Source organism: Mytilus edulis, chromosome 3 (genome assembly GCF_963676685.1).
Source record: "Mytilus edulis chromosome 3, xbMytEdul2.2, whole genome shotgun sequence".
NCBI lineage: Eukaryota > Metazoa > Mollusca > Bivalvia > Mytilida > Mytilidae > Mytilus > Mytilus edulis.
Window position 1 is genome coordinate 10,215,508 of NC_092346.1, and position 272,241 is coordinate 10,487,748.

General features: G+C 31.6%; 11 protein-coding genes and 3 long non-coding RNA genes across 19 annotated transcripts; 4 read left to right on the forward strand and 10 right to left on the reverse strand.

The window, feature by feature from the left end:
• Positions 1-22,210: 22,210 nt before the first annotated feature.
• LOC139515787 (uncharacterized) lies at positions 22,211-22,385 on the forward strand. Its single transcript, XR_011662843.1, has 2 exons — positions 22,211-22,279; positions 22,353-22,385. It is a non-coding gene; the product is annotated as an uncharacterized lncRNA (long non-coding RNA).
• Positions 22,386-23,328: 943 nt separating this feature from the next.
• On the reverse strand, positions 23,329-58,321 carry LOC139515786 (fermitin family homolog 2-like). Of its 2 annotated transcripts, XM_071305478.1 has the most exons (13): positions 58,137-58,321; positions 57,683-57,943; positions 52,543-52,776; positions 50,978-51,192; positions 49,505-49,728; positions 39,059-39,161; positions 33,314-33,421; positions 32,472-32,671; positions 31,094-31,218; positions 28,188-28,294; positions 27,148-27,369; positions 25,757-25,903; positions 23,329-24,533 (listed from the first exon to the last, which is right to left on the reverse strand). In XM_071305478.1, the coding sequence occupies exons 2-13, from the start codon at positions 57,804-57,806 to the stop codon at positions 24,243-24,245; spliced, it is 2,100 nt and encodes a 699-aa protein (XP_071161579.1). In that variant the 5' UTR covers positions 57,807-57,943; positions 58,137-58,321; the 3' UTR covers positions 23,329-24,242. The 2 variants fall into 2 exon arrangements, with proteins under 2 accessions (XP_071161579.1, XP_071161580.1); XM_071305479.1 differs by lacking the exon at positions 58,137-58,321 and having other exon boundaries at positions 57,683-58,117.
• A 3,724-nt stretch (positions 58,322-62,045) lies between these two features.
• LOC139515788 (tetratricopeptide repeat protein 8-like) lies at positions 62,046-103,122 on the reverse strand. The gene is made up of 11 exons (XM_071305481.1): positions 102,936-103,122; positions 98,842-99,023; positions 98,310-98,469; positions 95,113-95,247; positions 92,453-92,538; positions 91,845-92,043; positions 90,565-90,704; positions 73,704-73,875; positions 72,659-72,781; positions 68,596-68,679; positions 62,046-62,292 (listed from the first exon to the last, which is right to left on the reverse strand). Exons 1-11 carry the CDS (start codon positions 103,035-103,037, stop codon positions 62,176-62,178), a joined length of 1,500 nt encoding a protein of 499 aa, XP_071161582.1. The 5' UTR covers positions 103,038-103,122; the 3' UTR covers positions 62,046-62,175.
• Positions 103,123-103,234: 112 nt separating this feature from the next.
• Positions 103,235-114,565, forward strand: LOC139515789 (protein cornichon homolog 4-like). 2 transcript variants are annotated; one of them, XM_071305483.1, is made up of 5 exons: positions 103,235-103,439; positions 107,798-107,866; positions 108,530-108,642; positions 110,067-110,207; positions 112,184-114,565. In XM_071305483.1, the coding sequence occupies exons 1-5, from the start codon at positions 103,365-103,367 to the stop codon at positions 112,212-112,214; spliced, it is 429 nt and encodes a 142-aa protein (XP_071161584.1). In that variant the 5' UTR covers positions 103,235-103,364; the 3' UTR covers positions 112,215-114,565. The 2 variants fall into 2 exon arrangements, with proteins under 2 accessions (XP_071161584.1, XP_071161583.1); XM_071305482.1 differs by having other exon boundaries at positions 112,227-114,565.
• Positions 114,566-121,908: 7,343 nt separating this feature from the next.
• Positions 121,909-144,049, reverse strand: LOC139515778 (WD repeat-containing protein 26-like). 3 transcript variants are annotated; one of them, XR_011662840.1, is made up of 15 exons: positions 143,644-144,049; positions 141,944-142,043; positions 141,124-141,180; positions 140,510-140,646; positions 139,725-139,822; positions 137,941-138,097; positions 137,123-137,261; positions 136,284-136,424; positions 135,171-135,290; positions 134,323-134,468; positions 133,714-133,792; positions 128,730-128,859; positions 128,063-128,236; positions 123,583-127,374; positions 121,909-123,379 (listed from the first exon to the last, which is right to left on the reverse strand). XR_011662840.1 is itself a non-coding variant. In XM_071305470.1 (15 exons), exons 1-15 carry the CDS (start codon positions 143,835-143,837, stop codon positions 127,334-127,336), a joined length of 1,728 nt encoding a protein of 575 aa, XP_071161571.1. In that variant the 5' UTR covers positions 143,838-143,979; the 3' UTR covers positions 127,188-127,333. The 3 variants fall into 3 exon arrangements, 2 of the variants coding, with proteins under 2 accessions (XP_071161572.1, XP_071161571.1); XM_071305470.1 differs by lacking the exon at positions 121,909-123,379 and adding an exon at positions 129,475-129,489 and having other exon boundaries at positions 127,188-127,374; positions 143,644-143,979; XM_071305471.1 differs by having other exon boundaries at positions 121,909-127,374.
• A 6,449-nt stretch (positions 144,050-150,498) lies between these two features.
• On the reverse strand, positions 150,499-178,246 carry LOC139515790 (uncharacterized). Of its 2 annotated transcripts, XM_071305484.1 has the most exons (15): positions 178,125-178,246; positions 173,812-173,925; positions 172,064-173,277; positions 171,405-171,535; positions 170,656-170,782; positions 168,834-168,933; positions 168,348-168,496; positions 167,441-167,678; positions 166,049-166,150; positions 164,694-164,769; positions 164,074-164,175; positions 163,386-163,514; positions 162,699-162,785; positions 154,047-154,222; positions 150,499-151,971 (listed from the first exon to the last, which is right to left on the reverse strand). In XM_071305484.1, the coding sequence occupies exons 1-15, from the start codon at positions 178,233-178,235 to the stop codon at positions 151,837-151,839; spliced, it is 2,991 nt and encodes a 996-aa protein (XP_071161585.1). In that variant the 5' UTR covers positions 178,236-178,246; the 3' UTR covers positions 150,499-151,836. The 2 variants fall into 2 exon arrangements, with proteins under 2 accessions (XP_071161585.1, XP_071161586.1); XM_071305485.1 differs by lacking the exons at positions 150,499-151,971; positions 154,047-154,222 and adding an exon at positions 156,887-157,018 and having other exon boundaries at positions 162,695-162,785.
• On the forward strand, positions 155,078-156,828 carry LOC139515792 (complement C1q-like protein 3). Its single transcript, XM_071305487.1, has 3 exons — positions 155,078-155,177; positions 155,527-155,580; positions 156,399-156,828. Exons 1-3 carry the CDS (start codon positions 155,102-155,104, stop codon positions 156,815-156,817), a joined length of 549 nt encoding a protein of 182 aa, XP_071161588.1. The 5' UTR covers positions 155,078-155,101; the 3' UTR covers positions 156,818-156,828.
• Positions 178,247-178,284: 38 nt separating the features above from the next.
• On the forward strand, positions 178,285-232,602 carry LOC139515791 (dihydroxyacetone phosphate acyltransferase-like). Its single transcript, XM_071305486.1, has 14 exons — positions 178,285-178,724; positions 185,579-185,775; positions 186,506-186,682; positions 197,043-197,172; positions 197,517-197,720; positions 200,198-200,349; positions 201,354-201,484; positions 201,846-202,066; positions 204,346-204,600; positions 205,001-205,080; positions 205,693-205,833; positions 229,145-229,356; positions 230,157-230,218; positions 230,906-232,602. Exons 1-14 carry the CDS (start codon positions 178,580-178,582, stop codon positions 230,986-230,988), a joined length of 2,190 nt encoding a protein of 729 aa, XP_071161587.1. The 5' UTR covers positions 178,285-178,579; the 3' UTR covers positions 230,989-232,602.
• On the reverse strand, positions 179,196-181,852 carry LOC139515779 (uncharacterized). Its single transcript, XR_011662841.1, has 3 exons — positions 181,319-181,852; positions 180,506-180,574; positions 179,196-179,743 (listed from the first exon to the last, which is right to left on the reverse strand). It is a non-coding gene; the product is annotated as an uncharacterized lncRNA (long non-coding RNA).
• Positions 208,361-210,871, reverse strand: LOC139515780 (uncharacterized). The gene has a single exon (XM_071305472.1). It carries the CDS (start codon positions 210,748-210,750, stop codon positions 209,038-209,040), a length of 1,713 nt encoding a protein of 570 aa, XP_071161573.1. The 5' UTR covers positions 210,751-210,871; the 3' UTR covers positions 208,361-209,037.
• LOC139515781 (E3 ubiquitin-protein ligase Midline-1-like) lies at positions 215,410-218,814 on the reverse strand. Its single transcript, XM_071305473.1, has one exon. It carries the CDS (start codon positions 217,180-217,182, stop codon positions 215,479-215,481), a length of 1,704 nt encoding a protein of 567 aa, XP_071161574.1. The 5' UTR covers positions 217,183-218,814; the 3' UTR covers positions 215,410-215,478.
• LOC139515782 (uncharacterized) lies at positions 225,966-227,894 on the reverse strand. Its single transcript, XR_011662842.1, has 2 exons — positions 227,220-227,894; positions 225,966-226,196 (listed from the first exon to the last, which is right to left on the reverse strand). It is a non-coding gene; the product is annotated as an uncharacterized lncRNA (long non-coding RNA).
• A 6,331-nt stretch (positions 232,603-238,933) lies between the features above and the next one.
• On the reverse strand, positions 238,934-240,649 carry LOC139515027 (uncharacterized). Its single transcript, XM_071304587.1, has one exon. It carries the CDS (start codon positions 240,647-240,649, stop codon positions 238,934-238,936), a length of 1,716 nt encoding a protein of 571 aa, XP_071160688.1.
• Positions 240,650-259,175: 18,526 nt separating this feature from the next.
• On the reverse strand, positions 259,176-269,936 carry LOC139515793 (uncharacterized). The gene is made up of 5 exons (XM_071305489.1): positions 269,529-269,936; positions 264,536-264,608; positions 263,610-263,675; positions 261,654-261,787; positions 259,176-260,301 (listed from the first exon to the last, which is right to left on the reverse strand). Exons 1-5 carry the CDS (start codon positions 269,635-269,637, stop codon positions 260,093-260,095), a joined length of 591 nt encoding a protein of 196 aa, XP_071161590.1. The 5' UTR covers positions 269,638-269,936; the 3' UTR covers positions 259,176-260,092.
• Between the last annotated feature and the right edge of the window lie 2,305 nt (positions 269,937-272,241).

Here is a 272,241-nt window from a genome sequence, read left to right on the forward strand (position 1 = left end):
TTCAAAAATACGTATCTCGCATAATGTTTATTCTTCTTTGGAGCAAAATAATCATTTAGTTTCTTCTTCAACTTTTCATATGCATCCATGCGTCTGTCTACGGGGTCGGGTGTACTTTTCTCTAATCTAGAAATTTCCTTACCTCCATAAATAATCATTGCGTCCTTTTTGTCTTCAGGTTCTGTAATTCGAAAGTATCAGAATTCTCTTTGCTATTCCTTCTAGGTATTCCTTATAGCTATTCCTCCCATTGACTTCCCGTAGTAAGATGATCCTCCGATGGTAAGAACGGTAAAGTGCGCAAATTTCCGTTTTCTATCACAATTGTAATTCTTTCAGCAATTTTTCTTTTTCTTTTCTTATGTTATGCCTTTAAATATCTTCTCTCAGTCACTTTTCATCTCTTTTATCCTCGTCGACAATGAAATAACTTAGGCATTTACAAGACAAAAAATATAACATGTGGAACGTGTCTTAAAATCTATACAAGAACACATAACAAAGTTACTAAGGATGTGACGTTACATATGGAACATCAAAGTATAGCGTTACGTTACGCGCGGTTAAAGTCATTACAGTAAGTAACTGCTAGAAGTCCTTTGTTAATTTATGTATCATTGTCATTTTGTTTAGTTTCTTTTGTTACATATCAACTTTGTACTTGTTTTGCTTTATAGTTATTTTGATCTGAGCATCACTGGTGAGTGGTATGAAACGCGCGTTTGGCTAATAAAATTATAATCCTGATACCTTTGATAACTAGTATCATCGGACTCGGACTTCATATAAATTCAGTTTTTTTGTTTATTGTTGTGTCTTTGTTTTATCTACATTGGCTTGTAGAGATAAAGGGGGAGGGTTGATATATAAAAAAAAACCATATTTAACCCCGCGGTATTTTTGCGCCTGTACCAAGTAAGGAGTGTCTGACCTTTGTTAGTCTTGTTTGAATTTTATTTTACTTTTCTTCTATATATTTCGGAGTTCAGTATGACGGACATTATCACTGAACTAGAATACATTTTTTTAGGGGGAGGGCAGCTGAAGCACTACTCCAGGTGAGGGATTTTCTCGCTGCATTGAAAACCCATTGGTGGCCTTCGGCTGTTATCTGCTCTTTCGTTGGGTTGTTGTCTCTTTGACACATTCCCCATTTCCATTCTCAATTTTAAAGTATGAATTATTCTAAATACTAAGGATGTTCTTATCCCAAGCAGAAAACCCTAGCCGTATTGGGCACAACTTTTTGGAACTTTTGGTCCTCAATGCTCATCAACTTTGTGCTTGTTTTTGGCTTTCGAACTTTTTTCATCAGAGTGTCACTGGTTAGTCTTGTGTGGAAGAAAGGCGTATTAAATTTTAAACTTGGCACCATTTGTTAGCTATCATTCGTATGTTTCTCTGTCCTATATGTTCTCCTATTTATTTGTAATTTAGTCCTATCATGTAATGTTGTCATTTTAATGTTATATTTAACATTGCCATAAAAGCGGGAGCATTGGCATGCAACAAAATAAGGTTCAACCCACCATTTTTTTTTTTTATTAAAATGTCCTGTGCAAAGGCAGGAAAATGGCCATTGTTATATTATAGTTCGTTTCTGTGTGAGTTACATTTTAATGCTGTTTTTCTGATGTGTCGTTGTTCTCCTCTTATATTTGATGTGTTTCCCTCAGTTTTAGTTGGTAACCCTGATTCGGTTTTTTTTCTCAATCTATTTATGAATTTTGAACAGCGGTATACTACTATTGCATTTATTTACTGTCAATTTTTCAATCATAAGTTAAATTAAAACGTAAGGGGGGAACACATTAACAATAATAAAAAAAAACACAAAATATTTCCGAGATTCATTTCTTTTTCATCATCTTTTGTAAAGGTCACATTTTTATGTTTTTCATATGCAAAAAGTAAAGTCACTAAAATACTGAACTCCGTGGAAAATTCAAAACGGTAAGTCCCTAATCAAAATCAAATGGCATAATCAAAACCTCAAACACGTCAAACGAATGGATAAATCTTTCTCATTCCTGTAAAAGATTCTAATTGTAATATAACTTGTATAAAACAAAGCATTTGAAAAGTATTTCAATCAATATGCCTAAACAGATGGATCATCGTCTACATTGATGTTATTGAACCAGTAAAGATTGCACGTCTGTTAAATCATGTTGCAATTATCATAATTATTTGTACAATTATTTATTTCTCATCAAACAATTCATGGAATCGCCTGAATGTAAGCCAGCATTATTTTTCTAGAATAAAAAAAGGATTATCGAAATTATACGAAGCCATTTGGCATATGATTTGTTCAAAGTAGGTTTTGGAAAATGAGGCAACGGAAATGAAACATTGATGCATTTTCAAATTTGACAACAGAGGTGTGCAGCCTGAAAGGGACAGGGACAATGGAATCTGTAAAAAAATAAAACATATTCGAGATGGAAGCAATTAATTAATTATTTGTTGTTAAACGACACTTCCAGTATAATTAGTGTTTTCTCGGTGGCAAGTTTGTATTGATATAGGAAGACAAAGTACCCAATGGTTTTTGACATACACCTCTATGACTACCGAAACCTTTTGGGGTTTGAAATTGGGAGCCTTTAAATACAAAAATTCCTCAAAGGTGTGCCATATTTGGATATGGCAAGTTAATGCCAGAAATAGACAATCGTTATTGATTCGAAAAATTTAACATTTTATAAGCATTAATTTGACTTATATTCTCTCTCACTACGTTCGTCCGAATATAAAGTAATTATATTCTATGGCCTTAACAAAGAATAAACGACATAATGTAGGTGTGCTACTCCCTATAACCTTTAATTTCATACTAAATGTATGTATCAGATACAAAAATAATAACATTAATATCTTAATTACAATTACAAATTCACATTAAATCATCCGTGAATACACGTGTCTCTTCTTTAGGCTATAGCAAGAGTCGATGGTCAGAAAGATGACCGCACGGGTTTTAAGTGCAAACAAATGGTCACATGTCATGAATATTCATGAACGAACACCGAACTTAATTTTATAAAACATATCAAGTATTTTACCTCGAACATCACAGAGAAGATAAAATCGAACATATACGTTATAGAGCTGAAAACATCCAAAAAGGACTAAAGTAAAGCGAAAATCGTACCAGAAATTAAAGATTTTCATGAGAGAGACAGATGTCTTATTCCAAATAATTTTCTTATTTTCATTACGGCTATATTCAATAAAAAATATTTTTAATGGTATTAACGAAGTACTGGCTGATACTCTAGTGGACTTACCGCCCAACAGCTGATGTAACGATCATAATATTAACAATACAAATTTAAAAAGAAAAATATCCCTTTAGAGATGATCAAGGCTAAAGTATTTGAGCATATCAAGCTAATACCTGATATGCACATTTCATTTACATAAGATTCAGTTAGAAGGCTCAGATCAAACCATATTCGAGGTGGAAGAAATTATTTAATTATTTGATGTTAAACGACACTTTCAGTTTAATTGTTTTTTCGTGGCGCGGCGTCAAGCTAGTATAGATATAGGAAGCTAAAGTACATAATGGTTTTGACTTACACCTCTTGGACTATCGGAGACGTTTGGGGTTAGAAATTGGAAGCCTTTTAATACGAGAATTCTGCAAAGTTGTGCCAAATTTGGATATGGCAAGTTATGCCAGAAAAAGCAAATCGATATTGATTCGAAAAATTCAACATTTTATAAGCATTAATTTGAAAGAAACATATCAAGTGCTTTGCCCCGAACATTGCAGAAAAGATCAAATCTAACATATACATTAAAGAGCTGAAAACATCTAAAAAGGACAAAAAGTAGAGCGAAAATCGTTGTCAATATAATGGAATTTAATGAGACTGTCATACAAGCGAGAGGTTGAGCGCTATAAAACCAGTTTCAGTCAACCATTTTAATTTGATACACTTTGAGAATTTTTCATGAATCTTTAGAGATTAGTTAATATTTTTGTAATTGAGCTTCCTTTAGTTTTTTTTATAACGTTCTTATATTATGAAGTTTTGATATCCAGTATAATGACGATGGATTTTCATCATTTCTTTGATGGTAATAGCTTATAAAAGAAGGACAGATTTGTGACTTTGTAAAATTTCATCCTGTGTAAATGATGTAAAAGAATTTGGAGGGTTACTAGTTTTGATTTTTATTCCAAGCTCTTGATTCCTGAGCTTCACAAACTTCCGTACAAACGACGGTACATTGCCGGCTTATCTGATTTTTCCACTAAAGAATTGTCCATTAGATTGACTAAAATTCTGTTCGCAGTGAAAGAAGATCTTCAGAAATACTGAGAAACTGTTTACTCGCGTAATGGTATTAACCATATGTGGATTCCTAAAAATTCGTAAGAACTTCTGGATAATTTTAAGTCTCTGTCTTTTTCTAAAATTAGATATATCAAAACTTTTAATTGTTCAACCCTGTATTCCATCATAACCCATGTGACACTGAAAAATCGCCTAAAAAAATAATCCACAATGCCTTTCAATATAACAATGGTAGCATACGCTATAAATTTATTAATTGGTATATCATAAGGCATATTTTGTTAATAGTGAACAAAAGGGTAAAACATGCTACACAGAGGAACAAGTGATCAGTATGCTGGAGTTTCTTATCGACAACATATTTGTTGAATTTGGAGGTAGATTTTTTCAACTAATTGTCGGTATTCCTATGGAAACTAACATTTCGCCTCTGCTTGTCGACCTCTTCTTATTCTCATATGAATCGGGGTACCTTCAGACACTTGTCAAAAACAAGTAGATCAAGATGGCAAGATTATTTAATTTCACTTTCAGATTCAGATATAATGATGATGTTCTTTCCATTAACAATCCGAACTTTTCTGATTGGGTTCCATTAATATATACCCCAGATATAGAAATTAAAGAAACAATAGACACGGCTTCCTCCGTCTAATTGTTAGACTTATACCTCAAATTTGACATACACAGTCATCGCAGGACCAGAATCTATGACAAACGAGACGATTTTAATTTTGAAATTATCAATCCCCTCCACCTTAGTAGCAACATACCAACTTCACCTGCAAATGGGATATACATTTCCCAAATTATTCGATATCCAATAGCTTTCAGATCCTACTCAGACGTTTTAAAACTTCACCAGTGTCTGAGCCGAAAGTTGACGAACCAGGGTTATGTCAAGGAACATCTCTTCCTTTTTCTAAAAAAACTTCATTGGAAGGTACCAAGACCTTGTTGATAAATATTCCGTATCAACTTCACAAATAATAGATGATGATCTTGGTGTATAGATTCTGCGTACTGAAGTTGTTTATCATTTTTATAACGTGTTATATTGTTATTTTATTTGTCTTTGTTCTATTATTAATATTACTTTTTACTGTTTTTGGTGATATCCATTTGCCTCCCGTCAATGTGTTGTTTGTATTATCTTTCATTTTTTCTGGTGTTCTATGTACGTGCGACTTTTTGTGTTTCTTACGTACATATGACGTGGCTCTGTACTTTTAAACATCCCGCCATTATGTTCTTATTCTGTTATAATGCCATTATGTTATTGTTCTGTTATAATGCCATTATGTTATTGTTCTGTTATAATGCCATTATGTTATTGTTCTGTTATAAAAAATAAAATCACAAAAACACTAAACTCAGGGGAAAATCCAATCGGAAAGTCCATAATCACATGGCAAAATCAAATAACAAAACACATAAAAAACGAATGGACAAGAACTGTCATATTCCTGACTTGGTACAGGCATTTTCAAATGTAGAAAATGGTGGATTAAACCTGGTTTTATAGTGCTAACCCTTTCACTTTGATGACAGTCTCATCAAATTCCGTTATATTTACAATGATGCGTGAACTAAATGATGCCATTATGTTATTTTTCTATTATAATTTTGAAAATAATTTGAACGACAAAATTATTATATATCTCTACCTGTGTGACGTTTACATTCTGACGTCAAACACGCGATTCTACAACAGAGTTGATGTGAACCTAGCCATTCAGTCACAGGACTTCAAATTTTTCAATCTTTTATGGGTTGATTTAAAGATATCATTTAAACATTAAAAAAATGTTTATTTTATTGTTTTTGAAATGTTTTATTTCTAACATTTAAGTAAAATGTTTTTGTAACATTAACGAATTTTTTGATAATGTCTTTTATCATCGAGTCATTTTCTCGAACATTGTTTTAAAATATCCTGTAGACATTTTGTTTAATATTAATAAATAATATTTTCTTCAATTGGTATTTTATATTATTACAACATTTAAAGTAAATATTTTCCAAATATCCCAAAAACATTTTACAAAATAATAGAGCAAAGACAAAAAATGTTTTACAGAATATCAACAAAAAGAGCCAATAAAATTGTTTGTTACGCGATATATGCTCACTTGGTAAGAATGGTTTAAATCTTTTAAGATGAAACTTGTGCAATCGTTCTGTGTGTTCTATCATAATCGGAACCAATACATCTGTTTCTAGAGACCTGTGCGTTTAAAGGTTTTAAAAGGGGGCCCGCCCAAGGCAAGCAATCGTTTGGTCCTTAGAGGTGATTCTTGTAAATAGTCTATGCATTTATCTTATATGTAGCTCCATAGGGGGTGTCTATGCCCTAAATCCGTCAATGTTCCAGCATTCATGTACACAAATACACCTTATCGCTAATCCCGGCTGACCCGGCCGCTTGAACTTTTGACGCATACAACAATCATGTTTCCATTGTGGCGTCAGATATTTCGTTTTGTGACGTCAAAATTTTACGGGAACCTGTGTGATATTCAGTAATGGCGGACAAATAGCGATAAGGTGTATTATAAAAATAAGGATATGTGGCTTGTGTGTAATTCACAGGCACTTGTTTTTATCCATGGGAAGACCCACTATCCACGTTTATTCACAGGACTTGTTTCTATCTATGGGAAGATCCACTATCAAGTATATTGACGAGTCTATACGTTGATAGTGGCCCACTGGGTTTTCAGATGGATAGAAACAAGTGCATTTGGTTTGATTGCCAATACACCTTATCGCTATTCGTCCGTCATTACTGGCCATGGACATCACAAAAGCTCCCATCAAATGTTGACGTCATAATAGAAAATATTTGACACACATTATTGCTATTTGTCCTCCCACTACTGGAGATCACACAACTGTCACAAGATCCTGTAAAACTTTGATGTCATAATAAAATAATATCTTACGCCAAAATGGAAAAGTGATTGTTGTTTGACATCAAAACTTCAAGCAGGACAGATTCTCAGGTCGAGCGGGAATAGTGATAAGGTGTATTATTGTACATATTGTATGAAGTATGCTGACGTAAAAGAGTCCAAGCAGGATAGATTTCCAAATACTGAAATAGCGATAAGGTGTGTGAGACAGCTATTCATCAGAATTCAAATGACTTGAATACAAGAAATTATAGGTCACTGTACCGTGTACGGCAGCCGGCTTTCAACACTGAGAAAACCCATAACATTAAGTCCACTTTAAATTAGCCTTTAAAAGGCCTTGACCATGTTGACAAACAAATGTCAATGTTTTCTCAACACAATTGAAACATAACAACTAACCGTCTACATCAAATAGTATTACACATTATGAAAAACAAATATGACAGACTTAAACCAAAAATAACTATTGCAATACACATGAATCAATACCTTGTTCTGAGGCACACAAACAAGTTACAATATAACACTTATTTAAGCACCATGTGAATATGGAGATTTGTTTCTAGTAAAATCAGTGTACATATACATTTACGTATGTACAATTTTCAAAACAGTAAATTAAATTTCCCTTAACAGCTTAATGAACATTACAAAAAGACTATGTCATGTATGTAAAACTTCAGTACGCACAAGCAAGATAATACAATCTATTGGTTAAAATCATATTTATTGATTTATACACACAATGTACATATATGTGTATATCTTTCATTTTTAAACAGGAGATAAAAGAAAGCCACAAAGGACAAATTCAATTTGCAGGTTTACAATTTGGAAGTGTCCCAGGTTGTTTTGAATGAAGACAACCTTTCAGGAGATTTTTTTTTAAGTAAGATTTTCATACAGAATTTCTGTTATTCCATATTTAAGTCAAATATTTAGCATAAACAATACATTACATTCAAGATTAAGGGCACACAATACAGAAAAGATATCTGGATATTTGAATGAATTATTTTTTTTGTGACAAAATAGAAGATGTTATTTAGATGGAGAGTTGTCTCATTAGCATTCATACCACATCTTCCTATATCTATAAGTTATTTATTTAAATAAATCTTTTAGTCCAAAAGTTTGTTTTCATAAATAAAATGTTTGCTTTCCTTTGAAGTATTTAAAATACATATAAACAACTCATTTAATGACACATGTGTTTCCCGGAAGTTCCTATATTATTATCATCTTTGTGACTGAAAACAATGCGTAACACTTCAAATGGTTATTATGTGCCTTCTAGGACTTCTAGGACTGTATCGTATGCCCTTAGATACAGTTGACAATTATAAACTATGTCACTCTGCAGAGTTAAACACTTAATAAGGACAATGACATGTTTTATGTAGCAGGGCTTTTAAAGGCCCCTACACATGTACAAGATATAATGTATTTAATGAAAACTAAAAAAATAAGAAAAAAATAAAAAAAAAAGAATGAAAACAACAGCCTGATTTTAAATAAACAAAACAATAAAAGAAAAAAAATATGATAGACAACAATCAATGAGTATAATGAAATAAGACTCTTGACTGGACACATATCTTATCTAAAGTTTTTTATGTGTTTTTTTTTAACTAAATGAGGTTCAGCGTGGCATATTGCTCTTGCTTAAAAAAGTCAGCCTTTCCGACAGACTAACATCGTTATTTATTTCAAAACTTTAGAGGGGAGGGGATGTATATCCATCTGGCAACGTGAATCGTTCTGTAATAAAGGAATTCGCAAGAAGTTTATATATGAATGTAAGATTGTTAAAAAACAATTTCAGAAGCATGGCACAGCAAGAAAAAGATATAAGATACTACAAGAAGACATTCCTAGTGACTTTTAATAAGACAATTGATTGACTTTTTCAATGTATTCTTAAATAAATCAAATAGTTGATGTAAAATGGTGTTTTGTTGTCATCTCTTAATGATTATTGACTCAAGATGTAACTGTATTAGAAGTGTAACGTTTAAGTTTAGTAAGAGATGTTATATGGGAAAATCTGAATTTGGACACAAGTTTTAGTCAATGTAACTTCAGCTTAAAAATGTGTATAATGTTTGCATAATGTCCAATGGCAAATATGTCATGCATGTTCATGTTGACATATGCATGATGTGTATATAAGATAGTTAGTACGAGTTGAGAGTGATTATTAAACATTATACCATTGAGGAAGGAATGTAAGCTTTATTGCACTGTCTGTTGTCTGTCCACCTAAATTTGTCGGATTTTGATCAACAAATATTTTCATTACTGTGTTTCCCAAAACTGCTGATTAAATTGAGTTCATATTTGATGAGCTGCTTGATAGTGATGAACTGTGATGTGTGACCATTTTTGTATCTGGCACCTGTTTCCCGTTTGCTTATATATTTTATTTCAAAATAATGAATGTTCTCAAATTTTTCATTACTTTGAAATAAGTAATGCTGCTGAACAGAATGACTTCATAGTTTGGTAAGTGGCTTGACCATGATGAGTTGTGTCTGCCATTTTGGATATGTAAAAATTTGGAGATACTTCTAGATCTTGTTTTTAGATACTTTGAATTGTGAATTTTCATACGTTTAGCAAAACAACTGATTTATAATTGTATGTATAATGAATGAATCACTGTATATCAATTAAACTAATGATTTGTTGCTTAAAAAAGCAGGAAACTTAATCAAAAGTACAGAAATTTTAATATTGATATGATCAAGATATCAACCAAAAACATTTTCTTAAAATATTTTGAAAACATTTTTTAGGCACAGTCTCACTTAATAGAAAACATCCCAAAAACATTTTTATAACGTTATTTGATGTTCATGATGTTTTTTAAATGTTCAAAAAAGATTATCAAATGTTTTTATACACCATTGGTTTTCACATTATCATGATATTTCTTGACAACATTTTAATAATATTGTGCAAATATTTTAAAAATATTTTAGAAAACGTTTTAACGATATATATTCAGCCATACAATTCATGGTTTCTCACATTTTTTCGTGATATTTTCATGACATTAGACACAACATTTTAATAACATTTTCAGGATGTTTTTGTGTTTGCTGGGGATGACTGATGTACCCCTTTTTTGACAATTTTACCTATTATGTCTGTTCACGCATAAACAAAACAAAATGGAATTTGATGCGACTGTCATACTAGTGAAAGGTTTAGCACTATAAAACCAGGTTCAATCCACCATTTTCTACATTTGAAAAAGCCTGCACCAAGTCAGGAATATGACAGTTGTCCATTCGTTTGATGTGTTTTGATATTAGATTTTCCCATTTGATAAGGCACTTTCCGTTTTAAATTTTCCTCTGAGTTCAGTCTTTTGTGATTTTTCTTCTTGTGAGACATTTCAAATAATGGGATTTGAATATAAAGACTTCTTATGCTTTATCTACTGGAACAACGACAAATGTGTTATGCATATAGGATGAAGCATTCTTAACCGCCGGGTTCTTCAATGTGTTAGAAACCCTTGTGTTCATAGAACATTCTCGTTACTGAATGCATTTCACTGTTCATACATTTAACATTGGCACCCTTTTTCAAAAATAATGAAAAATTATCTAGAATTTTATAGGATTTTTAAATATGGTACTTTAGACACCATATAATAAAATTGTATAAAGGAAAGTAGGGGTTAGAGGGGAATTCTTTAAAAAAAAAATAGATAATTCTTTTTTTACATAGATTTAACTTAAGGATTCCAAATATCTGGCAAAAAAAAAAACAAGAGGAGTGAACGAACATCCTTAAATCTTTACCATATACTAATTTCAGAACGCTTCCAAGTATAGAACAGTGCAGTCATTGAAACAGATGTGTATATTTTTTTACGGCTATGCATGCCTTTTACACCTTAGATTGAAATGGCCGTCACACATTGAGAAAATGTCAATCCTTATCTAGATATTTTCGTGTCGTCTTTTAATCGAGGTAAAACTAGAACCTGTCATTACATACAATTATAATTAATAAAATGAGTCAAACAATTGTTCTTTGTTTTAGCTTCATCCTCGGGATTGCAGGGATGTGTTCGGATTCAAACCCAGGCCTAACTAGCATTGCACTTCAACAGACCCCTGTCGATAAATTATGTGTGTCAATGCAATATGCTTGTTATAAAACCGATACATTAAATCAAGCTGATGCCTTCATGGGTGTATCTAATACACTAATTATCTATTCAGATATGTAATATATTTTTGAATTCTCCATATCTTGAAAAGATATACAAGTAAATACTATGTTTAACCCCGCCGAAATTTTGCGCCTGTGCAAAGTCAGGATTCTCTGGCCTATTTAAGTCTTTTATTTGTTTGTTTTTTAATCGAGTTCATGTTTAATACGACGTCCATTACCACTGAACTAGTACACATTTTTTTAGGAGGCAAATAAAGTCCGCCTTCGGATGCTGGATTTTCTCGCTGTGTTGATAACACATTGGTGGACTTCGGCTGTGTTTTTTTTTTATTCTTGGTCGGATTGTTGTTTCTTTGACACATTTCGCATTTCAATTTTCTATTTTATTAGACATTATTCTCTCTCAACGATTTTTGGTTTTTTTTTTTTTGTTATTGTCTGCTTTGATTCCTGTTGTTCTGATCTAATAGGCTATAGTTTTACAACTTGCCAACAACAATAAAGTAAGAACTCGCCAATTACATATCATATATACGTGTCTACAATACACATTAATACAAAATCCGTAATCTGAATATTTGATAGATTAGCTCAAGTTATAGTATTACTTAAAAATGTTAGACCTTATTACATTGCTGAAAGGCCTCGCAGTAATTTATGAAATGGAAAATAGCAATTGAAGCACTACATTTTTATTAGTTCATAAAGTGATATTTTGTCCAATGTTCCTTTTTAATAAAGAAGCCATTTGTTTTTTTGTTTCATTATAAACTCGTTTGTAAACTCATTATAAACAGTTCTTGTCCGTTCGTTTTTGATGTGTTTTGCCATTTGATTTTGCCATGTGATTATTGATTTTCCGATTAGATTTTCCTCTGAGTTCAGTATGTTTGTGATTTTACTTTTGACTACTGTTATATTGTGCTGCAACATGTCTAATAGAACCTCATTATCATTAGGCATATATTTGATCATTCGATGTGAGCATCAAGCTGTAAATCAATCAAATATAATAATCAGCTGGTTTAAAAAAAATTAAAGCATTTATCAAAACCAATCAACATAAAAATGTGTATCCAAACAAAGAAATGAAAGTTATTGAAAAGTAATTTAGAAATTCACAATGCCAAGTATTCAAAATGGCTCTTTTTTTTTTAAATAATTTGTTTACGTAATAGGTCTTATATTGGATAAGTTTGATCGACGGTCATCGTTTTTCATTGATCTTGACACAATACTGAAAACAACTTTGTGAAATTTTATAATTGTTTGTATGAACATTGAACCATGTAAAATTTTTAAATTATTTATATAAAACATTGATATACAAACATATGGGACGTATAAATTTTCTGACGTCGGACACGCGATGCAATGCATGTGTTTTTAATTTGATAGATGCTTATGTGTTCTGTTAAATTGTTTCTTGAAAAATTATAACACAATGATGAATGCTGTACCCATATTTTGACTAGTTTATTTATTGTGTCTGTTTGGTTCACGCATCATTGTAAAAATAATGGAATTTGATGAGACTCTCGTACAAAGTGAGAGGTTAGCGCTATAAAACCAGGTTTAATCCACCATTTCTAAATTTAAAACTGCCTGTACCAAGCCAGGAAATAGACAGTTGTCCATTCGTTTTTGATGTGTCTTGTGATTTGATTTTGCTATGATTATGGACTTTCCGATTTGATTTTCCTCTGAGTTCAGTATTTTTGTGATTTTACTTTTTTGTCACATCTCAGTGAAATCTTGTGCTTAACCAGCCACATTTGCATGGGATGACCTTTAAAAGAGTGAGGGATACGACACGTATTAAAAAAAAATCTTCTTCTATATTTGGAATTAAATAATAACATTTCACTGATCACTGCTTCTTATCTTATATACGGGTTATCTGCTCGTATTATCAGAGAATAAACTTAACTTAACAATTTAATAAAAACACAGGTATTAAACACCTTTATTTTTCTATCCAATAATCTACACTTAGATTGTTAATCTGTCTCCGAAAATATTGCGAACAAGTTGAATACTATATATGACTTGAAAAAACAGTCCGAACTGAGTTGTAACATAAAATTTGATACATTTGTGGAATAATATGTCATGCACGAATGGCACAACAATCTCTTGCAACTATCTTTGTCTACAATGTAAAGAAAGTGAAAGATATACCATTGAAAGTGTGATGACAACAAGGAGAAGTATAGTGAACCGAAATTCTTGTTTACGTCTTTGTCTCGGCCAATCAGAAAAAGAATCATCTTCCATTTCTCTGTTCCCTTTTACTTTCTCTTCTGCAGTTTTTGATTCTTTCTCTGTCATTCCATAAGATTTTGAAATGCTTTCACTCGGAATGTCTATTGAAAGCCTGTGCTTGGAAGTTTCCAGTTTCCTCTTGGTATCATGAACAGAAATATAAAGACTTTTTGAAAACAACGACACTCTGTTCCAAGGAATGTAAAACTCAATGACGTTTTTAATAACCTTTGCTGAAACCACAACTGGCGAAGAATTTACAGTATCCCATATCATGATTTCTATATCTGACTTATCTGGTATGTAAGAATCTTCTGTCAAAACGATGACACATGGGTCGCTCTCTGATGTTACCACTTTTGATGTAGACGAAATTTTATATACATCCAACTTTTCACAGTCCATTTTCAAACCGGTAGAAACTTTAGTATCAATTTTCTTTGGATCCTGAACGAGCCTTACTCGTGTACCCTTCGATGCAGCATTTTTTAAGACGTTAACTTCTTTTTCTGTGAGTGGGCTACAAAACTTAAGCTGGACAGCTATAGTAGACGATGCCTCCGTATCAATCTTTCCAGCTTCAACAATATCGTACAAAATTGATGTTAAAGCGAACTGCAGAGATTGTTCATTTTTTAATACATTTGGTGAGCATACAAGGTTTAGAATAATGCAGCTCTGTTTAGCTGATAACACTTCAAATTTGTCTGTGATTTTACCGGTTTGTGTATTTTTCATTATGTTTTCAACAATTAATGCATCATCTATTCCGTCGTCATCGATTCGAAGAACTGCAGCAATCGATCTCTCTGTGGGTCCACTCTCGTTATTTTTAGTAACGTGATTGTTTTCAGCATACAAATGAATTTCTGACATAAAAGCGTCTATACGTTGAACTACAATTCCCAGTTCATCCAGTTTATCATCAGTCTTTTTCAGATCACTAGAAAGAGCCATCTGTCCCTCTTTCAAAACTTCCACTCCATCTTTAACACACCGTCTAGTATCATCGATGTGAGAAACTATTTTTTCTTCTGTTTCCTTTATGAAGTCCTTTGATATACTATTTTGATTGATAAATTCGAATATTTCTTCCAGCATCTTTTCATCGTGTTCCAACTTTTCTCTCAATATGTCGATATCACAGGGGTCAAATTCAACTTTTTTTAACATGTTGATCTGGTCCCTAAGAAGATTTTTATACGGAAAATCAATCAGGGTTAATGCCGCGTCACTTAATAAAATCCACAAATTTTCAAGCTCTTTAGAATCAAAGCTACTTGTTTTCCGAGCATGGCACATCAAATTCCTGGTAGAAACAATGTCTACGAAAGCTGATCTTTCTTTCGACGAGAGGCTGGCAAAATGTTCTATTAAAAACGACAGAATTGTAATATCTAAATTATCAACCTTCAAATTCGAATTGGTTACAAAACAATGGAGGCAATATTCTGATATTCTGTGTCCAACCTTTTTTACATGCCCTCTGTGTGGAGTTCTGTTATCGGTAAAGAAATTCTCGAATAACCTTTTCTTCAGTTTTTTCGATTTAACCATAATACAGCCAGCTGGAAGACATTCACAACATGGTGTGCTTCCTTGCCATTGGTGAAATAGAAAATGTTTGTTGTCATCTAAGAACTTTTCAAGAGAATCCCCATAAAGTGTTAGTATTCTCGAATCTACAACTCTCCTTAACACTTCCGTAGATATGTCCATCGATAGTTTCATTAACTGAAGAAATTTACGACTCTCTGTATTGTCGATTCTTCTGTGGTGTGTCCATCGGTTTTTCGGCCACCTCAATAAAACAAAAAAGGTCCCGGTTATCAATGACGTTGTTACAGTAATGATACATATGGCGTTCAGGTCGAAAGGAAGTTCCACAAGATTATATACAGTACTTATGATAACCGATAATAATAGAATAGAACAGAATACAAAATTTGTTCCCATACTTGCAAATTGTCCTCTGAAAATGTGCACAAGTCCTTCAAGAATGTTCAGCAGTTGCATCGTTTTGAACATACGTCAAAATGGTTATCGAAGAATCAAGACGGCCGTGTTTTGTCTTCAGTCATTCCATTTCAATGATAACAAAACAATAGTCAATACGATATAGGGAATTCCCAACTCCAAAAATAACTTTCTTCCTAGTTTTGACCCAACTGAACAAGATTATACGAATTTAAAGTAGCTTGTAGTCTGATACCACCTTGGTGATTTATGTTATTTTGCTCTGTTGTTACTACCATTCTCATTACTTTTCTTTTACTTTCTGTTTTGTCAATGATTGGGAAAAAACATAGAAATAAAGTAAATTACAAATCAATGACCGATTTGAATTCCGGATTTATCTGAAATCTATCTCAGTCTGTGTGACTGTATGATGAGTGAATTGTCAATTGAACAACAAATTCCACTATTGAATGAAAAAACATAAAGTTACAAAGTTTGTTTATTCATACGCACATACTTAAAGTATTTAATGTTGAATAATGACCAAGGTAATTTAAAATGAAAAATAATTGTGAGTATTGATAAGCACATCACGTTGAACTTCGTACTTTTTGGCGTATGCAAGATTCTTTTAAAGCTGGTAATGCAAGGACCTATTAGTATCCTTGATATCATGTAATGCAAGAAAAAAATAACATTTACACTAATCTCTGCTAATTGATATACAAGTATTTTCATCAAATGTCGTAGGCACAATGTTAAAACTCCTTTCTTATTTGACAAACTTCATACAGAAGCTTCTCAAGAAAAAAGCTTACTTTATTCTCTAATTTCACCATTTCACTAAATTGTGTGACTATGTTGACTGACTTGGCTGTATTTTGTAAAATTGTTCGGAAATTTTGGTCTTTTGTGTCTTTAAACTTCGTATTCTATTTGGCATTTCAATTGTTTTGATTCAGCGCCATGTAGACAAAATATAATCTGGCATACCAGATTATAAGTATTACTTTCGGTGAACTATACAACAACCGGGTCGATGCCAACGCTTGTGGACGTTTTGTCTAGCCGTGTAGAGCTTCTGTTTAGAAACAAGTATGTATTGATACTGTCATTTTCTGTAAATTTACTGTTAACGAATGTATAATTATTTGAAACATTGAGGTTTTTCTACACCCTAGATAAACGAAACCGTATGTGGTACAATGTTTCTGAAATTTTGGTTTTCAATGCCCTTAAACTTGGTTAGGAATTTGGCCTTCTAACATTGTATTAGAGCGCCATGTATGGGATCATTATGAGATACTAAGCTATACTATTCTTCTTGTATATCCTTCAAAATACAGTGTTAGCTTTTGCAAACCGTTGTGAAACACAGTAAACCCACTTTCAATTCCTTTCTCAGTCATAATGAGCATGTTCTGGACTGTCAGGGTATTTAGTTTGACAACAGTTACTATCAGTGCTGCATCGTAGGGCCACACCTGGAGCATTGTAGTACCAGGCGAGGTCGAGATTATGACTCTTCCTACATATGTTCCAAATGTTCGCAAACACATCATAGAGCAGAATTACGTCAGTTTTCAAACACAGGTCATGGTAATCTCGCATGGTGGTTGTCTTCCTTTCCTTTCAAACTCGGTTGGCATGTGTACTGACATCTTCATTAATGAGCTTGTTGTAGTAATCCTGCTTCTGTGCGAGTTAAATATCTTGTGGCTTGTCAAAACTGTTTATTTGATTGTACAGATAATTCAGGACAAAATAGCTCAATGAGTATTGTCTCTGTCTACTTATAACAGTGAACGTGGTCATGTCTTAACCAAATATTATTTTATTCTCATTGAAAACCATTGAAGAATTCAGACAAATCTGTTGTGTGATATATATTCTTAACAAATCATCAATCATTCGAAAACCAAAGATACTACTTCAATATTTTCCTCAGTAAGATCGAGAGTAAGATAATCAAACGCAGCTCTTTTACAGTGGTTACAACGATGTTGAAGATTTTTTTTCTTCTTCTCCTTTGAATAAATCTTGAGTTCGTGTAAATTTTGGTTCAATTTTATTACTTTCTACAGGTTTATGAACGTGTGGTCTGTGAAATTGTCTAAAATTTTCTGCACTTGCACTAATACGTACGCTTTATGACTATCAATAAAACGTACGCGATATTATCTGTCCTATTTTTTCATCCAAGAACTTTGATGAATATATTCGATTTTCTTCTCATCCTGCGAATGTGGCATGAAAATACGGATTTTTTGTGTTATTAAAATTTGTTGTTACAAAATGATAGAAATTATTATAAATTAAGGAATGTATATCCCTCATGAAAAGCTCTGTTTCCTTTCACGGATTTGGCTTTATTTTTTGGACCTTTTGGATTATAGCTTTTCATCTTTTATATAAGCTTTGGATTTTAAATATTTTGGCCACGAGCATCACTGAAGAGATATGTATTGTCGAAATACGCATCTGGTGCAAGAAATTGGTACCGTTAATTTTATTACTACCACTGGGTCGATGCATCTGCTGGTGGACTATTAGTCCCCGAGGGTATCATCAGCCCAGTAGCCAGTACTTCGGTACTGGCATGAAAATACGGATTTTTTGGTGTTATCAAATTTTGGTGTTACAAAATGATAGAAATTATTAGAAATTAAGGAATGTATCTCCCTCATGCAAAGCTCTGATTCCTTTCACGGATTTGGCTATATTTTTTGGACCTTTTGGATTATAACTCATCTTTTATATAAGCTTTGGATTTCAAATATTTTGGCCACGAGCATCACTGAAGAGACATGTATTGTCGAAATACGCATCTGGTGCAAGAAAATTGGTACCGTTAATTTTATTACTACAACTGGGTCGATGCCTCTGCTGGTGGACTATTAGTCCCCGAGGGTATCACCAGCCCAGTAGCCAGTACTTCGGTACTGGCATGAAAATACGGATTTTTTGGTGTTATAAAAATTTGCTGTTACAAAATGATAAAAATTATTATAAATTAAGGAATGTATCTCCTTCATGCAAAGCTCTGATTCCTTTCACGGATTTGGCTATATTTTTTGGACCTTTTGGATTATAGCTCTACATCTTTTGTATAAGCTTTGGATACAAATATTTTGGCCACGAGCATCACTGAAGAGACATGTATTGTCAAAATGCGCATCTGGTGCAGGAAAATTGGTACCGTTAATTTTATTGGTAAAAATATACCAGGAATTCAATTTCTTCAAAACTTAGCATGTCTGCCTACTGTCGTGTCACCTTATCAGAATGTTTCTGGTCTACCTTCGTTTGACGTAGATCCTTTAGAATCACCAACTTTAAACATTGCTCGTCATTATAATCCTGGTACCTTTGATAACTATATTCATGTTTGAATGTATCGGTTAATACAAGTATTCATACACCTTACATTAACAATAATCCACATAAATAATTACATTTGTGTCACTTGATCCCAGCAATACAGACATGTACAACTTGCAATCATTCCATACACCAAATACAGTTATCATATAGCTTATAGTAGCTGAGAAACAGACTTCATCTCAAACACTTAACGTTGAACCTCCATGTTAAAGAGGCCATGGTCAGGTGGCACCCACAAGACTGATATGTGCACCTTGCAGTCTTTATTTACATCAAACCAACTGATTATAGTATAAGAAACGGATCTACTGTGTGACCTTTCACAAACACTGAAGATTTCAGTTAAATTTTATAAGCAAACTTCTTGAAACCAGTGAAGATCGTTGTTTCTTCACCTTTCTTTTTTTCTTTCTTTCCTGGGAATCAAATTCCAGTAGCTATAGCTAGCTATGACAAAATAGCTGGCTTCCTGTATTCTTGAAGCAGAGAACAGAAGAAAAAAATCATGACCCCCAAAACGAATCAAGTAAAAAATAAATGTATTGTTTTTGGCTTAAGAAATGAAAAGACCAAACTTAATCAAAGAATCACTTTAGCTATTTAAAGGTCTGCAACTCATCAACAATAAAAGCTAAAATCTGGAAAATTGAACTCCCTTCGCTCATCAAAATTTGAAAAGATTTCACCACAGATTTTTCAAGTTAATGGATGGCCACAGTTTGGCAGTAGCTAACCACCACCTTACATCATAAAACTGATAACGGATATTTTCCTTTAGAAATCCCAGTAAAAATCCTTTCAGTGACAAAACCATTATGCAAGTAACAACTGTTGTTACGTACATGAATACTAACTTATCTTGGTGAGCAGTGTCATCATATGGTACCTCTAATGTTTCATGACATTTTGAATTATAACCTTCATCTAAATCACTATATGTTTTAAACTTTGGGAAACAAAATGCATGATACTGTTATCACAGTGATGTTATTTTGATAGAAAACTGCTCTATTGTTTTGAAATCGTAATACTTTTTGTACATGTAAACTATGCAGAAATTCCAATCTCAATAGACCTTGATAAAGGGGACATGCCATATTCCCTACATTAAAATAAGACGTATATATAAATACTGTTACAACTGCACAACACATATTATAGTTGTCAAACTGATATGAACTGATAGAACTGTAACTGCATTGATATATCACAAGTAGATCAGATCAAACTAACTTTTGAGCAGAAAACTTAACATTGAAAACAAAGTGCTACTGGACCACATCTCAGAGGGCAGTCCCTCAAAATAGTTGTCAAACTGATATGAACTGATAGTATTGCCACAGTAGATCACAGTATGAAAAGCTATCCCTATGTCTTGCTTTCTGTCATTGCAATTACAAGGGAGACAAAAAAACCTTCAATGTCATAATATTTTTATTTGTATTCAATCAACTGAATGTAAATGCATGATGAAGGTAGACAAATTAAGCCATTAGGAAGTTCTGCTACATACAGTGCACGAACAGTAATTGATCAGAAGTAAAAAAGCTATAATGAGATCTGAACATAAAATGTATAAAAGTTTTATATGATAATGAACATACAGGTCTGTATACTTTATATATAATGCTGGTATATACAAAATAACCCCCCAAAAATACACCCATCAACATTTCTAGCCCATTCCTGAAAATATCGAGATATTATATTTTAATGTTTCTGGTTCATTGCTGAAGATATCTGGTTTAACGTCTACTTGATTATTTCATTCAACTTTTTGCAATGTAACAAAGAAAACCAAATGATCCCGACCTTTTCTTACAAATGTTCTGAAACTACAGAAGAGTTCAAGTTCATCTCTATTTGCTGAAATAATTGTATTCTTAAATGTGGCTTGTTTGGCTTATCATTGGGCCAAACATGATAAAATATTTTATACTAAACCCATTCCATGTGATAAAATGTTGATAGGTGTCTACTTTCAACACAACTTATCATGAACTCTGATTATATGTTTCAGATATAAATTTTCAGTTTATTTCTTATTGTAGTACTTTGTACATATTTTGCAATTAATCTGGGTGAAAAATGGTACTTTTATTGATAGTTATGTTAAAAACTTGAACACCATTAAAGGTATGAATGGTGTCACAAAATCCACTGATGCTTCAAGTCAAAATTAATTGTTTGCTTTCCAAGAATCATTTCTAATGTTTTTAAATCAGCTTTAATTTGTATTACTATTATGGCCACAAATTGAGGAAGCGCAATGAGTTTGAGCTAACACTAAATGCTTGGTCGCAACACCAAATAACAATGTACATCCATATACGTTTGTTTCATTTTATGTAATCACCATTTAGTATTTTTGAAATGTATATTTAAATAAAGCAAAATCTGATGATAAAAGAAAAAGTGGTTTTAATTTTGAAAGGTTTTTATAGGTTATTTGGTTAATATTTTATTACAGTTACCAACTCCTTTGAGTAGATTTAAGACTCTTTTTTAACACTACCCATATATTTCAATTATTTCTAAGTTATGCAACTATGGTTACTTTGGTAACTTGTAACAGAAATAAGATGTATGATATTTGCAACTGCAAATGTGTCAAATGAATACATTAAACAAAAATAAATAAATATTCAACAATAACAAAACATTTAATGTTTATACCATGATAAAATGTCAGTAGGTCAGGATCTCTCACAGAGAACATGTTATTTGTTTGTCAACTAAAATCAGAGAATTAGCTTTAAAAATAAGAATAAGAAAAGTCATTTTTGAGTTGAAAAAGAGGCATTTGTCCAGAATTTCTCATTTTCTGCCAACATTTACCAAATTCCTAATACTTAATAAACACATTAACCCTGCAGATGTTTAGTCATAGAATTTTTAGAGATATCTATTGTGAAATTCATATTTATTTTAAATTGACAAAAAAATGCAGTTTAGATGTGTACATCATTTTGCACTTAAAAATTAATTCATTGTTGATACTTATTAAATATATTGATTAATTTAAACCAAAACAGACCTGCGTAGAACCAATTATGCTTAAATCGAATGAAAATTGTTTCCCCTTAATATTTTAAAAAGGGAGATAATTTGTAATAATATTGTAGATATTATTTTATTCATACTGTAAACAATTTCACAGAATAATCTGTTAAGTTGTTTAGGCCTAAATTAAAATATTGTTTGTTTGCCCTTTTCCGACCCTATGTTTTGAAACAGGGTAGGTAGGTAGGTAAAATATTTTATTTTTTTCCCCAAAAAAATAACTTGGCTCGGTATATTATTTGTCATGGGTAGGCAGGTAGGTAAAATATTTTATTTTATAGATACAAAATCTGCATAATGTCATTTTTTTGTCCGTTTTGTTTTTGCAAATAAGTTTTCCGCTGGGACTATTAGTTTTGAAAAAAAAAATATATAAGAGATAACTTTGTACTGGTAAGATAATGTCCGGACAGACATATATTACTAGTAGAAAAAGTCCATAGAGTGTTACAAATTTCGTGTGTGCCTTTTTTTCCAATAAAAATGCTATAAGACTTAAAACTCAATTGTCACGTATTTTGCATCACATTTATAAATGATCTGTATGGAAAACTTGGCGATTTTACTGCCAGATATTCTCCACTTTACAGGGTTTTGTCACTTTTGGTTCATGTCAGATATAAATAATTTAGCGGCATCGTTAACATAATTATTCTGATATGCGGATCACAAAAGGCCATCCCTACATAGAATACAACGTCCGTTTACAAATTAGTTTGTACACACGTTAATACTTTTGTATCAAACGAACTTTTTTGTAAATGAACCCTGCTCTTTAAGTTTAAAGGTACAGAGTAACGTACTTCATATCATGATTTCAGAAAGCGTTCAACATCGATTTCAAACAAATGCTTTGAAACTTCAAATGCAAGTGTTCATGTCAAACGCTCAGGTGATACCAAACGGACTGGACCTTATACGTAAAGATAAAACCCGAGGATTCCGGTAAAAAAGTTTTGAGCGGGAAATACAAATATAAGATTTTTGGTAGGAACGAAAAAATAAAATAAAAAAAATCTTGCTGGTAAATACAAATAAAAGATTTTCAGGCGGAACGAATTGATAGGGTCGGTCGGTAAAGGGCAAACAAACAATATTTTAATTTAAGCCTTACAGTATAAATATGTTCTTTTTCTGGATAAAAATTGAGGAACTATTGTTGGTGTACATTAAAATTTAAAATCAAAACTAAGAGAAAAATGGCCTTAAACAAGTCAAACATAAAAACAAAATTATATAAAATATTTATGGTATTTATCTATGGTATAGTATAAAGAACATGTTTTACAATCAACTTCTATCACAGTACAACATTTAAATCTGTAGTCATCAAGGTCATCTGTAGGTTGTGTATCAATGTTCTATTTATTACTTCCTGGTTGGGTAAAGGCTCCAGCAATGGACCAGCAGCAGATAAATAAAGACAAAAAAGTTTTTACTCTTTAAAGAATATCTTCAAAAATGTATGTACAGACACTGCAGAAAAGAAATTGGCTCAGTTTTCTTTTTTTACAAGAGAATATCCTGCAAAGTTTTGACTACCAAAAACATTAATCGCTAAAGAAACAAGATAAATAAATTAAAACATTTTCACAAAAAAACTCAAAAAACAATTCGTTTGGAGTACAATTCTGATTTTTATTTTCATCATTCATTTTTATTAATTTATATATGGTAGTGGTTATGACATTTTTTGACATTTGCAATGCCTGGATTAAACAAAAATCCATCCTTAACCTAAAATAAAATTCCAATAGTTGCTCCATTTGTGAATATTAGACCACAACTCAGGAAGTATAATTAGAACAATGATACACAAATCTATAATTTCCTGACAATCTGTAAAATATTTTCATTCCAAATTCAGCTAACAAACATCACAACGGTACCTTCTATAAACTCCTCTCTACAGCTGCATGCAATATCAATAATCTTTTACACATTTGATGTGATTGTTTGTATGATAAATAGTGAATAATGATTTATATCTTATATAGTCATTTTAATAATTTTATTGTCAAAATTTAAAACTTCCAGACCTAACTTAGCAAGTCCTTCCTTTTTCCTGAATGCCCTGCATTTTTCCAATATGGCTGAACGACCTTCAACTGAGGCACTAAGGTCAAACATTTAAAAAAATTTACTTTCAGTTCCATCCTCCTGTTAATTTTAAGAATAATTCTTCGTTTAATGTCTGATTTTTGTCTGAGGATCTCATAGAAAGGAATATATAACCACCAATAAATTCATGAACTGTTTTACAGCTAGCACTTTGTGTTGAAAAGTTTAATGTTTCTTCTTCAAACTCAAGAACTACGTGTCGAATTTCCCAGTTTACCCGCCATGATTTTAAAGTATTGTATCTCCACGTTTTAACCACATCACCAGAATTCATGTCTACTCTCATAATTCGGTTGTATGCTACACCAAGTATTTCCTGAAAAGTTAAAAGTAAAGTTACTCAGTGTGAATGTATATCTAGTATAATGAAACAACATTAAGTATCAAAGTTTCAATGAAATCCAGTCAATGGTTTAGACATCAAAAAATGCCTGTACAAAGTCAGGAATATAACAGTTGTTATCCATTTGTTTGATGTGTTTGAGCTTTTGATTTTGCTAACTGATTACAGACCTTTCGTTTTTAATATTCCTTGGAGTTTTTTTTTGTTGTTATTTTACTTTTAAGAAAAGTTGTGCATTCAAAATCCCTTTTTCCTTGTTTTAATGTATCAATATTCTCATAAAATTCATTTAAATCTTGTCAATGTTTAAGAAAAAGATGTAAAGACTTCTTTTCTTAGGAATATGTATCAATATTTTCTAATATGATTTCAAGTTACAGCTATATCCAGTCCAGAGATGCAAATACAAATTGCAGAAGGATAACAAACCTGTTGACAACAATCAATATCAGATACCATTGTCAATCAATATCAGATACCAAGGGTATTGTTAAAGTATGAAGAATGTGTGTGGATTGTAGAGGCTTCCGCAGGGTCAAAAACGACCTGCGACCTCTGGGCTTTTTAGAGGTGACTTCCAACCTGAGGGCCTTCTAAAAACGACCTGCGACATGTAAAATTGAGAAAAAACGACCACCGACCAATTTCCGTCCTCTGTGTTAGGAAAAACGACCTGCGACCTGTACATTTCCCTTAAAAACGACCTCTCTACGAATTTAAAAGCGACATTGCGACCTGAGGGGGGTACCCTGTGGGAGCCTCATTGTACTTCTTGTTTATCACAAGTGTGTTCCTTCACAATCAATGTAAAGAAATAATTCATACTTCAACCAATACTGAGATTTTAACTTGTTTCAAGAATCTTATCTTTGCGATTAAATCTTCAGTAACATATATTCAGACATAATGGGTAATAAGATTCTAAATTCATGAAAAAAATAAAACATTCTTTCCCACATTAAGAAAAATTCATCTTTATTTCACATATTTTGATAAGGGTAAATCCTGAAATACCGTGAAAATAAAGGCCCAAAATAGAGTAACCACAAAAAATTAACGCCTTATCCTGACGTCCATCCCATGTGTATGCTTTATCCATGATTTTTTTAAAACTTTTATATATTGTTTAGAATTGTACATGCTTTTTTTTATGAATCAGAGAATAATCCATCTCATCAAATGTAAATCATACTTACTTCTTTTTTACTGTTCTTTTGTTTAATAACAAAATAAGTAATACCAAAGTCTGGTAAAGCTTGCCATGCTTTTATGTACGCCATCTTGGATTCAATTAAATTTAAATTCTGTACATTTGAATGAGCTTCCATTATTCTTTGTACTAACTGAAAATATAAATGTTATATAAAAAATCTAGAATTTATAATCGAAACTACAAGTCAGAAAAGCTATAGAAACAGAACAAAATAAGCTAAATACATAGATAGGTTAGGGAGCTCGTTTTCTAGATATTTTTGATTTTTTTAATATTTTACTCTGTATTGTACAAAAATAAAAAAAAGAAGTCACAATATTTGACACAAATTCCTAAACCTCACATAAGTACATCCTGAACAATAAACAGTATCTGGATCAAGTCAAGCTTTCTAAACTGAGTGAAGTTTTTAATATTTAATTTCCCTATATGCAATTGAAAGGTAACATGATAGTATTGTATAACATGACATGGTTTTATCTTTTGCTATCATCTTTGTCAATAATATGGTTATCCTCTTGTTCGAATGTGACTTTATCAAATTAAAGAATTTGGAACAAATAAAATTGATATGTATGTTTCAGTTCAGATATCAGTTCAAAATCAGATAAATAAAAATTCTTCATTTTAACTGTACTTTGAGTAATTAGCTAGATTTTTCCATTATTGACAGGATGAAATTTTTTAAAGCAAACTGTCTAATGCCATTAAAAGTATTTGATAAATCAATGGGGAAAAAACCCAGACTCTTGAATACTTTTTTGTGATATGGTTAAAGAACTGTTATCAACATTTGTTTTCTTTGTTTTGTTTGCATTTGTTAGGGTAATACACAATAAGTAAAGATCATTGCTTAAATGATGAAGGATACCTTTATAAAATCAAAAATAGATATCGAAATAATTGGTTAAAACCAAAAAAGACTATGTGTAAATCCAGAAAAAGTTTGGTAGACTTCAAATACTTAATTTTTGTCTGATTAAAATAACATAAAAAGACCATTGTCAGAATAAAACCATGACTGCATGTAAAATTTTATGGATAACAAAATGATTTATTCCCAGAAGTTTTTTTTAACTATTAGTTATAAAATAAAGACAGTAGTATACCTGTGTTCCAAAGTCAAAAACTTTTAAGAAATTATTCTGCATTTTTCTTTCCTACACACCTTAAAATGACAGTACAATCATGAAAAAATTCTATAATTTTTTGGGGGATAGTTCAACTTTTGATTTATTCATTAATTGTTAACAAACCCAACTTTTGGATAAAATAAGACAATTCTTTCACATGACATGTGAAACATTGACACAAAAACTTCAAACAAAAACATTTAGAAATCAAACAAATCTGAAAACTATATATATTTCTTACAGTTTTATTTTTGATCCTTTTATGGTATCGGGGTGCGACAAAGTCCTCAGCATTAACATTGACATCAAACTGTAACTGTACGGGAGCTGGTGACTGTGACGGCTGTTGTCGACTTAGTAATGTCTTTATAGATTCTACTTCTGTTACGTATGAACTGTCGGCCATTGTCTTCCCCTGAGATGCTAGTTTACAAGCTGCCATCCACTTGCAGTATTGTTCTTCCTGTTAAAATAAATGCACATTGTTGATAGATGAGGGGTATATGCCAATGAGACAGCAACCTTGTGGATAGAGCGAGAGGTGTCTACCTAATATTTCCAGCTCTAAATCGTCTAGTCTACATTAACTGTGGGTTTAATTTATCTCATTCATTTTCTGTCAATTCCGAAATTATTGCATGTATTTATTATTGCGATTTTGTTATTTTTGACTTAAATGCAATTTTAATTTTTGCGATATAGAGATAAATCTTGTTTAAATCAGCTTTCCTCCGTGGAATTTTTTTCCTTACATACTTGATTTGCATAGGATTTTTTTAACAAAAAAAATTCATCGTGTTTAAAGTATTAATGCATTTTGAAAATGAATATTTCATCAATGAAATTCAAATCAGATATTCTCATGAATATCCTTTTCATATTTGATACTAATTTTTTTTAATCTGATGCAGACATTTTGTAGTCGAAGCTTTTCAACTGAGGTACTACACAGGCGTCAATATGGAGGAAAGGGTTAAGTCATCAAAATAACCCAGAAAAGATTGCTTCAAGGGTTCTTTGGTATGCATTAAGCTTAGCACACTAAACAAATGTTTTTCTTGTTAGTTTCTTTGTGTGTTACTATTATGTTCTTTATTTCAATAGAGATACATTCTGTTGTGTTTTTATGTCAGTAATAACTAATCAAGAAATCTTTAATAGGAAAAGATCAATTTTTTCTTTACACTTTAAATGTTTGGGACTTAATTTATAGTATTTACACTGTCAAACCTTAGCCATATTAGTGACATGTCAAACCTTTGTGACTTAATCATAACTTACACTGTCAAACCTCAGCCATATTTCTGACATTCCATCTGAACCAGGAACAAATAATTTAATTCCATACTTCTGAGATGCCAAGTTAAGATCTGGATGGGCTTCACATCCTAAAAAATAAATCGTAAAATTAAATCAGGTTTGTTTTATTCAAATTATCTAAAAAATGCCTGAGTTTTATATTCAAGTAGTATGGGGTTGTTTGCAATGCATGTTTTTCATACCATCTTTCTCGTGTCCTTTTTATAAATTTGCACGATTTGTGGGTATGAGAAATAAATCCTTACAATTTTTCCTATAACAAGATTTCATATACTAAACAGATTTTTAATCAAGAAAACTTTAACAACATCAAAATATTTACTGTGTACCTTTCTCAAGGTTTAAATATAGCAATAAGCACTTATTTCCACTTTTATGAGAATAAAAGACGTCTGAACTTATATTGAATCTGTTTTATGAGTGTAATTTCATACTTTACAAACAAACATAAAATACAAGTAGGCGTAATAGTCATTTATCAAAGCAAATTATAACAATTGTTGGTTTTTTTCTAACTACAGTTCTTCAAATGGATTAAAAGTACTTTCTGCTATTTTTTATCCAAATGCATGAAACTAATATGGTATTTATCTGTTATTATATAATCACAAACATACATCAAAGAAATGTACTTATATGCGGGTATTACAGAAAAGTACATGTTATTAAGTAATTACTTAACAAAGTGCACCAGAAAGGCATATCTACCTTCTAATGCTTTTTAGTAATAGAGGAGAGTAGCTTAAAAGACATATCTAATTTCTATTGTTATGGGGTTTGAGGAAAGTATGTATAATTAAGTATTTTTAAATATCATCATAGAGTACAGGAGAGAAACATATTTATCTCTTGGTTATTGTATTGGAGAAAAGTACATAAAATAAGGTAATTTGTACCTAAGTGTAGGAGAAAGACAAATTTACCTTCAATTGTTATTGGTATTTGAGAAAAGTAAGTGTAATTTCAAAAGTATTTTAAAATATCGCAAAGGGTAGGAGAGAGACATAGTAACCTTTTATTGTTAAGTGAGGAAAGTACATGCAATTTAGTAATTTAATTTCTCTAATTTTTGTGCTATTTTCACATTTCTCCTCACTAGTGAAAAATCTGTTCTCGGCAAATGATTAGTCAGAATTTGATTATGACGTCTAAATGTTTTGTCTTTGAAAAAGAAGGATAAAAATCATTAGAGAAACAGATTCCGACACTATAACTCATGTATTACAATATTTCTCCACTCTCTACAGTTAAATTTTATTTATTTAGAGAGCTCTGCAAGCCTCACGCTTTTAATAATAAAATTTAGCTGTCTCGAGTGGAGAAATATCGTAATACACTTGTTGCAGTGTGTGAATCTATATTTATTTAACTTTCAGATTTATAATATCACAAAGTGTAAGAGTAAGACATATTTACATTCTATTGTTATTGTGTTTCAGGAAAGAACATGTAAATAAGTAAATGTTTTATCAATCATTATTCATATCCAAGAGCATGAAAAAAGACATAGTTACCTTCTATTGTTTTTTAGAATTTGAAGAAAGTACATTTTTTATCAATCATTGCTTAAATCAGAAAGGCCACACAGAAGACATATTACCTTCAATTGGTATTTAGAATTCGAGGAAAGTATGTGCAAAAAGATTTCTATCTATCTTTAGTTATCATTTTACAATGTACACTAGAAAGACATATTAACCTTCTATTGTTTTTGGTGAATTTGAGGAAAGTTTATGGAATAAAATAAATTTTATCTATCTTTAGTTATCATTTTACAAAGTGTACCTGAAAGACATATTTACCTTCTGTTGGTATTTGGTATTTAAGGATAAGTACATGTAATTAAACACTTGACAAGGAGCGTTATGTGAGGTATGACAAATAAGAGGCAATTGAAACCGTCATGTGTCACTTAATTGTTATTTTAACAGGATCAACCGTAATTTGATATCATAATTAAACGTTATACGTAGGTATACAACAATGCTGAACTGAATCTTTTCCTGTTTATATCTGACATGTATCAATGATGCACTTAGAATGACCTTTTTATATCCGCTCGTAAATATGACCTGTATTATAATAACAGACTTCTTCTTATTGCAGAACTTAATTTTATGACGTTTTTATAGATGTTTTAAATGTTTAATACTCAAATTCACATATAAATGAACTGATAAAATAGGCATGTAAATTTGTCATTGTTATAGGGTCAAAGATCATTAAGTTGTAAAATAGTGTATCAACAAAAATACTGAACTCAAAGGTAAATTCATAAATGGAAAAGATCATAAAACCTGACATATTTTTAAACTCATCAACAAACAGATTGAAAGGAAAAGTAATGACACATTCCCAACTTTGTTCATGTGTTTTCCAAAAATGGTGTGTTAAACCTGATTTTATAGCTAGCTAAACTTCCCACTTGTATGACAGATGTTTGATGCCTGTTATATTTGTCAATAGTACATGTTATACAAAGTCATGTACTATTGACAAATATATTTCTATTTGATTTGTTTTTTGTCATTTCCTAAAATGTATTTTTATTATATCCTGATGTCTTTTTTAATCATTTCCTTGGTTTTTTTTTATTATCATATCCTTATGTCTTTTTTCACATCTTCGTGTCTTTTTTCATATCCTAAAATGTCATTTGGAGAATTCTCAGTTTAATTTATTTAAGACTATACTCAGGACAACTACTTTTTTGATATTTTATCAATATAATGAAAGTAACACTATTAGTTATTTTATATAAGACTAACGGGGAACTACAGTTGGTTACTCCCCTTCCCCCTTTTATCTGTCACAGGTGGAATTTGACCATGTTGAAGCCACAGCTGATAGCTATAACTGTATCCTACCTTTTATATTGACTTTCATGGCAGGTGTGCCATTAGAATCTTCCTCTGTTTTATAGAAGGCTATGTGAGTATCCTTACATCTACAAAATGCTTTTTTATAACTCTTCAATGTTAATTTCTTTGGTCTGAAAAAGAAACATTTTTTTTTTTATTTAACAATAAAAATGGAAACCAACATTGTGTTTATTGACACTCTGCAGTGTGATTGTTCAGCTAATTTATGACCTTACATGTTTGAATTCTTTGGCAAATTTATTTTATTGGTATAACTCCATGACTTTGTAATTCAATTTACAGTTGTGGCATGATCCTCAGCTTGCAAAGAATTCTGCTCACAATGGTACTAGGGGCCATCTTAAACTAACAGTCATATGAGAGACTTTTTTGTTTTTATGCCCCACCTACGATAGTAGAGGGGCATTATGTTTTCTGGTCTGTGTGTCCGTTCGTCCGTCCGTCTGTTCATCCGTTCGTTCGTCCGTCTGTCCCACTTCAGGTTAAAGTTTTTGGTCAAGGTAGTTTTTGATGAAGTTGCAGTCCAATCAACTTGAAACTTAGTATACATGTGCCCTATGATATGATCTTTCTAATTTAAATGCCAAATTAGAGTTTTGACCCTAATTTTACGGTTCACTTAACATAGAAAATGATATTGCAAATTTCAGGTTTATTCCAATTTCACGGTCCACTAAACATAGAAAATGATAGTGCGAGTGGGGCATCCGTGTACTGTGGACACATTCTTGTTTTGCTTTGTGTTGAGATGGAGAACAGCTATATAAGCATGGATCCTATACTTTGTTTGTTGTTGCTGTGCATGCACTGCTTTTGTGACATGAATAAATACCCCTTTCTTTTCTTTTTTATTATTGCAGTTTTCCCTTTTTCATTTCATAAGAGTTTAAAGTTGTTTTCTCTACAATCTTTAATTCTGTTTCTACCAAATATACTTTAAGTGCTTGAGAATATGATGTCAATCAGGTGCTCTTTTTCAGTGATTAAATTTGTTAATCTGCATGGATTTATTACTTTGATTTACTAACTGAAAATTCAGAAATTCATGCATGCATTTATAATAGTTAACCACCTATTTATGGTAAAAACAGTGAGATCTAATTAATGGGATTACACAAATTTTGAGAATAACAATCACCTTAAATTATGAATGCAAGTTTTAACTGTGAATACCATACTTTCGTATTTTTCACATCCAACTGAATTGAAAGTGATTTTTGTTGTTGTTTAAAAAATATATTTTTTTTATTATGATTTCTATTCATTTTTTTGTGTGACTATAAATGTGCCCATCTTTTGTATTGTAGGATTTTTGCTTCAAAATTTCCAAAATTAGTTTTTAAACGAAATTTCTCAAGCTTACTTAAAATATCTGACATTTCCACTGAGTTCGGGAATGGAGGTAATATCTCCCGCTGACGATAACACTGTACTGTCTAATGATTCCTCTAAATTTGTTAAATCAGCATCGATGTCATCGTTTGGTAGATGATTGGACATCGCAGAAGAATCCATCATGGATTCACTAGGCTGTGGCTGTCCAGCCTGCATCTGGACCTGAAGCTGTAAAAGAACAATGATTCTTACATTATTTTGAATTTATTGTAATTTATTATAAATTATAAAGAGTGAATCAAATATGGTACAGCATAATTAAAATACAACATGGAGACAAATTTTCTGGACCAGTTTATAAGTACTAATGCACTCTTCATTGTACATTAGCATCCAACATGTAAATAATAGATGATATGTCAGTCTCTTGTACTAGATATTAAATTAAGAAATGTGTATCTAATCACTTAAGTAAGCCATGATATAACTAGACATTGTGGCCTATAAATAAATTGTAGCTTCATACAGTTTAATGCTTTTTTTCAAATTTTAGAAATGAACCCCATTTGGTCTCATATGGAAAGTTGTCTTATTGGCTATCATACCACATCTTTTTTTTTAATTTTGTATTTGTTTCACTCCATATCTTAACACGATGGCTTTCCAAAGTTTTGGAAATTTTGGTTTTAAGTACAAGTATTCCAGATAAAATCAAAAGCAAACTCTGAAACTGCCATAGGCCATAGCATTACTTCAGATTCCCTCAAGAGCTTCAAGTAAATGGTACTCAGAAAAGCAACAAGTTGGCTTTGGCTATATATCATGTATATCAGTTCCTTAAATCATCCTATAATAACTTTACTGACATACCTGAAAAGCTGCAAACATCATCATTTCTTCATCTGTGCAATCTACATCTTCTGACAGCAGTGACCACTTGGCTTGTTCATATATCTGGTTAATTCTGACAGCATCATACTGAAAAATAAATTTAATTTCAATGGTTGCAGTAAAATATTGTGATTTCCCTATAAAATAAGGTTATTTTTACGTGTTATAAATCTAATAAATTCAATTCCCTGACCTACTTTATTTCCATAAATACAAAATGTAGTACATGTTTGATGTTATGAAAAGGATAAGTTATTCAAGAACTGCTGACTTAACATTACAATGTAGATGTTCATTAATAACATAGTTACACTAGAATTCACAGATGCACTTTTTTAATTCACATCATAAAATATCACAAAAATATCTTTTTAATATGTGGTTAATGGAGTCTCTGGGGCACCTGTCATAATTTGTAAGCCATTAAAATTGTGAAAGGTTCAATCCTCAACTTCAATATTAAAGGTTACGAAAAATTGAAAATCTAGGATTTTATAAAGGGGAGATTTTCTTCAAAACAAATAATTTGATAGACAACAAACATTTGTCTGACTGGGGAAAAGCAGGGAGGGAGGGTTTCAAAGTAGGTCACAGAGATAAATTCATTGAGAATCAAGGATTGAGGAAAAACATTATTCATTGATTTCACGAGTTATTATTCATATAAGATCATACAACCCTATAGAAAATATGCGATTGTTTAACACTAATATTTTTTGTTCACCTAAAATGTATAATTACTAAATCCCCCAAAATTAGTACCCCACGGAACATTAAATCCTCAGTATTTTGTAACCATGAGGATAATCCCTAAATCATCACCCATGGTTATCTCACCTAAATTATGTATACAGGGTTATGGATAAGACAGAGATTTACAAAATATAGCTATTAATTTGTAAATTATGATAGAGTGGTTTCTAGGCAATTGGTAATTAAGATATGGCTAATTTATAGATAACCAGTTATATACAAATCACGCTCTTCTTCACAACATTTGCCAGATATTTGGTTCTATTTTTAGAACGACTAAGATCCTGAGGGGTTATCATTAAGCTTCAAAAGAAACTTTATCAAACTATAGACAAAAAGCATCTCTGCATTCTTTAAATAAATTCCATCTTTACATAATTAACCAATTAAATTAATTTAAATTTTTGACATCCTGTGGCTTTCCACTGACCGACTGCTGCCTTTTTTCATTTAAATATTTTGTTTATTCGAACACAAGGCTAGGAATTTAAAAACTTCACTGTAATGAAATAAATTCTGTAAAACACATTAATAACAACAAGTTGTATTTAATATACCTGTAGAAAAGTTGTAAAATTCCTAAGCTTTCATATGAATACGTAATATAGTAAATAAGTGCTGCCTGAAAAAATGTAAATTTTAAGCTGACATAGCAATTTTTTGGTAATCAATATTTTGTGTATACCAGACTCCCAATAGTGAGGAAGAGTGATGTAATTAAACAGATAAGATTAGGCTATTATTCTCAAATTCCTTAGTTTTATTGATTGTTGAAGAAACAACAATATACTTTCTGAGAATACTATAGGAATGTATATTTCATGACCAAATAAGTAACTATCTTGATGGTTAAAGGACTACAATATGTTTTACAAGAGTACAATACATATTTAAGATCAAATAAGTTACTACCCTATAATCTTATTATACTTGGTTCAATGAAATGGTGATCACTAAAAGCTTAAGTAAATGGAAGATAGTCTTGTATTTCAAAAAGTCTATATCAATATGCCTTTGATGAGAGAAATTTAAGTGTGAAATATTAGATTCTTTGCTAAGAACCTAATTTTTGTAGACATTTAAGTTTTGATAAAAAATTTCAAACTGGGTCACTTCATTCAGTTTATTGAAAGACAAATACATTTACACATTTTTTCTACCTCCTAGCACTGTTGTTAGCAAATGAGGCCCCTCATGGGGGGGTCCTAGTAATAACATAATCACCATTTTTTTGCCAATATAATCACATAATCATTAAATATTTGCTTATCTTTAGTAATCAAATAATCATAAACTAAAAATACAGTCCTAGGTAATCAAATAATCATGAAATATTTGGCTTAGTAATCAAATAATCATTAAAAAAACGGCCAAGTAATCACATAATCAAAAACCCCATGAAGGCCCTCGCAAATTGGCATGGTAGATTTTTTTTCATGGTTAAAATTTAATTACAAGTTATCGCCCTGGCCTCAGTTATCATTCCTGATGAAGAACTAATTAACTAAGTGGTATGAAGTCAAATATAGGGGATTATATTCCTATAAAAGTAATTAATTCATTGAGCTTCCTGAACTATAGAAAGACCTGAAGAGGTTTAATCCCCCTGACCTGATGCTGACTTCTATCATGTCTATTATCTAGGTCTTTATACAACTTTTATACTCATATCTCAACTCCAGGATTATAACATAAGAACTTGTACTAGATTTTTTTAATTTTATTTCATTAAGCTGGACTACAATTGTCTATTTCAAAGGCCATCTATTGATAACTTTTATACTTATTTCTGAACTCCAGGACTCAACTTGTCTTCAGGAATTATACTTTTATAGATTTTCTAATTGTATTTTCCTATTTTATTTTCATTAAACAAGATTTCAATTGTCTAATTCAAAGGACATCAATTGACAACTTTTATACTAATTTCTGAAGTCTAGGACTATACTGCAGGAAACCTGTACCCATAAAAAATTAAAGATTTTCGAATTTTACTTTCATAAAGAGGGGTTTCAATTGTCTAATTTAGAGGACATCTATTGACAACTTTTATACTAATTTCTGAACTCCAGGACTATACCGCAGGAAACCTGTACTCAAAAAGATTTTAAAGACATTCTAATTTCAATTTCATTAAGAGGGGTTTCAATTGTCTATTAATTTAAAGGGCATCTATTGACAACTTTTATACTAATTTCTGAACTCCAGGGCTATACCACAGGAAACCTGTACTCATAAAAATTTTAAGACTTTCTAATTTTATTTTCATTAAGAGGGATTTTAATTGTCTAGTCTAAAGACTTTCTAATTTTATTATCATTACAAGAGATTTTAATTGTCTAGTTCAGATGACATCTATTGACATTTTATTCATTTTAGAAGGACCTTGTTTGTATAAATCAATTGACCCGAATACATTCCCTGTAAGTTTATTTGTAACATTCTACAAACATTTTCTTGTCAATGATCTTTATTGTAAGAGAAAGGTAAATACCTTTAAACCATTTAAAACATACAGAATACACAATTATGAGTGACAATGATTATTAATTATATATGTTATCATATTCTCATCTTTGTTGATGAAATTCTTCATAGATACCGTATATGTCCTATTATAAGTAATATATTTTAATAGAAGTTCTTTTCAGTGTTATTTGTTTAACTCATTCCTAACGTCTTTAGACAAGAAGATTAATTAGGGCTTGACCTAGCTGTCATTGTTTAGTGCTGAAGACTATGTTGCCCTCAAATTGTCATTTTAAATTCTTTAATTGACTGTTGTTGGGTTGCTGCAGTAGCATTGACATATATACCCAAAATATCCTTCAATTTTTATTGTGATAATGACAGGGGCTGTCACTGTCAGTCTTAAATGCATGCAAAGCAGTGGATCCCGTCTCAAATGTTATGCATGTGATTCCTTAATTTTTCTTTATATCTGGGCAGGAATATTCCAAACAGATATTTCAACTATTATGCAAGTATAAGAAACCTGTTATGCGAGATCTGGTATATTATTTTTAAACCAAAAATTATTAGATAATCATGAAGAGTACAGAAGCAAATTCAATATTTATGATTATTTTTTTTAATAAAAGAATTTTACAAATATTTGGTGTGAGATGAACAGATGAGTCAAGATCTTTAAAGTATTTGCTTATGACCAAAGTATAACAATTTTTATAACTTTCTTTAAGTATTACAAATTTATTTTGCTGCACTATTATATAAAATAAAGATGACTTTTAACATTAAGAGCTTTTACTAGGATATTTCAGGTAGCTATTATTCTTTAAGCTTAAGGCAAAGGTACGAAAAGATATTTTGTTTTAAATTTTTAGATCATGAGACACCTGTTTTTCTTCCTTCGTTAATTGATGATAAATTGTGTATTTGTTTTTACCTAGGTAGTAAATATACATTGTCTGATTTATAGCATAAACAACCAAAGATGAGTGTACGATGAGTTCCAGAAACGTAACTTGTGAGCGGATGTTACGAGGCTGAAGTAGAGGCTTGGCCTTCCTCCAATCTTTTGCAACAGCCTTGCCAAGTATTTCCTCCCCACACACTAGTGGAGCATATTTATAAATGAAAAACAACATCTTTAAAGAACAATTAAGACATCCTCGTATTAGTCATCTTATTAACATATTTATCTGTTAATATCATAACCATTAAGTACATCTATGTAGTTCATTATTCTGTCTAATTGATCAGCTTTATAAAAACACCTGTAGATCGCTGAATTGTTGAGACTTGAAGATTTCGTACATCTCAAATGATGCCAGCAAAGTATGCTAACTATGTGATGAAATGGCGGTAGCTTCTGTTACAGAAACAATTTATAGCATTGAAAACGCGTCTGCTTCTAAATTTATATTTACAGTTTCATTGTATATGATGATGAAAACATTTGCAACCATCAATCAGTGATTTTTATACCTAAGAAAAGTACAATTTATTTATAATTACAGATGAAAAATGCTGATTCATCTGAATTCTTGGAAGAGAATGTATTTTAGAGGGAAAAAATTACCAGGATGTTCAATTCAATGCATTTTCATCATTAAGCATACTTCATAAATATACAATGTCATTGCCTATAAAACAACTACACAACAAGAAGAATGGGAAAAAAGAGAACATCTAACGTTATATCTTACCAAGTTATCTTGTTGTCTAAAATTTTGCTATTGTTTCTTAATTGGTCAAGGCAAAAAATGGCCAAATATTTAAGGTGACTTTAATTTGCTTTACCCTTAATATGTGTGCCATAGTTCTATTCCAAATTTAATTAAAACTGTTATATGAGCTATCTTGAATTTCAAGTGAAGCCTGGCCATGCGGTCATAAAACTTTTGAGCACGATTTTTGTACTCAGACTCAAGAATCAACCAATCAAAATGCTCGATTTCATGTTTCGAGCATGATTTTTGTGCTCCGAGCACTGAGAAAAGTTGTATGACTTCAACCCCTGAACTGCACATTGAGGACCTTACTTAAATTGCAAGATGAACAGAGGTTTCCTGTCAGGATAAAGACACTTTATTCCTTATTTTCTTGTTTTTTTTCCAAAATATGTAGATTGTGACATATAGTTTGGTTTTTCATTTCATTTTAGAGTTTCAGAGAACCACAAATCATAAAGATTGACCTGTCCATTCAAAATAATGTGAATACAATTTAAATTTTCATTTTTATGCTTTTTCCCACACAGTGTGTTCTTTTGAAATCTTAATCTACACTATCAATATGTTAAGTACAGATATCCATGCAGAAGTCAACGCCCAGCTGTATGATACTATTCTTTACAAATCTAGGTAAATTCATGAATGAATACAAAGAAAACAATGTACTCAAACCTTGTATTTTCTATTGAATGAAAGTTTTCCCCCGAGACCAGCTGTGACGCTGAGGACAATCAGTCTTGACCACAAAAGCCACAGGTATGAGATTCAATCTTACCTTAGGATTCAGGTCATAGAATGAGAAGTATTTAAACTTGACGACAACAAATTCATTTTCTCTCACACCCTGTTCCATCAGCGATTTGGATGAGTCTAACCATCTGTAATAGAAATAAAATATTTTATATTTATCTAAAAAAAAAAAATTGTGAGAAAGAGGACTTGTTCATGTTCAGTTTGGAATATGACATGCTCTATTCATGTAATAGAACACTTCACAAATCATTTTTTCATGTTTCAGACGACCTGTATACGGCATTAATTTGACCTAATTTTAAAAAAATGCTCGATTAATAAGATAAGTATTTTGTAGGTACAAAATAAAGATCTACGTGATATGAGTATTTTAGCATATAAATACAAATCTACATTTTAGGTTAACTCAAGACAATGAAGTTAAAAGTAACACTCTTGCTGAGGGTATTCATGTATCTATATAGCTGTGCAAGACATACAAATATACATTAATGTCCAATCATAGACTTTACATCTTATTACAGTAGGACCATTGTGTAACCTTTAAATAAAAATACTATATACAGTAACTATTTTTTTTATAACCATGTCTACACCCTATCAGATCTCATCTGCAGGGACAAAAGGCCTCATTATCATATATGTAATACCCTGCCGATTCAAAGTACTAATTTCATGATGCATGTAAAATCGGTAATTTTACCAGTCACTGCACATAGCTGCAGATTAATCTACAACCAACATGTTTTTTTAAACTCAATCTGTCACACCAACATATTTATTGATCGTGAGGAATTTTGGGAGGTGATAGCATTATGTAACAAGATTTTGACGTGCGTTACATTCATTATTCCCCAGAATAGTTAGATCAATTTCAGTTATGAATACTAATATCATATTTCTACTTAATTTGGCTCGGATGTAAATCTGAATGACATTTTTGTATTACATAATATGAAATACATGTAAAATAAAAGTCAAGGTCATCTCGTAAGTATGTTTCGGGAACAAAAACTAAAGAAATGGTGCAAAACATAGGCACAATTGTAGAGTTTATCTTAAAAGTTATCAATATAAATTTGAGAATGGAAATGGGGAATGTGTCAAGGAGACAACAACCCGTCAATATAGAGAAGAAAACAGCTATATCTAATTTCATCAATGTTTTGAATTTTAAATGAATCCTTTGAGGTATATTTCCGACAAAAATTTATGTAATTGTGAAAACTGTATTGTCATTAAATGAATATCAACAGAATATTCACAAAATATCATTTGAATTACTCCTAAGTTATGATCACATGGATGTATGGTAATTTGTATATTGTTTGTGAACCATAGCTTTTACCACTATAATGCCATCCCACATCTTGATGGATATTTATTAGATGACAAAATTAATCAAAATAGACATCCTTGTAAGGAAGGAAGGGGGACCAAATGACCAATATTAAAGGGTCATTGTACAGCCTTCAACAATTTGAAGACCCTTGTACCTTAACAGTGATATTGTTTGCCTTAAATTAATGGAGGATAAAGGCTTTTACCCCTCAAGAAAAATCCCAATTTGAAAAACTAGAGACTCTAAAGAGCCTGTGTCGCTCACCTTGGTCTATGTGAATATTAAACAAAGGAAGAAGATTATTCATAACAAAATTGTGTTTTGGTGATGATAATGTGTTTGTACATCTTACTTTACTGAACATTCTTGCTGCTTACAATTATCTCTATCTACAATGAACTTGGCCCAGTAGTTTCAGTAAAAAATGTTTGTAAAAATTTACCAATTTTATGAAAATTGTTAAAAATTGACTATAAAGGACAATAACTCCTTAGGGGGTCAATTGACCATTTTGGTCTTGTTGACTTATTTGTAAATCTTACTTTGCTGTACATTATTGCTGTTTAAAGTTTATTTCTATCTATAATAATATTCAAGATAATAACCCAAAACAGTAAAATTTCCTTAAAATTACCAATTTAGGGGCAGCAACCCAACAACGGGTTGTCCGATTCATCCGAAAATTTCAGGGCAGATAGATTTTGACCTGATAAACAATTTAACCCATGTCAGATTTGCTCTAAATGCTTTGGTTTTTGAGTTATAAGCCAAAAACTGCATTTTACCCCTATGTTTTATTTTTAGCCATGGCAGCCATCTTGGTTGGATGGCCGGGTCACTGGACACATTTTTTAAACTATATACCCCAAAGATGATTGTGGCCAAGTTTGGATTAATTTGGCCCAGTAGATTCAGAGGAGAAGATTTTTGTAAAAGATTACTAAGATTTACGAAAAATGGTTAAAAATTGACTATAAAGGGCAATAACTCCTAAAGGGGTCAACTGACCATTTCGGTCAAGTTCACTTATTTGTAAATCTTACTTTGCTGAACATTATTGCTGTTAACAGTTTATCTCTATCTATAATAATATTCAAGATAATAACCAAAAACAGTAAAATTTCCTTAAAATTATCAATTCAGGGGCAGCAACCCAACAACGGGTTGTCAGATTCATCTGAAAATGTGAGGGCAGATAGATCTTGACCTGATCAACAATTTTACCCACGTCAGATTTGCTCTAAATGCTTTGGTTTTTGAGTTATAAGCCAAAAACTGTATTTTACCCCTATGTTCTATTTTTAGCCATGGCGGCCATCTTGTATGGTTGTCCGGGTCACGCCACACATTTTTAAACAAGTTACCCCTATGATGATTGTGGCCAAGTTAAGTTTAATTTGGCCCAGTAGTTTCAGAGAAGAAGATTTTTGTAAAAGATTACTAAGATTTACGAAAAAATTGTTAAAAATTGACTATAAAGGGCAATAACTCCTTCAGGGGTCAACTGACCATTTTGGTCATGCTGACTTATTTGTAAATCTTACTTTGCTGAACATTATTGCTGTTTACAGTTTATCTCTATCTATAATAATATTCAAGATAATAACCAAAAACAGCAAAATTTCCTTAAAATTACCAATTCAGGGGCAGCAACCCAACAACAGGTGGTCCGATTCATCTGAAAATTTCAGGACAGATAGATCTTCACCTGATAAACACTTTTGATGCAGTCAGATTTGCTCTTAATGCTTTGGTTTTTGAGTTATAAGCCAAAAACTGTATTTTACCCCTATGTTCTATTTTTAGCCATGGCGGCCATCTTGGTTGGTTAGCCAGGTCACGCCACACATTTTTTAAACTAGATATCCCAAAGATGATTGTGGCTAAGTTTGGATTAATTTGGTCCAGTAGTTTCAGAGGAGAAGATTTTTGTAAAAGATTACTAAGATTTACGAAAAATGGTTAAAAATTGACTATAAAGGGCAATGACTCCTAAAGGGGTCAACTGACCATTTTGGTCTTGTAAATCTTATTTTGCTGAACATTATTGCTGTTTACAGTTTATCTCTATCTATAATAATATTCAAGATAATAGCCAAAAACAGCAAAAATTCCCTAAAATTACCAGTTCAGGGGCAGCAACCCAATAACGGGTTGTCGGATTCATTTGAAAATTTGAGGGCAGATAGATTTTGACCTGATTAACAATTTTACCCCCATGTCAGATTTGCTCTAAATGCTTTGGTTTTTGAGTTATAAGCCAAAAACTGCATTTTACCCCTATGTTCTATTTTTTGCCATGGCGGCCATCTTGGTTGGTTAGCCTGGTCACGCCACACATTTTTTAAACTAGATACCCCAATGATGATTGTGGCCAAGTTTGGTTTAATTTGGCCCAGTAGTTTCAGAGAAGATTTTTGTAAAAGTTAACGACGACGGACGACAACGACGGACGACAACGACGGACGCCAAGTGATGGGAAAAGCTAAAAAATGGCTTAAAATTATTCCCAAAGAGACAACTTTTTCCCCAAACAGTGCAGTCTCAGTAGTAATTGTGCATGAATACAAGCTTAAAAACACTAATTTAAACCATTTTCATGCCTAAAATGTCTATAAGTGCAGATTTGATGGTCTATTTATGTATCATCACTGACAATAAGGGGTCTAATTTTAAATGAGGGTTTACCTCTCAAAAGGGGGTCTGCAAATTGAAGTTCCAGTCAAATTCATCTTTCATAATAAATTTCCCAATTTGATAAAAATGATGCATATTTTCCCAATAAAAAAGGGTAGAGGTAGTTTTGAAAAAAGCCAACAATATCACTGCTTAATGTAGTGCCTAAGGGACGACATCAAAAGTTCAATGTAGGATAAAAAACTTAATTCACATAGTTTTTTCACTGACCCCCCACCCTCCTCTTAACTTAAGTTGGGAAAAATTGATTTACCAATAGGGATATATGTAAAAAACGATTTTAGATATACAAACTTGCAGAATTTTAACCCCCCGCCCCCACCCCCAAACTATTTGATTTAAGTTTTTTTATCCTACATCGATCTTTTGATGTCGTCCCTAAGTGGTAAATCAATGAAGAAAACACACTACCTGATTAATTTTTACAGTTATGAATAAAAAAACAAATATGGCAGACAGAAATTTGACTTATACTAGTACTGCATTACAAGTGCTTGGCTTAGGGACATGTACATAAAGCTGTTATTAATGTAATTTAAAAACCAAAACTATGTTACATTAACTACTGTTGATTTTATAATTAACTCTAACAGATGTAGGGACTATGATAGTAAAGGTGCTTTTCTGTTACAAAAAGAATAATTGACATGTGAACAATTCTCCAATACATCAGAGTTCACAGTTGTTTTCTCAATTGCTGATATTTTTATCTCTCTAAACAGACTTTATTCAGTTATTGAATTAAATTGTCCACTTGGTCACTTAATATGGACAATGTTCTACTAGTCTCCTGACGAAAGTGTTCATTTAACACTGTCATTAGCTACTTGTCCCCCGAGACAACTGACCATATGTATATGCTACTAAAGCGACACTTGATGTGACAAACATTGAAAGGTCAATCTGTGGTGTACAGAAATGGCATTACAAATATTTCAACAAAATGTCTTTCCTAATTTTCTTGTTTATAGAAATATGTATATAAGGTTCATTTTCAAATAAAAAAATCTTTTGAATTATTTAATGTAACTATGGCCTCATATCCCCTCAATTTGACAAAACATGTATATAGCATAAAGGTGCTGGAGAATTGCTGTTTGTTTTTGCATGACAAATCAATGCATTTCGTTACTTAACAAGCCAAAATATTTTTTGGAAGAGCTTTCTCAAAATACTGTTATTACAAATTATGCATAAAAAGATACCAAATTCTTGTTACCAAGTGCCTTTATAATACTGCCAATCAACACTTTAAGACAGTAACTAGAAACACATGTATGACAACAGTTAGCAACTTTAACAATGTGATGTTCTTATCTCCTACACATTATATAATATATTTGTTATTCTGTACTTTTAAATGTTTTTTGAGTTGATCATAACAGAAATAATTCTGTAATAGATCTCCCCTATTCCTGAGGGCTTGGAGTTTTTTAACTAATAAAGTGTGTCAGTCACAATTCGAGGATTCTGATTAGCGGTCTATGAAGAGACTGAGCCAATTAACTAGTAGCTTTATGTTATTGAGATAGGTAAACCCAGAGCTAATTCAGAATAAATAATTGGGTGATTTTTCATTGGCTAGCAAGCCTTCAGACATTTATAGCAATTGCAGCTAAAATTAAGAACTGAACTTATATAAGATGACCAGTGTTAATGAGCAGTTAAAAACAAGTAGTCAGGGTTTGGTCCTACAATTTCCTGTTCTTAAGGCAACTAAAATATATTCTTTGAAGTTTCTTCTTAAAAATGCTTGGTATTAAATTTTAAGTAATTCCGATACTTTGTTAACCCAGAGTTATTCAAAAGTGTCTTTTAACTAGAGGCTCTAAAGAGCCTGTGTCGCTCACCTTGGTCTTGTGCATATTAAATAATGGACATAGATAAATTCATGACATAATTGTGTTTTGGTGATAGTGATGTGTTTGTAGATCTTACTTTACTGAACATTCTTGTTGCTACAAATATCTCTTGTCTATAATGAACTTGGCCCAGTAATTACAGTGGAAAATATTTTCTACAAATTTACAAAAATTTATGAAAAATGTTAAAAATTAACTATAAAGGGCAATAACTCCTTAAGGGGTCAGTTGACTATTTTGGTCATGTAAACTTATTTGTAGATCTTATTTTGCTGAACGTTATTGCTGTATACAGTTTATCTCTATCTATAATAATATTCAAGATAATAACAAAAAACGGCAAAATTTCCTTAAAATTACCAATTAAGGACAGTAACCTAACAACGGGTTGTCCGATCCATGTGAAAACATCAGGGCAGATAGATCTTGACCTGATAAACAATTAAACCCTGTCAGATTTTCTCTTAATGCTTCGGTTTTTGAGTTATAAGCCAAAAACTGCATTTTACACCTTTGTTCTATTATTAGCCGTGGCAGCCATTTTGGTTGATTGGCCAGGTCACACCACACATTTTTTAAACAAATTACCCCAATGATGATTGTGGCAAAGCTTAGTTTAATTTGGCCCAGTAGTTTCAGAGAAGAAGATTTTTGTAAAAGATTACTAAGATTTACGAAAAAATGGTTAAAAATTGACTATAAAGGGCAATAACTCCTTCAGGGGTCAACTGACCATTTTGGTCATGCTGACTTATTTGTAAATCTTACTTTGCTGAACATTAATGTTGTTTACCGTTTATCTCTATCTATAATAATATTCAAGATAATAACCAAAAACAGCAAAATTTCCTTAAAATTACCAATTCAGGGGCAGCAACCCAACAACAGGTTATCCGATTCATCTGAAAATTTCAGGATAGGTAGATCTTGACCTGATAGACACTTTAACCGCTGTCAGATTTGCTCTAAATGCTTCGGTTTTTGAGTTATAAGCCAAAAACTGCATTTTACCCCTATGTTCTATTTTTAGCCATGGCGGCCATCTTGGTTGGTTGGCCGGGTCACGCCACACATTTTTTAAACAAGATATCCCAAAGATGATTGTGGCCAAGTATGGATTAATTTGGCCCAGTAGTTTCAGAGGGGAAGATTTTTGTAAAAGATTACTAAGATTTACGAAAAATGGTTAAAAATTGACTATAAAGGTCAATAACTCCTAAAGGGGTCAACTGACCATTTTGGTCATGTTGACTTATTTGTAAATCTTACTTTGCTGAACATTATTGCTGTCTACAGTTTATCTCTATTTATAATAATATTCAAGATAATAGCCAAAAACAGCAAAAATTCCCTAAAATTACCAGTTCAGGGGCAGCAACCCAATAACGGGTTGTCGGATTCATCTGAAAATTTGAGGGCAGATAGATCTTGACCTGATAAACAATTTTACCCCATGTCAGATTTGCTCTAAATGCTTCGGTTTTTGAGTTATAAGCCAAAAACTGCATTTTACCCCTATGTTCTATTTTTAGCCATGGTGGCCATCTTGGTTGGTTGGCCGGGTCACGCCACACATTTTTTAAACTAGATACCCCAATGATGATTGTGGCCAAGTTTGGTTTAATTTGGCCCAGTAGTTTCAGAGGAGAAGATTTTTGTAAAAGTTAACGACGCCGGACGCCGGACGCCGGACGACGACGGACGACAGACGACGGACGACGACGACGGACGCCGGACGCCAAGTGATGGGAAAAGCTCACTTGGCCCTTCAGGCCAGGTGAGCTAAAAAATGTTTATAAGTAGAAAATCATGTCCTCTACTATTAGGTCTAGACTGGCTTGCCAATGGTTAACCATGACAAGTAAAGTTTGACGAGAAACTGATGACATTTAGAAAATATTTTCACATATTTACAAATTCATTTTTCCATCTGTAATTTAATTTGAAATTTAATATATGTTCATCCCCAGAGGTTCAAATAAACATTTAATAATACTTGTCAGATAAAGTCGCACTATTTTGTCTTATAAACCAGTACATGATTTACTTCAACCAGACTAAGATAGCCAAGTAATGTCAGAATTTCTTATCAAAACATATGGTTACATAATCATATCAGATAAGTTCCCGTCAGTATATACACAATCACAAACATTATCTATTACAGTTCCAGCTTTTGAACACAAAAACAGAATTGCATAGAAAACATGTAATCAGACATGTAGAAATGTTTTGATTGCTTTCAGGAAATACAAACATACCTAAACTGTTATAAGTACAAAATGTAATGTACTACTCAAATAGATTATGTCATTTCCAACCAATCAGGAGTCTTCACAGTGGGAGTTGGCTCAAAGTTGGCAAAACTTCTAGAAGTTTTTCTCTGTCCACCCTATGAAGTGGACATGTCATTTCTTTTTCTGTCTCCCTGAAGGGTGACTGGGGGATAGAAATATGGTCACTTTGGTCTTTTTCTGACCAGCAGTAAAACCCAGCCAAATAAGTATGATGCCTGTTTGGCTGTGCTGGTCATACAAAAAGACAGCCATGACTGGCAGAATGGGGATGTTAAATCTAATGCCTTGTGTTAAGATATTACCCAACTCTCTTAGAGAACCCTTGTAAAAATTTGTTAATGGGTCAGACCGTCCATAGGATGTGTGTTACAAGGCAAGACTTCTATACCTAATTTTACATAGGCAGTCAAAATTCCCCCAAACTTCATGACACATCCTCTATTACAGGACCTACTTATTGAATTGTTTTTTATTGTCTTATCAGGGCCTTTTATAGCTGACTATGCGGTATGGGCTTTGCTCATTGTTGAAGGCCGTACGGTGACCTATAGTTGTTATTGTCTGTTTCATTTTGGTCTTTTGTGGATAGTTGTCTCATTGGCAATCATACCACATCTTCTTTTTTATATTATTGTATTCATTGTTCAATTTGTTCTTGTCCTGAACATGCATGAAATATTTGACACTGGATGTAACCACCAACAACCAATCGATCTTTCAACAAAATACTTGGGAAAATGTATAAATCTCTTTATCAAAAATTGAGGTAAGATTTTAGAGTGGGCAGGGGGTTATTACAACATCCACTTAAGTTATAAGTGTAAATATTTAAAGAATTCATATTCCATTTATTAACAGATAGTTATGGAGAATTCAATCACAAAACATAATTCTTTGGAACACAGCTTGATTCTTGGTAATATGTGTGCATGCGACAGCCAATAGAAAACCTCTATTAAAGTACATGTATTGCCTCAACAAATTTCTGATACACTTTACCAGAAAGGCTCATTTTTTCAACCACAAATGTTTCCGTGTACCGTACATGTATTTGCAAAAATCACATTTAGGCAAAAATTTCAATAATAGAACTACATAATATGACTGACAGGTACATGACTATTTCAGAAATTTGTAATAAGTTGTCTCTGGGGTGTAAATTTGAAGAAGCTCACCGCAATGTTTTGAAACCTTTGGCTTCTTCATTTGCAATACATGTACTAAGGTACATCATGTACATACATAGAGCACCATTTTTTTGAAATTATGTAATAAATGGAAATCATTTAGATAGCATTGAATTATTTGCTTCAGGCATATATTGACCAACATTTGTCAATTTTCAGATTCAGGCAATCTACCACACACAGAGAAATTCTAAAGTTTTATTTAACAAGCACATTTACAAGTCTTTTGATTCCCTTTGTAACTTTCAATTAATTTGTTATTACATGCAGTAAAACTAAGTTAAATTCATTTATCTGGTAATTAGACACACCATAAACTATTACCTGAGTGTTTATTACCTGTATTTACCTAATTAGATACAGGTACTGTGTAAAACTCTGGCTTATCAACTCCCAATGGGATTCACCACTTTAAGTAGTAAAATGGCGCATTTTAGAAGTGCATCTCACAGCATATAAATCTTTGTTTTGGCAATTCTTCCAATTTCAATTGACATTCAGGAATCAAAATTTGCCAAAAAGCAGAATAAAGTGGCCAATAAAGGGTTATATAACAATGACTCAGATGAGAAGACTCCTAAATCTACCTCAGATTCAATAGATTTATTAGCCCTTCGTAAGAAAGACACAGTATGTCTGCACATCAATAGAACAAGACTTTGCCAATTTTTTACAAAAATATATCAACATGGAACTCTTGGAATCGATCAGGTACTGAAGATTCATTCATTTTCTTGGGTACCAATTTTCATAGATTGAGGAAAAAGTTTTTTCAAGGCTTTTTGATTTTGTATGTTTTTTACATGGATACCATTATCATTCAGCAAAGAAGAAACATTTTATTTTCATGGATATGTATTCATGGTTTTGCTTAGTTCATAGGTCAAGCCTGTTATTTTTTTTCACTTGTTTGAACATTTAATTTTGAAGTTCATGTATGTGTTCAACATTCTTGATAATTGGAACTCGACCAACAATATACGTACCCAGGATATTGTTTTGTAAACTCTGCTATATGTATACAACACACTTTCTGCATGCGTCTTCAGAAAGAGAAATTCTGCATTAAATAAGATTACTTACGCATAGTTTTGTCTTGCTTTCTCAATCAGATTTTTTGGTTTTTGTAAGTACTGTGCGGCCTCCTTGACACTGATCTGTGGACTATTCGCTAGGGCATTTTCCATGACACTTTCAAATGATAAACTGTACATAGATCCTGGGGATAACGTTCCATTAGCATTTAATGTATTGTAAGGTGAAACTGAGTTATTAGCATTATATCCTGGTGTTCTTCCGATAGTGTTCTGCAAAAGGGAAAACAATTACATATGAGCTGCATAGAATAGAAATAGACCTTATGCAAATGATTATCAGTTGATCTGTTTACTTATATAGGGTGGGAAAAAATCTCTTTGCAAAGTCTGTAACTGTTTGAGAATTGATGCGATATACATTATGTAAAAACCTTATACAAATCATACCAACAAGTATCTTTATTTTTGTATTTGAAGGTTCCAAAATCAATCAAGTTCTTATCAATATACATGTAAATATGTACTTGCATAAGGTCGATTTTCATCTGACATAGATCAGGTAAAAGGTGCTGCTGACCTCAAATAACATCTCCTTGTATAAGTATGCAGTAACAATAACATATATATTTATAGACAGCAGCTGACCTTAAATGGCATCTTTCTGAACTTTTAAAGAATATAATAACCAGAGTTATGCATAAAACTGTATTATTGCTATTTTGTGCATTTTTCTTTTGATCTTTTTTTGTGATAATTTTCATATCATGCTTCTCGCTTGAGATGGAAAATTATCGCTAGAAACTAAGGAGACCACGTGGCGTTGCTAACGAAATTGACATGAAATTGACAACGTCGTCATAGGTAAAATAGTGATAAACAGATTATCATTGGTCATCTCAACTCGATTGCTTTTCTCACTTTCGCTGTACCAGCTCAAGCGAGAAAATCAATCTCGTTGAGATGATCAACGATAATCTATAATTATTTCAATTATGATGAAATATCTCTAGTTGAGAACATTTACTACATTAAAAAAATGTCCATCTAAATAAGATTTTCTCTAAATTATCTCCTTCTTGACCTGTTGATTATTTTTTATTTAATCGACATGTGATTAGTTTGATCTCAGTTCTTCATTGGTCAAAATTTTCATTATGATGTAAAATTTTCTTGCTTTCCTCTGAAATTCCTATTGTGATGTCATGAAAAAAGGCAACCATGTCTGATGATGTCATGAAGAATGAACACAACTTCTTGCAAATTGTTTGAAAAGAAGGATAGTCTGCATATCGTCAGAAATCATTAGAGAAACAGATTCCACCACCAAAGCTCCTGCAATACCATTTTAATCCACTCAACAGTTAAATTTTATTAAATATATAAAATGCTCTGCAGGACTTCAACTGTTTGGACTCAGTCTCTATATGCTCAATGAATACTTAATCTAGGTGAGGGTCCAGCAGGACTCCTACTGAATGGACTCAAGTCTCTCTATTGCTCCCTGAGGGAAAATACTTACTGTAGGTGAGGGTCCAGCAGGACTTCTGCTGAATGGACTCAGTCTTTCCATGCTCCCAGAAGGAGAATGATACTGTACTCCATTGCCATTTACACCCAGGTTTTCTGTCGATCCTTGTTTCTTTTTCTTATGGTTTAAATTCTCTTTTATATTCTTTTTTAAATCATCCTTATCCATATATTTCATTACAGACATTTCTTCTGAATGTCTTATGCCTGAAATTTTAATAATAGATGTTGTGTGGTTTGTTAAAACTATGATTCCCTATTTAGATGAGTTGATTACAATTGCATATTCAAATACGTGCAAAATTGACAAAATAAAAGCAATGCAATATTTCCCTCAACAATTTCTAAATACAATGACCATAACAAAGTCATCTCCATCCAGTTTTCCATATTTCTTTTTCTTATGTAAGTCTTTTTTAAATTTTTAATATTATGGGGAAAATCTACCCCAACCTCACACATAGAATAAAATAAATTCTTCTTCTATGATTTTATTTTTTGTTGAATGAGGACAATAACCTTAAAATCTAATTGTAAAAATGTTCTATATGTTCAAAGTACATGTGAACTCTCCCAAATGTATATAATATAAAATAAGTCTCACGCCTCTCCCAGTTTAGTAAGAAGTGACTAAGCAGTACATAAAGAATCTAATGAAGACTTGAAATGCATCAGATTCTTTGAAATCATGACATCCTTGATGATGATATTTTTAGCACAGGCATAATTTCAGAAAGTACGGCAACATTTATTACACACAAGTTGAATCAGTTAACGTTATTCATCACTCATTGTGCCAATTATTTATATAAATTGGTTTGTTTGGAAAAATCACTTGATCATTTTATTTAACATGACATGGTTCAAAATCATACTATTACTACCAAGAGAATATCCCTACTTTGATTGATGAAAAAATGGGTTAGTTGTCCATCATAATATACATCAAGATCATTTGATGCCAAAAATGTGTTTTTTTTTCTATCAAAGGGATGTACATCCTCTGAATGCCCCCATCTGAATTGGTCATTGCTTACTGTAAATTGACAACAATCTCTTTTTTCAATATATTTTTCTCGACAGCAGCAGGCATATATTTCATGATAATATGATGCCAATTTTTTTTCCTTTCCACCATATACGCTTTCACCTGAATCTGTTGCGTATCATTCTCAGAGTTTCCAGCAAAGATGTATTTACCAAACATCAGCAACAGTGAATTTTTTTACAGAATTACTTTGTACATAATACCTGGAAATTGTTACTTAGATGGAGAGTTGTCTCATTGGCACTCATACCACATCTTCCTATATCTAATACCTCGAGCTCACTACTGTGCATTTCATTTCAACTTTAGTAGGTAAATGTACAGCGAGTGTATTGGGATTAATTAGCTATTAACCCAGTCTCAATCTTAATATTAACTGGTAAAAGCCAATGTTTGTTTTTAATACACTTCAACTATGCCAGAACTATTCGGGAAGTATGAAGCAATTATTGTTTTTGGCCGGTGATCATAGTAATCCATTATCATACTGTACGATAAACGATAATTACCTAATTCTTTACAGAGCTGAACCACAGCGGAGAAAACTTTACATGAAAAGTCCATTCTCAGCTCCAGGATTTGTAAATCTGGGATTTGTACTTTCAGTACTTTGTGCATAGGTGTGAATAAAAGGCGGGCATCGGCTCCTACTCCGTATTGATCTAATGTGGTACGAGGTCTGGATAACCACACATTTTTATCTGGCCACCAGAGGGCATGATCTGACCAGTCCATAGCAATATCTGTAAAATATAATTTGGTAAATGTTCAAAATTTATTTAAACAATTACATATACACACTTTGGCATCTAATATCATATACTTTCTTATTTACAACTTAATGAAAATTGAATTATTACTATATATGGTTTGCACATAAATATGGAACATTACACTCTGCTTTGGCTTTGATTGTGACTCTTCCAAGTTATTTCATGAGCAGTCAGTCCACTGATGTTAATTTATTGCTCTTTCTCATATTTTGTAAAATTATCATATATTAATAGTTTTCTGATTATACAAATGAAACAAACCTTACATCCATTACATGTACAGTAGTAACAGTGGGTAGGTTGGAATACCATAAAGTCTTGTCTAGTCATGCTAGTTTTGTGGTCAATTCATACTAAGGACAATTGACCAAAATAAAACCAACATCTGAGTACATGGCTAGTCATGATAGTGCAGTTGCTGCTTGCAAACAACTTTTTTTCTAATATCTTTATATTATCAATAAACACAAAACTTGAATTGCAGCACATTAAATCATCAACTAAGTGAACATTCAAAACATTTTTACATGATTCAAATGCAACTATAATCTAAGGCAGGCTGCAAGAATGAATGAATCATGTCTTTGACACCTGTATGGACTTATTCGAAGACACCAAAACAAGATTCCAGTGCAAATGTTTATCTATAAATTTAAAATAAATATGTAAATATTATCTTTCAAATCAGATAAGTTTCATCTGTCCTTTTATTACATGTATTATGTGCACACAATTTACTAAACTTTACATGTATTATGTGCACACAATTTACTAAACTTTACATGTATTATGTGCACACAATTTACTAAACTTTACATGTATTATGTGCACACAATTTACTTAACTTTTTATAGAATATTAGTTGTTTGTCTTTTTAGTATATATTCATTTTTTACCGGACAGTGTCAAGTTTTCTAAGTCTGACTTCAAATTTTATTACTCCCTTTCATGCCCTATGATTTTTTGGGGGGTTAATATACATTCATAATCCATTGTACATGGAAAAACAATCATGCAAATTTGTGTATTGAAAAATTAAATGAGATTGCAGATGTGGCACTGTATGTTTGCTGCTTATTAGACATCTATCTTACAGAGAACAAGTCTCCTTTGAAGATGAATACCATCCTTGGACATCAGGGTTCTTTAACTGCATTCAGAATATCAACAACACACAAACAATCTAAAGATTGTGATAGCATCGGGAGATGAACTTATTCAGAATAATGATAATACTGATAGCTTTATTTCTAGATCTAAAATAATCTTTTGCTCCTCTTTAGAAGAGATGTTCTATTAATGCCACTCATTTTTTAATAATCTTTTGCTACTCTTCACAAGAGAGCTTTTTAAAATATTGATTTGCAGATTAAAAACTGTTGACTATAAATCTTAAAACAGACAACACAGCAGTCCTTCCTGTTGATAATGTTACGATAAGGGAGATCTGATAATCTGAAATAATCTTTGTATAACATTCATCCTCCCCCGCTATGTTGACATAATAAGGTTAAAATATTGAGGCCAAATTTCTATAACCAATATTTTTAAATACTCTTTTTAACTAGAGTAGAATACATGTACATCTATAAATGTGAATTTTGGTATTTCCACACCCACCTACAATGTATCGTGATGAGTGGCCAACCAATGTTCGCCCAAATTCTAACTTTAAATCTGTTGAAATATTGAATAAGCAAACAAGATTCTCAAAAATGAACCCATGACTACTATCTTATGACCTACATGTATGAGCACATACATGTATATGACAGCATTTGTTTGTACATTCATGATTGTTGGCGCATTCAGTAATCATCAGTTCTTTGAAATAGCAGATCCACTGACTTTCTTTGCTTTAAACCTTGCCTAAACGGCTATGTAATCTTTACATAATGACCTTAACTCCTACATTGTAAGCCTGCAGAAAGTGTTTATCTTCTTTCAATGGCTCAATATACATCGAACTGGTTTTTGTCAACTTAAAAATATCCCACTACAATATTTTTGCAGAATAAATAAAAGGTTGATGGTTTGTGAGATCTGGCATTTGCAAAAGTTATGAAGCAATAGATTGTAATACATTTTCAAATATCCATATTTCAAATATCAAGGACATTTTGCAAATGAAACTTATAAATGCCACCCAATATTACATGTACTTTTTGTCTAGTATTCTAACAGGAATCAATGTTCAATAATGAATTATCGTTTTTAAGTACAGGAATAAATGAAGAGAAAACAATGTTAAGCTTTGTAATTGATTGTCGGAGGAAATTAGATCATATCAAATGCTTGCTATTAATCTAATCAATAGAATTTGATATGAATGAAATGGATTTTTAATCGCAAAAATCAGTACTAATACTATGTTTAATTGGATTCTTTGTAAAACATTTCTATCATATCCTTAAAGTGATTATAAAGTTACACAATAAAATCAGAATGTTCTATGTCAAATTTCATCCTTTATGCTTCTAAACTTTTTTGAGACATAAAAGTAATATTGACAACATGTGTCTTTAAAAATGCTAGCCTAAAAGATGTACATGTAACCTTCCATCATGAGCAACCTCATACATGTACATGTATCATTAAGTAAAGTAAGTTAATAAGTGGCACAGACATGACAAAGTGTGAATTGGTTAAAAAAAAGTGATTCATGACATATAATAAATCCAAACAAATATGATTAAGGAATAAAATTTTAAGTGAATTTCAGGTGATAATTGTAGTAAGTTACAAAATGTATAGCATTATCCTATATTTGTACATGTAGATGCATCAAAGAAACTGATACTTGAAGATAAACAAATGTACCAAGAGCATCCATTGTACACAAATGCATTTAAAAATACTAATTTGCATTTATGTTAATCTCTAATGCATTTAGAATTTTAACTAGTAATGCATTCAGAATTTTTACTAGTATCATGAGTATACAAATATTTCTGAAATGCATTTGCGCATATTAATATTACGTTTTACAATTACACGTATTTTTTCATGAGCATAAGCTGCATAACACTTATTGTATATACTGTATATAAATTTGATTTTGAACTTCAGTTTCCTACATGTACATCCAACATAAAAAAAAATAATCGTGAAACATTTGTTCACCTCATTAAATCATAAGAACTTCAAAGTTCAATTCAAATAATAGACATACAAGATATAATGTCTATTATTTGACCTATAAATCATAACTAAACATTTATATTTGTTTAAACTTCTTGGTCCATTACACATAAATAGGCCAAGATAGGTAACTACCAAATTCCATATCCCTTATAAATAGTTTATCTAATGGGCGTCATTTAATGGGTCACTGAGTTATTGTAAACTTAATATCCCACTATCATTGTGTATTACGTTGATAACACTATCTTGTATATATCTCATGATTGTGGTAATTATCGCTTGAAATTAGCAATTAAAATTTATCCATACATGTACTATTTGGTCCTGTACAATGACCTTTAAATGATGAGAATTTTACAATAACATATCATTATACTTTGAATGCCGGAGACCATATGTTTATCAGGAAATTTAACAATGTTTAATGAAATTATATACATGAATATTACACATGAAGAAATTTCTAGTACCTACTTTTTTGGTACATTTGTTTACACAAGAAAACAAATTCGTTATTGTTAATTTTGGTAAAGCTATAGGCAGTGTTGTTTAAACGCCAAACTCAATTATCATGATTATAAACAACTTGTAAAGTAAAAAAGATGAGAAATAATAAACATAAAATAAAATGCTACATTTTGTACATTGTAATATATTGAAATTAATATATTTTATATAATATATATACATGTATATCAATTGACAATAGATAAGTTCAAACCAAAATCAAAATTAGAAACTTCCTACAGAAAGCGATACAAGGGAAAGCTTCTGTACATATTTTTTATTTTTAAGTTTTGCTTCCTGCATCAAACTTTCCATGCATCCATCTCTTATCTACTGCCTTAAAGCTTGGTTATCATGGATATGTTCGAGCAATTTGTGACTCTTTTGTATTAGAAGCCTTTTCCCTTATTCTAGTATTGTGTCAGAAATTTACCGTTCCTCCATTTGGAATTTGTAAATGTAATACATGTTATGAATGAAAACATGTGTAAATATATACATTGTACATGTATGAATTATACATGTATTATTAACATGTAAACTTTGACTCTTGAAACAAATACATATGTAAACCTACAGTTTTTGTACATTAGGACAGGTTAAACCCTTCGTCTTAAGTGGGAAACCTTTAGGACTTATATCACATCTGCTTAAAGATTCCATAAGAATCAAACAGATGTGGTTACCGTAACATTTTACCATTTATCCTCACACATGGAGTATACAATGTACCACAGTGGCGGATCTAGAAATTTTCATAAGTGGGGGCCCACTGGCTGCCTAAGAGGGGGCCCGATTTCATCAAGCTGCAGTGATTCTCTATATAAGCAACCAAATTTTTTTCTCAAAAGGAGGGGCTGGCCACCCTGCCCCCCCCCCCCCTAAACTCTGCCTCCGTACCACTCCTGCTTTCATTTACGTTAGTGGAACCTTTACCATGTTAACTATATTGGGTTTTGTTTATGTTTAGGGTTTGTTTAACTCTTGATTATGGTTAGGGGTAGTGTTTGGGTTAGATCTACAGTGCATGTAAGGTAAATATATATTCGTAAATGGCCGTGTGGGTCCCCTAAAGTAAATGAAGTCCCACCACTCAACCTGACATTTACATATGTATAAATATAGAAAATAACTCTAGTGGTAAGAGCTACATTCTTTTTATCAAGAACTAGAAACTGCATTAATGTGTACCATGTGTTTATTTGACAACTGGTACCCAACTTACCTAAAGCTTCCACTAACTTCACCATAACACCTCCCATGTGAAGGTCACCAGTCACCCTTAGGGTCCGTTCTACAGCCAAGTCAGTCACTGTTATATTTAATTCCCAAGAACCATCCATAGCCATTTTGTTGATGGTTTTGAATATAGAAATAAATCACACTAATCCGGAAATATTTTAGGCTGGGTCAAAACGGATGTGTACACATAAACTTTTTACTACATAATCCACAGTAGGCTTTTCCTCTGTTTTCAGCTACCCATCTGTTCCAATATAAAAACGAAAGTATATCGATTTCCAATTAAAAACGAAACTATATCTTATATGTGAGAAATCAGATAAATATTTCAACAGCACAAATAGAGCGATTGTATTACAACTTTTTATAGGTCAAACTTCTGGCAATGGCCGATCCCGTACTTTATTACTAAAGAACTAATTGTTTTGTCTACTCACCATTTCATTAATACTTGACAAAAGTTGATTTGATTTCCGGTTGTAATTCTAGATAATGATGATATAAAAAGCACTCAAGCAAGTCCAAAGTTAAAAGTAAACAATACAATGTTCGTAATTCATTTCGCAGTTTATGACTCAAACTTTATCAACTTCCCTATTTGGAGCGCACTTACCATGTACATGAAACTTTTTTGTAAGATTAGATCTGATTGGATGATATTTTTATCTACACTTGGGGTGTCCCAGATTTTCTATTTCCATTTAAATTTCTTTCCCCAAAAATTATCAAATCGTTATTTATATTTACTGTAGAAGTTAAATTGAAACCATATTTTGAATAAGAATAATAACTCAGATAAGGTTAAATTAGACATTGTTAATCAGAATAAAAGCTTTATTTACTGGGATAGCCCAACATTCCATTGCGGCAGTTGTCCAATCAGAAGTTATTTTGTTTTGTAATAGGAATTCCAACGTCAAGTGCCTTCTTCGACGTCCGCGCATGAAACTTTTGCTATTAGTTGTCATTCGCTCTTATAACAAGCATTTGTATAGTATTAAGAACTGTACAAATCAATGGCATTAATATTTTTAATTTATACGTAAAACATTAGTATAAATTACTGTATGCCATAACCATTTAATGTAAATGTGTTTGTGTTAATAAATATTGTCTATTGTCTATTAATGTAAGAGATTATTTTTAAATATGAAAAGAAGAGGTACATTCATTAGAGAAATGACCCCTATATATATGATCTTATATACATGTTTATATAGGTTGGTGGTTTTTTTTTTAAATAAAATAGATTTTTTTACTGCGCCTGTCTATCTATAGGGATATGTCATTTGCGCTACATGTGACTTTATAGAAAAGCTAATAAATGCCATTGGTCCAACATTTATCCTAACGGTCTTTATTTGTGTTGAAACAACTGTAACACAGCATTAGGAGTAAGTTTCAGTTTTGCACCATATTTTCAAAACTAAAACTTTCATCGATGATAAAGTATTTAGTGGTTTTTATTCTTCCTTCAGCTTAAAACTGTATAGGGGATCTCAATTTTTCTATAGATGGTATTTGAAGCATGACTGCTCATGATTGTCGCACTATATCATCTATATTGATCCATTCAATTTTGTTTTTTACTACGAAGTATTGACTCAACATTTGAATATCATTTTACAATTTAAAACTGTTTGCAAGAAATATGTCACCCACTCATAAATTACATGGTTTGTTGTAACTAAAACTCTCACTAACAAAAATCTTCAATTGACAATCCTTTAGATTGTAACAAAGGATAGATACTAGGTCATTCATAAAAATTGTCTTGCATCATTTAATAAGCATACTCATATCAACAGAATCTCAAAAATTCCATGGTTTATTCACACTACTTACAATATAATGATTTATGTCATTGCTGTGCAGTACCTGTTGCAGAAAAAGCAAAATAATTTTACATAATTTCTGCAGTGAAAATAAAACTTTTACGTCTCTGATGTTCTGTCTCACTTTAAAAAAAAAAACACTTTTTTACTCTTTTCTTTGTTATATCTTGATGGTGAATGCAGTCTTTTCAAATGATAATTGAGTATTGGATGTTATTTGCTTATAACTTGGTATAAAAGTCTGAAGCTTGAATAAAAATAAATGTGTTTCTGCTAACCAAACATATTTTTAGTAGAGATTTTTCTTCATTTTTGAAATTGTTTGCCTTCCTACCTACCCTATTTTTGGGTGCAGGTTAGTAGTAAAATAGGTATATTTTTTTGACAAGCTTTTTATCCTTGATATAATTATCATTTGTGGGTTCAAAATACATAGGTATTACTAGCACTGCAGAAAAGATAAAGATGACCTCACAAGATAGTTTTCACTTAATATAGGGGGACTTTAAACCTGGTTTCAGTGTATTCTAGTTTTTGCTGGAGGTTGGAGTTGGGGGGGGGGGGGTTGACAATTGTCTCAATTTAAAGCTTCTAATACATTATGAGTACTTATAATTATACTGAATCAATACATGTACCATAGGGTGACATCTAGATGGCCATAATTTTTATGATCTACTGTTGTCAGGATGCTGTCTATCTAATAATTACTGTACATCTACTTTTCATTCATTTAAGACTGAATCAGAAACAAAATGGTGTTTACAACAATTTACTAGTAACTGGATTGTTAATATCAAAGCCCATTATTCTTGACTCCTGTTTTTATTTATAACTATACTGAATTAGTAGCTGTATTTTTTCATGGACATTATAAGTGATAGTGACAAACAGCAAATAAGTTTATGTCTGCCTTCTCATAACTACTCATGTAAACAAGATATGGATTGGCACACTTTACAAGACAGTATGAATAAATTATATAGTATATTTGGTAAACTGACAATTGTTTAAATACCTACTTATAAATAAATGTATATGTTATTGTTTTTATCTATATAGATTTAGGCCATGTGATAAATTTCATCAAAAAAGACACTGTAATCCAAGTTTATTGCTTGAGTGCCTACAAACAATGCAAAATATTTCTACATGCATAAAAATAGGATCATTTATAAAAGATTTGATCAGAAATTTTTTTTAACCAAATATTGGTCAGTGTCCTTTTGGCACAATTTTAATGTGTGTCTGCTCATTTTTCACTCTGGATCAATACATGTGAATTTTGTTTGAAATCTATTACTACATGTACTTGTAGCAGAGGTAGCTAGGGTTCTGTAAGTGACCAATACTAATTGCTTCTGAATCCCTCACACTATTTGAAATATAGAGAGTGATACCTCATTTTTTTACCAGCAGAGTAAAAATTGTGGATAACTTTATTTTTATGAATGCTCATTATTCAAGACTGAATATAACAAATTAATTAAATATGGGAAACAATCATGAAGATGTAGAATATAATTATAAATAGGTTTACAGGGACAAAATGAAAATTCAACTTCCAATTTTCTTGGAATTGAAGAATAATGACAGGCAGACACAAATTCTTCAGATATTAGAAGAACTAACAATTGACCTGTTTATGATCTTTTCTAAATAGAAGAGACATGTAGCTGGTCCTGGGGATCTTACATGTTAAAAGTAGATACAAGGAGAACAAAGATACAAACCTAATTGTCAAATTCTTATAAGTTTATACATAAAAATAGCAGCTCAATAATTAAAATGTGTGAACATGTTAAATTTCAGATTTATTTTTACAAAAAAACAAGCTTCCTATCTATGGTTATATATAAAAATCTGACCAAATTATATTACTTTTATCACTAATAAAATTAATGCGCTTATCATTTTCCATAAAAAGAATAAAATCATACATTATAAAAGGTATTAAGATGTAAAGACTATATTTGTATCTTTATTAAGAATTATCCATATACTATTTCTGGATAGACTCTTGAGTATGATAAGCCAAGTAAAATAAGAACATAAATTGTAAATTTCTTTTAAACAAGATTTAAATTAAACTTGAAAGGTAGAAATATAAAAAGTTTTGCAGAAATATAAAAAAAACTACCACTTGCGTAATGTACAGTAAAACTTATTAAAACAGGACCACTTTACGACTGAAGATTTTTGTCCACATTAAAAATCTTCTCATACCTGTGTTTTGTTTACACAGTTTAAATTACTAAAGAATATTTACAGTAGGTTCCAATAAAAGAGATAAACTAATGAGGTTTCATTATTAAATGGGTTCAGATAAGACAGCTTCCACTGTATTTCTTCAAAAATGTTTTAAGTTCAAGTATTTACATAAGGATATTAAACAAGAAATATGCAATTTGATAATGTTTCCCCTTACCTGAAATCTGTAGGCGAGCTCTCAACTATTTTTACAACATATAAATTCCCAATTATGGTGTGTCAGATAAATAACAATATATAGAAAAGGTGATTTAATTTAATACTACAACAAGTAAAAAAAACATACATAACAATTGTATACCAAGTCTGTCATTTCCATTTCATAAAGTTATTAAATATATCACAGTAGTAGATTATTATGACACTAATGTTACAGTAATGAAAAATGATGTTTCAGTTGCTTCAATAAATCTTTTGAGTCAACATGGTCTTGGAACGCATCCACAGCTCTCTTAGCTGCATTATAACTGCTCTGTAGATCTCCCAACTGAAAAATAAGTTTAAATAATTTTGATATAAATAGAATAAGATTTTTCCTTATAAATTAAATTTTAAAATTCATGAATTTATATCCTTTGCTCCCTATATCAAAAATCAAGATAATAGTTAGGAGACTAATATTTTCTTTAGCCAAGGGTTATAATGAAGAGAAACTAGCAAGATAGTTACCTTTGACTAGCAAAGATGTAGTACAAGGCCTCTTACAATTTACAGAAATGATTAGGGTTAATGTTATGCTATGAGAAACTCACAAAAATGAGTCAACCAAACCTAATAAAATAAGAGGTGCAATACAGTTTCATGAAAAAAATACTTTTAAATTTTAAATGAAAATCCGCTCTGTTGTCTATTGATATTGACATTGTACATAACCATTATGCCATAACTGATCATGCTTTACTATTTCTGCAACAGTTTAAATCACAAAATCAAAGATGAACGTGTCCAAGGAATTCAAGTATAAATGCCCTATACTGTGGATTCATTATTATTCGTTGTATACCAATTTTCGTGGATTTCGTGGGTACAGGTGAACCACGAAATCAAATGTTCAACGAATAACAAATTTATTATAGGCTTATCTGCAAAGTTTTACAAAACCACGAAATAAAATATCCACGAACATGCAAGTTTTTCTCAATCCACGAAAATTGATATCCACGAAAATAAATGAATCCACAGTATTGAGAGTTTTTCTTTAAATATAACAGCCAGAGAAGATAAAATTGAGAAGGCATATATGTAGTTCACATGGATATATAAGCTGTGAACTTTTACTGCAAATATAGGCTTTACTGTAACTTTCAGATGAAGTCAGTAATGTCATTGCTGAACCTTTGTTTTGTATTTAATCATGTGTTTATAGGGATTTGTACTCCTAAATTTACACCCCATTCCTATTTTTTTCCCCACTACAATGTTACTATAGGTGTTATTAGGTTATTTATTTAAGGAATGACTGTCATATTTTTTCTGTCTAGGAAGAAATAACATAAAAATTTGGTGCACACTGAATAACGCGCGTAGCGGGTTATTTAACAGTGTGCACCACATTTTTTATGCTATTTCCAATAGACAGAAAAAATATTACAGTCATTTCTTATAATTTAATTCCATTTTAAACCGTAGAAAACCATGAAAAAACGTTGATAACGTCACGGTCACATGACTAAATTATGTCTATGGGCTGATAACAAAATAACGTCAGCCAATCAAAAGACATGTACATCCAAAATTAAATTATTTTACTGTAAAATATGCAGCAATGCACTTGCATTTTCAAAACAGCAAACAAGAAAAGTAAATATTTTGATATTCTTAGAATACTGCAATTGGACTAGCTGTAGTCTGAGTCATAATTAACAAGCCCCTTTTTTTGTTCCAATATTACTATTAAAAGGTGTTGTACTGTAAATGCCTTTACATTTTCTATGTCAAGAGCAAACAAGTACAATTTTCATAGAATGCTGAAGAAGGACTCCGACTGTTATTTGAGTCATCAATAGTAAGAACAAACAATTCTTAAACTTAATGCATCAAACTGTTTTATTTGATGGATTATTATGACTTGTAAACTTGACAAACAGGCTTTATGAAGAATAATTCTATATTTACTAAGAGATACCATAATCAATAGACACTCTCATTTTTGAAAGAGTTCAATAAATTCATTTTCCGAAAAGAGCAACTTTTTCATTGATCAGATTCATACAAGGGTTTATAAACATTCTTTCAAAGTCATATCACGTGAAAAAAATCTAACGATTAATGAAGTGTTTTTAAAGACAAGATTTTCCTCCCATTCATTTGATTTAGAGAGTTTACCAATTGATCACATATAGATAAAAATACTATTTAATTTAATTATATAAAAGAAAGCAATGATGTGCTATAATAAGGCAATTTTCAAGAAAATGCTTAAAGCTTAATTGACCTTAGGAGAAATAGATTTCACTGGACAATCACTACTTATAAATTTTGTTCTACAAAATATAGTGTTAAGTTGATCTGTTGACAAGTAAATGTTGGAGGCCACTATATATAGTGACATATAGTAGTATACATCTACATCATTTGGTTTCTAGTAGAGAGTTGGGCAATCATACCACACCTTCTTATTTCTATACAGATATCTGGATGGGATTTTGATGTATTTGAATCTTTGATTGACCATATTTATGAGCAGAACAAGCTCTCTGTACAGTTAAACCTGCTATAATTAATCAGACATGTTATTCTGCCAGTGGAAGTAAAAAATATCCTGATTTTTAGACCCACCTTTTCAGTGGCTCACCATAAAAATACAAAAAAAAAAATTTTGAAAATTTTTCAGTCTCCACTTTTTATTACCATTGATTTAGATGTTTGTTCATCAATCAAAAACTTGTCTCGACTGGTCACCCAATTTTTGTCTGGCTGTCAAAATACCTGTTTCCATTTTGAACATCAACACAAAGGTCAATTTTCTTATAAGGTCAGTTGTCTCTGGTCCCTACAGTGATCTTTATTAACAGTTTTCATGTAGGGGTTATGTATAACAAACTATATGGTTGCCGATAATTGCATACATCTACTTCATTTCAACTTTGGTGGATAGTTGTCTTGTTGGCAATCATACTACATCTCCTTATTTTTAAATTGACTTTATTAAAAAAAACTATTTCAGCACTCTGGATAACTACATGGAAATATATTGAGTGCTTTGGAAGGGTTAACATTTAATGGAAATCATTCCTCTAAGCGTATCCTCTTAAACATGTATGAAATATTTGCCACTGGACAACCAATAATCAATGAATCTTTTAGTGTAGGACATAATAAGGTCAGAGTTTAACTACTTATATTTTTTTGGCAAGTTACTGGCAAACTCAATCACTTACAAGTCAATCAAGTTTAATTTGCCAATCATTGCTTATCTCCCCTTTTTACACACAACTATTTAAAAAAAAATAGTCTTTCATCAAGTCTAAAACATCCATTTTTTAACCCATAAGATCACATTTTTTGGTAAGATTGTTAAACAAAACCATAATGATTTTGTAAAAACATAATTTATAAGCTTATTAAATGCTGTGTAGATTAAATTGGTCTAATTGCTAATATAAAGCATCATTAAATTTAGAGAAAGAATATAACATCAATTGACTAAGATGAGAAAAATTCATTAGTTTTATGCAATTCATTTGTGGCTTTTGAAATAATTCATTTTCAAACTGGAAAAAAAAGGATAAAAACCTTTTATCTTGATTAAAAAATAAGACTTAACACAGCGTTTATATTCTTTAATGGTCATTTTATGTCCAATAAATTTGATTTAATGTTTTAAGTGAAATTGCTTCTTTTTATTTGTACATTTTTAATTCGATTTCAAGTACGTTTTCTTTGATAAAAATTTCGTCACCAATAATTCTTATAAATATTTTGCTAATAATTTTCAGTTTTATTGCAATAATTGAATATTTTTCGTAAATGTTGTAACACAGAAAATCCAATAATTATCAATAAATTTTACCAAGACATGTGGCTATTTTCAGCATTATTAGCTTTAGATCTTTGTTAATGCGAGACTAATTCACTTATATTGCATAATTGTGTATTCCTCTGATAATTTGAATTAACAAGGTATAAACGATGACAATCAACCCGCCAACCCTATTATTACATTTATTCCATCACAGGAAGCGAGGAAGTTGTTTTCTGTTTGATTATGCCAATTTTAAACTTGACACCAAATTTAGTTGTAAATACTCAATATCACAAAGTAAAAACAATTACAGATGTCATGTGACAAGGATATTGAATGGATCAAAGGATAAACAGCACTTTAAAACAACGGTCAATACATTGATTATATTCTGTGAATATTTCACAATCTTTTATCACTTACATCCAAAAGAACCAACATTATATCTCAATTAGCTGCTAAGAATTTTTATCTATCTCACTAACCCAAGGGGGGGGGGGAAGTTCTATCCCATCATAAATGTTTTTTTTGCTTGCTCCTTTAGTGTATGTGGCTATTTAATACATTCCCACAGGGAAATAGCTAATTGTGAGGTCAAATTTGTGGGAAATGTTGTACCTTAATTTCCTTGAAAACTTTAATGGAAATAAATCTTGTTTTTTATCTTGGTTTGTTCCTTGTTCCTAGTCTAAAAAAATCCTGTTTCTCTGCTCAACGGTTCAGTATCTTAAAAACACATTGCTACTGGTGACAAAACATTGGCAAAAAAAGTGATGCCACCAAAATTCAAACTTAATCTGTATTTTGTGGTAGTAAACATTTCATAACATTTGGTTGAGGCAAATTAAAGGAGGAGAACAGAAACCAACTTTGGGATGTATCAACCTACAGACAGAAAAGGGTAAAACAAAATGCCCCTCTGCTACAGAGGAGGCATAAAAAGAGTGACTATGTTACATAGATCACAAGGGATAGACCATTATATTAGTCCCAATGTATTCAAATTCCAAATGATGTGATTTTCAAAGGAGACCATTTTTATGCCCCACCTTTGATAGTAGAGGGGCATTATGTTTTCTGGTCTGTGGCTCCGTTCGTCTGTCCGTCCATCTGTGGTTCCGTTTGTCCGTCCAGGTTAAAGTTTTTGGTCAAGGTAGTTTTTGATGAAGCTGAAGTCCAATCAACTTGAAACTTAGTACACTTGTTGCTTATGAGATGATCGTTCTAATTTTTAAGCCAAATTAGACTTTTGACCCCAATTTCACAGTCCACTGAACATAGAAAATGAAAGTGGGAGTTTCAGGTTAAAGTTTTTGGTCAAGGTAGTTTTTGATGAAACTGAAGTCCAATCAACCTGAAACTTAGTACACTTGTTGCTTATGATATGATCTTTCTAATTTTAATGCCAAATTAGATAATTACCCCATTTCACGGTCCATGAAACATGGAAAAGGATAGTGCGAGTGGGGCATCCGTGTACTTTGGACACATTCTTGTTTTGCAATATGATGGCAACCATCTTGGTAAGCAGACATAGACTATTTAACACAATTTGGAAAGCAGGGTACCACAAAATCAATGTAGGGTATAAAAATGCCCTGTATTTGCAAACTAAGTTGGCATTAAAAGTCTTCCCGCTCTTCCCACCTGTTTTGACCTTTGAATGATTTGGCTAATATTTTTTAGGTCCCTTTTGATCATATTTCTTTCCATGTGTTTCATTTCTTATATATCCTTGGCTTCCAAATTTAGGGCTTTGGACTTCCCAATGAAGATTATTCTAGAAAAGCACTTTCAAACACATAAAACGTATTAAGTTGTTATTAAAAAAAAAATTCTAATAATTGACATTCAGAGTTTATGACAATAAAAAATATAAATAAAAGACATATACACTTTATAAAGTACTATTTTCATCATTAATTGACACTACAAATTTGAGAAAACTAAATCATACTTGTATTATATTTGTGACTTGCACTTAATCTGTTGTGTCACAATGTCTTTAAAGTGCAGTAAATTGTTATTTCAGATATGTGGTTTAAAACTGTCAATTATGATCATTTGGTTTGACCACCATAGTTAACACGCAAATCTTTACACATTTTGTGGTAATTAAGAAGATTATGCGGTAAAGACTATAATGTCACTTGTAATATTTTTTGTGAAAAATGTCTATATACGTATATAGACAGATGAATCCAGGTGTGGCTGCGAAGTTGTGATGTTTTCCATTTGTTTGTATATCATTCACATAATTTATAGTTTTCCTTTTGACCCTCAGGCTCTCTTTGTTTGTCATTTGTTTGTTGGTTTGTTTATTTTATCGTCACCTATATATATATTTGTGATATATTTTATGCAGTAAGAGAGAAGATACATTGATAATGAACTATGCATTATAATAAGTTGCAACATGTAATTATTAAAATAAAAAAATTGGCATGATTTATAATTACACTTAGCCTAAAACATATTTCTTGTGAACATTCTAAAGAAGAAGAATTTACCTTATTGTATGGGTGGGGCTTCTTCAGTCAGGAAGCGAAATAACTTAAAAGTTGTTGTTTTTTTATTTCACTAAAGAGTATTGAATTTCAAGTTGAAACATTATCAATATTGCCAATTTTTCAGTGCAGTAAAAAAAGCTGGCTGGTTGGTGCCATGTAGGGCAATAGTTCAGAAAATATTGCACTTAGGAAACTATTTTAGTCAATAGTAAATTGTCTGGCTTTAAGTGTGGAAGTCTGAATTTTTTTTTAGTGTTCTCTGTTAAGGGTCCAAATAACAATAACAAAATCAAAGCACTAATATTATCACACATACCTGATCTGCTAATGCTGCCCAATTATAATGTGGTTCATACATATGTGGCGCTATTATATAAGCTGCCTGGAAAAAGGATCTGGCCTGAAAAACACAGAATATTCATAACTATATGGTTATAATACATTTAAGATGGTTGGGGTTGAATGACATTTTCTGTTCATAAGAAGGCTTGTGGTAGTAAGTTTGGTTACTGCATCCAAAGTCTAGTATTTAACTTCAGAAAGAACTGTTGATTCATTATTATTGGTAAAGATATCAATTTTCAAGGACATCATTGGTAAAGGTTAACTACAAATTCAAATTTTTAACAAAGTTGATCTTGTGGTTTGGTCAAAGTCTGTAATTTGTACTTTGACAAAGTATAAATTACAGACTTTGGCCAGATCACAAAATCAAGTATCACTAAAGTATACTTGTTCCTTAAGCAGACCTTGAGTAAGTAGCAGAAAAATCTGTAGATCTAATGAGATAAATATAGGACTTTCACCAAGAGTCAAACATTAAATGCAGGTCACGATAATACTACCAGAGGCAGAACATGCAATTTATAAAAAAAGATAAACAGTTATTTGAGCTCATAGGTTATACTATGTACAGTTTCAACTTTTATTTCAAATAGGATTTTTTATTAAAACATGCATTTCTCTTTCATTATTTCTTTCAGAAATATATAACCAATTAAAAATGAAAAGCGAGCTGTCATTTTGAAAAAAAGAACCTCTCAAGATTTTAAATGAATTGTATAATATTTCAAATTAATGTTTACTTTTCATGATATGACTACCATTTTACACCTTGCACCAATTGTAATTTAGTTAACTATATTAGGAACTTGGTAAACCATTTTTTGTATAAAATAAGTTATATTCTGTATTTCAATAAATAACAGTATCAAGCCTTAAGGTGCATTTTTGACATAAACAATTAATATTATCTGTGTATTAAATGTACAATAAATCTTTCACCTGTATACTTGTTACCAAAAGAGTAATGTACCGTGTTACACTTTGTATGGGTCGTGATGTAACGTCATATCAACATTATGTTCTTAATTTCAAAAGAGACAGCGTTTATAGTTTAGTAATGTCGTCATTACGATCTTTGATGTCACCTTGACCTTGTCTGACAGGAGTTTAAGGTTCGGTCTGATATTTAATGCTTTATTATGAATCAACATCCTTTAATGGTGTCATACATTACATGTATACAGATAGTACATGGAACTGTTTGAATTTCATGTTTGTAACAGCAATCTTTGATGTTTAAAACTTGACCCCACTTTAAAAAGGTCATAAGGTAAAACAAAAAAAAAGGATATTAAATTTAATGAGTATTTTTAAAGTAAGATAAATATACAAGAAGACAAACAAACTTGGAACTTAAGCTTTAAAACTAGACAGGAAAAATTTGATGCAATCATTGTTTTGAACTTACCCCAACTTAAGGTCAAAAGGTTAAAAGGTTAATTTTTTTTATATATCAAATGGAAAGAGCATTTTTGAATCATGATAGATATACAAGAAGACATATAAAATTATAAACTGGAAACTTGGGACATAAAACTGGACACAAAACAGTTGATAAATAGCTCTGTTACAAACTTAGACAAAGATTTATTAAAAATCTTTATCAAATTAGCATATTTGAGAAAAAGGCCAGAGGATAATACTGACTCACAATTGAAGAAAATATTACACAAAAAATAAAAAGTTATCAATCAACACATTAAAAAAGCCAAGCAAACAGCTTGCTTCATATTTGAAAATAAAAGATTTTATAATGGTTCTATAATTTTTTTCCAAATAGATTTAACAAATTGCACAAAAGGTCAATTTGGAGAACCACTTTTAAAATTACAAGCAAATTTTTAGTAATCTAACTAATTTTATTTGATTAAGGTAAAACGCTTTCTGGTCATTAAACTTTTTCTAAAAATGTATGGGAAAACTTTTTTTCAACTTATAAAAAAGATTGTTCATTTCATTTCAACAGTTATGTTATAAACCAAAAATATTCCAACAACAACAAAAATTAATAAAGTTGAAGAAAAGTACCCTCACAGTTTTTGGTTTTAGGCACCGCTTACAAAACAAAAGTTTTAAAATGTGCATGTGGTGCATCCACTTAGCTATGATATCATGCTATATCATCTTGTACAAGCTAAAGTCAGAATGCCATTTGTATTTTTAAGTTCTGTAAATTCAGAAATTATTGTGATTTTTGAAGAATGGACCCAAATGAGAGATAAATTATTACAATTTCAGGAAAATCTGAATACAGATATACATTGTTTATATATCCGATATAAGAATGTGAGTTCCTTAGATTGCAATACTCACCTAAATAAAAATCTTGCAATAATTTCTGAATTTACAGTATTTATTATGGACCTAATTGTATCTCTAGCCTCTCAGAACTGAGATTGTGCGTTTGTGAAAACTGCACGCCAAGAGAAAGCCAATGGAAGGGAAAGTAATACCATACCACTGATAAAAAATACAATTTAAAACAACAGGATGAAGGAAATAATAATTTAAATCTATTCATTTTTTTAACACATCACTTTTCAGGAATTAATCAAATTCAAATTAAAATCAATATAGGAAAAAAAGCACTTTAAAAAGAGATACATGTACCATTCTATTGATAAAATACTGAATATTCAAAAATAGGGTTGGCCTTAAGCTTGCAATTTTTAGAGGACCCTTTGAAGAATGGAACAAAAAAAAAAAACGGTTGGGCCTTGATTAAACACTTGCAAATAATAACTTTCTTAAAACAAAAATCACAATCGACCTATCCTACTTGTGAGGGCTTCTTCAATACACAAAGACATCAAACATTTGTCAAATGAGTGATCATGGTAAGTGTAATATATCAAATGATCTATTTGAGTTACTGACATCAAATAATCTAAACTCCATCTTTGTACCATGATGCAACATTAAAAATGACTTAGCCTAAAACAAAATAGTGTTTACTCTTCAATATGTGCAAATGAAATACATAAATGCCTTGATATAAATTATCCTTATATTTACCTGAGTTGACTATTAAATGGATAAGCGCAAATATTATAAAAATTTGGTGTGGCACAATTGTGAAAAAAATATTCTAAAATGTGCCCCTAAAATGACAGAAAAGGGTACAATTTCTGCAATTTCAACCCCTGTCAATGTTCTCCGTCTTTCTGTAGAGTTCAAGGCAATAAATTGTAATATTATCTATTCAGAGCAATCACATTTGACTCTACACTAATCATACATTGACATTTATTGTAAAAACAATCACTTTGTACAAATTAGATAATTACTTTAGATGTATTTACTTGTTATTTTAGAATAATTTATTACAGAAGGTTTTATGTGATTTTGTACATGCAGTACTGAAGAAGGCTGTCACTTAAGTTTACTTCAAGTGTCAATCGTTTTAAAATATTTTAAGTGTTTATTCCTGTAAATCATGAATTGTGGTCAGTGGTTGAACATCAAATATATGCAAAGTGTTTCATCTCGTAAATCATGATTTCTGGTCAGTGGCTGGTACAACTTCAATAAAATGCAAAGTGATTGATCCTGAATTCACGATTTTTCGTCACCAAAACAGTCAACAAAGTTGTGTCATCTGTCATGTGATAAAGTCATGAAACATTTTAACGGTGTATGCTTTATATCACTTAAAGCATCAATGGATACACCAGACACCAAATATACCCTACCGTACACTGACTAAAAAAATACAATTTTACCAACCATATTTTTTCTTAAAAAAAAACAAATACATCTTCGTCCCTAACAAACTTAAACTTTAACTTAACTTTTTAAAATATGCATTTTACAAACTAAGCATTTATTGCTGCTCTTCAGTGAGTTTTTCTGGTCTTTTCTTAATAAATCTTAACTGATTTCATAGGAGTATAAGTAAAAATGTAAAAATATGTTACTGAAAGCAACCTGGAAAAAAACCCACCAAAATCGTCTGGACATAATCCCATACCTTTGATATAAACAGACATAAAAAAAACATATATATATAAACTATGTACATGTAGTAATCTTACCAAATCTATGTGGCCTTTCCTCAGTTCTAAAACACCTAAGTTGTTATATGCTTCTGCATGATCGTTATTATTGGCTAAAGTCAGGCGAAAACATTGGTAGGCAAGATTCATATCTCCTATACCCTATAATAAAAATAAAACTAAAATCAGGCAAAAACATTGGTAGGCAAGATTCATATCTCCTATACACTATCATAAGAATAACTAAAGTCAGGCGAAAACATTGGTAGGCAAGATTCATATTTCCTATACACCATTATAAAAATACAACTAAAGTCAAGTGAAAACATTGGTAGGCAAGATTCATATCTCCTATACCCTATAATAAAAATACAACTAAAGTCAAGTGAAAACATTGGTAGGCAAGATTTATATCTCCTATACCCTATAATAAAAATAAAACTAAAGTCAAGTGAAAACATTGGTAGGCAAGATTTATATCTCCTATACCCTATAATAAAAATAAAAAAAAGTCAAGTGAAAACATTGGTAGGCAAGATTTATAACTCCTATACCCTATAATAAAAATAAAACTAAAGTCAAGTGAAAACATTGGTAGGCAAGATTTATAACTCCTATACCCTATAATAAAAATAAAACTAAAGTCAGTCAAAAACTTTGACAGGCAAGATTTGTGTCCCCTATACTCTCTAACACAAAAGAATATCTCTTGCAAGGCAATTTCATTGGTTGGGAAGGGTTGAGATCTCGCAAAACATTTTTAACCCCTCCACATTTTTGCTCCTGTTCCTGGCCTTTATAAGTCTTGAACATTTGTTTTTTTAATTTTTGGTTTATTTATAATGTTTTGGAGTTTATTGTGACGTCCATTTTTGCTGAACTAGTATAAACTTTTTTAAGTGGCCAGCCATAGCCCACATCATGGTGTGGGATTTTCTCACTGTATTGAAGACCCATTGGTGGCCTTGGGCTGTTGTCTGCTCTTTGATTTGATTGTTGTCTTTTTGATACATTCCCCATTTCCATTCTCAATGTTACCTTTAATATAAACAATAATGATGTTTTTGTTCTCCCTATAGCTTACCAAGGCAATATGTCCAATATTAAACCAAACATCAGCCATCGTTTGTTCCTCTGCTAAAGACAAGGCCCTCTCAAAACATGTTAGTGTCATATCATATTGCTGAGCATAAAAACAACATAGTCCTAAATTACTGAACAATTCAGCATTATATACACCCATCTGTAATAATCGTCTGAAAAATACAAGATAAATAATAAAAAATACTTAATACATCTATGTTGATGACATTACAGCAGACAAAATGTATTTGAAACATATCATTCATTAACCTAAACCTTTATTCACTTGAAACTATTATGAGTGAGTAGCATCCTGTTTAAATCAGGACTTTCATTTAGACCCAATTTGTTTTGGAGAGAGTCATTCTTTTGGTACATCATAGATTGATAGATTTATTGAATGTTGTGTTAAGCACCACTTCAGGACTCTTTGCCAAATCATTCAAACTTTTGGTGGTGAAGGACGCTGCAGTTCACAGATAAAAACACCTACTTTTTGCCAGAAAACTAGTAATACTAGTCAATTAAGATTGGAGTCAAACAAACCTTGCCACAGAAGGTGTTCAAAATCACAACCTCATTGTGACACGCTAGTCATCACTGTAGGTGAACTACTTTAAACAAATGCTCAACTAAAGTCTGTTACATTTTGGAATTATTTTTATAGTGATATTTTATATTTTATTAGACCTTTTAGAAATGCAATAAATTCAGGAATTCTGGAACGCAATCCATAATTTGAAAACAAGTCAACAAACACAAGTTTATTTGAAGAAAAAAATTATACTACCTTACTTGTGATTGGACAGAAGAACATATCAGGTTTTTTTGTTTAATACAAAGAGGTCAACCAATGTGAAAAACTACCCAAATTGGCTTGTGCTTCATTTCACAGATAAATGGAAAACCAGACTGCTCCAGAAATTGTTGCTGAATCAAGTCAGACACATTACTTAGACTATGCAATTCAACACAAGCTACATGACAACATCCCTTACTTTTGTTATCACAGAGGAATACTAATATGTATCAATTTATCTTTCTCCTTTGGAAAATCAATTTTTCAAACAATACATAATACGTAATTCTGTTTCTGTTTTTAAAAATAATAGAAAAAAATCATATCCAATTTCATTTCCCAGTTTGAAATGATTAATGATGGTGTTTTGAGTGACAACAATGACTATAAGAGTACAGTCTGATATAATTACATCAGTATGTGGGAATCAAAAGTACAATTTGTACAGAGAATATTACCAAACATAACAGCAAGTGATTTTGTTTTGTTATTAAACAAAACTTGCATCATTTAATTGCATATGTAATTTTTTTAATTTTGTCTGGTAAATATTAATACTGCTTCCTGGAAGAATAAATACCATTTCTGATGAGGTTTTGAATTTGACTACAATCAGAATTCATTTTAGTAATGGATTGGTAATATATCATCCATTTCAGTCATGTATTAACACCTGCAATTGGTGGCAAAAACCTTAATTAAAGTTAAACATCATTTAAATTTAAAGCGGTAATTTATTCATTAACAAATATAACAGATTTGATTAATATTTAAATTTTTCAAACATTATTCAATGTTAATTGATATTTGTGCACCCCAGTCTTGTTCATTGTATGGCTTAAATTCGTCTGTCAGGAGACACCAATGCAATAGTCATCTTTTACATAATAGTAATAAGTTATAAGCTTTTAGAATAGACAATCTTGCATGGTCTATTCTCCTGATTTTGAAAATGGCAATGAACCTAAAGTTGCAATAAAACAATGTTCCTATCTAATACCCCTAATCGCTATTTACTCCATTCCGGATAAGTTCTAAAATTACACAACTTTTTCATCCAGTTGAAGCTATCTGGGACCCTGTTTAAACAATTCACCATGCATGATACTTTTTAATGAGACCTGTTTAAACTAACGTAAATACTTCAAACAAAATATTTTTTTACTTCAATTTTAATTTCGAAAAAAGTGGATCATTCTATATCAAAGTTTCTTGGTGATCACTTTCTAAAGTTTTTTCTCCCTCAGCTCACTACTGATGACCTCCATTTTTCGGCCGGTGACCCAAAACAGGAAGTTGTATAAATGACTGTTTTTCCCGGAATGGACTAAATAGCGATAAGGTCACAGTATAGCATGTTGAAGCCTAATAGTTAAAACAAGAGTGTTAATGCAACAACCCAACATTTCTAAACTACCTAAATCAATTTTCATAACCAAAGAGTCAATGACATAATAGCATAAGATTGAAGGAAAAATCATTTTGAAACTTCAATTTAGCATTTTTTTGTATAACCACAGGCCATAGCTTTTAAACACCTATTAAAGTTAACATGCAAATTGTTTAGATGTCTACAATTCCTTTATAATTCAGGCTTTAACGTTCATAAAGACAGTTATTGGAACAGACAAATATACAAACTGAAGATGGAGAATCTTATATTCCTTTTTTCTAACAAGATTGATATCATCAGGATTTGCTTCCTTAATGTTTTTGCAAATTGGAATAAGTTAGCTTGCATCCTTTTTGATTGGTTAATGTGTTCTTCATCATCATGGTTCTTACTTCTTATATAGAATGGATATAATTCCATCCCTGTCACATTTAATGAAAAAAATTGAAATATTTTTAAAAGTTTTTGTTTCTAGAAGAGATGGATGGCCAATTACATACAAAATCACCATTTAAGGTATTACGGACCAAATCAGTTTAATTGGTTCCACCCTGATGACCTTTAATAACTTTATTGTTATAATATCACCGGTACTTAATATAATGTTAGAGATAAGGTCAGTAATCATTCCTCAATTTACATGTATAGTGACATTTAACGACCTCTTATCTATGTCAATATGGGGACAACCCCCGTATAGATTCACTTATCTATCCAACACTCTCACCTTAATACCCTTAAGATATAGTCCGATAGCATCAAATATTTCATTATTAAGCTATAAATTAAAGTTTGTAAACAGTTATGGTTTTAGTTATATAGTATAGAAATCTATAGATTGGGGGGGGGGGGGGGGGGGGGGGAAGGGGGGGGGGGATATCTGAGTTTTTAAATTTTACCCAAATTATGGAGTATTTAACCTGAAAATTGTGTTTGTGATGTATTTCTTAAAAATATTTGATGATCCACTATTTTGAAAATTGCAAATTGGAGGAAACTTTATTTCAACCAACAAAAAAATAATGGTAAATATGAGGGAGACGAAAAGACTGATCCATGATCAACCCATTGGAATTATCTTTTTTTTAAATTGATAAAAAATCATGAAATGTCTTTTCTTTCCTTCGTTTGAATCATTGTTTGTTAATGATGATAGCAGGATTCTACATGGTAGCTATATAAAATAGAGAGAATGGAATTTACAGAAACAGGGAGGAGGTCTAAGGGACAACAACCGGACCAAAAGAGCACGTCAAGGCCACCAATAGGTCTTCAACACAGTAAGATAATCCTACACTAGGAGTACACAAATGAATGGATGAGCAAAAAACAAATACCATAGTTCCACTAAGGGGATTTCAAAATCTTGAAAAAAGACACAGTACAGTTATTTCTGGTCCACTGGAAAATCTGAGAATCTTAAACACAGCATTTACCATTTGACCCCTGCATGACCTCTACATAGACAAAAGTCTATAGCAAAAGTACTCCTCACCTTTGCTAAGAAAAAATAACACTTTGTTTTAATTACACAATAAAGCCAATCTCATTGGTCAGTACATGTATTTAAATTGAGGAAGACTTTTAGAAACATTTTTGTACTAAAATAAAGTATAAACAACAAAAGTTATGTGTTAATACTTGGGTGTTTGTGCAATTGACAGGCTATCAACTTCCGCTCACTTGTAATTATAGGAAATGGGTTGTAAGTGCTTTACAAATTGATGCTTTGATAATAAATATTTCTCTTTTAAACTGAACTCTTAATTATATTTAAAATATAAAAAGTAACTGGTAGTGCTGTTTAAAACCACAATTTCCCCTTCCTTATTCGTCTCAACTTAAAAATCCTAATAGAGTAGCCAAATGGTGCAGAATTATATCTAATTTATTGATTACTATACTGGGAACCTGTCTGAAATGAACCTGCATGGACTAATACTGTCTAGATAAAACTCTTATATCATAACCTAAAATAGATATTCCTTTATCTGTAATCTATTTACCTTTTTACACCTAGCTTACACCTTTCTTATCCAAACAAAACTTTTAAGCACAGCAGGGGTTCAAATGTTCAATTTTAATCTTTTAATGAAATTATTTCTTTAGTTTTTGTTTTTAATCTCAAGACTTCAATAATTGCTTATTTTCATTCTATTGTTTCATGGAAAATATCCACAGTAGATGATATAAAAAAAGAAGATGTGGTAGGATTGCCAATGAGACAACTGTCCACAAGAGACCAAAATAACACAGACATTAACAACTATAGGTCACCGTACGTCCTTCAACAATGAGCAAAGCCCATACCACATAGTCAGCTATAAAAGGCCCCGATATGACAATGTAAATTGAATTCATTTTGATGTGTAATAACATTTGTTACCATTATATACCAGACATATTCTACTGTAAATAATTACCGTAAATTGAACATCATATGAAAAATGGTTGAAGCTACAAATCATTAAGAAATATAACCTACTCTGACTATAGATAAAGTTCAAGGTTCTGTATTCAGGATAATTATAAGCACTGGTACTTAGTCAGACCATATGGTAAACCAACTAGACCATTATCCTGATAATTAACACTGAAGGCTAGAGCATTAAGTGACTATTGAAGTATTCATTTGAGTGAAGAGCAAACATAATTTATAGAATTTCCAACGCTGTTGAACAGCAAGTTACAGGTATAAAATATAGATCAATATCATTGGAATCATTACCAAAGGAAGATAACTCAAACATATTTAGGTAGCTGTATTTGCAGTGAACAGTGGAGACAATGACTGCCAATAACACAGCAATTTCTTAACTCTGATTAAAGTAACAGGCATAAATGGCCTTTTTCAGAATATTAGGACTATGGACACCAAATGAACAAGAGTGCACTCGCTGAAAAGTCTCACCTTCTTTACTAACTATTGATATTATGTTGATAGTCCTAAATATGAAGCTTTACAACAACTATCACATAAACTGAACATAATCAAAGAAAAAGGGGTCAAGGTCATATAAACCAAACGAAAAACACATGTACAATATTGACTTGGTACAGGCATTTCCTTATAACAGGCTATTATTTACACATGGAATTTTTTTTTATTTTGGAATTTCAATAATTTCTTTGGCTTGAAATTTTTAATAAATTCCAAGTTTAATCTTTATTTTAATGTTCTGTGCGGCACACAACACTTTCTATTACAAAGAAGATAGCACATTTTCAATAGAATGTACTGTGCTGCACACAACACTAAACTAGAGGCTCTAAAGAGCCTGTGTCGCTCACCTTAGTCTATGTGAATATTAAACAATGGACACAGATGGATTCATGACAAAATTGTGTTTTGGTGATGGTGATGTGTTTGTAGATCTTACTTTACTAAACATTCTTGCTGCTTACAATTATCTCTATCTATAACAGTACTTTCTGTGGAAAATGTTATTGAAAATCTTCAAATTTTAAGAAAATTGTAAAAAATTGACTATGAAGGGCAATAACTCCTTAGGGGGTCAATTGACTATTTTGGTCATAGTGACTTATTTTTAGTTCTTACTTTGCTGTACATTATTGCTGTTTACAGTTTATCTCTATCTATAATAATATTCAAGATAACAAAAAAACAGCAAAATTTCCTCAAAATTACCAATTCAGGGACAGCAACCTAACAACCGATTATCGATAGATAGATAGATCTTGACCTGATCAACAATTTTACTTCCTGTCAGATATGCTCTTAATGCTTTGGTTTTTGAGTTATAAGCCAAAAACTGCATTTTACCCCTATGTTCTATTTTTAGCCATGGCGGCCATCTTGGTTGGTTGGCCGGGTCATCAGACACATTTTTTATACTAGATCCCCCAATGATGATTATGGCCAAGTTTGGTTAAATTTGACCCAGTAGTTTCAGAGGAGAAGATTTTTCTAAAAGATTAATAAGATTTACGAAAAATGGTTAAAAATTGACTATAAAGGGCAATAACTCCTAAAGTGGTCAACTGACCATTTCGGTCATGTTGACTTATTTGTAGATCTTAATTTGCTGAACATTATTGCTCTGTACAGTTTATCTCTATCTATAATAATATTCAAGATAATAACCAAAAACAGCAAAATTTCCTTAAAATTACCATTTCAGGGGCAGCAACCCAACAACGGAATGTCTGATTCATCTGAAAATTTCAGGGCAGATAGATCTTGACCTGATGAACAATTTTACCCCACGTCAGATTTGCTGTAAATGCTTTGGTTTTTGAGTTATAAGCCAAAAACTGCATTTTACCCCTATGTTCTATTTTTAGCCATGGCAGATGCAAAGTGATGGGAAAAGCTCACTTGGCCCTTAGGGCCAGGTGAGCTAAAAAATATAAAAAGGATAAACATGGAATTGATAAAAAATTTCAAGCACAAGAAATTATGCAAATTCCATAATTGAAAATAATTCCAAGTTAAAAAAACAGCCTGTTTTATGTAGAAAATGGTGGATTAAACCTGGTTTTACAGCTAGTTAAACCTATCACTTGTATGACAGTTGAATAAAAATTCCATTATATTGACAACAAAGTGTGAACAAAACAAAAAGACAAAATTGTTAAGAAAGAAGATGTTATTATAAGTTACTATTTGGTACAAGAACATAGTTATTGTCGTTTGAAATTTCATTGTCTACATACCGGTATATAGTCTCTAGTGTGGACAAAATATTACTTGCAAATATTTTTCATAACCCTTCCCCATTTATTTCTTAATGTTTTAAGCCTCAAATAGCAAAGTTATTTACTCTGCGAAACAATCTGGGTCATGAATTTTAATGTAAAGTAGTGATTTGGTAAAGTTGATTAAGTTAACAAATCAATATGTCTGAAGACATCCAACAGAATACAAGACCCCTTGACATAAATTTGTACATACCTAGGGTACTTTGAATTAGAGCGATGAAATTTTCTATATTTTTGAAATACTAGTACACAAAATTGTTAAAATATTATTGAAGAAAGCGCAGGTGTGATTATTTAATATTTTAATTTATTGTCTAAAAGAAATACAATAAAATAAACATTCACAGCGATAACAAGAGTCTCCAGAACAATCACACCACATCCCCTTATTTTTATGTCTACTGTAAATTTAGAAATTATTGTAGATTCTAAACAAGAATGTGTCCATAGTACACGGATGCCCCACTCTCACTATCATTTTCTATGTGTAATGGACCGTGAAATAGGGGTCAAACTCTAATTAAGCATAAACATACAGATCATATCATAGGGAACATGTGTACTAAGTTTCAAGCTGATTGGACTTCAACTTCATCAAATCTACCTTTACCAAAAACTTTAACCTGAAGTGGGAAAGACGGGCAGACAAACAAACAAACAACAAAATGAATGGACGGGCAGATAGACGGACGAATGAAGGAACGATGCACAGAACAGAAAACAAAATTCATAAATGAGACATAAAAAAGGACAAAATGCAAAATTTATTATTGCAATTTCAGGAAAATCTGCAAAGATATATAATATGCATCAGATATCAGAATGCAAGCTTTTATTATTGCGATAATCATCAAGTCCTATTATTTGCATTTATAAAAACCTTGGAATAATTTCAGAATATACAGTATACAGATAAAAAGGAGCCCTCTGATTAAGTTCACAAAAACATTTGAAAGCAATTTGACGGTCATACAATTACCTCTCTTGATTAGTGGGTGGCTGTCTGATTAATTCTCTAGTTATAAACATATCAATAGTAGAACTAATATATTTGAATATAAGCAGACAGAAATCAAACAACACAACAGGTTTCACAAATTTCCAATAGCTTTGATTCTTGTTTTATTTCATTTTTATTTATAATTACATGGATATAAGAAGATGTGGTATGAGTGCCAATGAGACAACTATCCATCCAAGTCACAATTTGTAAAAGTAAACCTTTATAGGTCAAAGTACTTCAACACAGAGCCTTAGCTCAAATGGAACAGCAAGCTATAAAAGGCCCCAAAATGACTAGTGTCAATCCATTCAAATCGCAAACGGTCTAATCTATATAACACAAGTTTCAAAGATAATCAAGACAGAAGGAATCATGATGAAAAAATATTGTCATTACCAAAAAAAATTTCTTCATATCCATACCTGTCATTTGTCCTGTATTCAGACAAACAACCAGTGTCAATGTCTGTAAAATCTACATTCTCTCCAAATAATCTTAGAATAAATTTAACAAAGACTTTCATATAGGAGCATATAACATGACTTTTTTCTACTGTTCTGTTATTGACACCTCTAAAAGTGAAAATGTTCTGCCAAGGAAATATGAAAGATGGCAAGTTTTCCTCGTTTAGAAATTCGAGCAAAGTATGAAATATCTGTCCCACAAACTTAAACAGTTCTTTGTCTTTGTATGGCTTTGTGCTAATATCATGAAAATCAGCTTTTTGATATTTTTCTAATACATGAAACATGCAATTTTTCAGCATGTAACTTGATAATATGTCTTTGACTTCAACAGTGTGGTTAACAACTAAACCAGGACAGATCCCGCTTTCACAGCAGATTTTACATATTCTATATGCATCCTTGGCAATGTCTGGAATGGAATCCATGTGTTTTATTTCAGCATTAAGTGATGAGACACGGACATTTTGTGGAAAATTTAACCGATTCTCAAATTCTGTTTGTATCAATAGTAATGCTCCTTCCTCTCTTAATTGCTGGACGTCACATGTAAGTTTTTCAATATTTGCATTTTTTGGCCAATATCCTTTGACACAACACGCAAGTGCAAGGTCAATTGTTATACTAAAATCTTTGTAAAAACACCCATTCCAAAATATAACACACACAATTGTAGGACTGGTAACGTAGTTAAGGGTTGCACAATCATCGACCTCAATATATCTTATGTTTGAATGACAGGAAAATTTTGGACTTTTAAAAACATCTTTCATGACAGAATTAAATCTTTCCCAAACATGGCTGGTAACCAGATGTCCGCTCTCAGCAAACAAACACTGGCATTCATGACAACTAAATTCTGTTTTTAATTTTAGAACTGCAAATCCACTTTCATCATTAGTATTTAAATAATCTATTTCACATTTCTCACTTAGTTTTTCAAGAATACATACAAAATCAAACTCATCAGGAAGGCCAACTTTTGTGTTTTCACAAATGCTACCAGAATGAACAAGTGATGGAATTAACAATTCATCTCTGATTGATATTTCATGACATAAATTCATAACAAGACCATTAACTGCTAATCTAATCATTTCAGCTTCTTGTTCAAATACAACAGATCCAATTCTAGGTATCTCCAGCAATTTTGAGATGTCACTTCCTTGGTAACATTGAAAATCATTAACAAATTGGTTAATATCATCTAAGTCTGCCAGTTTCACTCTTTTCTTTCGAAACTTGAAATTGTCGCTGCTTCCATGGACAGCCTTGTCACATTTACAGAGTAGTTCAAACATTTCTTTATTTCTACTTTCATATGCTTTGTGACATGGGAGATGTCCCAATGCATCATGGGAAATTGCACAATCATTCAGGAGAAAATATGGAACAATATGTCTTAGTATTCTAAAGTCAACCCAGGCAGCGTAATGTAAGACTGTACTGCCATGGTGATCTTTAATATTAACATCAGCACCTGCTGCAATAAGCTTATTAAAGACTTTGAAGTGTTTATATGGGTACAAAGCATGCTTAATCAGAGGTGTTTGTCCAAATTTGTTCTGAATATTGACATTAGCTCCTAACTTTATCAACATACCAACACTTTTAACATCATTGGCTAAAAACAGAGGGGAATCTCCATAGCAATCTTGTGCATCAATATCTGCCCCACATTTAACAAGGTATTTGGTATTTTGGTCTTCTTCATCCTTAGTTCCAGTTCTAGGATCTGTCGTGTACATGTCCCTAAAAATACCATGTAGGACAGTTCTTCCAAAAGTGTTACAACTATTAACATCAGCTCCTGCATCTATAAATAGCTGAAGCAAATAAACCTTTAAAGGGATAGTATTTCTTAAAAATCTATGGAACGGTGTGTCTTTTTCATAATTTTGTGAATTTAAAAGCTTTTTGACAACCAGTTTTGGACAATACTTTAATTTTCCTTGAAGAAGAGTGGTAAAACAATCTAAATCCAAACCAAAAGTCAAATGCATGTATACATGAAGAAATGTGTCACCATTAGAATCCATCACAAAAAGATCAAGATTATCCACATTGTCTAGAACATATTTTAAGTTTTTTTCTTCAAAGTCTTGACCAGCTAGCATCAATGGTGTAGCCCCAGATTTATTTTGAGAATTAAAGTCTATATTCAGATGTTCATATTCAGTAACAATCATCTTCCAAAAATCTTCTTTATCAAACTTCATATCCCTTGCCATGAATACATGCATCAAAGAGTTATTGTTACTATCCCTAAAATCAAAACACTTTTCTAACTTTAACAAATTAGCTACTGTTTGTAAACTTGTTGGTTTCAGACACTGTACTGGTGTTTTGTTGTCATTGTTTTCTACTGCTACGGTTGCACCATTTTCCATTAACGTTCTCAATATGTCTATACCAGCATCTTCAGAAACAGCTATGTGTAGAGCAGTATTGCCATCACAGTTTTGCCAGTTTACATTAGCCCCTTTTAGAAGAACTTCTTTTAACGATATTAAATTGTTTGACCTTATTGCAAGTTCCAAGTCCATTTCACTTTTGTCTATAGAACTACTATCATTAGTTAATTCCATGTCTATGAGATATACAGCACATACACTCCATGTAACAATCAGATCAAATCAAAATGAAGATATCATATTTAAATCGTTTCATACCTTAAAAGTAATTTATCATTAACCTGTTATAAGACAAATATTTGGTCTACCAGGAAGAAGATGCATCCAAAAAATAAACCCTAAGTAAGAAGGAAGTACGTAATTGTCTTTAAATAGACATATCATAGGAAACTTTAGTAATGCATAAATGAACACAAAGATAACAGTTCATTGTAAATAACCAGAATGTGAATAGAGTATATATTATTTATTACATTCTCATTATTATTATTATTATTATTATTATTATACAATATTTATATAGCGCATTATATAATTTGAAAAATTACCCTAAGCGCTTAACATGAATAAACAAAAAATAAGATACATATGGTAAAAGCAAAATATACAATCACATAAATACAATTTCTGAGCAGTGGCGTGTAAAATGAAAACATTGATTGTCGGTTAAATAGAATAATATAAAAGAATGTACAACCCACACAAAAAATATCAAAAATTTAAAATTAATCAAAATGAAAGAAAAGTAAAAAGTTTCAAAAAATAAAAATGAGTTAAGAAAAATTTAAAATTTCCTCTGTATAAATTTAAAATAATGATTATGATTAAACCACAGTGACTCAAGTATTAAAAATCATTAAGTAAAAGTTAACAATACAATCAACTGGTAAAACAAATTGTTCATAAATTTCAAAATTTACAAAAAATCAATGAAAGCACTTCGGAAAAAATATGTCTTAAGATCCTTTTTAAAAACGTCAAGAGATTGTTCATTTCGTAAGGATGAAGGTAAGCTGTTCCAAAGAGTTGGTGCGGCAATATCGAACCGTCGTTCACCATAGCGTTTTGTCCTAACATCGTTTGGTAGTCGTAACAGCATGCTTTTCTCCGATCGTAAGGCTCTACCAGGTTTGTAATGTTCAACTAATTCCTGTAGGTATGATGGTGCCTTGCCATGAATTGCTTTAAAAATGTACAGCAGGAGTTTGCACTGACAACGAAAATGAACCGGTAACCAGTGCAATGAAATGAGAACAGGTGTTATTGAATCGTATTTTCTCTTGCGCGTTATTAGCCGTGCTGCTGTATTTTGCACACGCTGTAGTTTTGTTATTACACAGCTATTTGTTCCGTATAACAGCGCATTACCATAATCTAGTTGTGATGTAACGAGTGAGCACACTAGAGTCTTACATGCCTCATCTGTAATCAGGGATCTAATGCGACCAATATTTCGTATCTGATGAAAAAATGCTTTTGTCGTTGCACTACCTTGTTGTTCCATGCTGAGTGTTTTGTCAAAATAAAATCCAAGATTTTTCACACAAGAAGCATCAGTCAATATAGTTCCATCGAATGTTAGTTGGAAACTGGATAGTTGCTTTAGTTGTTGTTTTGGTGCAAACACAATTAATTTGGTTTTGTCTTGGTTTAATCTAAGCATGTTGATACTCATCCATGCACTGATATCCGACAAACAGTTCTCAAGACGATTGGAGATGTAAATGTAAACAATAAAATTGAGCATTTAAAATCAATAAATCCAATACCCACTATATGATCAAGGTCAACTGTCTATTTTAGACAGTTTATTTAAGCTTTATTGCAGATTCCTGAAACTAAATTTGGAGATAATAAAACAATTTTTCATATTTTCCATTTAAGGAATAACTGTAATACTTGTTCTGTCTATGAAGAAATAACATAAAAAATTTGGTGCACACTGAATAACGTGTCTAGCGGGTTATTTGACAGTGTGCACCGCATTTTTTATGTTATTTCGAATAGACAGAAAAAATATTACAGTCAATTCTTATAATTTAATTCTAAATTCCATTTTAAACCGTAGAAAACCATGAAAAAACATTGATGACGTCACGGTCACATGACTAAATTATGTCTATGGACAGATAACAAAATAACGTCAGCCAATCAGAAGACCTGTTACATTTAAAATTAAATTATTTTTAAAGGGACATAACTCAAGGACGTAAAAAAATGAAGCCACTAAAATTCAAATTTCATCTGAGTTTTGTGGTAATACGAATTGTGTAAATGTTTTATAACATTTGGTTACGGCAAACTGAAGAAAGAGAACAGAAAGAAAGAGAAGGTGTGAGCAACTGCTCACTGATGACACGACTGCCCAAATATTTCAGTAAACACGAAGTTGATGAATGATGAATAAAAAAACGCATCACATGGTGTAGCTGACTTATATATGTAGGAATCAAATCTATGGCAGATTCATAATCTATGGCAAATGTGACGTCATGCCGTCCAAAATCTATGGCGGATTTTTGTTGTTTCCAAAATCTATGGCAGATTCATAATCTATGGCAAATGTGACGTCATGCCGTCCAAAATCTATGGCGGATTTTTGTTGTTTCCAAAATCTATGGCAGATTTTGTGCAAATGTAGAACAAGGCAGTACATATACGATCAATGACTTATCGTAAACAAGCGGAAATGAACAACAACGGGAGTATGTCTATAAAAATTTGTGAAAAAACATTCTGTAATGGTCAACCAAATCATGATGGCAAACAAAAAATTTTGTAAATGATGAATTCATATACCTTAATACAGACTTCAAGATTAAAACGATGTGTCCCGTAAAATAAAGCACTTTTTCTTCGGTGCACTGTATCAGTACCGGTTTAACCCATCTATTAACATAACTATTAAATCTCTTAACAATAAAGAAGTGGCAGTTTTTTCTTTTTTTTTTTTATCAAATATTGATAATGAATAAAAATGAATAGTTTGAATTTTGAAATGATATTTATTTCATTGTAAACACATCTTTTGTTTTGATGACTATTAAAATTAAATTAATATCCGGTAATTTTATCTTTCACTTGATAAACTTTACCAGTCGTAGACAGTAAAATAATTACTATAACTCCTTTTCTAAAATATTAGGGACTGGAAAAAAGCGGTGCCCTTGTTCACCATGGGCTTCGGGCAGTGCAGAACATTTTGTCCCTTTTTCGGTTAATATAATATATTTCACATCTAATATATCCTTTAAACCATCCGCAAATTATTATCGAGGGTGCTACCTTTATTTGGAATGGTGTTCAAATCTATTGATTTCAGCATCGTTAGCAGCGGCGATGATGAAATATTGCGCTATTCAATTGTGACGTTATATGTTACTCTTTGCCCCGGAAAATTACACAAATCTGCCATAGATTTGGAGAAAACAAAAATCTGTCATAGATTTGATTTGATTGACTTTTGTAACGTCACATATGCCATAGATTAGGAATCTGCCATAGAGTTGGAACCGGCCATAGATTTGAGTCCTACATATATACCCTGAAACCAATTTTCAGAAATCATTGTATTGTAGTTCCTGAGATAAATGTGATGAATTTTTAACATTGGCTATCATGTGTAAAATTATACAAGTGTGTAGTAAACAGGAAGTTGTTGAGTGATGAATCTGAAATACATTTCACGGTATAGCTGACTTATATAAACTCTGAAACCAAATTACATAACTCTTTATGATGTAGTTCGTGAGAAAGATGTGACAAAAATATTCATGTGACGGACAAACAAATTGAAAACAGATGTCTAATGGTCAAACAAATAGAGAGAAATGCCCAATGGTCAAACAAATAGAGAGAAATGCCCAATGGTCAAACGAATGGAGAGAAATGCCCAATGGTCAAACAAATGGGATGAAGATACCCGATAGTCAAAGAAATAGAGAGAATGTGCCTATTGTCCAAACAAATTGAGAACAGATGCCTAATGACTAAATAATGACATTGAGAACATCTATACCACAGATCACAACATGAAAATAAAGACAAAAACAAACTTTTCAGAATTATTGGAATACATAATTATATTCCTGCAAGAAGAATCACAATAGAATTCCAAACACAATTCTTCTCCAACTATTGACTTTGACTCACAAAATCTTGTAAGAAAATTATAAAAACAAAATTTAAAGTGAGAAAGTATTTTTTATTACAAAATAAAATAGCACTACATGTATTAAATTAACAAATCTACATAAATTCACTTTACTAATCATATTTCATTGTTTTCATATCACCTTAATGAACTTGTAAACAGAAGCACATCAAGTTCAAATTCAACATCATCACATATTTGTAGCATCATTACACAGCACGGTCAAAACTACACTGAGCAACCATCTGTGATTTGGCAAACAGCTCCATCTGTTGGCCTTCGTACCCTGGGTTTGTGTCAGGTTCTGTAGGTTGTACTGTAACCTGGTTGGGTCTCAGGGTGCTAAGCATGCTCACTACAAGAACTTGTGACTGGTACCATTTTCTCAGACGAAACTGACGATAGGTGTTCTTCAGACCAATGGCTACGGACTTCCTGTTTAATAGATGTAAGGCTCTGGATTTGTTACCTCTCTGAACTTGGTGTACAGCTTTTTCTTTGACTCTCTCAATATAGCGATCTAAAAAATAAGATGAAATTTTAAAAATATGTTCGAATTGTTAACTCATTATATAAATGTCTTTTTTTTCTGAAAAATTATAAAAAAAACTTTCAAAAAGTTGTTCATTATATCATTTACTTGTTTTCAACGTTTTCTATTTTCTTAAAATATCATTATTAATAAAACTGCTTTTTAAAATCTACACTGATCTCATTCAGAATATTTTAGATAAGTCAAGAAAATAAGTGAGCGATCTTTCTTAATCTCTTATTCAATCTTGGAACTAGCAAGACTTGTTTCAAATAAGAACAGATATATATTGTTTTTAAATTAAAAAAGACGGCACGAAAAATTTTAATTCATGAAGGGAGGTCTGAAAGTTGAGCATTTAGAAAGACTTACCAAGTACAATAATTTGTTGTACAGCTCTGTCATGGATCAGCAGGTGCTTCCTCAGTAGTACTGTATCATCCATAACTATGCTGTCATTAACTGGTGCAGATTCAGCCATTGCTATATTGTCACTATTAAACTGGTGTGGGTTCAGTAAATATCTGAGGTCAGATGATGTTTCAAACTGTCGCGTTTATTTATCAAATCTATTTTGAGTCTGTTTTCACAGTATACATTTGAGAAATTTTGAGATCAAAAGACTCATTCTTCTACTCAAAAAGACTTAGGAGACTATTTAGGATTAATTGTTGTGGATTAATAAAAAGATCAAAGTAAACAATTAAATAAAGATATTATAAATGATAATTAAATCATTTTTTTTTTATATTTCAGTAGTAATTGGCTTGCATTGTCTTGCAATCATATATAATTGTAATTTAATAATTAGATGAATGTCTTTGATCATTATAAAAACAAAGGTTAAATCAAAATTTGATTGGCTTGTTGTTTTAACATTTTCTAACTAATAATATAATTATTTGCTGCAGAATGATAGAAAACACAAGATTTTCAGTTCCATATAACTTTTCAAATAACACCATAATAAAATATCTTAAATGAATTTCAAGGAAAAACATGCACAAAATTTTTAAATTTTTTAAACAATATTTTTATGTTTGAAAAGGTTTTTTATAACTATAAAAATAGAGGTCATTTGCTTGTAGTATCTGAGAAAAGGATCAAATCATGAATACTTAAAGCTGACCAATAAACCATAAAAATGAAGTCAAGGTCAGACGAACATTGCCAGATTTTGTATGACTATGTTTCTAAGCAAAATTAAAGTTTTATGACAAAAGAATGGTAAAGTAATAGTACCATGAATCTTAACTTCTCCCATTTCAAGGGAAGATCTAAAAGTTGGGTTATGTCCTGTCTTTCATAGGTGTGAAAAGCACCTACATTTTGTTCAATATGATCTTAATGTCATACACATAAAGTGGAGAATAGGACAATACCTGTAAAATTTTAGTGCAACCTCAGGTTGATCTGTGTAAAAATGGTGTGTCGCTATACAAGCTATGGCTTCTACATGCATACTATCATACATTAGAACATCTTTATAAAATTTAACTGCATTTTCCATCTCATTTAAACCCTGGAAAAAAAGAAAAAAAATAGTTAAAAAGTCTAGTGATTGATATAAGGTAAAAGGGGTTTAAGTATTTGAGACAGTAACCTTATAAAATACTGATGACAACATGGAACATCTTAGTGTTATCATAACAATAAGACTTCAGGAGCTCAAACTATAAACAGAAAATATTTGTTTTGTGCCAATCATAACCACGATTTTTCTGCTTTTTTATAAAACAGTCTTTAGAACTGAGGGCAGAAAATTATAATTTTTTTCAGTGTTCCTTTCTTTATGAGGATGAGGAAAACTTGTATTTTAGTGACATAAGGTTTTATGATATCAAAGTCTGCAATCAACCCTTTGGAAAATTTGTAATTCTTTGAGCAACTTAATTTGTGGGTCACATGTAAAATAAGGATATATATAAAATCGCTGTCAATTAAACAAAGCTTGCAGCAATTTTGACACCCACCCCTAAACTATTTGAATTTAATTTTTTTTATCCTTCATTGATTTTTTTATGTCGTCCCTAAGTTCAATTTTGCTCAATGTTGAAGGCCTAACTGCAATTCTGATATGAAGAACAGAAATTAAAGTACTTTTCATTTCCTTGAGTTTTTCAAGTGCATCAACATATTTTGTGTCAAAAAGGAGCCTGTTATTCTGTAGTTTTTTGCTGTGTTACATACCTTATTTGTTGTTTACTCACTATTTTGTACATAAATTAGTTTTCTTGTTTGAATTATTTTATACCCCATTGTCTTTTTTATATATATCTTATCCATTCAATTCAATTTCAATTTGACTAGCAGTTTCATTAAGCTGAAATCCCTGGTTATTCTTGCTTGAAATTTCTATAACATTTGAGACTTATATCAAAGTGTTTCCGAAAATTCACATGTTCAATGGTACTATTTTATGGAAAATAACTAGCATTGAATTCTTACCTCATATAATCTAGTTATACCTGTCAATAAAATTGTTTCCCCTTGAAAGATTTCTTTGAAAAACTTGTGTCTAATCCATTTCTTTTGAACCATAAAATATGTTTTAACTAAAAACTAATGTTTCTAATCCATGATTGTAAACTTCTACGGTTGTGAGTGGTTGACCAACCCCCAATATATCTTTATGTTGCATAGATACAAATAGAAATCTTACCTCATAAATTCTAGCTATTCCTGTTAATAGAGTTGTTTCCCCTTGAAATTTATCCAATCCTTGTTTATAAACTTCCACAGCAGTAAGAGGTTGATCAAGCCTGAGATACACTTTACATAGATACAGATAGGGGTCTACCATGTCTTGTTGTTTTAATGCTGATTTTAATTGCTGCTCTGAGTCTCTAAACATTCCTAATCTGAAACAAAGAAAAAAGTGGGGTCTAATTGATACATTGAAAATAAATTTAAAAGTACTGTAAATTCAGAAATTATTGCAAGGTTTTTATTATTGCGAAAAATGCAACAGAATTGTAAACACAATAATTTAAACTCTCATTTTGAAATATTTTATATGAATTAAACAGGATTTTTCTCAAAATCGTAAATATTCAAATCGCATTTAAGTCTAAAATGACAAAATCGCAATAATAAATGCAGTCAATAATTTCTGAATTTACAGTAAATTAATTTAGTTTCTTGAAAATTTTCAAATGCAGTTTTTGAGTTTTAATAAATGTTTTTACAGAAGTTTATCAAAACATTGAATAAATTAAACTGCCCTTAAACTGAATGATTTATACAAAAGAAAATCCTTTAGACCTTTACCTGTAATAACATTTGGCTAACTGTACTTTCCACCACCAGTCTTTAAACTGACATGCTTCTGTAGCTAATGCTGCCAACTCGAGTGCCTTTAAATAGAAGATTATAGGAAAGAATGAGCATATATCAATCACAAGTCTTAAATACTTCTTCAGCTATTGCTGCAAACAGGGTTTCCGCTGGCGGTCGCCATTTTCGCAATTTGCGAAAAAATAATAATTGTGGCGATTAAAATTCGTCATTGGCGAAAGAATTTGGCGAAAGAAATATATATAACGATTTATTTTCAGCCATCTTGTTTATTTACTTATTTCGGGTTTCTCGGACTTTACCAGATCAGACAATACTCAGAATTCACATTGAACTCGTTAAGGGATTTGACAGAAAATCAATAATCAGCTGATTGCATTTATAGCTATCGACATCAAAGGACTAATTAATAAAGGTGTTAATTGTATTATATGACAAAATGATATTGTTTTTGGGAAGGTTAACTTTCTGGTTGTAAGACCCGTCACGGCCAGGCTGGGAGACTGGATAGGCAAATTCTCACATTAAATCTGTACCAATACAGTGTGTTAAATGTCTTCCTTTTTACACCATAACCCATGGTGGTGCTCCTACTAAAGGAGGGAGATACGGAACATACATACATAATGGCGTCCATCACATGTCACAAAAGGGATTTATTATTACAACTTTGCAACGCACGTGTTTGAAGCAAATTTTTGACGCTTCCTCTCGATCCTTCTTTTAATTATAGTCCAGAAAAAAAAACTGTTGTTATGCCGAAAAAGGTTCAAAAGCAAGAAAGGTCTCTGATTTTGAACATTATCATTTAACTTAGATATAGATAATTGATTTGAGTGGGTACTTTAAAGTCGTTCCAGTGACACACGTGTTTCATGCATAGTTTTACTTGTTTACGATGGTTTAGAAAAGAAAACTGTCGTTATGAAGAAATTTATTCAAACGGTTGGCATGAGAGTAACCCTTCAATGTAATGACTACGAGGGATCAATTCCAAGTGATAAAATGTTTTGTTTTGTTATAAAAACCTCTTCTTATTGAGGGGGGTAGGGGGGGCTGTAAAAAAAGAAATATTTTAAAAGAAAAATATATTTGTGTTACTTGGCGAAAAAAATAATAAAGTGGCGAAATATATATTGTTTTGGCGAAAGAGGTGGCGAAAAAAATAATTGACCCAGGGGAAACCCTGGCTGCAAAGTCTAGTGCTTGTAAATAAAGGAAGGGATCTGTAACTCAACTTATTTTCACAGAGAATTAATTTGGTATTGGGCCCATTCTAGCCCACTTTGTAATGATTTAAGGTAGATTCATGGTATACCGCCATCTTGGATTGAACAATCACAGTAAAAAATAGGTCTAGTTATTTGCCTAAATCTGCAAATTTGTAGACAGATTTGCAATTTAATGGTTAGACTGTTTAATAATATAAAGAAAACTTGGCAATTTATTGTATAATCCAAAATATTTAAACAAATATATTTTTCTTGCTTTTAGAATCATTTTTTTCAAACGAGCCATTTAAGGGAAGATAACTCTTTTAGTAAAAAATTTATACTGGACAGATAGGGAATTTTTTTCTTTTTACTTGTAGCAAGAAAACAAGTTCGGTGACACCATTTTTTCTTTTTATTTTCTTAAAACATATTACAAAACCTATCTTTTCACAATTTTTTTCAAAATTCTATCTCATAGATTTTTTTTTATGCACACAAATGTGTTTTCCCATGAACAATCTAACCAAATTTAGGTAATTTTCTACGACCCATAGCTTGAAAAATAGCACGGTGACCCCTCCTTTTTATTAGATATTTGAAAAGAGCATATTAAAATCTTCATTCTGGCTAAGTATAAGAAAATTCTGTCTCAAAAAATATTTACTTATGATCTACCTTAACATCACAATTTTCAATTTGCTTAATGTGGTTAAATAAGGAAAGATACAAGTTTGTCATATAAGCGACAATTTGTATTCACAATACTTTCAAACTTCTGAAAATTGCAAAAATAAATCAATCCCAAACATTAGCTGGTTAACAGTATATGTGAGGATTGACAGTTGGTGGTTTAAGGCTCTTTCAGCACTAATGGCTAAATTGTGTTGGCCAGTTTATATTGATGGTAGAAGCAGGAGTGCCTGGAGGGAAACACCAATTTTAGATCTATGGGTAACTGTCAATCCTAGCATCAGGCATCAAACTGTCATTTTTGGCTACCATAACCGTCAAATAATTAAAATTTTTAACATGATTCGTAAAAATGTACTTGTCATGATTCACCGATTTTAAAAAAAAATTATCATTTCCATTTTTTTTGAGAAAAAATAATGTGATTTGTCAAAATCAGTCGATTCTTTTATCGTCATGTACTTAATATTACCATTATTCTTATTTGGCAAGATTTGTTATCGTTATTTGTTATTTGTCATGAAGGTACCCACATCATAACCCTCATATATGTGTTTTCTTGTTTGTTTCTTCATTTTTGTTTGCAAACCTTAGTTTCCTGTATACATAATAAAGGTTTAATAATCTAATTTTGTTGAACCATGTGTCAGGCACTCTGACATCTTTATCTTATGTTAATATAACATATAATAGTTTGTGACAGGGAAACCTGGTCTAAATATAACTTACATTTCTGACATCATTTTCATGATGAAATATATACTCAAACAAGGATTTGGCTAAGTTCTGTCTTGATGCATACTTTGTAAAGTTCAATCTACCCAGGTTAATAAAAGGTCCATCTGGTGTCGACAACATAGAAGCCTAAAATACAAAATAATTCAATTAAATTTCTTTCTATAAACATTTATATGCAATGCATAAAACATTCAGTCAACTTATTCTAAGAAAACTGTAAGGAAACTATATATTACCTTAAGATATACTTATGACTTTTCTCTAAAGTGAAGTAAAGTGATAATTGATATTTATTTAAGTAATTATTTTGGGGTGAAGAAATTTAGTGAAATAATATGCAAGTTTTACATAAATACGGTAATGATAAATTTTCCGCTTAAATTTCTCAAATATTTCTATAAGAAATTTAGACAGATAAACATAATCCAGAAAACTATATAGTCACATAGCGTCAGACATGAGAACTAGAGTAGCTGTCTTTGTTCTTATTCCTAATAAAAGACTAATAAAGGCAACAGTAGTATACCGCTGTTCAAAACTCATAAATCCATGGACAAAAAACAAAATCGGGATAACAAACTAAAACCGAGGGAAACGCATTAAATATAAGAGGAGAACAACGACATAACACTAAAATGTAACACACATAGACAAAATCCCACGAGAATAACAAATATAACATATATATATATATAACATCAAAACCAAATACATGAATTTGGGATAGACAAGTACCGTGACACGTCTTATCGCAATGTGAATTTACACTCAAAAATAAGAGAAAACAAACGACACAACGTTATAATGTAATACACACAGAAACGAACTATAATATAACAATGACCATATTCCTGACTTGGTACAGGGCATTTTTAAAGGAAAAAATGGTGGGTTGAACCTGGTTTTGTGGCATGCCAAACCTCGCACTTTTATGGCCATGTGAAAAATAACATCAAAATGACAACACAGGACTACAATATAAATAAATTGGAGAACACAATTGACAAAGAATCACACGAACAACAGCCAACAAAAGGCAACAAGTTCAAAATTTTAATACGCCATAAGTGTATTTTGTCCACACAAGACCTATGTGTGATGCACAGATACAAAAGTTTGAAAGCCGAAACGAGTACAAAGTTGAACAGCATCGAGGACCAAAAGATCAAAAAGGTTGTGCCAAAAACGGCAAGGGTTTTCTGTTAAGTTACCAGAAAATCCCTATAATTTAGAGTAATTTATACTTTTGCAAACAGTAAATTTAATAAAATGAATATACAAAAGATGTACATGATAAAGCTGAAGTATTAACTAATTACAGGAAACAACTTAAATACATTTACATAACCAGACATTTGAAACACAAAAGTAGACACATCCGAATACGTTTAAACCTCTACGCCGAGTGACGTCCTATTTGAAACTGAAAAATGACGAAAAAATGACGTCATTTGAATTAGTAAAACAGAGCATCAAAAAATGAAAAATGACGTCACATAAGAATGAATAAGATAGAATTAGGATTAATTTAAGATTATATATTTGAACTAAATACTGATATTGCATTTAATAACAAAGCACATTTAAATTCTTATTAATATAAAACTGAGGTAGCAATTAACTATATTATAAAACTATGTCAGGTTTGTTATGAATCTAACTTCAAACGTAAAATATCGTACTGATTACTTTGAACGAAATCAAATCTGATAAATGAAGGCGGTGATTAATTTTCTTTACCATAACACATAAATATAATAGAAAAGACGTCAACACATTTGACAAAATCCGATGAGAATTACAAATATAACATTAAACATTTAAACTAAATACATGAATTGGGATGGATAAGTACCGTACCACGTCTTATAGTAATGCGAGTTCACACTCGGCAAAACAGTCACAATCGGGAATAAGTCACGTATGGTAATTAAAAGATTAGACGACATTATGACAAAACACAATCTACCATGTGGTAAAAATGTCCTTAGCTAGTTTGGTCAACGAAACATCGTATGGATCCACCAAATCGTGATGGTGTCCATAAAATTTACGGAGTGTCAATTTTAATCTGTCCTCTTCATAACTTTGTTGGAGCAGTTTCTGCGTAAGGAGCACACTCCTGTATATGAAGTCTGTATAGTGTGAACAAGCACGAGAATAACGTATCAATTGTGATATGTAAACACCATACGAAGGGGCAGAGGGTATGTTACTGCTGAGAAATGGGAAATTGATAATTGGGAAGTTGAAATCGTCCCGTTTATCATAGATTTTCGTGTGAAGTCGTCCATCTACGTCAATATTGAGGAAAAGATCAAGGTATGAAGCAGTCCTTCTAGTATCAGTGGTATCCTTAATTTCAAGTTCACTTGGATATATGAGATGTAAGTATTGGCTGAAATATGGGTTATTCAATGATAGAACATCATCAATATATCGGAAAGTAAAATTAAAGAATTTCGCAAGGTGCTTTTTCTTTTTGTCTTTTAGAAGGTTCTGAATGAATTCTGCTTCATACGAGTACAAAAACAAATCAGCCAGCAGGGGTGCACAATTAGTACCCATTGGAATACCGACTGTCTGTTGAAATATAAATCCTCCAAACTCAACAAATATATTGTCGATCAAAAAGTCCAGCATTTTGATAATATCATCTTCTGTATATTTTCTGGGAGATTCAGTGTGATTTTTCACAAAATATGAATGATTGTAACCCAAAACAAGAAATTTGTATCTACGATTTCCATTTTTATAGAAAAAGCTCTGTTTTATGAGATGGTGTAGTCGATCTAATAACATGTGTAAATGCAATAATTTAAAGCAACATAGCAAGAAAAATCATTTTCTAAATGTGAACTCACAAATAATGGAACCTACATCTCCCTTATCTTGAAATAAGGGATATATAATAATAATGATAATAATCACCTTACAGAGGGTAAAATCAGTTAGTACAATACTATCAAGCATACACTACCACAGATAATTCGACATGTAGTTAAATAAGAAATTAACAGAATAAATACATACAGTTCCTAAAATTAACAGAATAAATACATACAGTTCCTAAAATTAACAGAATAAATACATACAGTTCCTAAAATTAACAGAATAAATACATACAGTTCCTAAAATTAACAGAATAAATACATACAGTTCCTAAAATTAACAGAATAAATACATACAGTTCCTAATCTGACATATCTCCCAGAGGCACTAGTGACAGGTCTTGCAGTATGTGCTGTACGTGGGGTCCGAATGGCCTGTTCCATTGTACCTGGTCTCCCACCCTGTGTTCCAGGGCGGGTAAATCCTGATAAAGGTCTTCCTGACTGGGACATTGGTCTGTAAAAACACATCACTGGTATTGAAAATATTGAGCTATTAAATGGCATTTCTTATTATGGTTATCATGTCAATGTGTAATATTAGACTATTTTACCAAATTATATATTTTTTTAATCGATATCATGATGCCACATTTCATGTGATACCAATTTTCAAAGATATTTTTGTGTAAAAGGTAAGGGACGTCAATAATCTTGTTATAGCTTGTGTCCAATTCCTTTGTGAATACAAATATGTTACTAATCTCTGTTAAAGTGATACTTTTAAAAATATTGTTAAGAATTTATCTTTGCATATTCTTAATTTCTTACATTGTTTTTCAAATAAAGAAATACTTGGATATTAATTTAAAGATATAATGATACCTACCTTACTCCTTGACTAGGACCACCATGGCCTGTCCCTGGTTGTTTGAGGGATGTTCCAGGTCTGGACACCTGTGCAATAGAGTTGTCATCCATTAACATCTCTGCAATGCCTTCTTCATCTACATCAACTTCATCTACATAAACCTGTGCTGTTAAAGCTCTAGTTTTCAATGTCCAAGACGCCTGAAATATTAATTAAAAAACTTCAAAACATTTTCATTTTGGAATTTCAATTATTTAAGTTATATAAATTTAAAATAGATGAAATGTTGTTTCTCACATGCACTCATAATTTCACCAGTGTCTTAGTAAGACCAAAAATAAAGACTATAAAACAGCAGCCATAGCTCCCTTCTGCCTTTTCTGTGCAATCCTCTGACCTGATGAAAAAACAAATTTTACCTTACATAAATTATTTAAAAGCAACTACATGTACTTACATTCAAATAGTAGAATAAATCATAGAAAAACATGAATTTATTCAATTATTTATTTATTTTTAAATAAAAATAATAAACAAAAGGGGTGGTTGATATCTCACAAAACATGTTGAACTTGAATCCTACTACATTTGTGTGCCCCTCTCAAGTCTGGAGTTTCCAGCCTTTGTTACTCTTGTCTTGAACATCCATTTTCTTTGAACTAGTTCATATTTGGTTAAGGGGCCAGCTGAAACCCGCCTCTGATTTTCCTACTGTGTTGAAGATCAATTGGTGGCTCTCAGCTGATTCTGATCTGTGGTCGGTTTGTTCTCTTTCTCCCATTCCCATTACCATTCTTAATTTTTAAATCAAGTTTAATACAACATTTACAAGGGAGGGTGCCATTCATCTAAACAGTGCCCTCTGCAAAATTCCATCTAAAACACTGGCAAAGAATTTTTTAAAACGGACTGACTGATATATAAGTAGTAGATTTAGTTCAACATTTTTCACAGCTTAAAAAGGTAAAAGGTAGAATTTTAAGTGCTTTGCTCTGTGCATAAATAAAAGGTGTTAATAGACAATGATAGAAGACAGCTATAAATTTTATATAAGTCTGCACTTTCCATTTTTCTTCCAAATCTGCAAATTTTGTCAGCAAATGCTCTATTACAATGTCTTATATGGTCTGAGACCACAATTATTTCGTAGTGCATTTCTTTTAGAACATAAATAAAAAAAAAAAATCCCACCTGCGCTTTCTCAATGAAATTTTTACAGTGTGTTGTACTACTATTGGGACAAATTATATCAAAACTATAGAAAACTTCATCGGCTCTAACTCAAAAAATGGAAAAATTTAAGTTTAGGGCGTCTTGAAATCTTTTTACAGCTTACCTTTGCCTGGGCACTTAATATAAATTGGCGGAATTTATTTCGGCAATTTTGTTCTATCCGCGAAAATAAGCGAAAATTTACACCCCGCGAAAATAACCTGCTATACGGTATTATTACCAGGAAATATAAGAATCATCTACTTCTACTTTGTAGTGACTGCCTTCAACACGTTGAAGTTTATGAAACTTGTACTGCACATTGCTTTGTGGAGAAGTATATATAGTGAAATTTTTTTAATTTTTATAATTATTATCAGACTTATAGACAATCAAAGAGTAAAAAAAATCAAAAAGTTTAACTGAAATCCTCCTTTTATACATTCCTAGTCCACAGAATTATCACATCTCGAAAGGCTTTTCTATTTTTTGTTTTGCGCAGTAAGGATTTAAAGCAAAAAAAAATAATATCCTTTCAAGAGGGTGGTGAAGGGTTATTTCGATGCCTTTTTATTTCACTTATTTTCGTGTTTTGGTGTTTTATTTCTCGTTTTCTCATGCATTCATGTTTGGTTCAATGTGCGTGCTTCGTGTTTCCCCATATTTATTTTCTGTGTTTCGTGTCGGTTCTCTTAATTTCTCATGCTTGTCCTGCATTTGAATAAAAGTACAATGGAACTAATTCAAAGTCAATGTGTTATAATACTTTCTGAAACTTGCGTAATCTGATAGAAATTGATTGATATTGTTATCATTGGGAATTTCTACTTTTGCGATTCTATTGTATATGTATGGTATGTAAAGTCAACGTTGTGTTTGTATCTTAATCACTATAAAAACAAACAGATATACAATGTACTAGTAACCAAACATTAACCATGACACAATAAGACAATGACAGGATGTATAAGTACAGAGCCACGTCACATGCAAGAAAGACACACAAAAAGGCACACAAACAAATAAGCAAAAACGAATGACAAGAATCATTTGAGAATACAGAAATTATCATAGAACATTAACACATTGATGAGATGAATAAATACAGACCCACGTCAAATTGATACCATCATATGAACAGACTAAACAGTAAAAGTATTAAATATTCATAACGAAAAATAAAAGAAAACGATAACAGTTATAAAGATGACAAAAAACGTCAGTACACATAATCTATACAGCAAGACTATCGTGCATTATTTGTGAAGTTGATAGGGAATATTTATCAACAAGGTCTTGGTACCTTCCAAACAACTTTTTAGAAAAAAGGACCAGACATTCTTTGACACACCCCTGGTTCATCAACTTTCTGCTCAGACACTGGTGATGTTGAACAAAGTCAGAGTAGTTGCTGCATGCTCTTGAATACCGAGTAACTTGGGAAATGTATATCTCATATGCAGGTGAAGTTGAATTGTTGCTACTTAGGTGGGTGAAATTGATAATTTCAAAATTAAAATCGTCTCGTTTTTCATAGATTCTGGTACTGAGTTGATCGTGTATTTGAACTTCGAGGTATAGGTCTAAAAATCAGGCAGAAGAAGTGGTGTTTGTTGTTTCTTTAATTTCAAGTTATGGGGAATATATTAATGGAACCAAATCAAGAAAGTTTGGATTGTTAATGGAAAGAACATCATCAATATATCTGAATGTGAAATAAAATGACCTGGCTTCTTTGACCTTCTTGTTTTGACAAGTTCGGCAAGAAGAGTCATAGTTTTTTCCCATAGGAATGCCGACAATTTGTTGAAAAAGTCTGTCTCCAAATTCAACAAATATGTTGTCAATAAGATACTCCAACTGATGATCACTTGTTCCTCTGTGTAACCTGCGTTTCCTTTTTTGCTATCAATAAAATACATGTATGCTGTATGGTATCCCAAAGTAATAAATTTAAAGCATATGCTACCATTTTTAGGCTGAAAGCATTGTGGATTATAAAATTTCTTTTAGACGATTTTTTCAATTTCATGATGGGGGAAAAGTGGTATATATACAGGGTTGAAAAAGTTTTAATAAAACTATTTTCAGAAAAACATTGAAATTTAAAATTATCCAGAAGTTCTTTAGAGTTTTTTAGAATCCACATATGGTTAATACCACTAATGCACTATGCGAATAAACAATTTCACAGTATTTCTGAAGACCCTTTTTCACTGAGTTTTTGTCAATCTAATGACTCTAATTATTGGACAATTCTTTTCTCGAAAATGCAAATCAGCCGGCAATCTACCGTCATGACTGTTGTTTGTCGTGACAGAATTTTGTGAAGTTAAGATATCCGATACATCAAATTACTATGAATAGTATATATAATTTACCAAATCAGATGCAGTAGCAGATGCTTAAAAGTGACTGAAAGGTCTTGATGTCCATTAATAATGGATGCAGGATCTCAAAGAACAGCTGAGTAATAACTTCTGGTACTATTTTCCTGAATATTTACGATTTTATTTTTTGTGCTTCGTTTTTCCCAATTTTTTTTTTCGTGCTACCTTTTTTGCGATTTTCATTTCACGTGTTTCCGTGTTCAGTACACCCTTTTGGCTTTACCACCCTTTTTCAAGACGTCCTTATAATTAACTATTTAGACCATTTCATTCCTTGTCCTCTTAAAGAGGCTCTTTCATTTGTATTTGCAGGTTATTTTATACCAGCCGATAATTTAAGAATAATCGTGATATAGCCCTTCGTTTAAAATCGGTGATAATATTATGATAAAAGATCAAGTTGTCAGTACAGAGACAGGCAGGATAAGTCAAGTTACTAAATTTTATGCCAGTGACAGCTGGGAGTAACAGTTATCCACCAGAAGCCCACTACATGTTTTAGCTTTATACCTGGTCATATGGATTCTTTTCTAATAACTCTGTACATATATCTGTACATTCTTGATACTTCTTTCTTCTGTAACAACTGTAGGCTAGAAAAAGTGGATCCATTTTTAGTTGCCAAGAATGCTATGTGAGGGGAGATAACTCTTTGTGACCTTCTTGAAAAATGATCTGTAAATATGATCTGTCTTCGACAATTCAATATATACGCTACATGAAAGTAAATTTGGAAATCGTATTAGAAATTTATAACTTTTATAAAGTTATTCATATGTTTACATCAGACATGATAGAGTAAAAGAGACTTATGTTACGTACTAGGATAAACAATGTTTATTACAGTGTTCACCGGCTTTATTCGGCCTGGTTCCCTGTCAAATTTCGTAGAGGGATCAGATAGAGAATTTAAACAAAAACTCGAAAGAAAACCAAAGCATGGGTGTGGATTCCTGGTTATTCATCTTTTCTGTGATTGATGAAGGAGCTTTGTTGTTCCTTGTTGTTTATTTTGTATCCTTAAACTGTCCATTAAAAAAAAATCAGTCAAAAGTCACAAGTTATGACCCCAGTTATTGATTGATTGTCTAAAATAGTGCTATTTTAAATCCTTGTTTGGTTTAGAGAAACGTTTTATGGTCAATTTAATGAATTTTTGGCCTTATCACCTTATTTCAATACAACTTTAATAAGTCTGAGATTACTCTGATGTCCCCAACAGCTGTTTTGCCAGACTAGCTGGGGCTGTGGGACGTCAGAGCTTGTCCCATATCAAAAAGTGGATATTTGCCCGTCCAAAATAGATGCACTGCTTCTTGCTTCTCTTTCCGAATAACAGCCTCGGAATTATATATTTCGGGTATCAATTTGTTCATTTTTCATTTATCTCTTCATTTATGTAAGTTTTACCTACCTGCCATCCTTTATTTTCTCATATTTAGACAGTTTTCACAGTGACCCATCGATTCAGACATTTTTACTTTTATTTTCAAATGGACATACATGTGAACCTCCCAACGGAGTACAATAATCCAGTTTTCAGGGGTCTCCTCCCGTCCTCCCGTATAGGAGAAAAAACTCCCGTGTATGAAATATTTCATGAATGAAAATTTTCAGCTGCCATATTTGATAATTTCTTTATACTACCGTACAGGTGTAATTGACACCTGTGTTAAATTTTACCTGTAAATCAAAGAAGTATAATTATATGGCTTCACTTGACAGCTTGGGTGTCAAACATACTGGTAATCAATGATGTTTACCTCTGGCTAACTGCTGTTGTACATGTGTTATAAAAACTTTGTGTATTTGGTTACTTCCCTTTGATTTATCCTGTTTTAAGTTATTTTGCTTTTAAAAATGTAAATTGTAAAAAGACTATAAATGAATAATATTTTAATCAAATTATCATAAAAGTGGTAATTAAATGAATTTAAATGTTTTGGGACAAATAAAAAATATAAATTTATAAATTATTTTAGCAATCTAGACTTCTTTTCAAGGATTAAATTGAAGTTTATATGGTAAGTCTCTCTACAAATTGTGTGATATGAATACAAAATATGTACAATTTACTTTAGACTGAATATAAATCTTAGTTAGGTTAATTCCTAGTAAAACCTTGAGATTGAGAATTGTTTATGTCAGTATATAAGATTTAATTGATTTAGCTAAAGATAGCAAAACATTTTACATTGTTTGAGTCTTTTAAGTTTTCTAGAAACATGACTTTCATAATGCTTAAAAACCATGCAATACTATTATTAGTGTTTGTTATTTTTCTTATTAATTTATCATGTTGCAAATATACATGTATAGCATATTTCTTTCTTATTTGTCTATACAGTTACCAATGATAAGGAGATGGAGACATGAATACAAACCTATACAGATAAGATAAATAAATATTATTTATTTGCAAGCAGTGAATACTCAATTATCAAAAACATTCATTGACATTATCCAAAACAAAACAAGAAACAGATTTCCTCTTAATATTTTATTTTCTTTCAAATAGAAAGGCAATAAGGGTACTACAAACATATTACAATTTGATGGAAATTTGAAGAAAAACACCATTTCTACATCATACTGTTACATTTACGACAAAATTTATGTCGATAATAAACCTCCTGATCTGAGTCCTAATCTCCTGACCAAAATTTCCAAATCTCCTGATCTGAGTTTCACAGTCCATCACATGTATGAATGGACGTCAAGTTACGAGAGACTTCTTGACCTCGAGACTCAAATATGCAAATATTTATGCTTTTTTCACCTCATTTATAAGAGATCGGTATAATACATTTAGAAGCCAACCACAATTTTTCAGCTCCTTTATAGGAGATTGGTATTTAAGATTTAGTAGCCAACAACAATAACAATCGGAAGCTCTCAGACATTTAGATTACTTGCATCGTAAATGAACGAGGTATTGACCTAGGGTCATTTCCTTTGCATACATAATCTCCCATGGTCCATTGTGCCTTACTTTTGCTCGTGATCACATGACAATCTTTCAGAAAGTTAAAATGCCAGAATCGATGGGTCACTGTGAAAACTGTCTAAATATGAGAAAATAAAGGGTGGCACGTAGGCATTCAGAGGACTTATTAAAATCAGTGATTTTTAAATCACTTATTTGAGTAGCAAAAGTGAAGTTTTGTCACAAATTGTGATTTTGTAGTTTTACCAAAATTTTAAACACATAGGTTAGATAATATCTTTTCATTAGTAAAACTGAAATACCGGTATATAAACTTTTTGCTTCTTTTAAGTAGCAAAGTTTATTTCTTTGATGCTATCATTTAGGTGTAAATTCTGTTTTAGTTGAAAAAAATGCTATAATAAAATTGAGAATGGAAATGGGGAATGTGCCAAAGAGACAACAACCCGACCATAGAAAAAAACAACAGCAGAAGGTCAATAATGGCTTTACATAATGAACTGATACTTTCTTAACAGGTTTTTCCCAGCAGTGGGAATATTTTTACTGTAAAGTGTAAGGTTTCATCTTTCAGATTATGTAATAAAATTCTACTGTTTGCAAAAAATAATTTCACTGTTTGGGGGTGTTGAAATTAGTGGGGGTTATTAAAAAAATGATACTTAAAGAAGTGATTTTTGAGAAGGAAATTGAGGTATGATACTTAAACAAGTGATTTTTATGTCATTATCCTAGATTCAGTACAAGGTCATCACCTGAAATTACCCAGTCATCCTATCAACACAGATGTTGGTTCTGATAGGTTTAGCAAAATAATTAGTCCCTGGATCATTGATATTCTATATTTAAAGCTACAAGAAAAGTAAATCACTTCTAGTGATAAATTTGTACTACTTAAATAGGTGATTATTAAAGAAAGACAACTCTTACTTCCAACTTTTATGGACATTATGTTACTTAAATCAGAAAATCACTCATTTAAGTAAGTCCCCTGACTGGTAGGTAAAACTTACATAAATGAACAAATTGATACCCGATATATATAATTCCGAGGCCGTTAGTTGGCATGAGAAGTGACGAAGCAGCGCATCTATTTTGGACAGGCAGATAATATCCACTTTTTGATATACACTGATAAATATATATTTTACTCAAAGTTTCATGCAAACGAGACCAGAAAAAGGTAGTAGATTTCTGCGCAGATGCGGGAATTAAAAAAAGTGACCAAAAAAAAGTTCACGATTTTGAGTTCATTACAACTTACAACTTACAACTCCCGTTAGCGCCATGTGTCGCATTGAGTTCATTAGTACAATGAAATTTTCCCAATGTTTTTTTTTTTTTATTTATTTATTTTTCTTCTGTAATAGGGGATATTTCTCTTTGGGAATCTGTGCCACTTGATCCGAGAATCTGTGCTGCTTGATCAATTCGGTATTCTGTTGACAGTCTACAACAATCACTTTTCCATTATGGAGTCAGATATTTTCTACATTAAAATTTTACATGTATGGGAACTATGATGGTGTAGTTGTCTGCATCATCAATGTTCTTCCAAAAACACATTTGGTGTCCGGACAATAACTTTTAGTTTATTAAGAAAATTTACAATTCTACAAATGTAGATTCAATACCAGAAAAGAAAGGTTGTTTTGGGGGGCTTAAGGTACGACATTTTATAATATAGGAATCAGGGGCCAAAAATAAGCATTTTTGTAGTTTCTGGGCAATAACTTTTGTGTCAGTGTATGGATCTCTCTAAAATTGTACTTAAAGTTTCATACTACAATGGGAAAGCTGGGATTGAGTTTGGGGGTAATTGCTCCAATGGGGAAGGTGGAATTTAAAAAGTTGGGGGGGGGATTTGTTTTCCTAATTTTGTAATCATTTTAAGGGGTTCATATTTTTGTCTTGATTTTTTTTTTGAAAAGTTTCAAGAAGAAATCTTCAATTGCACAGTATTGCACATTCGAGATCTTTGACCACATTTATTTTGTGTCAGAAACCTTTATTGTGTCAAAAATGTAATCACAATCCAAATTCAGACAGTAACATGCTTGAAAATTGGGTCGATATTTGCCCCAACTGTTCAGGGTTTGACCTGTGTAGTCATTTCAGGCTGTGCTCAGTGATGCTTTTTATTCAAGAAGGCTCTCATAATTTCAATGGAAATAAATCCAATATATCATACACCAATTTTCAACACAAAATGAACAACTGACAATGACTGAAGTACCTCAAATCTATAGGTGTTGAATTGCAATTTAGGATTTCTCCAGGTTCATATTTTTTTCAGTTCAAAGTAAACAATGAGATAAAAAGAAAGGAAATCTTTAAGAAATGTAAAGCTAAAAAGATTGATTTAACATGTGTTGAAGAATAAAAACATGCATTTTCTAAAATTGATTTCCTTGACAGAATTCAGGTTATAACATTATCAGATTTAGAATGTGACTATCTAAATGCTACCAATTGTTGTGATAAACTGAATAAGGTATGTATATTATAATTGTGTACTGTTACTTCACTACTGCTTTGACCAGTAGTCAGCACTTCTATGCTGACATGAATTGTCATTGATATGGTCATATTTTTAAATTAACTGTTCAAAAAACTTTAGAATTTTTTTTAGATACTAAGGCTTTTCTACTTCAGGAATTGATTACCTTAGCTGTATTTGGCAAAACTTTTAGGAATTTTGGTCCTCAATGCTCTTCATCTTTGTTCTTTTTGGCCTTTATAACTTTTTTGGATTGGAGCATATCTGATGAGTCTATGTAGAAGAAACACACGTCCTGGTATCCATTATGAGTTTTTTTTAACTAATGCATAAATGTCGTTTATGCTAGGATCAAGCACAGACTGTTTGGCACTTGACTCTTAACATGTTTTTACATCTTTAAACTGATGAACATTATATTTGTTCAAAATAACTTGTTTTCCAAACATTATAGATATTCATCAAGTTCATATGTTTGACAGCTACAGAATATTTTTATTATGGTGTGGATAACTTAATTCAAAATCCTTCATTGTATTCCAGTATAATTCTAAGAGGAAAATTAAAACTTGTGTCACAAGTTTAGATTTAAGTACAAAAACAATATAGTAGGAATTAATTTCATACAATAATTGTGAATAATTTGTCTTTTTGCAGTGGGTTCTAGTGGAGGCTATAGCTCAGTGTGTATTAGCAGTTCTTCTACTATTAACAGGACATTGGATATTGTTTCTAATGTATGCTCCAGTAACGGCGTGGTTAGTTTATAAGTAAGTAGCTATATATAGAAGTTTTTATGCCCCACCTACGATAGTAGAGGGGCATTATGTTTTCTGGTCTGTGCCCCCGTTCGTTCGTTCGTCGGTTCGTTCGTCCCGCTTCAGGTTTAAGTTTTTGGTCGAGGTAGTTTTTTATGAAGTTGAAGTCCAATCAATTTGAAACTTATTACACATGTTCCCTATGATATGATCTTTCTAATTTTAATGTCAAATTAAAGTATTGACCCCAATTTCATGGTCCACTGAACAAATAAAAAGATAGTGTGAAGCTCAGGTTAAAGTTTTTGGTCAAGGTAGTTTTTGATGAAGTTGAAGTCCAATCAACTTGAAACTTAGTACACATGTTCCCTATGATATGATCTTTCTAATTTTAATGTCAAATTAAAGTATTGACCCCAATTTCATGGTCCACTGAACAAAGAGGAAGATAGTGTGAAGCTCAGGTTAAAGTTTTTGGTCAAGGTAGTTTTTGATGAAGTTGAAGTCCAATCAACTTGAAACTTAGTACACATGTTAACTATGATATGATCTTTCTAATTTTAATGCCAAATTAAAGTATTGACCCCAATTTCACGGTCCAGTGAACATGTAAAATGATAGTGCGAGTGGGGCATCCGTGTACTATGGACACATTTTTGTTTGTTTTATTGCTTTCAAGATTTTTCCAGGTTGTATAATTAGTCTTGAACTCATAAGTTTGTTAAACCCTTTTGATACAGACTTCATAGATATGATGAAACATGATGGATACCTTTAAACTTTTGTTGGAAAGAGGATTAAACATATTTGTTTTTTTATGCCCCACCTTCGATAGTAGAGGGGCATTATGTTTCTGGTCTTTGCATCCATTCATTCATCCGTCTAAGAGTGGCATTATGTTTTCTGGTCTGTGTGTCAGTTTGTTTGTCCTTCCGTCCGTCCGTCTGTTTGTCCGCCTGTCCTGCCTCAGGTCAAAGTTTTTGGTCAAGGTAGTTTTTGATGAAGTTGAAGTCAAATGAACTTGAAACTTAGTACACATGTTCCCTATGATATGATCTTTCTAATTTTATTGCCAAATTAAAGTTTTACCCCAATTTCACGGTTCACTGAACATAGAAAATGATAGTGCAAATTTCAGGTTTAAGTTTTTGGTCAAGGTAGTTTTTGATGAAGTTGAAGTCCAATCAACTTGAAACTTAGTATACATGTTTCCTATGATAAGATCTTTCTAAATTTTAATGCCAAATTAGATATTGTCCCCCATTTTCACAGTCCACTGAACATAGAAAATGATAGTGCGGATGGGGCATCTGTGTACTGGGGACCCATTCTTGTTTTAAAATTAAAAAAATGATTGTTGCAGTAATTCAATTGGAACAAAAATATTAATGTTTCTATTAAAAGATTAATTGATGCATTCCCTTTTCTATTTATAGATTAGTTAATAAACCTTCAGGAGATATTGGAATGTATGATCCTACAGAGATTCATAATAGACAACAACTAAAGACTTACATGAAAGAAAACCTCATTAAAATGGGATCCCATCTCATATTCTTCTTTATATTTTTATACTGGTATGTATATTCTAATATATATATTATTTTGGCCTGGGTATACGTCATGAAGATAGCAATCAAGATAAAAAAGGGCAGCATGCGGATTTTTATAAATAGACAAGTTTCTTGACTATGTCAAGTGCTAGATCATCTTAAGACAATGTTATAAACTGTAATTTGTTGTAAAAAGCTAATGAGTTTTGTGCGGCTTCACAAATGTCACTTATTGCAATTTTGTATTTTATTCATTTTCATGTAGCACAAATAAAAAGTGTCACAGTCATCACAAAGCATTTGAACATTTCCTACATGAACTAAAACGTTCACATGAAACAATAGGATATTAATCAACATCATGACTGCCTTTCATTACGCAGATTTATGGCGTACATTTGCTTACATGTTTTAACTGACAGTGATATACCCTAATACTAATTTTTGCTTTCCAAACTTTTAGTTTTGTGTGTCTAATTATAGCTTAACATGTGGCTAGGGCAGGGAAATTGATACATGTTTTTTTAAACATATTGTGAATTCATACATAGATGTTATTGTATAAATTGTATTTGTGAAAACTTCATGTGTGCAGTGTTTTCTAGATAAAGCCATTTAGCAGTTTTTTATTTTTTTACGACCCCAAAAAAATTTTGGGTTCGTATAATGGTATGATGTCGTCTGACGATGACACTTTGGTTTCCAGATAATAACTTTAGTTTAAGTGAATAGATCTTTATGAAATTTTTTCAGAAGGTTTAATACCACAAAAGGAAGGTTGTGATTTATTTTATGGGATGATGGTCCGAACCGTTTGGGAATTAGGGGTCCAAAAGCGGCCAAAACAAGCATTTTTCTAGTTTCAGGATAATAACTTGTTTACCAGTATTTCAATTGCTCTGAAAGTATACTGCACTGTTTAAAATCACAAGTAGAAGGTTTCGATTCATTTAAGGGGTTATGGGGCCAAAGTTTAGGAATTAAGGGCCAAAAAGGAGCCAAAACAAGCATTTTTCTAGTTTCCAGACAATACCTTGTGTGTAATTGCATGGATCTCTCTGAAATTGTACCACAATGTACCATATAACAAAGGGGAGGCTGGGATCAAGTTTTGGGTTAATTGCCCAAAATATGTAGGAATTAAGGGCCAAAAAGAAGCAATTTTCTAGTTTCCAAACAATCATGACAATAACTTGTGTTTAAGTGTATGGATCTCTCTGAAATCGTACTACAAGGTTCAATATTACAAAGGAAAGCATGGGATTGAGTTTAAGGGTTATTGCTCTAAGGGGGGGATCTCAGTTTACCATTTTTTTAAGGGATTTTTTTTTTTTTTTTTTCAACATTTTTCAAATTTCAAATTTTTAAAAGTTTCAATAAGAAATATTCAATTGCACAGTATTGTGCAATAGATGTGTTAGATCTTGAACCACATTAATTTTGTGGCAAAAACCTATATTATGTCAAAAAATTGATCACAATCAAAATTCAGACAGTATCAAGCTTGAATATTGTGACCAAATTTACCCCAACTGTTCAGGGTTCGACCACTGGGGTCGTATAAAGCTGCGCCCTGCAGAGCACCTGGTTTAATTGGTATCTACAATGTTGTCAATATTCAACCAATGAAGCATAGGTTTTTACAAACAGTTTTATGCTAAGAATAACTGTGCTTATTGTAGTGTAGTTCATTAACAAATTCTTCTTGCCTTAAACTCAAAGTACCATTAGAGCTGTTCCAGAATTAAATGTAAATGGGGAGGGGGGTTCAGAAATTACTTTTTGATTTTATCCCACCATGCTTAAAACTTTTTTTTCTGTTTTTTTTTTATAACTGTTCAGAGTATCTTTCAAAACATTTTGCCACTCAAATCAGTTTTTGATAGAAGTGTCTTCTGATACCGTGCCATACCACAATTAATACTAGAGCAGTCATCACCAAGTTTACGCTTTCAGCTAAAACAACTAACTGAGCATGTATGTGGGTGTTTCTTTTCCAGGATGATTTATTCACTAATTAAAGGACTGTAACGTTACTTACAGGATGACAATATCGTTGCTGAATTTGACGAAGAGCGCAAAGGCAGTAGAACCAATGTTTCCACCTGTCGAAGTTAGTGACCTTTAAACTTTACGTGCATAAAGGTCAAGAACGAAACAGACTACTTAATAATGATATGCATGTTTAATATTATAGAGATTTTTTTTCAATTGAGTGTAACACATTTTTTCGTCTTTTAATTTATTTTTATACGACCGCAAATTTTGAAAAAATTTTCGTCGTATATTGCTATCACGTTGGCGTCTGCGTCGTCGTCGTCGTCGTCGTCGTCGTCGTCGTCGTCGTCGTCGTCTGGCGTCCGAATACTTTTAGTTTTCGCACTCTAACTTTAGTAAAAGTGAATAGAAATCTATGAAATTTTAACACAAGGTTTATGACCATAAAAGGAAGGTTGGTATTGATTTTGGGAGTTTTGGTCCCAACATTTTAGGAATAAGGGGCCAAAAAGGGCCCAAATAAGCATTTTCTTGGTTTTCGCACCATAACTTTAGTTTAAGTTAATAGAAATCTATGAAATTTTGACACAAGGTTTATGACCACAAAAGAAAGATTGGGATTGATTTTGGGAGTTTTGGTTTCAATAGTTTAGGAATAAGGGGCCAATAAAGGGCCCAAATAAGCATTTTTCTTGGTTTTTGCACAATAACCTTAGGTTAAGTAAATGGAAATCTATGAAATTTAAACACAATGTTTATGACCACAAAAGGAAGGTTGGTATTTATTTTGGGAGTTTAGGACCCAACAGATTAGGAATTAGGGGCCAAAAAGGGACCCAAATAAGCATTTTTCTTGGTTTTCGCACTATAATGTTAGTATAAGTAAATACAAATCTATGAAATTTAAACACAAGGCTTATGACCATAATAGGAAGGTTGGTATTGATTTTGGGAGTTTTGGTCCCAACAGTTTAGGAAAAAGGGGCCCAAAGGGTCCAAAATTAAACTTTGTTTGATTTCATCAAAATTGAATAATTGGGGTTCTTTGATATGCCGAATCTAACTGTATATGTAGATTCTCAACTTTTGGTCCCGTTTTCAAATTGGTCTACATTAAGGTCCAAAGGGTCCAAAATTAAACTTAGTTTGATTTTGACAAAAAATGAATCGGTTGGGTTCTTTGATATGTTGAATCTAAAAATGTACTTAGATTCTTGATTATTGAAGTTTTTTTGGTCCAGTTTTCAAATTGGTCTACATTAAGGTCCAAAGGGTCCAAAATTAAACTTTGTTTGATTTCATCAAAAATTGAATCCTTGGGGTTCTTTGATATGCCAAATCTAACTGTGTATGTAGATTCTTCATTTTTGGTCCTGTTTTCAAATTTCAAATTCTACATTAAAGTCCAAAGGGTCCAAAATTAAACTAAGTTTGATTTTAACAAAAATTGAATTCTTGGGCCTCTTTGATATGCTGAATCTAAACATGTACTTAGATTTTTGATTATGGGCCCAGTTTTCAAGTTGGTCCAAATCAGGATCTAAAATTATTATATTAAGTATTGTGCAATAGCAAGTCTTTTCAATTGCACAGTATTGTGCAATGGCAAGAAATATCTAATTGCACAATATTGTGAAATAGCAAATTTTTTTTTAATTAGAGTTATCTTTCTTTGTCCAGAATAGTAAGCAAGAAATATCCTATTTGTGCAATAGCAAGAATTTTTTTTAATTGGAGTTATCTTTCTTTGTCCAGAATCAACTTAAATCTTTGTTATATACAATATACAATGTATATACACTTTTTACTACCAACTGATAAATTTAAATAATCTTTACCATTCAGTGATAACAAGCAGTTTTTTTACATCTTAATATTTTATGATGTATTTAAATGAGTAGTTATTGTTGCAAACTCCATTAGAAATTTGAATTGATATCAGTTTTGAAAAAGGGAAACGGGGATGTGAAAAAAAGGGGGGGGGGTTAAATTTTTCTCATTTCAGATTTCATAAATAAAAAGAAAATTTCTTCAAACATTTTTTTGAGAGGATTAATATTCAACAGCATAGTGATTTGCTCAAAGGCAAAAAAAACCTTTTAAGTTCATTAGACCACATTCATTCTGTGTCAGAAACCTATGCTGTGTCAACTATTTAATTTTAGATTTAAAAAGTTTGAAGAAGAAATCTTTAATTGATTTGTAAAATCTTGGCATTTGTTTTGTGTAAAAAAAAACCATGTAATGTCAAAAATTTGATCACAATCCAAATTCAGAGCTGTATCATGCTTGAATGTTTTGTCCATACTTGCCCCAACTGTTCAGGGTTCGACCTCTGCGGTCGTATAAAGCTGCGCCCTGCGGAGCACCTGGTTAAATATACATGTATGACACAAGCAAGATGTTAAACATCTTCTAAATATGTGACAATTTATACGCATTTGTAAATTCATTAATTCTGGAATGTATATATGTGAGTATTGCTTCTTACTTATGATTATTGATAGTAAATGTGTACAAGTTTAAAACTAGCAATATGCAACTCACATGCTATAAATTTATCACTGAAAGGGTAAAATTTAGTGTGGAGGGGGATTTTGAATGAGATTGGAACTAAGGAAATACTGCTTACATTTTGTTGTGAGACTTTTAATGCCATGTATAATTAGTAGTTGGAATATTTTTATATTGTGTATTATTGGTTTAGTTGTCGTTGTATGTGCTTTTGCTGTTGATTTCATTCTTTTTACTTTTGATAATACATTTCATTGTATTGAAGTGTGCTGAGTTTTGTATTAAAGTATGAATGAGCTTTGATGAACAAGTAAACGGAAATTGTATAATGCTTCTATAATTTAATATAAATAATACAATGATTTGTATTTTCATTTCATTTTAATGTACTATTTCAAGTTAGTTAAAAAAAACATACAAAAAAAAACACTCCTAAAAGCCTTTTTGCCATCTTGCTCAAATTTGCACTACAGTTATTACAAACCTTATATTTGTCATACCGCTCTCAAATATATGTTTAAGATGCAACTGTATTGTGAAATTTTAAATATTCAGTTAACTTATATATTACCGGTATGTATATTTTTGTGTAAAATACTTGTGAAAATAGGGAGGCTCTTATTGTTGTAATATTCCTCTTGTTATTTTTATTCAAGAGCTATGCTTACTTATAGAACGCATCTTATGGAAATTCTGTAATTTATTCAGGGAAAAAAAATATATTTTAGAAGTCACAATATGCATTTAGGTCACAAATTGGTGCAGATTTTGTTGTTGCATAATTAATATTGGTGCATGTAATATGTGTTTATTCAGATTTTTATTCCATGTTTGTATTATATATTGATAAGTCCCAAGTGATAATGTTTGCCTATTGATTTTTTCATTACCAAGTTTTAGTCCAGTTTGTTTAGGAAAATGCTATGTAATAATGTTAGTACATGTTAACGATTTGGAGGTCCTCCGTTTTCATAAAGTTCTGTTTTTCTCTTATTTAAACACAACAGAATTATGTAAAAAAAACAAATGGAAATTTTTTAAATATCTCATCCTCATTTTCTGAATAAAATTAAATATACCTATTACCTCGATGAAACAATATCCCGCAATTCCAATCGTAATCATTCCATCAAAGTATTTGGTCTTCAACCGTGTAAGCTTTCGTGACGTCAATTTATGTTTGTTGGGCATAAAATACTTGTTTGTACATTGGCTATATATATTGCATTCATAAAAGATAAATGTAAATAATGATAAAAGATGACACTTTTCTGCAGTTAAGGTTGAATTTTGTACATAAGAATCAGTGATGCTTGGTCAACTTTGAGCTGGCATAATTATTTTGTCATTTAAAGCATGAAGACGTCCAGTTGCCAATATAAGACATAACTAATGTCATTAATCAATGTATAGTTGAAACAAATTTTTTATACACCTAGTAACCAAAGAAGCTTCTATTTCACAATTTTTTTCAAATAGCTGTTTTTTTAAGAATGCAAAATAAGAGGTATCCTCTATCTATAAAGTTGATAAAAGTTACTGTAATGTCACAAAAATATTAAAATTTTTATGACATGTATAAAGCAGATGGAACAAAACATTTGTAATTATATAGCTGTAGGCATTGTGTTCAACAAATTTTATGTAGCTTTTGCACTTCTTGATCTCAATAGAAAGTAATGTTTTTTCATAACCAGATTGTTGTTTTTGCTTAATTAATAATTATGTTGTTAGAAACCTGTTAAATACTAATTTCAATTGATAAACAATAATGCATGTTTGTCAAAGATATCACTTCTACCTGATTTAGTGTAAGCTCTCCTTTAAAAAAAAAATTTAAATTCACCCACAGATCTATTTTCTAAGGAGTGTTAACTACTTAGGATCTCCCCATTAAAACATTTTAAAAATTTGATATAATTCTGCTGTAAAGATAAACATCCTTGCAGTTAAATCTACATCTATAGAAAATAAAATAAATGAAGGGTTGGAAAAGGAATACTTGTTTTGGCATTTACTGTTAAGTTTTTCTGCCATAAGGCTTTTGAAATTATTTAGTATATAACGACTTGCCATACATTGAAAGTACATTTTTTAGACAATCTCCTCTTAATAGTGTCATGAAAGATTTTGTAATTTTAGTATATAATCATATTTGTGTATTTTCATATCAATTATTGGTCTGTTAAATGCAGCAGTTTATTAAAAATATTTAAATGTCTCATTGTTTGTTATATACTATTGAAGAAGAGGAGCAATAGATACCAGAGGGGCATGAATAAAAAAAAACTGACAAAACCATGGATAAAAAAGAAAAAGACGAACAATAGTACACAAAACACAACATAGAAAAATAAAGACTAAGCAACATGAACCCCACCAAAAATTGGGGTTGATATTGCTCTGGAAGGGTAAGCAGATCCTGGTGCACATGTGGCACCTGTTGTGTTGCTCATTTTGGTACAAACCTGGTAATGTTTTGTAGTCTTATTTGTTAGGTCATAGTTGTGAAAAGAGAATGGGACTGTAGTCACAACATAAGAAACATATCGGCTATCAACTTTTGAAACGCCAGGAACAAGAAATGGCAAATGGGCAACAAAGAACATTAACATTTGAAATATCTAGAATATATCAAACTCTTTATAATATTGTAATTACTGGTATCTAAAGTTTTGAAAACGAGAGGGAGTTCCACAATGTGGAGAGTTGTTTCATTGACAATCATACCACATATTTTTTATGCCCCATCTACAATAGCTAAGGGGCATTATGTTTTCTGGTCTGTGTGTTTGTTCTTCGGGCAAACCTTTTATAGCTGACTATATGCTATGGGGTTTTCTCATTGTTCAAGGCTGTAGATAGTTGCCTATAGCTGCTTACATTCACTTTATTTAACCCTTTATTTCTATGCCCCTATGTTTTTTTGTCTGTGCATCCTGTTCATACTTTTATCTGTCCATCCTGGGTTAGGTTAAAGTTTTTGGTCAAGGTAGTTTTTGATGAAGTCCAATCAACTTGAAACTAAGTACACATGTTTCCTATGCTATGATCTTTCTAATTTTAATGCCAAATTAGAGTTGTTACCGCAATTTATAGCTGTTATGTCATGTGAGGACCTTTGATAGCTGAACATACAGTTTAAGTTACTCTTTGTGGAAGTATGTACAGTGACCTACAGTTGTATCTAGTATAAATTTTATATTTTATTTCCTTGTATGTCAAGAAACATAGCTCCTATGGCTAAAATAGAACATAGGAGAAAATGATTATTTTTTTTGGCTTTTGAAGAAAATAGGACGATCCAAAAAACATTTAAATAAATTGAAAAGCCAAAATAATCATTGATGAGAGATTTAACCAAAAGAATTAAGGTGAGCGATTCAGGCTCTTGAGAGCCTCTTGTTTTAAATATCTCTCAAGGTATCAGTCTGTTAGAACATGTCATCACACATAAGCTTCTAACTTACCGACCAGTCTGCTCTTACTCCCAAATGATGTGTGTGTGACATAAAAGCATTGAGGATGCTCACGGGTACCAAAGTTTCAGCAAAAAATTAAACATTTGTTTTTTCTTTACAAATTTATTTATTGCAATATTAGTTATTACTTTATGATATGGTACAAAAATCAACCCAAAAATTCGATCTAGTTTGCCCCCAGATAACTTTCAAAATGTTTATATCATTGAAAAAGCTCCAAATTATCTCCCTTTGGTGTAAACATGCCATTTTTAGCTCACCTGGCCCAAAGGGCCAAGTGAGCTTTTCTCATCACTTGGCGTCCGTCGTCAACCGTCGTTGTCGTTGTCTGGCGTCGTTAACTTTTACAAAAATCTTCTCCTCTGAAACTACTGGGCCAAATTTAACAAAATTTAACAAAACTTGGCCAAAATCATCATTGGGGTATCTAGTTTAAAAAATGTGTGGCGTGACCCGGCCAACCAACCAAGATGACCGCCACGGCTAAAAATAGAACATAGGGGTAAAATGCAGTTTTTGGCTTATAACTCAAAAACCAAAGCATTTAGAGCAAATCTGACAATGTAAAAATGTTTATCAGGTCAATTTCTATCTGCCCTGAAATTTTTAGATGAATCGGTCAATCGGTTGTTAGGTTGCTGCCCCTGAAATGGTAATTTTAAGGAAATTTTGCTGTTTTTGGTTATTATCTTGAATATTATTATAGATAGAGATAATCTGTTACAGCAATAATGTTCAACAAAGTTAGATTTACAAATAAGTCAACATGACCGAAATTGTCAGTTGACCCCTTTAGGAGTTATTGTCCTTTATAGTAAATTTTTAACTATTTTTCGTAAATCTTAGTAATCTTTTACAAAAATCTTCTCCTCTAAAACTGCTGGGCCAAATTAATCCAAACTTGGCCACAATCATCTTTGGGGTATTTAGTTTAAAAATTGTGTCCGGTGACCCGGACATCCAACCAAGATGGCCGCCATGGCTAAAAATAGAACATAGGGGTAAAATGCAGTTTTTGGCTTATAACTCAAAAACCAAAGCATTTAGAGCAAATCTGACATTGGGTAAAATTGTATATCAGGTCAAAATTTATCTGCCCTGAAATTTTCAGATGAATCGGACAACCTGTTGTTGGGTTGCTGCCCCTAAATTGGTAATTTTAAGGAAATTTTACTGTTTTGGGTTATTATCTTGAATATTATTATAGATAGAGATAAACGTTAAACAGCAATAATGTACAGCAAAGATTTACAAATAAGTCAACATGACTGAAATGGTCAATTGACCCCCTAAGGAGTTATTGTCCTTTATAGTCAATTTTTAACAATTTTTATAAAATTTGTAAATTTTTACTAACATTTTCCACTGAAACTACTGGGCCAAGTTCATTATAGATAGAGATAACTGTAAGCAGCAAGAATGTTCAGTAAAGTAAGACATACAAACACATCACCATCACCAAAATACAATTTTGTCATGAATCCATCTGCTTCATTTGTTTAATATTCACATAGACCAAGGTGAGCCTCTAGTTTGTTAAGCCTGGGACTTTTGTCGCAGAAAGGTGGACATAGGGATAGTAATCCTGAGGCGGCTTTTGCTAACTTCTAAGAAGCTTCATATTTTAGTTGGAAGACCTGGATGCTTCATACTTTTTTGTATATAGATGCCTCATGTTACAACGTTTCAGTCAGTCACATGTCCAATGTCCTTGACCTCATTTTCATTGTTCAGTGACTACTTAAAAAAAAAGATTTTTGTAATGTTAAATTCTCTCTTATTATTAGTGATAGTATAACTATATGTGGTATGTGCGTACCTTGCAAGGTCCTCATGCCTGTCAAACAGTTTTCACTTGACCTCAACCTCATTTCATGGATCAGTGAACAAGGTTAAGTTTTGGTTGTCAAGTCCATATCTATGATGCTATAAGCAATAGGTCTAGTATATTAAGTGTATGGAAGGACTGGAAGGTGTACACTTCCAACTGGCAGGTGTCATCTGACCTTGACCTCATTTTCATGATTCAGTGGTTATAGTTAAGTTTTGGTCTTTTGGTCTGTTTCTTATACTGTTTGCAATAGGTCTACTTTATTTGGTGCTTAGAATAATTGTAAGGTGTACATGTCTAGCTGGCAGGTTTCATCTGACCTTGACCTAATTTTCATGGTTCAGTGGTCAAAGTTAAGTTTTTGAGTAATATTATATGCAATAGGTCAACTATATTTGGTGTATAGAAATATTTTATGATCAATATGTCAGTCTCGCAGGATTTATTTGACCTTGACCTAATTTTCAAGGTTCATTGCTCAGTTTTCAGTTTTTTGTGTTTGTCTGTTTTTTCTTTAACTAATCAATAGGTCACTATATTTGTTGTATGGAAGAACTGTTAGCTGTACATGTCTGCCTTGCATGCTTGTCTGACCTTGACCTCATTTTTATGGTTCATTGGTCAATGATTAGTTTTCTTGGTTAATGTGAAGTTTATGTGACAGTTGTTAAAAAGCTTTATATTTAGAACTATCAACATAATATCAATGATTAGTAAAAAAAGGTGAGACATTTTAGCATGTCCACTCTTGTTTAATTTAGTTTAAACATATTTATTTATAGTTGATTGGGAAACAAGTTTTGCAACTTATAAAAATCCCTTTCCACTTTGCGGGTACGAGTGCTTTCTTGTAGCAGCATTAGCCTACTCTTTTTCGAAATCTACAAGGGTGTCTTTAGGGTCAGCCATTTATCGTCCCCTTCCGACGGACTAACATCGTTTCCTCAAGACCATACTCGGAAATGGTGTCAAGAGAGAGCCGAAAATTGAGTTCCTGAAATTTTCATCCCGAACGGGAATCGAACCAGGAACCTTTGTGTTAGTAGTCCGATGCACTAACCACTAAACAACGGCTCACGCTTGTTTAATAAAAACCTTGCAGGAAATAAAGACCATGATCACCTGCACTATGGAAAGCAAGCTTCTACTCTACTGTGATGTACATTTTTCAACATTGAGGACAAGTACATAAGTTATTACAATTGTATACTCTTGACTATTCTACGATTTTTCTGTTATTTTGAAGGTCATGACAAAGAAAAGTAATATAAACACCACTTTCCATACTTCAAACAAGTGCATAAACCATAATTCATGAGGGGGACATGGTTGAAAGGAGATCTAGGTAGTTGGTCGCATCTCCCTGTGCATGTCACTTCAACCTATGATATCTACTGTGTGTTTTCCAGCTTTGCATTTAGCTATATTTTTACAAGAAGCACTAGATCATTCAGTATAAAAGTTTGTCAACAACTTTCCAAGATCATTACCAATACCAATACCAATAAAAAAAAAATTACATTACCCAATTAATTCAGTTTTTAAATTCCACTGATCTATGATTACTTCATTAACGCTTGAATGCATGGACAATGTAAAATCTATAATCAATCATTGGAATTAGCTCAGGATTAACCTATCTTTATAAAAGTGAGCTGATTGCTGATTTGACACCTCTTCTACAGAGCAACAATCCAAATCCAAAATTCTTGCAATTTTTATCATGTAAGGAAATCAGGCCCTTGCAAGTAGATAAGATAGATACAGAAAGGGACATAATTATTCTGGTTATACGCTACCCAAAATAAATTTTTGTTTGAATGCTATGAAAATGGCAAAATTTTAGGAATTCTGTCTTCCAAAAAAAATGTGGCATTAGTCAAGGAATACATATAAGTCATTAAAGTATAATGTTTATTGAGAATATACAAAATGTTTAGTGTTAGTGTTTCTACATTCATCATTTTCCAGTTAGACAATAGATTCATTTATTCATGATTTAATCAATATCAATAGATGGCACAGAATAATTTTGATGAACTTAAAAATTTCAAAGAAAAAAAAAATAACCATTCAGAAACTTTAAAGAAATTTTTTTTTTTATACAGAAACAAAAATGTTCTTGTAAATTTTAATTACAGCATTTAATTTTCAATACTTTCTTAAGTAATTTTTAAATATTTTGGTTTAACCTATGAGAGAAGACAAATTTCAAAGTTTTCAAATTACGTAAGACTGTCAATACCTAATACAGGTAGAGCTAGAGCCTAGAGGGAACATTTAGAATTGGTGGAATGCAGGAATTGTGGACATTTACACTATCCAAAGAGATTCCAACTCTACAAGCAATTTTTGGAAGGATATGTAGTAAGCAAATAAACGTTTGTGTTTTACAAGACAACCATGGTTAGATTTTGTAAAATGGTATGTTTGATGAATTAGAATATTAAGTTTTGCCATTTAATTTTAAAATTTGCAATTTATGTATAATGAAATGAAACTGAATTTCTCGTTTAAATAAAGAGAAAGCTTAGATACTAAATATTTCTAACATACACAAAAACACACATTGTAAAACCTCTCACACCTTTATAAAGTTACAAATTATAAAAGCACTGACTATTCATTCACCAACAAATAATAAGTCACAATAAAATAAATTATCATACAATTTAAAATGCATATAAATAATACACATCCACAAAATTAAATATATATTGCTTAATTAAAATATATAAACATTCAAAACAAATAAACAATTTTATCTCTTCAAAACAAATGCTACTTTGTAAAGCACCTGATGCTTGTAATTCCAAATAAATAGATTTTACACATTTATAATTCATTGTTAAAGATTCTAAAGGATTCTGGGTAATTTCATTGTTTTGACATCAAAATGAAAATAACATAATATAATTGGTCAATAATCAATGTTTAGGAAGTTGTCAACCATTTATTACCCAGAATGCTGAAGAATCTGAAATGGTGAAAATTAGATTTTCTTTATTTTATTTCCCTTGTCATCGTCCCAAGAGATCATTCACAATTTTTCTAGATACCCTTCACTAAATGTCAGATATATTTTGACTCTTCAAACCATTCATACAGATTTGGAGTTCTATGAACAAATGATTCTATATGAGCTAATTTTGTTTGTGGTAGATTTCTCATCACAAATTTTGCACCCTTTATAATATAACAGATTGAGTAAACCATGTGTTTGTATGGACAGATTTATCTGTACAAGCTGTAGTGTATCTTGTAATACACAATATTCCCTCTTTCATAACATATCAAGAAGCTCTATTATTGTCATCCTAGACATTGTTGGTTTTTATAGCTTGTTTTATTAGTCATTTAAGGAGGTAGACCTAGGTTAAGGGAAATAACTCTTATAATCATCAGTACATTTGTGTTAACCATTTTCAAAAATATATTCTAAGCTTCTAGGTTACATAGATTATTTTCAATCTGTTTCAGTTAAATGCTTAAAATACATTGATGAACTTGACTTTTACAAACGCTTAACTGATTTAAAGAGTTATCTCCCTGAACCAAGGTCTACCCCCTTAACTCTATCAAACTACAGAATTACATGTATGTAAGGAAATTTATCTTTTTCTGTAGCACACGTATGGTTTAAGAAAAACTCACAACTGCCATGATTTCAGAGATTTCTGATGATGTTGTCCAACAAAAACAACACACAAGAAAGAGGGGTCAATTCTTCGTACAACTACAAATTACTTTACTTTTTCAGAATATCTTGCATCAAGAAAAAAACATACAACTTATCAAATAAACAAAACAAAAAAAACACTCATATATAGCCATGCTTGCATCTATATCATTTCATATATTCTTCTATATTTACATTGCAAAAAAAATATAAACAAAAACAAAATGTTGAAATCCTACATGCCAACAAACATAATCAAACAAATATAACTTTCACAAATGAAGAAATGGTTTATAATTATCTCTATACTCTCTATACATGTGCTAAAATGCATGCATCAATGAATTTGATAAAAGCATTTTTTGGGGAGACAATATTTTTTTGACAACTTAATTTCTTCTCAAATTTACATTTTTTTTTCAAAATTTCATACATTGGGTACAACTATGTTGTAATAGCACAAATTAGGAAGTTATGCTTCACATTTATTGTCACAAATTATTTTCAATGTCATACTACTGCAATAGAGTTAGCATCATCACAGTCAATATAAATGTGCTTACTATTAACTCCCCTGAAAATGCTGGTTATACCCTGGAGCTATAGGTTTATACTTAATTTTATTCCAAAAATTTATAAAGGAAAATCACTACTGAAATTAGGAGGTTTGTTTTATTAGTGCAAACCTGATATTATCACATATATTCCATGAATGACAACATTCAATAGTTTAAGGTATAGGTTACATCTAAGGTTACTGTAAAGCAATGATAAAGACAGTAGTTGTAAAGCGGTAGTAACCATACAGCCCTATATGGTAACGGATTGCCTATCAAAATTTAAACCAGATGCTCCGCACGGCACAGCTTTATACGACCGCAGAGGTCGAACCCTGAACGGTTGGGGCAATTTCGGACACAACATTCAAGCTGGATACAGCTCTGAATTTGGATTGTGATTAAATAGTTGACACAGAATGAATGTGGTATACAAAAATGCTTATTTTGACCCCTTTTTGCCCCTTTATTCCAAGACTGTTTGCCCCATAACCCATAAAATATATCCCAACCTTTTACTTATGGTATTAAACATTGGGGTACAATTTCAGAACAATTGAAATACTTATACACAACTTATTGTCTTGACACAAGATAAATGCTTGTTTTGGGCCCCTTTGGGCCCCTTATTCCTAAACCTTAGGGACCATAACCCCCAAAATCAATCCCAAACTTCCTTTTGTGGTTATAAACATTGTGTTAAAATTTTATTGATTTCTATTTACTTATACTAAAGTTATTATTCGGAAACCATTCGTCGACATGATACCGATATACAAACACAAAAATTTTTGGGGTCGTATAAAAAGAGTAAAAATTATTCAAACATAACATCTGAAAATACTGAGTGTAAGTTATGTGGGGAGAAAAAAATAACATGTTACTGCAAATTCAGAAATTTTGCGGTGTTCTTATTATTTCAAAAATTGTGAAAACTAGATCCAAAATAGATGGAAAGCAACAAGCAGTGTGAATCTTCCCAGATTTAATATGCTTTTGGAAATTACCCTAATTTCATAAAATAATGCATGCATTTATTATTACGAAGCCTTGACCATTGGCAAATATGCAAAATTTAATTTATGCGATTGCAAAAAGTTTGTGAAGGGAAATCAAAACTGATATTGGGAAAGCCATTTTTATTTTTGAGAAGCCTATTCCATCACATTTTTGGCATTTAAAAACATCTCAATAGTTTCTGAATTTACAGATACCTGGATTTTTTAAATAAACAGTACCCATCAACCTGATATCTATATATATATATTCTTATTCATACGTTATATCTTGCAGCTAAGGACACATGTATCTGCATGTCATATTTGATATGATACAATACAAATCGTTTTAAAAGTATATACACTTCTTAACATTTATTTCAATAACAAATCAGGTCTTTCTCATATACCTTTTGGTAATTTAGTATTGTAAACATCCATCTACATAACAAATTTTTGCATAAATAAAACCATCAAAGTATGTTATTTTTATATTTCACTTACTGAACATTCAGCTGGTTAAAAAATTTGGCACGATTTGTTGAGGAAGTAAATTACATTGAACAGTTGAAAAGTAGGATTTTTTAATGGTGGTCTTCAAATTTGTAACCTGAGCAGGTAGGGTAGATATTCAATTAAATATGTTTCTAACTTTCATATTATCAATAGAAATATAATGTTATATTTTGATAATTTAAGACTTTAAAGTTCAAAGCAAAGCTCAACTTTCAGAAAAATGAGGCAGTAAAACAAATGTTTAAATTTTCTTACATATAAATTTGAAAAGAATGATTTTAACATATCTGGTTTTAACACAGAACATACACAGAAACAGTTCAAAAAGGTTTTAATAACAAGTTGAGGGTCATCAACATTAGACATGAAGGTAAAAAATGTTAGAATTGAAAGTAAACAATGTTAGAAACATAACATGAAAATAATACATCTCTTTCAAATTTTTAATTTGAACCTTTTTAACTTGAATGCATCTATGATGGAACAGTTTAATAACTACTTTACATATGTCAAATTTGCATAATTATGACACAATAATATGCAAGTATATGAGGTCAAGGTTTAAGTTCACATGTCAAACTCTCTTTCTCAGTTATAATAGAAGTCACTAATCAGCTGATAAATAAAAGACCTTATTTCAATTTCTACAATACATCAGCAGTTACTAAAGCAAAATGTTAAAACAGACTTACTTTGATATGAAATATCAGAATTATGACAGTATACTGTGGATTCATTAATCTTTGTGGTCTTCTGGATACCATTGTTTGTCAGATGGAATACAACAAAAATTGTATAAAATGTGAAACCAAAATGACAAAGATTAGGCAATAAATGGGAAACTATAGAAATCAAATATTAAGCAAAATTTGTTGAAGATAAGCTTTGCCAGAATTAACACCCTAGCTTTTGCAAGTTGCCAAAAACATTCAAAACTTACCAAGTAACAAATTGTATATAAGATTATTCCTTATGACACAGCTTAGAATGTATATATGTAGCTGATATGTTTACATGTTGAAATTGACACAATTGATGTTATTACCGGTGTAGTTTATATAAATGATACAATTGATTTTTGGTTCCTGGTTAAGATGTTTAAATGACACAACTACAATGTACTTTGAAGGTGTTGCTACGGGTGTAGATTTTATACATGACACAATTGATTTTTGTTCCTAGAGTAGATGTTATAAATGACAGTTGATTTGTTGTTGTTCTCAGTGTAGATCTTGTTGCTGGAGCAGATATTTTATTTATAAGACACAATAGATTTGTTGTTCCTCAAGTAAATGTTGTAAATGACACAGTTGAATTGTTGTCGTTCCTGGTGTAGATGTTATAGATATTTTATATGACACAATTGATTTGATGTAATTCTCAGTGTAGATATTGCAAATGACACAGTTGATTTGTTGTTGTTCCTGATGTAGATGTTTTATAAGACACAATTGATAAGTTGTTCCTAGTGTAGATGTTGTCAATGACACAGTTGATTTGTTGTTGTTCCTAAATGAGTTATGGCCGATGAGATCACAGAGGTAATTTGCTGCTAAAACTACAGATGATGTACTGTTATACAGGTGTACTTCTGCCTGATTCCTCACAGCCATTACCTGTAAAGTTTAAATTAACATGATGACATGTCATACAGGTATAAGATTCTCCATTAATATAGATGCAATTTTCTGTTTTACTAGTTTACTTCTTTCCAATTCTTAACAGTCATTATAAGCCAAACACAAAACTATGTGAGTTTAGAGTCTCTTTCCTAAATAAGAGAAGAATGCTCCTGCTCAAGCTTTGAAATTTTCCAAGTTAAATGGGCATAACTCTAGAACGATAAGAGACTCACTGCCAAAATTTCAAAATTTTCTGCTTGTTGTGATTCTTACCATTGTGTATTAGTTCAATACATTGCATGAGGCGAATATAAGTAAGAGTGTGGAAATGAAAAGTGGGACAGATGGAAAGACATACAGTTAAGGGTAACTCTTAATGCCCTCACTGCCTACTGCAGGGTCATCAAAATTAAAGGAATGGTTGGTCAGGATTTGTTTTTATTTTAAGTTATGATCTGGAAAATATTGTGTTTTCAACAAGCTAAATTTTTGTAGTATATATAACGCTTACGGAAACTTACTCCATATGAAATTTCAATGGACAAAGTGACATGTTCAATGTATTTGTTATGAACTCCATTGCATATGTTGATGCAAAATCACTTAGCAGTTACAACAACTGATATGCTGGCGAACAATTTTTGAAGATATTGTTACTACTATTCAACATTTTACTACTCACTGGTTTTAAGTTTATCCATGGGTCCCCATATCCTTACAGTTCCATCATCTGAAGCACTAGCTAACATTCCTGGAAGCTTAGAATTCCAATGAACACAATTAACAGTTCGTGAATGTCCTTCTAATGCAGATATAGGCATCTCACGTCTTAAATGCCAAATGTATACTTTATGATCTGGAATATAAAAATTGAATATTATCTAGGTTCAAATTAAATATCATTTACACTGCAACTGGTACTGTTCAATACTTACTGCAGAATGGCTCGCAACCATCTCAAGTGTGTAAGTCTCATACATTTTTTTGGGGACATTGACCAAGTATTTTATAAGAAAATAAAACATTTTCTGAAATTCTGGTTTTGTATTTCTAACATGATTACTTATGTCGCAGTTGAAAATGTTTATAATTTCTGTAAAATTATTTAAGAAATAAGCATTATCATCAAACTTGATGATATGAAAACATATAATTATTGTTGAATGATATTTTTTTAATGTTGAGTTGATATTAAAGAAGTATTTTTTCAAAGTTCCAATCAACTATTTTTCTTATCATTATTCATATTTTGCAATAACCTACATGTATGTCTGACCTAATTGTGAAAGAAAGAGACCATTAAATGTAACACCCCATCATATTATAGGTGAGGCAAACAAATCACTTACCTTCACTTCCACTAGCTACAAAATCTTGATTTAATCCTCCAAAGCAGGAATGTATTGTATAAAATCCTTGTGTCACTCCTTGGAATTTTCTTAATAAAAGTTTATCCTTAATATCCCATAAATGAACACCCTAAAATGACATTACAATTATATTTAACTGCTTGACAATATCATAAATATTTGTTATCTTAAGATTATTTATATAGAATGAGCCAAACATGCTAAAAATACATAAGGACTGTTCCTTAAAAAACATATATGGGTCTAAGGGAAGGCACTTTGAAGTTTCAACCATAGGTGAATGTTTTTGTAGTGAAAATGTAAGAGAAATTCTAATTCTGTAAAATTGCCTGCCTTCACTGCATTTTTAAATGAATAGATATACCATATATGGCATTTTTAATCTGTAATATGAAGATACGGTATAAAACAAAAGTTATATTACCAGAAATACTATAAAAAATATCAATTATTACATTTAAACTTTATCTCATGTTTTTTATACATGAATCACATATTTTTTAGTTTAAATCTGATTACTGTTCTTTGTTAAAAATATTGTTTAGATCCTTACTTTTCTTGCCTATATCAAGAACAAAAACTTTCATTTACAATACAGATATATATCACTGTTAAACACAATAATATTCAACTTTTCAAAGTTAAACTGGAGTAACATTTTTATTCTCTTTTTTCAAATTCAAAACGAGTCATGCAAGAAACACTTGAAAACGGAAATCTTTACCTCTACTCTGAAAAGCTTACTAGAGGCTCTAAAGAGCCTGTGTCGCTCACCTTGGTCTATGTGACTATTAAACAAAGGAAGCAGATGGATTCATGACAAAATTGTATTTTGGTGATGGTGATGTGTTTGTACATCTTACTTTACTGAACATCCTTGCAGCTTACAATTATCTCTATCTATAATGAAGTTGGCCCAGTAGTTTCAGTGGAAAATGTTAGTAAAAATTTACAAATTTTATAAAAATTGTTGAAAATTGACTATAAAGGACAATAACTCCTTAGGGGGTCAATTGACCATTTCGGTCATGTTGACTTATTTGTAAATCTTACTTTGCTGAACATTATTGCTGTTTACAGTTTATTTCTATCTATAATAATTTTCAAGATAATAACCAAAAACAGTAAAATTTCCTTAAAATTACCAATTCAGGGGCAGGAACCCAACAACGGGTTGTCCGATTTATCTGAAAATTTCAGGGCAGATAGATCTTGACCTGATAAACAATTTATCCCCCTGTCAGATTTGCTCTAAAGGCTTTGGTTTTTGAGTTATAAGCCAAAAACTGCATTTTACCCCTATCTTCTATTTTTAGCCATGGCGGCCATCTTGGTTGGATGGCCGGGTCATCGGACATATTTTTTAAACTAGATACCCAAAAGATGATTGTGGATAAGTTTGGATTAATTTGGCCCAGTAGTTTCAGAGGAGAAGATTTTTGTAAAAGATTACTAAGATTTACGAAAAATGGTTAAAAATTGACTATAAAGGACAATAACTCCTATATGGGTCAACTGACCATTTCGGTCATGTTGACTTATTTGTAAATCTTACTTTGCTGAACATTATTGCTGTTTACAGTTTATTTCTATCTTTAATAATTTTCAAGATAATAACCAAAAACAGTAAAATTTCCTTAAAATTACCAATTCAGGGGCAGCAACCCAACAACAGGTTGTCAGATTCATCTGAAAATTTCAGGGTAGATAGATCTTGACCTGATAAACAATTTTCTAATAGTCAGATTTGCTCTTAATGCTTTGGTTTTTTAGTTATAAGCCAAAAACTGCATTTTACCCCTATGTTCTATTTTTAGCCATGGCGGCCATCTTGGTTGGTTGGCCGGGTCCCTGGACACATTTTTTAAACTAGATACCCAAAAGATAATTGTGGCCAAGTTTGGATAAATTTGGCCCAGTGGTTTCAGAGGAGAAAATTTTTGTAAAAGATTACTAAGATTTACGAAAAATGGTTAAAAATTGACTATAAAGGGCAATAACTCCTATATGGGTCAACTGACCATTTCGGTCATGTTGACTTATTTGTAGATCTTACTTTGCTGAACATTATTGCTGTTTACAGTTTATCTCTATCTATAATAATATTCAAGATAATAACCATATAACGGCAAAATTTCCTTAAAATTGCCAATTCAGGGGCAGCAACCCAACAACCGGTTGTCCGATTCGTCTGAAAATTTTAGGGCAGATAGATCTTGACTTAATAAACAATTTAACCCCGTGTCAGATTTGCTCTAAATGCTTCGGTTTCAGAGTTATAAGCCAAAAACTGCATTTGACCCCTATGTTCTATTTTTAGCCATGGCGGCCATCTTGGTTGGTTGGCCGGGTAACCGAACACATTTTTTAAACTAGATACCCCAATGATGATTGTGGCCAACTTTGGTTAAATTTGGCCCAGTAGTTTCAGAGGAGAAGATTTTTGTAAAAGTTAACAACGACGACGGACGACGGACGACGGACGACGGACGACGGACGACGACGGACGCCGGACGCCAAGTGATGAGAAAAGCTCACTTGGCCCTTCGGGCCAGGTGAGCTAAAAAGATATTTATATCAAAATAAGAAGAAGATATTTAAAAATTAAGTAGCAACTAAAGGTTTACATATTAATATGATCATTGGAAACATTTCTTTTTCTGACGTTATTAAAATATGAGAGAAAAAGGCAGTTTTAAACTTTAAATGCTTATTCAAAAGTTTGAATTTGAAAATATTTATGAAAAGTTTACCTCTTTGTGGTAAAAGGTATATATGTTAGCGGCAATAAGTGAAATTAGGCATTAAGCTTAAATCCTAGGCAATAAGCTAACGCCTAGGCATTAAGTTATTGCCTGAAATTTTCAGGCATTAAGCTTATTTCCTGAAATCTGATGATGATTATTCAACCTATTGCCGAACATAGTTTTAGGCAATAAGGGAACTCTGGAATTTATGTATATTCTGTGATTTATTCTTTATATAAAATAGTTTCTTCATTATACTCCTAATATTACATGTAATACTATACATTCATTAGACAGATCTTCAAATTTTATTTAGTAATTTTAATAGTTTAAAAAAAACCAGAATTAACAATGTATTCTTCTGATATTTCAGTCTCGTTGAAACCTCGTAATGGAATTATTTCCAAAACATGTGATACTAGTGGAAAATATCAATTAATTTAAAAAAAAAATGTAATAATCAAACTTAATTCTGTGAAAAATTGTATATAAAATTTTCAAATTTCATTATCAATCAAGTCAGTATGTTTAGCCAAAATTTTGAGAAAACGGGTAAAGGGTACAAACAATGATTCTACCAGAAACATGAACAAAAGTACATCCCATATCACTTTTTTTCTTTTCAAAAATTCTTAGATATGGAATTTTTCAATCATGTATAACAAAGTAGCTGAAACTATATGCATTAAGTGCTAAAAAAATCTCTAATTTACAAAATTAATTGATAGCATGGGAAATTTGACACGAAAAGCCTCAAAATATGATAAAACTTTCTTATATTAACACCTATAGTTTTCTTAAATGTATTCAGATTGGTCCACTTCATCTTCATTGAAAAAAATGAAGAAAAAAATGTTGCACTGTGAATTTTTCACGATATAAGACCAAAAATAGGGAAAAACTTGATGAAAAATAGGAAAATCATCAAAATTGGGTACTTTCAAAGGGCCGTAGCAAAAAAAGGAGTGCACCACCATAAGATTTTTTCTACACCAATTATTTTTTACAGTCATATAAATCCCCAAATCAGGTTAAGAAAAAAGTTTAATTCTAGAAGTGTTTGGCTAAATTAAAAAAGTTTTTAAAAAAGTGATTGTATCAAAAAAAGGGGGTGGGTGGGGGAGATTCTGTAAAATAGCTAATATATTTTTTTGAAATTTTCTACCCTTCACTAGTTGAGCTGCTTTGAACTGATAAAAAGTAAACATTATTAAGATATGATTTTTTGCTCACACCATTTTCCAATTTTTTTAATTGGATAAGTAAATTTTCTTTGTTAACAGTTCCACAACTTGTGATAACAAATGATTTTAACACAAATTTGTATCTAGTTTTCATTTTTTCTAAAGTATTATTTGATGAGTTTTGATATAAATAACATATATTTTAAAAGTGATTTTAATCCAGTAGATTACATTTTAAACTTCAGTTCTTATAATGTTATTTAAATGAACAAATTTCTTTTATTTACTCGCATTTATATTTTAGGCATTAAGCTTAAAGCCTGCACACAATTTTCAGGATTTAAGCTTAAATCCTAGGATTTAAGACTAATGCCTAACATTATTCAGGCAATAGACCTACTGCCTAGGCGTTAGCTTATTGCCTAGGATTTAAGCTTAATGCCTAATTTCTCTTATTGCCGCTAACATATACACATGAATGAAAATCATGATTAAGATTAACTTTTGAAATTAAAAATTATGCCAAACTTCACAATTTTAAAACTGTGAAATACATAGAATATATGGCACACAGAATTAAGAACTATATTCATGCACTCTTGACTTTTGATCTAAAGCACCATTTAAACTTAGTTCTCAATAAAATATTAAGTGCATCAATTTTCTTTTCATCAAGTTTTAAAATAGCCCTTAAGGTGGTATCTAACACTACAGGGAGATAACTCTGTAAAGTCAGCAGAACGTTTTAACGACATTGTGTTCATAAGGGAATATAAAGCTTCTCAATGATTAAAATAAATTTTTGTCAAACTGCTATATAACCAGTGTAATTTTTCTGATTAAAAGGTTGGTTCAAATTTTTTGAAATTCTTATATTTTTGTCAAAGGGTCAAAGTAAATACTTTGTCAAAATTTTAAGAAAATTAAACGAGCCAAATTAATTTTAGTTAAAGTGTTAGGTACCACCTTAAATATGTCAGCATATGAAGTGAAAACAATTTTTCAAGTTTAGCCTGTAGAGTCCTAACTTACCTGGGTTGCTACATTTAACAGAGCTAGTCGTCCTGGTTCATTTAACGTGAAAGACATGATTGGCTGATCTTCTTGAATTCTGAAATTCAAAAACCATGAAACTAAGAATATTTTTTTTCAAATTGTAAAAATATTATATCGCATGAAAATGGAATAGTTTGTAAACAACTAAAAAAAGCATAATCAAAAAGAAAGAAATAAGAAGTTGCTCTCCCTGTTGTGCAAGTTAAAATCACTATCTTTATAAATAAAATCCTTAGATTAGTTGAAGCTGTGAATAATCCAATGGTGCGATCCTTAAATTGGTTGTGGATTGGTCAATGGTCTAAATGAATCTACCGTTAAGTATTAGTAAGTGAAAGGTCATGAAAGAAAGTTTTTTGTTCTATTCTATTTGTTTTGTTCACTGTTTTTGCTTTTTAAGTATCAAAAATGTAGTTTCTTTTTTTTCTGATATTATAATCTTGAAAATCTGTTCCTATGAATCTATTCTCCACTGCTTTTTGCTTAATTCATATTGTGGTCCCTATATCAAATTCATATATAATATCGAAAAATAGTTTAATAGGGATGTATACACTTTAAATTATTCCAAGATCTACCGCTTACATATTAAAGTCTGTTAACTCATCAAAGTTATATCCCCTAATTCTATGGTGGGTATCAGCAGCTAATACGTATTTCCCATCCACCTGGAACGCCATACTTTGTACGCGTACACCCTCCCACGAATCCATAATGTTCCCATCTAAATCCTGAAATAAACAATCAAATGAGGCAAAGTTTTATCATGTAATCTAAAAGGAATCAAAGCCAGTTTTTTCCTGATATTAATACTGTACATGGAGAAACTTTTATGAAGTGAAAATGGAGGATAGATTTTTTACAGAAATAAAAATTTGACAGGATTTTGTGTCGGATGTATTTCCTGAAATTGCTATAATTAATCCTGCATTTTCTTTTCATTCTTCAGCTATTGCAATAATAAATGCATGCACAAATTTACAATAATATAATAATAATAATTAATAAATTCTTTATTTAAAGAGGGTAAACTCAGTTAGTTACAATAAACTAATCTTCCCTGAGGCCCTCGCATACAAATTACAATACAATCAAAACAGATATTTACATACATCACCTCCAAGTAACCATAATGTTTCCTTCTAATTACTGATTTAAGAAATATAATTAATTAACATCATGAAAGCCTTACATGTTATTTCCTAAGAATCAATAGTATTTCCATTTGAATTATTAAATAAATAAAAAGAAATCTCTAAAAGAATCCAATTATACCCTCCATAAAACACATTCCATTTTCTAATACATGTAATATGCTCAATGTTTAAATCTAAATCCTTAAAATTACATACAAAGTATACTATATAAGCTTTGTCCTTTTGATTGCAAGGGCTTTCACAATTTTTTTATAATGGTTGAAAAGGTTATCTTACACATTGATAAAACTGTCCTCTAATTCCACCAGTGACAAACTTTTTCCCATCAGCATGCCAAGCTGCAGTAGTTAAACTATCTTCTTGAGACTGACTCATTTTAAAACGTAATGTTCCAGTCTGAAATGAAATAAAAGGGTTAAGTAGTTCATCAAAAAGTTAATTTTGTTTTTCTTGTTCTTAAACAAAATATTCGCTACCAAACAAATTATTCTTTCTTTCTTGTTTGTATAAAACGATGTGTTATAGTTTTCATGAATCAGATCAGAATCTTTTTTAAAATATATTAAACCACTTCCTTGGTCTATATAATCATCCCTGGTCTTCTCACATCTGGCAATATCCCTTATGCAAATAAGAGGTGTAACTGCTGTACAAATGTGTAAATATGAGCAGCCACATCCAGTCATAAAGTGGACATTAAATATGATGTCTACATTCTATGCATGTTAAAGAAACCATGCAACAACTCTTTAAGGAGTCCCTAGGTGGCCTACTACAATGCAATAGTAAAACTGTTTTACTATTGTTAATCTCATTTTTAAGTGGTAGTTGAAAATCAAAACCTTCATCCTAGTCTACCCACATCACAGAACCAATCTTTTTTTTAATTTCTGGTTAACAATAATGTTGAAATATTAGTCTCTAAGTGTTGAGCAAACAATGTTTAATCTATTATCTATCAGCAAGAAATAATGCCTTTAAATATCATAGTGGGTCTCATTGGGGTTTAAGCTTGACATGGGATTGCCGATTTGTTGTAAGCGTCACATGAAAGTCAAATTATTGTGTCCTGAAAACGGGAAATGAGATCTTGCGGGACCCGGGAAATGACAGAAAAATAAGAATTGCTTACGTAAATAGTGTAAGCGGGATACGGGAATCTTGACAAAACAGTAAGCGGGATCCGGGATCGGAACCCCCCAATGAGACCCCCATTATAATACTGTAAATTCTGTAACTTTGAAAAAGTTTTTAATTATAGATTTATTAAGATTGAAAAGGGATAGGTTTTACTTACAAGTCTTTGATACTATTGTTTGTACAAATGTAAACAGTATTTCCCTAAATTGCAATAACCAGTGTGTGCAAATGTTTCTGAAATTACAGTACCTCTATATTCCACATCCATAGATCTGAGCAGTCGTCAGGGCCACATGCCACTATATGTGTACTATCAGGACTCCAGGCAATAAATGAAACACCATAAGCATGATTCTCAAATGATCGTCTGTGTTTAAGTTCATATGTGACCTGAAGAAAAGAAAAATTCAAAATATGCAATCAACTGTTTTTTTTATTATTACCACATATGTCATGTATATTACTTAAGGTTTATGATGCATCAATAATAACTGAACATTGCATCTTTACTACAGAATCATGTTCATGATGTTGTAGAATGTTGAAGACTCTCAGAGTCTTTTAAAAATGGTTACAGCCATTGCTGTCAGACTTCAGTTTCCATTTTAAAACAGCTGAGTGTTCTTAACTTTTTTCTGAAATATATTGAATTTTGTTTACAAAAATATTTTTCTATTTAGCTTAAATAAAAAATATAGTCATTTAATCAGCTCATTTCAATATAAAAGGTCATGCATTTGACAGTACTGCTTCACACAATCATTATAGACAGATTACTTAGGCAACATTTAACTGAACTTGTCTGAAGAACAGCATAGTAGAATTAGCTTTCAATCTTAAATATTATTGATTTTGAATTGATTTTTTGTCCAGTTTGTATAATTGGAGCTTTCTTAGGGCTTCTTTAAAGGGTTCCTTGACTATAAAGTTTGAAAAAAAAGAATATCCAGAGTTTCAGTGTTTTTTTACCAGTGAGTCTACATTTATAAGGTTAAACAAAGTTCACTTGGCTCATTTTTTTTGAAAAAACTGAGACTCATATCATTTCATGTTTATACTAAATGTGATTAATAGATGTAGTTTTTTACCATGTCTATCTCCCAGATGATCAAGGATCCATCTTTTGATCCTGTGGCTAATTTGGTGCCATCTGGTGAGAAACGACAGAACCAAACTTCATCACAGTGGTCAGTTAATATCTGTATGGTGGTGGACGGAAACTGCTCTCTGTAAATATAAAATTAAAAACATTGTTAAATATTTATAAATACAAATCAAATATATGACTTTGGAAATTGATAAATAAAGTGTTGCAATGTTTATGTCTATGACTAAGGGCTATTCCAGAAAAAAATGTATGGGGGGGTTGGAAGGCAGTTTTTGTCAGCACCCGCCACCCAGACAATTGTAATTGAGAATTATAGTGCGATAAAGTGTGAAAAGTTGCTCTGATACCCATCACCCATGTATTATTAATATAATGTGCCTTCCAACCCCCCCTCCATACATTTTTTTCTGGAATAGCCCTAAGATAAAACACTAACATTAATGAAAAATACCTAGCAAGAAAATGACTATTGACTGATTCCCCTCACAGGGAAATGTTTGTGTTTGAGAGCACTGAAATAACATTACCCAGAATACATTGTTAAATACAGGTTATTGTTTTATTACAAAAGTTCAGCAATCATGTTTATCGTGAAAAGTTTCTTAATAAGCAGAAATCTTGGATATTACTGTAATTGCACATCTAACATGTCTAATGATCTCAATACCACACTTTAATTACATAGGTGTATCCCATTAAATATTACGTTTGTATTCCCTTCATTTTGTTCTGAACAATATTTTTCATGCCAACAATTTATTTTATTCATAAGTTCATTCTATTATTACAAACAATTACCTGCTACAGACATGGTCAATGAGCAATGATACAGCGTCCAGATTGTTGTCAATCTTGGTATTGTGATATGGACATTTGTCTTTCTGTAGTTCTACCGCTTGGTTAAGTAATGTCAGCAGACGTCGAGGAGGTAACATGACGGTTGGTGGTAAGAAGGCTATAAAATATATAAAGTATGTTTGTATATAAATAAGGCTAAAAATTTGTAAGGTAGAATACTTGTATGTGTTAAGCCTACACTAGTTAAAAGCACTATTTGGTTTTAATTGAATTTTCACACGAAAATTAGAGTAAAATTGAATAATTTGATTATGGATAAATTTCAGCAAACTATGAGGTCAGTGCCACATGGATTGGATGTTGCAGCACGGATTGGAAGTTGAAATGAATTTACTATTCTTATATAAAAAAAAAAGACTGGATCTGGGTTGAATCTTGTGTAGTAAAATTGTCTTAAATAACTGAACAATTTCAGAGGAAATAAACAGCAAGAGAACAATTATTTTAAAATTATGCTAAAATAAAATCTATAAATGCCTTCCTAGAAAATTTAATAGGTTTCACAAAGTTGTTGTATTGTATATAGCTTTTTCAAAGCTAAGGCATTCATTTCTACCAAAATTGTAAAATGATGTCAGATTCAAAATCATAGATAGCACATACTATTCAAGAAGATAATAGAAATGAATTTAGAAAGTTATGTAACAACATGCATGGAGTCTACTTACATTGTAATCTTTCTATCAACAAAGATCTAGAATCTACTCCTTTATACTTACATTGTAATCTTTCTATCAACAAAGATCTAGAATCTACTCCTTTATACTTACATTGTAATCTGTCTATCAACAAAGATCTAGAATCTACTCCTTTATACTTACATTGTAATCTTTCTATCAACAATCTAGAATCTACTCCTTTATACTTACATTGTAATCTTTCTATCAACAAAGATCTAGAATCTACTCCTTTATACTTACATTGTAATCTTTCTATCAACAAAGATCTAGAATCTACTCCTTTATACTTACATTGTAATCTTTCTATCAACAAAGATCTAGAATCTACTCCTTTATACTTACATTGTAATCTTTCTATCAACAATCTAGAATCTACTCCTTTATACTTACATTGTAATCTTTCTATCAACAAAGATCTAGAATCTACTCCTTTATACTTACATTGTAATCTTTCTATCAACAATCTAGAATCTACTCCTTTATACTTACATTGTAATCTGTCTATCAACAAAGATCTAGAATCTACTCCTTTATACTTACATTGTAATCTTTCTATCAACAATCTAGAATCTACTCCTTTATACTTACATTGTAATCTTTCTATCAACAAAGATCTAGAATCTACTCCTTTATACTTACATTGTAATCTTTCTATCAACAAAGATCTAGAATCTACTCCTTTATACTTTCATTGTAATCTTTCTATCAACAAAGATCTAGAATCTACTCCTTTATACTTACATTGTAATCTTTCTATCAACAAAGATCTAGAATCTACTCCTTTATACTTACATTGTAATCTTTCTATCAACAAAGATCTAGAATCTACTCCTTTATACTTACATTGTAATCTTTCTATCAACAATCTAGAATCTACTCCTTTATACTTACATTGTAATCTTTCTATCAACAAAGATCTAGAATCTACTCCTTTATACTTACATTGTAATCTTTCTATCAACAAAGATCTAGAATCTACTCCTTTATACTTTCATTGTAATCTTTCTATCAACAAAGATCTAGAATCTACTCCTTTATACTTACATTGTAATCTTTCTATCAACAAAGATCTAGAATCTACTCCTTTACCAGTCCAATTGGCAGTCTTCCTTAAATCTTCAGCATTACAACACATCATATATCTGTCAAAAGATTTCAGGGGAATAATCATTTAATATAAATCAAGAGTAATGGAAAAGAAAGGAGATAGTGTTTTAATTCAGGAGAGACAATACCTACACGAATTTGAGAAACTCTAAGTTAAAAAAAAGCAACACTTTATTACTGCTCTTCATCTTAAAGTCACTGAGGTGACAGAGCCAAATGTTCATATCAGACTTTAACTCTGGTTTGAGAGATGTGTATTTATTGTATATTGTGCAGTTAGTTTGCTGTCTCATTGAATATTGTACATACATGTGTATTAATTACCATTCTGAATAAGTATGTAAATGTAAGATAGTACAAATTTAAAGGTGCATTACTATCTAAAACAGGTAGCCTAAAATGTAACTGACTTACAAATTGTCACATAAAATACATTGGTAAAGACATCTTTCTAAAGTTGAAAACTGAATGTCTTCTATTTGGCCTTTTAAACATTTTTTAATTTGAGCGTCACTGATGAGTCTTTTTTTAGACAAAACGTGTGTCTGGCGTAAATATAAAATTTTGATCCTGGTATCTATGATGAGTTTATTCTGATTATATTGTTCATGTGTTGTTGGGCAGATGTTTCACAGATGCATACCATATACCTCCTTTTAAAACTTTTCACAAATTATGTCTAATACAATCTCTTTAAGATCAGGTCTAAGACAATAACTTACGAGCTAAGTTCATGAACTCTTTCTGTGTTGTATTTCATGGGCGTCAGTTCATGTCTGAGACAATGTAGAGCCTCCATCTCACGACCATCTTCTAGAAGCTCCAAATACTTTTGTTCTAGTATCATGAACTTCATTTTCTATAAATTGAAAAAAGATATGTGTACATTTCAAAATTAAATTTTCATATATACATAAGCTGCAATTTACATGAAAATATGTTTCTTAATATAAATGTCACATTTAAACTGCTTTGCAATCCAACAGCATTTAATACAATAGACGTGCTATTTGAGTAGTTAGTTTGTAGTGAATTTATGAGCATTTATTTAGTCACTGACTGTATAGAATCTTTTCTGTAACATTAACAAAGGGTTTTGCTTGAATCTTATCAATGACTTTGCGTAGGATTAGAGATTCACTGAGTTTTCGTATCATTCAAACTTCAAACTCATTAAATGTACAGGCAAAACAGTAAGAATTATATAAAGCTTTAAAACATACTGTTTGAAGAAGAAATGACATGTTTATATTGCACACCAAAATGTAAGTGTACAAATGTATCTATACTCGAATAAGTGTATTATGTACATTTTTTACAAGTTGTATATACTTACAATAAGTCCATGTGAAGATTCTATCAGAGATTTCAAGTCCTCCAGGTCAGATTCAGCCTAAAATATTAAAACAATTTTAATGCAACCATCTTCAAATAAAAATTTGAATTTGTTTTTTTGTTCCATACTGGCATGAATAATTAAGATAAACATGTATTTTATTCACATGTAGTAACAAGTAATGTAAAGTTCTTCTGGTGATGATGTTAATAAATCATTGCATAAGGTCATGTTTTTCTTGGACTGTTTACACTAAATTCATTATTAGTTGGATGTGTACTGATTGATATCTTAGTTGTTATTTTTTAAGTTTTTGAATTAGCTGTCAGAAACTGGGAGTACTCTCAGATCTTTACTTTTTTTGTTGTGGGATGTATCTAGATATGGGTTTTGATTATCGTGATTTTTAATGTAGTACATATATACTTGTATGACACTGCATGCAGCATTTAAGGGTATGGCAAAGATGAATTAATCGTTAGTCACTCAGATTCATGACAGTTGAGGCAACATTTTTCCATGTTGACTATTATTATGTGAGCTTGCTGCTTGCCCATTATCAAACTTGGTGATCCTGCTAACATCTTCATCTAAAGCATAGTTTACTTTCTAATGACCATAATATGCTTTCATCAGAATTAAACTGTTGTTGAAAAATTACCATCTGGACTTAAAAAGTTCATCCATCAATATTTAATGAACCATATTGTCATTTAAAAGTAACATTTATCAGAATGCAATCCTTAAAATTGCATTCTTTCTATACCATTGTGACACAGTACGTATACACATATGTTAAAAGTTATACATTTGTACCCACCTTTACCCATTCGCCATCCATGACATGAGACCTGAGTCTGGCAGCAGCTGGATGTTCTAACATACATCCTGATTCTTTAATCAACTGTTCAGCTGTTTGGCTAAAATGGAGATTATAACATCAATTTATAAGTCATGATAGTTAAGCTATCAGTCACTTTCATTTTTTACATTTTTGTAAATGTGTTTTATTGCACAAACTTACAGCAGTGGAACTATAGTAAAATGATTGCCTGCAGTTCTGAAGTCAATTTGATTAAAGTCTGAATAGATGGGGTTGTTTTTATCATAACCATCATTAACGATACGTAAAGTGTATCTAATGTCAATCTTTTACTGTGTCACAATGTCTTCTAGAAATAGAAACCGTAATTCTGAATTTCTTATTTTGGAAGAATCCCATTCTTTGCATATTTTGGCCTTCATTTGGATCTGCAGGTGGTGAACATTGTAATTTAGGATACCTAGGAGTCTAGAACACTGGGTATGAGAACGTGCAACTTCAGATGTGCCAGGGTTAGGTAAAAATAGACATACATTTGTAGTAAAAGTTAAGCCTTGTATACTTTACAATACCCAGTGCCAAAAGAGTGTGGTACCATACAAGTATAAGTCACACTTTGACATTTAAAAGTTCCTTGTGCTTTAACCCTTTTGTTTACGTATGGAGACTTGTGTCCACACCCGCTGATGTTGGGACACACATATGTTTTCATTTATACAAGCTTCTCAAAATTGCTGTATCCCTTTCAAATAAAGACCCAAGATTTTCTGGCACACAAAATGCAACCTTAAAACCTACTCTATCTTTTCTTTAAGTGTAAACCTAATAACCCTTCTTAAAATCCTTTTATTCATCATGTTCATGTTGTTGGAATAGGCCATTTGGATTTCATAGGGAAAAGTGTCAGGATTTTTCGCTGAAAAGAAGATTCATTGACACTTGTTGCTATGCTGCAGTCTGCACCAAAAACTTTTTCAACCACTAGTCCGAAGGCCAATATATTCTGACATTTTTCTTATTGGTCCAAACAAAGTTTTTCAAAAACTTCCTAGTCCCAAACAAAATTTTATTGGTCTGGGGCATCGGACTAGTGGCTAACCGTGCAGACTGATGCTGACTTATTTATTTAGCGTGGCGTTGTGGATTAAAATTTGCAGTAATAATATATAAAATTTCATTTCTTACTTTCTGTATATTTTGACATGACAAAAATTGAGTCCAGTCTTAAAGTCTTTTTTTCAATAGACCTCCAAGAAAATAAAATGGTAATTACATGTACATGTACCATCTAAAGTTTACAAACGAAAAATGTTTGGGGTTCCATGGATAGATAAGTAATTAAGCAAAAAGCATATAAATAATTTGTCATTTTCAATCTTATACACAATAAAATTGCTGCTTTACTTCTTATCAAAAAACCTTGTATGATTTCTATCTTTTAATAGAACAGAAATAAATATGACCTAAAAAATGACCCCCAAAAGAACCCCTTTTGGTAAAATAAATTACCAGTTAGTTTAATATGCAAATTTACTTTCATCATTGATAGATATATATATATACACACAAATCACTTATCATGTAATTAAATGTCCCTTTTCATATTTCTGTGATTATTCCATGACTTTGTATTTCAAGTTATTTTATTTTTCATTTGTTGAATAATCAAAACATTGACAACAAAAATAAGTCCTTACTCCAATCCAAGTCCTCTCAGATGTTGAGCGATTAATCTAACAATGTCTTGGTCAGTTTGAGACATGGGTTTTGTTTGAGAAGGATTGTCGTTATGCTGTCCGTTTGGAACTGTCAGACAAGCTCCGTTTTGTTGAGATGTCGATGCAGGTTCCCCACTTGTTCCATTGTGTTGTGGACAGCCGTTCGACTGCATATTCTCAGCAATTCGCTGTTTTTTACGCGGTGGGGGCGAAAATCCACCGTTTTCAGAGTCTGACGAGGATGCCAGTATTGTCTTTTAACCTATCTGTTCCTCGCAGAACCATATAGACTGTCAATAATACCATAAATTTACTAAGAATTAGAGCACCCAGTTCCTTTCTATTCCTAAGATTGTTTTGCTTCGTGACGTCACATTTTGAGGATGCCGGGAAGAGAAATTGTGTTTGCACCCCGCGAAAATTCAAAGCAGTGCTCGTGTTACTTTTGTAAAAAAAATGTAAATCTATAACGAAATGCAACGAACGAATTTAAAATTAACCATTTGCTTTTCGTGACATATCTGAAAAGAATATTTGTCAATTTAAAAGAATAATTTACAAATATTTGATTTTCAAATATAAAAAAGTAACTTTTTACTAGAATTTTTTCATTTCAAAGGTGAACAAAATAGTTCTTACTCGATCAGCACCAAAGGGACTTGTGGACAGGAAAAAAGTTTTACTGCGGCCTGAATAGTTAAAATTACAAAAAAAAAGAAATACAACGGTTTTGAGGGGGAAAGGGGAAGGACTAATTATAAACATGTTTTGTTGATCAGCACACGATGGATGGTTTGAAAGTGAAAGCCCGCTAACTTCAAAAATCACACATCACACTCCCATTTAATGAATTATTGAAACAACATAATATTTTATTCAAGTAATTACCAACTGAGGTAATTTAAGTTAGATATTTAAACGTAACTTAAATTTAGATAGAAGTTTTCTATACTGTAACACAAATAATTTAAAGATTGAAACAAAACTAAAAATAATTAGATCACATCATGTATGTCACACTTCCATTTAGGCTAAGGTGTCTTAGTTGCCGAGTTGTCTATTACACAGAGGTTGTGAGTGCAAATCTCACAAGTGGCAGTTGCACTCGCGCATCAAATCTTAATTGACTGACTAACATTTTTAGGTTTTTTTTGGCTACCAAAAGTTGGTGGTTCTTTCCGGCTTTCTCCATCAACAAAAACTCAGTGATTGCCACGAAATACCACAAATTGTCAATAGTGCTGAAAGTGGCGCATTGAACAACAATCAATCAATCAATCAATCAATCAATCAATCATGCAACTGAACTTCGGTCGCTATTTGGGATAAATTACTGTGAAGATGGACACACCTGACACGAAAAAAACATTAGATTGATATGAAAGCTAGTATGTCCCATATCACCGAAAAATGCACGTGCATAAGATATATATAGTATATGATTCATCTCCGTAAAACAAGGTAGACAAAATTATGTTATTCACGTTCTGAAGGGAAAAGCAACTAGGTTTTGAGCAGAACTCCCTCGCCTGTTTATGTTCAAAATTTTGACAGTTAAGCATGTCACTACGCCATTGAGTTACTGAGAGGTCAAGGTCATACGAAAAAGTAATAAATAACATAAAAAGTTACTCGAAACATGCCAGAAGAACTTGTACATCATACACGAAACACAGCTAGTCGACATACTATTCATAATATATTGGAGATGCAGACTTGACCATGAACAGTTAACCTCAATCACTGTCGGATCAATGAAATGAGGTCAAGGTCTGGTGAACCCTGTCTGACCGATTTATAAACCGTGCAAGGATCCCATTTACCAACTATAGTCATCCCATTAAAGTCACAATAATTCAGAAATTCACATGACCAAAATGCTGTTTACAGTTTCAATTTAGCAGTCACTCGGAACTATGAAAATGAGGTCAAAAACGATGAAATATGACAGTCAGATAGAAACTTCGTAACATAAGGCATCTGTATATGTAAGATATGAGAGACCAAGGGCGGATCCATTAATTTCTTCCAACAAGGGGGGCTGGGCCCCTGACCCTCCCTTATGAACCGCTTCTCAGTGTGGAGACCCAGGTCCTACATTTTTTTTAATATAAAGCTTTATACAAAAACTTAGCGCCGTTGCCGACAAAATTAGCATCTTATTATCTCACATCAAAAATTAGTCCTGGGTTAGTGCAAGGACGTTAGTATAGAAAGTCATTGGTCAGTGTTAAACCCTGAAATAACGTTATGATAGATAACAAATGCGTTAACAAAAAGTGCACAGGCATATTTATTTTCAGTTATACAGATTTTTCAATGAGCCTTTATTTCAAAAACATTACATCTGATTTATCTGTGATCATTTATCTTCCAGACAATATTTACATAAACTTTCAATATGAACTGTTGATCGAGAGTTATAGGTAATTAAATATCTCCGAGACACCGAAAGCATTATTGATAGTTGGAAACTACTTGAAATGTCAAGTCCTTCCATGTAAAAGCCCTGATTTTCCCTATGGCCCCGACAATACTCGAGAGCTAGTTTACTAGCAACTATCGATCGATGTGGAATGATTGCATGCAATGAGTCACACCAAAATGAAGAAATTGATATAGAATTGGAACATAGAAATTAACAATTGTAGGTCATTGTAGAGGTTTCAACAATGAACAACCAATACATCATAGTCTCAGATCATAGTTAGCTATAAAAGGTCTAGAAAGACAAATTAAAAAAAATACAAATGAGATATCACAGAACTGTAAAAAAACAACTAGAGAATCTTAAGAGCCTGTGTCGCTCACCTTGGTCTATGAGCATATTAAACAAAGGACACAGATGGATTCATGACGAAATTGTGTTTTGGTGATGGTGATGTGTTTGTAGATCTTTCTTTACTGAACGTTCTTGCTTCTTACAATTTTCTCAATTTATAATGAACTTGGCCTATTAGTTACATAGGAAAATATTTTGTTAAAATTTACAAAAAATTACCAAATTTACAAAATTATTAAAAATTGACTATAAAGGGCAATAACTCCTTAAGGGGTCAACTGACCTTTTTGGTCATGTTGACTTATTTGTAGATCTTACTTTGTTGAACATTATTGCTGTTTACAGTTTATCTCTATCTATGATAATATTCAAGATAATAACCAAAAACAGCAAAATTTCCTTAAAAATTACCAATTCAGGGACAGCAACCCAACAACCGGTTGTCGGATTCATCTGAAAATTTCAGGGCAGATAGATCTTTTCTTGCAAAACAATTTAACCCCATTGCTGAATTGCTCTTAATGCTAAAAAGGTTTCAGAGTTATAAGCCAAAATCTACATTTTACCTCTATGTTCTATTTTCAGTCATGGCGGCCATCTTTGTTGGTTGGCAGGGTCACCGCACACATGTTTAAACTAGATACCTCAATGATGATTGTGGCCAAGTATGGTTAAATTTGGACCAGTAGTTTAGAGAAGAAGATTTTTGTAAAAGACTACAAAAAAATAACGAAAAATTGGTAAAAAATGCCTATAAAGGGCAATTACTCCTTAAGGGGTCAACTGACCATTTTAGTCATATTAACTTATTTGTAGATCTTACTTTGCTGAACATTATTGCTGTTTACAGTTTATCTCTATCTATAATAATATTCAAGATAATAGCCAGAAACGGTATAATTTTCTTAAAATTGCCAATTCAGAGGCCGCAACCCAACAACCGGTTGTCCGATTCGTCTGAAAATTTCAGGGCAGATAGATCTTGACCTGATAAATAATTTTATTCCGTCAGATTTGCTCTAAATGCTTTGGTTTCAGAGTTATAAGCCAAAATCTACATTTTACCCCTATGTTCTATTTTGAGCCATGGCGGCCATCTTGGTTGGTTGGACGGGTCACGCCACACATTTTTCAAACTAGATACACCAATGATGATTGTGGCCAAGTTGGGTTTAATTTGGCCAAGTAGTTTCAGAGGAGAAGATTTTTGTAAAAGTTAACGACGACGGACGACGACGACGACGGACGCCGGACGCAAAATAATGAGAAAACCAGAAGAGAAATTGTTCTATGGCCTAATAAAAGGGTGAAGCGAATGGCACATCATATGACACTTATTTTGCTCATCTGGCCTTAAAATCATTTCTCATCACTTATCGTCCGTAGTCGGTAACTCTTTACATTTTGAACTTTTTCCGGAGAACATCTGAAAGGAATGAAACCAAACATTGCATGCATCATCCTTGTGATGTGCCGACCTAGTGTTGGTATTTTGAAGCTGATCTATCACCAAAGATTGCCTCCAGCAGGGACTTAGTTTAACACCATATTGGAAATACGTACACATGTCTTCTTTTAGAGAACCACTTAATGGAATAAAATAAATGATATAGCACGAATGTTCTTTATGAGGTGCTGACCAAGTGTTGTAACTTTGTAGTCACATTTTGAACTTTTTCTAGAGAACCACTGAATGGAATGAAACCAAACATTGCATGAATAATCCTTGAGATGTGATGAACAAGTGTTGATACTTTGTAGCTGATCCGTCATACACGATGGTCGCCAGCGGGGACCTCGTTTAACATATGACCATATGGACAATACATACAAATGTCTTCTTTTCGAGAACCACTAAATGAAACGGAATGGAATCGTTGCATGCATGTTTCTTTAGAGTTGCTGACCAAGTGTTGCGATCAATCATCCAAGATGACCCCCAGTGTGGACTTAGTAATAGTTAACATAGGACCATATTCAAAATACATACAGATATTTTATTTTATAGAGAAGCTGAATGGAATGAAACCAAAAAACGGCATTGACCTATAATGGTTTACTTTTTTAAATTGTTATTTGGATGGAGAGTTGTCTCATTGGCACTCACATCACATCTTCCTATATCTATGAATATCTTTAATGAGGTGCTGACCAAGTGCTGTTTCTTTTTAGTCAATAAATTATCCAAGATGGCTGCCAGCAGGGAACTTAGCTGAACAAAGGTGCAACTAATATATTGAATATATACAAAAGTCTTCTTTTGAAGAACCAATGAATGGAATGAAACAGAACAAGGCATGAATGTTCCTTATGTGGTGCTGATCAAGTGTTTTTACGTTGTAGCCAATCCATGATCCAAAATGACTTCCAATTTGGGACTTAGTTTCACAAAGGACCTTATGGGAAAACGTAAACAAATGTCTTCTTCCAAAGAACAGTCAACCTTCGAGTAGATTGAAACCAAACATGGCATAAATGTTTCTTTTGATGTGCTGGCCAAGTGTTGTTACTTTGTAGCTCAACCATCCTCCAAGATGGCTGCCATCATTGAGAGTAAGTTTAATACAGGAACCTATGAGATACACTAAATGCTTCCTTCTAGAGGATCACTGAAGGGAATGAAATCAAACATGGCATTAATTTACTTTATGAGGTGCTAATGGAGTTTTGCTACTTTGTTGCTGATTTACTGTTCAAGATGTCAACCAGGAAGATATTAGTTTAACATATAACACTATGGGTAAATATGTAACCAATGTCTTCTTCTAAAGAACCTTTGAATGGATTGAAACCAAATATTGTATTAACGTTCCTTATGAGGTGCTTACACAGCACTAACCCAAGTTTTGTAACTTTGTTACTGATTTGTCATCCAAGATGGCCACCAACGACGAGCTTGTTATAAGGAATGACATAACAATGTTTTCTCATATGAACCATTGAATGGAATGAAATCAAATATGTTTTGGAAACCATGTAAAAATAGATGTTTACATGATTCGAAAAACCAAAGTAGAACCAGGTTAGCCACACATGCTCCTAAGAGTCTCTTGTTCTGTATTGCCTGAATCAGTTGTTTAGATTTTTAATGAACATTCACATTAAAAAAGTTTTACTGTCCATATTGCTGGGTTTTTTTCTACATTGGCTAGAGGTGTAGGGGAGGGTTCAGATCTCAGTAAGAATGTTTAACCCCACCACATGTTTGTGCTTGTCCCAAGTCAGGAGCCTCTGGCTTTTGTTAGTCTTGAAGGATTTTTAATTTTAGTTCAATCATATGTTTTGGAGTTTAGTATGACCTCCATTTTTGTATCAAGTTTGGAAGTCATAGATCACATTATGGTAGAAGCACATTGTAGCTATGAACAATATGCTTTAAGTTTATCCTTGTAGTTTGTTGATTTAACATTATATGTCTTGGATTTTATGGAATATTGATACCTGATGACCAACTACAGTCAATTTTGTTTGTACCTAGTTAGCTATCTAGCTTATATGTTGCTTCTTTCTGTTTTAGTTTAACATAGTTTTTCTTGTATTGGATGGTTGTTTGAGACACAAGTATCTATATTGAAGAAAATAAAGGCTGAAAATGCACTATTTACTTGTATTCAATATGAATATGTACACTACTTCAGTTAACAAATCAAATTCAATTATAAATGCTCCATGAAATTTGGAAAAGTCTCAATTGTATGACGTTCAACAATTTTGTAAGCGCAAGCAATTAAAATGCAGATTTATTTTAACTCTCATGTTAGTTAAATCATTCTTCATAATCATGGCAAAAATTGAGAGTGCTTACAATTTCCATACGATTGAATATTTTTCAGGGGGAATAACTCTTTAAAAAATAATTTATCAGCATTGATATTCATAGATTTTGAGAGATATGCTGATATAAATCTATTATATAAGTTTCATTAAAATCTTGCCACATTTGTTCATGTGACAGGGTTAATAAGAACAGACAAACAAAGAGATGGAAGGGTGCCAATTATTTTCTAGGTCTCCTACAGCACAACATTGGGGGACAATTACAGAATAAATCAGACAGCATATAGATATTTTATTAAAGCAATAACAATGTATAACAATATAAAAATATATAATTAAAAAATAATTGAGAAAATCAACATATTCACATCAATTGTTTTAGAATGTATTTTTTTTCATCGTTAAATAATATCACAAATTAACATAATTAAGAAAATTAACACAATCACAATAATCATTTGATTTCATCATCTAATAATCTTGGTCAGTTATCAATACAAAATTGTCCCTCTAAATAAATTATTGAATAAAAAAAGCAATCTGAACTATATTCAGTAAAATGACATCAACTTTGAGACAACAGTAAAAACTAAATGCTATAGCCCAATTCAGATCATTCAATATATATTTTTAAAGTATTAGGGAGGCTATAAATCGAAACTCGACACTCTAAAAATGTCCAAATATAGTAAAGTGTAGTAGTAACTGCTGAAGGGGATAGGGTTTTGTTAGACAATCCTGTAGATATCCTGTAAAATTTGCTATTTGTATGCTCTGTTGTAACCCCTTCCCCTACATCCATTAACAATATGTTTAAATCAACTATCGAAACTTTTACTTTTTTCAATCTAGGAGGAAAAAAATTGAAAAATAGACACAGCTTATATACATGATGATGGCACTGAAAACCATGATGCATATATACCAACAAAAATAAAAAACTGGACTAGAAAATATTTGACTACATAACAATTTACAAGTGATAATCATAACTTGTACGTGTATTTCTCGTTTCCATTCTCTATTTTCTGGTGAAATTTTTTTTCTCCTATAAATTGAAGCTTGATAATGTCATAAAAATGTACAAATGTAATAAAAAAAAGCTTGCTGTGCTTAGAAATAAAAGTATGTACCAAACCTACAAAACACAAAATACTCTGAAAGTCAAAATATTCAATGTAATTAAAAAGGTCAATAAACAGGACAATTGAAAAATGAAGAAAAGGCAATATATTAGGATTATATCAACAAGGATCCAAATATAAAATTTATTCTTGATTTGTGAAAGATGACTTTGGATGAAAAAGAAAAGGGGAAAAAAGATGGCTAGCGGCTGAAATGTTTGAACAATGGATTTCATTACAATAATATAAATCTTTCTGAATTATTAAAAAAGAAAATGGCCCACACAATGATACCCCCTGATCCCATATATAGGCTTGGCAAATTCTATGATATCTTTAGAACAAAAACTTAAACTGGTTTGATCAAACAAATTGGAGAAAGATTAAATTTATCATATATGATACATTTCTTAATGAGGATAAAAATCACAACTAATTATCTATTAATGGAACAGTAAATGACCACCACCATCCGAAAATAAGTAAGTATTAACAAACACAAGATGAAATGTCTGTTCTGTACTCCCAACTGTTCCCCCAAAATCCAGTGCACAAAAATCCACCAGGACCTTTCAGACCATACTCTGGACCAGTCACTACATAATCTGGCAGCAGGTTAGAAAACTAAAATGAAGAAAAAATCATTACAATACATTTTATCTGACAGAATTTGTATTCACATAATAGCAAACTGGTTGTTAAAATGAAAAAAAACAAAAAAACTTTTTAAATTTGATCTTGATGCATACATCAACTGGAGGCTCTAAAGAGCCTGTGTCACTCACGTGCACCTTGGTCTATGTGCTGCAGTGCATATTAAACAAAGGGCACTATATAACATTAAAGACATGACAAAATTCTCTGTTTTTGCGACAGTGATTTGTTTGTAGATCTTACTTTACGGAACATTCTTGCTGTTTACAGTTATCTCTTAGTATCTATAATGAACTTGGTCCAGTTGTTTCAGAGGAAAAGATTTTTGTAAAAGATTACAAAAATTTACAGAAATTGTGGAAAATTGACTTTAAAAGGCAATAATTCCTAAAGGGGTCAACTGACCATTTTGATCATGTGACTTATTTGTAGAGCTTACTTTGCTGAACATTTTAGCTGTTTACAATTTATCTCTATCTATTAAAATATTCAAGAAAATAACCCAAAACTGTAAATTTCCTTGAATAACCAATTCAGGGGCAGTGACCCAGGGGTCGAATTTTAGATTTTTTGTGTACTGGCCAGCCGGATCAGTGGCCTAAAAATCTACTTGTCCGGCTCCAAATCTACTGGTCCTGCAAAAAATGACATTCCTGTAGATTTTTTGTGCATTCTGATTGTTCATGAGTAAGTACAGAATCTAACTTAAAATTTGAAAATCCCATTACAAAAATACATTTCTTTTATAGGTCTGTCACTGCAAATTGTTCATATACAATTCATGACATTGTGATCGACTATATAATTTAACCATTCAAGATCTTTTTCCCAGGATTATTGATATTAGTGTTTCCTTTTGTCAATTTTATAAATTTATTCTGATCTTCCTTTTGAATGTCACTTGTTTTAAATTTTTTGTTTCAAAAATATAAGCTAAACTGTGTTTTACTCCACATGTTCTATATTTAGCCATGGCGGCAATCTTGGTTGATGGGCAGGGTAATAAGATACATTTTTTAAAGCAAGATACCCCAAGGATGATTTAGGCCAAGTTTGGTTTAATATGGCTGAGTAGTTTCAGAGGAGAAGATTTTTGTAAAAGTTAATGGATAACAATGACCACAGACACCAAGTGACGACAAAAGCTCACTTGGCTCTTCTGAGGCAGGTGTGCTAAAAAGTAAATCTTTTTTTCGTGCTTTTACCCTCTCACCCCTACTTTTCCTTTTGCATTTGCAACAGTAAATTCAGCAAGAAACCTTCTTTTTATAAGGTTGATTAAGGCATAGATAAAGTTTGGTGTTGTTTCTTTTTGCAAAATATTCTACAACTGGAAACAAAGCCAGTATTTTATGTAACTAATACTACACCAAGTAAAATAATGACTATATCATTATGCATTGTTTATCTCCCAAGGCTGTAAAATTCTCTAATTGCTCCTAACCATGATACTCACACATGACCTCGAAATTGGTAAGACAAAGTATTTTTATTTATAGGAAATACTTACAGGTGACCTTGTCATAGGTGGTATAGTTGGCGTGGCCAGTGATATGACATCATATAGTCCTTCATTAGAGTTTGACATCAATATCAATACAATATAATGATACTTACAGGTGACCTTGTCATAGGTGGTATAGTGGGAGTGGCCATTGATATGACATCATATAGTCCTTCATAAGAGTTTGACATCAATATCAATACAATATAATGATACTTACAGGTGACCTTGTCATAGGTGGTATAGTGGGCGTGGCCAGTGATATGACATCATATAGTCCTTCATAAGAGTTTGACATCAATATCAATACAATATAATGATACTTACAGGTGACCTTGTCATAGGTGGTATAGTTGGCGTGGCCAGTGATATGACATCATATAGTCCTTCATAAGAGTTTGACATCAATATCAATACAGTATAATGATACTTACAGGTGACCTTGTCATAGGTGGTATAGTGGGCGTGGCCAGTGATATGACATCATATAGTCCTTCATAAGAGTTTGACATCAATATCAATACAGTATAATGATACTTACAGGTGATCTTGTCATAGGTGGTATAGTGGGCGTGGCCAGTGATATGACATCATATAGTCCTTCATAAGAGTTTGACATCAATACCAATGCTAGATTGTCTTTACCGTTCGGTGCTAATGTAAGAAGGCCTGATCGAGGATGACTGAATTTACAATTTGATAATGAAAATGTAGAATCTGTAAAAAACAAAAGTGAAATTTGTTATAAAAAAACATCATCAAGTGATACATTATGCATCTTTAACTATATATCTAACAGAGTTTTTGTTTCAATACATACTTCAAGATCAGCTTATCTGAGATTTAAAAAAAATAAATCAAATATACATATAAAAAGCGATCACGAACATTTATTTTTCTACTTTTATGCAGGCGTTTACATAATATGGTTCAAATAAGGACAGTGAGATAGAGTTCTTCCCAAGTTTCTTGTCTGTGACTTTCAAACTCTAAGAACATGAAATATTTGCCACTGGACGTTAAGCAAACAACAATCAATCAATCAAACGCTATCTCTTATAATTTTTTTCAATATCTATCTATAACAGTTCGATGATGGAACACAATGTTACGCTGAAAGTACATGCTCAAATGAACATACAAGCTAAGTTTAGATGATGAAGATCATCAGTTCAAAGTAGAATTTACAATAGGTAATGCATGGCAAACAGACATAAAGTGATGGCAAAAGCTCACATGGACCTTTTGGTTCACATATCAGTTTAAAGTCAAGAGTTCAATCAACTAGTTTGTAAAAGATATTGGTCTATTTTATTCATTTGTAAACCAAGGTATTCCAGGACCTTTTGACAAGGACAAAATTTGTATATACATCCAAAGTAAGTTCTTTAATCATACATAACAATTTCAGCAGGAAGTAATGTAATCTAAGCCGTCATGTTATATAGCATGATAAACACTCATTAACCATATATATTTCATATTAATTGACAGCTTGTTTGCATCAAGTCAGGCGATTCTACCATTACTAACACTATATTAAAGGGTCACACCACAGTTACAATCATTCTTGCCTTAGTCAGCATAGATATCAAGATGAGTTTCTATACCACAGTATTGACACTATTGTTATTGGCAGAGATAGTAATGGGGTCATGTGACACAAAATTAGGTAAATAAAATTATATTATTTTCAACTTTATAAAATAATAAAAATATAGAATTATTGAAATGAAATTAAAATGAACTAATATCTGGCTAAAAGCTATTGTTTCGAATAAACTTTTTTGGCTTATAAGATAACAAACATGTTTTCTTCTTATTTTGTTACATGCAATACAGTGGGTAAAAGTTATTGCTTCAATTTTTTTTTCAAATTAAGAGAAAACAAAATCTTTAAGTTGGTTCACTACAAAAGTAAGGGAAAATATTAAGCATACATGTTGAATTATGGAGTTGCAAAAAGAACATATTAAATATACTAAAATCCAATCGTTTCATGATGCAATATTTATTTTCAGAGTGTTCACTCCTCAGTGATCTCCTTGAAATGTCAATGAAACAACAAAGTCCAGGTTAGTTTCATATTTAATTACTTTTATGCTACTAATGTGCTGTTTGCTCAGTCAAAATGCTGCAAATGCATAAACTTTGGTCTTATATAGACAAATACCAAAATGTTTTATTTGTTACAGTTTTTAGAGATGCAGTATGAAGAGAACAACCATACATTTTCTCAAAATATATAATTTTGTACTTGGTTTGAAACAAGATAGTAATTTAAAAGCCTCACATTCTACATATTTCTAATCCTTGAACAAATTGGACATTAACAATTTTATATTTCATAAGACAATGTATATATATACTTATTCTAAACAAGTCTAAATTGAAAACAATGTTCAACCTATGATTGTGTTTGATAAAAACCGCATTTTTTATACGTGTGCATGTAACAAATTTCATTGTAGAAGGGTCTAAATACAGCACAAACAACATTTTCCAAACGACCAAAAGAGTGAAAAAACATATCTTCTACTTATTCTATACATAAAATTTCTTTGATTACCTAATAAACAGTTACATGTAATAAAACCTTTTATCCACAACAAACATAAATAATTTGTAGCTGCTGAACTTGATGATTATATGGATTAAAGGAGATGCTATGTATTTGTCAATGAGACAGCAACCCAAGGCAAAAAAAACCTGAGTTGACTGCATTGAAAAAAAGTAACTTGATGATTTATTAAATATCTTTCATTTTGAGGCTGGTAATATTATAATGTGAATGTCTACAATAAAATCCCTTTCATTACACATTTTATTTTGCAATCTTCTATGTACATTTTTTTTCAATAGCATTTTACATTTTCTCTTACTTTGATTTTAGATAAAGGCTGTCAGTGTCTGAGTAGAACCACAATCCCAGCCTTTCAATCAATGCTGACTCAATCACAGACCCCTGGAGACAAAGGTGTTATCAAGTTTGATAAAGTTGTCACCAATATACGAAATGGCTATAACCCAACTACTGGTATTTTTACTGCACCTGTTGCTGGAGTTTATCAGTTTTCTTATACAGTAATGAGTGAGACTGGAAAGATTCTGGTTGTCTACCTTTCTCATAATAATATCAGACAACAAACTACATGGATGAAAGGTTCTAGTAATGAGACTGGAACGGCTAATATTATATTGAACCTGAAGAAAGGAGACCAAGTTGATGTAAAGTCCAGTGGCAGTTATACTATTAAAAGTGATAGTAGTCACCTGTATAGTTCATTTTCTGGCTATCTCATAGCACAATAAAAGAAATAATATGGCTATTTTGTTTTCTTTTTCTTTTAAACTAGAGGCTCTAAAATCTGTATTGCTCACCTAGGTCTATGTACATCTTCAATAATTGACACTCTACAACATTGTTGACTAGAAAATAATTGATGACAAAACTTTTTTTGTTAAAATAATCTGGTATTGCTTAAATCTTTTCCATTTACAATTCCTCTCCATCTTTAGTTTTTGCCCAAAACACAAAAAGGCAATTTTAGGGCAATCACCCCTAGAAAGAGTCTACTATGGATTTCAACAAAATTTGACTCACTTGTAGATCTTATTTTGCTGATCATAATTGGTGAAATTGGGGTCAATACTTTAATTTGTCATTAAAATTAGAAAGATCATATCATGGGGAACATGTGTACTAAGTTTCAAGTTGATTGGACTTCAACTTCATCAAAAACTACCTTGACCAAAAACTTGAACCAAAACTTGAACCTGAGCTTCACACTATCTTTTTCTTTGTTCAGTGGACCGTGAAATTGGGATCAAAACTTTAATTTGGCATTAAAATTAGAAAGATCATATCATGGGGAACATGTGTACTAAGTTTCAAGTTTGATTGGACTTCAACTTCATCAAAAACTACCTGGACCAAAAACTTTAACCTGAAGCGGGATGAACGAACGGTCACACAGACTAGAAAACATAATGCACCTCCACTATCGTAGGCGGGGCATAAAAATCATCATTATAGAGCAATAATTCTTATATGATTTGCATATCTATAAATACTTGAATTGGATTGGTCAATTAGAATTTTTCTCTAAGTTTACACTTCGATAATCCATGTTTCCGAAACTACTTTTGTAATCTATTCATGCGCGATACACAAGCTTGCAGTGATCCCGGGATTTTCAGCAAATTGAGATTTAAAAACAATTGCATAACAGTTGTGAATATGCTAGTGCATATATAACCAAAAAAAAAATTAAAGCACTAAAGCTTCGAAAATGTATAAAAATACAATTTAATAAAATTCCGCGAAATTTCATGAAGGATTTGGCGAATTTACGTCATGGCAAAACACGACGTCATACGAATGGAAATTTTCAAGGGAAAGTTTATTTCGTTACGTGTACGCTTCAAATTCGGATAACATTTAATTAAAAGGAAGTTTTTGACGTAGGTGCTATTTCATTTAAGATTCCGTTATATTTATCGGACATTTATGGTTTTTAGAAAGTCAAGATGGCGGCGTACTCCTTAGTTACGACTTGCCATTGTGCTTTTGATGGTAAATATATATAGTAGCCATCAACAAAACAAATGTTTATTAAATATTACAAATGTTTGGATGAAGAATTATAAGGATTAAACACATTTTTTCTAAAGGTTATTGATGTGTAAACCGGGGCTCTTACTCACAAACTCAACATAAAAGTCCTTCAGAATTTTATTCAGTTTGTGAGTTAATCGCCCCGGTTTACACATCAATAACCTCTAGAAAAAATGTGTTTAAAGGGAAAATTCACGATTTTTTACTTATGGTTTAAATATGTTCATTATGACATAATATATATATTCACAAAGTTTTATCGCTATATGTGCAGTAATAAAGGAGAAATTCAATAATTAATGAAAAAATATCAACTACTTCCTGTAGGTCGTGACGTTTTCTCCTGATTTTTGCATGCCGGGATTTAAAATACAATCATTAAAAGTCTTGGTTTTTAATCATATTTTAACGTAATCGTAAGCGCGCCGATGACTTATGCTTTATCTAATAACCATCCGATAATAAGAAGATAAAACGCACAGACGTTCAATTGTACTCATTCGTGAGATAAATTATCTATGTTAAACGTATATATTCGAATTATTTTTGTAGACAACACAAAAAGTTATAAATTTATTTTTAATAAATGCATTTTCGGACTGATAAGGTGAACAAATTAAAGTACAATAATCTGTAAAGACAATATGTTGGTGTACTATTATTGACCTTTTTTTATCTCTGCTATGGCTAGGTTTATACGATGTGTGTATTCACGGTTCTGTGGCAATACTCGTAGATGGCTTGTTGAAAGGTAAATTGTTATTTGCACTTCGGTATTTAACCACGCCTCTAGGGCACACCTTGCCAGGTGTGACTGTCTATTCGGATCAGTGGTAGCATTTAATACACACATTAAAAATACATATTCAAGTTGGTGACAAATAAAAATTGGTCGCCGTGGAATTATTTAATTATATTTGGTGCTATTATTTATTTGAATTCAAATAAGTTAATTTACTAAGAAATACACAATTTTCGGTTAAAGACGGGAAACTTAATTCATATGTCAGAATGAAATGATATACAAGTCTTGTCCTTGATTTATGTCTCATAAAAAAGGGGGACTTAGAAATTAGAAATAGCTTTACTAAATCATTTTTATTTGTCTTTATTAGGCGAAAAAATGTACGAGAACACTTACATTTAGACTTTTGAAAGCCATGTATTAATTAATATATGAAACTATCTGAAGATAACTCTACCGAAGCGGAATATAATATGTACGAATAAAGAAAAAAATATTTTTGTAATGGAATCGAAAAATTACGAATAGATATTCTTTTCAAGTGTGATAAACGTCAACCAAATTTATTCATAATCGGGAACGTCCTTATTAAAATCTGAGACCACTATAATAATCGTCGTCTCCCAACGTATATATATACTTAAATAACTATTTGATCAACGATGTTTAAAATTAAAAGACAACGAATTTAATGTTATCTTTCCCTATTTTTGAATGTTATTATAAGTCTGTTCAACTTGCAAGAATACCCCTAAAGCGGACAAATATCCGACAAGCAGTTTATTCTTTAAATTGCTGTCATTGAATATCAAGAAAGAAAATAAATCCCGAAATTGATACTCAATAGTTTTCCTAGAAAATATTCACATTCCTTGGGGATTATTAGTGTACGTCCAGTTGCATATATTTAATACATGAATGTTGGAACAATTGTGATGATGACGAATTTCGTCCTTTATTCGAGAACAATTTAATTGATATATAAATCTGTGAGTTTACTATGTTCTTAACTTCGATGAACCAAAGCAAGTTATAAATTGACCTGTATTTAAATCAAATTGTTTCTTTTTTTTCTTCTTCTTCTTTTGGTATACAATAGTCTATCGAATTCGTTGATTACATACTGTTGGCATACGTGGACTAGTCTATTTACAAAACTTTTACCACAATTTACACAAAATGTATGTTTCCTTCTTATGTTCAATGTATACATGTATACATATTTTAAATAGCGCTACTGACTATAGTTCCGTAACTTTCTACCAGGCGTATGTATACACGAATCGTCGACAAGTGCGCACATTTTTTTAGATCAATAATTCTGGTATGTTCCAATCTGTCCTAAACTATTGACAACGAGTATATATTACATTTTCCCAAATTAACCCTTGGAAAAATATGTAAATAGATTTGTATTTCTTCAATTATTTTTTTTTGTATTATTTTTTTTTATAAATAATATTCTTTACACCAGAAATGTTATTTATAAACAAGCGTATGAGTTCAGTAATGACTAGTATATTATATCCCTTTCGGACACGCAAGACAAAAATGTATATTATACATGCACCTGATAGTTCAAAATGGAAAGTTATAAGTAACGGTCGTGTACACTGATCAATACCTACAGAAGTGAAACGATGCATGAACTTGCAAGCCCGCCGGACAGGAAATCGATTGAATACCTGGACGTCGTCACCTTACACCCCTTCCAATACCTTTGGGAGTAATACCTTTAGCCATGCTGGTGATCAGATGAGGGAAGATCCGAATTTATTTAAATAAAGTTTATTACTTGAAAGAATTATGAACGAATTAGATTTTCGAAAACAATTTCCACGGAACACTTATTTATCATTTTATGATTTGAACTTTGACTTTTTAACTAATTACAATAATATCAGTTTAAAAATAACAGACTATATGGTTATTTAAAAATATATAAGACCATTTTCCGTATCAAGTTAGTCAGTCAGATAAAACAACCGTACGATTGACAAGATATCGACACGCAATTACGACTACATCGTTTACTGTAGTTTTGTTCCTTTGTGGTTTATTGACATATCGTGATTTTTCATCGGAGAAGGTGACAAGATGGCGGAGAGTAGAGAACTGATACTCAAAATTTAAAATCGATGGTGATCTCTTATTTAGCGGAATAAAACTTTAATATCTATAAATTTGAGCATTTTTATACAGAATGGACATAATATCAATTTTTGATTTTTTTGCGAAGTTTCCCTTTAATCCTATAATAACTCCAACTAAGGAGGTTCACTACTCAGTTTCAAAATAAAAAGCTTTTCATAACACTAGTATATATTGATAGGGGGTTAATAAAGGAACACAAAAAGCAAAACAAAATATATAGGTCAATGTGCTTGTTTAAGAGATATTAGCCATTGAAATTTTGACCGGAAAATGTTCTCTCTTGATTTTTATTTGTTGTAGCATTGACTAATTATAGTTCTCCAAAACTATTAAAGTTCAAAGATTTTATAAGACTTTTACAGGCTTATAATTATACATGTAAAAGATTTATAAAAAGAAAAATGAAGGTCAATGGGCAAAATGTTTTTAAGGCATTCAAATTGATAAAACCAGAGGATTCCGAAAATCTGACAAAAATCTCAAAACATGACAAGCGAACATCCTTAAGATTCTTTCTGTTTTATGTTTATATTATTGCCAAAAATGGGACAGGGTTATAATCGAAATAATTAAAACTCACATTTAGAAATTATTTATATGAAATAAACAGGATTTTTCACACTATAGCAAAAATTAAAGTTGCATTTTAGTCCAAAATAACAAAATCGCAATGATATTAAAATGAACGCAATAATTTCTGAGTTTACAGTAGAAAGTTTTGCTGATTTCAGTTTCTATTTATCTAATAGTTTTATAGTTTTGGATAATAGGCAAAAACTAGACTCTATAATGATCATGATGATGATTGTGGCCATGTTTCTTTAACTTCGGTCTAGGAAATTGAGAGGAGAGAAATATAATTCTTAATCAAGAATGTGTCCAAAGTACACGGATGCCCCACTCGCACTATCATTTTCCATGTTCAATGGACTGTGAAATTGGGAAAATAATCTAATTTGGCATTAAAATTAGAAAGATCATGTCATAAGCAACATGTGTACTAAGTTTCAATTTGATTGGACTTCAGCTTCATCAAAAACTACCTTGACCAAAAACTTTAACCTGAAACTTCCACTTTCATTTGCTATGTTCAGTGGACCTTGAAATTGGGGTCAAAAGTCAAATTTGGTCTTAAAATCAGAAAGATCATATCATAAGCAACAAGTGTAGTAAGTTTCAAGTTGATTGGACTTCAGCTTCATCAAAAACTACCTTGACCAAAAACTTTAACCTGAAACTTTCACTTTCATTTTCTATGTTCAGTGGACCTTGAAATTGGGGTCAAAAGTCAAATTTGGTCTTAAAATCAGAAAGAATATATCATAAGCAACAAGTGTAGTAAGTTTCAAGTTGATTGGACTTCAGCTTCATCAAAAACTACCTTGACCAAAACTTTAACCTGAAGCGGGACAGACGGACGAACGAACAGACGGACGCACAGACCAGAAAACATAATGCCCCTCTACTATCGTAGGTGGGGCATAAAAAACTAAAGGACAACGAAAATGACCAACAACAGGTGATGAATTAAGCTCACTTGGCCCTTTGTTCCAGTTGAGCTATAAAGTGCTTTTAACATACCTTATTCATTAAGCATTATTTTTATATTCTATAGTCCAAAAAAAATGCACTTGTTTTACACCTGGTTTATAATAGTTAAGTATTTTTCTACTAACCTTTGACCTCTACAGGTATTTTCTTCAGGTACATCTCTGTCCTTGAATTCTGTTTTGGTGATCCAATGATTATCAAATTAGAATTTTCTATAAAAAGGGAAAAAATACAATTAATATCCAAGTGTTTTCATTTTAACATAAACATTATACAATTGATATCTAAATTTTGTTCAATTCAAATGTTTGATATAAGTGATGGCTGTTTCATTTAAATGTCAATAACATATCAGATGTCAGAAAGAAAAGGTCCTCTATGTAAACAGCAAACCCCCCCCCCCCCCCCCCACACTATTTGTGAAAACAGTTACCTTGCTGACCATTATCAAGCTCGTCATCCTTTACAACTTAAAATGGTATATCAGATGTCTAAAAGAACAAGTTGGCTATATGAACAGCACCTCACCGTCTCCATATGTGTAAACATTTATTTATCTGATCATTCTCAAGGTACTCGTTCCTTATAACTACAGTTGGTGTATCAGATGTCAGAAAGAACAAGTTAGCTATTTGAACAGCACCTCACATACTCAATATGAAACATTTACCTATCTGATAATTCTCAAATTACTCGTTCCTCATTCTCAAGCTCGTCATCCTTTATAACTACAGTTGGTGTATCAGATGTCTATAAGAACAGGTTGGCTATGTAAACAGCAACCCCCCCCCCTAATGTGTTAAAACTTTTACCTATCTGATCATTTTCAAGCTCATCATCCTTTATAACTACAGCTGGTGTATCAGATGTCAGAAAGAACAGGTTGGCTATGTAAACAGCAAACTTCTGAATGTATACTGCTGCATCAGGATCTTGTGTACCTTCAATATTAAAATATATTGTATCATTTTGTATCTAAGTTCATCAACAATCTTTGTATTTCTGTTTACTTTGATGGAAAGCTAAAAAAGAAGACAAGATACATGCATATATTTTCAAGGTTAAACAAACACTTTCTTTGTCCATATTCTATAATGATGCACTAACTATAAATTCTTTGGTTTGGCCATGCCTGGGACTGAAGTCTTGATCACCTAATTCAAGGCAAGTACAATACTATGACATATCTTGTACCTACAAAATGGTTGATGATATCTAGATATAATGTATTTTTGTGTCATAAGTTGCTCAATCATTTGTGTAAACCCCTAAACTCTGTATTGATTCCCTTAAAGGAAGAAGCATTCTTTTTTTTACACTTTATTTTTTATATATTTTTTTTCTCAATAGTCAAGATATTAGATCACCCTTTCAGCACCAATAAGTAACCTTTTCTGGTATTCATGTTATGGTTTATAAAATAATAAGCCTCTGTAATCTTGGATCTGGTTTAAATATTATAAATTGACTGTCAAACTACTTAATTTTCTAAAAGCATACCAATAACAATATAGAACTTTTTTTCAGCTACTCTCCGAGCAGGACCATACGATGAAGGTCCTCTTGAATCTCCTAAATCTTCTGTGCAGACTTCCCAGGCATCTATAATAAATTATAGACAGACATATATCAAAAGCCAATACTTGATCATTTCAATCAATATATACTTTATGTCAGAATTTTATGTCCATAAATACATGCCATCTAAGCAAATAGACCATTTTTGAGTAATGTCCTTCACCGGAAAATTCATTAATTATGCGTGCCTTTATGACTTCATTTATGTGATAGTGAGGGTTATCTGTACCCTGTACTATGAAAGTTCATCAAGTGTCTTTGTGATCGTCATTATGCAGAATAAACTAGAAGTAATGTTTGTACTAAATCATAATTCCCTAATGATAGCAGTGCTGATTATCAATTATAAGAATTCAATTTGCCAAATTATTTGGGCAATTTAGCATTATATTTTTCATCTGCTCTCTCAACATGGATAGGAAGTGACAATGCCTCTAAAGTAAACACACAAATAATGTTCACTTAAATCAAAGTTTTTTTTACAAAAATGCAACGTACATGTAAGTTATCTATTGCACTAGAATTTATATTCTATGTCATACCTGTATTTTTACAAAAATTAACTGTTGAAGAAATTTTCAGTTTGTCTTCTAAATTCTTCACTGAAGATCCATCTACCTGCAAAAGATCAAAACTCCACTACAGTACAAATATTGTTTTTTTTTAATTCTGTACCTAGCTAAATTTAATTACAAATGGTTTAATAAATGCTACAATAGCATATTGCAAGTTGAAAATATTGTGAACAAAAATGTGTCCATAGTACATGGATGCCCCACTCGCACTATCATTTTACATGTTCAGTGGACCGTTAAATTGGGGTCAATACTTTAATTTGGCATTAAAATTAGAAAGATCATATCATTGGGAACATGAGTACTAAGTTTCAAGTTGATTGGACTTCAACTTCATCAAAAACTACCTTGACCAAAAACTTTAACCTGAAGTGGAACGAATGGATGCACAAACGGACGCACAGACCAGAAAACATAATGCCCCTCTACTATAGTAGGTGGGGCATAAAAACGTTTATATATCAAATACATCATTGACCTAATTTTTTATCAAAAAGAAATATGACAGGTGTGTGAAGCAGGAATTGGTTTCACTTTATGAGCGCATGACTTCAACCCTGGCTTTTTGTATGGTTTGTGTTGCTCAGTCATAAGTTTTATGTGTATTATTTTGCTATTGCTGTTTTTTTCATTATTTGTAGCCACTACATTGTCTTCTTATTGTGTTTTTTTGGACCTTTTTATTGTCCCCCTTATCATTTTAAATGAAAATGTGACAGCCAATATATATTATTAGGAGAAAACAGCATTTGATCTAATCAATTGCTTTTAATAAAAATAAAACTGCATATGTACGGGTGTACTCTTACTAGTAATTTGAATCCTGGAATCATATTGTTATTTTTGACAGTAACATCTTCTTTAAAACATAACTTTTCATATCATATTACTGTAAAAGCAGAAATTTTCATTGGGGTTTTAATTTGATTTATTATGTGGATATATGTTATCCACCAAATCAAAACGGTTTTAATAAAACCCCAACTAAATTGTATCATATGTAACTAATATTACTTTAAAATGCTGGAATCTACAAAAATTAATCATCATGAAATTAAATGTAGAAAAAAAACAAAAAATTTAAATCCATCCAATTTTTTTTGTCATCAGTAGTTTGTTGATGTCTAAAATAGAAAAAATTGTACTAAAAATATGTAGAGAAAGCCTTATGTAGGTAATGATCAAATTCATGTTCAGAATAGAAAACTCAAAAATCAATTTTTCTTTTTCTATATTAATATATTAGAAGAATAGATTCTAACTGCAGATTAGGGGCTAACATTGACAAAATATAAGAGGAAGGAATGTTGCTTTGTTTATACCTGTAATGATTTAAACTGGGACAACTTTGAGTTATTCTTTCTATACGAAAATCTCAGAACATTGGTTGTATCAACTACCATTGTATCATCTTTCAAAGCACCCTGGAAAATAAATTTGAACTTGTAGTTGTTAAAATATTATTGCCGAAAATGTCAAGTACATAGTATATCTATTGATGGCGAAAGAATAAAATATGAAGAATCTGAAATTTATTAAATGTATAAAAAAATTAGTAGAAAATAATGTTTCGATAACTTCGCCAATTAACCCTTTCAACGCTACACAAAAAAATAGAAAAATGGCTGCTGCTGCTGCATTTTTTTTGTGTTCATTCATTAGAACAGTATATTCTTTTTCAGACTGCTGTATCTTTTTTATTATAAGAGATACAGAGAAAGTTATTGCATGAAAAATGTTCAGGAGAGTATGAACTGTAATGTAAGGCAGTTATTTCAGTAAAATTTTTATCAGGTTACCTGCATTTTCAGGTAATTAACAGGTAAAAGGTGTAATTTATTACATTTGTGTTGAATTTGGAATAAAAACTACTTTTAGTCTTCATCTATTTTGTTGTTTTATCTGCCATATAATAAAGAAGACACCAATTGCATGATTCCGTAGCGTATTGCACCATACACAATGTATTATGTAATCGTGGCACAAATCAGTGGCTCCGTTCTCAAAATTTCAGTCAACCTCCGTTTTCCCCCCTTTTTCTACGTCTCGTAATGATCGATCAAATCATATTTCCCACACGAATTGAATGTAATAAACACATTGAGATAACAAGAAACCTTTTAACTAATCCTCGTTGTCAGTTTCGCCATAGAAATGCTGAAATATTTCCATATTTACAGCTTCGTTTCCGATTTCCGCCATTTGCATTTGTCAAAATATTTGTTTTTATTTTCCTTCAATTTTCCTTCTACTGCATGATTTTACAATAAAAATTGCCAGGATTTCAAGCGCAAATGAGACCTTGCATATCCTGGATTCATACAAGGAAAAATTAGAGAGGACCCGAATGAAAACCGAATGGTTTAAGAGTCCTAATGAAAAATCCGTTGTCATCGCGGCATATGCCGCGAATAGCAGTGGCAGACGGCGTATGCCATCGCGGCATATGCCGTGTATAGCGTTGAAAGGGTTAATAAATAAGTTTTCATGAGCCAATATGTTTTTTATCAAGAGTAAAATGTAAATCTAATGCATTTTCACATTGTTATCGTTCATGACATGTTTTGTTGATTCATACTTTCTTTAATTTTTCATCCTGATAGTGTTTTGTTATATAAAAAATTAATGAAAAATAAATACAACAGTTTTTATTTCCTTAGTCAAGCAAATATTGTTATAATTAAATTCACTGCACTGTTGCAATCTACCAGTACCTTAATCTGACTGAGTCTGAAAGGTGTAACTTGCTGAATGATTTGAAATCCTTGCAGACCTTCTCCAAATGCTGGATTCACACATGTGTAGGTAAAACTATAATCCTGTTTACTGTATTTATTATCACTGACTTGTTTACAGTTATCGTCACGACAGAACCTGAACTTCTGCTCCAGAGCTTTAGCCGTGAAATATCTGATGTACTTGTCATTTACCACTCCCCCGTCATTGGTATCTCTAAAAAGTCAAAATCAGTATTAATCTGACTATACCGTACATTTATTAGTGGGGGTAGTTAAGAATTTACAAGAGGGAATAGTATTTTTGAAAATGACCAATCAAAACATGCACGGACTTATTTCAATTTTCGAAAATGACTATAAATGGCAGTTGGTTTTCAATTTTTGAAATGTTTCACATTTGCCATGCTGGGCTGAAACCTTTAATTGTTACTATAATGTGTTTTGTTCATTGTTGAAGTAAACTATAGTTCCTTACATGCTTACATCCACCCTGGTGTCAACTGGTTGATAAATATCTCATTGGCTATCATACCACACCTCCTTTTTTTTATTTTGACCTTTTGACATAAAATTTAACAGGTTTTGTCCCTTTCAAACTACCTTCCACACTGTATAGATTCAACAAAAGTACCTTAAGCTTTCATCATAAACACCTAACTGAAACTTATATTTCTTTGTTTTAGTCTATTTTGAGCATCTGTGACCTAAAATTTGACCTATTGACCTGAAAACCAAAAGGGCTCTCCCATTTCTCTACACCCTGTCTTCCATTTTCATAAGTTTCATGTTATTCCATCAAAATAAACTCAAATTGTCAAAACAAATTTTGATTTGTTGAAACTGATTGGTTAAATTGATAACACCAAAACCTAATATATCCTACTTTGTATCCCACCACCAATGTTCCTTTCCCTCAGGTTCTGTATAATTAACCATGGCTCCTATCTCCCTCAGCAGTCTATACATTCGTCTAAGGTAGAATGGAGGTACAGTCTTGTCAGCAGCACCAGTTCTGATCAATACAGGAACATGCTACAATAGATGTATAATATCAGTAATAATTCACCATGTTCCTAAATGAACTTATTTTCAAATTCTTTATTTTGTGCTTAAGAAATTCTACCCAACTTTGGTGCCATTTATTTTCACGATTCTCAAGTTCAATAACTGCTTTTGGAAATAACATGTCTGGAGTTTGGTATTTTGCCATTCTACAGTTAACTCAAGAAAATTCATCACAAAACTGAAACAAATTATCAGTAATAAAACAAATGCATGTATGTTTGTAAAATGATATTTCGTTAGGAAAACATTGACCTATTTGACGAGGTCAAGATCATACTACACCTATATTCTGATGAATTCTCACCTTCAAGTTGGAAACATGTCTATCAACATCATTTTCTGTGACAGAAGATTCCATGATAAACTTAACTCCTGGGTCTACATGGCTTGCAGCTATGTCATGTCTGAAAACAACAAGAATGTGTCCTCAGTACACGAATGCCCCACTCGCACTATCATTTTCTATGTTCAGTGGACCGTGAAATATGGGTAAAATCTCTAATTTGGCATTAAAATTAGAAAGATCATATCATAGGGAACATGTGTACCAAGTTTGAAGTCGATTGGACTTCAACTTCATTAAAAACTACCTCGACCAAAAATTTTAACCTGAAGCGGGACAGACGGACGAACGAACGGACGGACAGACGTACGAACGGACGGACAGACGGACGAACGGACGCACAGACCAGAAAACATAATGCCCCTCTACTATCGTAGGTGGGGCATAAAAATACAGGATTTTTTAATAGTCATATTAAGATTCCATCAAAGTTATATCATTAACACATATACATGTAGTGCATTCATGTGATGACATAACCAAGAAAATGTGCCCAAAGAACAATATGCTCTCTTGAAAATCAATGATCAAGACCAAGAAATCCAGGTCAAAACCCTAATTTGGGAATTTGCACATAAATTTATAAATTCATATCATACTGAAAAACATTATTCTTAAGATTAAAACTGATGTTACCAAATCTCATTATACTACCTTAACAGTCACATAAAGTCAGAACCATAAATTGGAAAATTTAAGCACTGCATGGTTTGTAACTGACCTATGAAGGAATTGATATCAATGAGAAACAGGGTATTTTTATAGTCTAAACTATTCAAGTACTAAAATTTCTTCTAAAAATATGTTTGTGAAAAAAAAAGGTTGGTCGTTAGATACATCATTGTCAATCATACATATTAATGAATCATCATCTGACAGAGAAATTAATAGACAACTTTCTAGTTCGATGCATTTCCGTCAAAAACTCTGTTTTTAGTGAATGTCATTTGTGCGTTTAGGGGCGTCATCACTTCCATTCCAATGTTGAGCGAGTGGTTGGAAAACTATAATTCTCTATTGTACAATTTATGCGGCAAATTGAAATCTCAAAATTGACAATCAGCATTGCTGTCATTAGGGAATTGTCATTAAGTACCTACAGAGCAACCATTATTTCTAGTTTATCCTGCCATTGAAGATCACTAAGACGCTTGATGAATGTAAATAGTGCAGGGATACAGGCGACCCCCTCTATCTGGTAAATGATGCCATAAAGGCACATACAATTGACAAGTTTTTTCCAGTGATAGATGAACTCGAAAGTGGTCTATTGAAAAATGATATAAATTTAATGCCAATCATCAACTGAATGAATGAATTCTTTATTTGCATAGCAGTAGTTACATGCTATAGCAACACAAACATATTCACATTGCTACACACATAGATAAATAACAGAGAACAATATTATAAGATATTAGAATAGACAAATAATTAACTAATTAGAATGTTAGATGTGATCTAATCTGTCAGGCAGATAAAACAAATAATTACACAATTTTCCAACTAAAGATCTAGATTTTTCTTGATACAAATACCTAAGCTTTGTCACATTTGGCCACGAACAGTAATAGTTTAGTAAAAACCGCAGTTGTATAAATCTATACACAGGACACACTAAAGTAAAATGGTACTCATCTTAAACAATTGACAATTCAACTTGCAACTACTATATTTATAATGTTAGAGTTAATATAAACCCAGCTGCAGATACAAACAAAATTACCAAATGAAGTCACGTCCTATCAGCAGAAATTAAACCTAAACGTAAGCACATAATTACCTAAAGAACAGGTTACTATCCCCATACTCTTCTTTCTTTATCCAACCAGCAAGAGAGATGAGGGCTAATGCTCTGTCTGGGTAATGTGTAGCTAAGTTTAAAGCACCATGGCCTCCCATCGAATGACCTAAGAAATATAAATTTATAATTTCTAAACTTAAATGTGCCCACATACTAAATCAAATATTCATTAAAAATAACATTCTTTGGAACCATTACATTATTCTACCATAATTCAGCTTAGTTTAGTCTTTAAATGATAGGTTTTATAATTCTTGTCCTATTTATAAAGTAATCAGTGTACTGACAATAGTGTTAAAGTCATTGGGTAGAATGACATGGAAATATTTTCCCTGATTTCTGTGGATTCATTATTACTTGCTTGATACATGTTCCAATTTTTTTGGATGAAATGGTAAGTTGCAGAGGCAGATTTAGAGGGTTTTTCAGGCCCCCCTCCCTTTTGTGGAAAAAATTTGTTTTTTTTATAAAGGGAATCACTAAAGCATGACTGGAGCGGGTCCCATCTTACGCAGTCAGTGGGCCCCCTCTTATGAAAATTTTTGGATCCACCAAAAAATGATTAATGAATTACAAGTTTTCAATGCAGATTTTGCCAATCCAACAAATTTAAATATCCTCAAAAATGCTAGTTATACAAGATTAAAGTACAATTGAAGAAAAAATAACCTAAAACAAACAAAACATAGTTTTCCCTACACACCCTCCTTAATACAACTATTAATTACCTGCAAAAATAACTCTTTCTTGATCAGCTTTGATGGTCAACCAAGAATACTCATCTGTTAGTTTAGCGAGTGTGTCTAAAGCAGTCATAGCAGTCAGTACTCCTGGACCTTCCCAATTGTGGGCTCCATGCCTAAAGCAAATATAAAATATCAATTGCTATCTTTTCTTTAATAATGGTACATGTATTGGTATCATTTACATATATACATGTACCTGCAAACTGTGAAAATTGTTAGTCTTAATTTTTAAATTATTGTCCATATTTTTTTCTATACCTACCCTGGTAATTCAATACTTGCAAGGACATACAATATATTTAGAAAAGGACAACAAAAATGAAAATAGAACTAAAAAGCAATCGATAATCATTTAAATTTGCATTGGTATAACAGTATACACACACAAAAAAAAGAGTATTAAATTTACAAATAGTGATGTAAAACATGATCTTGTGAAAAACCAATTTAAAAGTTCTTATTAACAGTGTAAATCAAATGGCTGATCAATCTTAAGGATTTTACAATATAATCTCCTCAATATACTGCACATTTTTAGCATCACATAAAGCTGATGGACATACATGATAAATATCTAAAAAGCAATGTGTTTTTTTTGGGATTATCTCCCCCTTATTATTTATAAAGAGTATACATTGTACCTTGTAGGAGCCAACAACCATGCACCATTAACCCCATACACAAACTCTTTATCAACCATATATTTATAGCTATCTGCCTGGTTCTGTGGTGGTACAGTTGTTCCATGTAGAGTCAACAGAACAGGACAAGATTCTCCCATACAGTCAGTCAGTGGATATATAGCTGCAGCATGTTGTATAGAACCATCGTGATCCAGGAACGTAAACAGAAAAGATTCTTTTAATTTTCTACACCTCAAATTCACTAGAAAATCTTTATTTCCTTCTGAAGTCATTAATTTTAGCTTTAATTGTATATTTTCACATGGCAATATCTCTGACGATTCGAAAACAATATTTACAGGCAAAATTTGACCTGGTGCAATATTAACTTGGTTTAAGAGTTCAAAGGTTATATCATTGCCATGTGATTGGTCAACTAGTTTTATCTTTGATATTTTTATCCACTTTGAAAAATGGTAGTTGGCAACTGGTATGGCTATATGTTTACCAAATACATGCCCATCAACAATGTCTGGTAGATAATGAGGATTCAAAACTTCAAAAGGTACTTGTTTAACCTGTAGACTGCACATCAAATTAGCACCAACTTTTCCTCTTAGTCTGACATAAATTGTATGTAAACCTCTATTGAGTTGAAGGCCAAAGAAAAACTGGTTTCTATGATAAACATCTCCTGTGACTGGTATCCCATCAACATATATGGTATGGTGGCCAAGACATTGTAAAGCAACATTTTGTCTGTCGTCATTCAGAGAAAATTCTCCTACAACCCATCCTTGCCATTCAGTGATTCCCATTGAGCTTAATGTATTGATCAACTCATTCCAGTTCACAGTTGGGGCAATTTTCATCACATCCTTTGGTTGTCTCTGGTTATAAACCTGCCATGTAATTTCCCCTCCAGGAGAAAATTCTGAGTAAAACTTTTGATTTTTGTGTTCCCTATACTTTGATACATTGTAGATTCCCCCATATGCCTCTAGAGGGTCACCGTCAAACTCTGTCTTTCCAATGACAAAAGGACCCAGATAGTTCCATTGTTTGATAAACGGAGTTATCTTTCCTGTAAGTCTTGCTGCTTGTTTGAAACAAAAGTTTGCATCCGTTGACTGATCTGCATTATCATACAAAGTGCCAAGCACTGACCATAGAAATCCATCATTCTTGTTTTCTGCTAAGAGCTTGATAGCACAAGGAATCACCTCCTTAGTCTAAAATAAAACAACAATTGGTTATTTATCCTACTCTGCTTTAATTTGGTAAATAAAAATTTGATGACTAATGAATCTGAAAATGCAACACACAGTATAGAATGATCAAATGAAGCTACATTTCAAATTTTAGGAAGCTCTGATTAGTATTTCCTTTAAAAAAAAAAACCTTTATGAAATGGACAGACTGGTGAAAACATGAAAGGATCAACAGACATGAACCAGTTTAGTAGAATTTGTTGTCTCATGAAACAGATATCACCACACCATTTGTTAAAGAACTTTAAGAACAGTTATAAAAACCTGTTATGAGATTACCATAGCAAAATAGCATGCTTTGCCATAAATATTCCAAAATATTTTCTTTTTAACCATCAAAAGAGTGTCTTCTATATATATTCTGTAGAACTATGTTTACAAATCATGTCTCTCAGAATCAATCGTGAAAATTACTTAGTCCTAATGATGATATTTGTATGATGTTTTATACTTATTTCTCTTTAAAAAAAAAAAAAGGTGGTAAGATGCACTTACAGTTCTAGTCCATCTAATTTGGTTAACACTTTTCACATTTATCTTCTTCAGAGCACATTTACTGCCTTTAGTTTCTGCTTCCTTCAATTCATCTTCCAAGAAACTTTGAACATTCTACAGAATATAAAAATTATACTTTGAAAAGTTATTGCTGACAAAAATATATATTATTAGGATGGATTTAAATCTTTTTTTCCAACAGGGGAACACTTGCACCATTCACAGATACAAAAGGCAAATTCATATCTGCAAATAAAACAAAAGTATAAAACCATCTAAGGGTACAAAAAATGTAGGTTTGGTTAAATACCACTAATTTGTATATCTGATGAACAAAAAATATGATGATAAATAACACAAGCATGCACCAATAACCTTTGAGATCTCATATCATATGTTACTGTGATTTGTTAACTGATTGATACATATGTAGTTAAGCTTATATAGCTCAATCTGGGTACATTTAGACTATAACGAATTATCTCCCTTTAAAAATATTTAATGTTTGAAGTTTCAGTATTTATTTGAAAGTGCAATTTAAAAATCTCAGACACAAAAGCAAAGTACTCCTCAGTCCTGAATTAAATTTTGTAAAATTTTTACCATCCAGAAAACTCATGACAAAAGTCAACAATGAAAGCTAAGAAAATTTACAAATCTGTTACATTGCCTTTTTTTCAGAGCCATAACCAGTAGCCAGGGGGGTTCGAACCCCCCTTGAAAACAAAGCACGGTTAAAGTCAATGTTCTGTTCAAATTGTGACTGTTCAAGTCGAGTTCGTGAGTCCAAATACACCCCCCCCCCCCTTTTGGAAATTCCTGGCTACCGGTCTGAGAGGGGGATGTTTTTTGAAGCATTATAGAAATATGTAAGCTTGAGAGTGCTAACATTGCAATTTTCCAAATAAATTAAATTTCAAAGACACAGGACTCCTATAAAAATAGTTATTTAGAACTGATTTTCAAATTTGTCAAAGACATACTGCTGATATATATATAAACCTTTGATTTAAATTTCATATAAATTTCTCAAGAATTGAACATGTGAGACAAGATTGGATAAAAATGTAATCGATTATTCTATGTCCCACGCAACTGGTCACCGAGGGGATCATACTTTTTACATACCTGCAGGTCTTGTATAATAAAACTTTAATGAAACTAGATCTAACAAGAGGCTGTCAGAGTGACAGTAAACCAGATTTTCATACATGAAAATGATATTTGTAAATCTGAACCTCCATACAGGATCAAGTTAAATAATAAGTGAACTGTAGTAGGATTCAATGTATTGACAGGATAATTCTTGATCCAATTTTTGCTTTTATAATAATGAGCGAACTGTCATATTTTCTGGCACACGAAATGCAACCTTGAAAAACAACTGGCAGCAAGAGGCTTAAAGAGCTATTCTGGTTTTCTACTAAAAAGTCACAATTTCTGGTGAATTACTGAGTGCAATTGAATTGTATAGAAATAATTGATATCTTTTGAATATCGGCAAAGTCTCAATAGTGCATAGCATAGTTGAAGATCGTTGTAACAGAGGGGGTCGGTGACGACACCTCCAGGGACGTGTAGTGGCCAGTACTTCGCCCCTATTCGATCATTGGGATACCTGATATCAGATTATGGCTGAACAACAGACAATGAATCAAATGAAACTATATTTATTCACAAATGTACAATAATTGCATGTATTAAACAAAGTCAGAAATAACCAGAGTATAAAACTTTCTAAACTGGAGTTCAAAAATAGAGTAATTTCAAATGTAAAATGAAAAGTAAAGTGTTCCCAGAGTTAGTCTTAAATAAAGTAAATTAGCTTCACATTGTGTTTTAAAATAGTAAAATCTGCACCAAGAGGGGGTGACTATCTCTATGCTCCAGTGGTACAATTTAGTTCCGGAGAGCCTCGAGTGGAATGATACATTCCGGCGAGTATTTGGAGGCCTGTGCAAGGCCGACTCCGACTGAATACCAAATAAAATCCTTAACTTGTCATTAAACAGGCTAACTTTAACACAGAAGGTACTGAAGAAAAGTTGAATAAATGAATATTCTTCAAACATTATAAAAATATCAAAGTTGAATACTAAAACAGTTAAATAAACAATCCTTGCTTTTATCTTACTATGTTTAAACCAAATTTAACTTTAAATAAACATTTAAGGCCACACCAATTTACTTTCTTGTTCTACGGATTTTTGGACTCCAAAATTTGGGGCGAGCGAGCGATTTGAAAATTTTAATAAAAAAATATTTAATTTGCAAATTTTTGAGGCAAAGCTTGAAAAGTATAGGCGAGCGATTATAATTTTGTAAACCTAAAATAGTAGGTTTTGACAATATTAAAACTTGATGTATCACTTGTACTTTGACATTTCTTTAATTTCTGAAGTATTTTTTCCCTGTTCACCAAGAAATAATTAAATCTAGTCTATGTATGTGTGACTGACAATGAGACAATTCTCCATCCAAGTCATAATCAGTTTTGGGGCAACCCCTTAATGTTATAAATATCCCTTTTACATGTTTTATGAGGGATAAACATAAGTTATAATATATTTGTTTGTACAAAAGGGCTCATATTTTCTCAAAGAACTATATATCTATCTGGTATTAAATGGTCAAAACATGTCCAAGAATTTTTGTAATATTCCTGGACTTTAACCATGTTAACACATTTACTTTATCAGCTAGTTTAATATTATTCAAAATAAGTGCTTTTAGAAAAAGTTGTTTAAAATATGATGTAACTCTTCTCTTTTTAAATACAAAATTCTAAGTTTTCAAAGGTTTTGTATAGAAGAACTATACAAATCCTTGGTATTTCATTTTCTTTTCTGCATCAGACCCTAGCTTGTCTGAGGGAGGGTTGTTCTCAACCTGATAATAACAAACACAGGTCAAAGTACGGCCTTTTACACAGGGCTTTGATACAGACCAAACAGCAAGCTAAAAAGGACCCCAAAATTATTAGCGTACACAATTCGAACAGGAAAACCAACAATCTAATTTATATATCTGAACGGGAAAATACAAATGAACAACATCAACAAACGATAACTGCTGAATGACAGGCCCCTGAATCAATCAGGACAGGTGCATAAACATGCAGCGGCTATGGATAGTTTTGTTTCGCCAGCATACAATATAATTGCAGTTGAAGGCAAATCCTTCAGAAGTTCTTTGTACTTTATTCTAACAACGAACATTTTTTGATAGGGAATATAAGTAAGGGGGAAAGAAACCAATTTTTTGTTCTTTACAGGTATTTCCGCTGTTATAAATTTATATCGGAGCACTCCCACTTCGGATAAATAGGTTTCATGCTAAAACAAATATTCTCAGATATTTACACAGTGTGGTGGGGTGCTTTTATGTTTAAAATCGTTATATACATGTTAGACTGTGATTTTAAAAATAAATGTTGATCTTTTTATAATATTTACAAAAAAAAACGGTGCGGGAAATGGACATGATTACATTTCCGGATGCGGGAAGCGGGAATATAAAAAAAATAAAAAAAATCTGTTTTGAAAAAATAGGTGCGGGCGGGTCCATCGAACAAGGAATCAAATTGGTGTGGCCTAAATACTAAATACTTAATCTGTCCAAATTAAGGGGAATTAACCTATGCACATCAAGGAACATCTTTTACAATCTTATTGGTGGTACCTTTAAATTATGAGGAATAATGCCAAATGATATAATTTTTAGTGCATGACAATGAAATGTACATTTTCTTTCTGACTTATTTTGACAATTCACATTAAATTTTTTTTAAATAACGGCAATGAATAATTATATGAGACCTCTAAAGAAACAAGATCAAATTTTAAAATCACAGTAGCCAAAAATTACTGTTTTACACCTGACAATAAGGGGATTCCTATCCTCATGGTATTGTGAGGGGGGATAGGACCTTTATCAGGACTCTGGGATCACGTGTTTTAAAGATCGGGATTTTGGGATTGACCCTTTATCTGGACTCCGGGATCGAATGTTTTTAAGTTCAGGATTTCAGGATTTACCCTTTCGGGATCGGAGAATTATTTTTTCGAATTTCAGGATTTAAATTTATTTAAATTTGTGACTTCTGAATTTCGTGTTTTAAGCCCAGGATTTGGGGATCAGGACCCCTCCTACACCCTCCCTATCATCCTATTGTGCTGTTGCGTTTGTGCCAATAAAATAATTGTATTTGTTTGCATGATACAATAGTAATTTAAAGCAAGGACTTTCTATACTGAGGTAACAGACAAACAGTAAACTGCCATTTGGCATGACTGGCAAGTGTTTTCATTTACATTTTCTTTTTTCTTTGAAAGTTTGCAGGATGTGATGTCCATTGTGATAAAGATTATCCCAAAGAGTAGAAGGATTCTTTTTATGTCTGTTTTAGTGTAATCAAAGGCCATTTTCTCATGAAGTGGTCAGTTTTTCAAGCAACTGTTCTCAGGTGCAGACGAATTTCATTTTACGACATCACTCGGTACCATTTTAATCAAGTTCAAACTTTTGATTAATATTATTTTCATGCTAGAATTGTGTTTAAAACATAATTTAATGACAAACATAGTATTTCCAGTAAATAGTTTATAATAAATTTATTTTATAAAGTCGTAAATCGCTTATTCGTAATCCTAGTATTGATAGTGTTTTAAAGTTAAGCATTTCGATTACAGAAATAAGTAAAATATTAACCCTGATCGATCACGCCACCGGTAAAACTGTATTCCGGTTTACTATTTGTCCTAGAGATATGCTGAAAGTTTATTTACAGAGAACCAGAAAAAACACCAACAACATTTGCAGAACTTTGGAATTCGTACTGAAGGGTGCAAGACCATTAACTAACCTCAAGTCAAATATGTCAGACCAGTCAAGGAATTCGTGGATTAAACAAGGTATCAAAAGAAAATTTTGTACTTTTCCATTGTTTACATTCACCATATTTCTATCTGTTTATAAGTTACATCCTACAAGTTACATGTTGATGATGTACTGATGAGTGATGTAGTACTTGTATCACAAGTCAAATCACGAATGCTCAGACAAATAAAAAGACAACCAAGAACAGTGTTAATATGAGGCAGGCATAAAAGAGGGACGAAAGATACCAAAGGGACAGTCAAACTCATAAATCTAAAACAAACTGACAACGCCATGGCTAAAAATAAAAAAGACAAACAGAAAAACAATAGTACACACCACACAACATAGAAAACTAAAGAATAAACAACACGAACCCCACCAAAAACTAGGGGTGATCTCAGGTGCTCCGGAAGGGTAAGCAGATCCTGCTCCACATGTGGCACCCGTCGTGTTGCTTAAGTGATTACAAATCCGGTAAATAGTCTAATTCGGTAGGTCATATGGGTATACATTTACAATTAATTCTCCATAGGCCGTAATGGTAACGTTTTCCTCCGTTGCTCAGTCCATATCGTTTACTTGAACATGTATGATGGCTCATATCGAAGCTTATACATTTATACATGTCTGGTTAAATTTTCGGGGTGGCAAGTGAGATTACTTTTTTCGCAAATTGATGGACCCCGGAAGATGGTGAAAAATGTCACTCTCCTCATGAAATAATCCCAAAATTCTGATCATAAAATTCAATAAAAAAATTGTCCTTTCTAATAATTTATTTCAGGTCAAATCTACATCTTTCTTTTCTCATCACATCAGCTCTATAAAACAGTTCTTATTGTTCATTTATGTCCATTTTTTAAATCACAGCATCCACAATTGTATGGCGGACTAATATTTTTTTTTAATTACGTCATCTGAGTTCCTCATCTCAAGGTCTATTAGGGATCCTGACCCATATTGAAATCAATACTTCTGATTTTTCCAAATATTTTTATGTGATCTTCATCGGTATAACATTCTGAATAAATCTGTGTATTTTTGTCCATTTCTGAAAAAAAATAAAGTTGTTTTAGCACTATAAGGCAATGATACTTTCGTCGCTATATTCATTTATTTTGAATACAATGTGTATGTATAATTAATTTCTTCCAGAATACATTCACTAGTCAAAACAAGGACAAAACTTCTGATTATAACCTTTAATTACAATACACAGACCCTGTTAAAGCATTCTATAAAATTTTCTTGTGTCTTAAAGTGCATTTTGGCAGAGAAATTATGCAAAAATGAAGATTTTATAAAAAAACCAACACCAAAATAATTATTCTTACTAGTGGAAATCTGGTATTTAAAACTGTGGAAAGCACTCTAAACTACTGGGAAAGTCATCCTTATCATATAATTAGAGTGCAATATAGTGCAAATTTTCAAAACTTGTCCTTTCACATAATTCTATTTGAGAAAAAATGTTTTTAACATGTATTTCAGTGAAAACCTTTTATCAGTGAGAAATCCACATTAGGTTTTAAAGGAAACATTGTGACATCACATGTATTATGGCGTCATTAAATAACGACAGATCAAAATAGTGCTAAATATAGTTTGCGGTGTTACGTGAGAAACAGTTGCCGCAAGATTTAACTCGAAATATTGAGTCGAAACGATCTGTAACTAAGCCTTTCCATTCAATATCAAGACCATAGCAACAGTTTTCATATTTGCATATTTTTAACATACCGACTGTAATTTCAATTGCATAAATACCATAAATAAACAATTTAGAGCTTGCCTAACAAAACAAAATGCTTACCAGTTATTCAGGACTTTTTAAAACCTCTAGTTTGCCATCTCAGGTTAAAAAGTAATGATATGTCTGGAACTGAAATAAGACAAAAAAAAAATTACTCAGGCTGTGTTATCATTTGATTTAAATACATAAGTATTATTGAGAGAGAAAAATCTATTTCTTGAAAGTTTAATTACAAAGAAAGACAAATGCTTCTCCCTTGTGGCTTAGTAACCTTCATTTAAACCTTTTATATTAGAAGCAATGGGTAGTAGCTAACTAGCTTAATAGTTGAATCGGTGTAGAAATATTGTTTTCAAAAAGGTTTGACCCTCCCCCTTTTTCACTGAGAAATGACAATATCTTTTGTTTTGCTCAAGTGCATTAAAAATAATAATTCATGATTTTCTTAAAACATGTACATGTGTTTTCTGTTTTTTTGCATATATCTACTGACCAGGGGTCAAATCATTGGATAAAAGCACATGCGATGATGTATCTCACTTTACTCGTATGAAGTGTGTTATCTCCCATGATTATCAGGTATTCCTGTAGACCGAAGTGATAATTACATAACAAAGACTATATTGTGTCATGTTTACTTACAATTTAATAATATTTAAAAGTTATTTCTTGCCTTTTTCAATATAGTAAAAAAATTCCTTTCGGATATCTCGGAAGTAAACAAAGTTATGATTGTGCCTAAAAAAAGTGTTCAGCCCCGTGCCAGTAATGCATTTTAAAAGCGAAAATTTCATTGAGTTTTTGCTGATCTTTATCAATAATATTTATCTTAAACCATTTATAATAACTAGGTATAAATAAAAAACTACTAACCATCATTTTCGGTGGTGTACAAGGTGAAATCATCCATAAATCAGCCTGAAAACTTCTGGAATTAAGCTTCTAATTTGGGTATACATTTACAATTAATTCTCCATAGGCCGTAATGGTAACGTTTTTCTCCGTTGCTCAGTCCATATCGTTTACTTGAACATGTATGATGGCTCATATCGAAGCTGATACATTTATACATGTCTGGTTAAATTTTCGGGGTGGCAAGTGAGATTACTTTTTTCGCAAATTGATGGACCCCGGAAGATGGTGAAAAATGTCACTCTCCTCATGAAATAATCCCAAAATTCTGATCATAAAATTCAATAAAAAAATTGTCCTTTCTAATAATTTATTTCAGGTCAAATCTACATCTTTCTTTTCTCATCACATCAGCTCTATAAAACAGTTCTTATTGTTCATTTATGTCCATTTTTTAAATCACAGCATCCACAATTGTATGGCGGACTAATATTTTTTTTTAATTACGTCATCTGAGTTCCTCATCTCAAGGTCTATTAGGGATCCTGACCCATATGCATGAAAGGGAAGGGGATTGTAGTTACGACGTAAGGAACATATCCGATATCATAACCTGTGAATGGGGACGAAGTCTGTATGTATTATTTTTTTTTTACCTCAAACATGTTAATAAAGGAAACAGAAATACCGTAACGTTCCCGATTTCAGTTCTGTGGTTAGGAATTTATCTGTGACGTTGTTTAAGTTATGACGTCATATTCAATGTAAACAAAAAAAACGCTTCCATCAGGTAACGTTTTTTTCAAATCAAACAATTATTAAAAATGAAATTGTATTGAGTTCCAATCTTATATTTTACTAGACTGATACATATAATTTTCTTTTCAAAGTCTCATGCAAACAAGACAGATTTCTGCGCAAATGCGGGGAAAACCGGAACAGGAACTAGATCTGAAAAAAAAGTTAACGATTTTGAGTTCATTAGTAGAATGAAAAATTGGGGAAATTTTCCCGATTTTTTTTTTTTTTTTTCTTATTGATTTTTCTACCGTAATAGGGGACTTCGTCCCCATATAAACAAGTTAGACCAGTGTGAAAGACATCTTGTCAATTTTTTGGTCCAATGTTCATATTGAAATACAAATGCACGTCAAATTAGGGATGTATGTAATTTAAAATGATAACTTGGATAAGTTAACATTTATTTGCCTGTTTATGGGAGATTTTAATCAGGGCCTTGTCCGTAAGTGATCTTTCTGTCTGTCCGCCAGTAACAAATTATGTCGGCTCTATATCTAGGCAACTGTTAATATGAGGCAGGCATTACCTGTGAAAGGGGACGAAGTCTGTATAATTATTTTTTTTTTATTACATATTTTAAGTTCTAAATCTGTTAAAAAAGAAACGAAATACCATAACGCTTCCAATTTTGGTTCTGTTGTTAGGGATTTTAGTTGTGACGTTATTTTAGTTATGACGTCACATTCAATGTAAACAAAGAAACGCTATCATCAGGTAACGTTTTTTTATATAAAAAAATAATTAGAAATGAAATTGTTATCGTGTTCCTTCCTATATTTTACTGGACTGCTAAAAATATATATTCCACTCAAAGTGTCATGACAAACAAGATCGGAAGAAGGAAGTAGATTTCTGCGGGCTGATTTCTCAGCAAATGCGGGATTTAAAAAAAGCGACAAAAAAAATTTGAATGATTTTGAGTTCATTAGTAAAATGAAAAATTTCCCGATTTTTTTTTTTTTTTTCTTTATTGATTTTTCTAAAGTATTATTTCATACTTTATACATGTACTTGATTATGATATGTATATTAACCAACACCAGAGGCTGTGCCATAATATTTTTACAACTTCCTAGGTCAAAGGTCAAGGTCAAAATCTTTGGTTTCAGTTGACAACCCTATGTCCTATGGTTGTGTCCACTTTATCTTGAGAATGGTTATGATTTCAAAGTATATTAACCTACACCAGAGAGTATGTCATAATGTAGGTACCAGGATTTCAAAGTTTATACTTGACAAGTATATTAACCAACACCAGAGTGTATGTTATAATGTACATGTACAAATTCCTAGGTCAACAACTTTGGTTTCAGTTGACAACCTCGGAGTGAACCCCATGTCCTATTGTAAAGATACATTTTTTTTAGCACACATTATTCACAGAGGGCCCACAGAGATGGCTTCCATCTCAATAATTATAAAAAAGAAGATGTGGTATGATTGCCAATGAGACAACTCTCCACAAGAGAACATATGACACAGAAATTATCGACTATAGGTCACCATACAGCCTTCAACAATGAGCAAAGCCCATACCGCATAGTCAGCTATAAAAGGCCCCGAAATGACAAACGTAACACAATTCAAACGAGAAAACCAACAACCTAATTTATGTACAAACCAGATGCTTCTCAGGGCGCAGCTTTAACCGACCGCAGTGGTCGAACCCTGGGCAAGTATGAACACAACATTCAAGCTTGATACAGCTCTGAATTTTGATTGTGATTAAGTAGTTTACTGTTTACACATCATAGGTTTCTGACACAGAATGAATGTGGTCTAATGAACTTAAATATTTTTTTTTTGCTATTTAGAAATACACTATGCTGTTGAATATTAATCCCCTAAAAAAAAATATTTGTAGAAAAATTATTTTTAATTTCTGGAGTCTGAAATGAGAAAAATTCACCCCCGACCCCCCCCCCCCCCTCCCACATTTTTTTCACCTCCCCTGTTTCCTTATTAAAATATTAATATATAAAATGACATACAGTCATGGTTAAATTTAATATTAATAAACAGTACCTTCTAAAAATACACATCTCAAGACAATATCATTTCTTAATACATAATTTTCAAGCAGTGTAAGGGAGGTTATCAAGTAATCAAACATTTTTTATAACAGTGTTCTTTAAATTTTAATTGGATTACCTCCCCTTCACTGCTTTTCTAAATTGTCCTTTAACCAGAAAAGCCCTTGTTTTTCCCCTTCCCCCCCCCCTAATTGCTTGATGTTTCGAACCATAACACCCCCTCCCCTTACGCATAACCATCCTTTGTAGTATGGAAACTTGTGGTATAATTTCAGAGAGATTTATACACTTAAACACAAGTTATTGACTGAAAACTATTTAAAAAAAAAGCTTATTTTGGCCCAAAATTCCTACACATTTGGAACCATAACCCCCAAAATCAATCCAAACCTTCTACCTGTGGTATTAAACAGTATGGTACAATTTCAGAGCAATTGAAATGCTTATACACAAGTTGATATCATGAAAGTAGAAAAATGCTTGTTTTGGGCCCCTAATTCCAAAACGGTAGGGACCATCATCCCCAAATTCAATCCCAACCTTCCTTTTGAGGTATTGAACCTTTTTATTAAATTTCATACAGATCCATTCACTTAAACTAAAGTTATTGTCCAGACACCAAACGTGTCTTCGGATGCAGACGACACAAATTTTTTAACGGTTAAAAATAACGGTTTCTACAATATTCTTCCTATTTGAGGTTAGGTGGGACAAGTTAAACAACCCTCCCAACAATAGGTACTTAACTAGATTGGCACTCTTCTTAGCCATTTCAGTATTGTAGACATCTTGTGTTGACTTGAGTTATCATTGATATGTTTATACATGTGTTGTATTTATAAATTAACTGTTAACAAAACTTTGAATTTTTGAGAAAACTAAAGCTTTTCTACCTCAGGAATAGATTACCTTAGCTGTATTTGGCAAAACTTTTAGGAATTGTTGGTCCTCAATGCTCTTCAACTATGACAAAATATGTATGAACTCTATTTGGCCTTTTAATTAAACATTTTTTGATTCGAGCGTCACTGATGAGTCTTTTGTAGACGAAACGCGCGTCTGATGTAAATATAAAATTTTAATCCTGGTATCTATGATGAGTTTACTTGATTGCACTTCTTACATCTGACATTGTAATGAGGCCTTCTTTGCAGCCTGTTTCCCAAACTGGTCTGCTATTTGTTCCTGGCTATATTATTATGGCCTGGAATCCAAGATAGTGTTGTTAATATGCAGTATCTTTAAAGACTCCAAGAAACTTATGCACAAAATATGGTAAGAACGGGACAGATTAAACATGGCAATTTAAAAAGGTCAGGAATAACCATTAATCAATAGATTATACCTCAATTCGAGATAGTCCATCTCTTGACATATACTAATAGTATTATGTATATTGAGATAGACCAATTTTTTCTATTGAGTGTTAAATTGTCTTCATTTACAGATAATCCAAGGCTAGTGTCTGCTAGACAGAAAGACATTTATGAAGATATTTTGGAGGACAGAAGACATTCAAGCGATGTTGTTTGGTCATTTAGGACGAGAGAAGAACCAAAATATAAGTACAACAAACCAAGAACTCCTGATGAGATCAGAAAACATGTTATGCACAGTGAACGTGTTAAATATGCTGTTGAAAAGGTATGTGTCTGTTTTAGTGTAATTGAATGAAGTGTTTGTGTTACTGTTACGGTACGCAAAATTCAGTACTTTGTATATCGTGGCAATCTGTTTTTATTTGGGTGGAATTTCAGTGTGCTTATCTAGAGAGTTCCATCAACATTCAGCTGGTAAGTAAATTAAGATCATAAGATTGGAGTCCAACAGAACTGACACATGCTGGGTAGCCATTAAAGTGCAAAATTTACCCTTTATAAGCATTTCACTGTTTATTAAAATGCAATTTCAAGGCAAAAGGCTGTACATCACTAACATGAATGAACCTGTGAAGATGTAACTGAATTTCTTAGGCCAAACCAACATAAAAACCAGATATTATATAGTTTATGAACTGATATCTGTTTGCTCCGTCTTTTTTTGCCCCACTTATACATGTTATATGCTTAGGGGCATTTATGTTTTTCAGTCTGTGCGTTCGTTTGTTCAGGTTAAAGTTAATGGTCAAGGTAGTTTTTGATGAAGTTTAAGTCCAACCAACTTGAAACTTATATTCAGTACACATGTTCCTATGATATTATCTTTCTTCTGTTGAAATAGAGTTTTTACCCCAATTACACGGTCCACTGAACATAGAAAACTATAGTGCAAGTGGGGCATCAGTGTACTATTGACACATTCTTGTTATATTTGGCTATGATGTCTTAACTTCTACAATTTAATGTTATGGTGGGTCAATAATTTTTTATTCCAGGTTTGTTCAGAAAGTGGATTACCAATTGAAGAGGTATGGAAGCAAGCAGAAGAAGTTATGCAGGAAATGTCCCACAATCTAAGCATGGGAGCCATTCGAGGATTTGCAATGTTTATGGTCAAAGTTTTAAAATCACTGTTTAAAAGAGTATATGTTAATACAGAAGGAATTCAAAAGGTAAAAAACTTGTTTCTTGATCACAAAATGTATTACTTTGAACATGTTGTATGTGATTTGAAAGTAAAATAAGGTGATAACTGTATTGTATTTTAATCCTTTGTAAAACACAAATTGAGTTTGCCTAGCAACATGTAGCAGACAGGTAGAATGTGGGATTTGACCCTTTAAAATATTTGTCAATGTCCAATGAAAATTGTCGTTACAAACGAATTCCATTAGAATATACCAATTTTGTCATTCCCAAAAACATGCTTGAAAACAATCAGAATAGCATAAACAAGAATGGGTTGATATCAGGTACATTGAAACTCAGAAAGGATAGGTTGTAATTCTAAAAATGAAAAAATACAAAATGTAGTTGAAAACTTCTGAGGGCCATATGTTGGAATCTTTAAAAAATCAAAGGCTATTAAAAAATAGAAAAAATGAAGTGACGTTACTATCAAAATAGTCTTATTATTTGTAGGTAAAATAAAAATGATTTATTCATATTTTTGAGAAGGAGCTGTGAAAGAATACCCAGTGTTACTGATGCCTGGTCGGTAATTATTTTGCTTTTGACCTACTTTACTGTATTATCAGGTCAGAGAGATGTTAGTACATGATGCAGGGTTGGCAAAGTATTACCCACCCGGGAATTCCCGGGCGGGAAAACCCGGGTTTTCCCGGGTTTTCCCGGGCTGGGCAATACTCCCAGAAATGGGTAATAGTGGGCATTACTGGGCAATATGATTTTTATACGACCGCAAATTTTGAAAAAATTTTCGTCGTATATTGCTATCACGTTGGCGTCGTCGTCGTCGTCCGGCGTCCGAATACTTTTAGTTTTCGCACTCTAACTTTAGTAAAAGTGAATGGAAATCTATGAAATTTTAACACAAGGTTTATGACCACAAAAGAAAGGTTGGTATTGATTTTGGGAGTTTTGGTCCCAACATTTTAGGAATTAGGGGCCAAAAAGGGCCCAAATAAGCATTTTCTTGGTTTTCGCACTATAACTTTAGTTTAAGTTAATAGAAATCTATGAAATTTTGACACAAGGTTTATGACCACAAAAGAACGGTTGGGATTGATTTTGGGAGTTTTGGTCTCAACAGTTTAGGAATTAGGGGCCAAAAAAGGGCCCAAATAAGCATTATTCTTGGTTTTCGCACAATAACATTAGTTTAAGTAAATAGAAATCAATGAAATTTAAACACAATGTTAATGACTACAAAAGGAAGGTTGGTATTGATTTTGGGAGTTTAGGTCCCAACAGTTTAGGAATTAGGGGCCAAAAAGGGACCCAAATAAGCATTTTTCTTGGTTTTCGCACCATAACGTTAGTATAAGTAAATAGAAATCTATGAAATTTAAACACAAGGTTTATGACCATAAAAGAAAGGTTGGGTTTGATTTTGGGACTTTTGGTCCCAACATAATAAGGGGCCCAAAGGGTCCAAAATTAAACTTTTGTTTGATTTCATCAAAATTGAATAATTGGGGTTCTTTGATATGCTGAATCTAACTGTCATGACTGTGTATGTAGATTCTTAACTTTTGGTCCCGTTTTCAAATTGGTCTACATTATGGTCCAAAGGGTCCAAAATTAAACTTAGTTTGATTTTGACAAAAAATGAATCAGTTAGGTTCTTTGATATGCTGAATCTAAAAATGTACTTAGATTCTTGATTATTGGCCCAGTTTTCAAGTTGGTCCAAATCGGGGTCCAAAATTAAACTTTGTTTGATTTCATCAAAAATTGAATAAATGGGGTTCTTTGATATACCAAATCTAACTGTGTATGTAGATTCTTCATTTTTGGTCCTGTTTTCAAATTGGTCTACACTAAAGTCCAAAGGGTCCAAAATTAAACTTAGTCTGATTTTAACAAAAATTGAAATCTTGAAGTTCTTTGATATGCTGAATCCAAAAATGTACTTAGATTTTTTATTATGGGCCCAGTTTTCAAGTTGGTCCAAATCAGGATCTAAAATTATTATATTAAGTATTGTGCAATAGCAAGTCTTTTCAATTGCACAGTATTGCGCAATGGCAAGAAATATCTAATTGCACAATATTGTGAAATATCAAATTTTTTTTTAATTAGAGTTATCTTTCTTTGTCCAGAATAGTAAGCAAGAAATATCTAATTGCAAAATATTGTGCAATAGCAAGATTTTTTTTTAATTGGAGTTATCTTTCTTTGTCCAGAATCAACTTAAATCTTTGTTATATACAATATACAATGTATATTCACTTTTTACTACCAACTGATAAATTAAAATAATCTTTACCATTCAGTGATAACAAGCAGTTTTTTTACATCTTAATATTTTATGATGTATTTAAATGAGTAGTTATTGTTGCAAACTCCATTAGAAATTTTAATTGAGATTAGTTTTGGAATAAGGGAAAGGGGGATGTGATTAAAAAAATTGGGTTCAATTTTTCTCATTTGAAATTTCATAAATAAAAAAGAAAATTTCTTCAAACATTTTTTTGAGAGGATTAATATTCACAGCATAGTGAATTGCTCTAAGAGAAACAAAAATTTTAAGTTCATTAGAACACATTCATTCTGTGTCAGAAACCTATGCTGTGTCAACTATTTAATCACAATCCAAATTTAGAGCTGAATCCAGCTTGAATGTTGTGTCCATACTTGCCCTAACCATTCAGGGTTCAACCTCTGCGGTCGTATAAAGCTACGCCCTGCGGAGCATCTGGTTTAAGCTTATTTTAACACAAAATAGTAAAGATTTGTTACAGTTTCATAGTATAACAGCTAAATTTATACTTTTTATACAGATAACCATTGACAGTCATTTCTAGAAAATTCAATTTCATTCTCTTCTCTATTAATTTTATATGTAGGCAGAATACAAGATTTGCACATTTAAAGATACCTTTTAATACCAAGTACTGTTTCAATAATCCAAACTTTGAAAAATGCATTTTATTGCATTAATTGTTTAAGTGAATTGTTCATTTTAATTGTTATACATTCATATTGCTAAATAAACACCCTACAGGGTCATGCCATTAACACTTATAAAATTGAAAGGACTGATTATTGTTACACAAACAAATCTGTGTTCTAATCTGAATAATTACTTATTAATTAGTGACAGTACATATACATTTTTTAAATGTGATGTTTCTTTAATACATGTTATTGTTAATTCTTAACAGGAGCTATATTCATTTGAAAAAAAATGATTTATTTGCTTTCTATTGACAGTTTGCCAATCTAGACAAATGCTAAAACAAACAAAATAGGGTATAAATATCTTATTAAATGTATTGCATTTGTGTTTATCACTGAATCCTCATTAAAATTCAGACAAATATTTTATATTACCCAGTATTGCCCAGTATTACCCACTAAAACCCAGTAAAACCCGGGTTTTCCCAGTATTTCCCACTGGGCTGGGCAATACTCATAAAACCCGGGTTTTTGCCAACCCTGACATGATGACCTACTTTTCTTTATTATCAGGTCAGAGAGATGTCAGTAGAATACCCAGTGTTACTGATGCTTAGTCATAGAAGTTATTTTGACTATGACCTACTTTTCTTTATTATTAGGTCAGAGAGATGTCAAGCCATAGAAGTTATTTGACTATGACCTACTTTTCTTTATTATTAAGTCAGATAGATGTTAAGCCAATGAAGTTATTTTGACTATGACCTACTTTTCTTTATTATTAGGTCAGCTAGATGTTAAGTCACAGAAGTTATTTGACTATGACCTACTTTTCTTTATTATTAGGTCAGAGAGATGTTAAGCCATATAAGTTATTTGACTATGACCTAGACTACTTTTCTTTATTATTAGGTCAGAGAGATGTTAAGTCATAGAAGTTATTTGACTATGACCTACTTTTCTTTATTATCAGGTCAGATAGATGTTAAGTCATAGAAGTTATTTGACTATGACCAACTTTTCTTTATAATTAGGTCAGAGAGATGTTAAGCCATATAAGTTATTTGACTATGACCAACTTTTCTTTATTATTAAGTCAGATAGATGTTAAGCCAATGAAGTTATTTTGACTATGACCTACTTTTCTTTATTATTAGATCAGAGAGATGTTAAGCCATATAAGTTATTTGACTATGACCTACTTTTCTTTATTATTAGGTCAGAGAGATGTTAAGCCATATAAGTTATTTGACTATGACCTACTTTTCTTTATTATTAGGTCAGAGAGATGTTAAGCCATATAAGTTATTTGACTATGACCTACTTTTCTTTATTATTAGGTCAGAGAGATGTTAAGCCATATAAGTTATTTGACTATGACCTACTTTTCTTTATTATTAAGTCAGATAGATGTTAAGCCAATGAAGTTATTTTGACTATGACCTACTTTTCTTTATTATTAGGTCAGAGAGATGTTAAGTCATAGAAGTTATTTGACTATGACCTACTTTTCTTTATTATCAGGTCAGATAGATGTTAAGTCATAGAAGTTATTTGACTATGACCAACTTTTCTTTATTATTAGATCAGAGAGATGTTAAGTCATAGAAGTTATTTGACTATGACCTACTTTTCTTTATTATTAGGTCGGAGAGATGTTAGGTTATAGAAGTTATTTGACTGTGACCTAGGCTACTTTTCTTTATTATTAGATCAGAGAGATGTTTAGTCATAGAATTTATTTGACTATGACCTACTTTTCTTTATTATCAGGTCAAAAAGATGTTAAGTCTTAGAAGTTATTTGACTATGATCTACTTTTCTTTATTATTAGGTCAGAGAGATGTTAAGTCATAGAAGTTATTTGACTATGACCTACTTTTCTTTATTATTAGGTCAGAGAGATGTTAAGTCATAGAGGTTATTTGACTATGACCTACTTTTCTTTATTATTAGGTCAGAGATCTAGAGATGTTATGTCACAGAAGTTTTTTGGCTATGAACTACTTTTCTTTATTATTAGGTCAGAGAGATGTTAAGTCATAGAAGTTATTTAACTATGATCTACTTTTCTTTATTATCAGGTCAGATAAATGTTAAGTCATAGAAGTTATTTGACTATGACCAACTTTTCTTTATTATTAGGTCAGCTAGATGTTAAGTCACAGAAGTTATTTGACTATGACCAACTTTTCTTTATTATTAGGTCAGAGAGATATTAGGTCAGAGAGATGTTAAGTCATAGAAGTTATTTGACTATGACCTACTTTTCTTTATTATCAGGTCAGGTAGATGTTAAGTCATAGAGGTTGTTTGACTATGACCTACTTTTCTTTATTATTAGGTCAGATAGATGTTAAGTCATAGAGGTTGTTTGACTATGACCTACTTTTCTTTATTATTAGGTCAGAGAGATGTTAAGCCATATAAGTTATTTGACTATGACCTAGGCTACTTTTCTTTATTATTAGATCAGAGAGATGTTGAGTCATAGAATTTATTTGACTATGACCTACTTTTTTTTATTATTAGGTCAGAGAGATGTTAAGTCATAGAAGTTATTTGACTATGACCTACTTTTCTTTATTATCAGGTCAGATAGATGTTAAGCCATAGAAGTTATTTGACTATGACCTACTTTTCTTTATTATTAGGTCAGAGAGATGTTAAGTCATAGAGGTTGTTTGACTATGACCTACTTTTCTTTATTATTAGGTCAGAGAGTTGTTAAGTCATAGAAGTTGTTTGACTATGACCTACTTTTCTTTATTATTAGGTCAGATAGATGTTAAGCCATAGAAGTTATTTGACTATGACCTAGGCTAGTTTTCTTTATTATTAGGTCAGAGAGATGTTAAGTCATAGAGATTGTTTGACTATGACCTGGGCTATTTTTCTTTATTATTAGGTCAGAGAGATGTTAAGTCACAGAAGTTTTTTGGCTATGAACTACTTTTCTTTATTATTAGGTAAGAGAGATATTAGGTCAGAGAGATGTTAAGTCATAGAAGTTATTTGACTATGACCTACTTTTCTTTATTATCAGGTCAGGTAGATGTTAAGTCATAGAAGTTATTTGACTATGACCAACTTTTCTTTATTATTAGGTCAGAGAGATGTTAAGCCATATAAGTTATTTGACTATGACCTGGGCTACTTTTCTTTATTATTAGATCAGAGAGATGTTTAGTCATAGAATTTATTTGACTATGACCTACTTTTCTTGATTATCAGGTCAAAAAGATGTTAAGTCTTAGAAGTTATTTGACTATGATCTACTTTTCTTTATTATTAGGTCAGAGAGATGTTAAGTCATAGAAGTTATTTGACTATGACCTACTTTTCTTTATTATTAGGTCAGAGAAATGTTAAGTCATAGAGGTTATTTGACTATGACCTACTTTTCTTTATTATTAGGTCAGAGATCTAGAGATGTTAAGTCACAGAAGTTTTTTGGCTATGAACTACTTTTCTTTATTATTAGGTCAGAGAGATGTTAAGTCATAGAAGTTATTTAATATGATCTACTTTTCTTTATTATCAGGTCAGATAGATGTTAAGTCATAGAAGTTATTTGACTATGACCAACTTTTCTTTATTATTAGGTCAGCTAGATGTTAAGTCACAGAAGTTATTTGACTATGACCAACTTTTCTTTATTATTAGGTCAGAGAGATGTTAGGTTATAGAAGTTATTTGACTATGACCTACTTGTCTTTATTATCAGGTCAGATAGATGTTAAGTCATAGAAGTTATTTGACTATGACCTACTTTTCTTTATTATTAGGTCAGAGAGATGTTAAGCCATATAAGTTATTTGACTATGTCCTAGGCTACTTTTCTTTATTATTAGATCAGATAGATGTTAAGTCACAGAAGTTTTTTGGCTATGACCTACTTTTCTTTATTATTAGGTCAGAGAGATGTTAAGTCATAGAAGTTGTTTGACTATGACCTACTTTTCTTTATTATTAGGTCAGAGAGATGTTAAGCCATAGAAGTTATTTGACTATGACCTAGGCTAGTTTTCTTTATTATTAGGTCAGAGAGATGTTAAGTCATAGAGATTGTTTGACTATGACCTGGGCTATTTTTCTTTATTATTAGGTCAGAGAGATGTTAAGTCACAGAAGTTTTTTGGCTATGAACTACTTTTCTTTATTATTAGGTAAGAGAGATATTAGGTCAGAGAGATGTTAAGTCATAGAAGTTATTTGACTATGACCTACTTTTCTTTATTATCAGGTCAGGTAGATGTTAAGTCATAGAAGTTATTTGACTATGACCAACTTTTCTTTATTATTAGGTCAGAGAGATGTTAAGCCATATAAGTTATTTGACTATGACCTGGGCTACTTTTCTTTATTATTAGATCAGAGAGATGTTTAGTCATAGAATTTATTTGACTATGACCTACTTTTCTTGATTATCAGGTCAAAAAGATGTTAAGTCTTAGAAGTTATTTGACTATGATCTACTTTTCTTTATTATTAGGTCAGAGAGATGTTAAGTCATAGAAGTTATTTGACTATGACCTACTTTTCTTTATTATTAGGTCAGAGAGATGTTAAGTCATAGAGGTTATTTGACTATGACCTACTTTTCTTTATTATTAGGTCAGAGATCTAGAGATGTTAAGTCACAGAAGTTTTTTGGCTATGAACTACTTGTCTTTATTATTAGGTCAGAGAGATGTTAAGCCATATAAGTTATTTGACTATGTCCTAGGCTACTTTTCTTTATTATTAGATCAGATAGATGTTAAGTGACAGAAGTTTTTTGGCTATGACCTACTTTTCTTTATTATTAGGTCAGATAGATGTTAAGCCATAGAAGTTATTTTGACTATGACCTACTTTTCTTTATTATCAGGTCAGATAGATGTTAAGTCATAGAAGTTATTTGACTATGACCTACTTTTCTTTATTATCAGGTCAAATAGATGTTAAGTCATAGAAGTTATTTGACTATGACCTAGGCTATTTTTCTTTATTATTAGGTCAGAGAGATGTTAAGTCACAGAAGTTTTTTGGCTATGAACTACTTTTCTTTATTATTAGGTCAGAGAGATGTTAAGCCATATAAGTTATTTGACTATGACCTGGGCTACTTTTCTTTATTATTAGATCAGAGAGATGTTTAGTCATAGAATTTATTTAACTATGACCTACTTTTCTTGATTATCAGGTCAAAAAGATGTTAAGTCTTAGAAGTTATTTGACTATGATCTACTTTTCTTTATTATTAGGTCAGAGAGATGTTAAGTCATAGAAGTTATTTGACTATGACCTACTTTTCTTTATTATTAGGTCAGAGAGATGTTAAGTCATAGAGGTTATTTGACTATGACCTACTTTTCTTTATTATTAGGTCAGAGATCTAGAGATGTTAAGTCACAGAAGTTTTTTGGCTATGAACTACTTTTCTTTATTATTAGGTCAGAGAGATGTTAAGTCATAGAAGTTATTTAACTATGATCTACTTTTCTTTATTATCAGGTCAGATAGATGTTAAGTCATAGAAGTTATTTGACTATGACCAACTTTTCTTTATTATTAGGTCAGCTAGATGTTAAGTCACAGAAGTTATTTGACTATGACCAACTTTTCTTTATTATTAGGTCAGAGAGATGTTAGGTTATAGAAGTTATTTGACTATGACCTACTTGTCTTTATTATCAGGTCAGATAGATGTTAAGTCATAGAAGTTATTTGACTATGACCTACTTTTCTTTATTATTAGGTCAGAGAGATGTTAAGCCATATAAGTTATTTGACTATGTCCTAGGCTACTTTTCTTTATTATTAGATCAGATAGATGTTAAGTCACAGAAGTTTTTTGGCTATGACCTACTTTTCTTTATTATTAGGTCAGAGAGATGTTAAGTCATAGAAGTTGTTTGACTATGACCTACTTTTCTTTATTATTAGGTCAGAGAGATGTTAAGCCATAGAAGTTATTTGACTATGACCTAGGCTAGTTTTCTTTATTATTAGGTCAGAGAGATGTTAAGTCATAGAGATTGTTTGACTATGACCTGGGCTATTTTTCTTTATTATTAGGTCAGAGAGATGTTAAGTCACAGAAGTTTTTTGGCTATGAACTACTTTTCTTTATTATTAGGTAAGAGAGATATTAGGTCAGAGAGATGTTAAGTCATAGAAGTTATTTGACTATGACCTACTTTTCTTTATTATCAGGTCAGGTAGATGTTAAGTCATAGAAGTTATTTGACTATGACCAACTTTTATTTATTATTAGGTCAGAGAGATGTTAAGCCATATAAGTTATTTGACTATGACCTGGGCTTCTTTTCTTTATTATTAGATCAGAGAGATGTTTAGCCATAGAATTTATTTGACTATGACCTACTTTTCTTGATTATCAGGTCAAAAAGATGTTAAGTCTTAGAAGTTATTTGACTATGATCTACTTTTCTTTATTATTAGGTCAGAGAGATGTTAAGTCATAGAAGTTATTTGACTATGACCTACTTTTCTTTATTATTAGGTCAGAGAGATGTTAAGTCATAGAGGTTATTTGACTATGACCTACTTTTCTTTATTATTAGGTCAGAGATCTAGAGATGTTAAGTCACAGAAGTTTTTTGGCTATGAACTACTTTTCTTTATTATTAGGTCAGAGAGATGTTAAGTCATAGAAGTTATTTAACTATGATCTACTTTTCTTTATTATCAGGTCAGATAGATGTTAAGTCATAGAAGTTATTTGACTATGACCAACTTTTCTTTATTATTAGGTCAGCTAGATGTTAAGTCACAGAAGTTATTTGACTATGACCAACTTTTCTTTATTATTAGGTCAGAGAGATGTTAGGTTATAGACGTTATTTGACTATGACCTACTTGTCTTTATTATCAGGTCAGATAGATGTTAAGTCATAGAAGTTATTTGACTATGACCTACTTTTCTTTATTATTAGGTCAGAGAGATGTTAAGCCATATAAGTTATTTGACTATGTCCTAGGCTACTTTTCTTTATTATTAGATCAGATAGATGTTAAGTCACAGAAGTTTTTTGGCTATGACCTACTTTTCTTTATTATTAGGTCAGATAGATGTTAAGCCATAGAAGTTATTTTGACTATGACCTACTTTTCTTTATTATCAGGTCAGATAGATGTTAAGTCATAGAAGTTATTTGACTATGACCTACTTTTCTTTATTATCAGGTAAAATAGATGTTAAGTCATAGAAGTTATTTGACTATGACCTAGGCTATTTTTCTTTATTATTAGGTCAGAGAGATGTTAAGTCACAGAAGTTTTTTGGCTATGAACTACTTTTCTTTATTATTAGGTCAGAGAGATGTTAAGTCATAGAAGTTATTTGACTATGACCTACTTTTCTTTATTATTAGGTCAGAGACATGTTAAGTCATAGAAGTACATTTAATTTGACTTTGTCCTACTTTTCTTTACTTTCAGGTCAGAGAAATGTTAGTAGAATACCCAGTGTTATTGATGCCTAGTCATAGAAGTTATTTTGACTTTCTTTTGATGTCATATGTGTTCTATTCCTACGATCTTCCACTGCCTGTTATTGCTGCTGCTATGGGTTTGTATGTTTGTGAAGGGAAATTATTTTGTCACATGAAAAAAGTATAACACAATTTAAATTGGGGAAATATATAAAACAGCTTTATGTAAATTGATAAAATATACCTCACTTTTTTACTTACATGTATAAAAAAACCTAAAAATGCAAGTATGTTTTCATGAAAAAATATTATCACATGCTTTGATAGCAAAAATTTTTCTGTTATAAACTTAAATTATATTTTATATCATGGGATATATAAATGAATGGTCTTTTTCAATGTCCAAGAAAAAGTTGTTCTCGAATTTTCACTATAACAAAAATATACAAGTTTATACAAAATAGCATATATTTATTTTCAGATTTTATGGGTATGAAGTTTTTTGGATGGTTGTTGAGAAACAGTGGTGCATTTTATATTCGAAGAAGTTTTGGAGATGACATGTTATACTGGGCAGTATTTACTGAATATGTCCAGTCTCAGCTGGTTAACGGAGATCATCCTATAGAGTTTTATGTTGAGGGAACCAGAAGCAGAACATCAAAGTCATATGCTCCAAAATTTGGTAGGCTATATGTCACTTTTTTGCCAATGTGTCAGTTTGTTTTTTAGATTAAATTTTTCTTTAGTATCTTCCACCTATTTTTTTAAGAGCAACTAATTGAATTTTTTGTGAGTATGAACAAAGATGTGCAGTGAATATCAAGTTGGCAGCAACCCAACAGATAAGAATCACATTTTGGTACCGGTAATCAAAATTTGATCTTCTTTCAGTTTCTATGTTCAGATTTTTGGTAGTTGGTTGACTGATGAAGAAAATTGTAAATCAAAGAGAGAACCATTAAATCTTTGAGAATAAAAGATATACTAATCTTTAAGGTATATTTTATTCATTGAACAATCAATCATGTATATATATTTATACTGCACTCGTTCTATTTGAGCAGTCAAAATGCGTTGACCGTATTTTTCTATGTCATATACAGTCACTGACCTGATATCACTTTTTCTCATGAATATTTAAATAGAAATTGTCGAAATTATGTTTAATTATTCATACGACCTCTTCAACCTGTTCTTGTTTTCAATGTAAACAACGATGCGTTTAACGATTCAGACTTGTTTCTTTTGCAATTTTCGGGAAAACATATTTCACTTTTTAATATTTTTTTGTTTGCAACCTATAAATCATTATGTTTTATGTTTATTGTTGATATTTTAGTCTGCAACGAATTCGTTCACCATTGATTGCGGTAATGATGTACATTTCATCGTGTTTTATATTTCTTCGTCTGTGTGATATGAGGCCTTTTTAAAGGGGGATTTTCCCCAATATTTAAATAAAATAACATTAACACAATAAACAACAATTGAAAATGTTTTTTTTTAGATTGCAGTATAAAGACAATAATAGTGCATTGACTTTACATAATTATCAATGATATAAGGATTCGGCCCGAAACGGGGAAAATGCTCGGCACAGCCTTGCATTTCCCCGGTTCTAAGCCTCATCCTTATATCGTTGATATGTCAAGTCAATGCACTATTATTGTCTATATATATGTGATTGAAGGCCGTACATTGACCTACAAAAAATGTATAATGGTTTACTTTTATAAATTGTTATTTGGATGGAGAGTTGTCTCATTCAGGGCTCACGCTACCAGGCGACTTGGGCGAAGAAGTCGCTTTCCCGATCGTCACTTCGCTTTCCCCGACCCCCAAAAGCAAAAACAAGTTGCCCTGTTCTTGACGATACTTGCTTTCAGTCGCTTCCGTCATCGGACATTTTTTATTGATAATTAAAGAAATTTAGACCTAAACGATTGATTATCTTAAGAAAAGAGGTTGAAGCATTGTCTTTGCAGTGTGTAGCAGATTATTTGATAAAAATACAACTTTTTATCACTTCGTGCATTTCCACAAGTTCCGGTGGTTGTTACTCGAAAACGTACATCAACCTAAATTTCGGTGGCAAAATAAGTTTGTTACTTCATTTAAACGTGAGAAAAGTTGCCTCCAGTAAATATTCAATCCATTTATTGCATTAAAAAACGTCATGTTCCTTTCCAAATAACTTGTCAAACATCGTTTATTTTTGTAAATTTTCTTGCATTCGTCCGCCATTGACCGATTTCTAAACTACGGATCTGAACCGGACCAGCTGTGACTGAAATCCGTACTTTTACAATAATTACTACGGACGCACAGATGGAACAGCTGACAGAAGAATATTGATCCCAAAGGGAAAAATTATGTATTCCACACGCATTAAGAGACTTTTGGTTACATCTCATTGATTGGTGTATATAATTCCCTATATTTTTTATGGATTGTTTCAAAGTTGCTTAACTCTGAGACTATTAATTATATTATGGCCCAGCTTAATAACTTTTATATTTTTTATGAGAAACACTGAATTTCATACACAAGATAGATTTTAATTAAATTGTAATTGATATATTATAATTTCTTTACATTTAAAGAAAGAAAAAAAAATTTAGTGCTAGATATAAATATTTAGATTGTTGTTTCTCAAAACCTTAGTTAAACTTAAATAACTTTTAATTTGAAATGTTACTTTATTTGTATACTCAGATATGAATATTGAATAATATAAAAAGAACATTATTTACATATGACCCTTTATACTATAGTAAAATCCAAACATTGTAGCACACCGCACGAATGAGCACTTCTCTTTCAAATCTCACCACTTCTCCCTATCAGTTTCAAAAAGAGAAGTCACTTCTCCCTATAATTCTGAAGTAGTGTGAGCCCTGTCATTGGCACTCACACCACATCTTCCTATATCTATATATTAATTTTGAATACTTTGTCAGTGGTGTGTTGCACTACAAAACAAACTGTATTGAATTGTCATAAATGTATCTATCCTACCACAAATGTATATATTTTTAATCAATTTAGGAAGAGAAAAAGTGCAAAAGTAATTCTGAGGTATAAGAGAATGCAAAAAAGTATCTCAACAATGTCATCATTAGATAGAGAATTTACAAATTTTGTAAACTTTTATTTCAGGAATGTTATCTGCGTCATTAGAACCTTATTTTAAAGCCCACATTCCAGATATCATGGTTATACCTATTAGTATAAGTTATGACAAGATTTTAGAAGAAACATTGTATTCTTACGAAATATTAGGTGTACCTAAGCCGAAAGAGTCTACTTCTGTAAGTACAAGATATTTATAAACTTACTGTACAAGCCAAGTCACAAGAAAAATACAAAATTGTATACAAAAGAATTGTAGAAAAGTCAAGTGATGTAAACTTGAATTCAATTTCGGGTAACGAGATATACACAAAAAAAACTGTTCAAGTCAGGTGGAAATTTGTATGTGAAATAACTGTACAAATAAAGTAGAAAGATATATTCAAAATAATTACAATTACAGTTGTGTTACAATTACGAATTCTAGTGCAACAACATTTGTAAAGTTCATTTTGATTGGATAACGTCACTTTTTTACATGGCATCAATTCACAATTGATGCTATGGGACGTACGCGCATGCGCAGACCGCATATGACAGATTTTAATTACATGTTTTAATGTTGTTTTCTGTCAGTTTCATTAGAATAGAGATAACAATATTGTATTTTAAGCTGCGACGGCATCAATTGGGGATTTGATGGTCGCAAATACCTGTTTACTGTCTCTGCTAATGTGTCGCCAGTAAACTTTATATGCGACCATCAAATCCCCAATTGATGCCGTCAGAGCTGAAAATACAATACAGTTATCTCCTAAATAATTGTACGTCAATTCACAATAAATACAAATAACTGTGGGGGGCAGTGTACTCTTGCCCACTCAAAATATCTCAGATTTTTTTTTAGAAATATTCAATATGAAAGCTAAATCTACTTTTGAAAACTATTGTATTAGATTTTGTGCTTTTGTTAAAGTCAACATACAAGCCTATATAAAGTGCTGAAAATTTGAATTACCTTTTCCCACAAAATCAACAAAAATTAACCCACAGTATGTCAAGCTTTTAATTAAACTGATTTTTAACAATTTGTAAATAGATTTAATAAAAATGAGTACCGGTAAAACATTTAAATATGTCTTTTCCTTCAAACAAACAAGACTGGCAAACAACCAATAATATGCACTCTTGCACTATCTTACAAAATTAAGTTTCACTAGTTCCATGTTTTCAATATTTGTAGGGTTTATTCAAAGCTAGAAATTTACTTTCTGAAGATTTTGGAAATGTACATGTTCATTTTGGTGAGCCTCTGTCAATTAGGAAATATACAGATGGAAAAGTGGATAGGAGTGTGCATAGTTTAGCACCCAGGTAAAATTATTCACAAGAGTGTTTATAGTGTAAATAAATTTTGTAGAACAAAAAATGTTTAAATTGAGATATGTATTAAATTTTCTGTGAACTTTTGAATTAATGAGTGAATGCATGAACTAAAAAACAATGTGAGAAGTGTAATAATAAAGTGGCCAATAACTTGGTCCTGATTGAACACTTATATTTCCATTGTTTCAAACTGCTTGATTTTGACCTACAGGCAAAGTGGAATTAACTAAATATTGTGGTACTAACTATTTCACACAGTTTGTGTTGTTAAAATTTTAAAGGAACAAATAGTGATTAGGTGTATTCATCTTAAATTTTCACCAAATGTCTATTGCCTTTATTTTTTCAGGTATATTGCTAGCCTTTCAGATGACGAAAATAAATTAATACAAAATTTAGGATATAAAGTACTGTTACTCCATCAGGAACATATGGTTATCTCCCCTTGGTCATTAATGGCTACCGTCCTTGTACAGAATAAAGATGGTATTAAAATCAAACAGCTTGAGAAGGAAGTGGAATGGATAAAAAGACAGGCCACTAACCTGGGAGCTTATATTGACTGGCCAGGTGAGTGTCTTAACTCCTCATTTAGTCATACACAAAAAAAAATCAGAAAAAATAGCAGGCTTATAATTTTTCACATCAAATGTGCATCAACTCTACAAAAGACTCACTAGCGATGATGGATATGTAATATTTAAACGGCAAAATCAAGTAGGAAGTTGAAAAGCATTTTTGAACCACAATTCTAAAGGTTTTGCTGAATGCAGCTAAAGAAATGTATTTCTGGGAAAGACAATCTTTAGTAACTTCGAACAGTTAATCTTTAGTCCTTTGAACTGTTTAAAGTTTTGAAAACAGTTCAGTAAGTTGTCTATATCTGAATCTGTGTGAGCAATAAAAGTATCTAAATAGTGAGGTATTTAAAAATACTACAACAACATAATTATATTAAAAAAGGTGAAATGGTGTGATTGAAAATAAACAACAAAGTAATGAAACGTTACAGGTCACTGTATGACCTTCAATGATACTTTATTAGAATGGTTACAAGGTCATAAATCATGGCATCATTGGGGATTCAAATTACAGTTAAATGTTGAAATATTCATGCTGATGTAGTTATTGCTTGTTTCACATTTGTCAGAAATATATAAGTATGTCCTGCCACCAGAGCAATATATGTTGTAAAAAATTGATCTTTGATGAAAAAGTTGCCTTTGAAAACAATTCAAGAAAACATAAATGAGGAAAACACATTGTCTAAAATCTTACTAAGCATTTACATTTTATTTGAAAACTAATTTGTAAGTATTATAAAACAAAAAAATCTACTTCAGGTCAGAATACTGGTGAGCTGCTTATTGCCAATAATTGAAGATTACCCCCTTCTTTTATGCTGTTAGGGCTGTTCCAAAAATAATTGTAAGGGGGGAAGGGGGAGGAAGGCACTTTTTATTTGACCCCACCATGCATACATTTTAAATTGTATATTTCAATTAAAGATTCAAGCAATCTTTATTAAATTACTACCACCCATCAAAGTTTAATAAAGTGCCTTCTTCCCCCTTCCCACCCCCATACAATTAATACACCTTATCGCTATTTGTCCGCCATTACTGGATATCACACAGGTTCCCGTGAAATTTTTGACGTCATAAAACAAAATATCTGATGCCATAATGGAAAAGTGATTGTTGTATGCACCAAAAGTTCAAGCTGGGTCAGCTGGGATTAGTGATAAGGTGTATTCTTGAAAGCCCTTAATCAAATTTAAGTCCTGAATATCCTACCAAAAAGTCCACTACACCATTCATGCTTAAAATGTATAACACACAACACAGCATACATACATTTATAAATAATGTACACAGAGGAACTTTTACATGTTATGCTTTTGCATCTCCTCTCCATATATCTGTTGTATGTTTATACCTTTCAAAGGTTATCTCTCTTGAACCATTTAGACTCTTTAGATCTTCTAGTTTCAAATTATTGTACAATTGACACTCAATACTGTCCTTACAATATATAATAGGTCGAAAATAGTAAATTGGATGATTCAGAAGTATAGTACTATTTTATAGATTTATCTGTTGTTGATTGTGAACAATAACACATATACAAGACTAGTTCTAAACTATGCATCAACAGTCTGATTGAAACCAGACTACAAATACAAGTGGATAGTGGGGGCTGGTTTTAATAAGACTGATGCGTCAATTGACTCAATACATCTACCACATCAGTGTTTACTTAGAAATTTTGTTTTGCAATATCAAAATGATAGGAAAATCATCTGACTTGTTATTTTCTCTGCAATTGGACAGAAAGGAATACGATGGGTGTATACACAGATCTTACTAATAAGTTATGTCAGGTATTGAGTCAGGAATAGGGACAATGTATAAACATGGATACTACTGTATCTTTACAGTAGAATTCATTGAGTGTGTAGGTAAAGGTAGAATCTTTGGTTCGCTTGCTTGCTAGCTGAACTGTGAAGTCATTATTAGGTTAGGTAAACTACCCTCCTTTAAGAGTAGACTAGTCGACAGATACCCAACCTATCTGTTTGTTGGACTAGACTACTGTGAAACGAGGTTAGTATTCCTAACCTAATAATGACTTCACGGTTCATTTAACTAGCAAGCTAACCAAAGATTCTACTTTTACCTACACACCCAATGCATTCTGCTGTAATTCCAGTTATTGAGTCAGGAATAGGGGCTGTGTATAAACATGGATCTCTTGTATCATAGATCTTACTTTTAAGTTATTCCAGGTATTGAGTCAGGAATTATGACGGTGTAAAAACATGGATCTTACTGTATCTTTAATTCCAGGTAATGAGTCAGCTGATGCAGTCCTTAGAAGTACCTTAACTTTACATAAAAACATTGCCGAAGTAGATAGCGAAGACGTAGTCCATCTCCTAGAGATTCAGCATCCAACCAGAGGCAGCCAAGATGAACTGATGCAAGCTGCCGCTCAACATTTAATAATAACACTTTATAAAAATCAATTAATGCATATATTTGTACGCGTTTCCATGGTTACTTTATCTATTAATTCATGTACAGAAGAAACAATGTCTATGAGTAAGTATGGGTCTCTTTTTAAATATAGAAATAATTTTTTGGTTCTTTTAAAAAAGATTGTTGGCAGTATAAGCTTGATTTCCATCCAAATAAGAAAAGAGATTTAAAATACTAATTTAAGTACAAAATATGGTAATTCTATGTGTCTTTATGTTCCATTTGTGATTTACAGTAAAGTCAAGTCAAATGAACAAAATTGAAATTTTGGTTTATTTATCCAATGTCTAAATATAATGTAGAATTCTTATTTAGCTTGATTTTTTATGCATTTGTTATGCTGCTATATATATTTGAAACTTGTATTGAAATATTTGTATTTGATAATAATCCTCCTTCAAAAAAAGCTGTTTGAGCAGATTACTTTAAAATAGCATCTTTCCATCATTTATTTACATTTCAGATGAACTTTACAGTAAATATGAGTTTTTAGAACATCTTCTTAACAGAGATTTTATCTTTATGCCAGACTCTACAAAACAAGTAAGTTAATTGAAAATGCACAATATCTGTGTGTTGTAGAAATTAAGAAAGTGTATATCTCAATTTTTACAACACATAGTTATTCTGTCTGTGTGGTAACTTGAATAATTTATATAGGATTGCAACAATGCTTAATTGTATATAAAAAAGAAGATGTTGTATGATTACCAATGAAACAATTCTCCACAAAAGAGGAAATGACACAGAAATTAACAGCTATAGGTCACTGTACAACCTTTCTTCAACAATGAGCAAAGCCCATACCACATAGTCAGCTATAATAGGCCACGAAATCACAAATGTAAAACATTTCAAACCAGAAAACTAAAGGCCTGATAAATGTATAAAAAATGAAAGAAAAACAAATATGTAAATCAGCAACTAACAAAAATCACTGAATTACAGGCACAAAAGTACAGAATGTGGCAGCGTTAAAAATGTTATTGGGATGCCAAACCTTTCTCTGGCTCACATATATACAGAGAGAGAAAGATTTTGAGATATTTATTGGTATCTATGTGGTGCTGTTTATGGTAACTATGAAACACAATCCAAATTGTTCTACCCAAATAAGGGTACTAAACATAAAACCTTTTTATGATTATTTTGTAGGATTTTGAGAATGCCATGTTGACATTAACACATAACTGTGGAGTGGTGGTAGAAGATGGTTTATTACAAGTTAAAAAATCTACAAATAAATATACAACATTCTTTAGTCAGATGTTTGAACCTTTCTTACTTGGATATTGGGTAAGTTTTTATTCAGATGAATATTGAATGTTAGTTGCTGTATTTGAATTTTATGCCCCGCTTAGGGGCATAATGTTTTTCGGTATGTGTGTCCATTCGTCCATTAGTCGGTCTGTTTATCTGTCTGTCCCTCTTCAGTTTAAAGTTTTTGGTTAAAGTTTTTGGACAAGGTAGTTTTTGATGAAGTTGAAGTCCAATCAACTTGAAACTTAATAAACATGTTAACTATAGTATGATCTCTCTAATTTTAATGCCAAATTAGAGGTTTGACCTCAATTACAGGGTCAACTGAACATAGAAAATGATAGTGTGAGTGGGGCAACCATGTACTATGGACACATTCTTGATATGCCCCACCTAGGGGCATTATATTTTTCCATCTGTTTGTCCATTTGTCCCGCTTCAGATTAAAGTATTTGGACAAGGTCGTTTTTAATGAAATTGAAGTCCAATCAACTTGAAAATTAGAACACATGATATGATCTTCACAGTCCATTGAAAATATGTAGAAAATGATAGTGTGAGTGGGGCATCCATGTACTATGGACACATTCTTGTTAGATCTATGTTATCACTCTGGATTTTAAGATAGTACAGAATTCTGAATTAAAGACATATCATGGAGCCAATCATGTGTATTATGTCATGTGACTGACTTTCAGGGAGTACAAACACCATTTTAATTATCTGCAACCAAGTTTAGACATGTAATTTGCCCTTAAATGTAAATAAAAAGTTATGTTAAATGTAGACTTGCATATATAGTTCCTTTGTTTATCAAAATTCATAGCATATTACTATTTATGAATTATTGTGAAAAGGTTATATATCAAATTTAAGCAGTTTATGGAAGTATTTTATCAGTTTCTAAGATGCTTTTATTAGTGAATTACGAAATTGGTAAAAGCTGTGTATTGATATCAAAGTGGATACCGACATTTTTTTCAAATACTCATTTTTAAGGCATATTGGGGTCAAGAATTGTGTATTAGGTTGTGTAATAAAGTATCAATCAATCATTGTTTGATACAATAACTTTTGTATTACGTAATTGACCTCAACAAGTATTGGTCCTTGTTATTAGATGTCATGTATGGATTTTGACAAGTAATTAAATTGAAGTATCTAAAATTTCTCAAGTCTCTTTTTCCTTGTGCAATTTTAAAGATTCTTTACTTTGAAATTTCTTAAAATATCCTTTTGAACAAATTGGTTTCAACATTTTAATTTGTTGAAAATTAAATAATGTATTGAAACACCTAACACACATATACCGGTATTAGAATATAAGAAATACTGGAAACCAGTTTAAGAAAAATACAAACCTCGTGGATAGAACAAAATCAGCAAAATAAATTCTGCCTATTTGTAAGTGTACATGCAAAGGTATTAATAAAAGTTTTGAATCCGCCAAAATATTTCATATACCTTATTCATTGAAAACCGTGAAATTTTACACCCTCGAATATAACCCGCTATATGGTATTCAGGACAAATTCAAGTTTATGAATATAAAACCTGCTATGTAAGAGACCAACTCACTGAGCTGGATTTTTAACATGCTGTTTCACAAAGTAACAGTATTCAGGAGGACATGTCACCCTACCAAGACACATTTTCCTGACTATTAGTTGAGCAGTCTTTGCTATCTTATGAAGCTTTCTTAGCCAAGGGGCAGCAAATACCGGTTTTAAAATCTTTGGTTTTACCCAGCCAGGGTTCAAATCCATGACCTCTTTCAAAGGATTAGAACATGTTTCTATGAAACCATCAAAGAAGTATATCAGAATAAGATAGAGGGATTTTTTATGCCCCCGCTATGACAGAGGGGGCATAAAGTTTTACGCTTGTCCGTCTGTACGTCCCAACATTTTTGTTTCCGTTCTCTAACTAAAGTTAGTGTCAACCTAATGTTATGAAACTTATACATAATGCTTATTACCACAAAACACAGTGAAAATGAAAAAATTGATGAATTTTTCATTTCTGTTCTCTTTCAAATCTTATGAAACTTATAAATTTGGGTAGCATGGCTTTCACTGTTCTTCAGTTATGTCCCTTTATAACTTCATATAATATGCAAATGGGGGCTTCATCTGTGTCCCATGGACACATTCTACATTTATTTTTAAAATTAAACAAGCATAGTCTGATAGAATCAGTTTTGAAATGATAGATTGATCCCCAAAACCCTATCAAATATTTTACACATTAGAATATATGACAGTATTTAAACAAATAGGTGTGGGTGATATGGAGAAATACTATGTATCAGAAAAAATAATGCAATCTTTATTGACTGATAATGAGTTTGAAGTAATTTGCATTTCTAAAAGAAAAACATAATACTGCATGTGGATTCAATTATTTACCAGATTTCGAAGATTTCATGATTTTGCCTATATCTGCATACAACCTGTATAGAAAATTTGCAGTTCGTAGAATGTTTTGCACCTGTACCCACGAAATTCAAGAAAATTGGTATCCTACAAATAATAATGAATCCAGTGTGTAAATTGATTATCTAAAGGATTCTTGTTGTTGCAATTTGCCATCAAAATATTTCAAATGGTTTGCTCTTTTTACAGTCATTTGAAATATTGAATTGCTATAAGAAGTTGTTGTATGAGTGCCAATGAAACAAGTCCAATTCACAATTGGTAAAAAGTAAACCATTATAGGTCAAAATACAGCCTTCAACATAGAGCCTTGGCTCACACTGAACAGCAAGCTATAAAGGACCCCAAAATGATTAGTGTAAAACCATTCAAACTGGAAAACCAACGGCCTAATCTATAAAAATAACCAGAAACAAGAAACATTTATGAACCACATCAACAAACTACTGAGCAACTGATTCCTGACTTAGTACGGGTGCAAACAAATGCAGTAGGTTAAAACATTTTTTACAGTAGTGTAACATTAATAATTAGTCAGTTTAGAAAGACAAACTATAAAATATCAATTTAAATGGCTTAACTCAAACAAAAACACATATTAACTAAAACAAGTAAACACACTGTACCACAAATTTGATTTATGACACAATATGAATACAATATTAATATAAAAAAGAGGGGGAGATGTAAAATGACAACTATAACCTTGGACCAAGCAGTGTTAAATAAAATAAAGTACACAGGTAAATTGACATGTATTTCAAAACATTTCAAAACTGAAATGTGAATTATAAGAATCAGTAGTTCAGAATCCTGAAAAATGAACAGTATATAAATTGGTTTTATTTGGTTTACATGTATTGCAACCAATGTACAGTGTTCCTGTATTGTCAATATCTACAGAGTATGGTAACACAATACCTAACTGATCCTTAGTGTTCATGTAATGAATACACTCTCCCGAAGTGTTTAGGATATGAATCATGTCGCTATCCATATCTGTTATGATAATATTGTTTAATTGTGTACTAATTAAGTCTCGTGGATTGAATGTTTTGTCTTTGATGACATCTGGAATTCCACTATATATCCATCTTACAATGTTGGTTTTATCTAAAGCCAGTATCCTACCATTCCACTCTGTATTGAAAGTATCCAAAACATAAATGTTATCGTCAGTGTCTGTTGTTATTCTTTGTGGAGCAAAAAAGATAGGTTTCCCATTATTGTCTAAATCATACACCTTCTCTATTCTTCCATCTATATCCATCAAAACAACTTGTCGTGGACCTTTAACAGGGAAGACAGGTCCTTCTTTTCTGGCGCTGATTACAATCTTTTCATCCCGGATCATATGTACTCCACCAATTATTAAGGGTTTCACACTATACTTTAAATTGGTTATTTTTCCAGTGGTATGAGAAAGTATTTTAAGATTTGGTTCTGCGTTAGATATCAGTAAGTCTCCTGGTTGTAATAATGTCATACCAGCACAATGTACCTGTATCTCCTGTACACTATTTAACATTCCATTTGATAGTTGTATTTTCTGTAGGATTTTGTCTTCATTATAACCTATCCACAATGTTCCAGTGTTACTGCAAACCAAACGTTCAACAAGTTTTAGTCCAGTTTGATACTGTTCTATAACTTGAGCGCCATATTGATCCTGTGCATAATCATCATCAGGCTCAGTTAGTTCTCCGTGTAGTGCTTTTTGGATCTTCAATTTTCCTGGTATATACTTGGGCAGTCTTTTTACATAAGTACTTACTGGTTTTGTGCTTTGTTTTCTTGCTGTTTTTTCCTCTTTTAATGCACTGAAAACATCACAAGCTTTGACAGAGGCTTCGGCTTTTGTTAAACTTTCTTTTCGGAATTCTAGATCTCTTTTTGTTATGTGTAATTTATTTTCTTCATCATTTACTGATTTATTCAGATGTTCCTTTCTCTGATCAAATTCGTCTAAAAGTTTTTGTGTATGCTTTTCAACTTCTTCCTTCAAGACTTTTTCTCGACTCAGAATCTTTTGTTTCCCTATCTCATATTTAACACCTTCAAAAGCTTTGATGGAATGCAGTTTAGTTATTTCTTTTACATAGTCTGTAAATTTCACTTCGAGATCAAAATTAAAAGTTTTTATTGTCTTGAGAGTTAGTTTATATCCTTCGGCTATTTCAATCATGTTGTGTTTATTGTGAGTTTTAGCAATACACAAAGGGCAGACAACTTCATTACAGGTCTGACAGAATAAACAACAGTTTTGTCCACAGTGGATTTCACATGGAATGTTACTGAAATCAGGATTATCCTTCATTTGTTGCTGATATACAGCAATGTCTTTAATATCGATAATAGTATGTTGATCAGTAGATTTAACCTTTTTATGAAGTTTCTGACATTTTGTACACAAGAGAAAGTTGCACTGTAAACATTTCCATTTAATCTCACTCGATTCTTCACATAACTGACAACATATAGGAATTTGTGCCTTGTAGAAAGATTTAAATAATGCCATTATGCTGAACACACTTTAACATGTGGTCGCCATGAACTTGTATCAAAAACAATTACTGTATAATATATAATTTTTTAAGTGTTTTAACATGATCCTATGAATTTGATCAGAGATTGAGTTCAAGGTTAAAATCTTACAGTGTATTGATTTTGGCATTTAAATTTATATTTAGAAGAGAAGGTATGAATTGGGGTTTTATTGGTCCTTTAATTGTACTCTAAATATCTGAATTATATTCCTCACACATTTGGCAGGTCAATGGAATTTGTCCCTTCTGAAGAGAATTGGATAAAGCTGTGATGATGAATTCATTGTAACAGTGTGAATGTTAGAATATAACATCATGTGATAATTGAAGTGTTAATCTATTACAAGTTAAGATAACTGATGTCTATTCAGATCTCTGTTTACATGTACAGATAAAAAACCCCAAAAATGTATATACTAATGAATATAATTTGTGTCATAATACAATTTTTATTATGCCCCATTTATGGGTATTATGTTTTCTGGTCTGTGCATCTGTTCATCTTTTTGTTTGTGAGTTCATCTGTTCTTTTGTCCATCCCCATCTGTCCCGCTTCAGGTTAAAGTTTTTGGTCATGGTAGTTTTTGATGATGTTGATGTCCAATCAACTTGAAACTTAGTACACATGTCCCTATGATATGATCTTTCTAATTTTTGATGCCAAATTAGAGATTTTCCCCCATTTTCACAGTCCACTGAACATAGAAAATGAAAGTGTGGATGGGGCATCCGTGTACTGGGGACACATTCTTGTTAGTTCGTAGTCAATGCATATTTTATCTGTACAAACCTTAGCTCTTTAGTTATCAGTGGGTGTATCAAGAATTCACTGTATAGATACCCTCAATAATAACGATAAATTTGCCAAGTCGATTTTTATGGGAATAAAAAAAAGAAGATGTTTGTAAAATTGCCATGAAGACAATTATCCATCAGATTCAAAATGACGTTGATATATGCGAATACAGGTTACCATACATACATGCTTTTAACAATGAGAAAATCCCACTGTATAGTCAGCCAACGAAGAAAATCTCTCTATATTATTTTTATACGACCGCAAATTTTGAAAAAATTTTCGTCGTATATTGCTATCACGTTGGCGTCGTCGTCGTCGTCGTCGTCGTCGTCGTCGTCGTCGTCCGGCGTCCGAATACTTTTAGTTTTCGCACTCTAACTTTAGTAAAAGTGAATGGAAATCTATGAAATTTTAACACAAGGTTTATGACCACAAAAGGAAGGTTGGTATTGATTTTGGGAGTTTTGGTCCCAACATTTTAGGAATTAGGGGCCAAAAAGGGCCCAAATAAGCATTTTCTTGGTTTTCGCACTATAAATTTAGTTTAAGTTAATAGAAATCTATGAAATTTTGACACAAGGTTTATGACCACAAAAGAACGGTTGGGATTGATTTTGGGAGTTTTGGTCTCAACAGTTTAGGAATTAGGGGCCAAAAAAGGGCCCAAATATGCATTATTCTTGGTTTTCGCACAATAACATTAGTTTAAGTAAATAGAAATCAATGAAATTTAAACACAATGTTAATGACTACAAAAGGAAGGTTGGTATTGATTTTGGGAGTTTAGGTCCCAACAGTTTAGGAATTAGGGGCCAAAAAGGGACCCAAATAAGCATTTTTCTTGGTTTTCGCACCATAACGTTAGTATAAGTAAATAGAAATCTATGAAATTTAAACACAAGGTTTATGACCATAAAAGAAAGGTTGGGTTTGATTTTGGGAGTTTTGGTCCCAACATAATAAGGGGCCCAAAGGGTCCAAAATTAAACTTTTGTTTGATTTCATCAAAATTGAATAATTGGGGTTCTTTGATATGCTGAATCTAACTGTCATGACTGTGTATGTAGATTCTTAACTTTTGGTCCCGTTTTCAAATTGGTCTACATTAAGGTCCAAAGGGTCCAAAATTAAACTTAGTTTGATTTTGACAAAAAATGAATCAGTTAGGTTCTTTGATATGCTGAATCTAAAAATGTACTTAGATTCTTGATTATTGGCCCAGTTTCAAGTTGGTCCAAATCGGGGTCCAAAATTAAACTTTGTTTGATTTCATCAAAAATTGAATAAATGGGGTTCTTTGATATACCAAATCTAACTGTGTATGTAGATTCTTCATTTTTGGTCCTGTTTTCAAATTGGTCTACACTAAAGTCCAAAGGGTCCAAAATTAAACTTAGTCTGATTTTAACAAAAATTGAAATCTTGAAGTTCTTTGATATGCTGAATCCAAAAATGTACTTAGATTTTTTATTATGGGCCCAGTTTTCAAGTTGGTCCAAATCAGGATCTAAAATTATTATATTAAGTATTGTGCAATAGCAAGTCTTTTCAATTGCACAGTATTGCGCAATGGCAAGAAATATCTAATTGCACAATATTGTGAAATATCAAAATTTTTTTTAATTAGAGTTATCTTTCTTTGTCCAGAATAGTAAGCAAGAAATATCTAATTGCAAAATATTGTGCAATAGCAAGATTTTTTTTTAATTGGAGTTATCTTTCTTTGTCCAGAATCAACTTAAATCTTTGTTATATACAATATACAATGTATATTCACTTTTTACTACCAACTGATAAATTAAAATAATCTTTACCATTCAGTGATAACAAGCAGTTTTTTTACATCTTAATATTTTATGATGTATTTAAATGAGTAGTTATTGTTGCAAACTCCATTAGAAATTTTAATTGAGATTAGTTTTGGAATAAGGGAAAGGGGGATGTGATTAAAAAAATTGGGTTCAATTTTTCTCATTTGAAATTTCATAAATAAAAAAGAAAATTTCTTCAAACATTTTTTTGAGAGGATTAATATTCAACAGCATAGTGAATTGCTCTAAGAGAAACAAAAATTTTAAGTTCATTAGAACACATTCATTCTGTGTCAGAAACCTATGCTGTGTCAACTATTTAATCACAATCCAAATTTAGAGCTGAATCCAGCTTGAATGTTGTGTCCATACTTGCCCTAACCGTTCAGGGTTCAACCTCTGCGGTCGTATAAAGCTACGCCCTGCGAAGCATCTGGTTTGTATTGTTTTGGGGTTTGCTATTGCAAAACATGGACATTTTCAGTTCATCAAATATGGTAGACTTATTGTATTTCTTCTACCCATATTTAGCTTTTATTCTGCTATTAACAAAGTTCGGAGAGGAATAAAGTTTTTGACTGGTCCATCTGTCAGTCAGTCTGTCAGTCCTGTTCTTGGCGTTGCAACTCCTCTGAAACCACTACAAGTGTTTCCCATCTGAACATAGAATTTTAATCTTAATATTCTGCAACAGTTTGTCATCACAACTTCTCTGAGTTTACACAACAGAATTGCATTAGACTTTAGGACATACTATGTTGATGTGTATATCTCCTAGAATTTGTCAGTATGAGTCTTTAAACTTACATGTAGGTGATATTTTGTTTACCAAGTGACAATGAGGTGGCGTGAGGAATGTGAGGGTGCTGGTTTGTCCATTAGCAATTTCTGTTTCCCTGTACACAGTTTTCTATTGTTTCCACTGAAGTTTTGGTTTATTTGTATGTTTCCAGGTTTGGTGTGGTATCTATTTTGTGTATCTATTTTGCTGAACTAGTTTACATGTCTGTTTAGAGGCCAGATGAAGACAACCTCCGGGTGAGAGATCTTTTCTGAATAACCTTTGGTGGCCTTGGGCTGTTTTCGACTCTTTAATCAGTTGTTGTCTCGTTTAACATTTTCCCAGTTTTCATTCTCTGTTCTACCATCAGAAGGGGTCAATAAATCATCACAATTCAAAAAGGAATGGTAGCAATAGGAAATAATGAATCTTCTTATTTAATTATAGTTTGAAATAATACTTAAACTTGGAATACAAAAGATATTTTTCTTGGAAAACACACTCCTGTAATCTGAAATTATTATTTTATTCAGTAAAGTTTTTAAAGAAGAATACATGACTGTTTAACAATAATAATATTGATAAAATGATAATCATGATAATAGTGAAATTCAGAATTAAAAGTTACAAAGCTTAAGTAAAATTCTTTGTAGTTTTGATTGTTTGAATCTATTTCATAAGTCATTTCACAATTTACATTTCTTAAAAAAAAGTCATGCAAATAATTATTATTATTTGCCTGAGAAAACAGTTATTATGAAGTGCATTTCTTTTAGTCAATAAAATCAAATTAAAAAAATCTCTGCTTTATCTCAAAAAGATTTTTACATTTTACAGTGTAGTGTACTACTATTGGGACAAATAATATCAAAATTATAGAAACTTCTACTAGCTCTAAATCAAAACATTGACAATTCTGTGTTAAGGGGGTCTAAAATTCAGTTTGACAGCTTCAGACGTAATAAAATTTGACCTTTTTTAACTTGACCAAATCACTACTTTAATAACATAAAGATTCAGCTCCCAAATTTTGTTTACTTGTAATTTCATTCCCCTACTTAACATTTCATGCATTAAATATCAAGAAATACATTGGGAAAGTGTATCAAATAAAAAATGCAAGTTATACACTGTTCACACTAGGGACTATATTTGTAAACAATGAAAACCAAAGAACAATAACTGTGTCCTTGGATCTATTCATGGTACGTTCTTGTAGAAATTAGCCAAACAGAAAATCTTAAACTAATAATCAAAGTTATTTTATTTCAGTTTGAAATTGATTGATGAATGATTAAAATGAGCACTTTTAAAATCCTGATACCTGAGCAGTATATATATTGGCTTCATCAGGTTGGCTATGATGTGTAAAACATCCTATGTACAGTGTGCCTCTATTGTCAATGTCTAAAGAGTATGGACAATGGATACTTAATTGATCCTTAGTGTTAATGTAATGAATACACTCTCCCGAAGTGTTCAGGATATGAATCATATGAGAATCTTTGTCTGTAATTATGACATTGTTTAAATTTGTAGCCACTAGATCTCTAGGTCTAAATGCATTATTGAAATCTGGATGACCACTATATATCCATCTCACTCCATTAGTTTTATCTAATGACACTATCCTACCACTCCAGTCTTTATTGAGACAATCTAGGACATAAATGTTATTGTCACTGTCTGACGTTATTCTTTGTGGAGCAGTAAAGAGAGGTTTTCCCTCATTGTTCAGATCATACACATTCTCTATTGTTCCATCTTGATCCATCACGATCACTTTTCTCGGTTTATTGACAGGGAAGAGGGGTCCTTTCTCTCCAACTCTGATTACGATCTTATCTTGCTTAGTGATGTGGATGGGACCAGTTATTAAGGGCGCTACACTATTCTTTGATTCTATCATTTTTCCAGTGGTATGGCAAAGCATTTTCAGATAAGGTCCTGCAATAGAGAAAAATAAGTCTCCTTGTAATGCTAATGCCATGCCAGATGTTGCAAACTGTAACTGCTGAACAATATGTACCCATTTATTTAAAAATTGTATTTTCTGTATTTTTTTAGTGTTATTGTCTCTTATCCACAATGTTTCATCGTCACAGCAAACAATCTGTGCAATGCTTTTCAGTTCAGTTTTATACTGTTTTATTGCTTTCAGTTCATAATGGTCAAGTGCATACTCATAATCATTATTAGACTCCTGAAGTTCTCCATGAAATGCCTGTTGAATTTGCAGTTTTCCTGGAACATATTTTGGCAGTCTTTTAAAACGAGCATTGACTTGTTTTATATGTTGTTTTCTGGCTGTTTTCTCCTCTTTGTATGTTTTGAAAACATCACAAGATTTGACAGAAGCTAGGGCATTGGTTAAACTCTCTGTTCGAAATTCTAAATCTTTGTTTATCTTCTGTGTTGTATTATCAACATCATTTACTGATTGCTTAAGAAGATCCCATCTTTGATCAAGTTCTTTTAGAAGTTTTTTTGTGTGCATTTCAACTTCATCTTGTAAAACTTTTGCTCGACTCAGAATTATTTGTTTCTCTACTTCATATTTGAATTCCTCTGAAGATTTGAATGAAGACAGGGTTGATCTTCCATTTTCATAATTTGATAATTTCATAACAAGCTCCGAACTAAAGGTTTTAATTTTCTTGATAGTTAAATTATATCCTTCAACTAATTCAATCATGTGGTGTTTTCTATGAGTGTTAGCAATACACAAAGGACAGACAACTTCATCACATGTCTGACAAAATAAGCCACAGTTTTGTCCGCTATGAATTTCACATGGAATGTCAGTGAAATCTTTAGCTTGCTGCCTAGCAATGTCTTTTATATTTATAATTGTATGTTGGTCTGTAGATTTCACTTTCTTATGAATTTTCTGACATTTTGTACATAAGAGAAAGTCACATTCTATACATTTCCATTTGATCTGATTTGATTCTTCACAAAGCTGACAAGATACTGGAATTTGTCCTCTAAAAGATGGCTTTGAATATGCCATTATGCTGAATTTAAGGCAACAGTAGGTTACCAATAATCAAACTAAATACGATGTAATTCTTTAACAATATCTAAATTGAATTTGATATTAATAAAATATATCAATGGTTTAGATATTTAACTTCCTTATGCAATCAAATTTGATCAGAGATGCATGTCTAGATTATCTTAAACATGAAGTATATTGATTTTGATATTTATAACTAAGTATAATGATGCCGGTGTAAATTTAACTATTTCATAAAGTTTCTGAAATTCTTTCATGTCAAAATTTTTTGGGGAAATTTGTTGTAAACATTTCTCTTTTATTTTGTTAGACTCCTCACATATTATGCATGCCACTGGAATTTGTCCTTTTTAAAAAGATTTGGATAATGCCATGATAATGGATTATTTGAAACAAGTAAAATCACTGAACTCTGGAAAATTCAAAAACAGGAAGTCCTTAATCAAATGGTAATCAAAAGCTAAAATACATCAAAAGAACGGGTAACAACTGTCATATTCCTGACTTGTTCCAGGCATTTTCTTATGCCTGCAATGAATGTGAAACAGTGTTAATGCTATATGCAAAAAAAATTAATATATTCAGTTCTGATTATTGAAGTGCTCAGATTTAATCAGATTTAAAGATAACTTGGGTGTCTTCAATGTGGTAGCAGCTGTGTAGGGCTAGGGCAACATAGATTTGGACTACTGAACATACTGCTAGCTCATCTACTAAATAATGGATCAAGTTAGCTCCAAAAATTCAAGATATCTATAGAATCCCAATGGTGTCTAACTTTGATTGGCCAGCTATATGTAGCCTATCTTTCATCATAGATTGATATCTAGGGGATTGCATCGTTGCTAGTTGTTATCATATTAAAAGCAAATTCATAGTGAAAAATTTATATCTTTGATTCAATTTGGCATTTGAACCTACACTTGTTATAAATAAATTAGGAAACCAGTCTCCAAATATAGTTTATATCATTAAAAAAGAATGTTTAATATATACCATTTTTAAAGAAGTTGATAGTTAACAGAAAATACAGATTTTGCTGATTTTATAGACTGTAAATTCATAAATCATTGCAATGTTTTTGTAATTGCGCAAAATGCAACAGGGTTATAATCACAAAGATTTAAACTTGCAATTTGATATTTGATATTAATTAAACAGGACTTTTCTCAATATCGCAAAAATTAAAATCGCATTTTAGTCTAAAATGATATATCTCTTTTTATCTCAGCAAATAAGTAATCACTATATTAGATAGAATATCCAAATAACAAATAAACAATATCTTCCTGTAAGAAAACAAAGGAATTATTTATTGTTCAACAAAACAATGTAAGGAAGTGCTTACTTAGGCCAAATAAAAAAAGATGTGTGTTTTCTATTACCCTACGTCCTTATTTTTTAAGCTAAAAAATAGCCTATTCTTAAGTTTTTTTTGTCATTTTTCAATAAGCAGTGTTAAAGTCAGAATGTCCTTCCCATAGACTCAATGTAAAAAAAAGAAGGAAAAATAAAATAAAAATCCCTACCTACCTACCCTATTTTTATCAAAAAAGCACTAGGAAATGCCCATATTATTTATTTTGGCCTTATAAATGACATAACAATTGAAGTTTTCATTTACAAGTTTAAAGAAAATATTAAAACAGACATCATGTGCAAAGACCATTGAGAGATATCTGGGTTTTGTACAATATCTTCATAATGCAATACTATGTAAATAAATGCTTTTATTGCTGCCTACAGATAGAAAAATAACTTACAATTTGCCACATACATGTATAGAGGAATTATTGATACTGAAAAAAATGTATTGCAATGTACATAACACACTTTACAGAATAAAAATGATTATTTGGATTTCTCAAAATGAAACCTTGTATAGGTAGGTTTCTCTTTTCAGAATTAATTAGGTCTGAAAGTTTTGTTTAGATAACATATATCTGTTCGTTCTAATGTTAGTTTATGTGGAAACCACTAGTGGTAGGTCAATAATACTTAGTATGCATATGTATTAGCAATGGCACATCTCATTTCTATGGAGATAATTGACCACACCCCATCAGTCATGGTCTATTGACTTTGAAACTTTCCCTTAGATAATATGTATCAGTTTGTGATTATGTCAGTTTATGGGGAAACATTTGTGTTAGGTCTATGTTTAGTATGCATATGTATGAGCTTTGATACATCTCATTTCCATGAAAATTTAATAGCATTGGCACATCTCATTTCCATGGAGATTTTTTGGGCTCTGTATCTTCAGTCATGCCATGACTCATGGTTCATTGAATTTGAATATTTTGCATCACTTACATGATAAAGTATTGCTATTTAAATTTCAACATTTGTATTTTACTATAAAAAAAAAGGTGTGACATATCTCTGTGTCAACAGTCTATTGATTTTTTATGTCCCATTTATGGGCATAATGTTTTCTGGTCTGTGCGTCCGTCTGTCCGTTCTTCTGTTCGTCCATCCATCTGTCCTTCAGGTTAAAGTTTTTGGTCAAGGTAGTTTTTGATGAAGTTGTAGTCCAATCAACTCGAAACTTAGTACACATGTTCTCTATGATATGATTTTTCTTATTTTAAAGCCAAATTGGAGATTTTACCCCATTTTCATGGTCCACTGAACATAGAAAACAATAGTGCGGATGAGGCATCCTTGTACTGGGGACAATTCTTGTTAGAAATATCAAGATGCACCCTGCAGAACATTTTATTAATACGACTATTCATTTTGCAATATATTTTGTATTTCTACAAAAAAAGGTAAAAGAGACATTTTAATTTAATTACCATGTTTTTTGATATGGTGATTTGCTGACAAAAAAATACAAAAAGTTTTCCGTTCATTTTTTTGCATAAATAAGGCCGTTAGTTTACTCATTTGAATTGTTTTACATTGTCTTATCGGGGCCTATTATAGCTGACTATGCGGTTTGGGCTTTGCTCATTGTTGAAGGCCGTACGGTGACCTATAGTTGTTAATGTCTGTGTCATTTTGGTCTTTTGTGGATAGTTGTCTCATTGGCAATCATACCACATCTTATTTTTTATATTGAATTAATAGAAAAAGTTATTTTATTTAAATTTTTGGATCATAAAATATTTTTAAACATTGTAAAACAAATAGGTGAATAAATAAAATCAGTAGTTTAGAATCCTGAAACCTGAACAGTATATAGTTTGGTTATAGCAGGTTCATTTGTGTTTCTACTACAACCTATATACAGTGTACCTGTATTGTCAATGTCTAAAGAGTATGGACAACGGATACTTAATTGATCCTTAGTGTTCATGTAATGAATACACTCTCCCGAAGTGTTGAGGATATGAATTATGTGATTATCCATATCTGTAACTATGATATTGTTTAATTGTGTAGCCACTAAATCTTTAGGTCTAAATGTTTGTTCTTTGTTGATAACTGAATGACCACTATATATCCACCTCACTCCATTAGTTTTATCTAATGCCACTATCCTACCACTCCTGTCTGTATTGAGACAATCTAGGACATAAATGTTATTGTCACTGTCTGACGTTATTCTTTGTGGAGCAGAAAAGATAGGATTTCCCTCATTGTCAAGATCATACACCTGCTCTGTTTTTCCATCTATATTCATCACAACCACTTGCCTTGATCCATCAACTTGGAAGACAGGTCCTTCCTTTCGGGCTCCAACTATAATCTTACGATCCTGAGTTACATGGACAGTACTACTAATTAATGGTTCTACACTATACTTTGAATTTATTATATTTGCTGTTGTATGGCAAAGTGTTTTAAGATTTGATTTTGCGGTAGATATAAGTAAGTCTCCTGATGATAAGAATGCTATACCAGCACAATTTACCTTTACTTCTTGTTCAATATTTAACTTTCCGTTTGATAGTTCTATTTTCTGTAGGATTTTGTCTGCTATATTACCTATCCACAATGTCCCATCATCACTGCAAACCAACTGTTCAACAAGATTTAGTCCAGTTTGATACTGTTCTATAACTTTAGCTTCATACTGTTCCTGTGCATAATCATCATCAGACTCAGTTAGTTCTCCGTGTAATGCCTCTTCAATTTTCTTTTTTCCTGGTATACTCTGATGCAGTCCTTTAACATAAGTATTGACCGGTTCTCTGCTATGTTTTCTTGCTGCTTTTTCCTCTTTTAATGCACTGAAATCTGTGTTAACTTTGGCTTCTTGTTGTTGTGAAGCAATGTCTTTGATATCAATAATAGTATGTTGGTCAGTCGATTTTACTTTGTTATGAATTTTCTGACATTTTGTACACAAAAGAAAGTCACACTGTAAACATTTCCATTTGATCTCGTTCGATTCTTCACATAACTGACAAAGCATTGGAATTTGCCCTTTACATAGCGAGTTTGAATATGCCATTATGCTGAACACACTTGATCGCAGTGAATGTTGTTCCAAAAATAAATTTATATATGTAACTAGATCGAAGTAGTACAATATGAATTTGTTTAAATAGGTATGTCAAGGTATATATTCCCTCAAATTATTGATTTTAGTATTTAAATGTATACTTTGAAAGGTGAAGGTACCATTTGGGGTGTAAATATTTGAATTTTTCTATTATATTCCTGAGAGATTCTGCAGGCCCTAAAGAGATTTATAATAATACCAATTTGTTCAAACAGTGTGAACATTCAATGCAAAAAATTGTACTACTTTATTATTAAGGTGTTCATATTTCATTGTATTTTAAGATCTCTCTCAGTAATCTTTGTACACCATATTTGCACATATAATACTTTGACTGACAAAATTATTTTATATATCTTCCTTTATATAAATGTTTGCATACACCTGATAAAACAAAATAAAAAGTGAACTAAGTACTTTTATAGTTTGTTTTAAAATATGAATAATTCTACAATCTGTGTATATAACTATACAAACCTTTGCTACAACCATGTACCATAAGTTGTATTAAGCTTTTTGTTATTCCCCCCCGTGTGGTGGAGGGGACATTTAGTTTTACCCTTGTCGGTCTGTTCATCTTTTCGTGTGTCTATATGTATGTACGTCAGAAAGTCCCAAAGTTGGTTTCTGTTTTCCAACTTTAGTTTGCCTCAACAAAATGTTATGAAACTTATACACATTACTTATTACCATAAAACTCAGATCAAGTACAAATTTGGGTAGTGTCACTTTTACTGTTCTTCAGTTATGTCCTTTATAATATATATGATATTCAAGCAGGCATCATCTGTGTCTGCCATTTATATGTTTAAATATGCATTGCTGTGAGGTTGTCATGTGCAGCAGTGCAGTCATAAATGTCACATTTAATTATAAAGTGCATCTCTTTTATTGTCCGCCACTCAGAATCAGGCATGGGTTAATCGTAATTAATTAATCGTAATCAGCTGTAATCGATTACATTTTGCAGTGTAATCCTATGTAATCAGTAATCATGCCATTTCTGATTACAAGTAATCGTAATGTAATCGATTACAAGTAATCGTAATGTAATCGATTACATGGCAAAAAACAGGTGTAATCACAATTACTTTTAGATTACTTTAAGATTACATTCATATGATTACTTGCTGATTACAAATCTTGTATATATATGAAAATAGTTTTTGATAGACAAGATGAAAATAAGAAAATGTAAAGCTTGAATGAAAAATCATTAAACTAGTAATCACAATGATGGGACCTTGTTTAATGTGATCATCTATATAACAAATCTGTATAACCAAGTGTTTTATTTTGTTAACCGTTTACAAAAGGAAATTTACTCTCCAATATTTTTTGTGAGATTGAGCTCTTATGATACAAGAATATGCCTTGAAAGCATTTTGTTTCCTTGATTGAAAACTTCTGATATTAACTCCAATTTCATATCAGTTTACCCAATATTTTTACATAACTACATTGAAATTCAAATGCAGAAAACATTTAGTTCCTATTTGACTTTGATGGTCGGCATAAATATATAAGCCCACTTAATTCAAAATGGAAGTTAAAACCAGGTTGCATTTATTGACAAAATTGAATAAATTTTATTTTCCATAAATTTGTGTATAATATGTGCTTTCTTATTTTTATTCTTTATTAACTTTGAGCCAGTATAAACAAGTACATGTACACAGTCCGATATGCGGTTTAAATAGAACAAAAGAATTCGACCTCTTGTGTTTAGAAGGTAGAAAAGTGAAATGAACTTTGTATACGGTTGTCAAGATGTCACCAAAGTTACTTTCCGTAAAGTCATTATAAATTTTATATTTGCGTTCACGTTGTTTAATTTTCATATTGTACAATTGTTGACAATGCAACTTGCAAACAATCGTTTTTAAAACGACCATAAATCAAGCTGTTACGTCATTTAGGGGGTCTCCTTATAAACTGCTACTTTTTTTTTGCTCGACATAGAAAAAATCTGGGAAAAATTACAAAAATTGAGAAATGAATTGCCAATCGTTTAAGACCATTCCCAAAGTGGCACACCTAAATTTGACATTTGGACGCAATTTCAAAGTTGGATGTTATATGACGGGGTTTTGTTAATTAATTTACGAATCGAACACACCCATCCTATATATGTAACATCACATTACTTTTAAGTGATTAAAACTAATTTTTTGGAATAATATTTGCATGTTTGACATGTTTTTTTCTTTAACAATTACAATTACACCAACAGTCATAATTTCTGTATTATTTAAAAAAAGTTTTGTTACACATTTTGTTACACCTTAGTTATACAGTAACCCGGATTGGTTGACTATTGTGGAAGTTGAGTTTTTGAGGTAACATAAATTTATATCGTTGTATTCCTTTTGTTTGTGTTAACCAATTGTCGTTTGGAATTATTTTTTATACGTCATTTATTTATCTTGCAATTTCTTGTAATTTAGTTTGCGTCTTATTTCTTTGGTGTCATATTCACCGTACGCTCTTCAACAATGAGCAAAGCCCATACCGCATAGTCAGCTATAAAAGGCCCAAATATAACAAAGTAAAACAATTCAAAGGAGAAAACTAACGGCCTTATTTATATAAAAAAAAATGAACGAAAAACAAATATGTAACACATAAACAAACAACAACCACTGAATTACAGGCTCCTGACTTGGGACAGGCACATACATTGTACATAAATAATGTGGCGGGGTTAAACATGTTAGCGGGATCTATGTAAAATTTGTATTCGATCATACAGTATAATAAGTCGGTAGTTGCCCGCGAATGGATTTTTTTTATTCTTTGCGTCTTATTTGTTGATTGCAGTTGGTTTTTGTTTTGTGTCATATGTGGAGATATGATGTGATTTTGTTTTTCTTTTGATGTGTTTGCATCTTAAATTGGGATTGCACCGAGTTATTTCAGGATTTCTTTTGTGCTGTATTTTCGATACATTTTTAGTCTATCTTATAGCATCTTACAATTGTCCGGCGACATAATGTGATACTTTTTTTGTTCGCCAATATTATTCATACGATTTGAATTTACTATGTATATCTTTTTCTTTTCTTATTATAGTTTACCTACAGTCGAAAATTTGCAAGACATTAAGAGTCTTTACTTATTTAACCGTTTTACATTAGACTCAATTTTATTATCGTTTATCACATAAAGACTCGATTGTATTATAGTACTTTACTTGAATAACCGTCCCACTGTCAGTTGTATGTTAGTTCTTCACAACTCAAACAGATTCAAGAATATCAAAGTTCCCTTATATTAATTTTTACCGTATACGGTGGCTCACTCTATTTTTCTCATACTTGCTCACTATTACAAGTCAAGTACTATAAAAAGTAAAATCACAAAAATACTGAACTTGAGGAAGATCAATTGGGAAAGTCCATAATCACATGGCAAAATCAAATAACAAAACGCATCAAAAACGAATGGACAAGAACTGTCATATTCCTGACTTGGTACAGGCATTTTCAAATGTAGAAAAAAATAGTAGTGCACCGGTGTCTTCATATTTCATGTACTACACATGCGTATATATATTACTTGAGTGTGAAACATGCAGACAATACTCTACCAAAGCAAGCCAGGAAACAATCCATCAACAAGGAATTAAGACTGAGCTAAGGGGAGCTCGTTCCAGTCATGCTCCAGTGATTCCCTACGTTTAATCAAACATATTTTTCCGACGAAAGCCAACCCCCCTTCCCCCGCCTATATTCTTGAAAATGTTGTTCTTATGTATACATACTTATCTCCATGATATTGTCTCAAGTCTTCAGTTTCTGTACCGAACTCTTACAATCAACCAAGTCGTTGTGCTTGGGTTAAAATTGTACTTACTAGACAGTCTTTGATAATCTGTTTATACAGTTTTGTACAAGAGTAATGTTTGGGATGCTTAAACCTTTGGCATATTTTGTATGTTGAAAAATGAATATACTAAAGACCTTTTTGGGTGTTTACATTTGCGGTTGACTTGCATGTTTTATGTAGAATGTACAACCTGTTTCATTTGAAAAAAAAAAAAATTCTAAAAAAAAATAAAAGATAAAAGATAACGAAAATTAAGCATATGCTCTTTTAACTGTTCTTGAACAGGGCTCCAATTTAAAAAAAAAAAAGAAAGAGTTCAGATGATCAAGTTCTTTGAAGAAGGAGAAAGGGGAAACCAATAGCACTGCTATATCATCTCAGAAATTATATAAATTATTACCATTAGTATTACAAGACTATGAAGGATGCATTCACATCTCTTCTGTTATGGAGATGTTTGACAAATTCTGTATATAAAAAAAAAACAAGTTCCTTTTGTGACATAACTTTATTCATATAGATTATTTCTCCTACATATCTTTATATATTGCTTTCTTTAGTTCAAATTGGAATCTCAGATAAGCATCTGGTACTTTAAAACCTCTCCTCTCTGTTCCATGCCTCTGGTCGACATATGTACTTCAGAATAATTACTGACTGTCAAATGTATAGCAGAACGTACATAACTTCTTGATAAAACTGCTGTCTATCTCCCTTTTCGACGCTGCAAAAAAAAAATATCGAACAGGCAATTAAAGAGGGGGTTGCAACCACATGTTCCCCGTACAAACGGATCGATTCAATTCTCATTCTGTAAACAAATATTGTAGGATTGTTAAGGTATTTTGGTGTTTTTAAAAGCCCCTCCCCCTTTTTTTAATATACACCACAAAAAAACACATTTAGTTAGGATAAAGAACTTATAAACGATAGTCCTATAATGTAAGGCTTCGGAGTTTCATATCTTTAAGATTCAACATGTTTATCGGAGTGTTTTTTACTATCAATGTTGAACCGTTAATTTTTATCGGATTTTTTTAACTACCAAATGGCAATGTTGAACCGTTGAACCGTTCAACATTGATAGTTAATAACAAAAATTCGATAAAAAATGTTGAATGTAAATGATATGAACCTCCGGTCTTATATTAAAGGACAATATATAACACTTCTGAGGTTCATATCGTTTACATTCAACGGTTTTATCGGATTTTTTTTTTACTTTTTACTATGAACCGTTCAACATCAATTATAGTAAAAAAAAAAAAACGATATAAAAACGTTGAATATAAGAGATATGAACCTCCGAAGTTTATATAATAGCCTTACGGTAAATAGAATAATTGAAATTCAGTTAATTTAGTGTGGGAGGCTATTTTAATCCACTTTCTGAGTGTGTATTATATAATGTTACAATGTAACAAACCTATCAAACACACCGTGAAAAATAACATTATCTCCCCTGGAAATGCTTAACAACAAGACACAAAAAACTGCTACCTTTTTTTGCTCTATATCACATAATTATGAAAACACATTACATAGATAGGGAATATTGTGCTTGTGTACACGTTTGAATGTGTAGGTGGAACACTCAGAACGATCGTCTGTAGATTTATTTTTTTAATTCGTCCCAGCCTTTCCGGGTTCACGTAGCAACACGTTTCTTTCCTTTCCAGCTATTCCTGATTATCAATTAATCCAAAACATGCATTTATCCCAAAGCAACAACTATTAAACAACTCACCTATACCAATGGTGATCGTCTAATTCCTATCTGATTCCTTTAATCGTATCTTTCTTGACGACACCCATCGTTGTAGCGTCTACCATTGGAGGTAGCGAAATTACATGATTTGACAGGAGAGCGAAAAAAACAAGGGGAGCAATTTTATCGAACCGCATTCCGGACTGGTACAGTGTATACATATGGCATAATATTACAAACAATATGCATAGTAAACAATAGGTGACGTCAGAAGTTTCATCAATACAAAATATCTTTTAATACAATAAACTGTTTCTTAATATAAAGAGAAATGTATAATCTTTCCTAAGTAACAAAACTGTTTTGTGTTTTCACCTGACAATAATTCTATTTATTTCTAATTAGATCAAGTATTAAAAATTTTCAAACAAATAATGACAATCAACCACTTATAACTTTATTGATATTGTTATTAAGACAATAAAATTTTACTACCCAAGCCCACCTATTGTTTGTTTAAAAAAAATGGAAGTAGTGATTAACACCTGTAAAAACATTAATGGATGTGTCAATTATGCCCCAACAGACAATAAAACTATATTTAATTAATTTTTCCTTATTTTCAGTTTTTTTGTTAATTAGGCAGTTGGTTACAATTTATAGTTAAAAATAAAGTTATATCTTTTACATAGAGAAAGGACACTTGTCTATAGCTATTTTATTAAATTACACATGTTACACTGTACTTGTCTATAAATTATTCCTTTAAGAAAAAGATGAATAAATTAAGGCTTTTAAAAAAAATCACCAATATAAGCTTTATTGTGAGGATAAAAAACTTTGATATAGAAATATACAATGTAATCATAAGTAATCTAAAGTAATCATGATTACAATAAAGAAAAGTAATCTAATGTAATCGATTACATATGAAATAGGGTGTAATTGTAATGTAATTGATTACATTTTATTAGCAAAGTAATTGTAATTTAATCGATTACATTTTAAAGTAATTGACCCCATCCCTGCTCAGAATTACATTTATTTCATGAGAGATGCAGGTAATGTTATAATTTACCAATGCAGATGTGCTGGAATTGTTCATTATTTAAATCAAAGGAGAAGGTCCGGTAAGGACCGATTTTGGCCTCAAATTTCATGTTCATCTGAAGAAAGATTTTGACCACTTTTTAAACACTTAAATGTCTATTTTATTTGAATCAATCAGTTTATGTGAAAGATTTTAACTGATTAAGTCATAAAAAACGCACCGATTCAAGCTGAAATACGAAAAATCTACCAAATATGCCGAAAAATGTCATTTTTCAGATGGTTTTTGTCAAAAATGAAAGTGGCCGCATCCGTGTTCATCCTCAACCTTTATATATGTTATGTATTATCATAAAATACAACTTACATTTCAATATTAAGGATGAACACGAATGCGGCCACTTTCGTTTTACACAAAAACCGTCTAAAATTTAACAAAAATGCTAGAATTGTGAAGATTTCAGTAATTTAGCATGACTTAATGGTTCTAGTACCCGATATATGTGCATTGTATTGTCAAAATCAGCCCAAATTTATGTAGCAGAAGCATTTTACTGTCCAATGAATAACTTGAGGTTTACATTTTAACAATTTTGTAAAACTGCTATATTTTGGGGCCAAAAAGGGGTCTTACTGGACCTACTCCTTTGTTGATAGGGTACTTTTTCATCTAAGGCATCTTGCAATCATTTTGGTTTAACTGTTCTTTTTTACTGTTCATCATTTATTTAAATTACTTTACCTGAGTTACGGACATTACTTAATTTTTCCGAATGCAAAATATTTCACATGTTTATAGACAAATACTTATTGTTTATGTTGACCATATTTTACAGATCGCCTGACTTAATGTTAATTTATTTCATATTTTACAGATTGCCTGACTTAATGTTTGTGTTTTTCATATTTTACAGATTGCCTGTAAATATATGTTGTCAATGCACAATGATGCTCATGGGAAACCGTTAGCCAAGCCTCCGAAGTCAATCACTAAGGAATCACAGATTCTGGGGTCAAGGCTATTGAGGGAGGGACAGATCAGACATCTGGAAGTTCTGTCCTTAGATCTACTCAGTAATGGAATAAACTCCTTACATCAAATGGGTGCAGTCAGGAAAGAAAAAAGGTAAATAGTGCAATTGCTTCATATATTACTAGTATAAATTTTTTGAGGGGCCAGCTGAAGTACGCTGCCGGGTGTGGGAGTTTCTCGCTGCATTGAAGACCCATTGGTGGCCTTCGGCGGTTGTCTGCTCTTTGGTCGGGTTTTTGTCTCTTTGACACATTTCCCATTTCCATTCTCAGTTTTATTACATTATATTAATAATGTAAATAAAGAGCTGCTGAACCAACGCCACCTATGTTTTGTGCTGGTAGAGTTCCCTTTAGTGGATACCAGATGGTATGCATGGTTGTCAGTTTAAAAAATCAAATACCGCTACATTGACAACAACACTTGTAGCTGTATATTTACAATGATACATTTAATGGCTAACGGTAATTAAACAACATCTCTAGCTGATGGTCATAGCTATAAGACATCTTGATTACCGTAGCCGTATTTGGCACAACTTTTTGGAATTTTGGATCCTCAATGCTGTTCAACTTGTTTGGCTTTATAAATATTTTGATATGAGCGTCACTGATGAGTCTTATGTAGAGGAAACATGCATCTGGCGTGCTAAATTATAATCCTGGTAACTTTGATAACTACTTGACTATCCTAGGCTTTTTAAATCAATGTTTTAACATTAATTCTTGGCATATAGAAATAAGAATATGTTGTGTTATTGCCAATAAGACAACCATCTATAAAGTCAAAAGGACAAAGGTGTGAAATATTACATAGTACAGTATGTGATATTTATCAAACTGTCCGATTTACAGTGATTTGTACATTTTCTATTATTCCTATTTAAATTTCAGAGATAACCAGACATACATGTTCCCAAACACAGTCAAACTTACAGCTGTTTGTTCAGAAATAGGTAAGATAGAATTTAATCACTGGGGATATTCCAATCATATTTTAACTTTATCTAAGGTACCTATGCTGTTTTAAATTTTGTATATTTCATTAAAAAGAATAGGGGAGTGCAGTTTGTCTAGTTTGAGAAGAGATAAAAGGAGGGGCAGCAATAATAGTCAGAAAACTAGATGACAACTTCATTTAACTTGCATTCTATATCTACGACAAGGTAACACCTCCCGAAACGAAAGCTTATTTTTATAAGCTAGAGTTAGAGGAGGGGATAAGGTCTCTGCGCAATGCTAGGCGGTGTTGTCGTAGAAGTTAGAATAAAAAAGTACAGGTTCCAGCCCCGGCACCAGGGAGGAAGTTACGAATCAAATCTACTCTAACATCGTTAGGTTGATTTTCTAGGCACTTTATATATATAGTTACACATATAAATCTAAGGATTTTGTCATTTGCACATACCAACGTGGTAAGGTGCATGCAGAGGCTATTTGTCATATTGATAAAAGTTTTCAAATGCATTTTTTGTTGTTGCAAATTTAAATATTTCTTTGCAATTTTAAGAAGTTAAAAACTCTCAAATCCCATATTATTTCAAAATAAGTATTAAAAAAGATTATGTGGCTTAATGTTTTAAAATTCAATTATGAAATTAGAAGTTTCTTAATGAATAGTATCAATTTTATTTATTTTTCAGAGAAATATATAGATGTTCCCCATATTCCAGAGGCCATCATCAATGTGTCATCCAAAACAGTCACCATAAATGCCAAGTTATAAATATACAAAAATCATTGTCTGTTCGTCATTCAAAACAGTCACCATAAATGCCAAGTTATAGTCATTTAAAGGCAAATATATGTGTGTCATCCAAATCTGTCACAATCAATGTCAAGGAATAATCAACGTCTGTTCATTGTCCAAAACAGTTTTGATTAGTAGACAGTTATAATGATATGAATATCCACCACATGTGATTATTCTTAGATCTTCAATATTGGCATCAAGACACTGACGTAAAACAACAATTATAATTATATCTGGTGCCTATATTGTAATATTTAACCAAGTTACAGTGACTTGACAGTTAGTGTTGCTCTCCACTAATTGCAACTCATTCAAAATTTTGACCAAATTGCAATTTGTTTTTAATAAACCAAATTGTTCAACTGGTCAGAATATTATTCAGTCATAATATGAAAGTGCAAGGTGATAAAATAAAACATACTTACAATCCTATAAGACTTTTTAAAACTCCACTTAAATGATGTTGTGACAAAATTAGTCTATCAGTTTGTATAAGTATATTATAGTCATAACAATGCTTAAGGTGAACTTGTTATTTTGAATTGCTATGAAAATGTTTAAACTGACCAGTAGAACAATTTGATTATATAAAACAAATTGCAATTTGGTCAAAATTTTGAATGAGTTGCAATTGTTGGAGAGCAACACTAACAGTCAAGTCACTGTAATGGTGAATATAGGGATTCTAGTACACCTGCAACAACAAAAAAATGGCTTTTAGGTTTATTTTGAATTTGAATTTTTCAATTCTTACTCCAAACCGGAACACAAGGTATTATTTTTGTGTTTTTCTACTATTTATTTTGATTTTTATAAAGATCTAATTTATGTCTGGGGATTTTTTCACAATTATCTTAATTACTAAATAATCCAAAAAAAAAATGAAATCTTCATTTAAATTTCCACTGTACAGATCACTTAAGGTCTCTAACAAGTAAACAGGTATAAAAAGAAGTATATTATTAAATTGCCTGAGGTTAAAAAAGATTAAAATTAATTAAGAATTCTATGTAAGTAGGGAATGGAAGTAAGATGAATGTCACACAGTATCAATACTTCCTTTTCTTGATGCACAGTAATATTCATTGTAAATAAGGTTAAATACTTGTACATTTTTGTTGAAGCTTGTCTGTGATAATATATAATAAGTGTGTCTACACTTTTTTGCCAACATAATTATCAGTAGAAACTTTGTTTTTTATGATTGCTATGTTCCAGTTGAGTTTTGTTTTATGAAATTCACTTGTAGTCGTTTTTACATTTGCATTACATTTGACATAATTTTTTATTTCCTGTTTTTGGAAAATAATGAGAAAATCTTATAGATTTTGGCTAGAAGTATTATTATCTTTTCATTTCCTATTTTTTGATAGATTTACATTTGACTAATTTTCCAGTTTCCTGTTTTCAAAGATTTTATGATAAGGAGGATTCACTTAAAATTGTAATTTCTGAGGATGAAATTTTCTCAGCTTCTGCATTCAAAAGTTTGTGTGATGTTTTAAAATTACACTGTAATAAAAATATTGATCCATTCAAGATGTAAATATTTCCTAGTTATCATTAAACTTAAAAAAAAACAAAAAACACTGTTTTTAATCTAAGTCTTTTGATGTTAAATATTTTAAAGGTGTTAAAGATGGCAAAACCGAGAATCATTTTGATTTTATTGTTTGGTTTGTTGATGTTTTGCTAGGATTTCATCATTTACTGCTAAATTCAGGGATGGTAGACAAATTCTCAAGCAGGGTTAATCTATGATGTCTCACTGGTTTAAATCATCATATTGTGAGTTGCTGTTATCCAGCTTTATACCAAAAGTAGTCATTCAATGTCACTTTACTGTTAAGAAGTGCAGTTTTACAAGTGCAACGGTTCATTATTGACCTGAAATACTGGTCGACTCTTCAAATTTAAAGTTAACATGTAGCTAGATTTGTTTAGATCAGTACTGTTTTACATAAAGCTGTAAACTATTTTTTTAAATATAATTTAAATGATACCATTCTTATGTTTTGCCATGTTGTTTAAATTCTTGTTAATTTCATGTCTCCATATTAATATCACTATTGTTTATGATATTATTATTTTGTTCGGTTATTTATTATTTGTATGTAAAGGAGAAGTCGTTTTCTGTTGCAAACTTGTGTCTAATCCTATTGTCAATGATTTTGGACAATAAAATATGTTTAATATAAACTTATGTTTTGACAAATTGTAGCTATGTTAGTTGGTTTTATCTTACCAAAGCTAACATTTCATTTAAAGTTACAGTATTTGAACACTTATTTTAATATATGTAATAATTTGCAGCAGAATGGTTTGATATTACAAATGTATTTGTGTTGAATTGAAATGCTTTACATGATAGTATATACTAGTTCTTATTTTCTTGCAATACTTTGACAATCATTACATGTAGATATAAAATGATTTATTTGTTTATCATTGTATATTGCAAATAAAGAAAAACATGTTTTAAAATGTAATGGTTTATTTTTGTACACAGCTAGTTTAGTACAAGTTATCTTGATGTACAGTTCTAAAGATGCATATCAAATGTACAGCTGTAAAGCTTTACATAAACTGTATAGCTGTAAAGCTGTATATAAACAGTACATATGTAAAGCTGTATATCAACTGTACAGCTGTTGAGCTATATATAAACAGTACATATGTAAAGCTGTATATCAACTGTACAGCTGTTGAGCTATATATAAACAGTACATATGTAAAGCTGTATATCAACTGTACAGCTGTTAAGCTATTTTTAAACAGTACATATGTAAAGCTGTATATCAACTGTACAGCTGTTAAGCTATATATATAAACAGTACATATGTAAAGCTGTATATCAACTGTACAGCTGTTAAGCTATATATAAACAGTACATATGTAAAGCTGTATATCAACTGTACAGCTGTTAAGCTATATATATAAACAGTACATATGTAAAGCTGTATATCAACTGTACAGCTGTTAAGCTATATATAAACAGTACATATGTAAAGCTGTATATCAACTTTACAGCTGTTAAGCTATATATAAACAGTACATATGTAAAGAAAAAGAAGGAAGTTCTGGTGTTTTGCAATTATAGTACTTCCATGTAAAATAATTGAAATCCATTTAATTTATTATCATTCATACTTTATACACATTAAAAAAATGTAACTTGATTTCATACCATTTTGCATGATAATATATTTGAATGAAGAAATGCTTGTCTTGAATTAAATGATTGTTTTACTGTCAAAGTACGGCTATGATTTTTTATATGAAAGTGTTGTATTGTACGTTAATTAGAAAGGAGTAGGTCCGATAAGGATTGATTTTGGCCTCAAATTTTAGGTTCATCAGACGAAAGATTTTGACCACTTTTTAAACACTTAAGTGTCTATTTCATTTGAATCAGTTAGTTTATGTGACAATTTTTAACTTATTTAGTCATAAAAAACGATCCGATTCAAGCTCAAATATGAAAAATCTACCAAATATGCCAAAAAATGTCAATTTTCAGATGGTTTTTGTCAAAAATGAAAGTGTTCATCCTCAACCTTTATATATGTTATGTATTATCATAAAATACAACTTACATTTCAATATTAAGGATGAACACGAATGTGGCCACTTTCGTTTTACACGAAAACCCTCTAAAATTTAACTAAAATGCTAGAATTGTGAAGATTTCAGTATTTTAGCATGACTTAATGGTGCTAGTACCTGATATATGTGCATTGTTTTGTCAAAAACAGCCCATATTTATATAGCAGAAGCATTCTACTGTCCAATAAATAACTAAACGGTTACATTTTTACAATTTTGTAAAACTGCTATATTTTGGGGCCAAAAAGGGGTCTTACTGAACCTACTCCTTTGTTAGTATGGCAACATATAATTGTAAAAATTTCGAATATTAAAATTGACAAAGAATATGCAGACTGTGCACTGGATTGGTGATTTTTAGTGAATTTGTTCTACTTGAAAAACATTCTAATTTTTTTTAACTTATATAACATTGACCACCCTTCTTAATGTTTTGATGAAAATTGCTTAGTATCTATAATGAGACTAATTTAATTCAGACATGTTCTTTTAATTAGGTTCTGTATTCTGTATTTCAATTTGTTATGTTAAAAAAGATAGTTTATGACTTTATGCTCATTTAATGTCCATAAGACTGTGCAATAGGCATAATTCTCTTTATTGTTTATTTTTTTTTTTATATTATGATGCTATTTTATATTGATACATATTATGTAATACACTATTATATTAACCAAATAAAAATGTTTACTTTTGTCTATTTAAAATACTATTTTATATTAATGAATATTATGTATGAAACTATTATGATAAAATGAAAACAAAATAAAATCGTTTTCTTTTCTTTTTTTCTTTTTTTCTTCATAGAGGTCTCATTGATTGCTTTGGCCATCAACAGATATGGCTGTTTTAATCATAAATATACAATATATGCAGTATATATATCTCCCAGTTGATAGGATATTACAGAGCTTGCATTTCTCATCATAATTTTCTTGATCTCTAGAGGGTTGCTTCTCACAAGAAAGCTATTAAACCAAGAGTTCCAAGTGGTGAAGTAGAAATCATCCCTTCATAAATTTGACAGACGTCATCACAATATGGTTTACTGTTATGGAACATATGTTTTACAGATGAGAAAATGTGTGTTCCAATTTTTGTCACCACAATCCTGTCCTCTTTCCCCGAATGTGACCTTTCATGGGGGTTGTAGTTACAAAACAAAATGACGAATGTCACATTTGAAGCAGGATCTGCTTACCCTTCCAGAAAACTTGAGATCACCCATGTTTTTAGAGGGTTTGTTTTGCTCAATCATAAGTTTTATGTACTATTTTGTGCCTTTTGGTCTTTTAATATGACTGCAAAAATTGACAATTTTTTGGTCGTATATTGGTATGACGTTGGCGTCGTATTCGTTGTCCGAAGACATTTGGTTTTTGCACTATAACTTAGTGTATAAGTAAATAGAAATCTATGAAATTGAAACACAAGTTTTATGACCATAAAAGGAAGGTTGGGATTGATTTTGCGAGTTTTGGTCCCAACAGTTTAGGAATAAGGGGCAATAAAGGGCACAAATTAGCATTTTTCTTGGTTTTTGCACAATAACTTTAGTATAAGTAAGCAGAAAGTAAACAGATATCTATGAAATTTTAACATAAGGTTTATGACCACAAAAGGAAGGTTGGGATTGGTTTTGGTCCCAACAGTTTAGGAATTAGGGGTCAAAAAAGGTCCCAAATAAGCATTTTTCTTGGTTTTGCACAATAACTTTAGTATAAGTATATAGAAATCTATGAAATTACAACACAAGGTTTATGACCACAAAAGGAAGGTTGGGATTGATTTTGGGAGTTTTGAATATATGGGGTTCTTCAATATGCTGAATCTAACCATGTATTCAGATTTTTGTCGAGCCTGCAACTATTGTTGCAGAAAGCTCGACATAGGGATAGTGATCTGGCGGTAGCGGCGTTAGCTAACTTCTTAAAAGCTTTATATTTTAGAAGGTGGAAGTCCTGGATGCTTCATGCTTTGTATATAGATGCCTCATGTTACGAACTTTCCGTCGGTCACATGTCCAATGTCCTTGACCTCATTTTCATGGTTCAGTGACAACTTGAAAAAAAAGTTCAGTTTTTTTAGAATGTTAAATTCTCTTTTATTATAAGTAATAGGATAACTATATTTGGTATGTGGTGTACCTTGCAAGGTGCCCGTCAGACAGTTTTCACTTGTCAGTGAACAAGGTTAAGTTTTGGTGGTCAAGTCCATATCTCAGACACTATAAGCAATAGGTCTTGTATATTTGGTGTATGGAAGAACTGTAAGGTGTACATGTCCAATTGGCAGGTGTCATCTGACCTTGACCTCATTTTCATGGTTCAGTGGTTATAGTTAAGTTTTTGTGTTTTGGTCTGTTTTTCTTATACTATATGCAATAGGTCTACTATATTTGGTGTATGGAATGATTGTAAGGTGTGTATGTCTAGCTGACAGGTGTCATCTGACCTTGACCTCATTTTCATGGTTCAGTGGTCAAAGTTAAATTTTTGAGTTTTGGTCTATTTTTTCTTAAACTATATGCAATAGGTCAACTATAATTGGTAAATGGAAATATTTTATGATCTTTATGTCATTCGCGTAGGTTTTATTTGACCTTGACCTCATTTTCACGGTTCATTGTTAAGTGTTTAGTATTTGTGTTTTGGTCTATTTTTCTTAATTTATAAGCAATAGGTCAACTATATTTGTAGTATGGAATAATTGTTAGCTATACATGTCTGCCTGGCATGGTTCATCTGACCTTGGCCTCATTTTTCATTGATCAATGTTTAGTTTTCCTGGTTAATGTTAAGTTTATGTGACAGTTGTAATAAAGCTTTATATTTAATCTATCAACATAATATCAATGATTAGTAAACTCTTGTTGATATTAGGCCCCGGTTATCAAATTGGTCCACATTGAGGTCTAAAGGGTCAAATTGAACATTATTTGATTTCATCAAAAATTGAATTATTGGGATTCTATGATATGTTGAATCTAACCATGTATTTAGATTTTGGATATTTGACCATAATTGGTAAAAATAAATGTCTAATTTTAAACATTTTAAGTTTTTAAGTTTTAAGTTCTTAGACCACATTCATTCTGTGTCAGAAACCTATGTTGTGTCAACTATTTAATCACAATCCAAATTCAGAGCTGTATCAAGCTTAAATATAGTGTCTATAATTGCCCCAACTGTTCAGGGTTCGACCTCTGTGGTCGTATAAAGCTGTGCTCTGCGGAGCATCTGGCTCTCTCTTGTTTTATTAAAAGGGTTCTCAGTTTTTTTTTTACTTTTGAGAGGAAATGTCCCATTGATATTTATTACCACTCTTTACGTGTAGTTGTCAAAACTGTTAGACTTCTGGGTCCTAAATGCTCTATTAATTCGTAGTTTATCTGGCCTTTTAAGGTTTTTTGATTCGAGGATCCCTGATGATTCTTTTTTTTTATTATTAAAAACGCGTGCTTGATCTTATCCCTAGTATCTTTGATTAGTTCTTTGATAGATATTCTGTATCAACATAACAAATAATGCATGATGGTCTTGAAGTGTAGATTCTAGGTACTGACGTTGTTTATAACCTTAATACAATTATGTCTTTGTAAATTATTAACAACATAAGTATTTTTAAATGAAGATATGTTCCCATAGTTTATGACTTTATTCATTATCGGCTGAAAAATACAAGCAAAGTCTAGATGGTTATGAAGTGTCCTATATTTTGACTTAAGTGGAACCTTAATCCAACATTTTATATACAATGTATATGGAAATGCATATACCAAGTCAGGAATATGACAGATGTTCTCGTTTCGTTTGATGTGTTTGAACTATTAATACTGCTATTTGATAAGGGACTTTCTGATTTGAATTTTCCTTGGAGTTCGTTTTTTTGTTATTTTATTTTTTATTTTTATATAGCAATTATAGACTGATTTACAACATTGGGACCTCAGACTTCATTAGAAAAAACAAAGAACAGTCTTTTCATCAAACATTATAAAAATGTATACATAAAAAACAGTAAGAAAACATTTATCAAGTTTCATTAAAACTGATAAGTGCTTTAAACAAATTGCAAACTAATAACTAGATCACTGTGTTGTATTTTTTAACTTTTAATCATTTCAGGCAATTGGTAATGTGAATTGACAAAGTTATTCACAGGTAGAGGCGAAAATGTTATTTGAATCATCTTTAACGCTTTCAAGTAATCTGATTATGCATGTAGAATTAAAAATTAAAACATGGCATATACCCTGAAACTCCTTTAAGTTATTAAAAGTTTGATCAACTGAGTTAACAAAATCATTATTTCAGAATCCTGATATCTGAACTGTATAAATTTTGGCTTCATCAGGTTCCCGGGATTTAGTGTTACAGCCTATGTACAGTATACCTCTATTGTCCATGTCTACAGAGAATGGTAATTTTATATCTAACTGATCCTTTGTTTTCAGGTAATGAAGGCACCGCCCTGAAGAGTTAAGAATATGAATCATTTGATTCTTAGAATCTATAATTATAATATTGTCTGATTTTGCAGCAAATAAACCTGAAGGCTTAAATGTTTGTTTTTGGTCCATATCTGGATCGCTATTATATATCCATTTCACACCGTTTATTTTATTTAATGCCAATATTCTACCACAGTCTTCATTCAGATAATCTAGAACATATATGTTATTGTCAGTGTCTGTTGTTATTCTCTGCGGAGCAGAAAAGATATGTTTTCCATTATTGTCTAATTCATAAACCTTTTCCGTTCTTCCTTGTATATCTATAACAACAATTTGCCTTGTGCCTTTAACTGGGAAGAGAGGTCCTTTCTCTCTGGTTCTGACAATGATCTTACCATCCCCAGTTACATGGACAGCACCTGTTATTAAGGGTGCTACACTATATTTAAAGTGAGTTATTTTTCCAGTGGTATGTGAAAGCCTTTTAAGATTTGATTCTGCATTAGATATAAGTAGGTCTCCTGATGGTAATGGTGCCATAGAAACAAAAGACGTCTGTATTTCCTTCACTACATTTAATAATTTGTTTGAAAATTGTATTTTTTGTATGATATTGTCTTCAACAAAGCCTATCCACAATGTTCCATCGTCACAACATATTAAAATTTCAACAAGTACTAGTCCGGTGTTATACTGTTTTATCACTTTAAACTCATATTGTTCAGGTGAATACTTATCAGTGGACGTGATGAGTTCTCCATGTAATGACTGTAGAATCTTCATTTTCCCTGGCACATATTGGGGTAGTCTTCTATAAAGAGTATTAGCGTGTTCTATTCTTTGTTTCCTGGATGTTAATTCTTCTTTGTACGCACTAAAAACGTCACAAGTATTGACAGAAGCCAAGGCATTTGTTAAACTTTCTTTTCGAAATTCTAATTCTTTGTTTATTTTCTGTGACTCACTATCGGCATCAGTTAGAGATTTTATTTGCAGTTTCCAACTCTGACCAATATCTTTCAATAGTTGTTGTGTGTGAATTTCAACTTCATTTTTCAAAACTTTTTCTCGACTCAAAATATTTTGCTTCTCTTCCTCATATTTGAAGTCTTCTGAAGATTTGAAAGATAACAGGTTAGATCTTTCTCTTTTATAATTTGCTAATTGTATGTCAAGTTCAGAATAGAATCTACTAATTTTTTTGGCAGTCATTTTATATCCCTCGACTAATTCAATCATGATGTGTTTGGTATGGATTTTAGCTATACAGGAAGGGCAAACAACTTCATCACATGTCTGACAAAATATGCAACAGTTTTGGTCACTATGAATTCTGCATGGTATGTGACTAAAATCTAATGTATCTTTGGTTTGTTGCTGTTGAGAGGCAATGTCCTTAATGTCTATGATTGTATGATGGTACGTAGATTTCACTTTCTTATGAATTTTCTGACATTTTGTACACAAGAGAAAGTCACATTGTAAACATTTCAACTTTATTTCATTAGATTCTTCGCACAACTGGCAAGATATAGGAATTTGTCCTTCATGGAGAGATTTGGATGAAGCCATTATGCTGAACACACTCTCACGGTGGTTGCAATGAATGATGTATACAAAATATTTAATCTTATATATGATTAATGTTATGACTTCCTTTTAAAATCTTTATCGGATGAGGAAGGATGTCAATATCATCCCACAGAACATTGATTTTTATGTTTTAAACTATACATAAATCATAAGATTCCTCACATATTTGGCAAGCAATTGGAATGTGTCCCTTTTATGTGGATTATGCCATGATCCGTTCGTTGAAAAGGATTGAATGTTTGAAACAATTGATAAAACAAAACAATCAGTGGCGGATCCAGGTCCAAATCCAGGACAAAATAGATATTTTGATCCCAAATTTTATGAGGAAAAAAAAATTATTATGATCAAGCAGATGACAAATTAATGTTTTGCATGATTCCTGATTTTCCGAATACCATAAAGAGTGCTGATTTAAACAAAAACATTTGGGTGATGGCGTTGAAAAGTAAATAGTTAATATACTCAAAAAAGAACATACCGCCCCCTTTATGAAGAAAAATATTCGGTCAATAAATGTTTTCTTTGATATATGGACATGAGTAGTATTTTGGACAATGCTGAAAGTAAACAAATGATGATACTGACGTATATATTTCAATAAAAATAAGATAGGAAATAAGTAAATAAAAATCAAATCTTATCAAAAGATAAAATCCCAATCAACTCACCAATGCACGATTGATTCTATAAACAAAGTGATCACGTCCAAATAAGCAGCAAATCTAGAAGAAAATCATTCAAAGTATGTCATCGGTTTTGGGCGGTAAGCTGCGATTGGATCATAGTGTTACACGTGTTTAATCCCAATCAATCTGCAGATCTAGAGACGAGCATGAATTAAAAAAAATAATTAAAGTATATGCCTGAATATATATAATATCAAGATAAAATCCATTTTTTCATCAACATTTCATTCTCTAATGAAGTAGGAAATTCATTCTTTTGATACATTTATATTGTTATCGAATTTATATCAGTGGCGGATCCAGGTCCAAATCCAGGACAAAACAGGGGGGGGGTCCAACTATGTCCCCATTTAAATACATTGATCGAATTTTTTTAAGGGGGAATAGGGGGATGGAATGACACATCCTGCATTTTTTCATCAAAAATAAAGATTACGACCTGTTTATTTAGCACCCCCCCCCTCCCCGCTTTCCGTTTCATCCATAATAATAAAACGTTATCCTACTTACCACTAAAATATTTTTTTAAATATATTACTTTTTTACGAAGTTGCATTTTAAAAAGTCTCAAATGTGTACAGCATTCATCTTTTACTTGAAATGGTTCTTTTTTATCAAATTATTATATTCCTGATTTTTTTTCTTGATAAAAATTCTCTACCTTCCACTAAAATATTTCTTTAATATATTACTTTTTTACGAAGTTGCATTTTAAAAAGTCTTAAATGGTTCTTTTTTCGGTTGAAGGGAAATGACAAAAAAATGTGTTTATACTATAACTTACATTTACTGCTTTATGGCTATCTAAGTTTCTCAAATGTTTAGTCTTGCGATTAGATTATTACTTTCTTGAAACGTCGTACAAGTCAGATAAAAAACAAAAGTTACAAAAGAAACAGGCCGATAACAACCAGCCGAATAGTTTTCTGCACTTGTAGTCAGGTCAAGTCCTGACTACTCGTGCAGAAAAACTATCCGGCAACGGTTGTTACCCACGATATATGAACACAATAAACGAGAAATAAAACATAATAGCAGGAATTTTACATCATGTCCTAACTTCAATCCTTGGAAGAATTATCATAAATTATGCTAAAAATAGATTTGAAATTATATTTGACGTCTATAAACAATCAGTGTAGTATACGTTATCGTCTTTCCCGATCAGTCGCTTCTTAATTTTCGTAACACGGCTTTGAGACGAGAGCAAGTGAATTTTGAAATAATAAAGACACTAATGTTTCAATTCCCGAAGGCAAAGTTGGCCATCGATCAATTGTGCTATTTTATATTTTGTCATAAAGCTCTTCCATCTTCTTCGGTTCACATTGTAAATATAACAGAATTTGATGAGACTGTCAACAAAGTGAGAGGTTTAGCGCTATAAAACCAGGTTTAATCCACCATTTTCTACATTTGGAAATGCCTGTACCAATTCAGGAATATGACAGTTCTTGTCCATTCGTTTTTGTTGTGTTTTTCATTTGATTTTGCCATATGATTAGAGACTTTCCTATTTGATTTTCCTCTGTGTTCGGTATTTTTGTGATTTTACTTTATACTTCACTGGCTTTCAAATGTTCGGCTTTTGGTGTTCTTATGAAGGTTAATCCAGAATATCCCTTTGGATGCATGCCATTTATAATAACGTTTTACTTTCCTTGTAAAAATAAATTGTTTAAGAACATAGACTCACCACAAGACTCAATTAGTTATGTATAATCAAAACATTTATCCAGTTATATCCAGATGAAACCTTTTAAAAACAATGATGCACAAGGTAAATTAACAAATAAACTCATTCAGTGACGCTCGAATCCAAAAAGTTAAAAGGCCAAATAAAATACGAAGTTGAAGAGCATTGAGGACCAAAATTCCCAAAAGTTTTGACAAATACAGCCAAGGTAATCTATTCCTAAGGTAGAAAAGCCTTAGTATTTCAAAAATTCAAAAGTTTTAACAGTTAATTTATAAATATGACCATATCAATGAAAATTCTTGTCAGCACATAAGTGATGAAAAATACCAAAGTTAACTTCTAGGGAAATTCAAAACGAAAGTCCTTTATAAAATACCAAAACGGAAAGCTCAAAAAAATCTTTTGACATGAGAACAACTGTCGCATTCCTGACTTGGTACAGGCATTTCCTCACATAGAAAACGCTGGATCAATATAAAAAAGAAGATGTGGTATGATTGCCAATGAGACAACTCTCCACAAGAGACAAAATGACAGAACATTATGTTCTTCTCATATATGTTATGATGGTATGATACTAAACCGCAAATGGGAAGGATTGTGCATGATATTCTTATGATGAAGACATAATCTTTCAATCAGTTAAATTGAAGTCTGGAGCTGGCATGTCAGTTTACTGCTAGTAGTCTGTTGTTATTTATGTATTATTGTCATTTTGTGTATTTTCTTTAGTTACATCTTCTGAAATCAGACTCGGACTTCTCTTGAACTGAATGTAATATGCGTATTGTTATGCGTTTACTTATCTACATTGGCTAGATGTATTGGGGGAGGGTTGAGATCTCATAAACATGTTTAACCCCGCCGCATTTTTGCGCCTGTCCCAAATCAGGAGCATCTGACCTTTGTTAGTCTTGTATTATTTTTAATTTTAGTTTCTTGTATACAATATGGAGTTTAGTATAGCGTTCATAATCATTGAACTTGTATATATATTTGTTTAGGGGACAACTGAAGGACGCCTCCGGTTGCGGGAATTTCTCGCTGCATTGAAAACCTGTTGGTGACCTTCTGATGTTGTCTGTTCTATGGTCGGGTTGTTGTCTCTTTTACACATTCCCCATTTCCATTCTCAATTTTATAACAGGTAAAAATGTCAAAATTTAGGGTACAGCAGTCAACACTGTAATATAATCTTAATGACTATATAAAAACAAATAACTGGTTCAACAAAGAAAATAAAATGGCATATGCACAAAGTAAATAAGCAAAATTGAAAACCATGAGATCGAGAATCCAGGAAAACTTGATCATAATACTTGAACCCATGAAAATAAAGAACTTGCACTAATAGTGAAAGGTTTCATAAGATTAGACTGCCAAATTTAATGTTAATTAACAGTACAGAAGAAAATCCAACTCAATGGGAACTGTCCATAAAAAAAGAGGATAGGAGAAATGTGACGCGACAAGATATAAACTATGTTCAACACGGTTCTCTAATAAATGTTGCAAAAGTCCCGTGGAAAGCACTTAATTAATATTGAATTCGTTACATAAGATTGTATTAGATTGCAATTATCTATGAGCATGAAAGAAAAAGAAAATCTGGTATTTTCTTCTTCTACTGTTAGCTCAGATTAAATACAATCAAGCAATAAGATGTTTTCGGATAATTCTCTATTATTTGTTTGATAATACACATACAATATATATCTATCGATAATAAAAAAATCCACCAGCAAAGTAAAGAAACCATAACAAGATTTCGTCCACCCAGATTTAAATGAGGGGAAACGGGATTTACATTTTGTATTCTTGTCATTCTTTTATAGTAAATAAAATTTTAATTATTCAACGAGAATGTAAATATTTTTGAATATAACTTGTACGTCGGTAAGATTTTATTAGCGGAGGATGTTTTTTGTCATGAGAGATATAAAACATTTCAAGTTAATCCGATTACACAATTTTTTTGTTGATATTAACAAAAACATCCTCAAGTTAGTTTGCATTCAATTTGACATATTTTCTGGTTTCCTGTTTTCGGTTAAGAATGATAAAAATGTTATAACTTATTACCCATTAAAAATGATAAAATCTTATAGCTTATTATCCAAATACTGTTATTTTTCATGGAAAGTTGTCAGTTTCCTTATACAGTCATATTTGTGATGTTTATAGTAGATTTATAATTTGTGAATTTTCCGGCTTCCTATTTTGTGAGAAAATACTCAGAAGTTATCTCAAAATACAAATTTCTGGTCATAATTTTTTGTCAGTTTCCTTCAACAAACTTGTTTGTGATTTTTCGATTAAAGTTATATTGTCATTTAAGTGGATGCTCTATTCATGACATAAATATTTTTATTTCCCAGGCTTATTGATTTTTTTCTTTATTACAAAACGATTATTTTACCATAAATCATCAATTTCCACCTCGTTCGTATTGAAAGGCTTTTAGTGTAACACATATCATAACATCATCGACACTAACAATTCCACTAGTTTCTTTTGCAATGTTTAAGCATTTTCTGCATAGATTGGCAAGGTAAGCTTAACAGACTTCAGGATTTACCGTTTATAATCACATCTTTGCTTTTCAACATACTAGTATTTAAACCAAACCCAGCTATATGTGTATTTTAATCTTATGATAAGTACAATACAAACAGTAGTATACTTAATAAATTTTGGTTTACTGTTCTTTTTGTCAATTAAGAGGTTTCCTTATGTGATTCACAGAAGGTTAATTTTAAAGTTTTACCGTTGGTGATATACGATGAAAAACAAAACTGGGGAAACATGTTGTGAAAAAGAATACTATGACTGAGCAGCAAATACCAAAGTATGTTGAGATAAAAACAAAAAAAAACAAAAAAAGAGTTTGGCTGAGACATCACTTTCCTGAGTTTTTAAATTGCAGTAGTGTTTCTTGCTATTATATCATCTTCATTAGAAGAAAGAAAATTTAGTCACTTGTTTTAATTGTGTTTTTATCAGTTAGAATTTGAGGCATTTTGAACTAATTCCGAGGAAAATTAATAACGGAAAGTCCCTAATCAAATGGCAAAATCAAACGCTCAAACACATAAAAAATAAATAACAACTGTCATATTCCTGACTTGGTACAGGCATTTTCTTATGACACAATCACTGCATGTAGATGTAATTGATATCAAAGCTATAATTGCATACTGAAAATTCCAAAATTTTCTTGATTTTTCGATAAGTTTGGTTGAAGAATAAAATCGTTTTTATGCAATTTTATAGCATTTTTGTTATATAGTTTAACAATTGCAATAACTAATGCAACAAGTAATATCTGAATTTACTATTATTTGATAGTAGTACCGATAGTTTCATATTGAATACTTTAAATCCATTGTATACTGCACTCGTTCTATTTGAGCAGTCAAAAAGTGATGACTGTATATTTCTATGTCATATACAGTCACTGCCCCGATATCACTTTTTCTCATGAATATTCAAATAGAATTTGTAGAAATTATATTTAATCATTCATACGACCTTTCAACCTGTTCTTGTTTCTCATGTATGCAATGATGCATGAAACGACTCAAACTTGTTTCTTAAACAAGTATTGGAAAATCATAGTTCACTTGTTAATACTTTTTGTTTGCAACCTATAAATCATTGTTTTATGCTTATTGTTGATATTCTAGTCCATTCTCAAACGATATTCGTTCACCGTCGATTAAGGTTTTCAACAGGTGTTATATATGTCCCCGCCTGCATGCTATGAGGCCTTTTTAAAGGAGGATTTTCCCCAATATCTAAATCAAATAAATAACATTAACACATTGAACAACGATTAAAAATGTTTTTTTTTTTTAGATTGCAGTATAAAGACAATAGTAGTGCATTGACTTGGCCTATCAACGATAAAAGGATTGGGCCCGATACGGGGAACAATCGCCAACTCCTCAGAAACCGTGAAAGATCGATTGACTTAATTTTTTGGTCAAATTTTCAGTAATGACTTAACGCAAAGCCGATATGTCGTGATAGAAGTGCTCTGGTGAAATTTTAAAGGATTGTTCTTCTGTTAAATATTCAAAATACGTTGTTTTGTTGGATAAATACTTTACCATACATATAGGGAGTTGCGGTCTTTGGTTTTTTATTCTTTAGCTTGAAAATAGACTACTTCTAAAACTGCATACAAGTACATAAAAATGCAATAAGGGTTTTTGTATTTAGTTTGTTCACATATAACCTAGAAAAGGTCAACAAGAAGTGACTATATGCAAACAAGAAGTGGCAATTTTTGCACTTATATTTCATGCAAAAGTACATAAAAACCTTATACTTTTAGAAAAGTGTCAAGTAATTAATCATCTGAACCGGAATTTCCATCTGGTAGACCGGGAGAAGTTTATATATTTGTTTAGGGGCCAGCTGAAAGACACCTCCGGGTGCGGGAATTTCTCGCTGCATTGAAGACCTATTGGTGACCTTCTGCTGTTGTCTGTTTTATGGTCGGGTTGTTGTCTCTTTGAAACATTCTCCATTTCCATTCTCAATTTTATTAATTTATTTCAAGAAAAATTCTTTCCAATAGCAATACATGAAAACCAAATATGTTTCTAATCAGTGAAATGGAAGCCATCATTTTCACCGGAAATGGCCTTTTGTAGACAGTTTATTCCTAATTATTTCCCTTATTCCAAATGGCAAAACATTAAAACAATATATCTTTCTAATCAGTGTAATGTAAGCTATCATTGACACCGGAATTGAATATCACAATTGTCAAGTGAATGTTTAGAGGTCTGAAAATTGTGCAGTATATATGCTGGCCTCATTAGCTCTATATTGTTCTGTACCACAACCTATATACGTACAGTGCACCTCTTTTGTCAATTTTTAAAGAATATGGACAAATGATACCTAATTGATCCTTAGTGTTCAAGAAATAGATACACTGCCCTGAAATGTTCAGGATATGAATCATATCGCTATTCATATCTGTAGTGATAATATTGTTTAATTTAGTACAAACTAAATCGTGAGGTTTGAATGTAACTTGTCCTTTGTTGATATCTGGATTGCCACTATATATCCACCTTACTCCTTCCCTTTTATTCAACGCCATTATCATACCACTTTTGTCTTTATTAAGACGATCTAGGACATACAAGTTATTATCAGTGTCTGATGTTATTCTCTGTGGGGCATAAAAGATAGGTTTTCCATTATTGTCTTATTCATACACCTTTTTATGGCAAGCCGTCCTCGTCAAAACTATGTTTAAACCCTTTTTTCGAAAAAAAATACACACTGAGATTTAAAAACCTAAAATAACACACTGAGAAATCGAAATTACACACTCAGATTTAAAAAAATAAAAAACACACACCGAGAATTCAAAATTACACACTGAGATTTTAAAAAGACACACTGAGATAAAATAAATTGAAAAACACACACTGAGAATTGTTAATTACACACAGAGATTTCAAAAATACACACTGAGATTAATATGCAAATTACTAATGAATATTCATGAGATGAATAATTCAACAGATTAATATCTTTTAATTAACATCGCTCATATTCATAAGTTTGTTGCCTATTATAATTCAGATCATAACTACCAGTGTATCGGGATTTTTTTTTAACTTAAAACCGTGGGTCCCTTTTCAAAAGTCTTCCAACTGTTTCCCTGATTTCGCTAGTTAATCTTTTATATTTTTGTTACGTTTATATGCTATAATAGACACTTGAGTAAAAATTTCACTGCATTCTTTTGAAGATTGTTATTTTGTAATAAGAGTAAGTGGGTATTTATTGTTCTTGTATTTCTAAAGTGTTTTTTTTTAATAATTTGGAACCAAATCGAAGAACTAACGAGTTCTGTCCCCTTGTTGTATTTAGCTTGTTATATATTCAGATTAAGTATGCTATTTAGATATGTGCGCATAAAAATTGCTCACAAATCTCAGTGTGTAATTTTAAATTCTCAGTGTGTAATTTCAAATTCTCAGTGTGTGTTTTCAGTTTATTTATTCTCGGTGTGTCTTTTTGAAATCTCAGTGTGTAATTTTCAATTCTCAGTGTGTAATTTTCAATTCTCAGTGTGCGTTTTTCATTTTTGTAATCTCAGTGCGTCTTTATGAAATCTCAGTGTGTAATTTTTAATTCTCAGTGTGTAATTTTCAATTCTCAGTGTGTAATTTTTATTTCTCAGCGTGCGTTTTGAAGTTTTTAAATCTCAGAGTGCTTTATTGTAATTCTCAGTGTGTAAATTTTTCGAAAAATGGTTTAAACATAGTTTTGACGAGAACGGCTTGCCATACCTTTTCAGTTCTTCCTTCTGTATCCATAACAACAACTTGTCTAGTGCCTTTAACTGGGAAGACAGATCCTTTCTTTCTAGCTCTGATTATGATCCTATTATCGCCGGTTATATGGATATGACCGGTACTTAAAGGTGCTTCACTATATTTTGAAGAAGTAATTTTTCCAGTGGTATGAGAAAGTATTTTAAGATTTGGTTCATTAGTAATTCTCCAGATGGTAATACTGCCATACCAACACATTTCACCTGTCTGTTCTGCACAACTTTTACCAGTCTAATCCATATTGTTCCATCAGCACAGATGAATACCATGTCAACTTGCTTAAGTCCTGTGTTGAATTTTGAAACCACATTGAATTTATATTGTTCTAGTGAATAAATTTCATCAGACTCTGTTAGGTTTCCATGTAGTGCCTGTAGAATCTGCATTGTCCCTGGCACATATTTTGGCAGTCTTTTAAAATGAGTATTTACTTGTTCTATTCTTTGTATCCTGGCTGTTTTTTCTTCTTTGTATGCATTGAAAACATCACTTGTATTGTCAGAAGCCAATGCATTGGTCAAACTCTCGCTTCGAAATTCTAGGTCTTTGTGTATTTTCTGTGACTTAATATATGCATCATTTACTGATTTTGTTTGACGATCCCATCTCTGATCAATTTCTTTTATAATTTTTTTTGTGTGCATTTCAACTTCATCTTTTAAAACTTTTTCTCGACTCTCGATGCTTTGCTTCGCACTCATATATTTGAAGTTTTCTGAAGATTTGAATAAAGATAGGTCAGATAATCCTTTTTGACAATTTGATTTTTTCACGTCAAGCTCAGAATTAAACGTTTTAATTTCTTTACAGTTAATTTATATCCTTCGGATAATTCAATCATATCGTGTTTGGTATGAGTTTCTGCAATACACGAAGGGCAGACAACTTTATCGCAGGTCTGACAAGGTGGCACGGTAGTATTTCCTGGCCCATAGGGATAATGATAGCCTTTTTAGAATTTTCACCACTTTCTAACACTGCAAACTGAAGTACTTTCATTTTACTATTTAGAAATGAATTTGAATATGTATCATGACCGTTTACTTTTTTTGCTATATTTAAATACCTCAGGCCACTAGTGTTTTTTGGTCTTTTATGGTGCAGTGAATACAAAATTAAAAAAAAATTCTCAAAAATTCATTTTCATCTGTATGTAAAATTATGTCATATTTTTCTACACCTGATTCATCCCTCAGTTTGGGAAAGTATGTTCAGTTGATACTGTATTTTTTGTCCAATCACACTGTTTAGATACATTAACCTAAGTAGGGTACACAAAAGAGCAACCTAAATTCTGGAATGCAAATACTACCGTGCCACCACAAAATAAGCAACAGTTATGTCCGCTATGAATTTCACATGGAATATTTCGAAATACTTTGTTATCTTTGGCTTATTGCAGGTGTGAAGCAATGTCTTTGATGTCAATAATGATATGTTGGTAAGTGGATTTGACTCTTTCGTGAAGTTTCTTACATTTTGTACACAAGAGAAATTCACATTGTATACATTTCCATTTTAATTCATTTGAATCCTCGCACAACTGACAAGATATCGGAATCTGTCCTTCCTGCAGAGATTTGGATGAAGCCATTATGATGAACACACTCTAGCAGTGGCGAATGGTGTATGAAACACATTTAATATATATGACTAATTTGGAGTGTTGTGCAATCTTTATCTGATTTGGAAGGATATCAATATCATCCCACAGTATATAAATTTTACATTTTAAACTATACATAAATCAGAAGATTCCTCACATATTTGGCAAGCAATTGGAATGTGTCCCTTTTGATGATTTCGTTGAAAAAAGATGAATGTTTGACCAATTGTTAAAACAAAACAAAAATGTATATACATTTGTATTATATGTTTTTGCACTAAATATCGACGAATATATACTGAGAGAGATAGTTTAACTCAATATAAGTGCAATATCATTTTTATTATATCAAATCTGTTTTTAGTATAATTGATGATTGTTCTACCAAGAACTGAGGTTTTACAGGATGTCAAATTCCTGCTAATATGTTTTATTTCCCGTTTGATGCCTTCATATATCGTTTTACCAATGTTTACCTAAAACTTCTTTTAACAACCAGGGTAGCATGCATTATCATCTTTCCCTAAGCCTATATAACCCCGATCAGTCGCTCCGTAATTCTCGTATCACTGCTTTGAGACGACAACAGGCATCATCAGGATAACTTATCAGCGACATCACATTGTGTGAGGAAACGTTATCAAGTTCGTTTTCGTCAAGCGTAAAACTGCCTTAGGGAGGATGAAAAGACCTGTAATAGAACGGTCAACAGATAATCACAAACTAAAATCAAGGGAAAACAACAAAATAACTTTAACACTGTACTGCAATAGAAAACAAACCCCAAACTAGGTTGAACCTGATTTTATGGCCAGTCATACCTCCCGCTTATATGGCAGTGTTAAAAATACTGCTAAAATGACAATGAGAGATACCATTGGGACAATCAAACTTATAAGTATTAAGCTGAGTTGGTGCCATGTCAAAAAGAAAACCAATAGACCCATGGCAGTCTGCAAACACTTTTTGGAAACATAAGGACTAGGTAAAAAGGATTTGTTTTAACCCCTCTACAATCTGGGGCTGATCTCAAGTGGTCTGGATGTGAATATAAAATGTATTAAAGTGCCAATGGTATTGGTTCGCAGGTACCACTTTTTGATAATGCCATTCCAGTTAAAAATACCAACACAACATCTACGAATCCATTTGAAATTTTATACTGCAACTACTTGTATTTATTTCCTAAATATAGTAACACATGTATATTGTATGCAATGTCAATTTTCTTCGTGAAACACTATTTCCATAATCAGGGGTTCAATTAGGGATGAAAATAAGATTGAAATTTGTGCTACAATTTAAAAAGCTATCAATGTATTTATTTAAGTTGTAGTATAAAAACACTATTAGGTCAATGTCATAAAATTATACTTCCGATTTGTATTCAGCACAAAACTGGGTAAGGGCTCGGTAAACAATCGCCCTTCCCCAGTTACTCAGCCTTATAGAAAAAAGTTTATATTTTCTGAGATTGACTTAATATTGTATATGTATTTTCTGTATCCTTTTGACTTTATTATAGTGTATCCATCATCACCGCAAACAAATTGTTTAACATCTATCAGATCAATTTATACAATTTTATCACTTGTACATTTTTTGAAATAATAAAGACACTATTTTTTTTATTCCCTGAGGCAAAGTTGACCATCGATTTTTTTGTCATGAAGCTCTTCCAACTTCTTCGGTTCCCATACATCCATGGCTTTCAAATATTCGGCTTTGTGTGTTCCTAATTAAGGTTAATCCAGAAAATCACTTTGAATGCATCACATTTATAACGTTTTGCTTTCCCTTTAAGAATCTATATTGTTCAAGAACATAGACTCACCACAAGACTCAATTAGTTCTGTGTGTAATGTCTCTTGGGTTTGAATTGTTCCTGATACATATTGTGGCAGTGTTTACAACTGAAATTTGACTGGTGCTATACTTTGTTTCCTGTCTTGTCCTAGACATTTAAGTGATATAAAAACATATTATCTTATGTTCTGTTAATTGTTAATAAAGCAGTAAATGTATTCCTTTTACATGGTCTGATAGTTTCAAGTCACCCGTACTGAAACATTAACTTGAATTAAAATAAATGTATAATCAAAACATTTATCAAGTTATGGCCAGATGAAACCTTTCAAATACCTTTCTGATATTGCTTATGAGTTTGATAATGAGATATTTCTGACATTTTAAAAGTGAGGCGAAAGATATCAGAGGGACATTCAAAGTCATAGATCGAATATATTAATAAATAACAAATTCCATTTTGCCTCCATTCCTGATTTGTAAAAAAGGCATATTAACAAAAAAAAGTTAACTTCAAAGGAAATTCAAAACGGAAAGTCATTTACAGAATGCCATAATCGAAAGCTCAAAGAAATATATTGAAATGAGAACAACTGTCGTATTCCTGACTTGGTACAGCTATTTCCTCATATAGAAAACGGTGGATCAATATAAAAAAGAACATATGGTATTATTTCCAATGAAACTCTAAACAAGAGACCAAACGACAGAACATTAATCATGATAATGGAAAACATAGACAGCATTCACAAGCAAAAATCCCTAACTGTAAAATTATAAGGGCATACACTACAGAAACGGGGACCTGGATTTATAGCTAGCTAAACCTTTCATAAAAATTATAAATGTGAGGGTCACTCCTCCTGGTTAGTTTGTAATTTAATGTTTATGTTTGTATTGTTCACATGTGCTTCAATATTTAATGTAATTGTTTATATATTCTCTGTAACTATGTAATTTGTAGTTTATGAGAAATAAAATTCATTCATTCATTCACTTGTATGACAGTCGTATAGAATTTGATCTTATTGACAACAATGTGTGAGTAAAACAAAGAGACATAACTGGTAAAAATGTCAAAATTTAGGGCACAGCAGTTAACATTTTAATATAATCTTAATGACTATAAAAAAAATGACTGTTTCAACAAATGGCATATAGACAAAGAAAATAAGCGAAAATGAAAACCACGAGATTGAGAAAACTTTATCATAATACTTGAACCAATGAACATAAAGAACTTACACTTGTAGTGAAGGGTTTAATAAAATTAGACTGCCAAATTTAATATTAATATACACAGTACAAAAGAAAACCCAACTAAAATGAAAAAAGTTAATAACAAAAGAAAGAAACTCAGGGGAACTGTCCATAAAAAGAAAGGATAGGGGAGATGTGACACGACAAGATATAAACTATGTTCAACACGGTTCTCTTATTTTTCGCAAAAGTCCCACGGAAAGCTATAAAATTAATATTGAATTCGTTACATTATATTGTATTAGCTTATAGATCGCAATTATCTATGAGCATGAAAAAAAAATATTTCTGTTTTTGCTTCTTCTTCTGTTAGCTCAGATTAAATACAATCAAACATCAAGATGTAAATGTGTTTTTGATTTGGTTAATAATTCTCTATTATTTGTTTGATAATCCACATACAATATATTCCTATCGATGATAAGAAATCAACCAGTTAAGTAAAGAAACCGTAATAAGATTTCGTTCACCCAAATTTAAAGGAGGGGAAACGGATTTTTCATTTTGTCTTCTTGTCATTCTTTAGTAAAGAAAATTTTACTTATTCAATGAGAATGTAAATATTATTTCATATAATTTGTACGTCGGACAGATTTCATTAGCGGAGGATGTTTTTTGTCATGAGATATATCAAACATTTCAAGTTAGTCAGAAAATTATTCTTTTTTAATATCAACTTTAACATCTCCAAGTTAGTTTGCAATTAGTTCGACAAATCTAGTTTCCTGTTTTCGGTTAATTATGATAAAAATCTTATAGCTTATTACTCAAATACTGTTATTTTTTCCATGGAAATTTGTCAGTTCCCTTATACAATCATGTTTGTCTCAAAATACTTATTTTTGGTCATAAAATTTTGTCACTTTCCTTCAACTATCTTGATTGTGATTTTTCGATTAAAGTTACATTGTCATTTAAGAGAATGCTCCATTCATGACATAAATATAAAATTTCCCAGGCTTATTGAATTTTTTTCTATATTACAAAACGATTATTTTACCATTTTTTTTTTACCAAAAATCAATCAATTTCCACCACGTTCGTCTTGAAAAGCTTTTAGTATAGCAAATATCATAGCATCATCGACACTGACAATTCAGCTAGTTTCTTCTGCAATGTTTAAGCATTTTCTGCATAAATTGACGAGGTAAGCTTAACAGACTTCAGGGTTTATCGTTTAGTATCACATCTTTGCTTTTCAACATATTAAAACCAAAGTCAACTACATGTGTATCTCAATCTTATGAATAGTACAATATGAATATAATAATATATAATAATAAGATAATAGTGTAGTATATTCAATCAATTTTGTTCTACTTTTCTGTTGATAAATTCAGAGGTTTCTACTTTTTTGTTGGTCAATTCAGAGGTTCCTTTCTGTAATTCATCTTTCTACAGATTACTTTTATAGTTTCACAGATTGTGATATATGATGAAAAGTAAAACTTATGTGAAAAAGTATAATATGACTGAGCAGAAAATACCTAATTTCTGTTGAGAAAGAAGATATTTTGGTTGAGCACACAGAACATCGTTCTAGTGTTGTTTTATTTTAATTTTACTGTAGTATTATTTGTTGCTATTATGTCATATTTAGTTATTTAAGGAATGACTGTAATATTTTTTTCTGTCTATGACGAAATAACATAAAAGATTTGGTGCACAATGAATAACCCAGGTAGACGGTTATTTTAAAGTGTGCACCACATTTTTTTTTATGTTATTTCGAATAGAAAGATAAAATATTACAGTTATTTCTTATAATTTAATTCTAAATTCCATTTTAAACCGGAGTAAACCATGAATTTTTTTGATGACGTCACGGTCACATGACTTAATTATGTCTATGAGCTGATAAACAAAACAACGTCAGTCAATCAGAAGACGCGTTACATCCAAAATTAAAATATTATTTAATAAAAAGTAACAGTATTTAGTCGTTTGTTTTAATTGTTTGCATTCAGTTAGATTCTTAACATTATTATCTTATTTTACCAATGTGTTTCTGTTGAGTTAGAAATAATTTACTTGATGGTATACAATAGTTTTTAAATCCTTGAAATGCGTTGACAATCACTGCATGTAGATGTTAATGATATCAAAGTTATCATTATATACTGTAAATTAAAAAAAAAAAAAGGATTGTGATGAGATCGTTGTCAATATAGTGGAATTTTATGCGACTGTCATACAAGTGAGAGGTTTAGCTAACAGGTTGAATCTATTCTACATAAGAAAATGCCTGTACCAAATCAGGAATATGACAATTGTTGTCCATTCGTTTGATGTGTTTGAGCTTTTGATTTTGCCATTTGGTTAGGGACTTTGCGTTTTGAATTTTCCTCGGAGTTCAGTATTATTTTGATTTGAAATTTTAACTGTTGCAAACATTGCGACTGGATCGGTTTCGATGAAGAAGAAAAAAATACTTTTTCACTTTATATAGCATCTTTTTGTTAGTCCCATTTTTGAGTTGTAATAATTAATATCACCCCTGTGTATATAGTTTAACAGCTTCAATGAATGTAGATATGTCTAAATTGACCATTATTGTAGTAATACCCATACGTAAATGTTGAATCCATTTTTATTTATTTGTTATTGAATGCATAATTTACAATTATTAGACACTTTAAAACCATGTTAATTGATTTTATACAAACTTTCATGATAATTGATATGGATGATAAATCTTCTTAATTATAACGATCACTATGATGTTTTACAATATAATAGAAAATACCATTTTTAATTTGACGATTCTGAAGCTTCCTCCAGATTTTTCTTCACAAAAAGCCTTGAAATTATGATATTTTATAAGAAAATGGGGGATTTTACAATCAGTAAAATTTCGAAGTATTGATGTATATTATTTCAAAAGGATCTAATAATGACATTGACTATAAACATCGAGTGTGTACTTTGGTGATTTTAGAGAAGTTGCCAGGGTTGAAAAAAAATGTTTATTATAACATTGATTATCCTTATTAATTTTTGTGTGGAAGAGTTCGTTTGGTTGTTCAGAACAAAATTACCTGGTTGAAAAGTTAACAAGTTAGTTTGTTTAAAGGGGCACTAGCTGTCAAATTCATGTTCACCGATTTTTATCAAATTCTCATATTTGATTTATAACAATGTTAAACATTTATCCAAACTATTAAAGTCTAAAATAAACAATAAACAGGGCACTGGCATGAAAATACGTAGCTTCGTGTCGTGTGTAATTTAATCAAGACGCCATCTAATTAACCATCGAGTTGACCTCTAAAGTCATCAGATGACCATATAAGTGCAAGTGAATAATTCATAATCAATGTTTTTAGGCTTATTTTGACAAAATTGAACCATACTGGCTAAAACGAATTATTATTTCACTATTTGCATTTCATTAATGATTGAGCAAAAAAATTATTTAGTAGATTTTTTATATATATCTCGTAGCTAGTGCCCCTTTAAGTGCCAGTCTGCCTAAGAATCAGGCAGTGGTGAAAACATGACAAAAAAAACCCCACCCAATTTGACATTGATTTCAGTTCATAAAATGTAGTTATGCACAAAAATAACGTTCATTTCTGTTTTCTGTTCTGGTAATAGAAGATACAATTTGGTTGAAATGCACTAGAAATAAACGAATAAGGGGAGATAACTCTGTAATTTGCTATCATTCTAACCAATTTTCTAACCAAGTTATTTGATATTACCAGACACACACTAACGAAAGACCAATTATTTTTAACTCAGAATGATGATTAGTATTAAATAGCATGATTAGCTCGGTGGGTTTTTTCTGATCATGTTTTGATTTTTACCTAAATTGCCTGATTCTTACAAAGACTGGCACTTAAGATAAAACATAATTGTTTACTTAATCTATTAGATTATGAATAACAATATGTATTTTCTTGCATTTAATTCCTAGAACAATTCAAACTGACTTTAATTTTAATATATAAAATGAGAGTGTTCTGATAGACTTGTACATGAAATTTAAACATGTTTTCTTACTCGGCGGTTCAGTAGTCTTACAAGTTCTTCCTGTCAACTCTGAGGTTGTAAGTTCAATCAATAAAAGCAACATTAGTCTACCGCTGTTCAAACGTCGATTGAGAGAGAAAAAATCCGGGTTACAAACTAAAACCGAGGGAAACACACCAACTGTAAGAGGAAAACAAAGTAACAAAAGGAACATTGAAGTGCAACAAAAACAATGGACATACATAAAAACGAACTATTTGATAACAACTGCCATATTCCCGAGTTGGTACAGGACATTTTTAACATGCTGGGTTGAACCTGGTTTTATGGCAAGCCAAAGCTACCGCTTATTTGACAATGTTAAAAAAATATCGCTCAAATGACAACACTACGTGACAAAACATTTCTGGTTTTTTGTATATTTTTTTTTGTCAGCCCACAATAGGAGGCAACTACCTACATGTCTCCATGTAATTTACGACCCTGGTGTACTTCCATTTATAATGTAAATTGTAAAAGATAGTTTATGACTTTATATAACTAATATTACATGTCAAATTAAACTGTACAATTGGCATCATTCCTTTTACATTTCTATATATATTTGATATAATTTTAGATTGAAATATATTAATGTATTAAACTTTAGTTTTAAAGATTAATAAACATGATTAAATGATTTTATAGAGGGTCGTAATTCATTTGTTGTGTTGTTTTTGCTTGGAATTTATGATAGATATGATAGTTACTAATTGAGTTTACTTGCCCAAGAGTTTATTGACATCAAGGCTAGGAAATAATTATTTGCTACCATGCAATCATCAATATATGCATGTCAACATAATAATACAATACTGTTGCTCTGCTGTCAAAAAAATACCATTGCGGAGGTACTGGACAAATTATGAAAATGGCACTAAACAAGTGCAGAATATTCGGATAACGTTTTCATGGAATATGACTTTAAGAAGATATGGTCTGATTGCCAATGATACAAATCCTTCAGAATACAAATAGCAGAGAAGTTAGCATGTTTTAGAAATAAATGATATCAAAAGAATTGAGCACTAAAATTTGTACAAATAAAAACAATGCAATATCGATAACAGAAATTTAATAGTAATAATAAGTTGAGTAACAAGTATATGTATGTACAACCCTAATTACCATGCAGTTAATGAATATTCTATAGCGTAGATCATGGAACCAATAAAAAAATATACATACACTGTGGCTAAAATATTGCAACAAAATTGAAATTATATTCTGATAATCTGGTACAATTTTCAATAATAAAGTAATTTAATAAATATTGCCAGCAAAGGATAAATGACTAAAAGAAATAAGATTTCTGACAAATCAGATCTATTTTTAAAAGTTAGTGAAAGGGAGACTATACTTATGCAAAATTGTAAAAATCACTGAAATTATACTTTGAATGAAATAAATTGCACATATCAGTTCTTAAGTTTCCATTTGATACCAACATATTCAAAACATGTTAGATATTTTAGATGGTAAAGCTATGAGTTAGAGCTAATTTGTGCTTACTGATGCTTCTTTCTAGTTTTTTCGTCCTGACCAGTCCAAATAAGTGGCTTTTTACATTAATATGCATCCTTTGTTCGTAAATTTTATATCTATTTAAACATAATAGATTGATACACAAATAAATAATATTCCTCTAGAAAAAAATCATAATCATCATTACTTGATTTTCTGCCATGTTAGTACATGTACTTGCAGAAATAAAAACTCTATTCCCTTAAGAATTCATCTTCTACAAACTTTTTGTCTGATAAAGATGTATATTGTAACATGACAATAAAGTAGATTTGATAAATCTCTATCAAATAAAGATATAGATGATCTCCCATTTCATTTAGTTCAATACCAGAGTCATGACTGAGCATTAAATTCAAAAACTCATGGATCACTTCCAGGAATTACTTCCTTTGTTTATAAAATTCCACCCTAAAAGTTGTATTTCATTTTGCATGGAAAATTTGCACTAATTCATTTCCCCTGTCGGTAATATTTGTATCCAGCATTTGGCTCAAAGTCTTCATATGTAATTTTCTCCTCTTCGGTCTGTGTGTGACACGACACCACATTTACTGGAGGTGTGTAGGTTTTTATGTAACGTGTTTCTCTGATTGTGTAAATAATGCCTTCTTTGAACGTCTTTAAAATGTATAAAAGTCCTGCTATAATTAATGCTAGACCTGAAAGAAGATACAAAATATAAGTGAAAATCACTGACATTATACAGAAACATATAAAGAAGTACTACTACCCGTAGCCAGGGGGTTCGGGGGTTCGGACGACCCCCCCCCCCCCTTTGAAAACAAAAAAGCACTGCTAAAGTCAACGTTTTATCCGAATTGTGACTGTTAAAGTCGAGTTCGTGAGTCCAATTACCCCCCCCCCCTTTGGAAATTCCTGGCTACGGGCCTGCTAGACTAGTATTCATCAAAAGTCAAGCATCTTTACAAGATATATGCATTATGTTCTATCAACATAAAGAAAGTTTATGTAAGCATTTGTTTTTCTCCTTTGTAGCCATGGCGTTGTCAGTCTATCATCTGCTTATGAGTTAGAATCTCCATTTGGTATCTTTCGTCTTAGCCTTTTATACAAAATTATTTAAAGAAAAACTCCTCCCAATGAACCCCCTTTTGTAAGCAGAATATTCATATTAGACACAGATGACGCCCGGGAAGTCCAAAAGGAAGTATTCCATGATATTTTGTTGCTGTAAGACTATCTAGCAATTTTGTTGCTTTTTATTGTTGAATTAACCCTTTGATTGGTTTTTTTTTCTGTTTTAAAGTTAATTGTGTCATTTGTTGTCATGTAAGACTTTTCAGTGGCGGATCTAGAAATTTTCCTAAGTGGGGCCTACTGACTGCCTAAGAGGGGGCCCTCTTTAGTCACGCTTCAGTAGTTCCCTATATAAGCAACCCACCCCCCCCCCCCCCTAAATCCGCCTCTGTTTTTTAACTACCCTCTTAATCTTTTGTTAAGGATCATTCAGCAGCTAGTTAAAAATAGAAAATTACACAATTGGTAGTATTTCAAGTCTTTGGAAGAGTGCAATCTTGACCATGTGAAACATCTGAGATTTAGACAACAATTAAAACAAATCATTTTTATTTTAAATATAAAGTTCCTCGACTGTTTCGGTACTTATACATCCTTAGTTTCAATAATTCGGCTTTTAACGTTCCTGGTGAAGGTAAATCCAAAAAAGGCGCTTCAAACGTACCAGTTTATAACGTGTTGTTTTTACATGTTTAACAGAGGATAATGAAAAAAGAAAAAGAAAATGGAAAATGATATAAAAACGATACAAAAGTACAGAAGTAAAAACCACCAGGTTTTTTGGTGACTGACAGTTTGGGAAGCCATGTGCATTGCCAAAGAACATCAAAATCAAATAGCCATCGGCCATAATTTGACTGACAAACCATGTTTTCTGTTTTGTTTTCTGATTACTATTTCATTTGACCGTTTATTTTTTATATAGCAAATACAGCGAATATTATATATAATTATGTTATTTAAAATGAATTACCTGAAATAAAACCTAGAATAACTTTTGTACCAATTAGAAATATAGGTATAGTAAGTAATAAGTATAAAATGCCCTTCTTCCAGTTATCAATCCACATGACCACGGACCAACATCTACAGCAACATCCCTCTTTGCTGAAAAATGGAACGATAAATACGTATATTACAGACAATACTGTAAATGAAGTTTTTTTGCGACACCTAGGGCTAAATCTGTTTCTATACGCCCGCTACAAATTTTCACGATGGGATATTGTTTTGCCCCCGTCCGTCAGCCCAGTTGTCTGTCCTTTTGTCTTTCACTCAATTCGTACCACATATTACAGTTTGTCCCACCAAACCCTCCTAAGGTGTTAAAGCACGAACTTTTTACTTGTTTTACTGTTGGTTATATTTTATATTATCAATGTGCCAGTTAGAACTTTTATCGTCTGTTGGATGTTATTTCATATTCTAAAGGCATGCTTGCTTTTATTTTGAGAATTTGAATTTTCTTCTAAATTTTCACAATTAACATAATGCTGCAAACTTTGGGATTTTATATGGAATTATACAAGCAAAGTGCAATGTTTTTTTTTCTGACTGAGCCCTTCTACATTTTTTTTTAACCATTTCTTTTATTTCATAAATGCAAGGTATTATAACATATTTAATTTATAATCAGGATTATGATATTCTATAAATTTTCTACAAACTACGGAATCCTTAAAATTGAGAATGAAAATATGGGGAATATATCAAAGAGACAACAACCCGACAAAAGAGCAGATAACCCTTTTTAGTGGTGTCTTCAAATGTGTCTTTCAGATACAACCTTTGCAAATTGTACCTCAACATCACTACTTGAAATCCAATGTTTGTGGTGTAGTATTATTGCATGTAACGGGGGCATACACTTTGTCTATTTGATGATTTGTTTTTTAAGATTTTCTTGTCCCTGATTAAGATCTCCCTTAAAGACAAAATTTACAGGATGAGAAACTATATAATTTCCCAGATACACTGTATTATTTTATTCACAAATTAGCCAAAATATAATGTGTGCGAAGAATTTCGAACTTTACCCTACTTTTCAATATCTCAACAATTGACCACATGTTAATTCTTGGCTTTGTTGATGTTTAACAAAGGTCTGATATTAGTTATCCATGACTGTATGAGGAGTCTAAAGAGACCTTTGACCATACAAGTACAATCAAACATGCTGGTGTCTATATTGAAAGTTAACTTTCAATAGTATTCTTCAGTCTGATGTGACTATGGGTTATTCTTCTTAAAACATCTGCTATCTGAGTGTTTAACACATATGAGAGTGACCTTGCATGCAACGTAGCACATTCAATATGGGCAAATAATGCATATAATTAAGAATTAAACAGTTATCATTTAACATGCATAAATAGATATCTATTTTTGGGAAGTATATGTATAGCCTTTTGTGCTAACCAATAATGTAAAGAAAACAACATTATATACATAATAAATGCAGCTAATATTTTTTACTAATATCATCAGGGTCAATGTCAGGTCATATTATGTAACAGTCTGACTATTGTCTGTACAACTGATATGCAGGTAATAGTTGCAACTGGACCTTAACATATATATGTTTGAACAACGGACAATGTAAGTGTCTGTTCCAAATGAAGAGCTAGTAATTCCGACTGGTTCAAGTGTCGTTTATTGATATAATTTATATTTGTTTTTAATTTATTATTTTGTGCAGGGAATTGCTTTTCTCGTTTGATTTAATTTACATTCAGTCATGTCTTTTGTATCTCTGTTTGTGGTTTGGTATTCAATTAACAAACATAGTTGTTAATGTCTGTGTCATTTTGGTCTTTTGTGGATAGTTGTCTCATTGGCAATCATACCACATCTTCTTTTTTTTTTTTTTTTTTATATATATCGCATATTTTCTTATTTTTATGCAAAGTTCAATATCATATTATCATACCTGCAGCATGAACATTTATGTATCATCCATGTTAGTTCTAATAGTGTTATTAAAATACTGGCTGCTCTGGAAATTGAAAAATAGCTATTAGACATTTTTACTATTCGAATACCAAACTATCTAAATTGCTATAGGTCAAGTTTCCGCGAGTTTTTGCAAATATTGTTGAGATATATAAATAGTAAAATCACAAAAATACTGAACTCAGAGGAAAATCAATTCGGAAAGTCCATAATCAGATGGCAAAATCAAATAACAAAACGCATCAAAAACGAATTGACAAGAACTGTCATATCCCTGACTTGGTACAGGCATTTTCAAATGTAGAAAATGGTGGATTGAGCCTGGTTTTATAGCTAGCTAAACCTCTCACTTGTATGACAGTCGCATCAAATTCTTATATATGAAAGTGAAAAAAAAGATCACGACTAATAAAACGTAAAAATTGAAGAATGTTCCTCATTCCGTTGATATAGTTCAGCGTTTAATTTTCTAATGGTTATGCCCCCTTTTTTCATTGTCTTCGCAGTTCGGTTTAAAAAAAAAATTAAAACTCTTTTCCTATCGTTCGATATGTAAACACAAGGACCTTGTAGAAGTATATCTCCATATCTATTACTCTGTTGCTTCTTGTATTTATAAATTGTGATGCAAAATTCGCCCTGGATATACATGTTATATTTGCCACCAGGGACAACCATCATTTTGGTGGGTTCGTGTTGCTGAAGTCTTCAGATTTTATGTTGTGTTTGGTATACTGTTGTTTGTATTTTGCTCGTTTATCGTATTTTGCCAAGGCGTTTTCAGTTTGTTTTCGAATTGAGAGTTTGAATATTCCTTTGGTATTATTCGCCCCTCTTTTATAATTGAGTTAAAGTGTTGTTAGCTTTCATGATAACTTTTTGATTTGCTTATATTTTACTTACAGTATGTACCAACCCCAGTATAATGGCGTTCCGGAAGCAAACTGAAGAGTTGTTATGCTGGTGGACCACATGACTGAAACAAAAAAGATTTTCAGCATCATAAGTTCAATAGTAGATATGTTTCCTTGAGACTACAGACCTCTTTAATCTATCATTGATTGGCTTATGTATAGAGATATTAAAATTCAGTAAATCTAAAATCCATCTTGCAGATATCGTATTGGAATTTTACTTCTTTAGAGTAATTAGAATTAACAAATCTAAATTTGAATATTTGCTATTAGGAATTGAAATTATCCGATTTTAATGTTAAGCTCCTGGATAGTATACTATATGAATATAAAATGTGTAATGAACATTCAAAAATGGAAGAGAACTAGGAGAAGTTTGATATCAACGACAGCAAGTTGAGGGAAAATCAGGAAGCCATAATTCTATAGAAAATGACAAAAAGACAAAATAACGACAATTAAACTAAATATAGAGGAAAACCAAATACTAAAGATTGACCAACAAAAAAATAAAAATTGGGTACCAGAAAACTAAAGATTGAACGAAAAAAACCCACGAAATTCTGCATTGCTGCAGATAGCATTTGTGCAAAATTATTGACCTTGTTAGTTTACGTAGTCTGTTTTTTCGACCTAATTTTTCGAGAGGAATCCATGCATGTAAAAGATTGAAATTTGGGTGGTGATTATCAATTGGTTTGCATCTGACACGAAGAAGAAATATTCTACTCACTGCTGTTCATGTATTGTTTTCTCTCATTAAAGTGTTTTTCGTATATTTAACCGAGAGGTAAGAGTTATTTCGCTCCTTGTTGAAGGCCTCATGGTGACTTTGAGACGACCAACAGTAAAACAATTGATGTTCTTTAGTTCTCATCAAAGTGTTGTTTATTAATGTTTTTTTCTCTCAACAAAGTGTTGTTCGTGTATTGTTTGCTCTCATCAAAGTTTTGTTCATGTAATGTTTGCTCTCATCAAAGTCTTGTTCGTGAATTGTTTGCTCTCATAAAAGTCTTGTTCATGTAGTGTTTGCTCTCATCAAAGTCTTGTTCATGTAGTGTTTGCTTTCATCAAAGTCTTGTTCGTGTATTGTTTGCTCTCATCAAAGTCTTGTTCGTGAATTGTTTGCTCTCATCAAAGTCTTGTTCATGTAGTGTTTGCTCTCATCAAAGTCTTGTTCGTGTAGTGTTTGCTCTCATCAAAGTCTTGTTCGTGTATTGTTTGGTCTCATCAAAGTCTTGTTCGTGAAGTGTTTGCTCTCATCAAAGTCTTGTTCATGTACAGTATGCTCTCATCAAAGTCTTGTTCGTGTATTGTTTGCTCTCATCAAAGTTTTGTTAATGTATTGTAAGCTCTCATCAAAGTCTTGTAAATAGATTGTTTGCTCTAATCAAAGTTTTGTTCATGTAATGTTTGCTCTCTTCAAAGTCTTGTTAATGTATTGTTTGCTCTCATCAAAGTCTTGTTCATGTAATGTTTGCTCTCATCAAAATTTTGTTCATGAATTGTTTGCTCTCATCAAAGTATTGTTCATGTAATGTTTGCTTTCATCAAAATTTTGTTCATGAATTGTTTGCTCTCATCAAAGTTTTGTTTATGAATTGTTTGCTCTCATTAAAGTTTTGTTCATGAATTGTTTGCTCTCATCAAAGTTTTGTTCATGAATTGTTTGCTCTCATTAAAGTTTTGTTCATGTAATGTTTGCTCTCTTCAAAGTTTTGTTCATGAATTGTTTGCTCTCATTAAAGTTTTGTTCATGAATTGTTTGCTATCATCAAAGTTTTGTTCATGAATTGTTTGCTATCATCAAAGTTTTTCTTCAGGAATTGTTTGCTATCATCAAAGTCTTGTTCATGAATTGTTTGATCCCATCAAAGTTTTGTAATGTATTGTTAGCTCTCATCAAAGTTTTGTTCATGAATTGTTAGTTATCATCAAAGTTTTGTTCATGAATTGTTTGCTATCATCAAAGTTTTGTTCATGAATTGTTTGCTATGATGTTCTCATCAAAGTCTTCTTCATGAATTGTTTGATCTCATCAACGTGTTGTTCATAAATTGTTTGCTCTCATCAAAGTTTTGTTCATAAATTGTTTGCTCTCATCAAAGTTTTGTTCATAAATTGTTTGCTCTCATCAAAGTTTTGTTCATGTAATGTTTGCTCTCATCAAAATTTTGTTCATGAATTGTTTGCTCTCAACAAAGTCTTGTACACGAATTGTTTGATCTCATCAATGTGTTGTTTATGTAGTGTTTGCTCTCACCAAAGTGTTGTTTATGAAGTGTTTGCTCTCACCAAAGTCTTGTCCATGAATAGTTTGCTCTCATCATGTTGTTCGTAGATTGTTTACTCTCATCAAAGTTTTTTCTATATATTGTTTCTCCTTTCAAAGGCTTGTTTCGCTCTCATCAAAGTGCCATTAATAAAAAAAAAATAGCAAATGTGCATAGTAATATCTCATATTTTTTAAATGAAGATATTACCAGAACTTGTTTGTACTAAAATAAAGTATTAATAGTTGCATTCATTTCTATTGATTTTGTTCTCATACGTATCCAGAAAAATCCGGAATATGAATAAATAAAAATTGTATCCAGAGTAATCCTGAGTAATCCAGAGTAATCCTGAATCATACTACCTATAGCTTTCGGCATTGTTTTGCTATTGTTCTTGATATTTAGGACTAGTTCATGATCCTCCAAGTTCACATCTTATGATCTAGATATTCTAACTTCTACTATAAGTATAGGTATTGGAATTCTGGTGTGTGCTTAATATATTTTTAGTATAGATCAAAAACTCTAATTTGTACTGAAACATAGACACATTAGAGCGGCTTGAATTGACGGAAATATAAAATAGTATGATTTACTTGTTCATAGTATTTCACTTGAGAACTATTTTACATTCATTTACAACTTGTTTAACAGTATCAAATATTAGTTGTACTAGAACTAACTGATGTCTTTTTGGTTACCTTTTAATAAAGGAATAAAACTTGATAAGCAGAGCAGCCGTAAAAATTGTTTCTATCTTTAATGTATTACAAAAATTAATTCAGTTTAAGATTTAAGGTAGATGGGGTGTCTAAGTTATAATCAATTGAATTTTTTAATAATTTGCCAAAATGGGGTTTTTATCATGCTTTTTAATTTTTTTTTAAAAAGAATGGGTCACGGGGCTTATTTTCATGCTACAGGTTGTTCAAAATTGACATATTTTGTATAGATTATGCATGGAAACCGCAATTTTCTGCCTTAAAACGAAAACTGCACCATAGAATTTTGAGATAATATATGAGAAGATAGCTTTATAATAGTATGCTTTCAAATGAGAAAAAGAAAAATGAGGTCACCAGACCCGTTTCCTTCCTACGTAATAAAATAGAGAAATTCCTAATATATTCTATTGTAAAAGTACCTTTATCTTTATCTTTATATTGCTGTTTTTTTTGTAAAATAAACCATAAATACATTTCATTTTCTATATTGTGATGAAAATTCTTACACATGAATTACCTATACTACTCTCAAAATTTGCACATTTTATCAAAGAACTAGACCGATGTTTTCTGGTATTACAAAAGCCAAGATGGAGGAAGACACCCTATCTACCTTATAACCAAGTCCGAGACAATACTTAGTGCCTAGCCGACCGTGCAAGGGCTGTATAGCCAGTCAAGGTCGTTAAAAACTTCCATTTGTTGACTTAGTGCCTGTGTCTTCATTACTGAGAAAGACTTTTTTAAATTTGAATGATACATGTATATGATGCGAAATTTATCATACTAGTACAAGATAGAGTGGAAATATTCTCTGACTTCAATTCTCGACATTCACGAAGAAGAAGAAAAAAACTGTATAGAGTTAGAAGCAATGGCCCTTCCCTCGTCATAACTTTACTCACAAATTTCGTAATTTTCGAGAAAAATACATTTGCAGTAGACTTAAAGTCACGAATTACAATAGTATTTTATGAGTCAATATGCCAAATTGTCTGAAGCTTTTCATCGGTCAAGGGTAACTTTAACTGCATACTCTTCTAATTATTATATGCTGCTGATGATCGAGTTGAATGACAAGATTTTTACTATTCAGAGGTAAATATATCTACATGCATCAGCATTTTATGCATCAGTTGTTTACAAATGTTCAATTCTACCTTCATCAATAAAGTAGACGAAAATCAAATTAACAGTCAAAAACTGAGGCGACAAGTCCAGAATCCATATCGGAGAAATAGCAAACATCAAATGTAAAGGTCTCGGGGTAGCGTGTTTGTCTTGAATATGGGAGGTAGTGAGTTCGATAATTGGCAGGACCAAACCTCAAAACTTTGAAGTATTGGTATTGGAAGCTTTTCCGCTAAGCCATACAGCGTGTAGTGCTAAGCACAAAGACTTGTTTGCGGTCAGCCGAATCATGTGTCTAGGTAGGATGAAATGTAACAGGTTTTAGAACTGTTTATACCTAGTGAAGCAGCACGTTAAAATCTGGCTCATGGGTGTTATAGTCTTGTATAGTGCATACTCATTTTCAGATGACATTGATATCATTATATGTTCTTTTCCTGATGTTATACATGCCACTGAACGTTAAACGTCAATACATCCGTTCCTTCGACTTAAAACTGTTTTTCTTGATCCAGAGTCGAGGAACACAAGACAACACCAAGGACTGTGACTATAAAGTTACGAGACCACCGGTTGGGCGTATATGTTTTTTGTCAACTCGGAAGGGGGTAGGAGATGCGTGGTATATGAAACCTTCTATTTATATTCAAAAATGCAAAAAAAAAGAAAGTTTGTCTCCGGGGTTTGTCTTTACTTCCGAATGGTCCGATATCTGTTAAGAGAGATAAAAAAAAGTACATAAGTCTTTGTAGTTTGTAAAAAGATTGCATCTCACTATGAACATACTTGTCCAATATGTGGGTAGATCATGGTATGGTGGTAGACTTTAATAAGTACATTTACAACTCACGTGCTAGAGTGGCCAATGTCCATAGTCTGGCTACTGCCGGTATATATGCTAAAAGCTTAGGTTGTGTTGGTGGGCCAGTTTCAGTCCGAATTATACGATCCTTTTCCATCACAAACTAGCACACATGGTGAACATATCTATAGCTATACACACACAAATGCCACGCAATACTCAATTTAAACTATTATTTCCACAAATGTTTATATATTTATATGTGTATATGTATTTAAAAGTTTGTGTATATAAAAGGGTTTTAAAATCCTTGTCCTCTCATGTAGAACGACATAAATAAAAGATTTTATCTATCATGTTTATTCACATTTGTTGCAAGCTGTTGTCATTGATTTTTCCACATCCAGTTTGTTGTGGATTTGGGCAAACTATTATTTGAGAGTTATTGATGCCTATAATTACAATAATAAAGATATGCGTATTTGTTTCATACGCAGTCATCATATTAGTACAAGGTCGTTTTATCGGTACATTGTCCCTATTTGCAAAAAAACTCGCAAATTGGGGGCAAATCGGAAATGCTGTCACATTATATTGTATTGTATTATTTTGTATTTCATTGTATTACATTGTATTTCACTGTATTGCATTGTATAGTATAAAATTATTGTTTGATTGTATTGCTTGACCTTCATGGGTGTAATTTTGCAATAAAGATTATTATTAAAATTCAGTGATACACATTTTGTGGTAAATAATTCCGTTATCATAAAATTGAGAATGGAAACGGTGAATGTGTCAAAGAGACAACAACCGGGTACCCGACCAAAGAGTATAGAAAACAGCCCTAGGCCACCAATGGGTATTCAATATGTTTTGCAGAAGAATACAAACTAGGTGGTATTGACACTCCTTTTTATCGGTTCTTATCATTAGACAATTTGAAGTCTTGAAATAAGCGAACAGAACTGTTTCAGGCTATATCACTTCGGCACTGCCACGTTTGGTTTGATGCTTTTCATGTTATGATAAATTATATTAAAAACTTTTGTATGTGTTTCAAACCAATCTCGATTGTCTGTAGAAGTGGCCATAAAAACTATATGCCCGCTGCGTCAATTGAAGATACCAATTGAACATTCAAAGTTGAAACTACCGTTCAAAACAAAAATAAACCGACAACGCCACGGCTAAAAAAAAATACCATCAGATAAATAACAATACACACAACACAGCATAGAAAACTAGTATAAAAGGCGGGTATTTGTTTATTACTATCAGATATAACCACTTTCTCGACTTTTTCCCTTCATCATGTCTTTTGATTCATACGGAAACTTTACAGTGTATGTGAGACATGACTATGATACAAAAAAATACCCTAGGCGTTGAACCTATCTTCAGAACATTCTAATAATCTTATTAAATTTTAAGCTTAAATCTTGAGAAGAAAATTATTATTAAGACGATTGTTATGTTAAAAGATAGACTGTTCTTAAAATAATATTATCTAAAGAGGTGACCAAAGACTTTAACATTATGATTCTTATCCGCTAAGCAGGCGGAATTTAAACGTAAGAGCAAAAATACAGAATAAAGATGACGTCTTCCTTTTGACTACTAAATGAAAAATTCGGTATAGCCAGTCGGTCTTTTACAAACTGGCCAGGGTTCATATATCTCATTAATATGTCACACGTGCCGTATAGCGTCATGAATGTACATTTAATTTGTCGCTAGGGTTAAACAGCCATTGATTCTCATCATCTGAAGGGAAGTTTTATTACCCCTATGTTAAGCGGTTACAGGCAACGGAGTTAACTGAAGCAACTTAAGCAACAGAAACACGAAGCAGGTCTTAATATCATGGTCGGTACAATAAGTTCCATGTTTTTGAAGTAGCAATAAATTTTATTTCAGATTTTAAAAGCAACTGTACCACGGCCGACACTCGGCTAACCGAGAGATTGGTCGGTTAATCTATATTGAGTATGCGGCTATATCGGCGGTTGGTCTGTTAATCGGGTTGGCTAAAGTCTGTTAATCAGGTGTTATCGAGAAAATCATTGAAAGTTCAGCATGTTTCATTGTATAACTTTTTAAATATATTTTTATCATAAAAAATATTCATGTCTAACAAAACAATTCAATGTACTGAATCCAGTGGTGTAATTATTATTTTTCTAGCTTCAATGTACGATCTATAAAATGAAAAGGCGGGTTACTCATCAATAAATTTATACACATTTTACACACACAAACTGTACACAAAATGACACGTTGGTTGAATTTACGTGCATGCAATATTTTGAACATCGAGAAAAGACAGGCATTATGTTTGTTAACCATAATGAAATCATTGTGTGAAAAATCTTCACGAAAATCTGTATTTTGGTGACATAAATCAATCTTTATTTAAAACCTGGTCTGTTAATGGGTCGGATGTATAAAACCCAGTCTGTTAATTGGTCTGTTAAGAGTTATGAATGGCAATAAAAGTATAATTTTATTGCTATATGGGGTGTTATCGGATCAAATGGGTAAGCTCAAGTCGAGCGGCTAAAATATACGGAAACAACATATGGGCAATGAAACATAAAATATACGGAAACAACACACGAACAATGAACAATTTAAACAATGGAAATTGAAAATTGATAAAAACGGTTTCAAAAAGTGTAATATTAAAGTAATGTTAATTTCATCCAAGAATGGTCGCATATGTCATGTGGATTCTGTTTAATTGTCATGAATGACACCA

Bases quoted from the DNA above. Each gene is read 5' to 3' on its own strand.
- LOC139515778 (XM_071305470.1), bottom strand. From the start codon at position 143,837: ATGCAGTCGAACGGCTGTCCACAACACAATGGAACAAGTGGGGAACCT. The intron at 142,044-143,643 runs GTAAGGACTTAT...TCTCCATTTTAG, and splicing joins CTGAGAGGACTTGGATTGGA to CCAAACAGCTGAACAGTTGA. The intron at 138,098-139,724 runs GTAAGTATAAAG...TATATTTTATAG, and splicing joins GTTGATAGAAAGATTACAAT to CCTTCTTACCACCAACCGTC.
- LOC139515780 (XM_071305472.1), bottom strand. From the start codon at position 210,750: ATGGCATTATTTAAATCTTTCTACAAGGCACAAATTCCTATATGTTGT.
- LOC139515792 (XM_071305487.1), top strand. From the start codon at position 155,102: ATGAGTTTCTATACCACAGTATTGACACTATTGTTATTGGCAGAGATA. The intron at 155,178-155,526 runs GTAAATAAAATT...ATTTATTTTCAG, and splicing joins GTCATGTGACACAAAATTAG to AGTGTTCACTCCTCAGTGAT. The intron at 155,581-156,398 runs GTTAGTTTCATA...CTTTGATTTTAG, and splicing joins AATGAAACAACAAAGTCCAG to ATAAAGGCTGTCAGTGTCTG.
- LOC139515791 (XM_071305486.1), top strand. From the start codon at position 178,580: ATGCTGAAAGTTTATTTACAGAGAACCAGAAAAAACACCAACAACATT. The intron at 178,725-185,578 runs GTATCAAAAGAA...CTTCATTTACAG, and splicing joins GAATTCGTGGATTAAACAAG to ATAATCCAAGGCTAGTGTCT. The intron at 197,721-200,197 runs GTAGGCTATATG...CTTTTATTTCAG, and splicing joins GTCATATGCTCCAAAATTTG to GAATGTTATCTGCGTCATTA.
- LOC139515786 (XM_071305478.1), bottom strand. From the start codon at position 57,806: ATGGCTATGGATGGTTCTTGGGAATTAAATATAACAGTGACTGACTTG. The intron at 52,777-57,682 runs GTAAGTTGGGTA...TATATTTTACAG, and splicing joins GAAGTTAGTGGAAGCTTTAG to ATATTGCTATGGACTGGTCA. The intron at 31,219-32,471 runs GTAAGCTTGAGA...TTTCTTTTTCAG, and splicing joins GGAAATGTCAGATATTTTAA to ACCAAAGAAATTAACATTGA.
- LOC139515788 (XM_071305481.1), bottom strand. From the start codon at position 103,037: ATGGATCCACTTTTTCTAGCCTACAGTTGTTACAGAAGAAAGAAGTAT. The intron at 98,470-98,841 runs GTAGGTATCATT...GTGTTTTTACAG, and splicing joins GGTCCTAGTCAAGGAGTAAG to ACCAATGTCCCAGTCAGGAA. The intron at 62,293-68,595 runs GTATGTGTGATA...CTTATTTTTCAG, and splicing joins GGGCAGCATTAGCAGATCAG to TTGGGAGATCTACAGAGCAG.
- LOC139515027 (XM_071304587.1), bottom strand. From the start codon at position 240,649: ATGGCTTCATCCAAATCTCTCCATGAAGGACAAATTCCTATATCTTGC.
- LOC139515793 (XM_071305489.1), bottom strand. From the start codon at position 269,637: ATGGAAAAGGATCGTATAATTCGGACTGAAACTGGCCCACCAACACAA. The intron at 264,609-269,528 runs GTGAGTTGTAAA...TTTTTGTTTCAG, and splicing joins GACATTGGCCACTCTAGCAC to TCATGTGGTCCACCAGCATA. The intron at 260,302-261,653 runs GTAATTCATTTT...ATCTTCTTTCAG, and splicing joins TATTCTAGGTTTTATTTCAG to GTCTAGCATTAATTATAGCA.
- LOC139515790 (XM_071305484.1), bottom strand. From the start codon at position 178,235: ATGGCCTTTGATTACACTAAAACAGACATAAAAAGAATCCTTCTACTC. The intron at 173,278-173,811 runs GTAAGTGCATCT...GTTTTATTTTAG, and splicing joins AAATTAGATGGACTAGAACT to ACTAAGGAGGTGATTCCTTG. The intron at 168,497-168,833 runs GTGAGAATTCAT...CATCTATTGTAG, and splicing joins GACATGTTTCCAACTTGAAG to CATGTTCCTGTATTGATCAG.
- LOC139515781 (XM_071305473.1), bottom strand. From the start codon at position 217,182: ATGGCATATTCAAAGCCATCTTTTAGAGGACAAATTCCAGTATCTTGT.
- LOC139515789 (XM_071305482.1), top strand. From the start codon at position 103,365: ATGGGTGTGGATTCCTGGTTATTCATCTTTTCTGTGATTGATGAAGGA. The intron at 103,440-107,797 runs GTATCCTTAAAC...GACAGAATTCAG, and splicing joins TGTTCCTTGTTGTTTATTTT to GTTATAACATTATCAGATTT. The intron at 107,867-108,529 runs GTATGTATATTA...GTCTTTTTGCAG, and splicing joins GTTGTGATAAACTGAATAAG to TGGGTTCTAGTGGAGGCTAT.